This window comes from Notamacropus eugenii, chromosome 3, assembly GCF_028372415.1.
Source record: "Notamacropus eugenii isolate mMacEug1 chromosome 3, mMacEug1.pri_v2, whole genome shotgun sequence".
In the NCBI taxonomy this organism is placed as follows: domain Eukaryota; kingdom Metazoa; phylum Chordata; class Mammalia; order Diprotodontia; family Macropodidae; genus Notamacropus; species Notamacropus eugenii.
The window spans coordinates 423,504,356-423,783,985 of record NC_092874.1 but is presented as its reverse complement, the minus strand read 5'-3'; the positions used below and the strand labels follow the sequence as shown (position 1 = coordinate 423,783,985).

The following is a 279,630-nucleotide window of genomic DNA, read 5'->3' as shown; positions in this document are numbered from 1 at the left end:
TTGTCTGATATGTGCTTGGATAATTGTATTTACTTTTTATTATTTTATAACGGGTTTTGTGTAGCTTGCATTTAGTAGGAAGCTAAGGGAAAGTCACTTTTGTTCAGAACTCATTGTACCTCTAGACAAGCAAAACTGTAGAAATTGGCAAAGGAATTGACATATAGGAAAACAAGTTACAGAGGTGTTGGGACCTGTATCTATAGGAGACATAACCATGGAGAAAAGTAAGTAGGGCTTACAAAGAGAAAACCTTATTTGCTGAGACCTGAGGATTGCTATAGGAAATAGAAAGGGAAGAGCAAAGAGGAGGAGAAAAGCCCCTTGCAGGAACCCCAAACCCTAGGCAGTACTGTAAGTCATGGAACCTATGTAGATTTCTGGGATGGGTTATCCACCAGGGCAATTAGGAGCTTGGATGAAAGTTCTTACTATTTCCATTGCTGTTGGTGGTGGTAGTCCTTCATTTTCAATGGCATCAGATGGACGATATCTTGACTTGTAAGTGAATTGGATTTGAGTGAGGCATATCTGTGCAAAGTCGCCAACGTCACTCAGAGTCCAGTGACAAGACATAAGTCAAGACAACTGGCATTGACCCTGGATGCAGTGGCCTTTTTAAGCTAAGGTCTTTTCCAGATCTCAGTTTGTCAGAGACAACACCTATTGAGCGATTAAAGGCTAGATGGTAATTGAGACAAAAGATGGCCTATTTCCATTAAATTGTAAATAAAACCGTATTGTGTTTTGAACCTTGTAAACTCAAGTATTTGTAAGGGAAACCAATGGCTACCTTTGGGACAATGTTAGATCTGGAGGTTCCAGCTTTACCTAGTTTGGGGTAATAAGCCAGAGAATGGGAAAGATTCCCAAAGTATATCTGATCTTTCAAGTAAGAAGGGAGTCTTTGACATAAGAATTACATGAATGTGCATGTGTCTGCATGCTGTATTAGCAATGTGGCATGATGGATGGAACACTGGGTTTGAAGTCAAGAAGAGCTGTATTAGAACATGATCTCAGATGCTGTGTGACCAAAAACAAACCATTTGCTCTCTCTGAGTCCCAGTTTCTTCCTCTGTAAAAAGAAAACCCACAGCACATGCCAGTTCCATGTTATGAGCATCAGTTGAGCTAATGTAGGCTTTGCCAATTTAATAAAAATGTGAACTGTTATGCATATGATGATGTACCTGTTTCAATCAATGTCTGTTATAGTGGAAATAATCATAGCAAAGATCATTTGAATCTGAAGCCAATTATCCATTCTAGTACTGAATTCATTTACTCATTGTATGTCTTTGGCAAGGTAAAGCTATCATCACAGAATTCAGAAAACGGAGGAAACTAAAGAAAAATGATAACCTCAAGGGAGGTCTTTAGTGGGATGCTATAGAGTTCCATTCTTGAGTGCAAGGACAGTTATAAAATGGGGAACACTGAAAGGAGGATAGCTAAATGGTGAAATTAATCAATAAATATTGATTAAGTACCTACTATATGCCAGGCACCAATCTTCCTATAACAATAGTTGAAGGAACTGGGAGTAAATTATCTTCAAATGCAATTGAGAGGTCAAACTTGTTTTTATCAGTCTTCAAAGGACAGAAAATAGGACCGATGAAAGGAAGTGGAGGTAAGGGGTAGGTTTCAGGTCAACATCAGGGAGAACTTTCTAACAACTAGACCCAGTAATCAGCTTTCTAAGGTTCTGGGATCCCTGTTACTTGGAAGTATTCAAGCAAAGGCTGGTTGACTATTTATTAGGGATATTAGAGAAGGAAGGGCTATTGTAGAAGGAATTCCTACATTAGGTGGGAGGTTGAATGACAGCTAAATTCTAAGGTTCTTTCCAAATCTTTTTTTTAAGTTAATTTTATTCTGAACCTAAGAAATAAAACAAGCATTCCCAAAACATAGTAGAATAGAAAAAAAAAGATAGTCGTACGTGGTCCCTTCCAATTCTAAGATTCTAGGCTTCCTTTATTTTAGGGGAGCCATATTGACTCCCTTGAATGGCTCTCTGGACCAATAGGTTCCTGGTATAGCCTAGATGAAAATTAGCTCTCAGAAAACTAGGCCATCCAAGTTCAATAGAGCTAGAGGTCCAAGGTGATGGGACATTAAACTCATGGAGAAGGAATAATACTTCTGGCCTGATCTAAGGATTGTGATCTCAGCCTCATGCTTTCTTGCGTTTTGGAAGGTAAGTAACAAAACACAGGCAACGTAGCTGACTGCCAAAAACTTGAGTCACTTCAGTCCCATTCCCCAGATTCAAAAACATCACATTGGCACTATGGTTCCCCCAAACCTGCTCCAAAGGAAACTCATCCAAGGTATGAGCACAGGGCAATTTAGGCCCGCCCAGGGTGGGTGGGATGAACTAAGCTAAGCAGAACAGATGTGCCTTAGGCCTCATCCATTTTGGAAACAAACCAATCATGCTTTCCAGTGCTTTCTCTTACAAGGGGTTATTGTCTCCCTCCCTGTACAATGCATTCCTTTTTCCCATTATCCATGTTTCTACTGAACTCAAAGAGATATTGAGGGGATATTGGGCAGAGTTGGGAAGCCAAGGATCAGTGTCCAACACAGAAGGCATGGTCTTATCATCACCCCAAGTGAACTCAGGGTCAGAGAACTTGGGTTTGAATCCCAAGTTAGATTCTTACTGTGTGATCATGGGTAAGTGGCAACCTTTCTCAGTCTTAAGTTCTTTCTCTTTAAATAGAAATAATAATAGTTGTACTATCTACCCCTTTTATGAGGAAATACATTGTAAATCTTAAGGCACTATAGAAAAATGAGTGATTATTTTAATGGGTCTATGATTTTATTGACTTCTACTCTCTCCTCCCTCGTAGAGCATAACCCATACTCACATTCTTATCCTGTGTGATTCTTGTTCTGGTCTTTTCACAAATTCTCCAAAGGAGAACTGCCTCTTACTGCCTAGGGGTCATTCTCTAGGTCTTTGCCTATTCCCCGTTTCAAAACTTAATGGATGTAACACTCCCCTAGCCACCTATCTATCATTCCTTTCTTTCATTTACATGGCTGGCCCACCACCTTTTTTGTTCATACATTATCTCGTTATCACCAATCATCATCTTCCTTATTGGCGTTGCTATATTTATCATTCAGATTCGCAGTCAAAATGGACTTGGGCCTTTAAGCACTTGCCTCCCTTGTAGCCTCTGGATCCCTCCCAAATGACAGTTCTTGTCTTGTTATCATAGGTCTCTAAGCACAAATACTAGGCAGGAATGGATGCCATAGTATAATAACCAGCGTCATTATGATGTTTAAAGTTTAACATATGCTTTAATCAATAAATAAACATTTATTAAGCACCTTCCATGTGCCAGGCATTGATCTTATTTAAGCCTTATAACAACCACCCTGTGAGATACATACTTTTCTTTTTGGTCTGGGCCAATGATTTCACTGGAGTAGGGACTGCCCAATTGGGAAAATCTGCTTTCTAGTGAAGATTGGCAACTTCTCTGGAACCTACAGCCTTAGAGAAAAGCCTGGGTCACTTCCCGATCTGGAAACACTATTTCAGGAGGGGTCCTCGCCATGCTTCACCTCACTCTTGACTAGACTCTCTGACTTGTCTTCCTTACCAACAACCTTGTCCCCAAATGGAGACATTCCCTCTCCTTATCTTCCACTATTAGCTGTTAGCTTTCTCAGGGTATATTTGGATCCTTCTACTTAGCACAGTGCTCTCCCTCTCCCTCCCTTCCTCCCTTCCTCCCCTCTCTCTTTTCTCTCTCTCTCTTCTCTTCTTTGTTCTCCTCCTCCTCCTCCTCCTTCTCCTCTTCCTCTTCCTTCTTCTTCTTCTTTCTTTCCCTCCCCCCTTCTCCCTCTCACTCTCCCTCTCTCTCTCTCTCTCTCTCTCTGTCTCTCTCCCTCCCTCTTCCCCCCCTGCCCCCGTCTCCCTCATTCCCTTCTCCCCTGAAATGCCTTACCAAAGGTCACACAGCTAACATATGTCAGAGATAGAACTTCGACCCATCTCTTCCTTACTTCAAGGCTAGCTCTCTTATCCATCATGCCAGAAGTTCTTAATTTTGGGATCCATAGATAGATTTCAAGGGGATCTGTGAATTGGGATGTGAAAAATATGGGTGTGCCTCTATATGTATATGTACATGCACACAAACACATTCCATCAACTGCTAATAGAAAGTTAGCATTGCCTTCAATCATGCCTTCAATCATGGATATCACAAAAATCCATGATTCGGAGAAAGGCTTCACCAGAATGCCAAAGTGGTCCACAAAAAAAAAAAATTAAGAACTTCTGCACTATGCTATGCTGCCTCTTAAAGTGGGTACTACATATATTATCAGTCTTATCTTACAGATAGGGAAACTGAGGCTAGCAGAGATGAAGTGAGTTGTACATGTCACACAGATAGTAAGTGGGGCTGGAACCTCAGTCTTCCTGACTCAGTTCAACATTCTATCCCATGTCAGGTGGCCTATTGTGACAAAAGGATCAAAAGGGGTTTAAAGGTGGGTACGTTCCCATTATGAGACCAGCTCATCCATAAGATATCAGCATGGTGCCATAGAAGGCCACTGACCCGTAAATTTGAAGACCTGGGTTCCAGCTCTGCTACTACTGTCTATGTAACCCTGAGCAAGTCATTTCTCTCCTCATCTGTAAAATGAAAGGATTGACTTAGATGAACTCGAAGGCCCCTTCTTGTTCAAATAAACCCAAATGAAGTTAGAGAACAACTTAAAATCTGAGCTAGTTTATAACCAAAGACTAATTTATGTGGTTCAAATGGTAGTTGCCATAGGAGATCTGAGAAACAAGCAGATCAAGGAAGACTTGGTGAAAGAGGTGAGACCTAAGCTGAGCTTTTGAATTAGGTAGCACCACAGTGTACAGAGCACTGGACCTGGAATCAGGAAGACTCATCTTCCCATGTTCAAATCCAGCATCAGACATTTACTAGCTGTATGACTCTGGTCAAGTCACTTAACTCTGCTTCAGTTTCCTACAGTGAACTGGAGAAGGAAATGGCAAATCACTCCAGTATCCCTGTCAAGAAAACCCCAAATGGTGTCACAAAGAGTCAGACACAACTGAACAACCCTTTGTTATTGCAAAAGTATCCGATTATTTATCAACTTCTTCTACTTGAGTATTTTTAGACTGTCCTTTTCATAAAAGGTCAAGAAAGTTCAACAGCAAAAATTTCAGAAAGGCTCTTAGTGTTCATCTTGCCTAGGGTTTCTAACCCTTTTTTGTTTCATGGGTCTGTCTGGTCATTTGGTGAAGTCTATAGAGCCATTTTCAGAATAAAGTTTTTCAAAGTGTACATTAAAATGCAGAAGATTACAAAGGAAATTAATTATGTTGAAATACAGTTATTAAAACATTTTTAAAAAATGACAGATTTCCAGAACCCAGGTTAAGAACCACCGATCTCATTTAGCCATGTCATTTGCCAGAAGTTAAGTTCCTTTCGCCCTATTCTGGGAGAAAATGAAGAGACCTCCTCCTGCCTGCCCACACAACATCCCCTCACAAACCCCAAGTCTTGTAATAGCTAGAAGGGAAAAGGTAGGAGAGCTGAGAAAGCAAGATCTAACCTAGATTTCCTGACATGGTTACCATGGTGAATAACCTTCTCAATTAAGTGCCAGGGAAGCCTGTTTTCTCTCACGCCTTTAATGGTCCAGCGGGTCTGGGAAGAATGGCCTGTCTCACACAGACTACTTCTCTGACATTGAACTAGAGACTGGACTTTTGTAAAGATCCTCCCCCCAGCCTCTCCACCAATCTTCAGTGAGGACAAGCACAGAAAATGGACCCCCACACCCACCATGAGAGGGGATGCTGTTCTAGCCAGACCCAAGAGAAGAATCAGGCCAATCGAATGGCATTGGGGATGGTGGCTTCTGGATGTGGGGGAGGTACTTTGTAAAAGGAAGGAAATGCCGAAATTAGAGCTGCCCATCCCTTCCGAACCCACCCCACTAGAGGCTGCTTTTGTTCACTTGAGCCAAAAAGCCTGGAAACATTGCTCTTTGGAGGAGCCCCTGTCAATAAAATCAGGGAACAAGGTTGCTTTTGTGTATTTCTGGGGTCTGCCAGGCTTCTGAGGGTGAGTGAGCAGGATCAGAGTTCAAAACCTATGAAGGCGATGCACTTGGAGTGGAGGGCTTGATCTCTCTGTGCTCAGGTCTCTGAGCTCCAGCAGCCATAGGCAACCACTTGGTCCTGGTGAGACTAGCAAGCTCAGCCTATACAGGTATTATGAAGTGGGAAAAGTCTATGCCCCTGCCAGAGTTATGCCCCACAAGCCAACCATCATTCTGCCCCAGAAGGGCAGAAGCCAGTGCACTTTAAGGATCTTATTTGTTTCTTTGAGAAATGGGTAAATTGGTTTCTTTGATAAACTCAAATAGCAATTTTGACAATTATAATCTGCTTAATCTTTGTGAGACCCTAACTCCCCCTACCCTGCCCCCAATCTCAATTGCAACACTTTTCTCTGTAGCCCTTCCTAATCAAAATGTCCCTGTCCAATGTCCCTTCCTTTTGGGATTTATTGGGTAAGGATGAGCTTTTCTGATACAGTTCCCATATGGTTCATGCCAATGACTGATCATTGCTAAGGTGGGATCCCTATCCTAGGAGTATTTGTTTTGTAATAAGAGACTACTGGAAACACAATATTTTATCCCAAAGGAATAAAGCTCTGATAGCAGAATTTCTGGCACCTTGACTTGATAATTATAGATATTTAAAGGCAGAGTGGCCATCGTAGGTCTCCAACAATGTTTTATCTATCTTGATAGCTGCCCTAGCTATAGTACAATTTATTGTCTGTTGTAGCTGTTTAATAAGGTACCAGACACTGAGGTCCTTACTCAAACTAAACTGTCAAGCATGCAAACTCTGCCTCAGAAAGTGCAACTCTGATGGGCTGGCCACATTGTTCGAATGCAAAACATACACTTGCCAGAAAGACCATTTTATGGAGAACTCACACAAGGCAAGTGTTCGCATGATGGTCAGAAGAAGTGATACAAGGACACTCTCAAAGTCTCTCAAGAACTTTGGAATTGATTTTGTGACATGGGAGACCCTGGCACAGACCACTCAGCATGGCATGCCTGCATCAGAGATAGTGCTGTGCTGTATGAGCAAAACAGAATTGAAACAGCTCAAAGGAAATGCAGGATGCACAAATTCAGAGTATTCAACCAAATATACACATGGACTATTTGAGCCCAGCCTGTGGCAAACCATTCCAAGGTCATCTTGGTCTGATCAGCCACAGTAGGACATACTGAAACTTGACTCTAGCATAGTGATGTCCTTTTGGTCTTCTCCAAGAATGAAGGACAACAACCAATCAACCAACCAGTGAATGTCTGTGAATACTATATAGTTGGTTTGATATACTCTGTCTAGGATTGGGTTAGCGCTCAAGAAAATGGTGAGTGTGACATAGAAGGTTTTCTAACCTAGCAGGAATTTTTCCCCACCTTCCTGGGGAATATCCTCCTTTACATAGGAACTACTTCCCCTATGGGGCCTGTAAATCCCAAGCAATAAGCCCAACATTCTTCCAGGGGACTCCAGGGAGGGAAATCATTCCCTTAGACATAGACTCTGGAGTCTGCAGCCCCTCCCCCTGCTTCCCTCTAGAGAATGGACAAACACAATTTTTTCCATCACTCTTTTCCTCTTCATCCCTATCCCACAGCAACAAAATAGACAACCAGGCTCTACTTGTTCTAGTCTATATTTTTATGGGATCATACAGGGTCTTTGTATTTGCTAGAGGGATATGTGTGAGTCTCTGTGTCTATGGGGGAGTAACTATCTATGTGAGTGTCTCTGTGTTTTTATTCAGCAAGGATCTGTGACTGCGTGCAGATATGTGGGAGGGTATCTATGTCTGGGTCTAGGTTTGTGTATAGAAGAGGTTATTTATGTCTCTATGTGAAAAATCTGTATTTAGGGAGATTCTATGAGCATCTTGTGTATGGTGGATATCTATGTGGGTTGGGGTGATCTCACTATTTCTCTATGTGAGGGTATTTGAGGAGGATCTGGGACTGTCTCTGTGTGTAAATGTTTGTGTTGGTATGAATATCAAGACTTGTAAAAAACAAAGTAGTGAACTTGGAATCAAGAGACATGAGTACAAATACTGGCTTACCACTGGCTGTGTGACATTGGGTAACTTCTCTGAGACTCAGTTTTTTTCATCTGTAAAATGGGGACAATTCTTGCATTGCTTCCTTATAGAGTAGTTGTGGGAAGAAGGGTTAAGTCAACGTAACTTCTTATAAAGCACACATTCTTTTCTTCAACCTAGCTAGTTTTTTTTAGAAGATAAACATCCTTAAGACTTAAGTTAAACATAAGAACAGAAAGTTTGGATTAAAGGGTTTAGAGGTGCACAGGACCTGAAAGATGATAGGATAGTAGATTTAGAGCAGGAAAGTTCTTTAGAGGTCATCTGGTCCAACTTTTGTATTTAACAAATTGAGAAACTGAGGCATGGGGAAGGGAATAAATTCCCTAGGATCACATGGGTAGCAAACAACAGAGATGGGAATCCAACTTGAGCATTGTGACCACTACTCAATAAAAGTGGTTTTGTGCTTCGGAGCTATATTCTTGAAGAAATATTTTTAAAATACCTAACTTAACTATGCTGTATAAAGGGCCTCATTTGCAGTGATTTATTTTCAAAAGTATTGAGAGCTTGGAAGATAAATGACTTTCTTAGAGTATTGACAAATTCTATTTCTTACCATTTTAATTCTCAAATCAAAACACAGAAGGGCAGAAACCAGAGCAGATGAAAGGGCTTATTTGTTTCATTGAAAAACTGATAAATTGGTTTCTTTGAGAAACTCAAATAGCAATTTTGACAAATACATGCTAATTAAATAACCCATTAGCCAACCTCCTTAAATGCACCACATCAACATTAAAATCCAGTTAATAAAACTTGAGTCAATTGCAGTTAATGGCCCCAGTGCTCATAGATCTTTCAGCCTACTTGGTGAGTAGATCATGCCTCACAATGCCTGGCAGGAGAGTGGTAGGGTATGGATTTTAGAACTGGTAAGGACCTTAGCAATCAACTAGTTCAACCCTTTTTTTTCCAGATGAGGAAGTAAGCACTAGGAAGTAAAGTGATTTGCCCAAGGTCACAAGGTAAACATAATTATAATTAATAATAATATGTAGTAGGTGGAGAAGATGGCTTCTCCTCTCATTTCCACAGGAATTCACATACAGGAATGCTGCTGACAACTTGGCAATGGTAGGAAAACAGTCCGTTTCCTAGAATGTTGTGACTTTTCTGTCTTTGAGCAGAGTAGGGACTGAGGGAGAATGAGGTGCTCCTAGGAATAGGAAATAAAGAGAGGACAGAGGGACACAAGAAAGCCATCCTGAATAAGGCTGATAGTCAAGTAGCAAGGGCTACTAATCCACGCCTGGAAGATTTGCAGAGACTCCACAAGAATGATGGAGGTTGTAGTAGGAGCAAAGGGGACCAGTGATCAGTAGGTAGGATGATAGTAGTAATCTTAATGGTATCATGAGTTCTTTGTGGTGATTGAGATTAGATCTTTTTTGGGAAAGAAAAGTAATATGAAATTATATTCATTGGAAAGGTAGGTGACAACTATTTTAGAGTTCATTTTTTAAGAGGAATGGGATACAAGATCCTTCTTAAATTTCTTAAATAATTATTTAGTGCTTAACAGCTTGTTGGAATCCTTGGCTGCTGGCAGGAGAATATTTGAATAACTAAAGTTCACTTAGTAAAAGCTAGTTAGGTTCAAAGGTTCTCAAAAAGATGTAGAGAGAACTATTAGGTGGAGGTTCAAGTCATATGAAAGTGGTATGCTTTGGAGCTATATTCTTGAGAAAATATTTTTAAAATACTTAACATAACTATACTATAGTAAGGACTTCATTTGCAGTGATTTATTTTCAAAATAATTGAGAGATCAGAAGATCAATGTTAGGAGAACTTCCTAACTTCAAATGCAATCTATCAAGCATAAAGAACTGGAATGAATAAAAAAGCATTTATTAAACACAATGTACCAGGCATTGTTGGAGTTTGACCTTTAGCTTAAAAACAATTCACATTTATCTATCATATTGTCTAGAATATGACAGTCAGTTTGAAGTACAATCCATTGATTTGGTCTTTCACTGTGTGTATCTTGGACAGCAAGCACATTTATACTTATATCCATATCCATATGTATATTTATATATCTTTATCTCTATCATTCATGGAAGGCTTAACATCTGGAGAGGTAGAGGCAAATAGGTGAAGATCAGTAGCTAGGTGAAATGAAAGACAGCAAAGCCAAATTTCATAATTGGATTTCCTGGTGTTTTTAAGTCATGTCTGCTTTAATAAAGAAATTAATCCATATTCCATACTATCTCCTAGATACCTACACAGTTCCACATCCCCCTCCCAATCCAGTGAGGAGAGAGAACCTAATGTGTGTGGAAGTAAAGGGAGCTTATCAGAATATCAACAATAAGATAAAATGAAGTGGGAGGCAGCTTGATGGTGTAGTGGATAGAGTGCCTGACCTACAGTCAGAAAGACTCATTTCTGAGTTCAAACCTGGCCTTAGACACTTACTAGCTGTATGACCCTTGAGCAAGTCTCTTAACCTTGTTTGCCTCAGTTTTCTCATCTGTAAGATGAACTGGAGAAAGGAATGGTAAACCAGTATCTTTGTCAAGAAAACCCCAAAAGAGCTGGAGATGACTGAAAACTGCTGAACACAACCCATACTCCAACAAAATGAAGTGGGCAGATCTCATTAAATGACTGGATCATCTTGTATCTTGTCTCTTTCTATCTGAAAAATATATTAAGCCATCCTTCATTCCACCTCCAACCCAATAACGACAGACAACCTAGAAATGATCTAAGTTGCAATTTTGTTGAGTGTTGGCCCAGAAAAGTCTCTTTCTCCCCTCTCAATTACTTAACTTGGAGGAGAGTATAAGGTAAAAGTCTTTGGGGACAAAGCAGTTAGAGGAGGACACCACCTGTAGTCTTGTGCAGGAAGAAGAGGCGATACATTTCTTGCCTCTGAAGGAGTTATGGGGATCAACAACTCTGGGAGAAGAGTACCTTGGGAATTTGATCCTAGTAGTGGTCCATATGGCAGTACTGGCCAGTAGAATCCAGTGAGGCAATGATCGGGATTGTTTCTGGCGAAGGGATGGTAGTAGCTTAAGAAAACAGTGAGCCCCTCTGGACATCCTTATTCACCCCATGCCAGTAGTGACTGCTTCTCACATGGAACCCTTTATTTTCTCTTGGACTGAGTGTATACATGTTTTTCATAGAAGGGTACACCTATTAAAATTTCATATTTCACCAAAAAAAGACAGGAGCCATACTATAATTAAGGAAAAAAGAAATAAGCTAATGATTTGATTAAGGAGGCACGTATGCTAGGGAAGGAAAATTAGCGTTTTCCCAAAGAGAAACCAGATGCATTGACATGAGCCATTCTAGTTTACCTGAAGTAAAATTCAGCTTGTGAATGTTAACAGTCTTCACATACACCTGTTTTTTTGCCACTTTCCATCTTCTCAGTCAGAGCTAAATAAAGCATCTAACATAAGGGGACATATTTCTGCCTCCAAGTTTCTATTCTGTTAATGAAATAATACTGCTCTGAGTAGATCACTACCCACTGTTCTTCAAAGTGAGAGGTAAAGAACAGGAATGTTGTAATTCAAATTCCTTAAATCACCACTGAATTAAATTTAAAAGCAAATAATAGACATCTGAATACTCTTAATATTCAAATTGTATTGTATTCTCCTTCCCCACTCTTCCTTAAAACCCTGCCCCACATAATTAATTGTTGACAAACTGTCTTGAAACAATTTAGGCAGAATTTTTTTCCTGGAGGATTTGAGAAAGCCATTTGATCAATGAACTGTAAAAAGTACCTACTATGTGTGCAATACCACTTTGGTTATTATAAGGAGGGTACAAACATGTATAGGACAAAGTCTCTGCCCTAGAGTAAACCCCTTACCATCTAGTCAGGGAAATAAGATCAATAAGCATGGAATAAAGAACAATATGAAATAGTAGGTAAGCTTTAGGATCATAAATTTAAAGCTGGAAGTGTCCCTAGTTGCTATCAAACCTAATTTCTCATTTTTACAGGTGGGAATCAGGAATTACCTTGCCCCAGGTCACACATATCATGAGTAGCAGAAATGGAACTTTTGGTCAAGGTAAATTATTGTCAAAGCCCAAAGCCCTAGTTCGGTCTGTCTGTCTGTGTTTGTCCTTCATTTTCAAAGAAGACCATGACGTTGGAGAAATGATGACATGACTTGGACTTGACTTTATTTTGAGTGAGGGAGGGCTGTGGCTGGAGAGAGGAGTAAAACAAAGCAAACACTGACTAGTATAAATACTTATTGTAGTTCTAGAGGATGCTCCCCCCCACACCCCAATGAAAGAAAGAGTAACTCTTAAACGACTAATAGCCGAGGCTCAAAGGGAAAAAAATGGATTTTCCATAAGGACCAGAGGAAAAGGAAGCAAGAGGAAGAGAATGTTTTTTTTGTGGTACCCACTATGTTCCAGGCACAGGCTAAGCAATTTTTATATACTTTATTACATTTGATCTTCATAGCATCCCTATGCTATTATTATCCCTGTTTTTGAGTTGTGGACTCTGAGACAGACATTGCTTAAGTGACTTGTCCCAGGTCACAAAGTCAGTAAGTCTCTGAGACTGGATTTGAACTCAGGTCTTCCTTACTCCAGGTCTAGTGCTCTACTATTCCACTAAGCTGCCATTATGAATACCTAAAAGAAATGAAGCAAGAGATAAAAAATGTAAATGAAAAATCTAAAGGAAAGAATTGGAAAAGGAACTAATAACTTAGATGAAAAAGTGATAAATCTTACTCAAGTAACAGACTTCCTGAAAACTAGAATAAACAGACATCAATGAGTATGTGAGGTAGCAACAAATATTAGAACAAAATCCAAAGATTGAAAACATGGAAGAAAATGTAATATATCTGATATCAAAAACAACTAACCCAGAGAACAAATCAAAGTAATTTAAATATTATTGAATGACCTAAAAACTATGATTTTTAAAAAGCTCATGTATTATATTTTAAGAAATCATAAATGAAAACAGACTTATTAAAAGCAGAATGTAAGGTGAAGACAGAAAGAATCTATTGATCACTTCCAGAAAAAAACACCAAAAGGAAAAGACCTGGGAACATCATAACTAAGATCTAGAGGTCCATTGAAGATAAAAATTACCAAAAGAAGCAGTTCAAGTTGGGAACTTTCTCTAGAAACAAGAGGATATCTTGATATATAATACTTCAAAGGGAAAGAGATATAAACTTACAACAAGGACAAAAATAGCTAGTAACTGGAGCTACATGCAGTGTAAATGGAAGGCAATCTCAGAAGTAGGACTTTGCCAGTGGTTGGGGAAGGAGAGGTTAAGGAAAGACTTGTTGCAGAAGGTGGAATTTCAGCTGACACTTGAAGGCTGTCAGAGAAGGCAGGGGTCAGAGGTGATGAGAGAGCATTCTAGGCATAGGGGAGAACCAGTGCAATACACAAAGAAAGAGATGGTGTGTAGGATATAGACTATACAGTAGGGAGATCTGTGTGACTAGACTGTAGCCCAGGAGGGGAGTAAAATCTAAAGAAGACTAGATAGCAAAGAAGAGGTCAAGTTATGAATGGTTTTACATGCCAAACGGAAGATTCTTTCTATGTATCTGGGAACTGGCCAAATCCAGTCCACATGATCAACTTCAAATTGTTCCCATGTGGAAGACTCTGGGAAGCCAGAAGGCATAGTGATGTGTAAAGGAATGTGATCCAGGATTCAAAGGATGTGCAGGTATTCTGGTGACTTCCAATCTCTTTACCATATAAATTTACTATATACATCTCTTTACCATATAAAGAAGAACCTTTTTGATTGATTGTTAAGCCTGAACCATGAATGGAGTAAAAAGGTATTAATTATCCAAAGAGGTTTTTTTTCTTAAATTTGTTCATTTTTTCCCTGCTTGACTATATTACAGTGAGAGACTTAATGTAATTCTCTGATTGGGGAGGGGCCTTTGCTATTCTCCACCTGGGGCCAACATGTGGTTTGTGAATATGGACCTCTATTCCTTGTCTTTATTTGTCCTTTGTTGCTTTTTGGTGAAAGAATGTTGGCAATGACCATGGCCTTGTGAGAACTGAAGTGGTAAGAATAGTGAGTGCCAGAAATATAGAGTGGGAGTTCATGCTAGGATTTGCTGGAAGTCAGGCTTGGGTGAGGTGGCAGCTGAGACCAGGAAGGGCTCCCAGTCCATGAGTGGTGAAGATGCAGACTCATCCAGCCACTGTGCCTCATTTGGAAGTGAACTTGATAGGGCAAAGGGTTTGCAGCAAATACTTTAAGTATAAACCCTTTCTTCCCAGGTCCCAATGATAGATAGGAGAGTGTGCCAAAATCCTACCAAAGTCCCCATTTATGAAAGAATGCTTCATAAAGTCTGGTCTTGTTATATCTTTGCAATTAATATCTATTTGTAAAAGTTAGTTGATGGTAAAAATGATATTGGACCACCAATCACTGAGGAAGGCAGTATTGATGGTATGAGAGATACTAACTGTAATTGTTATTGGTATGGGGATGATACCATGACATAGAAGTCTCAACAGGTAACATTAAAAGAATCACCTTTATGAGCGTTCTAGGGGTGTTCCTAGCACCCTCAGGGGATAATATAATCTTGCTTAGAGATTAGCTCATAAGTGAAGTGATACCCAGAGTTTTAAAAGGCTACATATACATGCATACATATAAATGTGTATACATACATATGTTATAGTATATGTATATACATATAGCATATACATTATATACATGTATGCATAACATGCATATGTTATAGTATATGTGTTTAGTAATGCATGTAATGTATACATTATATATCTGCGTATAACTTATGTTATAGTGTATATATAATAATGAATATAGTATATATATTATATATGTGTATTATAATACAGAAGGTATATATTTATATGTGTCTGTCTGTATGTGTATGTATATATGATTATATATATGTGGGGAGGAGGGAGAGAGAGAGAGAGAAAGAGAGAGAGGATTTACTGAGTAAGAGATGACCAGGGTTGAGTCACTTTCTTGGTATAATAGCAAATTGCTTTTCATGATGGTTGGACCAATTCACACTTCCACCAACAAAGCATTTGTGTTCCTGTCTTTCTATTGCATATTTTATTTCTGTTAATTTTCTTGCTTCTGCCTTGTTAAAGGATGGGGGCTTTGGGGAAGACTTTGGCCCTAGATCTGTATCTTTATTTGGTTGTTTATTTTTGGTGTTGCTTATTGAGTTCATGATATGAACAACAAATATGCATTTTGATTCACGGAATGAAATCTTGGATTCCCAGTTCCAAGCCCAGTAATCAAGTGTCTCTTTGCAAGATCTGTTAGAGGCCCCAAGGAGCTTGAATTTAGCCCAAAAGTCTTTCAAGTTTGCTTCAAGGATTGTTTCCCAGTCAAGTGCCCAAGGTTATTTTGGGCCACAGGACCCGAGGCTTTTCTGAATAAACAAACTGTAGCTCTTCCCACATTCCTAGAAAGAGAAAGCTTGATTAGAGTCTCAGGGGAAGTGGCTAGATTCCTTGCCAGGCTGCAAGGGCTCTCTGGCAGAGTAACTGATAGAGCCTAGAAAAATGGATGCAAACTGGTTTCACCTCAATAATAATATGGGCTCCTTGCCCTGCTAGGACTAGCCTTCGGCATAATAGTGGTACATCTGAAGTGGTGGAGGCCTCTGTAATAGGCAAGGCATGTATCCTGTGCTTCCTGGGTCAACAATCAAGACTGGGGTTTGGATCAAGACTGGAATCTGTTCCATGTGATATTTCACCACCCCAGTGAAGTTCCTCTTTACAATCTTTTAATATTCAAATTCTTGAATCGTTGCCCTGTTCAGCCTGCAAGCCAGCATTAACCACCTTGTCACCTGAAACTCAAATTGCTGCTCCCCTACAATAATTTAATGTCCAGCATTTGTTTTCTTTTCTCCCCCTTGTTCTCTCTGCCCTATGCTTTCTGGATCAGATATACTTTCACTTAAAAAAATAAGTTATTCAAATGTTTTATTATGTACCATCTGGATTGCCCTTGTTTTATGTAGACTCCCAGAAAAGTTACACCATATTCAAGGTAGTCTGAACATCTGAATCCACTCAAAAACCATAGATCTTGGGTCCTCACCACTGTGTTTATTTACTTTTGCTGGTCAGACATAGGATACATTTTATTCAAAGCAAAGGCATGGATTGCAATAGCATAGTAAGAAGAGTGGCCATAGAACATTCTTCAATAAATTTGAGAAATACTAACCCACAAATTATGATTGTAAAGAGGGGGCATCCAGAGTTATTGAACATGGGGTCACACACATGCGTGCTGAGGGGCATATGCATAAGGAACACAGTTAGGGACATATACATCCAGGATACATGCAGGAAAGCTCAGTACAAGACTTTGGTGATGGAGAACTTCGGATATTTTCCCCTGATGTCATTATGCTATTTTTTTCAGGGCCTTCTTGCTCATGCTATTTCTTGCCAGATTTTTGCTTTTCCCCTCCTCTCAATCTCCTTGCAGAGTTTTTTTTTTGTTGTTTCCATCTATAAGACTTCAATAAGAGTTCTCAACTGAGGGTTTTCCTCTTCCTAGTAAGGGGAGAGTAGGTTCTGTCACCTTTTTTAGCTTGGATCCCAGAAAGCAAGCTTTACCTCTTCAGAGCCATCTACTCATTGGTCAGATCAATTCCCATCTGCTAAGGTTTGGTGACTAGAAAGCATCTTCCTAAAAAAGGTGTGAATATAGCTCTTTTGTCATAAGAGAGCTATAAGCCAACACACCAGACCATAGACAGTATGCAAATATTGTCATTGTTTTGATCTACTTCCTCTTGTTAATAAGATCAACATCTCTGCCCCTAGTTTTTATTTGACTTAAGGTTGGAAAGTCCCCTTTAATTACTATCAGTTTCTGATTGCCAACCTGAATTCCTGTCAAATTATTACAAACATCCAAAAAGCTACAAGGGATATGAAGCATTATAATTTTTCTCATCCGTCCTAGATTCTTTGATTTCCAATGTAAATTAATCTGAACAAGCACAAAAGTCAAGTAAGGCCATTGTCTTCCTCCTGGTCTATATGTCTGCCTTTTTTATGTGTATGTGGCTGGCAACAAACATCCCAGACTTAGAGTCACCTTAGGAACCATCAAGACAAAATGCAAATAAGCAGACAAAATGAAGAAATAAAATAGTACGTAAAACAATAAACTCCAAACTATTTACGATGTTTTTAAAAGTGTGTTTATAGGCATAGCATCCACATATCAAAATTATTCAAGATCCCTACAAAGACATGGTAGAAATAATCATGTTCAATGACTCTCTGATTATAAACATCTGACAAATCATAAAATTAGAGATGTATGTTTCCCAAAGATGTTCACCACTATGACAGAAGAGTTGAAGGGGAAGATGGAAGTCCTCCAGATTTTCCTTTAATAAATAACATTGAGCTGATTTCATCAAGCCTTTGTATATTTCAGAACTTCCTAGAAGAGCTGTGTAACCATTTCTTTGGCAACAAAGGATGGACACAGCAACAACAACAACCACTCAAAGGAATTTAGCTTGATCATGCACCCTAAAAAGACCAAGTTTATGACATGCATTTAGATTAGCAACCTATAGAATCTGTTGTCTATCAATTCCCATTTCATATATATATATATATATATATATTCACACACACAGACACAGACACACACACATATACACATATATACACGTATCGTGTTCGTCCTTCATTGCCCAAGAAGACCATGCCATCAGAGAAATGATGACATGACTTGCACTTGACTTTGTTTTGAGTGAGGGGAGGGCTGTGTAGGTCACCAGCCTCACTTCTCCTCCATCTGAATCCAGTGACCAGATATTCATCAGGATGACTGGAGATGGTCCAGGATGCAATGGGAGACTTTGACCCCGTTAGGCCAAGGTCTATTCATGTACTCCCTTAGAGTGAGGTAGTGCCCATTCATTGAATAGGCCTGTTTAAGAAGTAGCCAGTGGATGATCCCTTTAATGAGGCACAGAAAAAAATGGCATCTGGCCGGGAGGGAAACAGCAACAGTTACTATTGATAATCACTCTTAAACCAGTAGGGTCCAGAAGTGAGCCCTTAGGCAAAGGCCTATGTCCTCCAATACACGAGCTACAGAGTGGGCCATTTCCAGTCATCCTGATGACTATCTGGTCACTGGATTCAGATGGCTCTGGAGGAGAAGTGAGGCTGGTGACCTGTACAGCCCTCCCTCACTCAAAACAAAGTCACGTGCAAGTTATGTCATCATTTCTCTGATGGCCTGGTCTTTGGCAACAAAGGACAAACACTACATCTGTGAGTAGACACAGCTGCCTGAATGGGGACCTAGTCATCTGGGTAACTCAGTTCCTCCTTTCCTGTCTGTCTTCCCCTTCCCTTTCTTCTTCTCTTCAAAGGAAGGTAAATTTGGATAGCCAGAAGATGCCAAGTTAACTTGGGTTTTAACAGCTAGATTCCTTCCCTTCCCTTTTCCCTTTCCTTCCCTTCCTTTCCTTTCCTTTCTCAAAACCTTAAACATACATATATCAGGCACAAAAGGGAGAGCACGATGAATTAAGTCCACACCTCAAAAGATGGAGGAAAGGAAACTATATTGCCCTTTGGAAATCATAAGACTATTTCAATGACCACAGACTTCTCATGAAAGGAAAGTTCCATTTTTCAAAAAATTCTAACATTCTTCCAATGGTAGGAAGACATAGAATATGTAGTCTCTAAATAATGAATATCATACAGAGGGAAATGGTGAGTATGAGCCAGCTGAAATATATTCCTGTTGGTTACAAAGGAACTTTGAAGGAGAATAGAAGCAAAAAAAAAAAAAAAAAAGGAAACGCTATTGAAGAAATTTATAACAAGAAGTGAAGATAAGCAGGTCATGTGATTGATTTAATAGGACTATCTAAAGTTCTTTATCTAATCTACTAAAATGGAATTTAATACTGATAAATGTAAATTCTTACACTTGGAATAAAAAAAACTTTACAAGCAAAGGATAGGCAGGTAGTTTTTCATCTGAAAAGACCGAAAATTTTGTGGATTAATAACTCAAGATTACTCAAAGAGAATCATTTTAGCCAAGATAGCTAATGCAATCTTAGGTTACATTAAGAGACACATAGTGTCCAGAAACAAGAAGGCAATAGAGTTCTGGGTGACACATTTTAAGAAAGATATAGATGAACTGGTTAGTGTCCTAATGTATGAAACCACAAACAAATGGTGAAAAGTTTGAAGATCATACCATTTGAGGATGAGATCAAGAAACTAGGCTGCAGCCTGGAAAAGAGAGGGCTTAGAGGGACCATGACAGCTACTGTTCAGCGTCTGAAAGGCTATCTTGGGAAAGGGGGAGGGTTATAACTTGTTTTTGCCAGAGGGCACAGTGAGTGAAGGCTGTAAAAGAACAAATTTAAACTTGATATTAGAGACACTTTCTAACAATATGAGTAATCCCAAAGTATAATGGATCTCTTTGGAAGGTAACAACTTGCTCCTCACTTTAGGTATTTTGGTAAAGACTGAGTTGATAAGGTGTTTGGCCAAATATTCAATAGCATCAGGCAAATAAGGATCCTTGCTTGAATATATTGCAGACATGACTTTTTTCAGTTATTAGTTAGACTCTAAGGTCTCTGACGTTGCTTCCAACTCTGAAATTCTGTGACTCTGGTCCTGTGACATGGGAGACAATATGATGTAGTGACACTGAACTGAAATGGGATTCATAAGAAAATAGAGATAGTCAAAAATGTCAGTGTGCCTTTCCTTGTTGGCTGGAGGTAGGAGTATGTGACATTGGTTATAACCTACCAATAGGTTAGGTCAAATGAACTGGTTTTTTGAGGGGTAGGGGAAGAGATCAAGGATCATCCTAGAAAAAGAATTACATTATTGACTGGGAAAATGTACATGGGGCTAATATTCAACCCTGGATTCTTGGATTAAATCATGGTAGAAAATTATGAAGGTTGGAAAAGAGTCAGAACTTGTGTCATAACCTAAAAAAAAAGTTTGGACTTTGGAATTTTAAAAGACTAGTTGGTTATATTATTTATCAGACTTATAGAGAGGTGAGCCCCTACTAGGTTTATTTCCAAAGATGATTAGGTGAAAAGGAAAAGAACCTATATGTTCTAAAATAATTATGGTGCTCTCTTTGTGGTAGCAAAGAAGTGGAAATTTTGGGGATGTCCATCAATTGGGGAACAGCTGAACAAGTTGTGGTATATGATCATGATGGAATACTATTGTGCTATAAGAAAAGATGAGCTTGATGATCTTAGAAAAACATGGATAAATTTTCATGAAATAATGAAGGATGAAGTGAGCAGATCTAAGAGAATGCTGTATACAGTAAAAGCAATATTGTTTTAAGAAAAACTTTGAGCAAATAAGTCATTTTGACTATTATAAATACTGAAATTAACTACAAAGGACAAATTACAAATGAAGGAAGGTACTATATGCATTTAGAGAAAGAACTGATAAATTGAAGTCTATATAGAACAATTATACACACACACACACACACACACACACATACATATATATATATATATACACATATACATATTTGTGTCTAATGGTAGCCTAGTCTAGGGCGCGGGGGAGGGGGACAAAAAAGGAAATTCACATGATAACTTTATTATGTATTTAAAAGGAATAATAAGTTGTACGTAATAGATTTGCCATTTCACGTACAATCATCTTTTTAAAAAAATTTTATACTATTTTATGGAAATGCTTGTTTTATTCCATAAATTAAAAAGGAAATAACTTTAAAGGAAGATTAGTTGGTGATCACACTGGTCAAATACTTTTTTGCATTATTATTTTTTACACTTTGGTATATACTTTTGAATTTTTATTCATTTTGTGTAAATAATTCCTCTACATGTCACAGCTAAGAGGTAGAGAAGACAGAGGTAGAAAAATTGAGAACAAGGATATATGCTGGAGCTATAACTCTCTAGTAATAGCAGCAAAAGCAGAAGGATGAAGGAAAGAGTGCACAAGTCATATTTCTAGCTCGACTACTTAAAGTACTTGAACTGTGAACCAGCAGAATAAAAGACTGATAGATTTGTCCCCCACTCCCATAACAAGTATTTTAATCTGGTTGGCTATTTTTTACCAGGGTGGAAATGTGGAATTTGCTGACTCATTGTCCTTGGTCAACTCTACCCACTAAAGAATTCTGTCAGTTTCTGTCTTCTCTGATAGGGCTCCATGCTCCAGGAGGATGGGTCGATCCTCCATCAGTTAAAACAGCCCAATCATCCTACTCATCGTCCCCTGCTTTGCTCTCTGATAAAACTAACCTGATGAACTAATTCATATTCCACTTAGCTCTTGAATTGCATGTTGCTTGAATTCACCACGGGTCATTTTATTGGAAGAATCTATAGTGCAATTGGATCAAGCCACTATACCAGAACAAACTGGCAACCTCTAAAGACAAGTTCAGTTCTAGATATATTTTGGCAATTCTGCTGACAAACAGGATGATAAACATAAATGAAATAACAGAGTATTGGACAGAGTTGCAAAATGAATAACAGGGAAACATCACACAATTGACACATTTTTTCATCCCCCATACAAGGGAAAACTCATATGCTGATGTAGAGAGGACTCAGCAAATTACTTGCCTTGTGGCTATAGGAGAAGATGCAGCTCCTGAATCCCCAAGTATAGCATTTTGTTGTTTGCTCAGCATGTTGTTCTGTTGTTTGTGCAGGAGGTCACCCACTCATGAGGCTCCACAAGTATGCAAGCTTCCATAATGAGACTAGCCTAAAGATCCTAGTTACACAAAGAGTGAGGGGATGCATCTAGTTGGGAATGGAGCTGTGGAAAAAGCATAAATGCTAAATAAAACCATGGGAAGGTAATCTGAGTAAGTCTGGAGAGAAAATAAATAGAAAGACACAAGGGTTCTGCTCCTAGATCCTCCATGGACCAGGCATACTGAGTTAGATTCATAAGGTTTTCTTATATCCTGGGATCCTTTATAAAATGTATCTCTCAGGAAAAAAAAAAAATGAGATTGCTTCACAGAAGATTCTGCCACACAGAGGCTCACAGAATGTAACTATTCACTAGCCATTTGGTGTTTTGCTTTAGTATAGATTATCTAAAAATGTTTTTGGATGTCCTTGAGAAGAAATGCTGGATTTGAATTCAGGGGACCTGAGTTCCCAACTAGGCTACCTACAACTTGTGACCAAGTCACCCAAACTCTCTGGGCGTCAGTTTCCTTATCTGCAGCATAAGTGGGTTGGACTAGACAATCAGGTACTCTATGAAAAAAGTTAACTTTGGAGTCAGAAAAAATAAGTTTAGACCCTCCCTCTGTCCCTTACTATCTGCATGAGCCTGAACAACTTACTTAACATTCCTTTCAAAAAAATTTTAAAATCAGACAATTTTATTTGTTTTTTAAATATTATTATTAATTTATTTGTTTTCAGTTTTCTACAATCACTTCCTTAAATCTTAGATTTTCTCCCCCTCCCTCCCCAGATGGTATGCAATCTTATATAAGTTCTACACATACATTCTTATTAAACACTTTTTCACATTGGTCATGTTGCATAGAAGAATTAAAATGAATGGGAGAAACCATGAGAAAAACCCAAACAAACAAAATATGACACAAGAGAAAATATTCTGCTTTATTCTGCATTCCAGTTACATAGTTCTTTCTCCAGATGTGAATGCCTCAAGAGTCTACTGGGAATGTTTTAGGTCCTTGCAATGTTGTGAAGGGCTAAGTCTACCAGAAAATTCCTTACACACTGTAGTTGTTACTATGTTCAATGAACTCCTGGTTCTGTTCCTACTTAGCATCAGTTCATATAAGTCTTTCCAGGCTTCTCTGAAGTCTTCCTGTTCATCATTTCTTATAGCACAATAGTATTCCATTACATTCATATACCACAACTTGTTCAGCCGTTCCCCAATTGGTGGACATCCCCTTGGTTTCCAGTTCTTGGCCACCACCAAGAGAGCTGCTATAAATATTTTTGTAAACATGGGACCCTTTCCCATTTTTATAATCTTTTGGGAATACAATCCTAGAAGCGATATTGCTTGATCAAAGGGTATGCACATTTTTGTAGCCCTTTGGACATAGTTCTAAATTGCTCTCCAGAATGGTTGGATCAGCTCATAGCTCCATCAACAATAAATTAGTGTTCCAACTCTCCCACATCTTCTCCAACATTTACCATCTTCCTGTTTTGTCATATTAGCCAATCTGATGGGTGTGATGTGGTACCTCAGAGTTGTTTTGATTTGCATCTCTCCAATCATGTGATTTAGAACATTTTTATATGACTATATATATCTTTAATTTCTTCCTCTGAGAACTGCTATTCATATCCTTTGAATATTTGTTTTATTTTCTTTTGCTAATATCTTATTCAAAACTTTTGCATCTATACTTATTAGAGAAATTGGTCTGTAATTTCCTTTTTCTGTTTTGACTTTTCCTGATTTAGGTATCAGAGCCATTTTTGTATCATAAAAAGAATTTGGTAACACTCCATCCATTTTCCCAAATTGTCTATATAGTATTGGAATTAACTGCTCTTTAAATGTTTCATAGAATTCACTTGTAAATACATTGGACCCTGGAGATTTTTTCCTAGGGAGTTCATTGATGGCTTGTTCAATTTCTTTTTCTGAGATGGGGGTTATTTAAGTATTCAACTTCCTCTTCTGTCAATGTGGATAACTGATATGTTTTTTAAGTATTCATTCATCTCACTTAGATTGTCAAATTTATGGGCATACAGTTGGGGAAATAATTTCTAATTGTTATTTTAATTTTCTCCTCTTTGGAGGTGAGTTCACCCTTTTCATTTTTGATATTGCTAATTTGGTTTTCTTCTTTCTTTTTTTAAATCAAATTGACCAAAGATTTATCAATTTTTAAATTTTTTTTCATAAAACTGACTCAGTTGTATTTATTAGTTCAATAGTTTTCTTAATTTCAATTTTATTGATCTCTCCTTTGGTTTTCAGTATTTCTAATTTGGTATTAACTTGGGGAATTTCAATTTGTTCTTTTTCTAGCTTTTTCAGCTGCATGCCCAATTCATTGATCTCCTCTTTCTCTATTTTTATTCATGTAGGCATTCAATGATGTAAAACTTCCCCTAAAACTTGCTTTTGGAGCATCCTATAAGTTTTGGTAGGTTGTCTCATTATTGTCATTCTCTTGAATGAAGTTATTGATTGCTTCTATGATTTGTTGTTTAACCCACTCATTCTTTAGGATTAGATTATTTAGTTTCCAATTAATTTTTGGTCTGTCTTTCCACGGATTTGTTATATAATTTTTATTGCATATGATCTGAGAAGGATGCATTGACTATCTCTGTCTTTCTGCACTGGAGTGTGAGGTTTTTATGCCCTACTACGTTGTCACTTTATATATATATATATATGCCATGTTCTGGTGAGAAAAAAGGTATATTCCTTTCTATCCCGTTCAATTTTCTCCAGAGATCTATCCTATCTACCTTATCCAGAGCTCTATTCACCTCCTTAACTTCTTTCTTGTTTATTTTGAGGTTAGATTTATCAAGTTCGGAGAGAGGGTGGTTGAGGTCCCCCACTACTGTAGTTTTGCTGTCTGTTTCTTCCTATAACTCTCTTAATTTCTCCTCCAAGAATTTGGATGCTATACCACTTGGTGCATATATGTTTAGTAATGATATTGTTTCATTGTCTATGGTGCCTTTTAGCAGGATATAATTCCCTTCCTTATCCCTTTTGATTAAATGTATTTCTACTTTTGCTTTGTCTGTGATTGGGGTTGCTATCCCTGCTTTTTTTACATCAACTGAAGCATAATATATTCTGCTCCAAGCTTTTACCTTTACCCTGTGTATATCCCTCTGTTTCAGATGTATTTCTTGTAAACAACATATTGTTGGATTATGGTTTTTAATCCATTCTGCTATCTGCCCCCATTTTATGGCAGAGTTCATCCCATTCACATTCACATTTATGATTACTATCTGTGTCTTTCTCTCCATCCTATTCTCCCCCATTTATGTTTTTAGTTCTCCGTTCTCCTTTCCCTTCTAAAAATAGTTCTAATTTTTGACCACTGCCTCTCTCAGTCTTCCCTCCCTTTTATCAGTCCCCTCCCTTTATTCACCATTTTCCCTTACTACTTCTTCCTTCCCTTTTAGCCTCCCCTCCCTTTTCTTTCCCTTTTCCCTTCCTACTGCCTATAGGGCAAGTTAGATTTCTATACTTAACTAAGCTTGTTGTTCCCTCCTTGAACCAAATCAAATGAGAGTAAATCTCAAACAGTGCTCACTTCCCTCCCTTCTTTCCCTCTACTATAATATGTTTTTGTGTCTCTTACTGTGATGTAATTTACCTTTTTCTACCCACTCCTTTTCACATCTCCCATTACCATCACTCCATACCCTTAAATCACATTTTTTTCATCATATCATTTAATTTATATGCACTCCCTCTATCTATGAGTCTCCCTTTTAAATATCATATTAAATATACAATTCTCAAGATTGACAAGTATCATTTTCCTTTATATGGATATAAACAGTTTGCCCCTATTGAATAATAAATTTTCCCCCTTATTTATCTTTTTATGTGTCTCTTGAGACTTGTATTTGAAGATCAAATTTTTCTGTTGATCTCTAGCCTTTTCATCAAGAAGGTCTGGAAATCTTTTATTTCATTGAATGTCCATATCCTTGCCTGAAACATTATGCTCAGTTTTTCTGGATAATTGATCCTTTGTTGTAGTCCAAGCTCCTTTGCCTTATGAAATATCATTGTACCTCTGATCTTTTAATGTAGAAGTTGCAAGTTCCTTGGTATTTGAATTGTTTCTTTCTGACTGCTTGCAGTATTTTCTCCTTGACTTGATAGTTCTGAAATTTGACAAGGATATTCCTTGGTGTTTTCAGCTTGGGATCTCTTTTTGGTAGTGGTTAGTGGGTTCTTTTGATGGGTGGGTTATTTTGCCCTCTGGATCTAGGACCTCAGGGTAATTTTCCTTGACGATTTTTTGGAAGATATTGTCCAGGCTCTTTTTTTCATCATGAAAAAAATTATTGGTAGACCAATAATTCTTAGATTTTTTTCTCTTGGATCTATTTTCCAGGTCAGTTGTTTTTTTCAATGAGATGCTTTATATTTTTGTCTATTTTTTTCATTTCTTTAGATTTTGTTTCACTGATTCTTGATGTCTCATAGAATCATTAGCTTCTACTTGCTCAATTTTAATTTTTAATAGATTGCTTTCTTCAGTTAACTTTTGCATCTTCTTTTCCATTTGTCCATTTGTTCCAGTTAGGTTTTGTATCTTTTTACCCATTTGTCCAATTTTCTTTTTAAATTCTTCTGTGAATTTTTTTCATATTTTTAAAATCATTGGCCAGTTTTTCTTCTGCCTCTCTAATTTTGTTTTTAAAATCCTTCTTGATTTCTTCTAAGAATGTTCTTTGGGCTTGAGACCAGTTCATATTCCCTTCTGAGGTTTCAGATGGGAGTACAGTCTCAATGCTGACCTCTTCGGTATTCAATTTTTGGTCCTTGTCCTCCTGGTAAAAAAGATTTTCTTTTCTAGTTTGCTTCCTGTTCAGAATGATTGCCTTTCTTCCTGGCTTTTAGAGTGCATCTCTGCTTCTGGGGCACAGATGGTTCTGTTCCATGGTTCATGTGCTTAGAATTTGAGGTTGTATATTGTAGCCTCTGATTCTTTCAGCTAGAAACTAGAGTGCTGCAGCTTACCTGGTGCTGAGCTGGCTGGTATGCCTAAGCAGAGGCCAGGTGAAGTCTTTCTGAGTTTCCCCAGAGTTACCCTAGAGCTTGCTGCGTGAGGTGTGAGGTCTTCTCTCCTACACTAGAGCACAGGTAGGCTCAGTGGTTGGTGAACCCCTGTTTGTGACGGTGTCTTCCTGATTCCCCTGGCTGAGATAATGCCTGGGGTCCTGGTATTGGCAATTACGACTCCACCCCCCTGGGGCTCAGGGTCTTCTCCTGGTTCACTGGGATAGCTCCAATCCTACACTGGTCCCCTTCAACCACAGCAAGAGGGACACCCCCTTTGTGATTTTTCTGGCCTCTCAAGCTAAGAGACTGTTTACCCCTTCAGGTGATCCCACTATTTCAGGATTTTTCCTGAGGAAATATTATCTGGTCTTTTCAAGTTTGACAAGGGGAGGTGGATAACATTTACAGATCACTCTGCCATCTTGGCTCCCAGAAATTCAAGTAGGTGACCTATAGACATTTAATCTGCAGGCTGACAGTCTCAGGAGTGGCTACTGGTGTTACCAGAGGTCCTGTGCTTTTCTCTCATTCATTTCCACCAGACTCCTGTCCTGTGCTGATATGTTTGAGAATCCACTCTGCTGCTTCTGCTTCAGACCACCCAGGGCTTTCTGCTTGGCTTTGCTATGGTGGGATCTGTGCTGGTACAGCCTGTGTGCTCTGCGCTCCTCCAACCTTGTGCAACAGATCCTTCCCATTTATCTCCCAGGCTGTCCTGGGATGGAAATCTGCCACACTCTATCTCCTAATAGATTCTAGGACTCTAAAATTTGTTCAGATTCTCATTTTAGAGGTATCTGAAGGAATTTGTCTTAAAGTTTAGGTGAGTATATACTTGCTCTGCCATCTTGGCTCAACCAATTTGTTTTTAACATTAAAAAAAATTTGAGCTTCTAGTCATGTAAAGCATATTTCCATATTAGTCATTTCACCAAAAAAAAGTCAAGAAAAATAAAGTGAGAAATTATACTTGAATTTGTAGTCTGAGTTCATCACTTTTCTTTCTTTAGCAATTTTCATCAGTCTTTCCAAATTATCTTGGATAATTGTATTGATCACAGTAGCTAAATTTTTCACAGTTGATCATCATTACAATATGCTATTATAGTGTATAATGATCTGGTTCTTCTCACTTCACTTTGCATCAATTCATATAGATCTTCTCAGGTTTTTCTGAAATCATCTTCTTTGCCATTTCTTATACCACAATAATGTTTCATCACAATCACATACCAGAACATGTTCAGCCATTCCCCAATTGATGGATATTCCTTCAATTTTGGAATTTTTGCTACAACAAAAAGAGCTGCTATAATTATTTTTGTACATAGGTCCTTTTCCTTTTTCTTTGATCTTGTTAGGAAATAGACCTAGTAGTGATATTGCTGTGTCAAAGGGTATGCACAGTTTTATATCTCTTTGGGTATAGCATCAAGTTTTTCTACAGAATGGTTGGACTAGTTTACAACTCCATCAACATTCATTAGTGAATTTATTTCCCCACATCCTCTCCAGAATTTGCCATTTCTGAGAGGTATGAGGTGGCACTTCAAAGTTGTTTTAATTTGCATTTCTCTAGTCAGTACTGATTTAGAGCATTTTTTATACATAATTTTGATTTTTTCTTCTGAAAACCACCTATTCTTATTCCTTGATCATTTATCAGTTGGAGAATAACTCTTATTTTTGTAAATTTAACTCTGTTCCTTACACATTTTAGAAATGAGTTTATCAGAGAAATTTACTGCAATTTTTTTTATGTTACTTCAGAACAGTACCTTTTAGCAAAATGTAGTCTCCTTGATTATCTCTTTTAATTAGGTCTATTTTTGCTTTTGTTTTGTCTGAGATCATGATTGCTACCCCTGCTTTTTTTTTTTTACTTCAGTTAATGCATAATAGATCCTACTCCAGTCCTTTATTTTAACTCTGTGTATGTCTTTCTGTTTCAAGTTTCTCTCTTGTAAATAACATATTGTTGCATTCTGGTTTCTAATTGTTGGATTCTGGCTTCTAATCCATTTTCCTATCTGCTTCCCTCCACTGAAAAGCTCTTCCTTGTGCACTTCTTTTTACTGTGATATAATTTTCCCCATTCTTTCCATTCCCGCTTCTCCCAGTGTATTCTTGTTTTTCACGCCTTCATTTTTTTTGAGATTGTCCCAAAATTATTTATTCATGTTCATGCTCTCTAATTGCTCTAATAATGATAGATTCCTTCTAACTACCCTAATAATGATACAGGTCTTAGGAGTTACATGTGCCATTTTTCCACACAGGAATAAAAGCAGTTTAACTCTGTTGAGTCCCTTAATGCTCCTCTTATGTCTTGTGTTTGAAAATCAAATTTTTTATTCAGCTCTGTTCTTTTCATCAGAATTGCTTGAAAGTCCTCTATTTCATTAAATATTTATTTGTCTCTGAAGGATTACACTCAGTTTTGCTGGGCAGGTTATTCCTGATTGTAATTCCAGTTCCTTTGCCTTCTAGAATATCATATTCCAAGTTTTCTGCTGCTTTTTCATGGAAACCACTAATTCTTGTGTGATCCTAACTGGCTCCATGATATTTGAATTGTTGCTTTCTAGGTGCTTGTAATATTTTCTCCTTGACCCAAGTGTTCTGAAATTTGGCTGTAATATACCTGGGAGAATTCATTTTGGATTCTCTTTAAGGAGGTGATGGGTGGATTTTCTTAATTTCTATTTTGTCCTCTAGACATAAGATGCAGGGCAGTTTTCCTTGGTAACTTTTTGAAATATGATATCTAGCCTATTTTTTAGTATATCTTCTAGGTAGTCCAATAATTCATAAATTATCTCTCCTTAATTTATTTTCCAAGTTAATTATTTTTCCTTTGAAATATTTCACATTTTCTCCTATTTTTTCATTCTTTTAATTTTGTTGATTGTTTCTTGGTGTCTCATGAAGTAATTAGCTTCCACTTCCCCAATTCTAATTCTCAAGGAATTATTTTCTTCAGCAAACTTTTGTGCCTCTTTTACCAAGGTGTTAATTTTCTTTTCATAATTTTCTTACATCACTTCATTCCTTTTCCCAATTTTTCCTTTGGCACTCATCTCTTTCTTAACTCTCATAGTAATTCTTGTTGGACTTGTATACCACTGGTATTTTTCTTTGAACCTTTGGCTGTATCTATTTTCACATTGTTGTCTTCTTCTGAGTGTGTGTCTTGGTCTTCCCTTCCACCATAGTAGCTTTTTAAAAAAAAAAAAAATTATTTATTTATGTTTAGTTTTCACCACTCATTTTCACAAGATTTTGAGTTCCAAATTTTCTTCCTATCTCTCCCCTCCACCACCCCAAAATACCATGCAATCTGATTGCCCCTTTCCCTAATCTGCCCTTCTTTCTATCACACCCCTCTCTTCCCTTACTTCCATCTTCTCTCTTTTCTTGTAGGGCAAGATAGATTTCTATACCCCATTACTTGTATTTCTTATTTCCCAACTGCATGCAAAAACAATTCTCAACATTTGTTCCTAAAACTTTGAGTTCCAACTTCTCTCCCTGTCTTCCTCCCTACCCATCCCCACTAAGAAGGCAAGAAGCTCAATATAGGCTATATATGTGTAGTTTTGCAAAAGACTTCCATAATAGTCATGTTGTAAAAGACTATATTTCCGTCCATCCTATCCTGCCCTCCATTTATTCTATTCTCTCTTTTGACCTTGTCCCTCCGTTAAAGTGTTTACTTCTAATTCATTCCTCCTCTTATTTGCCCTCCCTTCTATCATCCTCCCACACCACTTATCCCCTTCTTCCCTACTTTCCTGTAGTGTAAGATAGATTTTCATACCAAATTGAGTGTGCATATTATTCCCTCCTTAAGCCAAATGTGATGAGAATAAGCTTCACTTTTTACCTCTCACCTACTCCCTTTTCCCCTCCATGGGAAAAGCTTTTTCGTGCTTCTTTTAATTGAGATAATTTGCCCCCTTCCATTTCTCCCTTTCTCCTCCCAATATATTTCTCTGTCACCCCTTACTCTTATTTTTTTAGATATCATCCTTTCCTGTTCAACTCACCCTGAGCCCTCTGTGTGTGTGTGTGTGTGTGTGTGTGTGTGTGTGTGTGTGTGTATAATCCCTCCAACTACCCAGATACTGAGAAAAGTTTCAAGAGTTACAAATATAATCTTTCCATGTAGGAATGTAAACAGTTCAACTTTAATAAGTCCCTTATGATTTCTCTTTGCTGTTTATCTTTTCATGCTTCTCTTGATTCTTGTGTTTGAAAGTCAAATTTTCTTTTCAGCTCTGGTCTTTTCATCAAGAATGTTTGAAAGTTCTCTATTTCATTGAATGACCATTTTTCCCCCTGAAGTATTATACTCAGTTTTGCTGGGTAGGTGATTCTTGGTCCTAGTTGGTCCTAGCTCCTTTGACTTCTGGAATATCCTATTCCATGCCCTTTGATTCCTTAATGTAGAAGCTGCCAGAACTTGTGTTATCCTGATTGTATTTCCACAATACTTGAATTGTTTCTTTCTAGCTGCTTGCAATATTTTCTCCTTGACCTGGGAACTCTGGAATTTGGCCACAATGTTCCTAGGAGTTTCTTTTTTTGGATCTCTTTTAGGAGATGATCAGTGGATTCTTTCAATATTTATTTTACCCTGGGGTTCTAGAATATCAGAGCAGTTTTCCTTCATAATTTCATGAAAGATAATGTCTAGGCTTTTTTTTTGATCATGACTTTCAGGTAGTCCCATAATTTCTAAGTTGTCTCTCCTGGATGTATTTTCCAAGTCAGTTGTTTTTCCAGTGAGATATTTCACATTGTCTGCTATTTTTTCATTCTTTTGGTTTTGTTTTATAATTTCTTGGTTTCTCACAAAGTCATTAACTTCCATCTGCTCCATTCTAATTTTTAAAGAACTATTTTGTTGAGTGAGCTTTTGAACCTCCATTTCCATTTAGCTAATTCTTCTTTTTAAAGCATTCTTCTTCTCATTGGCTTTTTGAACCTCTTTTGCCAATTGAGTTAGCCTATTTTTCAAGGTGTTATTTTCTTCAGCATTTTTTGGGGTCCCCTTTAACAAGCTGTTGACTTGTTTTTCATGATTTTCTTTCATTACTCTCATTTCTCTTCCCAGTTTTTCCACCACCACTTACTTGATTTTTAAAATCCCTTTTTGAGCTCTTCCATGGCCTGAGACCATTGCATTTTTATTTTGGAGGTTTTGGATGCAGAAGCCTTGACTTTGATGCCTTCCTCTGATAGTAAGCATTGTTCTTCCTCAACCAAAAGGATGGGAGAAAATACCAAGAAAGTAACCTTCTATAGTCTTTCCCCCGCTTTTTTGGTTATTTTCCCAGCCAGTTAACTTGACTTTTTTGTCCTTTGTCAAAAGTAGGGTATACTCTGGGGACCTGTAAGTTCTCAGTTCTTGCAAGGTAGCACAATCAAGCGAGAGAAGGTTACTCCTCTCCTGGCCTGTGCTCTGGTCTGGAAGCAACTGCAAGCTTTTCTGCCCAGGATCTGTGAGTAAAATTCCCTCTCTAGAGCCTCTACCAGCTCTACCATGCCAGCCAGTGCTTCTTTTCACCCCAGAACTGCCACTCAGGGCTGAGACCCAGATCAGTAGCTTGATTCCCCCAGGGTCTTTAGCCCAAGGGCTCCAAAAATGGATGCTGACTCACCTTGGGCTGGGGCCAGACCATGTTCCCTTCTCATTCAGGTGAAAGAGCTTTCTCCCTGACCTTTGAAGCTATCTTTGGAGTTTGTGGGTTAAGGAATCTCAGAACTACAGTTGCTGCTGGGGATTCTGCCTCCTGGGTCCTGCTCCAGTGTTGGCCAAGGCTGGGCTACACAGCATGGTCTGTGCTCCACTCCGAGCTCAGTGCAATAGGCCTTTCCTGTGGATCTTCTAGGATGCCTTGGGCTGGAAATCTCTTTCACTCTATCATTTTGTGGCTTCTGCTGCTCTTGCATTTGTTTAGAGTCATTTTTACAGATATTTTGTGGGCTATAGGGGGAGAACTTCTACAGGTCCATCCTTCTACTCCACCATCTTGGCTCTGCCTCCCATAGTAGCTTTTGATGGTCACTTTTTTTTTGTTTGCTCATTTTTCCCAGCCTATTTCTTGACTTTGAACTTTGTGTAAAAGCTGGGTTTTGCTCACTTAGGGGCAGGGAGACAGTGTTCTAAGCTTTATGCTTTGTGGTGCTGCTTTTTCAGAGTTAGTTATGAAGGTCTGTAATTTTTTGGTGCTTCCAAGGTGATGTGATTCAGGTATAGGTGTGGTCACTGCTCTCCTAGTCTGTGTTCTGACATTCACCCAGGAAGAACTCCTGTTCCCCTGCAGTCACAAGAGCTACCACTCCTCTTGGCCCTGGCCTTCTCTCCTACAGCAGCAAAGGTTAGTGCTCCTTTTTTGCCTTAGAACTGAGAAAAGACCCCCTACTCCCTGGTGACTGACCACAAGCACTCCTCTACATCCCTGGAACTACAACTCAGAATTATGTATGGATAATACATTTCCCTAACAGTGCTAAGTCCTATATCCAATGCCGTCCAAGAACTCCCTGTACTCTCTTTCTGACTAGTTGTCTGATGTCTTTTCTGTCTCCAGGTTGAGAGCTCCCAAAGATATGCTGCTGCCACTACAGCGATTGCCTCTTGGACCTAGCATTGCTGCTGCTGTTGCATACATTCTGGGCTGGCTCCCATCCTGGTATCAGACCTCTCATACTGGCCTCCTCAATTGTCTTAGGCTGGAAAAATGTCTCCTCCTGACCTTTTGTTGGATCTGTCACTCCAGAATTTGATTTGAGGTGTTGTTTTGAACTTATTTGGGGGAAATGTTGGGAGAGTTCACCTGAGTCACTGCCTCTACTCCACCATCTTGGCTCCTTCCTCTCTCACTTAACATTCTTGACTTCTGTGTCATCTCTAAAATGTGGGTGTTGGGTTAAGTAGTCCATATAGTCTCTTTCAGCTCTAAATCTTTGTTCCTATGATCTCTGAGGTTTCTTAGCAGCTTTAAACCCAATGATCCCAGTCAGAATCAGGATTAACCAATCTACCGCATGTCATGATGGCTCATCCTTTGTGCGTTGCTCTTGGCTCTTTCACTTTGGAAATAGAAAAGGGGAGAAAACATGATTAGTCCTTGACCTCATCAATTTTACAATTTACTTAGAAAGATAAGATATACCCACAGGAAACCATTAGAGAATCATTGAAGTGCTAAACTATGGGATTCTGACTCAAAGAACAAGAAAAGTTAGAGAATTTTGGAATCTAGCTCCAGCCTATCTTTCCAGACTGATTACACATGACTCCCCTTCACTTCCTCTGCTGTCCTGCCAATGGGCTTACTTGATACTCTCTGCACATGAAATTCTGCCTTCTGTCTCCATGCTTCGCTCAGGCTGTTCCCCATACCTGGAATGCTCTTTTTCTTAGCCCCCTATTTTTAGAACCCAAGCTGCCTTCAGGGCTCACTTTAAGTGCCTCATCCTATAAGAAACCTTTCCTAATTTTTTTAGTTTTTAGTACTAACACATCATCTGAAAGGATTTTGTATATCTATATAAGGAGATATAGATATATAGTAAATATTATATAGCACATTTGTGTATATATATACATATACACATATACATACATGCATATATATACATGCATGCATACTTGTCTGTGTATATGCTGTACCCACCAATAAAATGTAAGCTCTTTGAGGTCAAAGACTGTTTAATTTTTTTCTTTTGCCCTTAGCCTCCAAGATAGAGACTGACAAACAACAGACATTTTATAAATGCTAGATAAATTGAGTTGATTTATAACTCTATGATAGCTTGTCACAGCAGAAAGAGACCCTAGAGGTTACCTAGTCTTGTCTCCCACGCAAAGCAGAAATCGCCATAATGTCATCTATGACAGGTGACTGGCCATTCTTTGCTTGAATATGTCCAGAACAAGAATCTCACTACCTTTTAAGGTGACCCTTTCCCTTTTTAAAAAGCTCTGTAAAGAAGTTCTCTTTTATTTTGAGTTAAAATCTGCCTTAAATTCTGAGAGGGAAGAGAAATTCTTCCCTTTAAGCTTCAGAGCTCAGATAATGTATCGCCTAAGTAAAGACCTAGCCTTGTCTCCTTTCTCCTTCCAAGTGGAAAGTCACACCCTAGAGAAGAGGGTGGGGGAATTGACCACAGGACTTTGCAGGCCCTCCTTCCCTCCCATTAGAAATATTAGAGCTGAATCCAAGGTGACCAGCAGTTCCAAGAAACAACAAGATATTTCGTCACCCTTGGGCTAGGAGTAATGAAATTGCGTTAGAGGCTGGTGGAGGCTGAGACTTTGTCCATTTTGGAGACATTCCTTGTTTATGTGTCTTTTTTCCCCCTAGTTTGGAAGAATCCAGCTAAGGTCCCTGGGGAAAGCATCTTCCACATGGGTCAGCTTTGGGTTTCTCTTTACCACATAGAACTTTGCTTGCAGAAGACACTGAGTCTCAATGCTTGAGAAGCCCCAGAGAAAATAGGGGAAGGGCTTCTTCCTGGTGGCAGAACTGGGAACTCTGGAAATCCCAATAGCAATCATACTAGTGGCAGCATGGTGGGAAAGTTTTTCCATGAAAAAAACAATTTTCAAACAATCCTTAAACATGACCAGTTCTTCTAGGATTTCAGGGCTAGAATTAATTTGTTGTTGCCGATTTCCTTTTCCATTGCCTAGCCTTAGTTAGTTGGTGGTGATTATGGAGCCTTCAGAAACTTCTTCCTCATTGACCTAGACTGGGCAAAAGTTGGCTTTCCATTTTTCCATCAAGTTGGCTTCTCATTCACCAGCCTTATGTCCTTGTTAATGTGATATGCAGCATTCTCTTTCAGGCTCCATGTGGTTTTTAGCTTACCTAATGACAGGAAGGCTGATTCTGAATTTGGTTTATGTGAACTTTGAAAGCAAAGCTGTTAACCTTGGGGAGGTTTCTCTGAAAATTCACCCTTCCCTTCTTGAAAATCACCTTTGATCTCAGGGAGCAGTGAGTACTGCTTTTCTCATGAAAGCAGGTGATCCTTGCCAGAGGGGTGAAGGAAAGGGCATGATGGTAGTGGTGATGGTGCTGCTGGTGGTGGTGGTGGTGGTGGGGTGTGTGTGCACACGCGCGCAGGAGTAAGGAGAGACCACACCCCAGGAGAACCAGTTGAGGGAATTGAGAATGTTTATCTTGGAGAAGGGAAAAAAAGATCTAGGGGCAATGTGCCGGCATTCTAAGTATTTGAAAGCCTTCCTCTCAAGAGGGATTAGATGTGTTCTTCTTGGCCTCGAGGGCTGAATTAGGAGCAGTGGGTGTAAATTGCAATGCGAGAAAATTCAGATTAAATGTGAGAAAAGCCTTTCTAACACTGAGCTATTGTGGGCAAGGAGAAGCAGCCTTAGAAAAAGAAAAGAAGGGAGGAGGAAAAAGCAAGGATATGAGGCTTAATGAGGGAAGAAAATTGGATGTCAGGTGGATTATGACTTGAAGCATCTTGCAACTTTTAGGATCCTGGGATGCTGTGAGGTGTTACCAGATAGTAGCACTGGAATAGGACATCCCTCCCTTTACAGATTAGTTTCTCTCCCTTACTAATTAAGGAGTCCCATTGTTTACCACTCTTTCCTTTGATAAAGTGTTTTTCTTTTAATTTAAAGTATAAAGAAGACCTTTTTTTAATTGAAAAAAACAACAACCATCAACTATGCTTTAGTTGAGTTTTCTGAGGACTTTAATCAAGTTCCTCCATTCATTCATCCATTGAGCAAACCTTTATTAAGCATCTACTCTACTTTGTCTTCCCTCCCCTCATTTCCCTTCCCTCTGCTTCTTCCTGTCTCTTCCTCTCCTCTTCCCTTTTTCTTCCCCTCCCCCTCATTCCTCAGTCTAGGCAGATGCTGATGAAGAAACTCTCTGGCGAAGTGGATCAATACTGTTCTATAGCTCATTAAAGAGTTTCCTGGGGACACTGACATTTTCAGTGACTTCCTTGGGATCCTATAGCCAGGATATATCAGAGGGCAAACTTGAACCCAAATCTTACTGAAAATGAACTCAGTTCTCTACTACTTCAGGCTGCTTTCCATGCCCTGGGGACATAAAGATAACATTTCTACTGGGTAAAGAGCTTACACTTGGCTGGCAGGATACAACATATATGCAAGTAATTAAATGTATAAATATAATTATTAAAAAAAACAAGCAATGGAAGATAATTTCAAGAAAGAGAAGATCCTATCATCTTCTTGAAATTACCTTGCATTGGTCTTAGTCATTTGTTATAGAACTATTGAAGATGGAGAATTTAGAGGCTGCCTCCTTTTCCCCACAAGAAGCACAGGAATTACAGCCTTTCAACCAATGAAGGGCCCTGGAAAGGACAAGGGCCAAGATGAGGTTGGAGAGAGGGTGGGACATCCATTTTTAATTTGATCCTTGGGCCGGTGGGACTTGTGCAAAATAGTGTTTAAGAAATCAGGGTAGAAACTTACACCACTGGAAAGGCTGGCTTTCTCAGCAGTTTCTCCCTATCTCAGACAGTTTTGTATTTCTATTTTTAAAAAGCTCAGAACAAAGACTGCTTCCAAGTAGAAGATCTGAATTTTCCAGTGATTGTTTTATTTCTGTGATCCCCTTGCTCTGGCTGCAATAAGCAAACAGGACTGGACCCAATAGGGATGAAACATTTCTACAGCTGTGTTAGAGCAGAGAGGACAATATGATTATGAGTTTAGAGCTAGAAAGGACTTTAGAGATCATCAAATCCAACCCTTTCATTTAACAGATGTGGAAACCAAGACCCAGAAAAGTGGTGTAGAGGTCCAGAGAGACAACCCAACTTTGCCCTTTGCAACTTTGGGCAAGTCATTTCAACTCTCCCAGTCTCGATAATAATGCTTACCTTGTCTTAACTCATAGGATTACTATGAGACTCGAATGAATTAATGTATGGGGAAAGCATTTTGTCAGAAATATTATGTAAATGAGACTTATTATTATGTCTAAAAATTCAAATATCCAAATCATGAAAATTGCGTTGTTATTCATAATTCAATGTAAATATCGGCAAACCTGCAATCTGGAAAGGCAGAACTAACAGTTATGAATTCTAGTTCCACAGTACCAGATGTCAGTAAAACTAAACATTGAAAGTTCTTGCCACCAAAGTCCCTGGTGCTGTCCGATGATTAACTTTCAGAAATAGATAAGGTTTTATTAATGGAAATGGCATCATCGTTGCCACTGTATCCTCTGGACCACTGACCCTTTCCTATTACTCAAAGCTATTATATATGTCTCCCCCTGTTAGAATGTGGGCTCCTTGAGAGGAGGAATGTCATGTTTTTCTACTTGTATCTCAAGAACTAAGTTTGGTGCTTATTAAATTCATTTTCATTCATTCACTCATTCATTCATTCATGCATGCATGCATTCATGACAGAAGGAAATATCAAAATCAAAAGACCAAGACTCAGAACTTGGCATTGATTTGCTGTGTGACCTTGGGTAACTGACTTGGTCTCCCTGAGCCCATGATTCCTCATCTGTAAAAAACAAAAACAAACAAGAAAACAAGGGGGTTGAACTAAGAGGTCATCTCCCAAGTCTAAGTCCGTCTTCCTCATGTGTAAGCAATTCACTTTATGACCATGACTGGCCATTTAATCTTTCTGAGCTATCACAATGATGCAATAAAAAAGCTGAACTAGATGTTCCCCCAGGTACTTTCTAGCTCTAAGGTTTTATGAGTCCATGAAATAGCGAAGCAACACATTTTTAAGAGTCTTCCAACTGTGCATATTCTTTAGATCATTTTTCTCACTGCCTTCAGTCTGTCTCAAACTTTAGATATAAAGAAACACTCTCAGCTTAAACTTTCCTGAAATAAATACGATTATTTGTCTAATCTTCCTCTAAATCCCCCCAGGCAGGCTCCAAATTCTTGGTTTGGGATTTGTTTTCACTCTGTGATAACATACCACAGCCAGATCTAAAAGCAAAAACAAAAGTTGTGTATTCTCAGTAGCTCAGATAATAGGGTAGAGAAATGTTAACACATTTATTTAGTGTCAAATGCCTATTCATGTCCATACAGGGACTGTAGTTAGAATTTGGAGAGAGCTCACTTGGAAGCATTTTACTAGATTTCTTTACATTTCTTTCCTCCATCCCCTTCTCTCCCTTAGGATAGTATCCTCATCACCTCTCACTTGAGCCTTCTAATTGGCTTCCCTGGTTCTTTCTCTCCCTTCCCCAATCCATCCTTCCCACAGTTGCCAAAATTATATTTCTAAGGCTTGGATGTTTTACCACCGTCCTCCCCTGCTCAAATACCTTACTGGTTCTCTATTGTCGATAGGATAGAAGATAGACTCAGTTCCCACTTAGTTTTTCAGTCTAAATTCTCGTTCCTTAGTTATGCATATTCTACCTTCTAGCTAAATGGGATAATCAGCTGTCCTTAGACTATATTAGCTGTTGCCTAAACTTACAAGAAAACTTCTGCTTGAATTCATCAATTAACAAATGTTTATTTGATATCTTCTAGATGCCAGAAGCTATGTCGGGTGCTGGGTATAGAAGTACAAAAATGAAACAATCGCTACTTAAAATGAGCTCCAAGTTTCTTTTTATTTAAATTAATTATATTTTATCTTAGCATTCTTTTTGTAAAATTTTGAGCTCCCAAATCTCTCCTCTCCCTGCTCACTGGAAAAGCAAACAATATGATATCAATAATACATGTAAAGATATGAAAACTTATTTCTATATTAGCCATGTTGCAAAAAAAAGCAAGAAAAAATAAAGTGAAAAAAGTATGCTTCAATCTGTACACAGAGTTCATTAATTTTCCCTCTGGGTATAGACAGCATTTTTCTTCATGAGTCCTTTGAAATAGTCTTAGATCATTACATTGATTAAAGTAGTGAAGTCTTTCACAGTTAATTATTACTGTTATTGTATGCAATATTCTTCTGGTTTTGCTCACATCACTTTGTATCAGTTCATATATTTCTTCCCAGATTATTCTGAAACTATCTTCCTCATCATTTCTTATAGCTTAATAATATTCCATCACAATCATCCACCACAACTTGCTCAGCCATTCCTCAATTGTTGAGCATCCCCTCAATTTCCAATTCTTTGCTATCACAAAAAGATCTGCTATAAATGTTTTTGTGCATATAGGTCTTTTTTGCATTTTCTTTTATCTCTGAGTTGCAAATCTAGTTGGGGTATTGCTAAGTAAAAGGGTGTACATTGTTTCATAGCTCTTTGGGTATAGTTTAAAATTGTTCTCCAGAAAGGTTGGACTGATTCACAACTCTACCAACAATGTATTAGTGTCCCTACTTTCCCATATCCCCTCTAGAAGTGTCATTTTCCTTTTCTATTGTGCTAGTCAATCTGATAAGAGTGAGGTGGTAACTCAGGAGGCACCAGTTTTAATTTGAATTTCTCTAATCAATAGTGATTTAGAGATTTTTTTTTCATATTACTATTGATAGCTTGGATTTTTTTTTCTTCTGAAAGCTGTCTGTTTATATCCTTTGACCATTTATCAATTGGGGAATGATTCAGGCTCCAAGTTTCAACTGCTGCTGGAGTCAACTTTCTTTGAGCCTCTGAGACAGGAGCATCATATCTTTTGGGAAAATCTTGTCTGGCTTTCTCCTTTGCCTTCTCACTCCTTAATTTGAATTTTACTTATCTGTGTCTTATACCCCTCCTGAAGAATGTAAGTTCTCTGAGGACAGGAACTGTTCCTCCCTCCCTTCCTCCCTCCCTCCCTTCCTTCCTTCTTTCCTTCCCTCCTTCCTTCCTTCTTTCCTTTCTATCACCCAGCAAAGTACTTTACATAGAGGAGGCCCTTAATGGATGTTTAATAAATTGAATTGAGAGTGCCATATTTGGAATCAGACATCTTGGGTTCAGATGCTGGTTCTGTGTGACCTAAGGCAAGTGACAACTTTTCTGGGCCTCACTTTCCTTCTCTATAAAATGGAGAGTTTGAACTTAATGACCTCCAAGATTCCTTTTTAAGTTCAACGTATGAATTCCCTAATTTTCTGGAGGCTGTGACTAGAGTCAATAGAATCAATCCATAGCATTTAACTATAAGGGTGGGGAACCTGTGGCTTCAAGGCCACATGTGCTTGGGAGCAACCTTTTGACTGAATCCAAGTTTTACAGGACAAATTCTTTTATTAAGGAGATTTGTTCTGTGGAGTTTGGATTCAGTCACTGGGTCACATTTAAGGACCCAGAAGGCCACATGTGGCCTCAAGGCTACGAGTTCCCCCTCCCCATAAACCATAATTGAGTAAATCATAGTGGTTCTCCATGAACAATGCAGGCATCTCCTGGGGTAGATAAGAAATCTATACTCTGGAATATTAAAATTCTCAATTTAGTACTACCATCCTATGAAAATATAAACTTAACCAGGAAAGCTATTTCAGGGAAGCAGGACAGGACAATACAATGAGTGTGTTACTTGGCATCAGAAGATCTGGATTCAAGGTCTGACTCTGCCACATACTAGTTATGTAACCTTTCCTCATCTGAAAAATTTAGAGTAATTTCTCCCAGAAATGTTGTGAGAATCAACTGAGAAGATAGATGGAATGCTCCATAAATGCTAGCTGTTATTATCATAAAGATGGTATGGATCAGTGAAAATGATAAAACAACAACAACAGGCTATGATTAGGCTGTAGGATATTTGTATTCCAGCAATCTGTACTGGCAAATCTGCATCTGGAGTGCTGGGTGTGATTCTGCCTGCCCCACCTTAAGAGAGGCATTGATATCATGAGTTTATTTAGAAGAGGGATTCAGGGATGGTTTGGAGATTGGAAATGATGTCATAGGAGAAATGAAGAAACTGGGAATGTTTAGCTTGGAAAGGATCAGAGGATTATAAAGTTGGAGCTAAAGGGGCTCTTACATGTCATCTAGTCCCACTCATTCAGTTCACAGATGAGGAAAATGACAAAGACAGGAAAGGTGAGTGACTCATCCTAAGTCATGTGGCAGTGAGCAGCATGGTTGCTGCTATTTTCAAATACCCGGAGACTTAACACAGAGAAGATGGATCAGACTTATTCTGCGTTGGTGTTAAGGGGAAATGAAGATCAATGGGTTTTCAGAGAAGCGGATATAATACTTTCCCCCCAAATTAAAGATACTCAATCATAGAAGAGGCTACCTTATAGGTAAGGTGAGTTGCCCATCACTAAAGGTATTCAGGCAGGGGCTGAATGGTGACTTGTCAAGGATGTAGAAAGAATTAAACACTGAGATTGGACTAGATGACTTCTGAAATTGGTTTTCTTCTAAGATACTGTGATCTAAGTCTCAATTTTGATACTTACTAGCTACATGAGTTTACAGAAATAACTTTTCCCCAGGTTTCAGTTTCCTCATCTGTAAAATGAAGGCATTAAACTAGACCAGTGGTTCTTAAGCTGGAGTCTGTAAGTTTATTTTTTTTCCAAGTGACCCAATTTATTTTTATGAAGGTTTGGAATCAGGATATCCAGAGTTAAGCACAATGACTTGCATCTAGAAGGTATTTGATATACACTTGTTGAAATGCCATGGAATCTTTTTTTTTCTTTTTAAATTTATTTATTTAAGTTTTTAACATTCATTTCCACAAAATTTTGGGTTCCAAATGTTCTCCCCATTTCTCCCCTCCCCCACCCCAGAACACCGAGCATTCTAACTACCCCATCACCAATCTGCCCTCCCTTCTAACATCCCTCCCTTCCCTTGTCCCCATCTTCTCTTTTGTCCTGTAGGGCAAGATAACTTTCTATACCCCATTACCTGCATTTCTTATTTCCTAGTTGCAAGAACAATACTCAACAACTGTTCCTAAAACTTTGAGTTCAAACTTCTCTTCAACCCTCCCTCCCCACCCATCCCCTTTGGGAAGGCAAGCAATTCAATATAGGCCATATCTGTGAAGTTTTGCAAATGACTTCCATAATAGTCATGCTGTGTAAGACTAACTATATTTCCCTCCATCCTGTCCTGCCCCCAATGTATTCTATTCTCTCTTTTGATCCTATCCCTCCCCAAGAATGTTGAATTCTAATTGCTCCCTCCTCCCATGGCCCTCCCTTCCATCATCCCACCCACCTTGCTTATCCCCTTCTCCCCCACTTTCCTGTATTGTAAGATAAGTTTTCATACCAAAATGAGTGTGCATTTTATTCCTTCCTTGAGTCGAATGTGATGAGAGTAAGCTTCATGTTTTTTCTCTCACCTCCCCACTTTGTCCCTCTACTGAAAAGTCATTTACTTGCCTCTTTTATGAGAGATAATTTGCCCCATTCCATTTCTCCCTTTCTCCTTCCAATATATTTCTCTCTCACCCCTTAATTTCATTTTTTTAAAGATATGATCCCACCCTATTCTATTCACCCTGTTCTCTCTGTCTCTGTGTGTGTGTGTATGTGTGTGTGTGTGTGTGTGTGTGTGTGTGTGTGTGTGTGTAATCCCACCAACTACCAAGATACTGAAAAAAGTTCTCAAGAGTTACAAATATTGTCTTTCCATGTAGGAATGTAAATAGTTCAACTTTAGTAAGTCTCTTATGATTTCTCTTTGCTGTTTACCTTTTCATGCTTCTCTTGATTCTTGTATTTGAAGGTCAAATTTTCTTTTCAGCTCTGGTCTTTTCATCAAGAATGCTTGAAAGTCCTCTATTTAATTGAAAGACCATTTTTCCCCTGAAGTATTATACTTAGTTTTACTGGGCAGGTGATTCTTGGTTTTAGTCCTAGTTCCTTTGACTTCTGGAATATAATATTTCACGCCCTTCGATCCTTTAATGTAGAGGCTGCTAGATCTTGTGTTATCCTGATTGTATTCCACAATACTTGAATTGTTTCTTTCTAGCTGTTTGCAATATTTTCTCCTTGACCTGGGAACTCTGGAATTTGGCCACAATGTTCCTAGGAGTTTCTCTTTTTGAATCTCTTTCAGGAGGTGATCTGTGAATTCTTTCAATATTTATTTTGCCCCCTAGTTCTAGAATATCAGGGCAGTTTTCCTTGATAATTTCATGAAAGATGATGTCTAGGCTCTTTTTTGATCATGGCTTTCAGGTAGTCTCATAATTTTTAAATTATCTCTCCTAGATCTATTCTCCAGGTCAGTTGTTTTTCCATTGAGATATTTCACATTATCTTTCATTTTTTCATTCTTTTGGTTTTGTTTTGTAATTTCTTGGTTTCTTATAAAGTCATTAGCCTCCATCTGTTCCATTCTAATTTTGAAAGAACTATTTTCTTCAGTGAGCTTTTGAACCTCCTTTTCCATTTGGCTAATTCTGCTGTTGAAAGCATTCTTCTCCTCATTGGCTTTTTGAACCTCTTTTGCCAATTGAGTTAGTCTATTTTTCAAGGTGTTATTTTCTTCAGCATTTTTGGGGTATCTTTTAGCAAGGTGTTGACCCATTTTTCATGATTTTCTTGCATCTCTCTCACTTCTCTTCCCAGTTTTTCCTTCACTACTCTAACTTGATTTTTGAGCTCTTCCATGGCCTGAGACCATTGAATATTTATTTTGGGTGTTTGGAATACAGAAGCCTTGACTTTTATGTCTTTCCCTGATGATAAGCATTGTTCTTCCTCATTCAAAAGGATGGGAGAAGATATCTGTTCACCAAGAAAGTAACCTTCTATAGTCTTATTTTTCCCCCTTTTTTGGGCATTTTCCCAACCAGTTACTTGACTTTTGGGTCCTTTGTCAGGAGTAGGGTATACTCTGGGAATCTGTAAGATCTCAGTTCCTCCAAGGTGGCACAATCAAGCACATACACTGGTCTGGGAGTTGGGAGTTGGGAGAGATTTTTGTGCCCAGAATCTTAGCAGAGTTTCCTCTCCACAGCCACCTGGCCTCCAGTTCCACCAAGTCAGTGCTGGGGGCTGATTTTCAGATAAGCTGGATGCTCAGGGCTCATTCAGTGTGAGATAAAGATGAGCTCCCTCAGGGCCTCTATACAGGGTCAAGGTAATATTCAGTTCCTCAGTGCCCCCAGGGGTTTTACGATCCAACAATGGATGCAGGCTGCTGTAGGGGCTGCCATGAGAACTGCTGCTGCCTGCCTGATGTGGCCTCTGCGGGCCCCTGCCTGAGGCTGGAGCTATGGGAAGACCCTTCTCCCTTCCTGGCCAGCTGAAAAACCCCCGTCACTGACCTTTGGTGCCTGTGGGTTGAGGGATCTGTGGACCCACTGCTACTGGGACTGGGGATTCCGCCACTGGAGATTCTGCCCCTAAGGTGTCCTCATCCCAGAGTTGCACCACACTGCATGGCCAAGGCTGGGCTGGGCTCCCCTCCACGTCTGGTGCAATAGCCATTTTCCATGGGCCTTTCAGGTCACCCTGGGCTGGTAATCTCCTCCACTCTGTTGCTCTCCACTTCTGCTGCTCCAAAATTTGTTGAGAGTCCCTCTCTACAGGTATTTTATGGGCTGTGTGGGGAGACCCTGTGTATGTGTGTCTTTCTACTCTACCATCTTGGCTCTGCCCTGTAAGTTTATTTTTTAAAAACATCTTGATAACTATATTTTCAATATAATGGATTTCCTTTGTGATCCTACATATGCTATTTTATGCACTTAAAAAGATTATTTGCAGAAGGGGTTCCAATGCTTCACCAGACTGCCAGAGAAAACCATGACACACACACACACACACACACATACACACACTCACACATACACACAGACACAGACACACATACACATGCACATGCACACACACAAAGGTTAAAAATCCCCGGACAAGAAGGTTTTTAAGGTCCCTTCTAGCTCAAACATTTTATAAAATATGGGATTATAGACTCAGTAAAGTGGGCAAACAACTACTAGTGAAGATGTTTTTTTTTTTAACCCTGAGAAATTCAGGTTGAGTTAAGAATGGATAAATCAGCACCATTGAGGAATTTACCTGAGTCATCCATCTTCCCCATCTCTGCTTTAGGTGCCTGGGAAGCTTTTTGCCTTGGACTAAATATGCTTATTGGCTCACTTTGCTATTTTCCATCATTTTGGTCTGTTATAAATTAGAAGATTATCATCTGACTGGTTTCCATCTCTTAAAGCTTTATTTTCAGTGTTATCAATATACAGGGGGAAGAGTTCTCCCTGCCTTCTCATTTCTGATAAATCCAAAGGCTTAGGAAGGGGAATCTTTACAGTTTAGAAGGGAGGAGGGGACACCATTCATCACCATGATTCAACATGAGACTGGGGAGATCAAGATATCCTCTTGCAGGTATAGCCCAGGAGACCACAGAGCAGGGCTTAATCCTTGCCAAATGATTATTTTCTTCCAATGAAATCAGTCTTAGGGTTAGAAACGACCTTGGAAGTCATTTAGTTCAATCTATACCTGAATTTTCCACTCGGATTCCTTCGTATTCCCTACAAAAAGAATGTGGAACTTTGTGTCAGTAACATCTGGATTTAAATGCTGCCTCTGGTACTCACTAGCTATGTAATCACAGAAGGGGGGAAGTCAAAGGGAAAATCCAAAAAGAGATAGAAGCTACAAAGAGGCAAATTTAGGGAGAAAAATAACTCCCTAAGCATTAGAGCTTTCCCAAAATAGAATGTGCTGTCTTCAAAAGTAGTGGCTACTCCTATGTTGAAGGGTTTCAATTAGAGGCTAATCCCTTGTTGAGTATGATATGGGCTGGACTAGATGCCCCCTTAGACATTGACAGTCCATCATTCTGGACTTCCCCCACATTTCTGCAGAGAAGAGAATCACAGGTTCTTAGAGATGTATGTAGGAAGACTTTGGGATCCTCTTATCCATGTCCAGATTTCAAAGATGAGGAGAGTGGACTGAGATAGATTAATTGACTTGCCCTAAGATATCCAAGGAGTAAGCAATAGAGCCAGGCTAAGACGTCAGGTCTCCTAATTCTCCAAATAGTCCTCTTTCCCATCCCTCAGGGTTACCTCCAGCACATAAAGCCCATTGGACAGACAATCATCCACGTCTAGGCTCTTTCTACAAAGAGACACAGGATTGGTCTTTGCTTTTGAAACATGACCTGATGCATGAACTATGGGAGACACCTAGTTCCATCCTTAAGAAAAAATGCCTCTCCTTACCCCAAGTCTTTCTAACATCTTTTGAATGGAGTTAGACATTCCTTCCTCCCAGGTCCAAGCTCTGGCAGGGGGAATCATTACGATGGAAATAACATTGACACAGGAGTCAGATAGTCATAGGATCCTAGAAAATAACTGAAAGAGACCTGGTGCAACTCCTTTATTTTACTGATGGGGAAACAGAGTGGTAAAGTGACTTATCTGAAGTCATACAGGTAGTAAGTAATGGGGCTGGGATATGAATCTAGTCCTCAGGCTCCAAGTCTAATATTCTCTGTTGGATTGTCAACTTTGACACTTTTGAGTTGGGCAATTTTCAGCAAGTTATTTCTCTTTGTTTCACAGTTTTCTCATTATTTTTCCCCTTTAGTTTCTTTCTAGGTGCTATATTTTGCAAAACTTCTGCTTGCTAGAGTGCTAAGTCCTCAAGAAGAGACCTGAGCACTACTGCCCCCACTTTTTAAGCAAAGCCACTAGGCCTGGAGACTAGAGGTAGTGAAGTATCATGGACCAGGAATCAAGAGAAAGCTGGAATCTACTCTTGGCTTTGTGTTGAATAGTTAGTTATGTGACTTTTGGCAAGTCATCTTGTGTTCCTGGGTCATTTTTTTTATCTATAAAATGAAAGTGGAAAGTGTTGGACTAGGCAGACTGTAAGCTTTCTTTCTGTTGCAAATTCAGTGATTCTAAAGCATCTGTTGCTTCCTAATTTTCTAGCTATCAGCCATGACGGTACAGATGAAATCTGCCTGCGACTCTCAGTGCTAAGGGCCCAGAGGAACTATTTCCTCCTTTCTGATCCCAGCAGGAGCTGCAGTCCAGGAACATTTCTAAAAGTGGTCCATTGGACAAAACAGGAAGATGATAAATGTTGGAGAAGATGTGGGAGAGTTGGAACACTAATTCATTGTTGGTGAAGCTGTGAGTTGATCCAACCATTCTGAAGAGCAATTTGGAACTATGCCCAAAGGGCTACAAAAATATGCATATCTTTGGACCCAGTAGTATTGCTTCTAGGACTATATCCCCAAGAGATCACAAAAATGGGAAAGGGTCCCACATGTACAAAAATTTTTCTAGCATCCCTCTTTATGGTGGCCAAAAACTGAAAATCAAGGGGATGCCCATCAATTGGGGAATGGCTGAACAAGTTGTGGTATATGAATGTAATGGAATACTATTGTGCTATAAGAAATGATGAACAGGAAGACTTCAGAGAGGCCTGGAAAGACTTATATGATCTGATGCTGAGTGAAAGGAGCAGAGCCAGGAGAACTTTGTACACAGCAACAACCATAGTGTTTGAGGATTTTTTTCTGGTAGACTTAGAACTTCATTGCAATGCAAGTACTTAAAAAATTCCCAATGACCTTTTAAGGCAAAATGTCTTCCGCATCCAGAGAAAGAACTATGGAATTCAATCACAGAATATAGCAGATGATTTTCTTTTCTATTACGTTTTGATTTGTTATATGATTTCTCCCATTCATTTTAATTCTTCTATACAACATGACTATGTTGAAAATTTATTTAATAAGAATGTATGTGTAGAACCTATATACCATCTCAGAGAGGTAGAGGGGAGAAAGGGAAAAAAAAATCTAAGTTATATGGTAGTGATTGTGGAAGACTGAAAATAAATTTAATTAATTAATTAATTAAAGTGGTCCATTGGAACTGTTGTTTTGTTCTCTACTAACTGGACCCTGGCCCAGTCTATACAAGTCAAAGCCCATCACTTCTTAGATGTGGCCTTCACTTCCTTCTGGCTTAGCACAAGTACTTCGGAGCAAAAAGGACTAGGAAACAGGTCCTTTAACCCCTAGGTTCATAGATTTAGAGCTGGAAAAGAGGTCTTTACCCAGTCATTCATTCATTATTCGTTAGTATAACTCAATCAACAATCATTTATTGGCACTAAGTGAGCAGCTAGGTGGATAGAGCGCCTGTCTAAGTTCAAATCTAGCCTCAGATACTTACTAGCTGTGGGATCCTGACCTTAACCCTCATTAATGCCTCAGTTTCCTCATCTTTAAAATGACTAAATGATGTCTAAGGTTATCTATTTCTCAATATATGATCCTAAATGTCAGAGGCCGTATTCAAAATTAGATTTTCCAGCCTCTGAGTTCAGTGTGCTCTCCATCATGAGTAATGAGACATCACACCATGCAAAGTGAGGCTTGTTTTCTAAGTCCCCCTACTCCCTAAAGGTTGAAGTCCTCAGGAAACTAGAAGGCTTTGTATCCCAAGGAATCTGATTCCTGAAGCTTTATGGCTCTTCTTCCTCTCCTTTCTTTATTTGGTTCCTTTAAAATGTGACATCTGTTTGTCATCCTCATCACCACCACCTTCTCCCCCTAACCACAGACTAGGAAAGGAGTTATAGAAAGGAAATCCTGGTGTGGAAAGGGGTCTAAAGCTGATTTTCTGTGAATGAAATCCCAGGCCTCTGTGGGGTGCCATCATTCAGAGGACACAATTTTCCCCTTTCCCACATCATACCACCCTAGGGTCAGCTTTCTGTTAAGAAATGTTTACCTTAGCTGGGAGGTAATTGGGCTCCTTTTTCAATGCTGTTTGTTTTGAAGGACAAGGTGGGCCTCAAGAGTTAGGAAAGAGAGGAGAGGGGAACAACCCCAGATAGTGAGAGAGAAGCCGTGTTCTAACTTTTAAGGGTCTCCTCCTTTTGTTGATGAGTGGTTTTTTTCAGCTGTGTCTGATTCATGTGACCCCTCCCCCATTTGGGGTTTTCTTGGCAAAGATCTTAGAGTGATTTGCCATTTCTTTCTCTAGCTCATTTTACAGATGAGGAAACTGAGGCAGAGTTTGTGATTTGCCCAGTGTCCCACAGATAGTAAGTTTCTGAGGTGGAATTTGAAAGGAGATCCTCCTGACTCCAGGCCAGTGCTCTATCCACAGTGCTCTATCCTAGGGTCTCCTAGCTAAAGTACATTTTCTTACAGCTCATCCATGTGGCTTAGGCTTGTGGAGTCTCCCATCTCAGGGAGCACATTGTTTCGGGAGGTAGGAGTTTTATACATTCCTCATCCCTCCTGAAGACACAGGTTCCTGCTTGCTCGGTTCTCTTGTTCTCCAGTCACCAGCCTTTTCACATCAGCTCGTTTTTCACCACCAGAGGAATTAGAGTTTTGAGCCAGAAGCCTGCTGGCATCACGAAGAATTTGTGCCTAGGTGCCCAGGTACCTGACCTCTTCCCAGACCCTAGTTAAACAAGTAGGGGAGGGTCCCCGGTGGGCTAGGAGGGGCTGAGTTGGCCTACTCCAACCCAGTTCACAGAGCTTTGGGAGGAGGTGAGTCACGGGTACCCGTGGCCTCATCCTCTTTGGCCTCTAAGTGATTTTCTCTTCGTGGTTCACAGTCAAACTTTTGTTCTTCTTGGCTTGGCGTTCCTGTTTAATTCAGACCAGGATGGAGCGCAGTATTTTTACACAAATCTGACAGCTCCGGGGAATGACCGGCAGTGGCCGGGGAGAAGCCCGCTAGCTCTTGAAGTGAAGGGCCCTCAGACACAAATGACTGTCCGCTCTGCTGGGAGATTCCTCCTTTTGTGCCCTCTCCTTTTCTCTTCCTGCTGATGTGGGGGAGGGGGGATCAGGGTGACCGGGTCAAGAGAAGGGATTCCCTCCTCTCTTAGGGAGAAAGCGGGGAAGGCAGAGGAAAGGATTCTACGCCTGGAGAGACCCCAGTGAGAGGTAAGGGGGATGATCAAGCCGGAGGTGAAGGCTAGGGAGGTGACGGCAGTCTCGTACCCAGATTCCCTGCCCTGCGCGTCCCTTTTTGTCTCACTTCTCCAAACTCAGAACCCAAGAAAGTCTCGAGGGTGGGGAGGGCGCACCAGTGCAGCTGCCCCCGTCGGGGAGAGGGGGATGGCTTGGCACCGAAAGGTCTCGAGGGGGCCTCCAGACCTCCCCGCCAAGCCGGCGGGTGAGCCGGATGGGGGAGGGGACGCCCCAAGGGGCGAGGTGACTGCCTGGCCCCAGAGCAGGGGGAGGGGGCGGCGTAAGGAGCGCGGGGGGTGGGGGAGCAGGTTCGGCCAGCCAGTCGGGCGGCAGCCTGAAAAACTTTTTTGCTCTTGGTCCCTCCCCCTCTGCCCGGCTCCCCGAGCGCCCCCTCCCCTCCCTTCCCTTTCCTTTTCTTCCCCTCCCTCCTGCTCTGCTCAGCCTCACACGCCGGGCCGGGACCGCGAGCAGCGAGCAGTCCATCACGGTCCAGCCCAGCAGAGCCCGGCTCCCGGCCTCCGGCCCCCCGCCCCCCGGCTCCCCCTGCCCCGCCGGCCGGGCTTGGAGTGCCCTGACCCGCGGACCGGAGTGAAGTTGGGGTGCGCGGTGAGTACGAGGCGCTGTGCGCCCTGCAGCTGGAGACCCTCTGGAGGCGCCCTTTCCTCCCGCAGTCCGCCCTGCCACCTCCATCCCGGCTCTCTCCCGAGCCGCGGAAGGCTGAGGCACGCTCCCCCTCCCTACAGTTTGGGAAAGGAATTCCGGGGCACCCCCACCCCAGCTTTCTCTGCTTCGATCGCTCTAGACGCGGGCTTCTCCTTTCCGTTATGCCCAACTGGTCCGGATGCACCAGCCCCAGGTGCCAGCCCTCAATCCTGCCCCCTCTGCCTGCTCCTCTGCCTCCGACTCTGAGCCCGGGACGCCTGCCTGGCAGGGGGACCCCGGGAACTGCTTCACTCTACTCCAAAGTTCGTGAGTTCTGGCCACCAGAGAAGAGAGTTGATTTATTTTCAATCTACTCATTTTTTTTTCACACGAGAGTGGCAGGATGTCCATCACTCACACACACACACACATACAGACAGACACAGACAGACGCACACCCCCTTTTCTCTCCAGATGCTGCTCCCAAATGTTACTTTTATGGAAAGCAATGTTCTGGGTGGGGACGGCCCCCAGAGCCAACCGCTTGTGGGTTCGTGGGTGTTTGTGGCTCAGGGCCCACTGAGAGCTGGATGTGGTTGGGAATTTCTCTTGGCAGAGGGGGTTGGTTTTATTACAACTGCTCTCCAAACTGTGCTGGCTTCTTTGCCTGGGGTGTGAGCCTTATTCTAGTTAAGAAAAAGAATTAACGGGTGGGGGTGGAGTAATAGGGAGGGGTGCAGAGAAAGAAATATTGTCCGAGACTTCTGCGAAGCCTGTTGCTCTGAGGATACCCAATTCTAGTGTCCTTTCTCATAGGTTAAGTCAATATGAATCCTGCGTTCTTTGCTTACTTCTCTCTCCCCCTCCCACTTTCCATCCTTCTTTCTCTTCCGAACTTTTCCTTCCCTTTTTAACCTTCCGTTTCCTTTTTTTCTTCATCATCTCCCTTCCTTTCCTCTTCCCCTTTTTTTCTCCTCCCTATCCATATCCAGTCTCCCTCCACTCTCTTGTTCTCCCTGGCCTCTGACCTTTCTCTCTGCCTTTCTCTCTGATCCCTCTTTGGCATCTGGGGGCTGGCAAAAAATGAAAGACAGATTGGGCTCCAGTTAAGATAGATTGTGCCACTTGATTCAGTCTCATCTTCTGTTTAGACTGGGCATCTCCTTTGATCTGGAAACCACACAAGCAGGAGAAAGGTAGGGAATGAAACATGAAATTTCCCTGTACTAGTGATTTCCATTCTTTTCAAACCATCCACAGGCAAGGAGGTGTGGCTATATCCATACACTTAGTGGTCAAGATTTTACAACTTGACAGTTATTATCCCCCTTCCTCATTTTTCTACCTTGGTTCCTGGCTTGAATGTGGCCATGCACATTTGCAATTGACTGCTGTCCAGTAGTGGTGAAAAATGACCCAAGTGGTCTCTGGATATCATAAATGATGGATCTTAGAAACACATGATTCAGTTGAGTGGAGTATTACTTCTGTCCTTGGTTGGAGATGAGGAGTTAGCAAGGTATGGAGTGACTTTAAACAATTGGGAAGCACCTGGGGATTGTCCCATAGATATAGTTCTATAGAAAAAGATTGGTAGAGTTAAAGTCAGGTAACAAATGACTTACCTTGAACTCATCGTTTCTGCTGATAAAAGCAGATGGCTATTTTTTCTTTCTTTCTTTTTTTTCTTTTTGCTGGACAGTTCCCTAGTGAGGTTGGACTTAGCTCCATCTGGGAGAAAAGGAGCAGGGGAGCAGGTTTAAGCAGTGCATTGTGGGTTTCTTGGGGTGACAAACCATGCTAGAGGCCTGTGGAGGCCCGAGCTCTGGGGGCTGGCCATATGCCACACAAACTTGTATTCTGAATGGGATGTGTGGGAGGCAACTGCTGAGCTGTGCAGTGGGAGACTAACTGGGGAAATCTCTGGCTCCAGGCTATCTCACCTCAGAACTGAGTTTCCTCTCATACAGTTGAGTTGGTTCAATGTTTCAAAGAATATTTTTTTTTTGTTTATTTTTTTGTTTGCCTGATGGGGATTTGAAAAATCTTTGCAATTTTTCAATTCAACAAATTGAACGCTCACTGTGTTCCCAACCCTGTCTTTGGTGTTAAAGGGCTTAAGAGAGGAGGGATAGTTTCTACTTTCTGGATCCCATGGTCTAATTAACAGGGAATTATTCAGTTGAATTCAATGAACACCTACTAAGGCACTGTGTTATGAGGAAAATGACACAGTTTCTGTAGCCAGGATGAAACATGCTTAGAGATGATGATGGTTCCATGTAGAACATGGGAAGTTTCTTAAGGGCGGTTCAGCCTCAATGCTGTGGAAACTTGAAGGAAAGTGACATGACTCCTGGCTAGGGAGAATAGAAAAACTCTCTAGAAGAGGTGTCATTTGACCTGGTCTTTGAATAATGATTAGGATCACAGAAACTCAGACCTTTAGTGCTAGAAGGAGCCTCATCAGCTATCAGTTCAACCTATTCACACTGGCAAAAATCTTCCCCACACTAGAACTGATAAGTAGTTTTATGACCTTTGCTTCAAGACCTCCATTGGAGAGGAACTTGATACTTCCTGAAGATTTCAACAGAAGAAACAAAGATAAACTCCTTCTAGCTGTGGTGTAATGGAAGGAGTGTGGGATTTCTAGCCTGAGGACTTGGATGCCAGGTCCACCTCTGCCACTTATTATGAGATCTTGGATAAGAAATGTGCCTCAACTTCCCCATTTACAAATGGGGAGGAGTGAAAACCTCCACATTTCCTAATTTGAAGATCAAACATTGTTAGTAAAGGCTGTATATAGTACCCATAAAGAGTGCTTATAAGAATCAGTTCTTTTTATCTCCTCAAAGGGAAGAGGACTTTTAGCTAGGTGGCATAGTAGATAGGGTACTGGATTGGAATCAGGAAAAACTGGATTTGGATCCCACCTCAGACACCGATCAGCTGTGTTACCCTGAGCAAATCACTGGCTGTTCTTAGTTTTAGTTTCTTCATATTGAGTCTAAAAATAACTGCTTCCCAGGCTTTCTGTGAAGGCTAATAGAGATAACGTATGTAAAGTGCTTTGTAAATCTTAAGGCCCTCTTTCTAGAGGTGAATTATTATTATTAAAAACAAAGCACTAATCTATTGTTGCATAGTTATATGTGTCTCTAAACCCCATGGAGATATGTAGTTATGTGTTAAAGCTCTTCTCACCTTAAAGTCAATGCTACGAGGACCTGATTAATCAACAGGTATTTGGGGAAGTGAAGACCCTCGTCTGCAGCTTGGTCCTTGGCAAAATGAGGCACTGGGACCAGTCTGTCTTTGATGTTTGCAGTCAGCTTGTGCCCATGGGCTATAGCACTAATTGATTTGGATGTTAGCATTGAGGATTTGGGGCAGGGATGTTGTTGTGCACTGGTGTTTGGCTCTTTTTGGCCTTATTGACCAGCTGTCCAAAGATACTGGAGTGCTTTCCCATTTCCTTCTCCCATTTTGTGGAGGCAGGAGTAAAGTGACTTGCACAGAGTCACACAGCTGGTAAAAATCTGAGGTTAGATTTGAACTCTGATCTTCCTGACTTCAGGCCCAGTGCTCTATCCACTCTGCTACCTAGCTGCCAGGTTTATAGGGATATAGCAGTTATTAAAGACTTCCACAAGAGGGCATGAGTACAGCCACTCCCTTTCAACTGAGCAAACTTTGCTTTAATGGGAGAATCCCTCAATGCTTTCACCAGTCTGCCCACCAAGTTTAAACTGCCCCTTGGGTACTTGAACCTGGTGATGTGGGGAGGATCTGTCCCATTGGCCTTTTTCTTGGATTAGCTCTGCCCAGTGGTCTGAATGAATTCAGCCTGCTTTGGGGAGATTGTCCCATCTTCCTCTCCTTTCTCCGTTTCACTTCAACATCCATATTTACATTCACTATGGTAAAGGATGGAGAAGCAGTGCAGGTTCTCATGCCAAAAAATGGGACTTGGATGAAGAAAATTAAGCCAAATACTAAATATGATGGCATTTGTGAAGCTGGCAGAGGTCTATCCCCAAATGAACGTCCCAAGAAGAAAATCTCTCTTTCCCAAGGCAAGATCACATTTATGCTGTCTTGATCAGATAAAATTATAGGATATCAGAGCCGAGTTAAAGAGATGACTGTTATTGCCACTTTTACTCTATTCTGCCAGATTTCTTTTTTAAAAAGATTCTAAATAATTCTGATGTTGGGAATATGTCCCGGAAGTATTAAAAAATAAGGATGGAGGGTTTTGTCCAAAGATTTTCACTGCTGAATTAAAAGATGCAGTTGCAAGAAACTGGAAGTAATCTTTCTCCCCCTTTTTAAAACAAATTAATTAATTTTTAGTTTTCAACATTTGCTTCTATAAACTTTTGAGCTTTAAATTTTCTCCCCTTCCTTTTCTTCCTGCTCCCCAGGATGGTGTGCAATCTGATATAGGCTCTACGTATACATTCATATAAAACATATTTTCACGCTAGTCATGATGAAGAATTAGGACAGATGGGAGGAACCATGAGAAAGAAGAAAGAAAACAAAACATCATCAAGAGAGCAAATAGTCTGCTTCGCTCTGCGTTCGGACTCCAGAGTTCTTTTTGTGGATGTGGATGGCATTTTCCATCATGAGTCTTTTGGAGTTGTGTTACATTGTTGCTTTGCTAGAAGAGCTAAGCCTATCAAAGTCAGTCATTTAACAATGTGGCTGTTATTGTGTGCAATGTTTTCCTGGTTCTGCTCACTTCACTTTGCATCAGTTCATTTAAGTCTTTCCAGGTTTTTCTGAAATCTGCCTACTAATCATTTCTTATGGAACAATAGTATTCCATGACATTCACATACCACAATTTGTTCAGCCTTTCCCCAGTGGATGGGCATCCTCTCAGTTTCCAATTCTTGGCCACCACAAAAAGAATTGCTGTAAATATTTTTGTACATGTGAGTCCTTTCCCCATTTTTATGATCTCTTTGGGATAAAGACCTAGAAGTGGTATTGCTTGATCAAAGGCATCTGCACAGTTTTATAGCCCTTTGGGCATAGTTACAAAATTGCTCTCCAGAATGGCTGGATCAGTTCACAACTCTACCAACAATGCGTTAGAGTTTTATTTTTCCCACATCTTCTCCAACATTTATCATTTTCCTATTTTGTCATGTTAGTCAATCTGATAGGTGTGATGTGGTACCTCAGAGTTGTTTTGATTTGCATTTCTCTAATCAGTTGGAAGAAATCTTAATGTCCAATGATAGAGAAACTATTAAATAAATTGTGGCACATTAAAATAATGGGAGGCTAAATACAAGTACATCTAAAAAGTATGAAATAAGGCAAAGCAAAAAGAGGTCGAACTAGAAGAATCAAGTATATATTTACCATGACCATATGAGGAAAAGTAAATGAGTATGAACGGACAAAGAATCCTGACTTTGGGGGGCGGAGTCTATGGAATTATGGCCATTTATATGTTGAAATTAATAAGCTTAAATGCAAATAGTCATAAAGCAACTTTAGCGGTTTGTATTGATATGCAAATTTAAATCCACTTTCCTATTCTCTAAACTGATTATATGCTTCTCCTCAAAGTTGGTATCTCTCAGGATACAAGTAGAAAGGAACGAAGTTGAAAAACAATTCTATGTATAACATTTCCTGAAAAGCTCCTCAGTATTTTTTTTTTGGTTTATGACTAAAGGACAGTTCCTAGTACACAACTGTATTGGAAGTTCCTTGGGGACAAAAGTGGGGTTTAGTTGTCTTTGTATCTTTTCTAGTGTGTATACAACAATTAATAAATGTTCACTGCGGGAATGAATGGAGACCAACTGTTCGTTTGTCTCTATCCAGTAAACTGAGCTGTAACTAGGCTGGATGACTGGGGCTTTGTGCCAGGGTGCTGAAGTTTAAGGAGCACTGACATCATTTGCACTTCTTTGGTAATGTAGAGACAACTGGATTTAACATCTAGTTCATAAAAATACTTAGCTAATATGGGATGCTCACAGCTAGCATGTTTCCTCCCCCTAGCTGAGCCCAAGCTCTTCTCTAGCCCTGTCCTGGTCCCTGTACCTTCCCTAAGTGGTAATATGTCTTCCTCTGTAGCAGCCTCACTGGGTCCTGCAATTTCTCTTTCCAGTGGACATTATTTTCCAGGATCTGTCCCCTTTGTCCCTTCCCCCAACTGAATTAACTGAAAAAGTTGGTTTGAGAGTTCATTTCATTGTGCTAATCTCAAGTGCTATACCCTTGGTTCCAGGTCCCAAAATTGCTACTTCTAGCTCTGGGTAATGAGCCTCAGACTTGAAATCTATGATTATGCTGCTTCATTAAATAATACATTATATCTGCTGGAGTGAAAGGGTATGTATGTGAGAGAAAAAGGAAGACACCTGACACTGTCAAGGAATTTTTTGTTTTGTTTGTTTTAGTTTTAAATTTTCATGGGCACACAGCCTACCTCCTTTCCAAGGGAGGCAGTTGTTGAGTTGTAGCAAGTATCTAAAGAATAGTGTGAGCAGTGACTCTACAAAGCATGTTGTATGCTGGGGGACCTGTGGTCATATCCAGGGTATGTACTCTGGGGAAGGAAGCGTGGAGTATTATGATTTGTATTTTATTGGATATGGCTTTTGCAGGCTCTCAGGGTGGCAGAGGGAAGAAAGGAAGAGAGGGAGAAATCGATCAATTGATCAATAAACCTTTATAAAACCTACTATGTGCCAGCACTAAGTCCTGGGGATACAAAAAGAGGCAAAAATCAGTTTCTGCCCTCAAGAAGCTTATGATCTAATGGGAAAAGAAGAAAAGAAATGGAAAGAAAGAGGAACTGATTTGTCCTCTTTCTTTTTTTTTCTTTTTAAGTTTTTTTTCCAATTTATTCATTTATTTTTAGTTTTCAACATTTATTTCCACAAGATTTTGAGTTTCAAGATTTCTCCCCATCTCTGCCCTCCCCCTACCCCAAAACACCATGCATTCTGATTACCCCTTCCCCCAATCTACCCTCCTTCTATCACACCCCTCTTTTCCCTTATCTTCATCTTCTCTCTTTTCTTGTAGGGTAAGATAGATGTCTATACCCCATTACCTGTATTTCTTATTTCCCAGTTGTATGCAAAAACAGTTCTCAACATTTGTTCCTAAAACTTTGAGTTCTATCCTCTCTCCCTTTCTCCCTCCCCACCCATCCCCACTGAGAAGGCAAGCAATTCAATATAGGCTATATATGTGTAGTTTTGCTAAAGACTTCCATAATAGTCATGTTGTGAAAGACTAACTATATTGGTCTCTTTCTTGATGTGATTATGTTTTCAGATGATCTTCTCTGACTGTATCCTCAGGCTTGCCAGTGTTGGGGGAGGGACATTTAATCCATTTAGAGTACTCCAAACTACTTGGGAAGTTATTTTTCTTTCATTTTTCACAAGTAAATTCCAGAGTTCTGTGTAGGAAAGAGACCATAGATTTGCAGAGAGTTGGTTATATATATGTTTATATATATTTTTTTCCTTCATGCAAATAGATTTCATTAAACCCTCCTGATCAATTAATTGATTTCTTCTCTGCCCCTCCCCTCAGCTGATGTAATTACTGAAGGTAAGGAGAAGATACCAAAAGTAACAAGGTATGATATGATAAAAATAAGTGCAAAAATGTGTCTGTGTCCTACTATGCTTTTACCAAGTGTGAAAAAGTTTCCCTGATTGAATTCAAAGGGGAGCTTTGGTAGACATTAAAAAAAAAAGAAGCAAGTTTGCACATCCTTTCTCAGAATCAAGGAAGAACCTGCAACCTCAGCTCTATGGAGGAGCAACAGCTGGAGCATGGGTGGAGGAAGCCACTATGAAAAGTGGGTGCCAGGATTCCAGGACTGGGTTATGTGGGTTCCTTGGGTATATGGGGATGATTGCTAGAGGTAAAGCATCAACTCCCCTCAGACCACAAGGAGATAATTACTTTCCTTCTCCCCTAAGGGCTCCCACATGATAGCCTGAAGCCTTTTCCAGTGGGCATGAGGAAAGTCTGTTTCTTATAACTACAAGCATTGGTTAATCTGTGTGTACTTATTGGGAATGCAATTAGGAAGAGACATTGAAGAGAATGTCCTGGGAAAGGAGAGCATGATAGACTTAAAACTGTAGTGTTTTGCCAGAATACTTATACTTGGCTGGGGGTTCAAACATGCGAGAAAAAAAATCAAACAATTAGTAGATCCTTTGTTACAACTTTTCAAATCAGAGAGAATATTTATAAGGGGATGTCTAGCTAGTCAGTGGATCAGTATTAGTTTAGGGGTGAATAAGAGTGACTGAATGGTTCTGCTTACCACCTCAGCATAAACAGCTAGAAAGACTGCCGAATTTAGAATCACAGGATCTAGAACCTGAAGGAAATTTAGAGGTCGTCTACCAACCTTTTCATCTTACAGACTAGGAAACTAAGATCCAGAGTTAGAAGGAAAGTTAGTGGACTTGCTGGTTTACTTGCCTCATTATACCAATGAAGAAAGTGCCACCCTGAGGTGGGAAGCAGTAAGTCCTTACCATAGGTGTGATAAGTAACACATCTGAAATTCACATAGGTCCTTTGATGCAAGTCCATGTTCATTCCCTAAAAATTTTCCAAAACTTCTTAACTTTTAAAATTCACATCTCCATGTTTTTATATCACAATCATTTCCATATGTATATTCCCCCCAAGTCTTCCTTTCTTTGATACAAAGGAAAACAGACAAGCAGTACTGACTAATGAATGAATCAGCTGTGTCTTTGTCTACCACATTCTGGATTTAATATTGGTTATATTTTCCAAACTCTATTGTTTTTGTGTCTTTTTATTTATGTGATTATAGTCACTGTACATGTCCTTGTCTTGGTTCTGCTTACTTAGCTCTGTGCTACTTGGTCCAAGTCTTCCCATGTTTCTATGGGTTCCTTTTTTTATGACAATGTAATATTCCACCATATTGGTATACCACAATTTGCTCCACCATTCACCCTCTGCTTCTGAAGAGTGGAACCTTTTTTTTTTCTGAGCAGTAGGAGAAACTACAGAACAGCCACAGCGGCAGCATGTTTGCTGGTTCATCTTTTGATGCAAACCAGCATGGAAATGGTGTCTCTTTTTCCTATTTAGAAACAGTAGGGTGAGTTAACCAGGTTAATTACTGGTAAACATGGAGCTGAGGTTGATTAGGGTGAGATTTTCTCATTTAGGTAGCTGGTGACCAGCAAACCATTGAGAAATTCATTTTGTGGAACAGGAAATGATGTTCTCTGTGAACTGAGGAATTTCACAAGAAACATTAACCTAGCTCCCAAATTTCCCTTCCACTGGGCAGCCAGTGCCTAAATGCCCACCTTAGAGTCATTTCTTTGGAGATAAAGTAGTGGGTATCTCTGAAATAAATTTTATTTTATTTTTCAGGACTGAGTGTCATTTATTTCATTAGCTACACATTTGTGTTACCCCACTATATGTAAATTTATATGTTTGTATATATGTTGTCTTTGTAAATTGTATGTATATGTATTATGTATCAATTATATATTTAAAATCATTCATTTTTTAAAAAATGTTGATTCCAAATTCTCTCCCTCTTTCCCCTCCTTGAGAAAACAAGCAACTTGATAAAGATTATACATGTGAAGTCATATGAAACATATTTCCATGTTAGCTATGTTGAAAAAGAAAACAGACCCAAAAAACCCCCAGAAAAATAAAGTTTAAAAAGTGTGTTTTGATCTACATTCAGACTTTGTCAATTCTTTCTGTGAAGGTGGATGGTATTTTTCATCATAAATCCTTCAGAATTGTCTTAGATCATTAAAATGCTGGGAATGGCTAAGTCATTCATAGTTGATCATCGTACAATATTGCTATTGCCATGTACAATGCTCCCCTAGTTTTGCTCACTTCACTTTGTATCAGTTCATATAAATCTTCCTAGGTTTTTAACTATTTTCCTCATCACTTTTTAATAGTACAATAGTATTCCATCACCATCATGTACTACAACTTGTTCAGCCATTTCCCAGTTGATGAGCATCCCCTCAATTTCCAATTATTTGCCAGCACAAAAAAAGCTGCTATAAATATTTTTGTACATGTGGGTCCTTTTCCCTTTTTTATGATCTCTTTGGGATACAGAACTAGAGGTGGTATTGTTGGGTCAAAATTTTATGGCCCTATTAGCATACTTCCAAATCCAGAATATTTGAACTCAACTCAACCAGCAGTGCTGAACTGGATTTTAAAAGGGACGTATTCCATGGCCTTCCAGTGAAGTCCTTCAGAGATGTTTAATAATAACAACTAACATTTATATAGTGCTTACTGTGTGAAGAAATTTACAAATATTATCTCATTTGATGCTCATAACTATAAATAGGAGCTATTATTATCCCCACTTTACAGAAGAGGAAACCGAGTCAAGCAGAGGTTAAGTGACTTACCTAAGATTACACAGCTAGTAATGTCTAAGGTCAGATTTGAATTCAGGCCTCTCTTTCTCTAGGCCTGGCATTCTATCTACTATGCCACTTGGGGGCCAAATTCATGCCTCATCATGAAGTGGAGGGGATCTTGGGTTCTCAAAAGTTATAAGGAAAGACAGCACAGCTTGGTAGTTAGAAGGCTGGATTTGGTATTAAAGAATTGAGTTAAAATCTTGCTTTAGGCACTTATTAGCTGTTTGACCCTAGATAAATAATTTTCTGGGCTTCTGTTTCCTCATCTATAAAATGAAGGTGTTTGACTCGGTGACCTCTAGGGTCATTTTCAGATTTAAATCTATAATCTTATAACCTTGTGACAGAGCAAAAGCTGTGGCAGGTCCTTCCCAATGGGTAAGGCTTTGAGCATGGGCCCAGGGGTTGGCATTTTTATCCAAGGAACAGTTTCGCTAAGGTTCTCACCAATCCTCAAAAGCCATCTATCTTCTCTGTTATAGGAGCTGTGATCTGGCTCCCTGTACCAATAGAACTCAGCCATTATTGAAATGTTTCCTGAGAGAAAGTATACATGAACAAATTACCATGTGTTATTGATATGAAGGCATGTATCATAATGAGACTTTGGAGATAGAAAGGGCCTCAGAAGTTTTCTAGTACAACTCCATTTTACAGATGAGGAAATTGAGACCCAGGGAAGGTAAGTAATTTGTCCAAGGTGACACAATTAGTGAGGGAGTGAGGATTCAAACCTGGGGCTTTTGGCTCCAAAGCCAGCATGCTCTCTCTCATATACCATTCAGCAGATCTCAGACGCTTTTGATTTGAGTCCTAGCTTTGCCATTTAAGAGGGTTCATGAACAAGTCACTTAAAATACTCTTCAGGCCTCTATGTATTCATCTTTTAAGTGGGGACAATAAGATGATAAGCTTGAACCACTTCCCTGTTGTGAAGAATATATTGGTGTAAACTGTACGTGTGATAGAAATGTGAGCTATTTCCTACTAGACATCAGGACCCTCAGGAATGCGGAAGAGATATCCAATACTAAGTTCTGATTGGAGGGCAAAAGCTAGTCTGAAAAAGTCTAAAAAGTCAAAAATCATTCCAAGTAGTTGCTATTATATTGTATATTATTAAATTTATATATCTATATGTATGCATACGTACATATATACACACAATTCCATATATACATACCCATATATATGTATACACACACATATATAAATACATATGTGTAAAATTTTATGAAATACCTATCCCAGTTAGTGTTTGTTTAGTCCTGTGGGGGCCTGAATAAATCTTTATGCTTTAAGGCCCCCAGCCTTGGGCTATCCTTTCACTAGCCCAGTTTACAACTTAATTGTTATCCTCAACTCCTCACTCTCATTCACACCACCATGCATCAAAGTAGTTGCCAAATCTTGTCATTTCTATCTCCTCAACATCTGTACATAAGTCCCCTTCTCTCTAGTCACCTTCTAGTTCAGACCCTAATCATCTCTTACTTGGACTATTACAATAGCCTCTTATTTGGTCTTCCTACCTCAGGTCTCTCTCTTTTCTAAGCCACCCCTGACACAGCTGCCAAAGGGATTTTCCTCAGATGTAAGAGGTCTGACCATGCCTCCCCACCCCTACAAATCGATGAACTCCCGCAGCATCTCCAACCTCTCCCAGCCTCTTCTTTCTACCTGTCCAGTATTCTTCAGTATCATTTCCCTCTGCACAATGTATTTGTTGTTCAGAAATTTCAGTCCCTTCCAACTCTTCATGACCCCATTTGGGGTTTTCTTGGCAGAGATCCTGGAGTGGTTTGCCATTCTCTTCTCCAGCTCATTTTACAGATGTGGAAACTGAGGCAAACAACAGGGTTAAATGACTTGCCCACACAGGATCACACAGCTAGTAGGTGTCTAAGAGGGGATTTGGACTCAGATCTTCCTGACTCCAGGCCAGGTGCTCTATCTAATGCACCACCTAGCTGCAGCACAATCTATAGACCAGCCCACGTTAGTCTATTTGCTGTTCCTCATACCAATTCTCTCTGCCCTTGCACAGGCCCAGCACCATATCTGGGGCCATCTCCAGTCATCTTGATCTATATCTTGTTGGGGGTGGAAGCTCAATTCCATGTGGACAGTCTCGGGCGGGTAAAGGTGGGAACTTCTAAATCTTAGAGTTCTCATGAGGCCCCCCATGAAACACCAGGGAATCGAGGAGTGAGACCGAGCTATCTCGTGTATTTCCGCCTCTTCCCATGAGAAACATGATGGGAGGAGCATCCCCGCCCTCGAGACTGTCCCGGATCTGGGCACACCTATTGTTATCTAACAGGCACGGTATTCAGGTGCAAACTACACGCCGGAGAGCTTAATTAGGGTCAGGAAAGCCTGAAGGCGGGCCCTGACAGGACAGAAGGCTCCGTTTTTCCTCTCTTCGCTCTCCCCTCCCCCTCTCTCCCCACTTACACTTCTGCTTCCAATCTCTTACTGTAAGATCTTTGCCTCCTTGGGAGATTTCTCTCGCCCTCCTAAGGAAGAGCTCCCCCTGCACATGTAACCAGGACCCTGAATAAAGCCTAACCCTTGTTCGACTCCGGAAAGTCTCTTCTCTCATACGTTTATCTGGTTTGGCCAACCGAAGACCTGGGACAGGTAAGGTAAGACTCGGGTAGCCCTCAGGCCTCTAGGCCTGGCAATATCTGGGCACTGGACTCAGATGACTCCAGAGGAGAAAGTGAGGCTGGGACTTTGCCCGCTCTCCCTCACTTAAATTTAATTCACTTGCAAGTCACGGCATCATTTTCCTGATGTCATGGTCCTCTATGAGAATGGTGCTTTCTTGTCCCATCTCTACTGCCTCTTGGTAGAGATTTCCTTCGAGTTTTCTCCACGACTCAGATTAAGCATCACCTTCTGCAGGAGGCCTTTTTGGTCCACCTCCAGATGCTAACATCTTCCTCTCTAAGGTTGCCTTACGTCAACTTTCTATATGTGTACACGTTGTCTGTTCCATTGGAATATAAGCTTCCAGAGAGCAGGGAGTCTTCTTGTTTTTGTCTTTGTATCTCTAGTACTTACTGAAGTGGCAGCACATAGTAGGTGCTTAAAAACATGTTGATTGGTTGATCCAAGCACCAGTTCCTAATTATGTTTAATAAAGAGAATATGAGGGAGAGGAGAGGAAGGACCATTGTGAACAATGGCCCTGCAGCCAAGGTCAGTCAAGGCCACCCTCCAATTTGTACAGGACTTTTATTCTTGGGTTTAGATCAGGAAATGGGAAGTCCAGAGTCCTAACTCTTGATTCAAGAACATCAGGAGACTGTAAAATTAAGTGCAAATGAAATCATCTTTGGCAAATGGTGATGTGATTCCTCCCAACCCAGAAGTTCCAGAAGAGGCAGAAGCACTTGAGTCTTTAAGATCTTCAGAGGGGGAAATGCCAATGATGAGCAAATAATGTGCATCACTCACCAGTGGTATAAGAGAAATAACACTTGCCTTGGAGCCAAAAGTCCTGAGTTCAAATTCTGACTTCAAAGCTGGTAAGCTATAAAACACTGAATGAGTTGCCACTTTAAGTGACTGCAAACCACAGTTTGCTCATTATCATTGAGATAATCATGCTTCTATCACCTTAACAGGAGAGACAGTAAATGAATGGAGAACCAGAATGACTTGGGTTCAAATCCTGCCAATTACATTTTAATCTGGTTTGGTCTAGGCAGGGGTAGAGCATCTGCAGCTTTGAGGCTACATATGACCTCAAGGCCACAGGTTCCCCACCCCTGGAGAGTGTAAGGCCCTCAGATACTCTATGACCTTGGGCAAGTCACTTAATCTGCTCATTTCCTCATCTGTAAAATAGAGTATTAATGCCACCTAACCCCCTAGGATAGTTGTGAGGATCAGATGAGATAAAATATGTAACTTGCTTCGTAAAGCTTAAAATACTATGTAATGAGGAGCTATTTTTCAAGTAAATGTTGGCTATGGGTTTATTAAGAACACTGTAAGATCAGATGATGCAGACATTATTTCCTTGTGGGGCTGGGGAGGGGTAGAATCAGCAAAGACTTCATGGGGGAGGTCAGCAAATTTTCAAAGTACATTTGGTGATTCCTATTCAAGTATAGGTGACACTAGGTGATTTCTGAGGTTTCTTCTAACTTGGAGATCTGATGACTCTGTTTAACATTTCTATAGAGCATTTAGGTTTTTATAACATTATACATTACCTTACTTGAACTTCACAACACTTCTGTGGGGTAAGTACTCCAGGTATTATTATCCCCATTTTACAGATGAGGAAACGGAGGCTGAAACATCAGATGCAATATTCAGACTTTAGTTCTCTGCTGCTTCTAGTCCAGGTATCATTCCATTATATCACACTATCTTTAAGGAAAACCTTCATCCTTGATAACTCTCATCCCATATCTCTCCTTCCTTTTGTGGCCAAACTCTTTTAGAAGGTGGTCCACCATAGATGCCTTCACTTTCTTTCTTCTCACTCTCTTCTAAACTCTTCACAGTCTCATGATTCAATGGAAACTGCTCTCTCCAAAGTTACTAACAGTCTTTTAAATTGCCAAATCTCAGTCTTCCCTCTCCTTGAGCTCTCTGCAGCCTTTGGCAATGTTGATCACCCTCTCCTCCTTGATATTCTAATCTTTCAGGATTTTCATGACACTAGTCTCTCCTCCTAACTACCTGACGCCTCCTCAGTATCCTTTCTGCATCTTCCGTCTTGTCTTCTTCCTCTGTGTTCTTTCATTTGGTGATCTCTTCAGCTTTCGTGGTTGCAATTATCACCTGCATCGATGATTCTCAAATTTACTTTTCTAGCCCTGACCTCTTTGCTGCCTCCAGTCTTGAATCTACAAGTGTTTGTTGGACATCTTGAACTGGGTGGTCCAGAGATACCTTAAACTCACCAAGCCCAAAGCAGAACTCAATTCCTTTCACCTAATCCCTCCTGTCTTCCTAATGTCTTTATTACCATCGGGGGTACTACCATTCTCCAGTTTACCCAGGATTGTAATTTTTAAGTGTCACCCTTGACTCTTCATTCTCTTTATCCAATCTATTGCCAAGTCCTCTTGACTTTACCTTCATAACGTCTGTTGTATGTGCCTCCCTCTCTCCTCCAGTATTGCCCATCATCCTGGTTCAGGCCCTCATCATCTCATGCCTGGACATTACTATTACATAATATTTGTCTAGTTGGTCTCCCTGCCCCAAATCCCTCCCCACTCCAGTCCATCCCTTATTCAATTGCCAAAGCTATCTTCCTAAAGCACAGATCTGACCACATCATCCTGTTGCTCAATAAACTCCGGGGTCCTCCCTATCATCTATAGTGTCAAATATAAAATCCATTTTTGGGCACTAAAAGCCATTCATAGACAGGCCCAAATTCTCTTTCCAGTCTTCTTGCACCTTATACCCCATCAATGAGGGCCTGAACCAGTATGACAGGCAATATCAAGGGAGAGAGGGAGGTTTATAAAGGAGATGTCACCAAGGTAAAATCAACAAATCTTCATTCTAGTGCCATTGTCTTCCTCATCATTCTTCATGCAAGATCCTCCATCTTCTGATTCCGGTGTTTTCCCACATTGTCCGCTATGTCTGGAATTCTCTTCCTCCTCATCTCTGCCTCCTGGTTTCCTTCTCATTCTGGCTGAGATCCCACTTTCTCATAGGAAGCCTTTTGTGATTTCCCCTTACTTCCAATGCCTTGCCTTTATGGATTATTTCTAGTTTATCCCATACATTGTTCGCTTGTACATAGTTGTTGAATTATCGAGGGCCTTTAGGGCAGGGAGTATCTTTTGCCTGTCTTTGTATCTCTGGTGCTTAGCAAAGTGCTTGACACAAAGTAGGTGCTTAATAAATATCTATTGACTGACTGACTATTATTATTAGACATTTGAATGTTTTTCAGAATCAATATTAGGGTAGTGGGAAGGAGGTAAAACTAAAATCGGAAAAATAAGATGACAAAACATGGAAGGAGATGAACTTCTTACTACTAGATGTATTATAGGGAGCATGCAGCTTTTCTTACCAATCCTAGACCATCCAAGACAGGTAACATGCAAGAGAGGTGACATTAATAATTGGGTTATTGTTGTTAGAGGACCACATTGAAGCAAAAGAAAGGGACTGAGGATGATTGTCTTGGAAAAGAGAAGAGTTAAGGGAGATGTGATCCCTGTCTCCAAATACCTGAAGAATTGTCATTTGATTTTCTAACAAGAATTAGGTTTGTTTTGCTTGACTCCAGAGGGCAAAACAAGTACCAATGGGTTAAAATTACAAGGAGGCAGATTTCAGCGCAGTATAAGGAAGAGCTTACCTACTAATGGAGTTATTCCATGATGGAACAGGTTGCTTCAAAAGATAGTGAGTACCAGGTCACTGAAAGTAGCCAAGCAGAGGGTAGAAGGCCACTTGGAGATATTGTAGTGAGGTTACATGCCTTCATGCCTTGTTGGTCTATGAAGTCCCTTCCATGAAGATTCTTGGATTTGCCACAGTATGACCATTTCAACTTCAGAACAGAATTGTATGCTTTCCTTTCTGGATTTGTGTGAATATCAAATATAGAATGTGACTGGAAATTCAAACAGCTGAATCAAAAGGAAAGCCATAGAATTTCAAAATCTAAGAGCATATTTTTGGTTGTTTCATCACTTCTTGAGCATTACTTTGAATAATTTGAATAAATTCTAAAAACCAAAAGTAACTTACTTTCATACAGGAGATAGAATGAGGTTTTCATAAGCTCAAGAATCAATTCATTATATCAGAAGAACATAGAATTTTCCTGTTTTGATTATGGTATACCAGTCATGAATTATTGTGCTAAATAAATTGCAGTTCATAGATTTGTGTGAAGATCTGATAGAGAACCTTTTCTCTTTTCATAAGCCGTGACAGGGAAAGATCGATTGACTGACAGTGTTCCTCTGTCACTGAAACCAGCTTTGAATACAAATAACTTCCTACCTATTTTTGTGCTAGCAGCAGAAAAAATATGAGTCTGACTCTGCCCTAGGCTTATTAATCAGTCATCAGCCTGGGGGGAGAGGGATGGAGAAAGGCAACTTTGTTTTACTCAATGGCAATGAAGACGGGGGCAGAAGAAAAATATAAATGTGGTAACTCCTTTTATATTGAAATAGAGGCTAATATAAAGATAGAATCACATGGAGTTGGCAAGGATGGCACAGTAGGAGAAAACAATAAAACCTAGCTCACCCATACAACTAGTTAAAAAAAATCTAAGAAGTCTACCAGATCAAATGGTGATTAGGAAATCCAAAGAAAAATCACAATGATTCATTATCCAGTCTAGTCATCAGTGGGAAACAGTCAGAGACTTGTGGGCATTGGGGAGGTGGTCTAGCCAGGAAGGCCCCATTCAGAGCCTTCTAGAGCAAGGACTGACTTGGGGCCTGAGGTTGTGTATCAGGACAAGGAGCATTTGTGAATTCAACAGGAACTGGGCCTGACATGTATAATTTGTGAATAGACAGGGGAGAGCCAAGAGCTTTATCATTGTGATCCCAGAGGAGATGAACTATGCTTAGGTGAGCTGACCCCAGGCTGTATACCAGGGCAAGGAGCAGGAACAGAAGAGAGCAACAGCAGAGTGGCATGCATCCTAGGCCAGGAATTCAGTTCACAGATCCACACTGAGGCCTATAACTCAGCATCTGGGTCAGGGAGCTCAGAGCAAGGAGGATCTGAAGTTCTGTCACTCTGAACTATAGACCTTTTCAGCTAACCAACAGAGGCTGGGACTGGCAGAGTCTACTGGAGTTCCAACCTAGAGCAAACCCGCAGTTTTGACACCAAACTGTGATGAAGAACTTGCAAAGCTCAAAGTATTAGAGCAGTGATCAGAGTTTGCCCTAGATAAGACTCCTTAAGGCGTTCTGAAAATTTACAGGTCCCTGGCCTGAACTTTCCTGAGATCCTTGAAGAATATATCTCAATACTCAGAGAAAGCAGCACTAGAACCTCAGAGAATACAAATCAGGACAAAATGAAGCCCCAGCATTCTTTTCAGAAGAGTATATAGAGCCTAGCCCTACCACAGTGTCTTAATTTGGAAATAAGCTTGAAAAAATGAGTAAACACAAAAGGATTGGGGATGTTCAATACACAAACAAAAGAATAATTACAAAACATCTACCAACAAAGCCTGAAATCAAAGCACAGCTTGAACAAGGTCAGTTAGAATTCCTGGAATAAATAAAGGAAATATTACTTTTTTAAGAGTTAAAAATGATATAATTGAAATGAGAGTACTAGAGGAAAGAACTGGAAGGGAAATGAGAGTTTTGGAGGAAAGAGTTGGAAGGAAAATTAATAGTTTATTACAAGAAGTTCAAAACCTTACTCAAGCTGTAGCAATAGAAAAGTAAAATGCACCAAACAGAAATTAATGACTCCATGAAACAACAAGAAATATTAAAGTTGAAATTATTTATACCAGGAGAAGGAAAATACAGGACTCCTCTCTTTTCCTCTATGTGACATATGTTTTTCTACATACACACGTACACACTCACACACACACATAAGGGAGGAGAGAAAGAGAGAGACCTCATACCTCTACCTCTTGTTCACGAGAATAACATCAGAAATTTCTTAGCTAAAATCTTTCTGTTCTACGTGGGCTCTTGTTATTAACTTGACTGTGTTCCCATCCAAAGAGACCTGGAGAGCAGTACCTATGTATCCATGCTATTTGTTTGCATTTTATGAATACAAACAAGGGCTTGGAAAACAATTTGACCTCAGTTGACACCTATGGATTAATACGGTTCATTTTGGGATAGTTCTAATTATTAGAACAGGAAAGGTGATCAAGAGCTGTCCATATGCTTTTACATACACTATTTATTTCCTTTGAAAATCAGAGAAGCAGTGAGTTCACCATGCAGGGGTGGTCAAACTATAGGTTGAGAGTCAAATCCCAATTGTAGTCTCTTTTTGTATGACTTGCAAGCTAAACTGGTAAGGATAGTGAGTTAGATTTGTCTCATAGGTTGTAGCTGAATGATCTCTGCCATAATGGATAGATGCCTGGCTTCCAAAACAGAAAGAACTGAGCTGAAGATCTACTTCTAACTCCTTTTGGTTATGGGACCTTGGGAAACTTACTTAACCTTTCAGTGCCTAGCTAGGGTCACACTACCAGTCCATATCAGAGGCAGGAACAGAAACAGAGCCTGATTCCAAGGCTGGCCCTTTATCCACTATATATTGCTGACTTTCTCTGGACACTAACCTTGTCTTAATGTAGCATGAAATCAAGTTAATGTTTTCTTTTTTTTTGGCTATCATGTCACATTGTTGACTCATAATGAGATTATAGTCCATAAAAATCCTAACATGTTTTTCATATGAGCTATTGTCTAGCCACACATCCCCATGATGTACTTGCAAAAGACTTTACATTTATCCCTATTACATTTCATCTTGGTTGATTTAACTCATCCTTCTAGCTTGGCCAGATCTTTTTTCCAATCCTGATTCTGTCATCCAACGTGTTAGCTATTCCTTTCAGCATTTGCAAATTCAATTTGCATTCCGTTAATCCATGTGACTGATAAAAATGTTAAACATCCCATGGCCTGAAACAGCTCTCCAGAAGAACTCAGACCAAGATGACATTAGCATATTAATGACTTTTCTTTGGGTCCTGTCATTCAGATCTTTCTGAATCTAACTAACCCTTCTTTCATCTTATTCACATCTCTCCATCTTGTCACCAAGGACACCATAGTAGAGTGTAAGATTCTTGAGGGCAGCAGGTGAGGCCATCACCATCTCAGAGTTGGATGCATTTTTTCCCCTAGCCTAGCCTTTCACAGCACCTTTTCCATAGTAGGTACCAAGTAAATGTTCATTAAATTGAATGACAGTTTACCAAATGCTTTGCAAAAGTCCATGTGCATTATGCTTATAATATTTCCTTGAAATTCCAGTCTAGAAAAGGAAATGAGATTAGTAAAATTTACTCTTCTTGAGGTTGTGTGAGATAGGTAAGCAATACTGGAATCATTGCTGGATTTGGAATCATCCTACAAATGCCCTTTTCTAATTGTGTGCCACTGGGGAAGCCAATTCCTACTTCTTGCTGGGCTTCCATTTTCTCCTCTCTACAGTGAGGGGGTTTGATCTGATTATCTCCAAAGTCCCTTCTAAATCTAGGATCCTTTGAGTCATGCTGCCTTTTAGTAATCATTTCTTCCTTTTCTGCATGTTCACAGACCATCCCTTTATGTAATGACGTGCTCTATGATTTTCACCTGAGGTCATCAAGGTTATCAGCCTGTAGTTTGTAGACCACAACCTCCATCCCTCTCCTTTCTGCTCTTAAAAAAAATTGGGACATTTACATGTTCATAGACTTGTGGCACCTCTCTGATTAACCAGAGTGTTTTAAAAGATTTTTGACAGGGTTATAGCAACCACATCTGCCAAGAACTCATGTTGTAGTTTGCTGGAGTCTGTCCTCATTAAGTTTCAAACTCTAGACTCCAGCAGACTACAACATGAGGTGCTGGTAGATATGTTTGCTAATAATATTGCATTCTCTTTACCTTTCAGTCAACCATGTAAGAACGTGATCTACTATAGACTCTTGTTCACAACAACCTCTTCTAGGCTCAGATTTTCATCAAGGATGCTCTTGATTTGGGTGTAGATCATTAGGATTTTATGAAGCTGAAAAATGGGCCTAATGAGTCAAGAGTTAACAGTTTTCTTATGAATACCTTATTTCAGTGCTAATATCATCTGCTCCCAACTCCAACCATTGTTCATTATCTTCTGTGTTTTTAATTATTTTGAGAAACAATTCTTTGATACCTTCAAACTTATGTACCCTCCTATGTAGATTGCCTCTGTGTATACTTTGATTGCAATGTCAAACTACCTAAGTCTTTCCTGATATTTCTGCTTCTAACACATTGGAGATTAAGATTTCAAAGCCCCGATGTTGTGGTTCCATTTGTACTGATGAAGAAAGGAATTTATTATCATAAAAACTGAGAGAATTGTTTCATTTTTTTCCATGTTTTTTTTAATGCCCTTCAGGACAACATAGCTTAATTGAGTCTCATGTCAAGCTTTTCATAGACCTCCCTCCTACCCTTGCTCTTCGTCTTTCTGTTTTATGAAGTGAAACTGCCTATAATCTCCTCCAATCCTCCTCTATAATGTTTTACAAATAAGTTTATATTCTAAGCTAATATTGCTCTTAGATGCCATATTTTTATGCTTTGGATAACAAAAATAAATCTATTAATAATAAATAATAAAAATAGAAATAATATATGTGTAAGAAAAAACTAACATATTTTTATGTATCTCCATTTCTATCTCTATATTGCTTATTATGAGACAGGAACTATGCTAAGCATTATATAATTATTATCTCATTTGATCTTCACAACAATCCTGGGAGGGACATACTATTATTATCCTCATTTTACAGATGAGGAAACTGCTGCAGAAGGAAATGAAATGACTTGCCCAAGATCACATAGCTAGTAAGTGTCTAAGGTCAAATTTGAACTCAGGTCTTCTTGACTTTAGGCTCAACGCTCTATTGACTGGGCCACCTAGCTTCCCTTGGAAGGAAAGGTTTTCTAGGCAAGATATTTTCTATCCTTTTTACTTCTTTCTATGCTCTTTAGGTCTCTTCTGCTAAACGTTTTGCACTGATCAAAATTCCAAAGGGAATAATGATATCCTCAGTATCTTTTTCTTTATCCATTTTCCATTTTTGGCATAAATTATTTACTTGAATAGGTTATGTTGGAGCTGTTTAATTCCATGCCTTATCTTATTATCTTTATTTTAATTTGGTATTTATTTTGAACTTTTCTCTAATGAGTCAATGGTATGACTGTTCAGAAACAGCTGATTTGGAAATCACTCTCTCCTATCAGTAATCAATCATTTCTTATCTCTTTATAATTAATTTTCAACCTGGAGATGGAAATGGTCAGTCCTGCGTTTTACAGTAATAAATTTGGCAACTTGATGAAGGACCAATTAAGACAGAAGAGACAGGAAGACAGGAGACCAATTAGTAGGCTACTGTAATAGATGAGGCAGGGGGTGATATGGAAGGGGACAGATACCAGAGCTATTATGGAGGTAGAACTACAAGACTTGTCAAAGAATTGCGTAATCACAAGGTGAGGGAGAAGGAAGAGTCAAAGATGAGGGAGGGCTGCAAACCTGGCTGATGAGAGCAACGTAATATAATTGCAAAACAGAAAGATGGAATTTTGATTAATATCAGAGAAGAGGTAGGTCTGGAGTGTAATGAGTTTCATTTTGAACTTACTGAGTTTGAGATGCCAATGTGATATCCAGATGGAGAAAAAGGCCACTATGATGATAAATGAAGCACATAGAGTAACATCAGATTCAGAGGATGAAAAAGCAGAGAAATTCTATGAACAACTCATGATGAGTCTCCAGATTAGATCAATGTATGCTTTAATACTTGGTAGCATAAGAAGGGGGAAGGAATACAAAAAAATGTATTTTGTATGGCTCAGGATTTAGAAGTAAAAGATGCTGAAGGCTTCTAAACTACCCAGTCAAATGAGAAGTATTTATTAATACCTACTTTGTGCCAAATACTGGAAATACAAAGAGAAAAAAAATAAAACAATCTTTACTTGCAAGGGGTTTACATGCTAATGGGAAAGATAGCAATTACATGTAACATGTAACAATTAGCATGTAGCAAATAATCATGAAGTATTGTTGTGCATTTGTTTTTCAATTGTATCTGATTCTTCATGACTCTATTTAGGGTTTGTTTTGGCAAATATACTGGAGTGGTTTTGCTATTTCCTTCTCTAGCTCATTTTACAGGTGAGAAAACTGAGGCAAACAGGGTTAAGTGACTTGCCCAGGGTCACACAACTAGTACATGTCTGAGGATCTCAGAAAGATGAGTCTTCCTGACTCCAAGTCTGGCACTCTATCCACTGTGCCATGCAGCTGCCCTAAACATAAATACAAAAGAATTAAATATAAGGTAGTTTGGGAGGGAGGGCACTAGTAGCCAGGGGGATCAGGAAAAGCTTCATGCAGAAGGTAAAGAATGAACTCTGTCTTGAAGGGATCCCATGAGGTAGAGGTGAGGAGGGAGTACATCCAGCTGGGAGGGACAGACAGTCAATGCAAAGGCATAGAGGTGAGAGATGCCCTCAAATCTCATGCCTACATACCACGAATACTTTCTTCCAGAGGAGAGTCAGAAAGTATTGAGTAATGACAAACATAGAACCATATCATAAAAATGAAATTAAATATAAAGAGTTAAGAAATGACTGATTACTGATAGGAGAGGGTTAAATCCAAATCAGCTGTTTCTGAAGTCACATCATTGACTTGTTAGAAAAAAGCTCAAAATAAGCATCAAATTAAAATAGATGAGAAGATAAAGCATGGAATTACAGCCACTCCCACACAGTCTATTTAAGTAAATAATTATCTCTAGGATAAAATACAAATTCCTTAGTCTGATATTTAAAACCCCCTATAGCCTAACTCTTACCTGCTTGTTTCATATTACGCTCTTCTATATACTCTATGTTGTAGTCAGTGACCTACTGGCTCTTCTCCAAGTCAACATCCCATCTCCATCTCCATGCTTTTGGACAAGCTATCTCCCATGAGTCTAAGACCTCCTCCCCCCCTGCAACTTCCACCTCTTAGAAGCCTCAGTTTCTTTTAAAACTAATTTCAATGCCATTTCTGCAAAACCTTCATGGATACCACAAGGTGAAATGACCAAGTTCCACGAAATAATTTTTCTTGTTGTCTTTGGATACAAAATCATGTCAACTTGGCTTACTCCTTAATTAACTTCTCCCAGAATGTGTGAGAAATCCTGCCATTTAACTGCTATTTCCTGTGTAGTTTGAACCAATTGGAGTGGGGGCAGGGACGAATACTGTGATTGTGGTTGTCATGGGTGTTAGTATATAGTCAGATGCTTTTACCAATGGGTAGAACTTCTCTTTGAATGCTCATATGGCTGCAACATAAAAGGGTTTCAGATCTCTACCCACCAGTAGGCATTTTCCCTCAAGTTCTCCCATTCTCATTAGTCTTGCAGCCAATGACCATGAGAACCAGTGGGCAGAAGGAGGGCAACAACCACTGTTAGAGTTGGCTGCATTTTCAATGTGTACTAAAATACTTGCAGCCCACATGCTTTAGTGGTGGTGGTGGGGTCATTGATTACTTAAGACACAGTCCAGTTCTACCAGGTGTTAAGCATATGGTTACGAGATCATGTGTAGGTCTGGTCTCAAGCAATTGCCAAGAATTCTGTCATAATCAATTGCAGAATGATTACACTGCAAACCCTACACTCAATTGTGAGGAAATCATATTCACAATCATCTTTAATTTATGACTAAGCCATCAGCTAATTGAGAGCTCTCCTACTCCTTCAGCAGATAATCTGTACCCACATATGTGCTGAAAAACTTTGGATTTGGAAGCAGTCAATAAAGGATTCTCCATCTTCTTAGTGTGGTATAGTAAAACTGATGGACAAAGGGGACAAAAGACGAGACTTAAGACCTAACCCCAGCTTCATTGCTAACTGTGTGACTTTGGATAAGTCACTTGTTATAGCTTTAGAGCACAAATGGACCTCAGGAGTCATCTACAGAAGAGAAAACTGACATCTAAGGCAGTTGAATGACTGGCTAAAGACATAAGATGTTAAGTTTCAGAGGCAGGACTTGAATCTGGGTTCTCTGATGCCAAAGACAGTGCTAATTCCATCATCCCATGATGCCTCTCTCTGGGTTGGTTTCCTTAGTAACACATTGAATATTTTGGATCAGATGGTTTTTAAGGTTTCTTCCAGATCTAACATTCTTTGATTCTAAATAGGGTTGAGTGTCTACAGGAGAATTCATGAGAATGACTCTAATGTACAAGATTGACTTCCAGTCCCAGGGCAGGGACTGCTTAGAAGATCTGGGTTCTGTATCTGTGGTGCTTGCTGGGTGGGGTTAGCTCCCCTTCCGTGATTTTTGTTGTTGTTTTTATCCTTTGTTAAGAGGATCAATGATGTGAGGAAGTTGCTATCTTGATTTGCAAATGAATTGGATTAAAGTGAGGCAGGGCTATGCAAAGTCATCAGTCTTACTCTCTCATCTGGGTCCAGTGGCAAAGCATAGGACAGTCAGAATGACTGTTGATGGCCCTAGATACAGTGGGAGACCTTGGCCTTTTTAAGCTAAGGTGTTTCCTAGGTCTCAATTTATCTGATGCTACACCCATATAGTAATTAAGTCTGGAGGTCAGAGCATTACAAATGAGCTATATTGATTTTTTTTGTAATATTATGTATTTTATTTTATGGGTTTGTAAAAGATGATTCTGAGAGGGATTCCATAGGCTTCCCCTAACTGCCAAAGGGGTTCAGGGCATACAAATGATTAACAACCCCTGATTTAGAGGCAGCTAGGTAGCTTGGTGTAATGAGAACATACCTAAAAGTCAAAGGAAATAACATTTATAAAGCATTTAGAGTAATGCCTGGTACATAGTAGATAATTAATAAATCTTTTTAAATTAATTTCCTTCCCTCCTAAGAATCAGAAAAGCCTGGGTTCAAAAATCCTGCCTCAGACTCTTACTAGTTGACCCTGGGAAGGTCATTTATCTTTCATAGCCTTATCATTTTCATCTGTGAAATGGTTCCCATAATAGCACCTGCTTCCCAGGGTCGGGAGGATCAAATGAGATGACATGTACAAAGCATTCTTCAAACCTTACAATCCTATATAAATGATGCCATTTTTATTATTTCTATCCCACCATCCCCTGTGAGAACCAAATAACTAGAGTTCAACCAGTGGGTTGAAATTATAGAAAAAAGATAGACAGACTTGGGCTTGGTTTAAAGAAGTTTGACGATTAAAAATAAAATAAAAAAGAGAAGTTTGTACCAATCAAAGCTGCCTAGTCCAAGAGTGCTCCATGAAAACTGGAACTGTCTTTTGCCTCTCTTTGTATGTCCAGTGCTTAGCACGGCCTTGGCATAATTGTAGGTTCTTAAGTCCTTTTCGTTGAAAACGTTAGAACAGAGTCTGGAGAGCCATCTTTCACAACTGCTGTAGGAGGAGAAGAGATTAGGTGAGATGTCCTCTAAAATCCCTTCCTATTCCACTATTCTACCATGGCTTGGTAGTCTAGTTGGTAGAGCACCAGCCTTAGAGTCAGGAAGATCTGAGTTCAAAATGTGCCTCAGATACTAATTAACCTTGTGACCCTTTGAAAGATATTTGACCTTTCTGTGCCTCAGTTTCCTCATATGTAAAATGTGGATAATAATGGCACCTGCTTAACAGGATTGTTGCGATAACATTAAATGCCTAGCAAACCTTACTTTCTCATCCACTCACCTGGAAACCATTGTTCCTCACCCCAGGCAAGTAGGTCAGGGGAGATTTTCAAGGTTGATGTAGAATATGGCCAACTTGTTGAGATTTACTCATGGTCTATAATCTTTCTATTCTTTTTTTCACAGTTAAGCCATCCTAAATACGAGGAGAGCTGCTTTCTATTTGTAGAATGGTAAACAGTGGCTGATGGAGCTTTACCCTTGCATGAAGAGCAGCTGGTCCTTTATAAAACTTTTGCTATAGGATAAAATGTGCCGAGTCTTTGACAGATCATATCCACCTGCAAGCAAGGAATGGGATTTGTGCAAAGTAAACTGTATAAATGCAAACAATCCAAGGCCAAACTTGAAAGGAAAAACAGATTTCGAGAATGACCTCAGAGCAGGTTGATAGTCCTGATCAGTTGGCCTGTCAACCCACCTCTTATTTAGTGACATCAGAGTAAACATCTTTACTCTTTCAGAGCAGTGTATGAGATGATTGCAAGACTTGCCTCTACCTCCCTCAAGCAGATTGGGATGTGTGGGGTTATAGGTAATCTTGAGCTCTAAAGAGCCTGCAGCAAACTGAAAGGTGTAGGACTAGAGAGGAAAGAGTCTTGGTTTGAGAGTCGGGGGTCCTGGACTGTAGTCACAGCTCTGCTCCTAACTAGCCATGTCATTCAGTACAAGTAGCTTCTAGCTATAACTAGCAATTCCTATCTCCTTGGCCAGTGTCATACAAGGTGTCCTCAGATCAACTTTTTAAGGCAAATTGTTGATGAGTGGGGGAGACCTTGGAGAGACATTGGACCTTGGAACACAAGGCCCTCATCCTGCTTTGGTTACTTACATATTAACTGTGTGATCTCTTTGGGCCTCACTTTCTTCATCTGTAAAATGTGTGCACTGAACTCAATGACCTATAAAACATCATTCCTGCTTTAAATCTTAGGAACCAACTACATGCCTCCTATCTGGAGACGAGCTCATCTGGAGTGCAGCTGCAGATATGTGTGACGAGGCTTAGTGAAACCCACCTAGTGGCCTCTAATTTTAATTAATCTTTCCTGGTGACTAGGTACTACATTTTGTTGTTTCTGTCTGTTGAAGGAATATAAATGCTATCAAAACCTTTGGCACCAGCCTCATTGCAGCTCTGTCTCTTCTTATCTCTGGGACTCAGTTTTCTCATATGGAGAAAGAGGGGCTTGCTTTTGATGTTCCTTCAATTCCCCTTTGGCTTTGAAATTCCAAGTGCCTAACAGAAAAATCTGGTCTCTGCCATTGGCCTGAAAGAAAAAGCGAATCTGTTTGTGCTGCATCTTCTTGCAAGACAGAGGTTACAGTTCTCTAGATGCCTGCCTGGTGCCACATTTCAGCACTTCCCCCCCCCCTCCCCTGCCCCATCTTATAATGTGTTTGACTTGCAGTTAAGAAGACCTGGATTCATACCTTCCAATAGACACTTCTTAGTCCTGTTACCCTGGGCAGGTCACTTAACTTCTCCATGCCTCTGTTTTTCCTCATTTGTAAAAGGAGAGGGTTGCATTCAGTGGTTTCTATGGTCCCTTTCAGCTGTAAACCTATGGATTTAGATGGATGGATCCTAAGTTCTATCTCTTGCAGAGTTTTACATGGAAGACTCCCCATCTAAACTTTGAGTGAGGACCCAGAAGGTATACACTCTAACACCCAATGTCAGGATGTTAGGAAGCATTCAAGGCAGCCCTCCATGGCTTCTGTCCTCATATGACTTCCGCCTGGTTCCTACATCTGTGTCCCTGGACAACAGCCACAACAGGACAATTCAAGGCACTTCACCAAAGCTGCAGATGTTTCCCGATACAGAAGCACTGAATAAGCTCTTTTCCTGGAGTGTACTTGGAGTCCAGTGATAGCCTGGGAACCCTCAGACTCTTGAGACCATGGCTGCTTGAAGTCCATTGCAGACAGGAGACCAGAACTCCAGGGCACCCCTAACCTGTCCCTCACTGTTGATTTCTATATACATCCCTTCTATTCTCTTAAATTTCTGTTGACAAATATTGACAAAGCCCACATGTAAACTATTGTCTTGGAAATAATCAAATCACCAGAATTTATTCATCAGCATCATGGAGAGGGAAGAAATCATGTGGATGGTAATACATTGAGCGAGTGCAGACCGTTGGTGCTCTGTCTCTTACAATCTAAGCTGAGTCCCACTCCCATCATGAGGCTCCCATCATGATTACTCATGAGGCTACCAAAGAAATCCACCGAAATATAGACTCCCAGGATGAGGAGGTACAAGTCAAGCTATGACTGCGAGATGTGATAAGATTCATTTGGTTGATTCAGGGAGGTAGACAGATGGGGTACACACTCATCCCACTTTGGAATGACAGAGGATCCATGAGCAAAAATAAACACTTACTATGTGTCTACTAGGGATCAAGCTGGAGATACAAAGAAAAAAGAAAGAAATGGTTCCTGCCCTGAAGGAGCTTACATTCTAATAGAAGGCTGTAACACATTCATAGAGAAGTAGATATGGGATATATTCAAAAGGATGGAAACTCTTTTTTTTTCCATAGGCAGGCTTTCTTTGCAGAAAGCCCAGACCTAAAAGACAAATGGTGTAACCAGAACTGGTGAGGCAAGGATTCAGTGGCTCTTGAATGTGCTTCTCTTCAGGGTTAGGATTTAGAGCTGGAAGGAATCTTACTGGTCATAGAAGTTTAACCCTCTCATTTTACATTTGAGGAAACTAAGGCCTATAGTCTATATCTCTCTCCAGTCCACCCTTCACACTTTGGCCTGAACAATCTTCCTAGGATGCTCCTCTAATAACATCATTCCACCTTCAGTGGCTCCCCATTACCTATTGAATAAAGTATGAAATCTTGATTCTAGAATCTATAGTCTTCTCACCCTCTGACCTTCCTATTTTCAACTCATAGCACTCCTTTCCTTTAGCTGATCTTCCAGCCAAACTGAAAATATTCTCCATTCATTCCCCTTTCTTACTCTCTCTTATCCTTCCTTCACTCATGCCTGGAATGGACTAGGCCCCAGTGCCATCTTTTGAATTCTCTCCTTCAAGGCCCAAGTCAGTTGGTATCTTCTCCATGAAACTTTTTTCTTTCTCTGCACATCTTCTGATAAACATTAGAGTATAATCTCCTTCAGAGCAGGGTCTATGTTGTACTCATTTTTATATCTCCAGCATCCAGAGGAGAGCCTAAATGACAACAGCTGACATTTATATGGGACTTTAGCATATTATCATATTTCATCTTCAAAACAATCTCCTTGAGGTAAGTGTTGCAAGCATTATTACCATTTTATAGATGCCTGCTTCAAGCAAGGGGCAGCTAAATGGTACAGTTGATAGAGTACTGGGCCTGGAATCAAGAAAAGTCATCTTTGTGAGTTCAATTTCAACCTCAGACACTTATTAGCTGTGTGACCCTGGGCGAGTCACTTAACCCTGGATGTTCCATGAACTTCCCTGTTATAACTTTTCTATCCCCCAACTTAGGAAAGAAAAATTATTTTTATGAAGAATGAAGGCCTAGACACAGGAATGTTCAATTTTTTCTTTTTAATGTCATTGTACATCTTCTTTCATTCAATGAGTATAATGAATAATGACTATTCAATCATTCAATAATTCTTCAATTCGATTATTTTTATTTAATTCAATTATACAATTTTTATATTTATTAATTAATTATATAATTTTGTGCAATATTTAATTCAGTTACACAATTATTCAATCATTCAACAATCATGTAATGATTATATTAACATTTTTTAAGTACTTTGTATTTCCTGTAGGCAAGAGTTGGCATGACAAGGTTTCCAGATAGAAGAATACCAGACAGTGGGCTCAGGATCAGGAAGACTTGGGGACACACACACACACATGTGTGGGTCTATATGCCAATTATATGCCACAACTTGTCTAGCCATTCTCCAATTGAAGGGCATCTATCAGTTTAGGCCATCTAGTAGGTGTAAGATGATATCTCGTTGTATTCATTTGCATTTCTCTCATCAATAATGATTTAGAGCATATAGTTTTAATTTCTTCATAAAAAACTGCCTGTGCATATCCTTTGTACATTTATCAATTAGGAAATGACTCATATTCTTGTAAATTTGACATTTTTAAAATATATATTTAAGAAATGAAATCTTTATCTACAAGACTGTTTATGAAGATTTCCCAGTTTTCTACTTTCCTTCTAATCTTGGCTACATTGATTTTATTTGTACAAGAACTTTTTAAACTTAATGTAATCAAAATTATCTATTTTGCATTTTCACAGTACTCTCTCTTGTTTATTCATAAATTGTTCTCCTGTCCTTGAGTCTGATAGGTCCTATGTTCTATATTCTTCTAATTTTCTAGTGTTATCTCCCTTCATATCTAGATCCATGCACCAATTTTGATCTTATCTTGATATATGGTTTAAGATATTGGTCTACGCCCAATTTCTACCAAATTGTTTTCCAGCTTTCTCAATATTTTTTTTATCAAATAATGAATTCTTATCCCCCCAAATTAAATCTTTACATTTGTCAGCCACAAGGCTGCTATAATCTTTTACTGCTAAGTATTGTATGTCTACTCTGTTCCACTGATCTGCCTTCCTATTCCTTAGCCAGTCTCAAATAGTTTTGATATTTACTGCCTTATAATATAGTGTGAGGTATGGAATTGCTAAACATCCTTCCTTTACATTTTTTCATTAGTTTGCTTGAAATTCTTCTTGACCTTTTGTTTCTCCAAATGAATACTGTTATAATTTTTTCTAACTCACAAAATAATTTTTTATTAACTTAATTGGGATGGGATTAAATAAATTAGGTAAAATTGTCATTTTATTACATGATCTTTGCCTACCCATGAATAATTAATATTTCACCAATTATTGAAATCTGACTTTATTTGTATAAAAATGTTTTATAATTATATTCATGTAGTTCCTGGGTCTGTTGTATTTTATAGTAAATAGTAAATAGTATTTTATACTATTTACAATTGTTTTAAACGGGTATCTCTTGCTATCTCTTTTTGCAGGGTTTTGTTGGTGATATTTAAAAATGCTGATGATTTATATGGGTTTATTTTCCATCCTACTACTTTGCTAGAATAATTGTTTCAACTAATCTTGTAGTTGAATCTTTAGGATTTTCCAAACAGATCATCTGCAGAAAGAGATAGTTTATTACTTCACTTCCCATTCTGATTCCTTTAATTTCTTTTCCTTCTCTTGCTGCTATTACCACCATTTCTAAAACAATATTAAATAATATTGGTGATGTATTCTGTAGTTCTCCTGTTTATCTCTTTTAATTAATTCTATTTTAGCTTTAACTTGGTCTGAGATCATGATGCTACCCCTGCTTTTTTAACATCAACTGAAGCATAATAAATTCTACTCCAGCCCTTCATTTTAACACTGTGTGTATGGGGCATGAAAATTTAGAAGACAGGCCAATTTACCATTTGTACTCCTTTAGCAGAATAGAATGAGGCAAGGCGGGGGTGGTGGTGTGCAGAATTTTAGATGGGGATATTAATCTTTGTAGAGTTTTATTCTTTGGAGACTCCCCAGTCAGTCCTCACTCAAAGATACATGGATCATTGTTCTTTAAAACTTTGCCACCTCCCTTTTCTGCCTGCTGCCCAGCTGCCCTTTCTGGTTGCCACACACTTAGAATCAGGGGATCATAGGATTTTAAAGCTAGGTGGAACCATAGACATTGTTTATTCCAGCTCATCTCATTTTACAGATAAGGAAACTGAGGTCCAGAGAAATATAAGTGATTTATGGTACAGTGGGAAGAACACTGATTCTAGAGGCAGAAGACTGACTCCTCAAATTCCACCTCTGATGCTTACTACCTATAGGGCTTGGGTAATTAATTGGCTTAACTTCCCTGGGTCTCAATTTTCTCATCTATAAAAAAAAGGAGTTGGGACTAGATGCCTGCTTAATACCCTTTCCCTTCTATCTCTAGGATTCTGTGATAATTTGCTGAGCAGGGATTTGAATGGAAGTTATACGATCATTCTGACTTCAAGCCCAGAGCTTTCCCTGGTTTCCCAATATCCCTTATAGTGTTATCCATGGAGGTCTTCTCTCTCTAGGCTGTATATGGTGCTCACATTACTCCCCTACTTTTTTTTTTAATCTCCAATTAAAAATTGGCATCTTATGTCCTACTTTGAACTCTGCTGTTGGAAATCAATCTAATAATTTTGTTGTTGCTAAGTAATTTCAGATATTTAATGCTCTTCATTACCCTATTTGAGAGTTTTCTTTTACTGGAGTAGTTGGTCATTTCCTTCTCCAGCTCATTTGAAAGATGAGGAAACTGAGGCAAACAGTCATACAACTAGTAAGTGTCTGAGGTCAGACTTGAACTCATGAAGATGATCTTCCTGATTCCAAGGCCAGGGCTCAATCCATTGTACCACTTAGCTGCCCTTCTAAAAATGTACTTTAAATTAAAGCTCTAACAGACTTATAATCACTTAACACCTTGCCTTTCTGGTAGATTTTTCATTTCTAACTAAATAGTTCCTACAGATGGAAAAATTTTAACCCAAAGGAACAAATCATTTATGGTTAAATTCCAGCACCATAGCAGGTTGATGGAAGCGATATTTTAGGTGTAGGGGCATTTTGCCAGCCCTTTACAAATATGATAGTTGTCTGGCCTTGATTGCTGACTGAGTACTATGATGGATTGTAGAGATGATTCACTCCAATTTTCTCCCCAATCCATTTTACAGTCAAGGAAACTGAAGCCCAGACAAGTAAAAAATGACTTACCAGTAATATAAAAGAATACTTGTGGGTTTATTTTTAGATACTTCCATGTTACAGAAACATTATTGTTGTTTGGTATTTATTGAGTTATTTCAGTCTTGTCTGACTCTTTGTGATCCCATCTGAGGTTTTCTTGGCAAAGATACTGGAGCGGTTTGCCATTTCCTTCTCTAGCTCATTTTACAAATGAGGAAACTGAGGCAAACAGAGTTAAGTAACTTACCCAGGGTCACATAGCTATTAAGTGTCTGAAGCCAGATTTGAACTCAGGAAAATGAGTGTTTCTGATTCCAAGCCCAGTTCTATAGAGAACCCTCTACACAGAAGTGTTATAATTTTCAATTAATTTTCGTTGCAATCTCTAGGGTTCTCTCAATAAGCCATCACATCATCTACAAAAAAACAATAATATTTCTTCTTTGCTCAAGGTGATTGATTCCCTCAAATGTTTTTTCTTGTCTCATTGCTATAGATAGCTGTGAAATGACTTGTTCCAGGACACATGGGAAATAGCAAGTTTCAGATCTGAACCTGTCCTCCGATTACAAACCTGATAGTCTTCTCACTCTGTAAAATGGATGTTTTTTTTAAAGCCAGACTTCTATTTTAAACTTTAGTTTAGCCCTTGACCACCGATGGACATTTGGAACCATTGGGGAGGTACAGAACTCATGAAATGCCCTTCTGACTCTTTCCTACATAGGCTGCTTTGAGAAGCCCAAGACATATGGAAAACCGTAATGAATTCTGGATGAATGCAAATCTCTCTTCCAGCTCAAAATCTGGTGATCCTAGGAGCTTTAATCCTACTCAGGAGAATTTGGTGCTTTCTACATAGGATTAGTAAATCATTTATAAAGTGTTTTAGCTTTTCAGAAGCCTTGAATAGCAGCAGTGCAAGGTTGCTTCCAACCTTCTCTTTTGGCAGTGGTCTGGAGGAAAGATGGGAGCTTTTCTCCCAATATTTGGCAGCATCTCTACAGAAACCCCCCCCCAGTTCTCTGGAGTTTGGGCAAACATCCAGTTGGCTCTTCTGGAACTGAAAGAGCCTTTATCTCCATTTCCTCTCGTGATAGTAATTCCTTGGATTGATAAGGGATGCAGTTTTTTCCTAGGTTTTGCCCCATAAATCCCACTACATGCTTTTGAGATGAAATTTTAGTTCCATCTTCTCCCCCAAATAGCCTAGGTAGGGCACCGATAACTACGTGTCAGGGACTACACTAAGTACTGTGGATATAAATATAAGCAACTAGACAGTACCTGCTCTAAAGGGGTTTTTATAGTCTAAGTTTGGATGGGAGAGGGGGGAGCTGGAAAGTTGTTGGTGGGATAGTGGGAGTTTTTGCATTCAATCTAGCAGCTTCTTGGCTTGTTCTTCATAATACTTCTTGACTACAGTCAAATCTAGGTCAGATTAGTCTCACTTGGTATGGAGATGGTTGGAAATTGGCATTGCATCATTCTTGGTAAGACGAAGCAGAAGCTGATTGAACAGAGTCAGAGGTGGACTCCAAGACTTAGCTGAAGAGTAAGAGGCGTAGGAAAGGGAAGGATGAGAGCCAGTGTTGGTAGCACAATGAGGAGATAGCTAGGAAAGCAGAGGGAGTTTCCTCATCCCTCTATCAGTGGAATCAGAGCTTCATCCCCATCATGTTTTACAGTCAAGTGACTGATACATGATCACATGACAAATCAACAGGTGACCTGGAAATAGAATCTCATGCTAGCGTCATGACTGGTGATATAAAGAATGTTGGGTTGGAAGGGGAGGAGGGAGAGAGGATTGGGTCCTGGGAAATATCAAGTCACCATCTTTATGTGTTTCCTTCAGCCCTGATTTTATGGTTGTTTTGGAAATGGGTTCCCTGTCTTAAGGGCATGGCAAGTCATCCCTTCTCTGACTTTTATAAAAGCTACCACATGAGAAGCTTGCTCAGCCACAAAGAGCTTGAGAACCTTAACTTAAGTGTTTTTAAGGGCATAGGATCACTTGGGGGATTCTACAGCTCAATCTGTGCATCTAGTAGCCAATGCAGAGAAAATAGGGCTTTTGTCTGACTTCTCCAGGGGGAAGGGCAGAGTCCTCAGTAGCCACAAACATCCATCCCCATTCCTTCATTCTGGTCCCTGTGCTGGAGAAATATCACAGAATTGAGCTAACCAAACCTACTGCAAACTCATGTTACCTGACTTCTCATTGTGGCTTTTCCAAACCATTGTTCTGACCTTGCCTGTTAGGGAATGCTGGAACCTCTCCCTTTCCTTCCCCCCACCATTTCAAAAGTAGAAACATAGTCAATGAAGAAGAAGATGAGTGGCCTGTAAGTCGTTCAGTACTGCTCCCTAGATCCTCTTTGAGGAAGAAAGTGGCTGAGTCCAGAAAGACTTTGGACCTAAATGTTTTTGGCTCTGATCTTGGACCCTGATTGAGTCTCTCTTGTACTTTGAAGCCTGGGGCTCAAACGCTGAATGAAGTGTCCCTGTTCTCCATTGTATAGTTCCTCAGCTGACTTTCCCTCTGGGCCTTAGTTTTCTTAAATGTAAAATGAGGGAGTTGGATGCTGAGAGCAGGATCATAGAATCGTAGATTGAGAGTTAGAAGGGACCTTGGAGATCATTAAGTCCAATACTCTTATTTTATATTCATGGAAACAAGGCAGAGAGAAGTTTAGTGATGTACTCTTCAAGGTCACACTGCAAGTGACAGAATTTGAACTCAGGACCCCTGACTCCAATGCCAACATTCAGGGACTTCTTAGTTCTTCAAAAGGAAACACTCATCCTTTAGGCAAATGGACAGAGCACTAATTTTTTATCTTATCCTCCTGTCTCTCCCCCTGTCAATAATACCATATGCCACATGGGTGGATGAGAGGTGATCGTTTTGCATTGGGAGAAGTCCTTGGTGGAGAGGATTGTGGGCTCCTGAAAGGGCACCAGTTAGTAGCTCATTCTCAGCATGGCCAACATGACTTCTCTGAATGTGTTGAATCGACACATTTTAAGCCAACAGCTTATTAGAAGTGAATCTTCACTGCTAAGTTATGCAGCAATGACTATCGCCTATTATGTCCCATCTCTGCAGTTTTCTTGGGAACTTTTCTCAGTTGCCTAATGCAAAATACACAGAGCCTTGGACTCACAGAGAGATTGGAAAGGTAACCGCTAATAGCTGCAGTTGACGAGATTTTTGTTCCTGACGGATGGGATTTTGAGAACCCACCAACGGATGCATCTCTTTAATTTCATCTCTAACCGACCAAATTAATTTCTCACCCCCTTGTCTGGGAAGCGTAGGGAGGGCTGGCTTTGATTGATGGGCTTCAATGGTGGCTGTGATCTGATTACTGGCATGACAGATGGAGGCGCCGGCGACGGAAATTTTGCTTCCATTCAGGAGGAAAAACCAGCCATGCATATTGCTTGACTTCTGGAGTGAGTCCGAAAAGGGAGCAGTGGGAGCGCCGATGGTTGGATGGCTTGTTTTCACGGTAATGGCCATGACCTCGCATTCTGAGGGTCTGGAAATCATTCCAGGCAAATGCATTGGAGCAGGCGCCTCTTGTGTTTGGTTTAGCACTGGGCTGGAGTTCAGTGAGAGTGGAGCAGAGGAAAGAGGACTAGGTTGGGAGTTGGAGGGCCCAGGGTGAGGTGAGGCTGGGGTCCAATCTAGCCTCTGTTACTAACTAGCCGGTGACCATTAGTCTCCTACTCCAACACCCTCATTTTATAGATAAGGAAACTGACTGTGCTAGGCAGAATTTTAGATGCTGAAGGGAGAAACATGAAAATCACCTTGAGGAATTTTCATTCTCTTGGGACATAAGGAAGAAAGAGGAATGAGACACATACAAAAGAATATCATAGAAATCAGAATGTAAGTGTATAGGAGGAATCAAACTAAAGGAAAGGAGAACCATGTGGTGTAGTGGACCGAACAGTGCCTTGGAGGCAGAGGGGCCAGGCACAGATCCTGACTTTGCTGCTTGTTAACTGTGGCCAATCACTAAACTTCCCTCTGCCTCAGTTTTCTTATCTGTAAAATGGGGATAAGAGTAGCAGCTACCTCACCAGGTTGTTGTGAGGACCAGTGCCAAATTGCCCTTATCCTCTAGACTGTACTGCTTCTCTCTGATGCCAAGTTGGTATTGCGTGGGCGTTCATCTCATGGCACTCAGGAGTCCACCTTCTAGTTAACTCTCCAAGGATAACTGGTAGGGGTTTTCTACTGTGTTGTTCTGTATCTGGGAACAATGTTTGGGGAGCACTTTTTGACAGAAGAAGGTTTACAGGAAATGAATTGGGTAGTCATAGACTTTCTTCTCAAGAAGACATTCCCAGGAGGAAAGCATTAGTGATCAGGCAGGTGCTTATAATTACAAAGTCTAGCATTTCTCCAGAGCTTTATGCTTTTTAGATTCTTACACGGACATTTTGTTGGCCTGTCACAATGACCCAGAGATGTTAAGTAGGGAAGGTATTATTCCCCCCATTTCATAGCTGAGGCACAGAGAAAATAAGGAAGTTTTGTGAGAGGTAGATTCTGAACTGGAATTTGGGCCTACTGACCCCTTGGCCTTGGGTTCTTTCCTCTTCACCATTGCCGCTTTGAATTCTGGATGCAATCCAGATGTCCTTGGAAAACCACTCTGGTGTTCTTTCAGTACTTCTGGTCCTGGGAAAATCTGTTAGCCCTTGCTCCCCTCTTCTGGGCACTATGATTCAAAGATTTACTTGGATTTAAGGAGAGAACGCTCATTGGATTCTCCGACTGTCAGTGGCTGATTGACTGGAGGAACAAGAAGGGAGATAGAAAGACTTATAGCTCCTATGGAAAAATAAATATTTTATATATTTTATTTATTACATATTATATGATATATGTTATATATATATATATACATATGTATATATATATATATCATTGCTCTACAACTTTAAAAAGGTTTTATTGATTTCTTTCATCATAGTAATTTCTGGAAAGATCAACCCTCCTCCCCCCAGAATTGAAATTTCCTTTGTAACATAGAAAAAGTTACCAATTTTCAATTAATAGACTACTTTTCTTGTATCTACCAGAAGAGTTAGGTAGTATAAGTATGGAAGATGCACCTTTTCCAAATGAGAAAACTGAAGCTCAGAGAGGGTGCTTGCTCATGGTCACACCCATTGAGTGTCAGAATCAGGATCCAAGTCATTTGACTTTTTATGATACCACCTCTTTCTATCTGGCTGTACCATCTGTAGTGCCTTTTCACAGTATTTGTGCTTTAGTGGTTACAGTACCACCGAAAAAAGCAAAAAAAAAAAAAAAGATGTATGAGAAATGAACTTATTTGAAGGGAAAGATCATATTTTCACATTCCTTTTTCAATGGAAGGGAACTGGCTCCATAAATCAGTTACAATTAGAATCTAATAATTGGTGCAGTTTGTGAGTTGGCCACCCAGTCGATGCTTGGATGCTTCCAGGTGATAGGGAACTCACTAACTACAGAAACAGGCGACCACAGCATTCAATAGCTTCTTGCCAAGCTGCACATTTAAAACTATCTAGTGTGAAAGGAGACGCATCTCAAAAATGGTTCTAGGGATGATTTGAGAACCTGAAAAAGACTAAATTAAGAACTGAAATGTTCTGGTTTTCCCTTTATGATTTTACAGGAGTACAAGAGTGACTCCTAAAACCCTCTGCTTGATTCTCCCCTTCCTCCCCTTCCCATTCTCTTGATTCTAGGCTTAGGTTCTAGTTTCTGGAGCTGAGAAGCCTTTGAAGGAACTGGTTTTCCTGGGTGTTTGGAGGACCAGTGTCAGAGACATTGAAGGGCAACAATTAGAGGAGTGGGCATAGGCTCATGAAAAGCAGTTTGGCAGAAGGGATAGAAGGCTGACCTGAAAGTCAGCAAGACCTGAGTTCAAATGATGCCTTTGGCTCAAATTTGCTACCTGTGAGCAAAGCACTTAATCTCTTAGTTGTCCCAGGCAATTCTCTATGACTATTTGTTACAGTCAGCAGAAGCAATGGGTACCAGAGGGAGTTCCTGACACTAACATGCCTTGGTTCCCCACCCCAAATGTCCTGCATGTACATGGCAGGTCTTCCCATCATTCTTTCTTTCAGCCACTCCTTCATGGGTGTTTGGGGAGTTTTCATAACATAATATACGCAGAGCTGTAGTAAGGGATTTTAGAGTCCATGGAGTCTAACCTCCCTGTTTTATGAAGGGAGAAACTGAGGCATAGGGATTAAGGGATACAGCCAAGGCCACATAGATGGTAAGAGGAGGTAAGGCAAGATTTGATTCCGGAGCCAAGGCTTCCTAATTCTAAGTCTGGTGCCCCATTATTATACCCCACTGCTTCTGGATGTTCTCTTGGGACTCTGTGGAGGCAGGTTCTCCTTTTCCTCATCTGCTCCCCAAGTACCACCAGCAGGGGACTTTCCCCTAGTGATTGATTAGTGTGGCTGGCAATATTATTACTCACTCTATCACTTTGCAAAATACTTTACATACATTGTCTCAATTGAGTCTCACCAGCCTAGTGAGGTTGTGCTGGTCAGTTGTTTCAGTCATGTCTGCCTCTTCGTGACCCCATTTGGGGTTTTCATGGCAGAGATACTGGAGTAGTTTGCCATTTCCTTCTCCAACTCATTTTACAGTTGAGGAAACTGAGGCAAACAGGGTTAAGTGACTTACTCAGGTTCACACGGCTTGTAAGTGTCTGAGGCCAGGTCCTTTGACTCCAGGTCCAACAATCTATCCACTAAGCCACCCAGTTACCCAGGACAATGAGGTAGGTGTTAGGATTATAGCCATTTTATAGAAGGGGAAGCTGAGGCTCAGTGAAGTTACATGATTTTCTCAACATAAGCTAGTAAGCACTGGAGCCAGGAATCAAGCTCATGTCCCCTCTTTCTACTCCCTGAGACTGTCTCATGGAAATGAGCAACTGAAACTTGGAGATCATCATGTAATCCCTCACACGTGAAATGCGGATTCTTGGTGTCATCATTCACTACAACAAATACTTATGGTTACTGCTTTCAAGGTGCTGCTCTTGATTTGAGGGACACAAGCATTAAAAAGTGGTCCAGTTCCTGCCCTCTACTGAGGAGACAGGAAGGATTATGAAATAATGTATGTATTACACAAATATAAGCAATACATTTAAAACATATAAATGTATACATTTTATATATAAACAAAAATATATTAAAAATATGATATTGTATAAAATAATATGATATAAATTAGAATATGAATGTATAGGACACCTCAACCAGAGAGGGGAGAGGCAGAGTGGACTGGGTGCTGTTTTGGAGATGGAGGACTTGGGTTCTGGATAGTGATGGAACAGGCATAGAACAATGGAACCCCAGTGGACTTTCACCTACATTGATCTGCACTTCATCCCACCCTCCTTCCTCTACAGGGAGAGAGACAGACAGAGACACACAGACACAAAGACAGAGACAGACACACGAAGACAGTCAGAGAGACTCAGAGAAGACAGAGAGAGAGAGAGAGAGAGAGAGAGAGAGAGAGAGAGCGCTTCAGGAGTCTTTGTTTAGGCTTCTGAATTTTAGAATTGTATAAACAGAATGGAGTAACTTGCATGCAACAATGAACCCAGTGAATTGACAGCTAAGAAATGTTAACCAATTCCTGTATTGTGACAATGGTTTGCTTCCCCCAAAGGACAATTTCGGTAAATCCAAGGCTGTTGTTGATTCACAAATTAAATGGTGCATTATTTTTTTGTCATTTGAGACCCTCATCATTGAATGCTGTTTGTCAACTCAATTTTTTTTCATGAAACCTTGGATGATTAGCTTAGTTTTTCATGGGTGATTTCTTTTGAGGTGCTACAGTCTGTCTCTGCATTTTTACATCCTTCTGGGATTCCTGTGGAATTCATAAGTTCCCCAAATCACTACCAACAATTAAAGTATTGGGAAAAGGAGAAATGAAAGATCAATGTGGGCAAAGGGAGGGGGTGGGTGTCATTAGATAGAAATAGACAAATATTGTTTGGAAAGATGGCCTGGGTCTGTGGGTCTGTTTGCTGGCAAGACAATGCATGTGGAATGTACATATGGAAGAAATTCCTGTAAATTTCTTCCAGGCACACTCTGAGACAATGGGAGAAAATGGGGAGTTTTGTAACTTGTTCAGCCAAAGGGCGGACTCTCTGGAGTGGCACCATGGGGCTGTTTGGAACTGAATCCTTCCCTAAAAACCTCTCAGGGTCAAGGGGAGAAATGAGCTGGATGAATTTATTCCAAGCTCTGACAAATCTTTGCTCCCCATTTGCTAAAATATGGGTCCATTGGGAGTAACTGACCTTCAGTCATCCAGGTGCGGCATGATTTGGAAGAGGGTGGGATTGAGACATGGGCGGTGATTCCACGTGGGCCCAGAGCAGCTGGTCGCATGTATATAGGCTGGTTTCAATGATCCAGATTTTAATCAGATGTCACAGAGCTTTCTTGCTGTGCTTCAGTGATACCTCTGTGTCATAACCGACTTACACTCCATTCTCCGTCCCATCCTCCCCCTTGCTGATAACTTCAATTGTTTATTTGCCTTAATGTTGTGCCTACTCCCTCATTCTCACATTCATAGAGGTCACTCTTACAGCATATCACTCTCTAGTCGCACCGCTGACCAGCTTTTTAAACACTGGGCTGCCTGATCATCAAAAATGGCAGCTTACTATCTACTCCAGGCCAGTCTGGAAACAACCACTGCACTAAACACCAGCCCAAAGGTCAGCTCCAACTTCTCTTAAAATAATAGGCATCTGTATCTCCTTGGAGCTCTGGAAGCAGCTGTTCCTCCTTTCTCCCCCTTTCACCCCAGAAAAACCCTCACTTTCTGGCACTTACACTATATTTTTCAATTTTGATGGCAGAAAAATATATCACCCTATAGCAAATTTGCCAGTGAGCCTCTGAACCTAGCAAGACTGGTCCTCAGGCAAGAGTCCAGCCTCAGACTCATGCTATTCTTTCCAGCTTGATAAACGTTGCCAGGCTGGCTCATGCTTCTCTGGCATAGACTTTAAGAACTCGGGGTAACCTCCACACTGGACATGAAGACATCAGAGTAGGACTGAGGTCCCCTTTACTTACTCTGGGGAAAATATGGGGCCCCAAGGAAATGAATAAGCACCCTTCTTCCAGTCTCTTTGCCATCTCTATCCCTTCTGAAACATAGAACCCCATACTGGCTCCCCACTTCTGTTAGGTGAACCTTTTGTCTTGCCATCCTGAGAACGAGGCTTCCCTGGCACGTCCTGCAATCTTTTCACCATGGTGCCTATAGGCACCCTCTAACTCTCCCTTTCAAGTTGCAACCCTTTCCAGTATGCCCTCCTCAAGGAGGGCATGGGCTGTCTTGTTTGCACTTATTTATATCTTCAGGCACTTAGAGCAGAGCCTGGCACATAGTAAAACTCTTTATCTATAGACAGATCTAAACACATTGCATACGTATGTAAATTTGGTTCTCCAGCTCCTTCACCAAACTGAAATTTATGAAGTTTGTCTGGCAACTTTCTCACCCTCCCCTTTCTCTACTCTCTCCCTTCTCTGAACTTCTGTATTCCAGGGTGCCCCAATGGTATTAGTAAGCCAATCAACAAGCAATTATTAAGTGCCAGACATGGTGCTAAGTACTGGGTATACAAAGATGAAAAAGAAAGACAGCCCCTGCCTTCAAGGATCTTACAGTCTAATGGAGGAAGACAATATACAAATGGAGGTTGAAAAGCCAGGATAAGGGAAGGCACCTTTTCCTCTCTACCTATTCCCAACCTCCACCATAATACAGAAGTCCGAAAGAGTGAAGCCAGGTAGGAAATGGAGAGATGGCTTGAGCTCCCTCCTTAGTTCATGACTCTGTCCTCCAATCAAACAGGCTGATTGGATCTTACAGGATGCAAGTGCTGCTATTCCTCTACCTTTGCCTTTTCTTTATATCCCTGAGATTTAGTATAGAAAGCTTTAAGAAATGCTTGTGATTGATTGATCCTGATCCCTTCTCCATAGGCAGTCCCACACTCGAGGCTTTTCTCTTCCCACCTCTAGCTTATTTACTCAGCTCCTAATATTCTGAATAAAACAAAACAAAAACAAAAATAGACAAAACTAATTCATGCTAAGGTGTTCATGGTTGATAATGGCTTACTATACTATTTCCCCTCCATGCATTCGCTACTAATAAAGGACTCTTGGAAACGTAGAGCCTTAGCAACCATCCATGATCGTGTTCATTTCAGTAGGGTGGAGATATGAGATTAGACTGTCTTCCAGCAACGTCTCTGAAATCATGTCCTTGAGGTCCCTGCTGACTCAACATGTGTTCCATATGAGCTATGCCCTAGGTATGTCTTGCTAGGCTTAATCCCCCCTTGCCCCCACCATGGGTTTTCTCTAGTAATTCAACCATTGCTTAGGCTCACTGGTGAACTTAACTCATTCTGTGAAAGGAAATCAACAGGAGGCTTTGAAGTGTGAAAGACTTCCAGTTTTGTTCCAAGTTAATCTGTCCTCTATCCCTGATTCATTCCTGTTTCCAGGACATTTACTTCTAAGCTCCCAGCAGCTCTGTCTAGACTCTAATTGGGCTGATTAAAATTGGATTTTCCCCTCATCTTCCTGGGTTAAAAATACAAATGACCATCATCTGATTCCCTCACCATTCTCCATTTTCCAGAGGAGGATTTCTTCTGATCTATTCCCCAACCAGGCTATTTAAAGATGATTCTCAGGCCCCTTTCCTGAATCTTGGGGTAGCCCCAAAATAGAAGGTGGTGCCTGAGAACTTCTGTGTGAAGGAAGGGAAGAAATTACCTGAATAGGAGGAAAGCTATGGCAAACTGAGGAGCAGTCCTTTCTCAGCAGGGACGGTTAACTCTTGGTGGTGAAGTCAAAAGTCTTTCCGTATGACCCACTGGACTGACACTCCAGAGTTTGGCTAGGACATCATATCATAATAAATTTAATCTTTTTTCTTCAGCAATTTGGACAAAGGCATAGATAACAGGCTCATCACGTGTGCAGGGGATACAAAGCTGGGAAGGGCAGTTAACAGGGGATGCTGGGACCCAAAAGGATGTTAACAGGCTGGAAGCGTAGGCTAAATTTAACATGATGAAATTAAAAAGGATGAATGTAAATTCTTGAACTTGGGTACCAACAATAACAACACAAAGGCAGCAGCTTAACTTCACAAGGAAGCATGAATAGACCATAGTTTTCCTGAAAATGATCTTGGGGTCTGGGGGGACTGCAGGCTCAATCTGAAGCAGCAATATGAAGGAACAAGCAACCTAAGAAGCTAAAAGGAATCACTGAGAGAGGCTTAGCTTCTAGGAACAGGGAGGAACAGTCCTGCTGTTGTCTGTCCTCATTCAATCACCTCTGGAGTATTGTCTTCAGTTCCAGAGACCATGGTTTAACCTGGAACTTCAATTAGTTAAGAATTTTTTTCTTATCTGTGTAAATGAGTTTTAAATACAAATAATTAAGAAGATATATTATAATTTTACTTTGAAATAAACATTTTCATCCTGTGTCTCCTAGGTGCAAAGGTATTGCATCAATGGACATAGCTTGGTCCTTCAAGGAATTCTTAAATTCCAATCCTATTTTAAGAGAGATATTGATAAACCAGAAGAGTATCCCTAGGAAGGGCATTGGAATTGTGGAATGCTTTGATACTGAAATAACTGGGAATGTTTATCCTAGATAAGAGAACATTGGATGAGGGGTTGAAGGGACCATAGGGGCTATTTTTGAGTATCTGAAGGGTCATCCTATAGCAGAAGGATGGGATTTCTTTGCGCTGGGATCAGAAGGCTGAACTAGAAACAACGGGGTAAGTGGCAGGGAGGAATATTTAAATTTGATGTCAGGAAAAACTTCCTAACAATTTGAACCATCTTGAAGTGGAATGAGCTGCCCAGAGCCATGACAGCTTCCCTATTCTTTGGGATCTTTAAGCAGGGACTAGATGACTTGTTGTCAGATAAGACAGAATGAGCATTCCTTTAGTTATGGGTTGGAAGTATCTTTTCTCTTGCTCCCCTTACCCTGGAAACTCTCAGATTCTGTGATTTTTGTGACATTTAGTTCTGTAGGTTTCTTGGAGATCATCTAGTTTGACTGCTACATTTTATAGATGAGGAAACTAAGAAGTCAAGTGACTTAACTAAGATCACACAGGTCATGAGTAAAAAAACTGAGAAGTCAAGTGACTTACCCAGGGTCACTCAGGTCATAAGTGATAGAGTCAGGATTTGTAACTAGGCTCTCCCACACTACACCTTTGTTCTTTCTACGGCATCCTATTGGCATTGCTCCATTTTTATGACCACATCTCTGGAAGAATTTGTTTCTTTTCATGTTCTCCTTCACCAAAAAGAAAGGGGCCATTCAGTCACCTCCTAATTTTATCCTCCTTCTCTCCCTACTCCCTGCTTTGCCATAGACCCTGAAAGTAACTGGATACTTTTGCCGCTTCAGGGCCTGGGCTTAAGCAAACACATTTTCCACCAGCTGGGGAGAGTTTGCTTCCAAGTTATCCTATGCTAACACTGCTTTGTTGTCAAGGACTATTAAGTTAAAGGTTCCTTTAGGGGCATGGGGAATAAAGTTGGATTTTTCTTTTCCTTTTGTGAACATGCTCTGTACTGACTCCTGATCTGGTCCTGGTGGGGGAGTGGGGAGAGGCATGTGGGAGGTTGTGTTGTCCTGATGGCTGGCAAACTCCCTTTCCTGTGTTTCTTCAGGCAGTGGTACCCAAGAGCTTCCTGTTGGGCTGGCTACTTCCAGAAAGCACGGCTTCACATCTTCCTCTCCCTGGGAAACTTTGGAAGGTCAGTCCCAATGTCTCACCCTAGCCACACAAGTCTCAAATCAAGCCCTTCTTTCACATGATTCCTCAATGTGGTATGGAGATTTATCCTGGTCCTGGTTTTGTGTCTGATGCAAAAGATTATTTAGAGAATGAAGGTTAGGCAAACAATTATGTTAATAAAACATATCCCCAAATCTCCAGGTGAAAGCAATACCTCCCCAGGAATGTAAAAGTCACTAGCCTGGAGATTAAAAGGAGCTATCAAGGAAATTCCCTGGGGCCTCAGGAGTGCCTGGCCATAAAGGTCTGAAAACTTTTTGTATATACTCCTTGCCCAAAGGGCCCACAGCTGGGTCCCAGATCCATCCATGCAGAGGCAAAGTTAACTCAAACTGACCCAGATTGGCTCCATAGAATGTTGTCTCACAATGGCCCTGGTTAGTGCTATGGGAGCATAGGGGAGTACTATGAAGAAGCTTCTATTAAGGTGTAGAAGAGTCAAGCTCTTTGGATGCCAACATTCAGAGCTTGAAAGGGCCTTAAAAATCATCTAGTCCAAATGTTTTGTCTTAGAAGGAGCGCCCTGAGTCCTAGAGAGCTAAAGGAAGGCTGCACTCTGTATTCCTGGTTGTAGAGCCTATCCTGAGGAAGTCATAGATATTTAGAAGCACCGGAGAAAGACTTGTGTGAAAGGGAAAATGGAATGCAATGGCTAAGGATAATTTGTAACATTTACATAGTATTCTGAAGTGAGCAAAAATACATGGGTAACGTCTCATTTGAGCCTCATTGCTACTTTATAAGATGGTTACTAACAGGCATTATTATCCCCATTTAACAAATGAAGAAACCAAGGCTGTGAGATGTTAAATAGTTATAATTAGTAAGTGTCTGAGGCTAGATCTGAACTCAGGTCTTCCTGACTCCAGGTCTAGCAGTCATCCATTGTTCTACCTCTCTGTCCCCTCTACTTCTGGGCAAACAATTCTGAGTGCATGAGCTACTGATGGGGGGAGGTGGAGAGCGCCATTTTTATCTGAGAAGAGTGATGTCTTTGTTTGTAGATTCCTTGTTGCCCAGGATTGACTATTGGAGCAATAGATTAGCAAAAATGACTCTTGTTCACGTGAGTATAACATTTCATTGTGGAAGACTGAAGATGGGTTTCCTTGGAAACCAAAATGAATAGGAAATAAGCAGCAGATTTTCTCTGCTTCACAGTGCTATGAAGGAGGTACTGCAATTATAACTCTTGCCAATAAGCCAATGGTTCTCTGATCTTAGAAATTCTCTCCAATGATAGGTATTCCCTCCAGTGATATAGATAGCACCCCTCTAGGGCTGCCCATCCTATGGGATTCTCACCCAAGCCCTCACATAAATTCCCCATAAGGGATTCATCCAATGGGCTGGGAGCCTTTCATGAAGTCTCTCAATTTTGCCTAAATTCTAAAGGGACAGAAAGAGTGCCCATCTGTTGTTTCTGACTTTAGAATGTGGCCCATCCAACTTTTTTTTTCTTTTCTAACCTACCTAATGCTTTCCCAGATATTTCTCCTGTGTAATTCCTCAATTATAGTTAGTCTAAAGATTATAGGGTGAGAGTTGTAAGGAAATTCAGAGGACCTTGAGTCCAGCCCCTTCATTTTACAGAAAAGGAAACTGAGGCATGGTGAGGTTAAGTGATTTGCTTCTGAACACCTAGATAGCAAGTGTCTGAATCTGGAGCTTTCTGACTCCATGTTCAATGCCCTCTCCATTCTGCCATGTTGCGGCTGATGTCAACCATATTCTTCTCCATTGCTCTGTGAGTAAGTCTTCATTTCAGGTCTCCAGTGAATCTGGTGCCTTGTGGACTCATTGCCATACAGCATCCCTGAGAGAATGTTGGTATTAAAATCAGGAACTTTCATTTCATGGAAATGTGGCGGTGTCATTAAAGGAAAGCATTATTATCCCATTTTACTGCTGAGGAAAATTGAGGCTGAGACATGGGTGGGAATTAAGTGATAATGACCCTCTATTCCAAGTCTGTTATGGCCTTTTATAGCTACCAAACAGCCTCCCACTCACTCCCATTAACAACAAGTATTACAAACAAAAACCCCAGTAAGTGTTCATGAGTGACCTTTATAAACATCTGAAGTCAGGGAGTCTGTGTAATAAGGTAATAATATGATATGGGGCAGCACATAGTATAGTGGTTAGGGTATTGGACTTGGAATCAGGAGGACCTGGGTTCTATGCTTACTAGTTATGTAAGGACAGCTCATTAAATCTCTTTGGGTCTCAGTTTCCTTATCTGTAAAATAAGGGTGGGGTTGGACTTGATTACTTCTGAGGTCCCTTCTAGCTCTAAATTTAGGATCCTGTGATGAGAGGATTATTTCCATCCCCAACAAGAGTTTTCTCCAGATTTCAGGCTGCCTTACACAGGGATGTGGAGCAGGGATTCCCTTTTGAGATCACCCTTTCTTAGCCTCACTTGGAAATGCAACTTTTGGAGATGGAATGTTGATGCCCACCCACGAAGGAGGCCAAGGCTACAGTGCCTTTCCCATCTCCTTTCCCCATCATGGATTGAGGGCTCTGATTCTGGGCCTCCCCTTGCTTTATGTGTGGTCCCCACAGGGGACTGGATTGGGGTCATGGTGATGGCATACTCTGACCCTACTGAGAGGTCACATACCTTGGCTTCCTCCCACCAGCAATCTGACTTTCCATTCTGTCCCCATCACGTAGAGCTGCTGATACAATTGTGTGATCACTCCTAAGTCAGGGCGTTTAGGCTCAAACTGCTCCCTCCCTGTAGAAACTGAACTTTCCTTGCAGTAGGTAGCTGAAGACTCTGCAGTTGAAGGGTCAAGTCCCTAGAAAGTTCATGGTCCAAGTGAGAACTTTTGGCCCAGGGGATCCCTTGGAACCCCCTTGAGCTGAGGACTTCACAGTCTCACAGTCACAGCATAAGCCTCCAAACTCCACTGGATGAAAGACTTTGGCTGGAGTGCTTCATTGGCATTCTCTACCCTGGCCAAACAGACTCAAAGGGACTGGATCTTGTTCTCCCTCATAAAAACAAATGTTTAAGAGACGAGAAGAAAAAAGAAAGGGAGGAAATGTAAGACGAGGGGCCCAACAAGATAATTGCTAAGGTCTTTTCCAGCTCTTAACATTCTGTGATTCTTCTGATCGCAGTGAAATGTTTATTGGGCCCCAGGAATGAAGAGCTATTGCATAAGCCAAGTTCAAGCATCTTTTCTCTGTGTGTGTGTGTGTGTGTGTGTGTGTGTGTGTGTGTGTATGTGTTTTTTCTTGGAAAACAATGAATAAAAAGACTCAATTTTACATTCCTATAAGCATTTTTTCTTGAAAAACAACATATAAAAAGACTCAATTTCACATTCCTGTGAGCATTTTTCTTTGAAAACAGTGAGTAAAAAGTCTCAATTTTTACCTTCCTGTAAGTGGAGATATGGAGGGAACTAGATGGTCCAGTGGATAGAGTGCTGGGTCTACAATCAGGAAAGCTTGAATTCAAAGCCAACTCCAGACACTGATTAGCTATGTGACCCTGGGCAAGTTACTTAACTTCTGTTTGTATCAATCCACTGGAGAAGGAAATGGCCAACCACTCTAGTATTTTTTCCAAGAAAATCCCATGGGCAGTATTGGCATGCTATGGTCCATTGGATCACAAAGTGTCAGACATGACTATAGCACTCCACAGCAACTAGTGATGGAGTGTCCATCTTCAGGCTATCCGCTTTCTTCTCAGGACTGGAAGATAGATCTTCAGAGACACAGGTCTGGAGCTGGGAGGGACTTGACTAGTCCAGTGGCTAGTTTTATTTTTGGGGGGGAGTTCATGGCCTCATGGTCTCCCTAGTCTCTTTCTCAGAATAAAGTTTTTACATCCACAAAATAAAAACACATTGACTTAAAAAGGACACCAATTATATTGAAATACAGTTAACAAATATTAAACAAACAAGTTCCTGGGTGACAAACATCTGGGTTAAGGAATTGAAGGCTCTGGTGAGAATAGAAATATAGAATGTTACCTAGAAGAAGGCAGCTCATTAATGTGCTATCAGCATCTGAGGAAGTAACATTGAAAAAGAAAAAGGGAGAGCTCTGAAAGAACGGAAACAATCTGACCTCCATTATTTTGTCCTGGGCTACCAGTCTCACTCATGGATAAACTGTTCTGATCAGAAAGTTAATTGCCTTAATCCTCAAATTCTAATAACTTTCAACTTAGGTAAATAAATATTTATTAGGCAACGATGACATACAGAACACCATGCTAGGGCTGAGCATACAAAAATAAAAAAGAACAGATTTCCAATCACAGTCTAATCAGTAACCTTGGGGGACTCACTATTTAAATCTGGATAGATCAGTTACCATTCCCTGACCCCCACCCCACCCCAGTGCCTCAATGTTTGTTGCGCTGGACCTAACATGGTGGATCTTACATGGTGGACCTCACATGGCTTTGGCTCCATCTCTAATCCTATCTGCTGAGTAGAAAGAGGTTTCATTGTCCCCAGAGGGTAGAATTAGGAGCAATGGATGAAAGTGGTAGAGAGGCAATTTTAGACAGTATAAGAAACAAACAAATAAACTCCCTTCATGTTCCAGTCTCCTATTGTCTAGTCTTCTTATACCTTCTACTCACTAGCTGTGTGACCTTGGGCAAGTCACTTAACCCCAGTTGCCTCATCCTGGGTCATCTCCAGTCATCCTGATGAATATCTGGTCACTGGATTCAGATGGAGGAGAAGTGAGGCTGGTGACCTGCACAGCCCTTCTTCACCCAAAACAAAGTCAAGTACAAGTCATGTCATTATTTCTCTGATGACATGGTCTTCTTTGGCAATGAAGGACAAACACACACCTTATTCCCCCATATACATTTCTATCCAGTGATCTCTGTGATTCCTCACACAAGATGTTCCATCTCCCAAATGGAAAATTAGATTAGGGAGGCCTGGGTTCGTGTCTTGCTTCTGACTTAAACCGAGAAAGTGATTCTAGACAAGTCACTTACTATCTCAGTACTCTGGGCAGTTCTCTGAAAAGGTTCATATCTGTATTGGTAGAAGGAATTTCCTCACCTGAGAGGTTCCTCTATCAATGAACTGAGGCTGAATTGTCACCTATGCTGTTATTTTGTAGGTAAGGGGGCCCATTCTGAAATGTTGGCTAGGGGAACTGAATGATAACTTTCAGTCATTGCCACCATGATAAGCACTGTCCAGCTTTGCCATACCAGTTCTCCTCCAGCCAGCATCCTGCTCCCTCACGGGTCTTTGTGGTTTATCTCTGGAGAAGTATAGAGGAAAGTCTCTGGGGAAATGCCAAGCTAGAGCCTGAGGTCTCCTGACAGCCTTTGCACTTGGATTTCCTCTGTTAATTTTTCTTTACTTTGATCTCCCATGGAAGCTTCTCACCCATTGTGGAGGAATGATTTTTGTCTCTTTTCCTCACTGATGAATGCCTGATTTTTAAAAAGAGTTATGAATGACTGGGAAAGAAAAATGCCAGAAACCTCACCCTAGCCAAAAGCAATATTTTCTATTCTCTAAGGCTGATTAAGAATAATGGAAATTAATCTTTGTAATTCAGTGTGTGTTCACTCGGCTAATGTACTTAGATAGAATATCTTCAAGTTCAACTCTCACCCAAGCAGTTTGTTTTATGTGTTTGAAGGAGGGGAAAAGAGAAAAAGCTGGACCCTCTACCAGAGAGATCGTGTTTCTATGAGTTCACATGACCTCATTCTCTTTAAGAAAATAACTAACTCTGAGCTGAGCTTGTTTTAAAAGTGAAAAGGGGGGCAAAGTGGAGGGCTCTAAATTTCACCACAGTAGTCTGGGGGGGTGGTATTCTGGAGCTTTAACCCCTTAGTAGCCAGAGGAGAGTAAAAATATATGTGTTTAAAGTCAGAGGTAGGCAGTTAACTGCCATTAACTCTGATGGTTTTGGAAAATTGTGGTTCAGCAACAATCAATGACCTTTAGCATCAAGCTTCCATTCTCTTTTAGCAGGGGAATTAGAGCCATGAATCTTCAGGCTTGCTCAGGGACTTCAGAATTTATTCATGGACCCAGGATTCAAAGCCCTGAATCTCTGTGGCAGGCATAGCTGGTTCCTAACTTTAAAAAAAAGTGGTTTTATTGTTACTTTTTGTTTTTATATGATATTTCCAAATATATCTCTACTCAGTAAGCTTTCCCTTGTACTACAGAAAAATAAGGGAAACCAAGAATGACACAATGAATGACCCATCAGATAGTATATGTGACATTCTATATGCAGAGTCCTGGGTTCTTCAAGGAAGGGGGAGAGTTTTGTTTCTCTCTCTCTCTCTCTCTCTCTCTCTCTCTCTCTCTCTCTCTCTCTCTCTCTCTCTCTCTCTCTCCCTCTCCCTCTCTGTGTATGTGTAATATTCCAGGTCCAATGACCCAGTCTGGATTTTTCACGTTCTTTTCACTGACATGACTATACTCATTGTTTCTATTGCTTTCCTGGTTCTGTGTAATTCGCTCTGCAGCAGTTCAAACAAATCTTCCTATGTTTCTCTGACTTCCTCATATTGTTTCACAATAATATTCTGTTTTATTTGTTCAACAATTCCCTATCCAGTGAAGACTCTTTTTTTCCAGTTTGTTTGGCTACCATAAAAGTTCTGCTCTGAATATTTTGTCGTAATTAGGAACTTTTGATCTTTGGCCATCTTGGCCTCTATGCCCAGCTGCAGAATCTCTAGGTCTGACGTTATGGTATAATTCCAAATTGTTTTCCAGAACCATTTAACTGATTGCCAGCTTTACCAATAGTGTTTAGTGTGCTATCTTCTCATAGATGCTCCAACATTGACAATTTCTATTTTCTCCATCTTTGCCAATTTCCTGGGTATGAAATGAAACTTTAGAATTATTTTAATTTACATTTCTCATGATTTCTAACAATCTTTTATATGGTTGTTGATTGTTGATGATTCTTCTTTTGAAGATCATTCAAATCCTTTGACTTCTTATCTACTGGGGGAATGGCTTTTGGCCAAATATTTTTGAGTTACTTTGATTCCTGCTTTATTATAGTCTCAGAAATATAGCTTCTCCCCTCCCCCCCAAAAATCCAACGCAACACCTCACATTATCACTTACTCTTCTCTTTGTGGCAAGTCTTTGAGAGAAAGCAAAGTAAAGAGATAATAGAAGGGAGTCATAGGCTCGTAGATTTAGAGCTGGGAGGGACTGCAGAGGTCATCCACTGCAATACCTCATTTTACAGATGAAGAAACTGAGGCAAGAGAGATGATTAGCTGAGTAGACTCATTGCCAAGTTTGGCAGGCACAGGCACAAAGAAGAGATAAGGAATCCAGCTTTGGAGGTGCTTGTCTTCCTTGGCTTTGTTGGTTTCATTCCATCTCACGCCAGTTCTCTGCAGCCAGCGTTTGCTTAGGTTGGGATCTCTGAGAAAGCATTGCCCCCAATCTGGTTCTCATCTCTTCCTAGTCCAAATCCCCTCCTAGTTCAGCTAAAAACTTCTCCCTCCTTATCTTTCTTCTTGGCTCCTTCCACTTTATTCCTGTTTCACCCTGATGGATAGGTTTTCTCCTCTCTTCTGTGTCAGGGGTCATGATTTCTTTCTTGCATGTTATGGACCCTTTTGGCAGTCTGGTGAAAGTAAGAGACTCTCAGCAATTAAGTAAATGCATAAAATAAAATACATAAGATTACAAAGGAAACAAATTCCATTGAAACAGTGTCATCATATTTTTTTTAAGTTCATAAAGTCCAGGTTAAGAACCCCAAATGTAAACAACTGCTATTGTTGTTCATTCATTTCAGTTGTGTTAAACTCTTTGTGACCCCATTTGAGGTTTTGTTGGTAAGGATACTGGAGTGGTTTATCATTTCCTTCTCCAGCTCATTTTACAGATGAGGAAACTGAGGCAAACAGGATTAAGTGACTTGTTGATATAAGTGTCTGAGGCTGGATTTGAACTTAGGTCTTCCTGACTCCAGGCTTGGTGCTCTACCCACTGTTGCCTCTTAAATGAAGAGAATTATCTAATCTATTTATTTTTTAATTATATTTTGTTCTCTCTCTCCCCTCTCCTTTTACAAACACATATAGTCAAGCAAAACAAATTGTCAAAAATTCACATGCCAGTCTGCCCTATGAGTCCATCACCTCTCCGTTACATCCAGTCTATTTCTAGGAGAGTCAAAAAAAGTTGACCTTTGGGAACATTTGGCCTTTAACCAGAGCCACATGAATACAGAGAACTAATTGAATATTTACAGGAAAAGGGGAAAGGGCAAATTCAACCACAGGCAAGGGATCTAGATATTGGATCAATCTAGAATTGGAAAAGATAGCAATAATCAACAGGAATTTATGAAGTGCTTTCTACATGCCAGGCACTGTGATCATAAGTACAATGAATGAAATAGTCCCGATCAGCACAGAACTCACAGTCAAATGGAGGAAGACAACAAGGACATATGTATATATGTAGAATAAGTATAAATATAGTAAGTACAAATAAACACAAAGGAATTAAATGCAAGGTGGTTTGAAAGGGAGGGGTGCTAGTATTTGGGGGGTGGGGTGGGAGCATCAGGAAGAGATGGGCATGTGGAAGGTGATGACTGAGCTGCTTCTTGAAAGAAGAGAAAGATTCTATGAAGCAAAGGTAGTGGGAATGCATTCCAGGCATGGGGACACAGATGGAGACAAAGCATCACACATGAAGCCTAGAGGGAAGACCAATTTGAATGGATTGCAGAGTGCTTGAGGAGGGGTGCTGTCCAACGAAGGCAGCTAGATGGTGCAATGGATAGAGTACTGGACTTGGAATCAGGAAGACTCATTGTTGTGAATTCAAATCTGGCCTCAGACACTTAATAGCTTCCTGACCCTGGGCAAGTCACTGAATCCTGTTTGCCTCAGTTTTCTCATCTGTAAAATGAGCTAGAGAAGGAAATGACAACCCCTTCAGTATCTTTGCCAAGAAGACTCCAAATGGAGTTTTGCATGTTACAGACATGCAAAGACATACAAAGACTTGGAAAAACTGAACATTAGCAATGTCCAGTGAGACTGGAAAGATAGGTTGGGACCAGGTTGTGAAGGATTTTAAATACCAACAAAAGGAGTTTATACTTTATCTCAGAGGCAGTAGGAAACCCCTAAAGTTTATTGAGTAAGAAAATGATATCCGTATATGAACTTAATGAAAATAATTTGAACATTATTATTGATAATGGATTGATGTTGGAAGAGGCTTGAGGCAGGAATACCAATTAGGAAGCCATTATAATAATCAAGGTAAGAGGTGATGAAGGTGACAGCTGTATGAATAAAGAGGAGGTTTGTTTGCAAGAGATATTGTTGAGGTAGAGATAGCAAGGTTTGGCAACTGATTAGAAATGTGGGGGGAGGAAAAGTGAGGGGTACAGGATTATGCATTGGTTATGAAACTGACAGAAATAGAGATGAGTTTTGGGGAAAAGATAATGAATTCAGCTTTTGACATGTTGAGTTTGAGATGTCTTTGGAATATTCTGTTTGAAATATTTTATAGGCAACAAGTGATGCAGGGTTAAAACTTAAGGGGAAAACTGAGACTATATTGTTATGAGAGTAATTGGCATGGAGATGATAATTAAATTCATGGGAGCAGATGAAGTCTCCAAGAGAGAAGAGCAGAAGGTCCATGCTAGAGTTTGGGGTGGGGTGTCCAGTGTTAGGGGGCATGATCTAGATGATGAACCAGTAAAGGAGATGGAGAAGGAGCAGTCAGACAGGGAAGAGAAAAATCAGGAAAGAGTAATGTTCCAAAAGCCTAGAGAGGAAAGGGTGGCCAATAGTGTCAAAACAGCAGTAGGTCAAGAAGGATGAGAATGGGGGGGAAAGGACCATCACCTTTGGTCATTAAGAGATCGCTGGTAACTTAGAGAGTGTGGATACTTCAGTTTCACCCCATCCTTACCATGGAGAAAAGAGTTTTACTGACCTTACTGTTGGTGGGTGAGAAGTATGGTCTTCGTGGACAAAGGAAGGCTGGCACAGGGGGACACCCTAATAAAGAACACTAGTGTCTCAGTTCTAATGGTGGTTCTGTTACTTAGTAGTTTAGCAAAGCAAATTACCTACCTTCCCTGGGCCTCTATATCTCTAAGGGAATGGCTAAGTCACTTCTGAACTTCCACTCAATTCTAAATCTCCTGCTCCTGTCTGTAACTCTGAGGCAGAAATTACTGCCTGGAAACCAGAAACTATGCTGGCTTATTCAGCAAGATGTTACTAATTTTCAGTAAGTCTAGTTTGCCTTTGGAAGGTGCATTAATTCTTGGGGTTCCAGGGGCTGCCTGGGAAGACTCATTTGCCAAGGGGTCACTATTAAAGACAACAGGTTTACATGCTCCCTACAAAGTATGGCCCCTTCTCCCTTCCAACAGAAGGACCAGAATTCTAGGTACAGCCAAACCACTGGAGGGATCATGAGAAGTACCTTACCTCTCCAGCCAAGGGTGTGGCAGTAGAGTTTTTTGGGTTTTTTTTTTAAAGAAACTGGAATTTGGAAGAGAGGTAGGTAGAGCCCAGCCAGGCCAATTTTGTAATTTTCTCCAGTTTTAGGAGGAAGTGAAAATTAAGACCTTCTGCATTTCAGCCCATTGAGAGGTCATAGTCTCCTACAATATACTCATACCTTCCACTAGAACAGACTTCAAAGAATGGAAGGGGCGGGGAGTCTCCTAAGAGCTAGGAATAGGGCAGGAATGGAAAATTCTTTAGGTGTGGAAGGAGGTTAATGATATAGCCAGGCTCAGTGTTCACTCCAAGGGTAACTGTGGAAATACAACTAAAAACAATAGTGACATTTGGGATACTTTAGAATTATAGAGTTGGAAGGTCAGATAGTCTGACTTCCCTCCTACTGCAGGAATCTCTTTATAGATAGCATCTCCTGAAATATTGGAAACATTGCTTTGGGAAACCAAGAGTTCCATTGCTGGACAGCTCTCATGGCCAAGAAATTCTGCCTCCCTTTTACCTCAGATATTGGTCCCGGTTCATACCCCCTAGACCAATACAATATTGGATGTCTCAAAAATCTTAGTGCAGTTTAAAGGTCAGTAACTTAAAACCGCACTAAGACTTTTGGGACATTCTGTATCAGTCTAAACACCATCCAACATGACACTCCTTCAGATACATGAAAACAACCATCATGACCTTCCTGTTTTCTCTCCCATGGACTGACCATCCCAAGTTCCTATAGTCAGTGCTTACTTCAGAAGTTTCTAGACCCTTTATCATTCTGACTGCCTTCATCTGTATATACTGTACTTTTCTAGTGTCTCTCTTAACATTAGCCTCTAAGAAATGAACACACATACTTTGAATGACCGGAGAATATTCCTGTTATTTGTGTTTAATATATGTTAAAGTCCATGTTCATAAACTAAGTCCTTTCCACTTTAGAAGACAGAATCTGCCCAAGTGTAGAAAAATTGGATTTAAGGCTTAAGCAGCAATAAAGGTAATTATCAAAACATCTTTGCAGTGGAATAAGGTGAGTTCAAAAACAAGAGATCTCCAAAAGTTTAGGGTTTTCTCAACAAAAGTATTTTCTATTTTATAAATTATCTTTTAATATTCTCATTAACTTTTTGAAATCACCAATTGAGATAAAAGGCTTAATTTTTTTTTTTTACAAAACACTTTTGTGCTTTGTGAGTTACTTTCATTCTTCTATAAGCAAAGAGTCAACTTTTTCTTTCCAGTTAACAGCAAGTCCTTTTCACCAATTTGTGGATAGCCTGGCCAATATGTACAATGGACTAGTTATATGTACACATGTTATCTAGCTTTCTTTCTTTCTATTTATCTATCTACCCATCTATCTTCCATCTATCTATACATATATATATGTATAAACTTTTAAAAATATCTCATTTTTGAATTCACCCTTATTATACCCCAAAGATGTGCGTACACACACACAAACATGTGTGTTTGTATGTATATATACATACACATATTTATATTACATACAAATACATACATATCATCTCTAGTAGTATAGGAAAGGAGCATTAAACCAAGTCAAAAATGTATAGATAGTATGTCATGATTAGTGCATGTCTATAGATGTGACAAAGAATTAGTGAATTGGTGGGCTTGTCTCCTTTTATACTTCCGTTTCTAAAATAAGTAACTGGTCTATCTGTCTCTCTATCTTTATATATGTGTGTGTATGTGTGTGTGTGTGTGTGCATATGCACATACATCTATGTGTATATATATATATATATATATATATATATATATATATATATATATATATATATATATATATATATATATATATATGCACATGTTGATTTTAACTTTAGACAGGCATCGTATAAAGAGCATTAATATTGGCTTTGGGTTGTTTTAAAATCCCAACCCTGGTACTATGAGACCTGAGGCAAATCACTTAAATTTCCTGGCCTCAGTTCTCTCATCTTTAAAAGGCGGGGGATACATTAGTTCACTCCTAAGTCTCTTCTGGCTTCGTACCCATGCCTCCTATTTTTATGGGGAGTACTATTCTTAGAGTTAATTATACTAAAACCTTTTTACTTTGGCCAGAAGTATTTGAAATAATTAATGACTACAACTCCCCGGTGTGAAATGCAGGATTTAGGAAATTCTAACCTCCTATGCTTGTTGGTGCCAGAACTGGAAGGGACTTTAGAACTAATGGGTGCCATCCCACTTCTTCATTTTAAAGATAAGGATCCTGAGAAGAGGAATGATTGGCCAGCAGTGCATGTTGCTAGCAAGTCAAAAAGCTGGGCTTTTGTTGGTTCATTCCACAAGTGTTTGTTAAACAGTTACCACATACCAGGCACCGTTAGGCACTGAGGATACAAAACCAAAAATGACACAGGCCCTGCCCTCAAGGAGATAATATTATAGTAAGAGAGAAATAGCATATACCCAGGAAAATAAATGCAAAGTACATGAAAAGGGGGATGGAGAGAACTAGCAACTTGGGGCATCAGGCTAGACCTAATGTGGGAAGTGACACTTGTCCCAAGCCTTGAAGGAAGTGAGGGAATTTAAAAAGTTAGAGGTAAAGAGGGAGTGCATTCCAGGCCTAGAGAATGGCTGAGGGGATAAGGGAGAAAATATAAGATATGGGAAGCAGCAAATAGGCCACTCTGACTAGAACACAGAATGAGTGAAGGGGAGAAATCTCTAACAGACTTGTAAGGGAAGGCTGGAACCAGGTTGTGAAGGGCTTTCGTTGCCAAGTAGAGGGTTTTTTAAAAAAGATTTCAACATGGAGACAAGAGGGAGCCATTAGAGCTTCTTGAGCTGAGGAGTAACATGGTCAAATCTATACTTTAAGAATATCAATCTAGAAGCTGCGTGGAGGGGAGAGGTTTGGTGCAGGATGAGGAAACTGAGGTTGAGAAAGGTTAAGTGATTTGCCCAGAGTCACACATTTCATAAGTGCTGGAGACAGGATTTGAAATAAGGTCTTGATTGAATTTGGCCTCAACTTCAATCTCTATCTCTCTCCCCCTTAAAAATCAAAGATAAATGGCATTTCAGTGACCACACAGTCCAAGCTCTGTTTGAGAAAGGATCCTGTCTACAACATACCCAACAAATGGGCATCTATTCTTTACTTGAAGGCCCCCACTGGGGGAGAACTCATTACCTTTTGAGATAGCCCATTCCACTCTGAGATAGCTCTCCCCATTAGGAAATTTTTCCTTATATCAAATGTAAACGTGTCTCTTTGCAACCTCCATGACTGCTGCCAAGTTTCATTTAAGAAGCAGCTAGGTGGTGCAGTAGATAGAGAACTTCCTGGAGTCAGGAAGACCTGAGGTCAAATTCAGCCTCAGACACTTAACAGCTGTGTGACCGAACAATCTCTCTGTGCCTCTCTGTCCTCAACTGTAAAAAGGGAATAATAATAGCTTGTACTTCGTAGGGTTGTTGTGGAAGCAGCTAGGTGACTCAGTGGATAGAATGCTGGGCCTGGAGTTTAGGAAGACCCGAATTCAAATTCAGCTTCAGACAGTTACTAGCTATGTGACCTTGGGCAAGTTCCTTAACCTCTGCTTGCCTTAATCCACTGGAGAAGGAGATGGTGAACCTCTTCAGTATCTTTGACAAGAAAACCTTTTGGACAGTACATTCCATGGGGTCATGAAGAGTCAGGCAAGACTGAATGACTGAACAACAATGTGTTGTGCAAAGTTTGCAAACTTTAAAGCACTCTATAAATGCTATTATTATTGTAATTATAATTATTTTGTGTACAATCCCTTCAAGGCATGAGGTCCCCAAGCAGTAACTGTCCTCTGGACCTTCCCTCACTCATTGTCAACATTTCCCTTCTCTGGGTCCTAATTAAGGGGCAGCAAGGTATAGTGGATAGAGGGCTGGATTTTGAGTTAGGAAGTGCTAGGGTCAGACTCCACTCCAGACACCTCCTAAGTGTGTGACCCTGAGTATGTCACTTAACCACTCTCTTTGCCTCAGTTTCTTTATTTGTGAAATGGGAGGTTGGTCTCTTCACAGCCTAAATTCCCTTTAAGTTCCAAATTCTATGGTGCTCGTCTTTGCTCTCAATTTGCTTTCATGTGAAGTAGAGAGGCAGTATGTGCATCAGTATGAAGAATCAAGGGACTCTGCCACTTTCCAAGTTGATCACGTCACCCTGGACAAGTCACTTCATTTGTCAAAGCCTTTATTTGCCCATCTGCAAAATGAAACTTTTCACTGAAGATCCATTGAATGAATGCACTTTAACTTAGTCATGTAGAGCTGGTAGGGACCTTGAAGACCATGGAGTCCAGAGATCTTTTACCTTTTAGTTTCACAAATCTCTTGGGCAGTTTGGTGGAGCCTAGGCACACCTTCTTAGAATACTGGTTTTACATGGTTAATATGGAAATATGTTTTGAATGACTACACATATATAATGTATATAAAATGGCTTACCTTCTCAAGGTGAGGAGGGGGAGGAAGAGAATTTGGAACTCAAAATTTAAAAAAAAAGGAATGTTAAAAATTGTTTTACATGTAATTGGGGAAAGGTAAAATATTAAAAAAAGAATGGTGTTTTTAAATGCTTAAAATTACAAAGGAAACCAGTAATACTGAAATATAGTAATCAAAAAAATTTAAATTCGTTGGCCACAGGTTAAGAACTCCTGATCTTGCTCAGACCCTTTATTTTAAAGATTTTTTAAAAACTAAGATAAAGAAGAAAAAAGACTAAAGATAGGAAGAGTCAGAATTCAGTCCTCTAATGGTCTGTAGACTCTGCTTGGGGCCCCAGAGAGAAGGCATTTGGATTGCCTCATCCCTGTTTGCCACATAGAGAACATTATGATATAACTTCTTACGTTGGCATAGATTGAGACAGTTTGCAAGGTCCTTTTGCATGCACTCCTTATTCAGTTCTTAACAGGATCCTATGATCCTGGTAGGCAGCTTGAGTGTTCTGGTGCCCATTCTACTATCTGAGATATTAAGATTCTCCAGGACCCAAAGCCAGATGCTCTGACTCCAGATCAAACTTTCTTCCCTCTGCACCATCTTCCCTCTTGGGTTACATCTGAAATTGTTTTGAAAAGTGTAACATATGAAGTAAAAGTACGATATTGATTATTAAATCCCATTACAGTGCAAAGTCTCTAGATGACAAAAAGATATTCAGGCCCCAATGGATGGTCTGTGTATTTCAGAAGTATTCCATCCAAGAAAATTCCAGGATACTACAGAATTCATAGAGCCCCTTAGGACTCATAGTGATAGGGTTTGACTTTTGTGCTGAGAGAGAGACAGACAGACAGACAGACAGAGACAGACAGAGAGAGATGAATGTAGCTTTTACAGGTATGAAGAATTCTTTTGGCCCAGTGAGAACAATTATGAATTGAAGCAGCCAAGGAGGCCTGGATTTCAGCTAGCTCAAGGGGACTAACTCCTCCTAGCTGAGATCGAGGGCCTGCAGAACTGGAGACATGATGATTAACTCCTTGCCGAGTTTTCCAGCTGTTGGATGTTATCCCAACTTCTAAGGATCTTTAATGCTTAACAGGCAGGTGTGTGTGTGTGTGTGTGTGTGTGTGTGTGTGTGTGTGTGTGTGTGTGTGTGTATGTGTGTGTGTGCAGGCGTGCATTGAGCAGTCACTGACAGAGTTTTCTTTCATAAATGCAGGACTGAAGAGGAGAAAAGAAGGGTCGGGGGGAACCACAGCAGCTTGAGACCGGAGACCAGCTAGATTCCTGACTGGACAAGGCCAAGTCAAGTGCCAAGTGCAATCGAGGCGTTTCCTCAGCCAGGAGTGGGGTGATGGCTCTGCTCAGAGGGTTTCCTTGGTATTGCCTGACAGTCATCACCTTGCTGCTGCTTCTCTCCAGAGGATCTGGGGCCCAAAAGGATTGCACGGGTGTGGACTGCAAGCCCTTGGAGAATTGCATTGAGGAGGTGCTGGACCCGGGGGAGTGCTGTGCATCTTGCCTGCAACATGGCTGTACCTGCGAGGGTTATCAGTACTATGACTGTGTCAATGTCGGCTTCATGAACGGCAAGGTGCCAGAGGGACAGTCCTACTTTGTGGACTTTGGAAGTACGGAGTGCTCCTGCCCCAAAGGTGGCGGCAAGATCAGTTGCCAGTTCATGCTTTGCCCAGATCTGCCCCCAAACTGCATTGATGCTGTCATCCCCTCAGATGGCTGCCCGCAGTGTGGACGTATCGGTTGCTTGCACGAGGGCCAGAAATATGTGGCAGGTCATACTGTCCGCATGCCCCACTGCAAAGTCTGCCACTGTCCGAACTCTGGCGGTGAGCTCATATGTTACCAGCTCCCAGGCTGTGACGCCTCTGCCTTCCACCTCTCTGGCAACCTCTCTGAGCATGAGGACAATGACCCTGACAGACACTATGATGATCCCTATAGCTATGACCAGGAGGCTTCTGAAGGAGACACAGCACAGGGGGAAGCCCCAACAAAGGGTTGGACAGTTCCCGGAGCCCAGCCTGCTCAGGACCCCAGCAGCTTAGAGCAGCTGGAGCTGCAGCGTGAGGATATGAACACTATTGGCAACAACACAACCCTTCCTGGATTCACCCAGCTTGCCTCCCCTACCAGGCAGGCAGCTGCTGTGGCCACGGGCCCTAAAACCCCTAGCCAGTCTAGAACCAGGAGTGTGATCGAACAGAAAGAGAAGGGAGTTGTAGATGAAGAAGAGGAAGAGGAGGAGGAGATAGAGGAGGAAGAAGAAAGGGGAGAAGATGGCTACCCAGAACCCTCCAAGGTGCATGAGGCCAATGAAAAAGTCACTGGAGCTAGAAGTATTCACGAGAAGCCAGAGGAGAGACAGAATTCAAACAATGTTGTAGAATCCGAGGATAGAACCCAGGATCAAGGGGAAGAACGGGGAAGAGTGGAGCCTGAAGGAAACACCATTCCCAATGTTCAGCCAAACCCCAGAGACAGGGGGAGGGATGGTGAAAGGAGTGCTGGCATTGGATTCCAAGAGGCGACTTCTACAGAGAAAAATGTGCCCCAACCAGCCCAAGGGGGTCGAGTGGAAAAGACCATCCCCAAGGTGAAGTTTACCCCAACCACTCTCCCTCCGGTTGCTCTTCAAGAGGATCCAACCAAGGAGACACCCAAACAGTCCCAGACTCTCTACCACTATCCACCACAAGAGAAGGTCGACCCTAACTCCATCCATTCTGATCCTAGAAATCAGGAAGGTAAGACTTGTATGCAGTTATTACAGTCCAAAAGCCCTCAAGACATCCTACCTATCTATCTTTTCAGGAGTGGAGAGCTAGTTTCCTAGCATTTTCTGTTTTTTCCCCTTCTACTCCTGCTTCCCTCTTCTCTTTCTAGCACCCTATCATCTAATACCCCTTTTTCTTTCCCATCCATCTCTCTCTTGCTGCCCTCTCCCATTTGCCTGCTCTCATTCCCTCTTCCCTCTGATCCCCTTCTCTCCTTCCATTCTCTCTCACATTCCCTATCTCCCCACCACATCTTTTCTTCCATTCTGTCACTCCTGAAGGTGTAGTAGAAAGAGCCCTGGCTTTGGAGTCAGAAGAGCAGGGTTTGGATCCCCACTCTGCCTCTTATTTACTTTGGGAAACTCATTTAACTTCTCTGGGTCTCACTTAACTTCTCATCTGTACAAATCCCTTCTTCCCTTCTATTCCCTCTCATTCCCTCTTGCTTCCATCCTTCCCCATCCCTTCTCATCTCTCCTTTCTTCTCTCCTTCATCTTTCTCTCATTCCTTCCTGTTTTCTTTTCCTAAAGCCATCTGTTACCTACTTAGTACTACTGTATTTAAGAACTGGAAATGATTGACCTTCTGTGATGCCTGTTCAGTTTTGGAAACAAGGGTGGGGGTGGGATTGATTAGAGGGATGGACCTTCTAGTGGGATAACTTGAGTAGTAGAGATGACATTATGCACATGTGGAAAGGTTTGGCATTGACTGATCTGCATTTTAATCAGATAAATAAATTTGCCTCTGTCGAGCTAGGAAGAGGAAAGGAGAGACAGAGAGAGACAGAGATGGAGACAAAGCAACAGAGACAGAGAAGAGAGAAAGAGAAAGAGAGAGAGAGCGAAGGGGGAAGGATTGGGAGGGAGAGAGAGATTTGTTAAGTTTCAGTTCCAGCGTTCTCTTGAACATTTTGTGTCTGGTTCTCCATGCGTGGGCATACTTTAAGGGACCTGGGTTCGAGTTATACTTCTGCCTTTGCTGACCGTATGAAGATAGCCAAGTCATTTCAGAATGACCTGAGCCATAGCATCCCCACCAGCAAGATGAGCATCATAATCCTCCTCCTACTTATTTCACAGGATTGCCACATGGAGCCTTATGGAACTATAGAAATAAGTTTTCATTTCCTGCCTGTTCCTCTTCTTTTTGTATGTGAGACAGTTGAGTTCAATCTTTATATATTTATTCAATACATTTTTTATCCTCAACTTGGTAACAGCCTCCAAAAACAAACAGTGAATTAAACAAACAAAAATTAAAAAAATGACGCTGCATAATCTGGAAACTGCAGATTATTTATAATTTGTTGTTAAGTGTTTTTTTCCAAAATGATGACAAAAATCTTTTGTTTGCTCCCAGGCTTCCTCCTCCTATCACTATTTCAGCTCATTTTTATGGTATTTTCTGGCTTTTGTGAGCTTTCTAGAAAACCCTAAATTGGAGTTGGTGTCACTGGTTTGTGTATCCTGTTGTCTCTTAGTATCCCCTTCTCACATGTTTTCTGTATTTCTTTGTATTCTTCATATTTTCCATTTCTTATAGCATAATATTATCCTATAACATTCCTACACAATTTGTTCTGCAAGGATCATTAACAAGCAATATTGGAACCTGAGGTGGCACAAACTATGTTCCCCAAATTAACTTTTTAAGCAAGGGAGTGGGAGGTGGCTACCTTGCCAGTTGTGAAGTATACCTGGGGTGCCCCTGTGGGTGAGGAGAAAGCTTGCTAACCATCCTTTCTAAAGGACACTGTCTGCTTTCAGCATCCTCTAAATTCAGTATTCTGGGACCGATCCCCAGAGAGGATTCCCACACTGGTTATGACTGATTGTAACTGCTTCAGCCATTCTAAACAGGAGGTTATTTCCAGTTTTTTGCAATTATGAACAAAACTATTATGAATATTTTCGTACTGATAAGATATTCTTCCCCCTTTTAATAATATCTATAGAGCATAATCCTAGTAGTGAGATCACGGTGACAGTGTTTAATATTTCCCTTTTTCATGCCTGTGTCTCCTTCTAATCTTCTCCAAAGCTCCCTGATACTCCTTGCCTCCCTTCTCCAGAGTAAAAGTTCAATCATTGCCCTGTGGATCCAGCTGCGGTTGGGACACATGGAGTGAGGATTAAATAGAGTCTTTGGGATTGTTTGTAGGCACCAGGGCTGGCATGGAAAAAAGCACAGCGGGACATGGGGAGGACCAGGAAAGGTCTGCCAGCCTCTCCACAGTTCTTCTGTGCTCCTGGAAAGTTCTTCCGTGACACATTCCTTTGGCTTAAGGCTCTGAAAGCTATTAAAGTACAAATGTCATCCTGGCATACACATGAAACCATTATCATCCATTTACAGGCAAGTGGAAATTAGTTAATGGGACATCTTGGCTGAAAGTATGACTCTGAGGGCATGGGGCACCAGAGGAGTTCATTCTGATGAGGAAAAAGGGAAGGAAAATATCTGGAGTACTGCAAAAAGCAACAGACACAATTAGGAGACCTGATTTTGGGTCTAGGCTCCTTGTCTTACTCCTTATGTGACCTTGGGAGAGTCTGTTCACCACTGGGGGTCTCAGTTTCTTCATCAGTGAAATGGGTGGGCTGGGTGAGATGACCTCTAAAGTTCCTTCCAACTTCAGATTTGTGATCCTGTGTTCTGTGAAGTGAGATATTTGGCCCAGATGATCTCTAAAGTCCCATCTAGCTTTAATATTGTGATTATCTAACTGTAAGAGTTGCCTATTGCTGAAGGGAGGAGCCTTGGGTACAAGGCTGCAGCATAAAGGGATTTCAGTGTAGTAGAAAGAGGTAGAAATCCTCCCTCTGCCAGTGACTTTGGGCTTCACCCTCCGAACTGCAGTTTCCCCATCTGCTAAATGGGACCAAAATACTTGCTCTTCAGAATAGTGGATGGTGGAGTCTGGGTTCAAGTCCTGCCTAGCTATGCAATTGAGGGCAGGTATCTTAACTTCTTAGTGCCCTCAGGTAACTCTAAAATGATTATTTACAGGCAAGTTGCCAATCTGTCTAGGAGGGGGAATTTCCATGCTAGGAGTTCCCTATAGGGGTAAAATCACAAGTCTGGACCCAAACCAACAAAAATACTGACATTACCAATCTGCAATTTGCCTAAAACAATTTGCCTGACATACAGGATTGTTGAGGCTCAATAACCTGTAAAGTATTATAGAAATTTGGACTGTTTTCATTTATTTTGCAGGAGGGGAGACTAAAAGGCCAGGGATATAAACTACATAGAAAGGCATTAAAGATAAAGCCTCTTTAACAACTGGAAACCTTGACCAGGGGTGGGCTCCGAGGATTCAGGACACCCTGCTTCTTCTGGCCTTAATAAGTTGAGACTTGACCTAGGAACCCCAAGGACCACAGGAGAAAACCATCTTCTTCCTTGTTGCTTAACTAGCTGTGTGGTCATGGCATTCCTTTCTTGCGGGTGCACATTGTCCCTGCCTGGGGGCAGTCTGATATCAGAGGTTTGAGAACATATGCAAAGGGCAGTTCTGTCTCAGGACACATGATGTTTGTGGCCAGAGAAATCTCAGATCCTTCCTGGAGTCCTTGTCTCTCAAGTTTGTGGTGCCAGTGGTCTGGACTGGCAGGAGGGCACATTTCCTCCCTGCCCATAGGCTCCTTCTGGCAGCTGGCATACTGGGGGGATGGCTAACTAGGGCATCCTTCACATACACCAGTCTTCTGGCAGGAAACAATGTTTTAGAGATGTCCCCTTACTCTCTGGGCAAAGATCTCCATATTGATAGCAATTGTCTATGAGGAAAACTACCCAAAATTAAAGGGATTTTCTCTCTTCTGAAAGCTGTGTATTTACAGTGAAAGGTGTATTGGGGTGGTGAACAGGGCAGTGGATTTGGAGTCAGGAAAACCTGGGTTCAAATTCTGGTTCAGGTGCTTATTAGCTTTGTAACCCTAGGCAAAGTGAGGTTAAGTGGAACCTTACTCTGCCTCCATTTCCAAATCTGTAAAATAAGGATTTTGGTTTTGATGGCCTCTAAGGTCCCTTCCATCTCTAAATCTACAATCCTATGATCTAGGCTCTACCATTTTCTAGTTATGTGACCTTGGGCAACCAGTTTCTCTGGGCCCTAGTTTCCTCATTGTTAAAATGGGGAGGCGATGTTTAAAGGACCTCTGAGGTCCCCTGCAGCTCTAAATGCATGCTTCTATAAAAATTCATTTCCAATGTAAGTTTTATAGAACAAGGAAGCTGTTGAATAAAGTTTGGTTGTCTTTTTTTTCTATTGTTTTATTTCATCACAGCCAGTCATTAAACTGTCTTCTGAGGTGTGGAAGGGTTCAGTGGAGGGAAGGCTCATGCTGATGAAATAGAGGTCTCTTGAAATATTGCTAGTTATTCACATTGCTTTGCTAAAAGCAAAGGGCTGCTTGGAATCTCAGCAGAAGGATCATTGTGCTGGGATTAGTGCAGGTTTCTTTGCTAATTGAAGTTAACCCTTAGCAGGTTCTCCATAAACATTTGTCAGTTGGCTGATAAGATGACTAACCTCAAAACTGAAGGGTGACCAGAGTCACAGGATGACTGGAGAATGTCAGGGGAGGGTCTTTCAAAGGAATGGGGGTTTCTTTGTTTGGAGAAGAGTAGATTCAGGGAGCACTTACCAAGTATGTGGAGCTTTGTTGTGTTGATGAGGAATTATATTTGTCCCGTGCCACTCCAAGGAATCAAAACAGGATAAATGGGTGGTAGTTGAGAAGGTATGGTATCAGGAAAAAAACTTGCTAACAATTAGCTTTATCCCATAGTGGAAAGAATTGTCTCAGGACAGAGTGAGTTCTTCCTCATTGAAAGTCCAGAAGCAGAGACTGGATGGCCACTTGTCCAATGTGTTCTCTAGAGTATCTTTTCCTGTTTGTGGTAGTATTGGATGAGTGTTAGTGGAAATGGCACCAGATTTGGAGGTTCTCATGTTCAGATCTCAACTATTAAACTTACTACCTGTGTGATCTTAGGCAAGTCATGTTTCTTGGGGTCTTGGTTTTCTCATGGAAAAATAGTGGATGGGAGCAGGTTGAAGTTTTATGATTCCTTTCTGTATCCTTTGATACAGAGGTCCAAAAATTTGAGGTCCAAGAAATTGAGAATGCTACAAATGCATCTGTGATACTCTCCTTTGATTAAGTCAGGTCCCATGATGAATGATTGGAGAGATTTCATTCCCAAATGCTTATCTGGGAAAGGTGAAGACTTTCTGGATGTGAAAACTGTCTTTTAATGACTAAAGGATTTTCAGCTGAGGACTAGGAATTAGATTTGTTCTGTGTGGCTCCAGAGGGCAGAGAGCCATGTAGCTCTGGGGTTTGATAGAAGAAGGAACCAGATGTTAGCTCCACTTAAGAGAGAACTTCCTCCAAATCTGAATTGTCTGAAGATGTAATGAGCTTACTCATGACATAGTGAGCCATCTATCACTGGAGGTGGTCCAACAGAAAGTGGATGACCATTTATCAGGTAAACTTCAGAGGGTAATAATCCTGCTTTGAACAAATGTTGGAATAAATGACTTCTGGGTGAATCCTATCTCAGATACTCGATGACCTTGGGCAGCTTCTTCATTATCTCTGATCTTCGATTTTCTTAATCCATAAAATGGGGACAATGATAATACCTACCTCTGAAGGTTGTTGTGAGGATTAAATGAGATAATACATAAAAAAGTATTTTTCAGCTTTAAAGGCTATATATAAATGTCAGTTATGATTATCATTAACATTATGATTTCATAATTCTACAGCAACTACAAAAAAGTAAAGAAATAGTGAATTCATTGACTTATAGACTTAGGGCTGGAAATGACCTCATCCCTCAGTTTACAGATAAGGATGTCCTAAGACTTTAAAGGTGAAGTACTTGCCTGCCCAAGATCATGGAGGCAGTAGATATCAGAGGCAGGTTTTGAACCCAGTTCTTCCGGAGTCCAAATGCTCTTTTTAAATATTCCATCAATTGAATTCAGTTGGTTCTAATTAGTATTTCTATTTCTCTGAGCACATTCTCACAGCTGATCCTGTGATTTAGTAAATCTCTGAAAAGATCTTGATTAGTTCATGTCAAAATCTCTTATTGGGCAGATCCTTGACTCTTTCCTCTCTTAGACTTTAAGACCTTTAAAAGGGCAGGCACTGTGTCTCTTCTGTATGTTTTCCAGTGTTTAACACACCTTGTGGCATATAGTAAGCTTTTGATAAATGCGTTCTTATTCATTCATTCATTCGTTCATTTTCCCCAGAGGATGTCACCATAGGCAACATAGTACTGCTAGGTTCTCAGCTCAGTCTTGGTTGAGTTGTGCCCATCTGTGCATGCTAGGGATTTGAAAAAAAGCCCCGAGCACCTAGTGTTTTGGGCATTTAAATCATGGCAGAATCCCTGACATAGTGGACCCTCCCTCCTGACACATTTTCGCTTTGCTGATTTGGTCAGGACCTGTGATTCACTACTGAGAGGCATTCCCCACAGAGAAACTCCCTTCACCAGGGCACATCTCTAACCAATTTGTAGCTTGCAGCCTTAGTAGCATCTAGGGACACAGAGATGAAATACTCTGACCAAGGTAGCCCAGTTAGTACAGTATATGGTATATGGTAAAGACAGGATTTGGACCCTCACCTTCCACCTCAAAATCCAGGACTCTTTCTACCAAACCACAGCTTTAACACTGTTGACTTTTACTTCTGTACCCTCTAATCATGCCTCAAGTCATCTAAATGTTTGAGTTGGAAGGGATCCTTTCTTTGCTCCAAGTGGGAGTGGTTTCCATCTCATCCTTGATGAATAGCCATTCATTCTTTGTTTGAACATCTCCATGTATAGGAGGTTACTACCCAATGAAGTAATTTACTCCCCTGTTGGACATCACCAATTATTGCCAAGTTCTTTTCTTGAGCAGAAATTGTACCTTTCTGCCCCATTTCCCTGCCCCTGCCCCTGCCCCTACCCCCACCTGTTGTAGGTTTTCCTACACTGTCCATTGATTGCAATTTCTGCAGATTCTGCCCCACAGAATAGGTTCAATGCTTCTTCAATTCAGCTCAATAAGTACCTACTATAAGTACTGTGCTAGATCCTGGAGATACTCCTCCCCCTAAAAAAGGAATCATTTCCGTCCTCAAGGACTTTAGATTGTACTGAAAAGATACACATTTACATAACACTAGAAAGTCTATAAAGTGATTTGCCGACATTACTGTCTCATTTGATTCTTACAACTGGTAGATGCTATTACCCCCATTTTACAGATGAGGAAACTGAGGGAATCCAGATCTTCCTGAGACTAATTATAGAACTGTGTCTCTTATACCACAAGTCTATTATGACATCCCTACTACACTGTAGCCTATTGGCTATAGAGAGATAGTAACATCCCTCTACTCCATAAGGTTTCAAGTCCCAGGTGCTTCCACGGTTCATCTATTGTGAGATCTCTGAGCACATGCTGGTCTTTCTCTCCTGGATGCATTCTAGTTCTGTGAATGTTCTTCTCAAAGTAAGTGTGGCCCTCAGACTTGGGCACAATACAGCCCCAGATCTTGTCTGGCTGGTTCTAATTAATTTCTACCTGGCCTGACCATGACCTCGACTTGGGCCCAATAACTGATCATCATAATAATCTCATCCCATTTGTGCAGTCCTTTACAAGGTACCACATGTTTTCCTGTGCATTCTCTACTTTGATAATGAGGAAAACAGGCTGGTATACTGGCTGGGGGACTGGCGCTGGAGTCCAGAAGACATGGGTGTATCCTATGCCATACAAATCTCTTCACCCAGGAGGCTCACTCCATGCCTGGACTATTTCTTCCATTGGAAGTACATCATGTCCCTGAGACTTCTCTCTCTGATTGACTGTTTCCTCCACTTTAAGGAGAATGTTCAGATCAACCATGTCTTCATTTCTCTCTTGGTTGTACTCCCACTATCATATCCCTGTCCAGAGAAGCTTTAATACCACCCTCTACCCTTTCAACCCCCCTTTATGTATAGTCTTTCCTTACTAGAATGTAAAGTTCTCAAGGGAAGGCACTGTCTATTTGTTTGTATTCTTATACTTAGCACAGAGCCTGGAACATACTGAAGTGCTACATAAGTACTTGTTGACTGAATTTGACTTGATCTGGGTTCAGGTCCTGTCTTTGACACATACTAGCTCTGTGAACATGGAGCACTCATTTTTACTTCTCTGCTAAAAGTAACTTTCTTAAGACTATACATTTTAGACTAGATGACAATATTCCTGGGTGGAAAGAATTGCCACATAAGGGAGTTCCCTAAACTGATGAAATCACAGATCAGTCCCCTCCCCCTGCCAAAAAAAAAAGAATACACAAAATTCTTTGGATCTTCACAACACTCCTGTGAGGTTACAGTAGGTCAGGTTATCCTCCTTTTATAAATGAGGAAACTGAGGCTTACGGTGGTTGAGTGCATCCAAGTCAATTGGTAATTGGTAAGTAGGAGAGCCAGAACTCAACCTCAGGGCTTTCAACTCTAAATCTAGCCTACTTATTACTGTACAAATCCAAATGATTGTTCCCAAATTCTTTCTATGGGCTTTGACCAGCCAGGGTCCGCTCCCACCATAGATGTAGACAGAGCTTAAAGTGCAGCATGGATTTCAGGATCAGATTTGGAAAGAAGGAGAAATGAAAATGGAAAGAAGAAAATCAACCAAAATAAAGTCACTGGGTGCTTCATGGAGAAAGTCAATCTAAGTGTTCCTGGCTTTAGGTGTCAGAGGGCATGGTGGGGTAGATAGGAGCCTTGGTAGAGCCGCCAAAATATGGTCTTTCCATTTCTTGTTTTTCTAAGATTATTAATTATCAGAAGACATTTTCCTGCCCATTATCCTGATCCCGGGAAGCTTTCCGTTCCGTGGTTGGGGTTGGGGAGAGAGGGTTCTGATGTTGTCAGAACAGCATGAGTCCCTGGGACCTCATGCTGTTTTTACTGGGGGTGAGTTGTGTCTCCCTTGAGCGTATCCAGATGTTTTATATAATAGAAACCACATGTTTTGTTCTTTTGGTGGTGAGGTGGGGGCAGCAGAATGGGATAGGATGGGGCTTCTGAGTTAGAATTTAAAAAAGGCTAGTCAAGGCTTCAGCAAGAGCATAAAAGAAAATTGTATTTTGGCTCTGGGGATAAGACAGAGACGAGAAGTTGTAAAATTTGCTATGAGGATAGTTCTAGTTGAACAGCAGGACACACTGAAAGTGAAGCCAGAGTGATGATAGAAATAAGGGGCCCTGCTGGCAATGGGTATTATGGAATGGGGAGACCTATAAGTGTTTGGGGAGCAAGTCTGTGATCATCACGGCCCCAGTTCCTCCAGTTTCAGCTGTGAGCAAGTGGATTTGTGGGGGAGGGGGGAAGACTCTTCTAGTACAGTAGAAAGAAAACAAGATTTGGAGTCCAAGGGTCTGGATTTGAATCTTATATTTACTACTTACATAATTGTAGGCAAAACATCTCCCTGAGCCTCAGTTTCCCCTGTCAAAATGGAGGTCGTCTCCAAGGTCCCTTCCAGCTCTGAATCTTCCTTGAGAGACCAGAGCCTGCTGGATCATTGAAAAGCCTTAGTCCTCTACTTCAAAAATTATTTTAAAAAAACTCTTCATTGCAGATGATTTATAAGAAAAGAAAAAATACATATATAATAAAATATCTTCCCTTTTAAAAATAGCAGATGAAAGCGTGTATGTGATGTGGTGGACAGATCTTGAGTTCAAATCCAGCCTTACGTACTTATTTGTTGTGTGACCCTGGGTGAATCACTTAACTGCTACTTGCCTCAGTTTCCTCCACTGTAAAATGGGAATAAGAATAGTACTTACCTCTCAGGGTTCTTGTGAGGATCAAATGAGATAATTGTAAAGTGCTTAGCAAAGTGCCTGGCCCATAGTAAGCATTTCAGATGATGATAATGATGGGGATGATGGGGATGATGATGATGGACTTTGTCCCTACAAAAAACTTGAACCCCACACTCTTATTTCTGATTGAAAACAGATTTAGAGTTGGAAGGAACTATAGAGGACTTTAGTAAAACATTCTCACCTTACAGGTGAGGAAGCCCAGAGGGGTTCCCAAGGTTACACAACTAGAAAGTGGCAAAGTAGGTGTTAACTTTAGGTTCCCTGACACCAAATCTGGTGCCTCTCCCACTAGCCATACTTCTCTCCTGGTGAAAATGTTGTATCCAGATGAAAGGGATAGGGTCTGGACTTAGGGTTTTCATTGGTACAGAGACCTTCCAAAAGGGAAAATTTCCTCTCCTAACGCAGATTGGAACTTTCTCTGTAACTTAGTGTTTTGGGCCATTTCCTTGAGTACTGAGAGGATAAGTGATTTGTCTAGGGTCACAAAACCAGTTTGTGTCAGAAACAGTCCTTGGACCCAGGTCTTCCTGGCTTTGGGGCCAACTCTACCCATTATACCACATAGTCTTTTAAGTTTAAATGACTGTCAAGGGCAGCTTTGAATGGGAATAAAAGTCCCCAACAAGGCAGATTCAGGAAGATGACCTTTGAAAGAGAGAGAAAGTGGTCCCTTTGCAGTGTTGAAGGAAGAGGGTGATTTAGAAGTTGCCTGTGTGCATATGAGTCTCAGGCAGTATTTCCTCTATGGTCTGTCTCATTGAAACACTGCACATCACTTGGAATACTGACCCCACCAACATTCAAGGTTATTGCCTTGCTTTTCACTTTGGGTGAATTTGACCATCCATCAGGGATGCCCTATGACCACTAAGAGGTCTTCCAACTTTAAGATTCTATACGTATGTTTAAAGAAGAATGAACATGCTTGGCATGGATTCTCAACCTGATCTGAAAAAACCCCAGATCTTCCATCATCTGCCAAAATGCTGTATTCTAATTAGTCAGTTAGTAAATACGGTCCCATATGTTTCTGTTTGCTCTAGCTTTCACAGTTCGGTCATTCCTCTTTCTTCCCTGCCTCTTTAGCACAAGCCAAAAGGCCCACGGGGGAGGAGGAGGGATGTGGTAGAAAAGTGGGAGATATTCATAAGTTGTAGGGCTTTGAACAAAAACATATTTTATTTTAAATGTAGCTTCCATAATGGCTTTGGGAATGCAGATACAGGAAAAATGGCTGATGGGATTGGGCCCAAAACAATTTCAGTTCTAATTCTTGATGCTTTTTATTTTTGTGGTTCACCTTAATCAGGCTGCAGTTATGGCCAAAAAGTGTCTGTATGAATGCTTCATATGATCTGGCTTGGTGCGATTAACAGGCCCTCCTTCTTCTATGAGTTGCTGTTCCACAGAATGTCAGAGTTGGGGGAGGGGTCAGAACTCAGAGTTCTTTTCTCTCACTTTACAGATAAAATTCAATTTAAAAAATTATGAAGTGTCTACATTGTGTAAGGGACCGTACTAGGACTGAGTAGAACTGAACTAGGACAAATAGAAGTGTCTCTGCTTCAGAGAACTTACGTTCTACTGAGCAAGTACCAAACGTACACAAGTGAGTAAACACAAAATATCCACAGTTTATGTAGAGTCTCCAAGGAGGAGCAGGTGCTCTTGGAGTGGGGAGGGGGGGGAGAAATAGGGAGAAATATGAAAGATCTAGAGCAGGAGGTAGCACCTGAACAGTGTTCTGAACAGAAAACTTTACCTCCCCCTTCTTACCACCCCAGTCCCACCCCAGCCTGATCAGCTCATGTAAGATATGATTCAAGGAGGTGAGAGGCACCATTTGCTCCCTAATATCCCAATCAGCCACCATGCTGGGAGGAATTCCACCATTTGAGATGAATGAATGACTTTTGCCTTGGAGGTTGCATCTCCAGACATTTCCCTTGTTAACATGGGACACCCCTGGGAATAATTTGAGTGTAAAGGTGGGGGAAATAGAGTGATGCTTTGGCTAAACCACTGGACTGGTTCATACAACTAGCAATTGTCTTAGAATTGTCAGGAAGACTGTATTCCAAGTCCTGCAGTCGATTATGCCATACGGCCAGGTGGGTAGATGAGGGAATGGTGGGCTGGGGTAGGGATTTGCAGACAACTTGCAATTTGCAAGCTTTGGCAGAATTGGGTTTTTTTTCCTTCTTAGTTGTTGACATAGATGTTAGTAGCCCTGGGGAATGAGGAGGAGAAGCACAGAATGAGATGGAGGGAAGGTCATGAAGACAGACTTTGTTCTCCCTACCGTTTTGTTCTGTGCAACCCGCTAATTTAGTTTATTTTACTCTATGAATACGTCCCATGGGAGGGAAGCCTGGATGGTTTAAAAAAAAAAGCCAAACCATCAATTACTTACAAGGTTAGTGCAGATTTGGACATTTTGTATGGAATGTAGCTAGTGCAGTTACAGCTTCCCAGACCAGGCCTCTAGCTGATCTCTGATTGTTCTTCGGGCCAGACTTTTGTGTGGACCAACTGTCGGAATGTGCCAATGCCCCTCTTTGTTCTCAGGCTTTATTCCTTGTGTCATTATGGGTGTCTGGCTGGCTGGGGCTCCTAGGAGGCCCTCATTCAGCTAGGAGCTGGCACTGAGGGCATCTAGTTTTATTGTGTATGTACACAGACACACGTACACATGCCTGTATATATAAACACACGCTGTATATAAATATACGTGCATATGTGTGCACATATACAACATGCACATGTATACATTCATGTATCTATAAACACAATGTACAGAAATATGTGTGCACATATGTACATATGAACACATATGCATATATACAATAAAACTGGATGCTCTCAACATATAAATTATAGATAATATATGTAACACCAGATTGTATGTATGTATGTAAAATATATATTTATGTGTGTGTATGTATATACATATAAATACCAATACATGTACATATATATACATATATATCTACTCACACATATGTTGCTCTGTCATTTCCAACTCTGTGGTCATTTGGGGTTTTCTTGGCAAAGATACTGGAGTGGTTTGTCATTTGCTTCTCCAGCTAATTTTACAGATGAGGAAACTGAGGCAAACAGGGTTAAGTAACTTATCCAGGATCACACAGCTAGTAAGTGTCTAAGGCCAGATTTGTACTTATAAAGATAAGTCTTCCTGATTCCAGGCCAGGAACTCTATCCATTGCATCACTTAGCTGCTATTTATTTATTTGGTACTAAATTATTACGAAAGATTTATTATCCCAGTGCTTGGCACATAGTGGGTGCTTAAGAAATATTAGTTGATGCTTGGTTGGTTCTGGGGATTCATCAGCCCAGACACAAGGACTACTCTACTTTTTTCTGTGCATTCCTTCCTGGCCTCCTGTGTTGACTGTGGGCAGTTTCCTAAGTGACTCTGACCAGGCTAGTAGCTGGCCCCTTTTCATAGCTACCATAGTCATAGAATTTGATCTGGAATGGATCTTAGAAATCATCCAGTCTATTCCTTTTCTTTTACAAAGGAGGGAACTGAGGCCCAGAGAAAAGAGAGTAAGTCACTTTCCCATGGCCTCTCAGCTGGTTAGGAGCCAGGTGGGGATCAGAATGTCGGTCTCTCAAATCCTTCTCCAGTGCTCATTCCCTTCTACCATGGCTTTTATTTTTAATATCTTACTGATTTTTGTAAATGTCACTGCCATTTCCCAATAATTACCCTCCACTATAAACCTTCCCTGGTAATAAAAAAGGTAATAAAAAGGCAAAACTGACCAAGGCACCGTGTCTGATGAGGCCTCATTCTGCCCCTGTAGTCTATCACTTCTCTACCATCTCTATTATCCCTTGCCAGTCCCTCTTCCATGCAGCTGTTCAAGTGATATTCCTAAAGTACACGTCTGATGGTATCTTTCTCAGGGAGCATCAGTAGCTCCCCTTTGCCTCTAAAACAAAGAGAGAGGTCTTAACCTTTTTCATGCCGTGGACCCCTTTGGCAATCTGGTGAAGCCTAGGGACCAGAATGTTTTTAAACACATAAAATAAAATATATAGGATTACAAAGGAAGTAATTTTGTCAAAATACAATTATCAAAATGCTTTTTAAAAGAATAATTTCACATACCCTAAACTGGGAATCCCTGCTAGAATAAAGTAAAGCCTCCTATCTTCAGCACTCCAAGCCATTTATAGCTTGGCTCCCACCTGTCTTTCCCGTCTGATTTCTGTTTTTCTTATCTCTCAGGCCACACTCCAGCCAAACTGCCCTACTCAGTATTCGTGGATGACTTTCTGCTTACACCTCCATGTCTTTATTAAGGCTCTCTGCTCTTCCTTTTTACATCTGCCTCTTAGAATCCTTAGGTCCCTTCAAGATGTAGATCAAATGGCAACTCTTTTATGAGTCCTTGCCTGATGCCCTCAGTTGTTCATCTCCATCTCAAAATTATTTTGTATTTACCAAATGTTGTGTGTGTGTGTGTGTGTGTATACACACACATATATATATTTATATATATACATACATGTGTTTATGTCTGTATGTTGTACCTCCCTCCCCTTCTCCCACCCTGGCAGAATGTATTTTCCATGAAATCAGGTTCTTTCTCCCCCTTGTCTTCCCAACAGCTGGCACAGCCTAGGACATAATAGAAGCTCAATGGATGCCTATAGGTTTGCTGGCTCCAGAGACCACCTAGTTCAAACCCTGTCCACCCCAGCCTTCAGTTTATAGATAAAGATAGTAAAGCTCAGAGAGATTAACTGATTTACCCAAGATCTCATTGGCAGTTTATGGCAGAGACTGGATTTGAACTCAGGTTCCTCTGACTCCCAGCCCTAAGTCTTTCCACTGCTTAGAAGATGATCCCTGGTTTTTGAAGGCTATGCTAGAAGGTGTATGAACTAGGCCTGTCCTACCAAGGAGATATTGGTCTGATGACAGCCTACGTGTGTGTGTGTATGTATACATATATATATATATATGGAGGGAGAGAGAGAGAGTGTGTGTGTATGTATATGTATGTGATGGCCATATAATTGGACAGTAGCTCTCCATCATTGGTAAAACCACAATTAAAGATATTGTTTATTTTGTCACTTGGTGTTCATTATACTGGGCATTGTAGAAGAATGGAAAGAACACTGGATTTATAGTCAGAAGACCTGGGTTTGAATCCTGGTTCGTGACTTGCTACTTGTGCGATCTCAGGAGCAAATTGCTTCTGTTTTTGTGGGTGGAAAAATGAAAAGGTTTGGCAAATTGATCTCTAAGTTTACTTCTAGTTCTAAATCATCTGAGCCTGTGGCCCACCTGATAAAATTCCTGGCTTGCGTTCAGTGCCAGAGAAAACATTGTCTCTGCAGATGAATGCGTATACTTTCTCTTTTCAAAAAGGGAAGGCTATATAATCCAACATATTTCTCCTTTTATCCAATCTGCTGGAGAACTGAGAAGCAGACTCATTGCCCAGAGTGGTAACCTTCTTCAACTCAGGTGCCTCAAATACCTTCTCTTTTATTTTCCTTTTTAGGATTACCATTTTATTTTCTCCTCAAGCATTTATTCCTGTACTCTACTTTTATCTATATGCTGCTTCCAATCCCTTTGGAAATAGGCAGGATAGAAATCATAAAAAAGTAGAAACCATAGCTCTTCCAAGTTTTTTTTTCACATCTATCATTTAATATGATTTTCAGAACTCTGTGGAGTAGTTAAGTAGAACCAGTATTTTTGGCTTCCTTTGATAATGAAGAAACTGTGGCACAGAGTTAAGTGCTCAAGACCATCGTACGAGTCAATTTCCAAATCTGAACCAGAATCCAGTCCTCTGACTGCCAGCCCAGTGTCCAGTGTGAGAGGCAGTGTTTCATGGTGGATAGAGGGCCAGTGTGAAAGTCTGGAAGAACAGGATTCAGCTCCCACCCTGACATATATTCATTGTGTAGTCCTGGACAAGGCACCTACCCTCTCACTCTCCCCAGACAACTTTATAAAGTTATAAATTGATGAAGAGTTGGCAATCTGTATTGATAGAATGAGTTTCCTCAATGGGGGTTCTCTGCACCAATGAAATCATTGCTCCCTACTCCCTGCAAATGTCTGTAGAATACCAGAATCAGAAGATTTCAAAATGGCGTCTCTGGGATTTGAGATAGCAGGGTGATGGGCCTAGAGTGGGTTTCTTGGACACTGCTTCTGTGAACCTAGCTTTGCACTGTTTTTTTCCTGTTTCTCCAACTCTTAATTGGCATAGAGAACTAAATCTAGGCTTTCTTTTCTATCATACTTTTCAGAGTCGTTGGCCAAAAGACCCCCAGCCTTTAAAGACAGTCTGTGCTAAGCCTGAGGTGTTAGGTTTCAGAATGACCATTGTTAACAGAATCTATGTTGAGAAACAGCTTACTGTAGTTAATAGAGGACCAGCCTTGGTACCAGAAAGACCTGTGTTCAAGTACTGCTTTGACTCATATTAGCTGGATTATTGTGGCCAAGCCATTTACTTTCTTGGGGCTGCAGGTGACTTCCTAAGACTTTATATTATTGATATTTGCTAATTATCTTAGCTAATTAATTTTCTAATTACTGATATTTACTAATCTGCATCCCTAGACAAGCTTCCATACTGGGAAGTCCACACAATGATGAAATATCAGGAGAGAGAAACATATATACACACACATATTATATATGTGTATACTCATGCATATCTATATTTTATATAGACATATAGGTAGATAGATTTAGAGACTTACATCTATATAGACAAAGCTACATATCTATGTCCATATCTATCTATCTATGAATGTATACTGGGAAAGAGATGAGGGAGGGGGGAAGAGAGAGAGAGAGAGAAAGAGAGAGAGAGAGAGAGAGAGAGAGAGAGAGAGAGAGAGAGAAACTATCACACATTTAAGGATGTCATGAATGAATAAACATTTATTAAAGACTATGTGATAAACTTAGAATATGTAAATAAAAAATGTGTCAACAGCAACCTGCCTTCAAAAAGCTTACATTTTAAGGGAAAAGATGACAAATAGAGGAGTATCACAACCAGAGAATAGTATTTTAGTTTGAGAAGTTACAAGGATAATGGAGTCACATCAGAATATATGGGCACATTCTTTCCTGTAGCAATGACATTTTTGATTTGATTATGGTTCCAGAATTGGAAAAGATGTGGGAGTAGCGGGAGGTGGGGTGGTTCTTGAACTCACCAATCAAGGTAGTTGGGTGGAGGGCATCAGGGAAGGTGCTAGTACTCTTACTAATTTGCCTTTCCTGTTTTTTCACTCTTTACCTCACCACATGGCTAATTCTTACCTTCTTTCTTCTATGGCTTTCTAATCTACTTCTTATGACCCTAGGGTTCCATGGTATCCCCTATTCTTTTCATGATGAAGGCTATGTTTTTGGAAGTTTTATTATCAAAGATGATGGTATTGTGGTGATGGTGGTAGTGATGGTAGTAGTAGTAGAGAAGTTGTGTGACTGAGAGGTCAAGTCCCTTATAAGACTTGTTTTTCATGGTCTGATCCCTCATGTCATGTATGAAAAGTAGAGGTCATAGGGGTGAGGGTGGGGGAGGGAGAGAGGACATAGCCAAGTAGGTCTCTGAGTCCTGTCACTATATTTACTTCTAAACCATAAAAGTAACCATGTATGGTTAACAGCAGCTGATTATATCCTTTTTCACTGAAAATAATAATTGGAAAGAAGACTTGGGGCTAAGGGTGAGGTAGCTATATAGGAGCATCTGCTGTGGGGAATACTATATATAATGGCTTTTTTAAAGTGTGTTTTGTTGAATGTTTTTCAAATGCTCTTAAGGAGGAAAATGTCTAGTTCCTTTAGGTATTTCATATAAGTTGGCATCAGAGGTCTTACCCAGAGGTCAGATTGTTAAGCACAAAATTGTATAGAGTTTTGAGGGGAAACAAAATAAAACACTTTTTGTGCAAATGTAGTCCAGGTCGCCAAGCTGAAATAGAGGTGCTAAGTAAGGGGGAAGAAATTCTTCTTTTGATTAGAAAAGGAGATTATAGACATCTTCATGTCAGTAGCCATATTCTTCATTCTAAAGCTACACATGACAAAACAATTTCTCTCTTTTGCAAAGAAGCTGTTGGTAAGAAAGGGCTGTTGTTACTTATCCCTCATTCTTGAAGAGGACCAATGACACCAGGCAGCTGATATCAGGACTTGCAAGTAAATTGGATTTCAGCGAGGCAGGGTTATGCAAAGTCACCACTCTCTCCTCCAAAGCCATCTAGGTCCAGAGGCAAGATATAGATCTAGATGACTGGAGATGGTCCCAGATTCAGTGGGAGACCCTGGCCTTTTTAAGCTATGGTGTTTTCCAGGTCTCAGTTTGACTGAGGCAATACCCATTCAATGATTAGGGCTAGGTAAGAAATGAGGCAAAGAATGGTCTCACTGACAGTCAAAAAAATAGAAAAATCAATCTGTTTGGGGAAGATGCTCAGGCAAGAAGGGGAGAGAAGACTAGACAGCACTCTTGAGATCTAAGGAGGTCACTTAAAGCCTTCCTTCTGACAAGTAGCAGATATTTAGAGGCTACTTCTAAGGAGCTGGAGGAAAACCCTTATAAGAGCTTTTGAAGTTAAACCTTGAAACTCTGAAGCAAAAGGTGAAAGCCTGGAAGTTTTCTGACTCAGAAAAAAATGTTCAGGCTAGGTTTTCATCTTAGCTCTATTAGGGAGTATCAATCAGCAGAGCCTGTCATATTGGGAGACAATGTGGTTGTTGTTGAGTCATTTCAGTCATGTCCAACTCTTTGTGACCCCCATTTGGGGTTTTCTTGGCAAAGATACTGGAGTGCTTTGCCATTTCCTTCTTCAGCTCATTTTACAGATAAGGAAGCTGAGGCAAACTTATAACTTGCCCACTAGCAAGTGTCTGAGGCCGGATTTGAACTCAGGTCTTCCTAACTCTAGACCCAGAGCTTTATCCGTTGGGACAGCCAGCTGCCCTGACTAGTAGAGTGTGGATGATGGGCAGCAAAGCAGTGATATCTGCCCCTGAGATAGAACTAAGTAGGTGACCCTGGGTAAGACACTGGTCTCCTTCTGCATAAAATGAAGGGAATACCCATGACATTGGCTATAAAGTAGTACCTATTTTTAAAATGGGGGGGTGAAGCCCAAATGAGAGCTTGTTCATGAAGTGTTGCATAAATATCATTATTACCTCAACTGAATTCTCCAACTCACAGGGAAGAGGATGGTGAAGGAGTCTGCAGGAAAGTGATACTTGGCTAAAATGTGATCTTGCAAGAAAATATCTGAAGTATACACTAAAGAGCTATGAATGAACAACAACATCCTTTCCTTAGCCTTGAATATGGGAGAGGAAAACCTTTTGGGGACCAGTTTGGTCCAGTAGGATTTAGTACAAGAACTGGGTTAATGTGAATGAGGTACTGATGGAAAGATAGACTCTTGTCTGAACACAGGATTTGGAATAAGAATATTTTTACTTATGGTCCTCTCTAACTACTTGCTACCTGTGTCCTCTTGGCCAATTCACTTAATCTCTAGAAGCCTCTGTTTCTTCATCTGCAAAATAAGGGGGTAGAACAAGATGTTGGTTGAGGTCCCTTCTGGTGCCAAAATCTTAGGAGAATCCCAAATATGAACAGAAAGATGCACTTTATAAAAAGACCATCCACGGAGATAAATAAGGAGCTTGGTCCTCCCAAAGGAAAAATGATTAAACCAATAAATGAAAAATAGTTTAGTAAGCACTTGATGTTGTGCTAAGCACTGGGATACAAAGAGAAAAGGATAGATGGTCCCTGCTCTCGGGGAGTTCCCACTTTTAATTGGGTAAGACAGCATATAGAAGAAAAGTCAGCTGTAGGGCAGATGGAAAAGTCCAGGAGACCCAAGAGTGAAATAGTGGGGTAGATGGAAAGGTCTTATTATACCGGAATGAGATTACTTTAAAATTTCCATGGGTAAGTCATTAATTTATCTTTTAGCATGATGGGAAAATAGATTTGGAACTGGAAGGAACCTTGGAGGCCGTTGAGTGTGACCCTTCATTTTATAGATAAACTGATTGGTTTGGTTAAGTAGCAGGTCAGTTCTTCTATTGACATGTGACGTTGGTTGTAAAGTTGGCATAATCAGCTCCTTACAATGGAACCAGAGTGGTTTAGAATTTAGCATGATAGCTTCTGGCATGTGATGATGAAGCATCTTACGCTAATTAGACTTCCTTGATTAATAAAGCCAGGCTACAAAGGGCAAGGCTGTTCTGTTAACTCTTCATTGCTTCATTTCCTCCTGGAATTCCTCTCTTTGTTTTTCAACCCACCATGGTGGAGCCATGCCTGTGACCAGACATGACCTGGGTAATTGACTCAGATAAGTCCTCTCTGAGGGAGGGTCTGTTTCCTAATTAAGCACTGACCATGGACACTATCCAGAAAGCCCCCCAACTAGATGAAATGAATATTTCAGGCCCTTTGGTCCTGGACAGGATGCATTCTTAGGGTAACTGTGGGCAATGGTGGGTTATCTGGGACTGAGTCAGATTTAGAATTATAGGTATATGGTTTCCTTTTAGGAAATATAAACTCAATGTGTGCTTTAATTTCACTGCTTGTTGACTTGACTTGGGTTACAGTCTTGGGGAAGTGGACTTTTAATTTCAGGGAACTCCCAGTATGAATGCTCCTTCCATCAAAACAGATTGGCACAGAGGAACTTGTTTGTAATTTATTGTTTCAGGGAATTTTATGGGGTATAATGGAATATTAAATGTCTTGACTGTTTGCAGACAACTAGTGTGTGTGTCAGAGGTGGGATGTGAACCTAGAGTTCCTGACTTTCAAAACTGACCCTCTATATACCATGTGCTTTAAAAATTGACATTTTTAGAGAATTTCCCAAAAGTCTTAGTGCAGTTTTAAATCCAAGATTTAAATTAAAACTTAAACTGTAATCCTTTATATGTGTGTTTGTGTGTGTATGTATATTTTAATGATGATTTTTGTCCACATTTGCTTTTATACACATAGTTTCAGTTAGTTGTTAGAGAAATTAACTAGCCTAAGAAACTTTGGGCAAGCCATATCAAGTTTCTGGGCATTAGCATCTTTCTTTATAACATTAGATGGTTGGATTAAGTGATAGTTAAGGTCCTTCTTGGCTTAAAAAATAATGTGATTCGATTATCCTGTGAATTTAAATGAAGTTATGAGTTCAAGTTATTAAATATTAGGCCCTGTTCATAAATTCAAGCTCTCATTCACAGTTGTCAGAAATGTTCCTTGTGAGGGTGTTGGGGATTAAGGGGTAGGAGTATGGACCTTTAGTCTGAGTAGAAGCATAAAGTGCTAGATTTGAACTCAGGAAGACCTGAGTTCAAATCTCTCTGCTGATATTTACTAGATCTATGATCACGAGCTTACTTAACATCTTCAAGACTCACTTTCCCCATTTGAAAAATGAGGGGATGGCTTAGATGACATTTCAAGTCCCTTCCAGCTCTGAATCAACGATCTTAGATTGGGTGAATCAAGTGAAATGTAGTTTTGTACAAGCAAAGTCTTTGGATGCTGACTCTGAGTTCAGGGTCTCATTCATTGTTGACAAAGACATTAACTCTTCTACTTGACTTTTGTCAGAGTAGTTGCTTGGGCTGATAGTAGGGGTGGTCTGAGCACTTAAACTAGACAGCATTTGGAAGCCTGGCGGACAGCACATTCAACTTGGGGCTAGGATTACCTGGACTGAATTTGGCCCCTGACACTTACCTGTTGTGTCACCCCAAGTGAGTCTCTTGAGTTTCCTTATTTGTAAAATCAGGATGACAATTCCAATGACCTCTGTAGACCTAAATTCTAGTCCCAGGTTGGTTCCAAGTTTATTTGAAAACCTTGAACAAATCATTTCTCTGGGACTCAGCTTTCTCATCTGTGAAGGGGAACAGGGACAAAAGGAGAATAATTGGAGTGGATGATGCTAATTTGAAAATTCTGTGATTCTGTGGTTTGGCTTATGAGTCACAAGCTAGAGACCCCCAGCTGAGTAGAATGAACTGCCTTCATCTGAATGGGTTTAGCAGGTTTGGGGTAGAATAATTTCCATTAGAATGTAAACTTTCTGAGGTCAAGGACTGTTTTCGTTTTTTCTTTGTAACCCCTTTGTTTAGCACACTGTATGTTCTTAATACAGTTCTTAATAAATACTTATTGATTGATTAAACTTAACCAACTTACCCACCTCTGGATTTTCCCATGGACTGGAAGAAGCCCCAGGAAGTCAGTGAAAGAGGAGACAAAAGCAAATGCATGTTATACAAGCCAATCGGTACAGGGGATGGGCTCTCCAGGTATAAGGTAGGAAGCCCAGATGCATTTTGTAGAAAGAAGTCTTCATGGTAGCTCAGAACTTTTGCTATGGTACTCTCTCTCTCTTTATTTCTCCATATCTATATAGATATATACATATACACACACATGTAAATACACAAACACACATACATATATGAACACACATATCTACACATGCATATACATACATATGTATGTATATACTTTTGATTCTGGTTATCTAGGATGACTTGGGTACAAGTAGTGGAAGGCAGATTTCAGATAACTGTAAGAAAAAAATAACAAACTTTTTTTTTTAACATTTAGAGCTATCCTGAAATGCAGTGGGCTATCTTGAGAGATGATGGGATCCTAGGAACTAGGAATCTTCAACAAATCAATAAAACCAATTAATCAATAAGCATTTATTAAGCATTTGCTCTGTGCTGAGCACTGGCATATAAAAAGAAGCAACCCCCAAAAACCTGTCCCTGCCTTCAAGATACTTACAGTCTGGGTACAAGCAGGGTACCCTTAATTATCAGGGAAATTTTCGGAGGAATTCTTGTTCAATTATTGCTTGGATGAGGTGGTTTTTGAGATGGGGTTCAAATCTTGGTTTTGCCCTTTACGACTGGCATGACCCTGAGACACTCAGCCTCTCTCGTCCTAAGTTTTTCATCTATCAAAAGTAGGAGACTGGATTAGATGCCTTCTGAGGTCTCTTCCAGCACTATTTCTCTATTTCTCTGATCCCTTCCCACTCTAGGAATAAGGTGCTGTAGCAGAAGCCTTTCATTTGGAGTCAGGCCATCCAGGTTTAGATTATAGCTATACAACTTGCTACCTGTGTGACCTTGAACAAGTTACTTCCTCTCCCTAAGGCTCAGTTTCCTTAACTGTAACATGGGCAGGAGGCATTAGACTAGATGAACTGGGAAGGTTTCTTCCTCCTCTAAAATCCCATGAACATCACACCCCATCTATCTTATCACCCCACTGGTAAGTCCATCAGCCAGGATTATAGAGAGATGGTACCCCAGATGGAAGGGTCTTCTCAGAGAGGTTGATGTCAGGGAATCTGTGTGTCCTGAATTCAGCAGAAGAAGGACAGCATGCCAGAATACAAAGACCACTGTCCTAGGACTCGAGAGAATTAGAATGTAGTTCCATCGGGACCACTTATTTGCCAGGAAGTTCTGGACCTCAGTTTCCTCATTTGTTAAGTGCGGCAAGAGGAACAAGGGGATGGGGAGTGGGGGCTAGATGGTCTCCGTGGTCTATCCCTGGCTGCATTGCTGTCTGGGGTGGAGAGACACTGTTCGTGCTCTATGGTTCCAGACTTAAGCCTGTTATTATTCCTTCTGTAGATTGGAATTCTCATTTGATTATCATCATCTGTGAACTGCCAAGAGCCCTAGATTTGCTTCTCTTCTCATTTGCTGGTTCAGTAGATGGCAAGGGAAAAAAATGAGCCAGAGACTGGTGAGGAGGTAGATATTGGAGAAGAATTGGACAGTTTTATTTCACTGAGTTCAATAGCTTGTCATCTTTTGGCCAGATGGGAGGAAATATCTCACAAGGATGCCCCTTAATGAATCTATAACCAGCCAAGCAGACATTCTTCAGAAAGAATGACAGGGCTGGCCAAGCACGGGAGAAAAGGCCCCTAAATGGAAATCAGTTCTGATTAAGAATGCGAAAATAAAAGGCTAATGGAATCCACTGATGCCCGGGATAGTCAGCAGCAAGAGAAAGGGGCTGGAGCCATTCTGATTGTCTTCACTCTATGTTGGCAGATGAAGTCTCCTCCCATTCTCCCATTTTGCACACTCTATATCCAGCCCTCCAGATGTCTACAGTTGGTTTTGAGACTCCTAGTAGAATATAAAGCAGATTTTTTTCATTTCTCAATTCTCTACTGTGAAACAGTCACCAGGAGAAGAGGAATACATATGCTGTGTGGGGAGGGGAAAGGAAGGGAGAGGAAAATTGAAGGATCTCTCACGTTGAACATAGGTCCATCAATGGGTGGACTGGTATCAGAATTCTTCTCTTTTTTCTGCCCAGGCAAAATCATCTTTGATATTTACTTCTTTATCTTACTCCAGTCTATGGTTCTCTGCAACCCTTGGGCCCAGGGGCCAGGAAGTGGAGAAAGATCCAATATTAAAGCTACTTTTCTCTTCAACTCTTCATTCCTGATTACACTATCCTTGTAGCCACTGATTCTCAAACTTTGTGTAGTCTGATGACAGACCCTTCTCAGAATCATGTTATTAAATATTTAAAATAAAATATATAGACTGATAAAGGAAACCAATATATTGAAATTCAGTTAATAAAATACTTTTTTAAAAGATTCATGGATCCCAGGATAAGAACACCTAGCATTTACCAGTTAATTTGGCTTCATTTCAATGCTAGAGATTTTTCTTTCTCTGACTTCCTGAGGCCAAGGGGAAAGGAGGTGTGGGGGCGAAGTGGGATATGTTATTGTGGAGAACCACAAACTGTAGCTGCTGGTCCAGCTTACCCCTTCCTGTATTTGTTTGTCCCAGGGGTCTGAGAGCCAACATTGTTCCAGGCCTCACCTCTCCTTGGGCCCACAGAAGGGTGTGTGGCCATTTAATATAAGGGAAATGGGCAGAAGTTCAAGAATTCTGCCCCCTGTAACAGATTGCCTGACTTGGCTTAGATGTGATAAAGAGTGGAATAAAATTGAAGTTTGGATTTGAAATTTTCAAAGATGAGTGATTTGTACATCTTTCATCCAACCGATTCAATTCTACTCACTTCAATTGAACAAGTCATTGAAGCACCTACTATGTGCCAGGGTACAAAGTCAAAAAATTCTGATAGTTTCTGCCCTCAAGGGGGATAATGGGGAGATACAACAATGTGGTATATTGCAAAGAACCCTGGGTTCAAAACCTAGTTCTGATACTGTGTGACCTGGGGTACACCTTGTGCCCAGGTTTTCAGAGATGGAGAGGAGAAGGAACATAAGACACATTCCAGTAAATTCCTCCATAGGTTAGAGAGGCAAGTTTTATTTCAGTTCATACTGGCTCATTTTTCACAAGAATAGATGGGGCATTGTGGATGAAAAAAAATTTTAAAAAAGAAAAAGCTTGAGCCAAGGGAGTTAAACTTAAAAGTGGTTTTTGGCCGTATGCTTTCTTTTCTTTTTCTTTTCCTTTTTTTCTAAAGTTTTAATGTTTTTATTGATCCAAATTCTCTCAGGGCTTCCCTAGAAGTAAGTAAGTATCTTCTTGGAAAAATGAAAAGAGCCTTTCATTGCTGGGTTCCAGCAGGTCTGTGATCTGGTCCTGATTCCACGGTAACTAGTTGGGTGACTTTGGTGGCTGGGTAAGTCACATTCTCTCTGGGCATTTTTCCACTTGTAAAATGAGAAGGGGGTGAGGATTGATGTTTTCTGAAATTCCTTCCAACTCTGATGTACAAATCCAAGAGTCTATGATTCTCCAGCTCCAAGATCTGTAGGATTTTTTTTTTTTTTTTAGCAAAGTTTCTGTAGGTAACATACAGAGCATGAGGAGAGTATCCTTCTCCCTTGGGTTCAGATGTATGTTTTTGAGGGTCCTCTTGTCCACAGAAGGAAACAATTAGCCTTTCAGGACCCTGACTTGTGCCCATATTCTCTTTTTTACTTACTTGTCCTGATAGATAAATTCCAAATCCCTGGTTTCCTCCATTTCTCTGCCTCTGGCATGCTTTTTCTGGAAATGATTACAAGTAAAATGGATGTTACAACTCACATAAAGACAGACTTAAAATGAATCTTCTTGTCTCTTTTTGACTCATTGGTCCTGATGGGGCCCAATGGTTTGCTGGTCACAGAGTGCTAAAATCACAAACTCTTATGTTATCCTTGAATCAGAGGTCCTCTCCTGACACAAAGGGCCTAGGTACACCTTGAGGCATTTCTCAGGTCTTTGACTCATTGACCTCACCCAGAAAACCTGGAGCTTCAGCATCTGAATCTCTCCACTCCCTCATCCCAGGAATAGTTAACAATTCCTCTTATAAGCACATAGATTCACAAGGCTCAAGACATGAACAGGTTAATGTAAGGGTAAAGAAAAGCAAACAGAACTATTATAAGCCATAGAAAAAAATAGCACTATTTAATAGAGAGCAACCCTATTCTTCTTTTTTTATTATTTTATTTGTTTTCAGTGTTCTACAATCACTTCCATATATCTTAGATTTTTTTCCCTCCTTTCCCCCTCTTCCCCCTACCTCCTCACTCCCTCCCTGAGATGGCATGCAATTTTATATAGTTCTACACATATATTCCTATTAAATACATTTTCACCTTAGTCATGTTGCATAGAAGAATTAAAATGAATGGGAGAAATCATAAAACAAACCAAAACATAATACAAAAGAAAATGATCTGCTTTATTCTGTGACTGAATTCCATAGTTCTTTCTCTGGATGAAGAAGGCATTTTGCCTTAAGAGACCACTGGGAATTTTTTAAGTCCTTGCATTGCAATGACGTACTAAATCTACCAGAAAAATTCCTCGCACACTGTGGTTGTTGCTGTGTACAAAGTTTTCCTGGTTCTGCTCCTTTCACTCAGTATCAGTTCATATAAGTCCTTCCAGGCCTCTCTAAAGTCTTCCTGTTCATCATTTTTTGTAGCACAATAGTATTCATTACATTCATATACCATAATTTATTCAGCCATTCCTCAATTGATGAGTATTCCTTTGATTTCCAGTTTTTGGCTACCACAAAGAGAGCTGCTATAAATATTTTTGTACATGTGGGACCCTTTCCCATTTTTATGATCTTTTGGGGATACAGTCCTAGAAGCGATATTGTCGAGTCAGAGGTTCTGTACATTTTCATAGCCCTTTGGCCATAGTTCCAAATTGCTCTCCAGAATGGCTGGATTAGTTTGCAGCTCCACCAACAATGAATGTGTTCCAACTCTCCCACGTCTTCTCCAGCATTTATCATCTTCCTGTTTTGTCATGTTGGCCAATCTAACAGGTGTGATGTGGTGTCTCAGAGTTGTTTTGATTTGCATCTCTCTAATCAATAGTGATTTAGAGCATTTTTTCATATGACTATAGATAATTTTAATTTCTTCCTCTGAAAACTGCTGAGCAACCCTCTTCTAAGAGACCTGTGCAGAATAGTTATTTTAGGACTTGGGATGCTTGGGAGTTGCTTTTCCATATCTTTGCTTTTTTGGCTGTCTACGCAGCATCCCTTCTCCTGAAGCTGACATCTTTGGCAGCTCTCATATATACCTCTAATTGCTACTCCCTGTTGTAGTCCTTCTGCCATCCTATTTGCTTTTCCTTGCCTCCCTCATATTTTATAGGCTTTTTTAGATTTCAGTGAATGGCAATGCCCTTCCTTTTCCAAAGGATCAGTATTCTGTCCTTAGACTTTTTGCCATGTCTGTATCACAACTCAAAAATACAGATCTAGGTATTTCTGTTTCTAAAATCTTCTCTTGTTCCTAGCTCTTTGGCCTCACATACTGGGGATCTCCCAGGGATCCAAAAAAAGAATCAGTTCCTTATGCTTTATAAGGATGTTTCTCCCTAATTCCATGGTAGTTTATAGTGATTTATCCTGGTTTAATGTTCCCTCTGCTAAAATGTCTGGGCCAGGTGTCTCCCACTTAAAATATAAGGTCTAGAGGCTTAGAAGAGCACCATTTTCTCTCTCCAATAATCCCCCAGTTCCCCACCCTTCCTACTTGGCTGACTGTGTAGGTTTATTCACAGACCACATTTGGAATGCTGTGTTTGCCATGTTTTAGGGAGGACACTGATAAGCTGGAGACCATTGAAAGTTGGGCAACCAACATGATGAACAGTCTTAAGTTCATGCATGTAAGGATTAGTTGAAGTAGATGAGGGGTATTTAGCCTGAAAAGCAGAGAAGTCTTGGAGTGAGAGGAGGAACATGGAAATCATTTCCAATCATTTGATCTGTAGATCTGGTTAGTTTGACATCTATGCCTTTATTCAAGTTCCTGATAAAAATGTTAATTCCTTGATCCCCAAATGAAGTCACTGAAGGGAAAAAAATCACATTTTTTCATAAGAATATTTCCCCACTGTTCTTTGTATCTTCAGCCCTTAGTATGATACGTGACACATACAAAGTGCTTAATACATGCTTGTTGACTGAATGACTGATTCAATTTATATTTTAAAAGAGGAGCTTAGAGAAAGCAATGCCTCACTGGAATGAAATGCTAATGGTTTTATTTCAGGCATAGGAGTGATATTCTGACCTCAGGGGCTTTGTTGTTTTCTCTCAGTGAAGTCACTCATCTGTTCTAGCTGGGTTTACGGCTGGCTTTATGAAACCCAAGAACGCTAACTGGACTTAGGATGCTCAGTAGGAAATTCCATGGTCCATTTCTTCAGAAAGGAAAATTGTGCTCAGAATCCAAAGAATTGGGTTTGAACCTTTGTATCTTCTCGCTTAGAATGTGAACTCCATAAGGCCAGAGACTTTTTATCTTTCTTTGTATCTCTGTATCTTTGTATTCTTTGTGTCTGGCACATAGTAAGTAAGTGCTTGTTGATTGAGTATAATGGAAAAACTGGATTTATAGTCAGAGAATGTGGGTTCAGATCCTGACTTGGCCACTGACTAGTCACTTACCTTCTGTGGCCCTTAGTTTCCTTCTATGTAAAATGAAGACTTTGGCCTAGAGGTTCTCTAAAGTCCTTTCTGGCTGTGAATTCACAATCCTTTGCTCCTAAGAATAGGAGTTTTGTACCAGAGGGAGCTGTTTCTCCTTGTAAAGGCTCTGACTACAATGGAATTGCCTTATGTTTTCTTTGGTTTGGAGCCAAACCCTGGAAACCTTGGCCCAGCAGTGCACAAAAGATTGGACATGGAAACAGAGTGTTTGATAAGTACAGTCTGTGCTCTATGACCTGGCCCATTGGGAGGGACCAGCTGGAGACCAGCAGAAGCTTCTGGTACCTGTGTTTTCCAGAGGGCCTTTGAGAAACCCTGAGTTCTCGGTAGTTGGCAACAGCAACAGTCTAAAAGTTGGGAGGTTTATCTCCCAATGGATGGAGGGTGAGATGTGGGGAGACCGAAAGCCAAAGATTATAGGTTGGGTGGATTTTCTGGTCTGGGATCAGATGGCTACCATGTCAGGGATGTATGAGCTTGTGAAGGAAAGAGAGGGGCCTGATAGAGCATTGAACTGGTGGCAGGAGGCATCCTGTGGATGGTGGTTATGGCTCCTTGGAAGGGGCAAAGCTTGCTGCCCCCTGACCATCCATAATGTCTCTTCAAGTGACAGAATCATGGAGAGGGAATGCAATGTAACACAAAGCATATTGGAACAGGAAACAGAACCATAGACCTTGAATTAGAAGGGATCCCAGGGGTCATCTTGTCTAAAACAGACTACACAACAGAAATATTCATAACATATTGGTCATCCAGTCTCCTGCTAAAGACCTCCAAGGAAAGGGGGGTGGGCGAGGGAGGGAACCTACCACCTCTAATTGCAACTTTTAATTACCAGCCCTCTGAGATCAAACAGGACAAGCTAAATCCCCCCTTTATGTGAAAGCTTCAGAGACCTGAAGATAGCTACCATGTCCCTCCCCCTTCTCTCCCACCCAAATTCTCTCTAGACTAAACATGTCCATGACTTTCAACTGATCCTCATGTAACAACCTCATGTGCACCTGGATTTGAGTCCTACCTGTGTGACCATGAGCAAATTACTTAATCTCTCTGAACCTTAGCTTCCTCATCTTTAAAATGGGAATATAATAAAATCCACTTCCCAGAGTGGTGAGGAAAGAACTTTGAAAACCTTAAAGTTTTACATAAGTAGTTCTACATAAGCATTTAGTAAGCATCTGATATATGCTAGATAATGGGGATACAGAGATAAGAGAGTTCCTGCCCTCAAGGAATCTACGATATTATTAATCATAATAATAGCTAGTATTTACAGAGAACTTTAAGGTTTGTAAAGTGTTTTATAAGTATTGTTTCATTTGATCCTTACAACAACACTGGGAGGTAGGTGCTATTATTATCACCCTTTTATAGATGAGGAAACTGAGTCAGGCAATGGTTAAGTGACTTGACAGGGTCACACAGCTAGTAAGTATCTGAGGCTGGATTTGAACTCAGGTCTTCCTGACCTGAGGTCCAGAACTCTATCTCCTGCATCATTCATTACAACTTGTCATTATTAATGAAAGAGATTTCACAGATCCACCTAATTCAACATTCTACCCTATTCAGGGGAAAAATCATCTTGACAACATTCCTGTCAATTGGTCATGAATGTTTATTGAGTTCAATTCAGTGGAATTCAATGTATACTTGAATACTTCTCGTGACTGGGAGTTCACTCTCTCATAAAGGTGCCTTACCAATTGTTAGTTCTAGTTCTTAAAGTTCTTCTTGGTGTCTTAGGAAGATTATGAAGATCACCTGGCAGGATAAGATACTGGACTCTGAGGTCCTTTCTTGAACTAAACTGCCAAATAATCAAACTCTACTGTAGAGAACTTAGCTCCGATGGGCTGGCCATGTTGTTCAAATGCTGAACGATGCTTTTCTAAAAGACTATTTTACAGAGAACTCACTTAAGGCGAGTGCTCACATGGTGGTCAGGAGAAGTAATACAAAGACTTTGGAACTGATTGTGTGACATGGAAGTCACTGGCACAGGATCGCCCAGCATGGCGTGCCCTCATCAGAGAAGGTGCTGTGCTCTATGAGCAAAACGGAATTAAGTAGCTCAGAAGAAAAATGAGATGTGCAAATTTAGAGAATCCACCCCAAATGTTCACATGGGCTGTTTGTGCCTGACCTATGGTAGAGCATTCTGAGCTCATCTTGGTCTAATCAGCCTCAGTCAGACACACTGGAACCTGACTCTAACATAGTGGTGCCATCTTGGTCCTCTTTGAGAGTGAAGGACAACAACCAACCTACTGGCCTCCTTGCATATCCTACTTACTGATCCTAATTCTGCTTTTCCCCTTCTCATTACAATCTTCTTCCTCCTCTTCTTTCTCCCTTCCTCCCCTTCCCCCTTCAGGCACACACATGATACAGGACCTACTTGGGCATTCACCATGAAGGTTCAAGTTTGGACCAGATATGGCATGTTGTGTCTACCATGGAAAGACCAGTCTAGCCAAATATGTAGAGGCTCATCCTAAGAGTGAGGCCAGAGGATGGATTTTTTTGGCCATAACAACTTGTCAAAGTCAATACCCTCTCCTAAGGCCTTTAGGAGCTCAGTTCCATGTCAGTAAAAGCAAGTGCACTGACTTTATTAACAATGCTTAAAGAGTTTTACCTGCATCTCATAAACCACCCCATGAGGTAATTTAATACAAAAGTTATTATTCCCTTTTTACAGATGGGAAAACTGAGGCTTAGTCCAAGTGACTTGTCTGTGGTTACACATCTGGTATGTTTCAGAGTTGAGATGTGAACCCAGTTCTCCCTTGCCTCTAAATCCAACACTCTCCTCACCTCTTTATCCTTGGGATTAGAAGAAAAATATTATTTTTCCCAAAAACTGATGAGGATCCGAGGATCCAGGTCTCTCTTAGTTGGAGAAGGAGGTCAGTAGTTGTCAGACTCACAGGAATGTCAGAGTTGAGGCCTCATGGCTGTCACAGCTGGATGGTAGAGGGGTCCTCCACCCCCCTCCTGCTTCAAGGAGTCAGGATGGGGCTAGTTTCATGGTACACCCCAGTGCTTCAGACCTGACAGACTCACAGCTGGAGGGTGATTGGCAAAGCAGCTGGTAACTGTAATGGGCCACAGGTGTGAACACAGATGTATGATGTCAGGCTGGAGCCTGGGGGAAGGAGAGGATTGAGGGGACACGTTGATGTCAGCCTCTCCCCCCAATGCCCCAAAGTATCTTTCCCATCTCCCAGCCTGGGCTTTGCAGTGCAGTGGAGTCCTATAGCATAGCGGCTATAGATCATCAGTCAGACAACAAGCATTTGTTACAAGAATAAAGTTGTAAACCATGGATTTTGTGCCTGGTAGCCCTGAGCTCTCCCTTCCCCCCAAGTCCAGCTCTCCCTTGGAAATGCCCCTCATACTGTAGATCAGGAGTTTTTAACCCCGAGCCAATGACTCTCCCCACATCGCTTCCTACCCCTAGTATTTTGATAAATATATTTCAATATAATTGCTCATCTATATTTTATGAATTTAAAAACACAATTATGAGAAGGGGTATGTATATTTCACCAGACTTCTAGACGAATCCACAACACAAAAAAGACTAGGAACCCCCACTTCAGATATTTCCTGTCCCTTTCCATCCAAATTTACCTTTCCCATGTCCCATTTCCTCAGAAAAAACATTGAATTTTGAATCAAAAGAAATGAGTTTAAATCTTAGCTCTTATACCTATGACCTCAGGCAAGTCAAGTAAACTTTCTGGGCCTCAGTTTCCTTGCTTACAACATGAAGGGGTTGGACTAAGGGACTTGTAGAGTTCATTTCAACTAAGAACTCCTATCATCCTATTGTTAGCTCTTTCTCCTTTTGATCCATATTGACTTTTTTTATTCTTTCCCCCTTTTCTTCCCTGATTTTGTCTTAGGTTAAGCAGGGTTCCCTCCCACCCTCTCTTCTCACTTCTGAATTCTCTCCTGCAGTTTGTAGTGAGGCCAAAGGGGTTGCTTGACCTCGGTTCTTGAAATTAAAAACACTGTTGGAGTCTGTCAGGAAGCATAAGCCCCCCCCCCAATGAATTGAAAAGAGTAATTGAGGCTTTCAGATGTTTACATACTATTGCCTTTGAGTTAAGGAGTTTTTATGGACCATCAAGTAAACAAATCTTGGAGACTGTAAAATTGCAGATTCTTGGTTGAGTGGAAATGAGGCCATTTTACTGAAGTGTACGTGCCTGAGGTGATACATCCATTGGGGATGTTAGACTAACATTCATCCTTCACTGTAAGAATGTAAAACTCCTATGGAGTGAAATGGTGAAGATTGGCTGCCTGGGTCAGTGCCACCAGTGAAATTGACATTTTTGGGGGTCTTCTTTTCTCCTCCTCTCCCACAACAAAATATTACCAAACATGGAATCATAGGAGCTAGTGGAGCTAGACAGGGTTCCCTAGGTCCAATCCCCCTCATTTTATAGATGTAGACAATGAAGTTCAGAGAGGTACCCCAGGTTACAGAGGTAATAAGGGTCAGGGAAAGGATTTGAGTCCCTCTTCTGACTCCAGAGACATTTTATTGGAGTGCTGCATTAAACATGAACTAAAGACTTTTGGCAAAGACATGTCAGAACAGACGATGCTTAAAGCTTTGAAAAAACAAAACAAGCTGTATTGGTGAGCCATTTAAAAAAAACAAAATATCACCATGGTTTGACTGTGCTTGGATTCAGCAAGACTTGGATTCCAATCCTACCTCAGATACTTACTAGCTGTGGGATTTCAGACAAGTCACTTAACATTTCTAGGCCTCAGTTTCTTTTATCTGTAAAATTTCAAGTACTGGATTCCACAATTTCTAAGCACTAAGTCTATGATCTTTTGACAAAAAAAAAAAAAATACAAGATTTTCTTTTATAGAATTAAGTTTGAAAATGTTGTCAGCTGGAGGTCAGTGTGATTGACATCTTACAGTCTCCAGACAAAAACTTGCCTGACAGCTTTAGCAGAAAGCTATGGTCAGAGAATGCCATCACATTGTTCACTGATTAAGCCTGACAGTGGTCCATCCCAGAACAGACAAGGGAGGCAGAGTAGAAGGGAAAGGAAACCCCGGAGAAATACACCATGCATCATGTTTCTAGTTCCACCCCCCCATCCCCTCCTTAATAAGGAAGTAGGAAACAGTCAGGGAGGTGGGAGGGTCTGTCTTATCCCCAGTTTGAGTTAGTTGGTTCAGACAAGTTGTTGAGAAGAGCTACAGAGACAAATCTGTAATTTCAACACCAATAATGAGAAAGGAAATGGCATTATTAGAGAGGCAGAGACTTGCCAATAGCTGGGCCTTTTGGAGTTAAAATGACTATGGAGATGAAGAGGGGATGTAGAAGCCTTAGAGTTATTTCAAAGACACAAGCTAATCTGGGAGCACACCAATCTATAATTATAGAGGATTCATTGGAGAAATAGAAATAGTATGAATTTATTTATGAGAGGCTTCCTAGCATAGTAGAGACCTGGTCTCAGAGCTGAGTTCAAGTCTTAATTCTGACACATCCCTGTTGTGTGATCCTGGAAGAATCACAATTTCTCATGCTCTAGGCAACTCTCCAAGACAGGAGTTCTGAACTTGGGGTCCATGGACTTGTTTTTATATGGAGAGAGATAAATATTGATAATTATATTTCAATATGATTGAATTTCTTTGTAATGCCATGGGTTTTATTTTGTACATTCAAGAATGTTATTCGGAGAAGGGCTTGGTAGATCCCACCAGGCATCCAAAGGAGTCCATGTCATAGAAAAATGGTGAGAATCTCAACTCTAAGAAGTAAAGAGGATGCTGACCTGTATCAGTGGAGGGAGTTTTCTCACCCGTGAATTCCTTGTAACAATCCAATCCCAACACTATTGATTCAAATGTGCCACAATAGAAAGAGAGAGATTTGGATGGCTTGGATTCAAATCTTCTCTTTGTCACACTATCTTGGTGACCTTGGTCTTCTGTGCATCTCAAGATCTTGTCTGTAAAATAAAGGGTTTGGATTGATGGGATCTGAGATCTCTTCCAGCTCCTAATCTGTCATCCTACAAAGTATTAGTGCAAATCAAAAACTACTTGGTAAGCACCACCATGTGCAAGCTATTGTGGAAACAAATATGCAAAAAAGCCCACTCTTATCCTTGAGGACCTTAATGAATTTAATAGGGGGATGTGCCATGCATATAAATAGACCATTTTTGTATAAATATAATTTATATTCTATAAGTACACTGTATTTGCACAAATATAGTCTATATTCTACAAATAGCATATATGTTATATAAGTAAAATGTATCAATTAAATAAGAGAAAAATAGGACAAGATTGAGGAATGTCTAGTAGTCTAGTGAGGGGGAATGTGCATGAGGGGATAGGGGGAAGTCCGTTTGTAAATATTATCTGAAGTCAAACAGAGGACAGCTTTGAGAACCAGAGCAAGTCAAGTCAAAAAGAATTTATTTAGCATGTACTATATGCCAGGCACTGCGCTAAGTTCTGGGGATACAAATAGAAACCAAAAGAAAATTGTCCTTGACCTCAAGGCACTTATATTCCAATAAGGAAAGATGATGTAAGACTATCTAAAGGAAGTTGAAAAAGGGTTGAGGAGAAATGGTGGTACGAGGGCATGCAGAGTTAGGAACCAGGGCCCAGTGTGAAAAGAAAATGTGATCTAGCTGGACTTTGGCCTTACCATATTTCACTGCATAATTGTCAAACCCTGGTTTTTGTTTGTTTGTTTTTTCAGTCCAAAAATTGGTTTATAACCTTTTATCATGGCATGATGAATTCTGTTCCTCATGCTGCTTAAAGGGTAAACAGAGCAGCAGGGTATTCGACAGAGACCTACAGATATGCGCTTATCTTTCGTGGTGTAGTGAAGTGTGAACCTAGATTTCTCAGCTCATGTGCATTGTCAGCATTCAGTTTTAATGTATGTTCATAAGTATTCTGTGCATCCTAATCTTGCACCAAAGACAGATTAATAATAAATGATTTTTAAGATATACAGGCATGATTTTTTTAAAAAGCTTCACATAATGGTCATACCCTACTTTTTTGGCAGAAAATTTGCGACGATTATGCAGTTTAAATATGGTACTTAAAATGGAGATTTCAGGAGTAAATGACCTATCAGGTGAAGGGGCTCCAGGGGCGGAGGGGTCTTGTAGGGTGATCAGATTTGCCCAAGATCATGGGGGTAAAGGTAGGTTCTAGGGTGAGAAGGCCACTAGGGAATTATGGAGAAAGTAGTCAGGAACAGGGCCCAGAAAGGAATGAAAAAGTAGCGTATAATTTAGTCAGTAGTAATAGGAAGTTACTGCAGACCTTTAAGTAGGGAAGGGACATGATCAGACCCATGTAATAGAAACCATATCTACAACTCACACATTATAGCAATTTCAGGTTGACAAAAGGCCTTTCTCACAACAGTGCTGGGAAGCAGGCAGTATATGCTATTATCCTGATTTTCATGAGGAAACTAAAGGACAGAGAGATTAAGAGACTTGGCCAACACATAGGTAGTAAGAAAGATTACTATGGTAGCTATGTGAAATATGGGTAGGAAAAAAGGCAAGATGGAGAGAGGGAGACCCACGAGGAGACCATTAGAGTAATCCAGGCCAGAGGTAACCAGCATATGGGAAATTCTGTTCTTTTTGTTCATACTCATAGAATAGTCTAGCTAGGTTTCAATTTCCTTCTTTATGTAATGAAAGGTTAGAAGTAAATGACCTCAAATGACCCTTCCTGCTCCAACATTCTATAATTCTATGAATTCTATTAGCTAGCTATGGGAGAAAAGTATCAGTTAAATCATGGGTCTTTTGAAATTTTGAAGCAAGAGGTTTTCAAGCAGAAGGATTATTCAGTTTAAAAAATGTTCTATTATCTTTAATAAGGCCATAATTGAAGAAATTGTCCCCTCTGTCATTCAGTATTCTTTGTCTGGGGACTTAGAGCATGGCATAGGGAAGGTAGGACTGAATCAAGCATCAGAAACCTGGGTTTGAATTCCCTGCTCTTTGTGTGATCTTGGGCAAATTCCTTTGTTTTTCTGAGCCTCAGTTTCCTCCTTTGCAAAGTGAGAAGACTGGACCAGCTGATCTCAAAGTTCTCTTTCAGCTCAAAAGCCTATGACCTAGAAAGCTCATTAGAAATCATCCATCCTAGTATCATCTTTTATACATGAGAAAACAGAAACCCAGTGAGTGTAAGACTTGTCCTAGGTTAAATAGCTTATTGGCATTAGAGTTGAAAGGAGAATTTTCTTTCCAACTTTAATTCTGCCTGTGAGTTACATAAGCATCTCTTGATAATAGGGTTTACATCATTTTACAGCACTGCTGATCTGGAGTGTGTCCAGAGTTGGTTCACTAGGATGGTGAGAGGACTAGAGTGTGCCAAGCAGGGACTGGTTAATGGACTTGGGTATGTGAAGCCAGGAAAAGTGGAGATTTAGGGATAACATCATGGCTGTCTTCAATATTTGGAGCATGGATTTGTAATGTCTCCATTTTAAGGAAGGACTTCAGGACAACTGTATTCACTCATTCATTCATAACCTGGATTTTATGGATAGATTTCAGGGAGTCTTTGAACTTGAAAAGGAAAAAAAATACATCTTTATTTTTTGCTGTTCTTTGGTTGGTTTCCTTCAAAATCTTATGTATTTTAGTTATTTAAAGACATTATTCTGAGAGGGGATCCACAAGCTTCAGCAGATTGCCGTAGGAATCCATGACACAGTAAAGGTCAAGAAGCCCTGATTTAGGGGCATGCTATGTAGAGGAGGGAATAGATTTGTTCTGCTTAGTCTCAGAGGACAGAGTTAGGAGCAATGTGTGGAAATTGAAGAAGCAGACTTTGGCTCCTATAAGGAAAACTTTCTCTGAGTTAGAGCTCTGCACAAGTGGAAGTGGAATGCCTCAGGAGAGTGGGATTGCCCTCTTATGACTTGCTGGAGATTGTCTAGAAGAGGCTGAATGGTCAACTTGTTGGGAATGTTCCTTCTCAGATAGGGGTGAACTAGATAGATGGTGGCTAAAATCCCTTCCAGTGATGAAATTTTCTTACTGTGGCACTCAAGGCTCCATAGTCATCAATATTCTTCTAGACTTATCCTCTAATAGTCCTTCTGTGTATTCTTAGCAGATCCAATAGGGCCCTTCCAATCCAGCAACTGCCCCGACATTCTTAGGTGAAAGGTTTTCCCAGAGGTCATCGAAAAAAAACCAGAAGAGTTGACTGAGTGACCTACTAGGAGCTGTGTACTCTTTGTTAGATGAGCTTCTTACCAGCTATGTGACCATGGGCAAGACATGTAACTCAAAGCCTTAGTTTTGTCATCTGTGAAATGGGAATAATAATGTTTATTCTACCTCTTCCTCAACCCTGCTGTTGTGATGCCAGTGAATATGTTATTTTTCTTCAGTTTTGTTCAGTCCTATCTGACTCTTCATGACCCCATTTGGGGTTTTCTTGGTAGAGACACTGGAGTCGTTTGCCATTTCCTTCTCCAATTCATTTTACAGATGAGAAAACTGAAGCAAATAGGGTACTGTGATTTGCCCAGTGTCCCACAGCTAGCAAGTGTCTGAGGCCAGATTTGAACTTAGAAAGAGGAGTATTCCTGACTCCAACCTACCAGTGAATATGTTAAGGGCTATGTAAATTCCAAAATGCCAATGCTTACTTTTGGGTTGTGTTATTATCTAAAGACATGCTTTTTGTGGATTTTCTTCGCTTTTCTTAGCCTTAATGAGACTGGAGTCTCACTTATCAAACTTAACTGAGAGGGCTTTGATTAACCCTTGTTTAAACATCTCTCAGGAGTTAAATGCTAGTAAGTTATTCAAATACCTGTGGATTAATTGCCATTATGTACATTTGGGTCAACAATTATCTGTAAATGGATATAACTATGACAGAGAAAGGTGAGCAGGGTAGTGAGGGGTCTAGAGACTCTTACATTTGAAATTCAAAACCATACCATATGAGCATGGGTTGAAGGAAATGAAATGATGAAAAAGTACTTGACCTGAAGGGTTGTCAGAGGGATTAACAGGACCATTACTAGAACTTTTATCACTAAGGGTAAAAACAGTTTTGGAGTCATGGTGGTGGTGGCAATGCCAAGGACAATTGAAGGGGAATAGCCAGGGATGCTGTTCTGGCAGCCCATCAACCAGGAAGTACATATGCCTCCCCACCAAAGGGTAGAAGGAAAATATAAGATCTAGAAGAGGGTCATGACATAAATGGGACTCTGAGAGTAGCTGCCCAGACCCATAAAAGGAAAAGGAATAGGTCACCCTGAGGGCAATAAATACCTGAGCCATGGGGTTGGTGATTTAAATGCTGGGAGGTTTGTTGTGTTTGTCCTTCATTGTGGAAGAAGACCATGCCATCAGAGAAATAATGACATGACTTGCCCTTGACTTTGTTTTGAGGGAGGGCGGGCTGTGCAGGTCACCAGCCTCACTTCTCCTCCAGAGCCATCTGAATCCAGTGACTGGAGATGACCCAGGATACACTGGGAGACCTTGGGCCCTGTAGGCCAAGATCTTTGCAGGTAGTCGCTTAGGATGAGGCAATGCCCATTCATTTAAGAAGTAGCCAGGGCATGGAGGAAGCAAGTTTTAGATCTCTGTTCAAAGGTCCATTGTGGTGGTAAAGTTGAGGACAACAATGACTGTGGTGATCAAGATGGCAATGTTGATGATAGCATTGGTGATAATGATAGTGTAGGATGGTGGTGGAGATAATGATGGTGGTGATACTTTGGTTGTGGCAGTAATGATGGTGATGATGATATGTTACAGGTCCCTAAGGACAAAGCCTGGGTCATTCTGCCCTAGTTATTAATTGGGGGATTAGACTTGTTCTGATTGGCCCCAGAGATCAGGACTAGGACCAGTGGTAGAAAGTTATTGGCAGATAGATCCTGGCTATTCAGGTATACCTCATTCTATTGTGCTTCATTTTATTACCCTTGGGTTTTTAAAACATTTTTTAAACAAATTGAAGGTTTGTGGTAGCCCCATATTGAACAAGACTATCAGCATCATTTTTCCAGCAGCATATGCTCATCTTGTATCTCTGTGCCATATTTTGGTAATTATCACAGTATTTCAGCCTTTTTCATTATTATTTCATCTGTTATGGTGATCTGTGATCAACCATCCTAGGTGTTAATATTGTCGTTGTTTTGGGGTGTCACAGACTGTGACCATATAATACAGTGAGCCTAATCAATAAATGTGTACTCTGACTGCTCTACCCTTTCTCTTTCCTCCTCGGGCATCCCTATTTCCTGAAAAAAAATGATTGCAATTAGGCCTACAAATTAACTCTACAATGGCCCCTAAGTATTTAAGCAAAAGGAAGTCAAGCAATATAGCAAACTTCATCGTAATCTTATTTGAAGAAATTGCTACAGCCACCCCAACCTTCAGCAACCCTTGCTCTTATTAGCAGCAGCAGCCATCAACATCGAGACCAGACCTTCCATCAGCCAAGAGATGATGACTCACTGAAGGCTCAGATGATAGTTAGCATTTTTTAACAATAGAGTATTTTTCATTAAGGTATGCACATTTTTTTTAAGATAATCCTATTGCACACTTAATAGACTACAATATAGTGTGAATACAACTTTTATATGCATTGGGAAACCAAACAATTCACATGACTCACTTTATTGCAGTGGTCTGGAAACTGACTCACAATATCTCTGAAGTATGCCTGAATAGGAGGAAAATCTTCCTAAGCACTAGAGCTATCCAAAAGCAGACTGGGCAGTCTCTGGAAGTAGTGGGTTCCGCTCTGCTGGAGGATTCTGGACAAAGTCAGAATAACCACTTGTCTTCAATGTTCTGGCAGGGAATCCTGTTGAGGGTCAGTTGGACTCAATGGAGTCTGCGGTCCTTACTGATTCTAGGCCTCTGGGATTCCAAGTCAGGATCACCACTCTTTGTAACTGATGGTATCACTCTTTTTGACATTATCCCTGAGGGTGATATTATAATTCATGCAAACATTAAGTGCCCATAACTTGTGTTTTTCATGCTTTGGTCATACTTGCTCTATTGCTAAGAAGGCATTTCTTTGATCTCCAACTCTCAGTGTTCACTCTTTTATCTGTTAAAACCAAATGAGATTTATTCTCAGCTATTCTTAATCCATTCCTTCAATACTCTCTAAAAGGTGTTTTTATTTACACCCTTCTCCTCAAAACTAACCTTTTGAAAGGAAACTAGGTTGTTGTTGTTTTTTGGCCTGAATTTATGGAGAATTGAGCCAGAGAGAGGGCCAGCATAGATAGGACTCAGGAGGTACACAATCTCACCTCTGACACATCCTGGCCAAATCACTTAATTTTTCAATGCCCCAGGTAACAGAGACTAGCAACTGGAAGAGAGATAGATGATCTGTGACAGTTGTAGGAATTTCCACCATGGGAATTTTTCACACTGATGAGGTCATGAATCTTGATGAAGAAGAAAAGATGGAAAGGTCTCTTTTTTGATTTTATTTCTCCTTCTTAATTAGAACAGATGTCTCAAACCATTATATCCCCCTTTGTTCTCCTTTGCAGTACCTTTCCTGCAATTGCATGTCTGTATTCCAAGAGTAGCCAGAGCTCATGTAAACATGGGGAAAAGAGCCATCAACCTGGATCCCAGCCTTGGTTTTGTCCTGTACTCACAAGACACAATAGATCTGCCAATTGAATGTCTGAGTCATGGATAAAATTAAATGAAATACAGATTTTTTGAAGGTGAATTGCTACTTCATTAGAACACACACACACACAGACACAGACACACACACCTGATAATGTGCAGGTGCAGAAGGTAGTGAGAGTTCCCAGAATAAATGATCAACTCTGGAGAATGCTCCATTGGCTGAGTTAGGTTCTTGGTCTCTTCCTGTAGCTAGTTGGTCCCTGTTGTTTTATGCTTTGTTTGCAGGAGATTCAAGCCTCCTTCCATCTGTGCAGAGGAAGGGGAATGTGGGTGTGGGACCCACCATATAATGTCAGGTTTGGATGCTCTTTTGGTTAGCCTTTCAGAACTCATTTTTTTTTTCTTTTTTACTCTGCTATATATTATGTTTCTCTGGAAAGGGTGCTGGGGGACATATATTGGGAAGTAGAAGTGATATAAAAACAAAATATATCAATGTATTTTTAAAAACAATAAATCACCAAAATTTAAAAAATTCTTGAGAGACATACCATGCAGGAGAATGGATGGAACTTTTCCAATGGTCAAGGCTCATAGATTCCACCTTGACAACATCTCCCACATCCTTCTCCATCTTTCCTCTTTTCATGATTTGCCCATGATCGCAGAGTAAGTGGCTAGGGCAAGATATGAAGCCAATGTCCCTCTCTCTCCCAGCCTAGCACCATTCTATTATGCCATGCTTTCTTCATGGTGGTCCAAATTGGCTGGACTGCAGTATATGATGTGGAGAATAATAAAGCTGGTGAAGGCGAGTAGGACCAAATTTTGAGATTAAAATAAAGATAAATGCTTTTGGTGTTCTGACAAAAGCAACAACAGCACAGCTGATGACTGGCCTTCCTGTCATCCATGGTATCTCTTGGCCCAGAGATTGGCCCAGATGACAAGGACCCAGATTCCAGAGATGCTTTGTATTCAAAAGACAAAGGACTATACGTTCCAGGTTTTTCTCATCTAGGAAGGTGGTGGCTGGGAACTATAGAGCATCTGCTGTCACCTTCAAACTCTTTTTTCATTCCTACCCCTCTTCTCCCTGTCCATCAGAGACCTGCTGCATGGACAGGTTTGTGGCAATGCTGCTTTTATTGTCTGATATTCAAGTGAGTGTTGATGACCCGTGGAGTGGCTGTGGTGCAGGACTGAATCAAAATGAATGTTTGTCCTTGGTCAGAAGCATGGAATAATCATACTCAGAATGGTATATTCTAATGGAGAAGGGAGGTAGATATTGCAAAGGAGCAAGGCCTGCTTTCTCTCTAGTGTCATGTGTCCAGGGGGCAGAAAAATTGTAATTAAACAAGATAGTTAAAAGTAGGAAAAATCCATGTGCCAAATTTGGAATACTGGGATGATGGACAGTCACTGAGCACCTGAGATGTTTGTAGAATAGTCCTAGGGACTTTGGAGGATAAGACTGACAAATTTTTGAGCAAAAACCTGTACTGAACAGTGTGAGAGAGACAAGAATTTGGTAATCTCTGATATCTCTTTTAACTGAGAGATTTTTTTGTGGTTTAAGTGATCCAAGAAAGAGCATAGTACAGAGGAATGAATGTTGGATGTAGGGGACAGTGTCATACAGAGGAATGAGTGCTAAGCTTGAAGTCACAGGACCTGAATTCAAATCCCTGCTCTCAAGTCCACTGTGTGACCTTGGGAAAATCACAACTATTTTGAGCCCTGGTTTCCTCATCTGTAAAATGAGAAGGGTTGGACTAGATGACCTCTGAGGTCCCTTCTAGCTTTGTCTCTATAATTCTGTGGAATCATGATACCTGGTCTCAAATAATGGATTTATGATTTTCTATTTGTGTAGCCTTGGGCATATCATTTTCCTTCTCTATTCAATTAGGAGTCTGGTCTAGACAGATACTCACTAAGGCTTATTCCAGCTCTAAAATCTTAAGATAAATCAAACAAAGTCCCCGATCGCGAGGAATTTACAGTTTGGTCAGACCGATGTACGTACAACATTTGGAAAACTAATCACTAGTTAGAAGTTTGGGTTCCAGGGGTGGGGATCCTGTGGCCTTGAAGCCACATATGGCCTTCTGGGTCCAGGCTGCATTCCCACAGCTAAGTTCTGCTGTGTGTCCAAAAATGTTTGGCGCCTTTATTTCATTTGTCCCTTTTGAATTTATTCCTTCATAACAAACATTAAATAATTGTTTGTTGAATTAACTTGACTTCCTGATCTTAGATGAATGAGAATGAAATTGACCAGGATGCTGCCTCATGAGTTTTGAAAGGTGGAAAGAGCCAGTGGAGGTTTTCACCCCAACTGTAGTTAGTTGAAAGGCCAAAGAAGTGTGTAGCAACAGCAGCCAAGTCCAATGAGTAGTCAGCTTGACTTCTCCCAGGAAGCATGCAGTCTTGCCTGAGTATCTATCTCTGAAGCTCACCATCCCAAACCAAACTTGGTGGGTACCACATGAAGGGAAAAAAGGATTCTGAGGAATAGGAGTCATAAAAGTAGCCCTTAGCCCTTCATACTCTACACACATTTCTACCTTTGTATTCTGTATTGAGACCACCCAAGGATCTTGTATAGGCAAGGGGAGAATGTGCCCCCAGTTAGTGGGATGAGGAGATATGGAAGCTACTGCTCCTTACCCCACTCTCATCCACCAGCTCACAATAATTCTTGCCTAACCCTTGCCACTGAAGGAAAAGTACAAGGGGCCGAGGGAGGGACATGTAGATCTTTTTGTATGTACACTCAGTTCTTGCTTTATGCTGTCTAAGTCATCATTCCTTCCAGCTCTGAAGCCAATTAGCCTTTTTGTTACTACACAGTATGGATCCTTGAGTCATCATGACTGAAATCAACTTCTGACGTATCTCCTGTTTGATTGGCAGCAGGCATAGGCTTTAAGGATTGGGCACTAATTGGCCCATCTCCCTCCCCCCATCCCAATTTATTCATTTTTCTAGTCAATTTCACATACATTTTCGCATCAGGCTTTCATGGCAGTCCAATGGGGTAGGTACTACAAAAATTATCCTCATTTTGCACATGGGGAGTCAGAATCACAAGCAGTCAGAGCCCAGGGACTTGTTCTGTGTTACATAGTTGCCTGCTAAGTGATTTGAAGAGAGATGCCCTCCTTTGGCCATTGAGAACCAGACAAGTCAGGGTGTATGTAAGATGCTTCTAATTTTGTCTGAGAGATAATTATCCCACTATTACTTAAGAAGAAGCCTACCTGAGATATGTCTGTAATGTAAAGACTTCTACCGCCTCTCAAAGGCCATCTGGAAAATTTTCATGTCAGTGCCTGGAGCCTGAAAGAAAAATTCATCCTTCTTACAGAGAAAGTGTTCTGGTGCCAGAGTTTGCTAGCTGTTGGGCACAGCTTAAAAAAAGGATAAATGTGCAGTTCTCTCCTCAGTGGTTAGAAGAAATATAAAACAATAAGACCCTTCCTTTTAATTCTAGATTTTCTGTGAACAGGGGCAGAAAGTTAGCTGAAGAGATGAACACAAGGAGAATCACTTTTATTCTTATGTGTCCACCTTGGCACACAGGAGACTTTTAAAATGCCGGTTGATTAAATTGCTTGTCTTCTATCATAGAACTTTAATCCCTGCCTGAAGGTAAAGTTCAGCTCAAATAACTACCTACAAAAGGAAGACAATTGACCTTGAAAATGATTTGAATTAACTCCCCAGGGTCCAAGCTGGATGTCATCGATCTAGTCAGCACTTGTGGGTTGCAACCCCATATGGGGTTGAGAAAAATTTGGCAATAATAAAAGGTTTCTGAATGCGCAAAGACCAAAAATTAATTAAAAGTCAAACACATAATGAATCTGAAGCGTTTCTATCAGTGCTTGTCTGTGTTGCATTGCATAACTTCACTGCAGCCTTTGTTCTAAACACACAGCATGTGCACTTTGCACTGTGCATGCCCTTAGTCCACACATGCCAACAAACTGAAATGTGAAAAGGAGTCAGGGAGTGGGAAAAAATTAAGAAGCCCTGATCTAGATGAGTCCAGGTCAAATGTATTGTAACTGAGTGGTCACCTTTTCCTACTGTCTTTGAAGGAACAACCAAAAAGAAATAGTTCTAGCATGGTAGAGTAGACATAATGTTGAAACTGGGAGTTGTGAAACATGGGTTCTAGGCCTGGCTCTGGCAATAACTAGACTTGTGATCTTAAATCAGTCTTTCCTTCTTGGACCTCATTTGTAATATGATGCCATTGGACTATGTAGTCTCTATGATCCTTCTCACTCTAGCATTCTTTGATTTCTCTTGTTCACCATCTTGGGATGGTTGGACCCAGAGAACAGTGAATAAGAGAGACCTCAGGTGGAAAAGTAAAGGGATAGTCAGATGGAGATTCACTATACTCCAGCCCACAAATAGGAAGGAATAACATCTTAAGGACTATTCTACTAAACTCCTCCACCTCCCATTCCCCATCTGTGGCCTGTGCCCTTTGGGACTAATTTTAGAAATTATTTGACTCTAATCACCCCTCCATGTCATAGAATGATAGCAGCTCTTATCATCCTCAGAAATACACAGTTGGGGCAGGAGAAATCAATAAGCTGGATCTATGAGTAGTAGTGAGTGACCAGGGCTTTACTAGGAATGCACAGTGAGTGAGAGGGCATTGTTTCTGTATCAGAGTCAAAACCCAGGCATGAGATTCCTATTTAGAGACACAGGTTTGGCGCACCAGGGCTGACAGCACGGCAGAGGGATTGAAGAGCAGTTGCCCCCCAGATGGCTTGTTCTGGTCTATGGCATCAGCCAGGAGTGAATTGCCACTTCTGTGTGTCTACCTGCTCAGTCTCCACTAACTAATTGAAAGGGAAAGTGGCCCAAAATGTACAAATGTACCCCATGACTGGAAACAGAATACAGGTTTCTGTGGAAACGAAAGAGACATTGAACCTGGATGGTTGTATTGAATCTCCTGATTGCCTGCCAGAGACCCTTGGGTGTGCTCACTGAAACTGGAGTGTTTCTGCAAAGAGATAAAAAAGGGGGAGGGAGAAGCTCTGTGACTTGGAGAGCTGCCTATCACCTAACAATTTTGTCCTGCTAGGGAAGAGCCAAGCAGATCTGGCCCCAACTCAGCCTCCAAACCACTACAAAAGAGTTTTGATTGAGCCCCAAATCTTTGAGAAAACAAAAGGCTCACTCCACCCCCTTGTAGGACCTTTCTCTCCATCCCACCTACCTCTCTACCCAACCAAATCAAAGCAAAGAAGCTACCATCCTTCTGATTTTACAAAGGAAGATTGCTTACATTCTCTTGCTAAGGGAATTTACTGAGATTTCAAGGGCAGCAGCTTAGCCAAGGAAAGAGCATCTGACTGTTTCAACCCAATGAGATTTTCTTAAGCATCTACTATGTTCCAGGCAGGATAATGGGCACTGAAGATGCAAAATCAACTCCATAATGGAATCAATCAATCAACAACCCTTTATTGATACACATTATGAGCCAGGCAACAAGAGGAAAGTTCATCTTTTGAGATTTTGATGGGATTTTGAGATCTCATAGGATTTTGAACTCAGCAAAGCTCTTTCAAGGTCATCAGATCTTAGATTTAGATTTGAAAGGGACCTGAAAGGCCACCTAACCTAGTTCCCCCATTTTCTAGATGAGGACACTGAGGCTCAGAAAGGTAGAGACGTGCTCACATTCATACAAGCAGGAGGTAATGGAGAAGAGACTTGAAATCAGGGCCTCTGGCTCCACATCTGGTACTCTTTTTACAAAGGCTATTTAACCCCAAAGTAGATGAAGGATAAACGCATTTTTAAGGCACTGTGCTAAGCACTGAGGGTACAAAAGAAAAGAGGAAGACAAGCCTTCCATGCTTATGGCAGAATCAACACATCTGGAAGGCTTCAGTTGCCAGGTGGATCCATTGGTCTTCAGTGGCCATGCCCATTGCACCTGCAGGAACAAGGCTGCATATTCATGGCCATTGCTTCCAGAGATGGCATCAGCTGAGAACTAGAGTGGGAAAGTTATTTGTTCAGGGTCATGTAGGCAATAAATATCAGGGCCTGAATTCAAGCTTAAATCCTCTGGGTATTAAGCATTCCTGCTAACCCTGGATGTCTGAGGTTCTGGCTTACGTGGGCGGGGGGTGGGGGGGGTGGGGGGGTGGGGCAGAGAGTGAACCAAATCAACAAAGCAAAGGGCCCGCAGGTCTCTGTTTTTAAAATCCCACCATCTTTAACTCCAAATCCAGAATTCTTTACATTAAACCAGATGGCCTGCTTTTCATATGAGAGCTTCCTCTTACCAGTAGATGATGATCCCATAGATGTCTTTCCACAAGACCCCCATAAAGGATTTACTCAACATGCTGGAGGCTATTCTCTGAATATTTTAATATTTCCTGCATTCATTCCTATCACAAATCCCTGAATTTCCCTTCCTTTTGATATGACTCAGCTGAAAAAGACCTTGGTGGTCCCCTCAGCAGCGCATTCCCCTTGGTTACTTTTGTATGTATTTCCTCCCCCCAACGAGTTCCTTGATGGCAGGACTATTTTGCTCTTTTCCTTGTTCATAGTGCCTTGCACACGGTAGCCTAATTGAAGGGAAGGGACTGGCTCAAGGTCATACAAGGAGTTAATAGCATCAGGATTAGAACCCAGGATTCTTGACTGATGCATATATTTCATAAGATTTAGATCTGGAAAGACTCTTAACAATCATCTCTTCCTGATCCAGAGAGAATAAGAGGTTTTGCCCAAGGTATAACAGTGCCAGAGGCAGACTCCCAACCCTAATCCTTTGCCGACTTCAAATTGAGTTCTTCTTCCACTGAACTGCAACATGCTGTCCTCTCCCCAAGAGCCCTTTGCAGATCCCCAGTGGAACTGGGAGTCTCTTGGGCCATCCCCAAAGCTTTGTTTCTCCCGAAGGAATCCCTCTTGGGAATTACAGAACCCCTGCCTTCATCACAGGGAAGTCTCAGACTTTGAATTTACTCTGATGACTCCATCCTCCTCTGGAAGGAGCCTGGCTTGTGGCTGTACCTATAGAAGTTCATTGGCAAGAAGCAAGCAGGCAGCAGGGGCAACTCTCAAACTTGGAACCCTTCTGCCTGCTGGGTGGAGGCCCACTTCCTCTCGCAGTGGGCCCATTGTAGGTGGTATAGAATGGCTGTGTAATGAGTTGCAGTCGGTGGGCAATCACCAACCTCCCTTATACTGTTTACATTTCTGGAGAAGGCTGTAACTGAACATCTGAATGTCTGAGCATTCTTTGTGGTTAAGGATTTCTGCAGCTCCACTTTGGAGCTGATTTCAGAGGATTATTTATGATTTGAAATCACATTTAGTTGAGTGGACTTGTGTCCAAGAGAGAGATGGTTTGGACGTGTCTTTGGGCAGGTCTAGCTAGTTCATTACGGGATCATTTAGAACCCGCCAACAGAGGGAATTCATTTTCTTGGAGTGAGGGAAGCTCAGTGAAGGAGAAGGAGTGTCAGACCTGGGTTCATATCCTGTCTCTGATGTTCATTAAGGGTGTGACTCTGCAAACTGACGACTTCTCCAGCCTCAGTTTCCTCATCTGTAAAACAAAGATAATAACACATGCTACCTATCCCAGAAGATTGTTGTAAAGAAAGAACTTGGTAAACCTTCAAGTGCCCTGTAAATACGAGTTATTGGCCTGCCCAGACAGAAACCTTTTTCCTCCGACCTCACCCAAGCCTTTGCTTAGGAACTTTGTGATGTACAGATATGATATTGTATTGTGTGTTACAGTTATCTGTGTTTCTGTCTTATCTTAGTAGATTGTAAGGTCTTTGAGAGCAGAAGTGATGCCTTAATTGAATTTGGGATCCTCCAAAGAGTACTGGCTCTGGCATCAGAAAACTCTGAATTCAAATAATCCCTCCGATGCTGACTCTCTGTGATCTTAACCTTCCTGGGACTCAGTTCTCTCCTCTGTAAAATGGGGAAAATAATAGTACCTATTCCCAAGGTTGTTGTGAAGATCAAATGAGAGAATATTTGTAAAGTGTTTTTGCAGATTTTAAAGTTCCATGTAAATGCTAGCTATAATAATAAAAATAATAATTATAAATATTACTGAATGTACAAGGCACTTGGAATGTAAAGAAAACCATCCTGGTCTTAAACAATGTGAAGTTTTGTTGTGGAAATAAGTCCAATATGAGATCATTTGAGGAGAGAGAAAGCCAGAAAGGATCAGGGCAAGTTTCTTAGAGGAGATGGATTCTAAGCTGAACCTTGGAGTGAAAGAAAGATACTGAGAGGCAGGGAGGAAGGAGAAGTTCATTCCAAGCATGTGAGATGGCTCGAAGTAATGCACAGAGAAAGGAGACAGAAAGTCCGAGGTCAGAGAAACAACCAGTTGGCCAGCTTGGCTGGAATGGAGAGTTTGCAAAGGGGAACAGTTATGTAGAAAGGCTCCAATGGGATGTTGGGAATCAGATCATGCAGAGCTTTCAAAATGCCAGGCTGAGGACTTTGTTCTTTAGCCTCCAGCCAAGCATTTTGAGGAAGGGAATGATGCGGTCAGCTTTTTGCCTTAGGAAGATGATTTTGACAGCTGAATGGAGGGTGGATTGGAAATCAGAGAGACCAATTAGGTGGCTATCATAGGAGTAGAAATGAAACTAAGGCAGCAGCTGTGGAAGAGGAGAGAAGGGATCGTATGCAAGCCATATGGAGGGAGAATTGACAAGAAATAGGACCTGATTAGCTACAAGGGATGAGGAGAGGGAAAGATGCCTCTGAGGTTCTGAAGGAAGTGAGGAATGCAACGAGAGTGTCCTCAACAGAGTAGGGGAGTGAGACTCTCAAATTATACTCAAGTGAGAGTGGTTGAAGTATCCCATGGGTTTGGATGGAGAGCAGCCCCCCTTGGTAGCTGGGCATCTCCTATTTGCGAGCCTCAGGTCAGCTAGGCCTCTCTGAAATCTGGAAGGGCCTGTTAATATGTGTTTCAGGTTGATAGAAAGCTGGAACTAAAAAAGCTGTGCTTTACTTACCACTGGGGAGATTCTTAACACCTTTGAATAAATAAGGTTTGAAACAAAAAAGTGGACAATTCAGTTACTCAGAACTCCTCCCTCCCCATCCCACCTTCATTCCCTCCAACATCCTAAATTAAATGGAGTCCAGTTGAACCTTCGAGAGTCCCATGTTTACTATCTAGGGACAAACCCCTTTTTCCCCTGGCCGAAGGATGTTAGGGTCATAGATTTGGATCTGAAAGGAAGCTCAGATGCCATCTTGTCCTGCACCTTTATGGTAAGGAAATCAACAACCTTTAAGGAGAAATGACCTACAAAAAGTCACGTAGCTAATTAGTAACAGAGTATATACACTGAGGATAGAGGCAGGAAGATCTTAGGACAAATTTATGAGAGCTGGAGTGAATGTGGCTATTCACCAAAGCCTTAGAGTTTTTTGGATGTCTATTTCCCTAATGAAGATGAGAGAATGTCTTGAGGCTGTTATGTGTCAGTGACCTGAAAGGAGGGTGTGGGAGATGAATTCCCTCCCCCCTTGCATCCTTAGCCTGGTATGATTTCCCTTATCAGTGAGCATTAACCACTGATGGGTTTTTTTAAGACAGACACTTCATGGTCTGAAAAATCTTATTCGGTGTATGGGCATTGCTGTGTACAGAAATAGCAGGGATTTATGTCCTTATCTACCAACAACAACTTCATTGGGATGGAGGAATAGAGAGAATTTGCTTTGTAATGATTTGAGGTTGAATACACTGGTCTTTCCCAAAGAGCTCAAAAAGAAATTTGCCTAATATGAAAAGCTGGTAGCAGGGTATGTGGGTGACTGCATTATGTATTATTTCTGTAAGGTGCTGTTCCTTCCAGATGTGGATGACTTATTTGTGAAAGATGGAAGAGAACACAAACAAACCTGAGGAAACCTCGGAGAAACATCCCTTCAGAGAAAATCACTTTGGGAGAAACACAGAGAGTTCTAGATCATCTAGCTCTGTCTGGGCTCTCTTCAAACAGCCAGGGCCTGGTTCTCCTTCTACCTGTCTAAATACTCCTCTTCAGTCTCCTTTGTTGGGATCATCGGTCATCTTCTACGCTTGAAGAATGAGTGTTCCCCAAGATTAGCATGGGTGTTCCCCAAGGTCCCCTCCTCTCTTCTCTTCTCCCAACATGGTAACCCTTCATGGCCTAATAACTTTCAGAGTTTCAGTGACTCCCAAATTTATACATCCTCTTTCTTGAGCTCTAGTCGAGCTTTCATCTGGATATTTTCACCTGGATGTTCTAATGGCAACTCAAACCCATCATGTCTGAAACATAATTCATGTTCTTCCACCCTAAGTCCATGCCCCATCCCCCAAAATCCCAATTTCTAGGGAAGGCACCACCATCTTCTCTGTCATTAAGGTATATAACCTCAGAACCCCTCCTGAATCTTTCTTTTCATTCTCATATCTAATTAGTTACCAAGACTTGTCCAATCTGCTTCCGTAGCATCACCCATGTCTATCCTCTTTCTTCCACTTATGCAGACACTACTTCATTACCTCTCACCTGGATTGCCTTCATAGACTGTTAATTCGTCTCCATGTTTCTGGTTCAAATCACTCCTTTGCTTAAAAACAAAAGAAAAATACTTCTGGCCTTGAGGTTAAAAATACACACTCCTCAGTCTAGCTTTTGAAGCCCTTTATAACCTGGCTCTCTTCCTCCTTTCTTCATTCTTTATCTGTCTTTCCTTTTTCCTTTTTCATTCTTTCTCTTCTTCCTTCTCTTTCAGTCCTTTCTTTCTTCCTCCCTTTTTCTTTCTTTTTCTTCCTTCCTTCTTTTCTCCCTTCCTTCCTTCTTTTCTCTCTTCCTTCCTTCTTTTCTCCCTTCCTTCCTTTTTCTCCCTTCCTTCCTTTTTCTTTTTTCTCTTTCTTTTTCTCTTTCTTTCTTTCCTTAATGTGTTTATTCCTCTGTCCATTTATTTGCTTGTTTATCTCACTATTTATTTATTTTTGTGCGTTTATCTGTGTGTCTGTCTATCTATCTATATTTATTCGTTTTCTCCTGACCCCCTTTGGTAGTCTGGTGAAGCCCATAAGCCTTCTTAGAATGCTGTTTTTAAATGCATAGGATTTGTCAATATTTAGTCAATAAACATTTAATATATGCCTTCTACGTGCTAGACAGATGACAAAGGTTTACAAGGGAAACCAATTGTCTTGAGATAGAATGATTTTTTTTCTTAAACCACAAAAGTTCGCAGACATCCTGAATGAACAGAACGTAAGTTCCATGAAAGCAGGAGGTGTTTGGGTTTTGTCTTTATATCCCCAGTACCAAGCACAGTGACCTACATGTGATAACATTTATATTTAATATGTATTTACATAACTAATAAGCATTTGTCTCATGAACTGTTGAATTGTGCTGGCAGGCTCTGACTACTGGTCTCCCACCACATCCAGCTAGAGCACTCCTGGTTTCTCCCTAGGCCTTTAGACCTAAAAATGCTCACACAATGCAGTCTTCCAGCTACGAGGAGAAATCTGTCATCAGTGCATGTCCTGTGCAGACTGATGGTCCCCAGAGGAGATCTGAGAGGCTGCCATCTTCAGCATAGTGAATTCTCAATAAAGCTGACTTTGGAGGGCAGGGTTACATCAGCTGTCACTTTCCAGAGGTGGAAGACATTAATATGTCTGCTCCAGAAACAGACATACCACCTGCACTTGGGCATTGCCTCAAGCTCCCGGTATTTTTGTTAAAGAGTTCAGGAATTACAGTATGAAGGTGCACTCTGGAACACTGACTACCCGCCCAGCTAGCAGCTGCTTAGCTTGGGCCTGATGGAAGCAGGTGGGATGGAAATGTCATGTCATTAGCCCAGCTTTTCTACAAGTCATTGATTCCTTAGAGAATCAATTAGAAGTAGGGAATCTTGGTCTTATGGAATCTTAGAATTTTAGTTTGGAGGAAACAGAAGTCAGCTAGTCCCGCTTCTGGCCCAATATAGGAGTTTCCCCAGACTTCCCTTGTCCATCCATACTTTTTCACTGAGTGTCTGTGTCTATGTGCAATGTAACAAACTGAAGGGGAGGTGCCCCCTCTCTTTGGACCATAGGGTTCTTTTCCTCCTAGGGCAGAGGCTTTTTACCTTCCTTGTGTCATTGAACCCTTTGGTAGTCTGCGCATAACTATGGACCCCTTCTCAGAATAATGTTTTTAAAGTTAAAAAAAGATGCAGGATTACAAAACCAATTATATGGAAATACAGTTACTAAGTACCAGTAAAAAGTTCATATTCCCCTAAGTTAAGAACCTCAGCCCTAGGGGATCCCTGTGAGAGGTGATGGAAGTGAATAGTTAGGAGAGAAGACCAAGCAGACCAAAGAGTTCAGGGGACCAGAGTTCTCCCATTTCTCTACCAGACCTCCACCATATTTGTAGCTTGAGTTTTACTGCAAAGTGTTTCTCTGGGTCATTCTCTATCCTCCCCCGCAAAAAAAATTCCTATAACTCCCCATTTTGTGTAATTTCAAACTGTGTACATGGCTGAATTAGATACTTAAATTAGAAAACTGGTCCAGGAAGCCAGTCCAAGGACATTGTGTGCAACATTGAGAGGATGAAATGTTCAGATGATGCTGGCAGTTTGGAGAGAGTCACAAATCACTGAGGTTCTTGGGGAGTTAAGTAGATAGGGTCAGTCTAGGGGAACTACGGAACTTCAGTCTTATGAGATCAGAAATCAGCTTTAACCCGGTTGGGGGGGAAATTGTGGAATCTTCCTAGGAGTCTCTATCCAACCCCTGAATTAGAATCTAGCATCCAGGAAATCTTAAGACTTCAGAGAAGAAAAAGAGAGATGGGGAACTTTTATCCATCTTTACCTCCAAATTTTCAATAACCCTTTGGCTGCCACTGCAGAGGAAGGCCCCTGGGGAAGTCCTTTTCCTCCAGTACTGACCAAGTTGTATTGGGCTCTGATTCCAGATGGATATCCCTTCATAAAATATAAATTAAGTATTCTAATGATGTAACCCTTGATGAATTAAGATTTCTGAGAAGTCCAAGGCAATGGACATTATAGCAAAGACATCTCTTGAGTGCCAAATTGAGGAATGGGGGTGGGGAAGCAGACAATATTTCCAGAATCTGAGCTGCTCCCTACTTGATTGACCTGAGGCTGCTGTGTTTCCTGGGTCTGGCCAGGACCAGGCTCATTTGTTTAAATCTGTCGTCTCAGACCTTCACAGAGCCAACATCGGTGAATGCAGGCAACCACAGAGGAATGAGGCACACCAGAAAATGTATCCTGATTTTATAGGAGAAGCTGCCCTATTCTTGAGAAGATTCAATTAGACACTGGGTTGTGCTGTGAATCAGTAAAGAGGCTGGGATTCAGAAGGAGGTATGTCCTCTTCTGTCCCCATCCTCTTCCCCACCCTTCCCATGGACAGAGGAGGAGAGGAAGTAGGTCACAAAGAGAGGAACCAGGTTGGCAAAGGAATGCCAAACCCTGTAGTTTGTATCAGATGAATCAGATGGAGCATTTTAACCTGTGTTACCTTGTGCAAGTCACTGAATCTCTTTGGGCCTCAGATGGGTCATCTGTAAAAGCAGGAGCTAGACAAGATGGCCTTTGAGGCAGAAGTTTTTAAACCAGAGGCCATGAACATGTTTTGTTAATGTTTTGAATGTTAATTATATTGAACGCATTCAATATAATTAGTTCAACAGCTCTTATTTTATGCATTTAAAAACATTCTTCTAAAAACACTGTAAGCAATCTAAATGTACAAAAACAGGGGAATAGTTAAGTACATTGTAATACATAGAAATTCTAAAGTTCTACAATACTGTTAAAACCAAGTTTGAAGAATACAAAAATATCTGGTTAAAACTGAAATTCTGCAGATCAAAACACATACTTCTGTCATAAAAGAAGAAAAGGGAATGAGGATAAATGCACAAACAGAATAAGAAAAATACTGATGGGGACTTAAAGAGTCTGACTAAAAAGTTTTTATTATGCTTTATTGAAATGAATTTATTCAAATATTTTAAAAGCATCTTTCTGAGAAGGGGGGTCTACCATTCTGCCAACAACGCCTGTGATGCACAAAAAGGTTGAGAATCCCTATTGGAAGATTCTTCTTAGCCCTATATCTCTGATACAGTGGTGAGAATAATGATAATAGTAGCTGCTACTCATACAGTTTCTACTTTGTGCCAGACGTAGTGCTGAGCACTTTACAAATATTAGCTCTTTCAGTCCTCACAACCTTGGGAAGTAGGTGCTATTATTATCCCCATTTTACGGATGAAGGAAGTGAGGAAACAGAGAATAAGACCCAGGGTCTTATAGCTGGGAAGTGTTTTTAACTTTTCTGGTGTCATGGACCCCTCTGTGGTAGTCTGGTGAAACCTGCAGACTCCTTTTCAGGATAATGTTTTTAAATGCATAAAGCAAAATACATAAGATTATAGAGGAAACCAATTATGTTGAAATGTAATTATCTCCAAAAATGTATTTTAAAAAATAGCAATTTCATGGATCCAGGCTTAAGAACTTCTGACAAAGTGGGCCCAGCTGGGAGTATAATGCTCACTGAGCTGGTAACCAATACACTTGATGACTGCTTTGACTTCTCCACCAGGGTGAGAACATGTCTTTTCCCCCCTATAACTGCCTCTGAGAAAATGGGAAAACCAGAGACTAGGAATCAGTTTACTTATTTCCCTCCTTACTGATGGAACCTTACTGATTGAGGTCAAGCAAATCTAGACCAATAAAAGTTGTCTCTTTGTTCTGGGTTAACTTCATGCTTATTCCCAGTGAATGTTTCTTTAAGACTCTTTCCATGGCAATGCAGTTTGTCATCCAGTTCCCCCAGCCAGGCTGCTGCTGTAAGCCCAGCCCTTTACTAGACCCTAGGAGAGCATGTAAGGGGAGGATCATAATATCTTAGACTTGACCTATTACCCTAGAATGCTCTTCCTTCACTCTAACTCCTGGCTTCCCTGATTCAGCTCAAATTCTACCTCCTTCAGGAGGTCTTTCCTGATCCCCTGAATGCCAGTACCTTCCCTCTGCTCAGTGGATGAAGCACCAGGCCTAGATTCAGAAGATCTGAATTCCAATCCAAGCCTCAGACATTTACTAGATGTGTGACCCTGGGTAAGTCACTTAACCTCTGCTTGCCTCCATTTCCTCTGCTGTAATAATAATGATGTCATCTACCTCCCACTGTTTTGTGAGGATCAAACAAGGTAATTGTAAAGTCCTTAGCACTGTGTCTGGCACATAGCACTGTATGAATTTTGGCTGTTACTCTTCTTATGCAGACATGGTTGTTTACATATCCCCCATTAGAGCAGGAAAGCTCTGTGAGCTCCTTGAGGGCAGGCTCAGTTTGTGTCTTTCTTTGTATCCCCAGTGCTTAACACAATGTCTGGCACCATAGTAAGGGCTTAATAAATGCTTGGTGACTTGACATGACAGATGAGGAAACTGAGACCCAGAGAGTTTAAGTAATTTGGCCAAAATCACAAAGATATTAGAGTAAGTGGCACAGCAAGGTTTGGACTCAAATCCATTAGCCCCATAGCAGATGCTATTGGGTCACATGAGGCTGGTCTTACTTACCTTGGGTAGACTGGACAGAATCACCTAGACAGGGAAATTAGGCAGACCCATGACCTCAAAATAGCACTCATACCAGAAATTCTACCATTAGCGATTCATTCCTTTGAGGCTGGCACTGCCCTTTCTAGCCATGTCTTCTAAAATATGAATAGCTCTGCTGGGGGTTCCACACTAAGGCTTAAATGCCAGAGCAATTCTATAACTCAGTGACATTTTCCCTTCTGGTCCTTCTGCTCTACCTAAAATTCAGTGATTAGTAACTCCTTTGAATTAAGGCATCATTAAAATTGACATGGTTTTCTGAGAGAAGTAATTCTCCAGCCCCTTCCCCAAGAGAACAGATGGTGCACAGGATAAATCAGTTTTGTTGGGACTCATCATCATACTGAGGTTTAGCCAAGTAATGGAACAGGCCCCTTATTATCTAGAAATAAAGAAAATCCAAGCCAGAAAGCTGGTTGGAGGACACAGTCATGAAAGGAGAAGCCAGTAGAAGGTACATTCTCTGTTTTGAATCCATCAGTCTCTGCCAGCCATCCTCTCTGGGAGCCTTCTTTAACTCACAAATCAATGACATAAAATGACATTCCTTTTTGCCAGAGTGAGGGATGGGTGGAAAGAAAAAGCAATCTGCTTGGGCTAACATTGAGTTCCAAGATATTTTGCCAGGTGCCTCAGGTCTCTCGGTTGTGTTTTAATAGCTGCTGGTTCTCATCTGCCCTATTCTGTGAAAATACCATGCTAGCCTCATGGTGATGCTGGTGGCTGTCCCAGCTCAGAGGGCATACAGTTCAGAGGAATTAGATGATTACCCCATGTGACATAAATACTGAGGCAGAGTCAGGATCTGAACTCAGGTCCTTTGACTCCAAATCTAGCAATTTTTTCATGACTTCTGCAAAAGGCAGAAGATGAACAGGGAACAGCTGGAAGGCCAATTTGGCTACAACTGAGCATGCATGATCGCTCAAAAGAAGGCTGAAAAGGTAGGTGGGTGACAGATGTTCACACCACTAGTAAGTGAAGAAGCTAGAATTGGACCCAAATCTTCTGCCTCCAAGTGCAGTGTGTCTCATAGTCAGCCAGCATTGAGCAGATGGAGACCATGTTGTTTTGATGGAATGCACTTTTCCCCAAGGATCCAGGAGCATCTTGCAGACCTGCCACTGGCTCCAAAAAAGATGGAACTTCTTTCCTCCTGGTCGGGTTTGCTGAATGGATGCCCTGGGCTCTTTTTGTAGAGAAGCATTGGCCTCCCAAGGGCCCACTCCATGTGGAATTTAAGCATTTCCTTTCTCTTAATCAAAAGCCAACTCTCTGGGATCCAGGGAAGGGTTCCTAAGTGTTGAGGGTTGGGGGGGGGAGAGAGAGGGATTTTGGAATTCCCTCTGTAATTTCAATGCTGGCAGTGCTCTTGATGCCTTTAAATTTAGATTCTTCACCATGGTAGCTGCATAAGCACCCAATACTCCATTGATGATCACTCCAAATGTCAAGCCTGAAATGTTGTTTTGAAATTTGCATGTCCAAAGTAATGGGGAAACCAGGATCTCTTCAAAGGTCTGATTTGAATGAGTTATCGTATATCCGTCTAATCATTAGAGCTAGAATCGTCTCTGTCTTGTTTTCTGAACGCTGTGATTTTCCATCTTAAGGCTGCTTTAAAAAAAAAAACAACAGAAAAACAAAGAAGTGTATCAACCCCTCCCCCAAGGTAAAAGCTGACTTTAAAGCTGTCAGATTCTCCCCCTTTATCATGTCAGAGGAATTGCTCATAGAATCGCACGCTAAGAACTGAGAGTGATGTGGTCACCTCTCTGAGCGTAGCCTCGGAAAGTGCCTAATGTATGAAAATTCTCCAGGCAGGTGATAAAGGCAGCCTTGCAAACCGCAGAAAATGTCAGCCCAATGACACGTAATAATAATAGCTCGCCTTTATATAGGCTTTGAGGTTTGCAAAGCACTTTATACGCAATATCCCATTCAATCCATGCAACAACCTTGTGAGGTACGTGCTATTATTATCGTCCTCTTTTTGTAGATGGGAGAGTAGGGACCTTAAGGTCTTTGAGTCCAACTCCCTCATTTTACAGGTAAGGGGCTCAGGGAGGCTGTGACTTGCTCAGCATCAGACAGACATTGAATGTCTGAGGTAGAAGTCAAACACAGATTTTCCTGATTCCTAGTCCAAGACTATCTATCAAAGCTTCTCAGAGCAATGGGATTTGAGTTAGAAGAGACTTCAGCAGCCCATCCATAATAGGCACCCTCACTATCAAATAGCCAACAAATAAGGTCGGAAGCCTACTCCAAGGAGGAGGAACCTTCTGCTTCTCAAGGCAGCCCCCTCCACTTTGGGACAGTTCAAATCATTTGTTTATTTTTCCTTACCCTAAGGTTCCATTTTCCTCTTTGTAACTTATACCCATTGTTCTTGCTCCTTCCCTCTGGGCCCAAACAGACCAAGTCCAGACTCTCCTCCACATGGTAATGCTTAAAATACTTGAAGACAGTTATTACATCTACCCTGTTTTCTTTTCTCCAGACTAAACATGTCCAGTTCCTTCAAATCATCCCCATATGTCATGAACTTAAGGCAATTCGCCAGGCTGGTTGCCCTACTCTGGACACGTTCCTGTTTATCAGTGTTCCAGAGCTGAACTCAGTGCTCTAGAGGAGGTCTGACAAGAACAGAGGACTACGAGACTCTCACCCCCTCATGCTTGAAAGCTCAACAGAGCAGTGGATAGAGTGCTGGCCCTGGAGTCTGGCAGACCTTAGTTCATGTCCCGATTTGGACACTTGAGCTATGTGACTCTGGACAAGCTGCACAACTTCTGTTTACCTCAGCTCCTTCAAGTATAAAATGGAGATAATAATAATGGTATATATAGTTTATAGTATAGTATATGTAATAGTATGGTATGGACTATAATATATAGTATTATTATACATTATATATGGTATAATATAGTATAGCTTATATATACTATAGTATTATATTAATATAATAATATACATAATATATAATAGTATAGTATAGTACAGCATAGTATATAGTATAGTAAGAGTAAATGGAGATAGTAATAGAATCTTCCTCTCTGTGTTGTTGTAAGAGATATTTGTAAAGCACCTAGCACGGTACCTGGCACATAGTAGGCACTTAAATAACTATTTCCTTTCCTTCCTCTTAATGGAGGCCAAGATCATGGGAGCATTTTTTGGCTGCTGTCTCATGCTGCTGACTCATATTGAGCTTCATTGAGGTCATTACAACCTCTAGAATTTTTTCAGAGCTTCTGTCATCTTAACTTGTGAGGCTGATTTTTTGAACCCAATTAAAAGCCTTTACATTTATCTTTACTGAATTTCATATTTAGACTCAGCTCTAACCTATCAAAATCCTTTTGGATATTATTGTTCACTGTGTTAGCTGTCTCTCCCAGGTTTGTATCTTTTAAAAATGTGAATAAGCATATGCCTATGCTTTTATCCAGTTTGCTGATAAAAATATATTAAACAACCTAGAACCACACATAGGTTCCTAGGGTCCTCCACTGCTCCTTCTAGATTTCAGGCATAGATAAATAACAGTCCCACTGTCATCTGTTCTTGTCTTCTGGGCGCCATGGTTTAAGACGAATATTGACATACTTGAGAATTGAGACATACTTGCCCAGAAGAGGGCAACCAGAATGGTGGATTGTCTTCTTCCATGATGACTTTGACCCATTAACTACTATTTTTTGAGTCCAGCCATAAAACAGGTTCTGAATCCAGTGGTTGTATTATCACCAAATCCAGATCTCTCCATAAGGCTAACATGAGATAGCTTATCATGCCAAAATCTAGATAAACTATATCCCCAGCATTTTCATCATGGGCTTATTTAAGAAATAAATGTTGATCTGGCCAGACATGTTCTTGATGAGGTCCTGTTGGGTCTTTGTGATAGAATCTTCCTTTTTCTAGATATCCACTAGCCTTCTCTTTGCTGATCTTAAATTTCAAAAAATTTTCCCTGAATCAATGTCAAGTTCACTGGCCCAAAGTTTGCACAGTTGTCGTTCTTGGAAAATCAGGACGTCTGTCCTCCTATGGTCCTTCTCCCATTTCTTATGACTTTTCAAACATCTCTACTGGTCTAGCAATGCCATCAGCTACTTCTTTCAGGAACTGAGGGTATGTACTTCATCTGGTTCATGAGTTGAATTGATTGAGGGGAGCAATGTGCCCTCTTACTATCTCCTTACTTATCTTGGGTCTCAACTCTGCCGTTTTTGTTCTACTCTTCCCAGTGTAGCAGTTGTTTTTTGTTGTTTTTGTTTGTTTGTTTTCAATGAAAACAAGAACAAAGTAACTGCCAAGCAATTTAAGGCATTCAAAGCTTTCCACAATTTGGCCCTCACCTTCCTTTGAAATCATTTTTTCCCATATTCCCCTGGGCTTCAGCCAAACTGAACTGCTGACGAGCCCTCATCTGTGCCCCCATCTGTTTCCTTGCACTAATGGATATATTCCAGGCAAAGGGCTTCCCTCTGCCTGGCGTGCCCTCCTACCCATCTGCCTTCTATCAGTTATCATCATCACATTCACCCCAAGCAAAGGTCCTATACTTTCTTTGATCCTTCTTTTTCCAAATATAAATTAATAAAAGCCCTTCTTGCTGTCTTTAGCTTCCCTTACTAGCCTCAGTTCATTCAGAACTCTACCATCCCTGACCCTGTTTTTGGAGGACAATGCACACAATTCATCTCCAGTTACTGGCTTTGCTTCTATTTTTTTCTACATTTCATTTAAGAACCTCTGTTGATTGGTGAGTTCCCTCTGCATCCACATCCACATCTCTTCAAACAAAGATACTTTTTTCTTCCTCGTTGGATTGGTTCTCTTTGTACCTTCTGAATTTCATCCTTGAACATCTCTCATCCCACCTGGGCTGACTTCCCTTGAACTACTTTAGTTCATAGGATCCTGTTTTACCTCTGAATCCTTTTCAATCTGCTTTCTCAAAATCTAAGGTACATGTCAAAATTATGACCATATTTCTTCCCTTTATCACACACTGTGTGAGTGGTTACTTTCTCCTAAAAGTTACCATCATTTGACTACAGTAACCATTTCCTGTATGTGAGAATCAGATACAGAAAAAAAATTCTCCCTTGTTTATTCCTCTGTCTTATGGAGGATGAAATTATTGCTGAGACAAGTCTGGAAGTTATTGGATGCTCTGATATGAGCAGAAAGAGAAGAGATCCAGAAGATGTCTGGATAACTTGTTTTAAAGTCCTTGATCATGACTATAACATGCATCTGCATCAGGCTTGTGCTCAACTTCTCAGATTTCTCATATATTTCCTCCTTCCTCCCAAGTGGTCTGTAGTATACTCCAGTGATAAAATCACTACTGTTTCTCCTTTGACCTTTGCCCAAATACTCTCCATTATGTTTCCTTTCTGTGGTTCCCAAATTTCTCCATTTCTTAATATATAATCCTATCTATTCCCATCCCACCTTCCCACATTCTTTTTCCTATCCTTATACCTTATGTTTCTTTGAATAAATATACCCATCCCGAGCCATAGTCCAATCATGGGTTGTATCCTACCAAGTCTGATACCTATGAGACTCAACTTTATGCCCTCATATTAGGCTCTCTGCTTCCTCACTTGTGGATATTTGTGTATACACACTTGGAGTCTTTGGCTTTGCTATGGTTTCTTTCTTAGATTTTGTCTCCTGTGAATTTCTTATCTTGGCTACAATTCTCCTTCTTCTTTCTTTGTAATTACTCTATATAGTGTCTACTTAGGGAATACCTACACACATATGTGTGTGTATGTGTGTGTGTGTATGTGTATATATATATATAGTTTGAAGCACACTGCTTTGGATGTTGAAGTGCTAGATGTGCTCTATTCACTCAACAACAAGTGTCCCTTTCCTGAGTCCCTACTATTCACATATGGCACCTGTCCTCAAGGTATTTTAGGGAGGAAACATAGTACAGTGGAAAGAGCACTGGTTTTGGAACCTGAAGGCATGAATTTAAATTCCACCTCTGATATATATTACTTGTACTATTTTGTTTTGTACAGGGCAAGTACTTAATAAATAATTGTTGAATTAAATAAGATAGAACTTTAGCAGAGATGGGTAGGAGGGCATGCCAGACAGGGGGCAGCCCTTTGCTTGGAAAGTATCCATCAAGGCAAAAAGGGCATAGACGGGGACTATGCAGTTTGGCTGAAGCCTGGGGAATTGTGGGAAATAAGGTTTCAAAGGGAGGTGAGGACTAAATTGTGGAAAGCTTTAAATAACTTCAATTTCTTGACAGGTAGGGTATTTCTAAGTTTCAGAGAAGGACCTTCTATCTTTAAGTTAATCCAATTGACTTGCAAATAGAGTGTCACTTTCCTAATGTCATAGTCATTTTCAAGAGTGAAGGACAAACAACAACTAAATGGTAATATCTAATCCTGTAGGTTAATCAAGAGATCTGTAGCCTGGTGGGTCTTTTAAGAGAGAAAGAGGAGATGTGCATTTTTCTTTGGGTGTAGGACATTTAAACGTCTAGTGAGGAGGTAAGAGGAAGCCTCCACCTAGTTTAGTTAACATGCGTTACTTCAAGAGGAGAAGCTGGGAGCTCAGAGAAGACTGGCCAGATCCCAGGTGCCTGGAAAAGAGAAATAATGTTGGAATCTGGTTTTAGATTGTATCTTAAAAAGAACATCAGGAGGTATCCAGGAATTAATGCCATCTGAGCCCAACTTCCAAACCTGGAAAGATTCTGGAATAGCTAATTAAAAACAAACAGATGGGCAAAAACATTAACTTGAACACAGCCAGTACTGAGCCATATTGAGACTGGAAATAGCAAGAAGCCCAGTAGGCCCAAGTAAATCAGGTCATTTAATGCAGGTGATCTTTTAGATTGTGGTTCCAATGGTCTTTCCTCACCCTGCTCCCTAGGCTGGGAATATTTAGCATCTTTGCCTACTGAATTGCTATACATTCCTTAATGCTACAGATGGGCACAGACCAGCCATATTCACTCCATTCCTTTCCAGGATTTGCTCCTGACTTGTTGGATTCCTTTTTCCACCATACCCTCTCCTCCTTTCACCAGGGGCCACCTCTTCCCTGTTTCAGCTTCTTTTTATGGGTTGTCTTTACCATTAGGATATTAGAAGAGAAGGTCCTTGAGGACAGAGATTGTCTAATTCCCAGCTCTTAATGCAGTGCCTAACATAGTAAGAGTTTCATAAGTATTTGTTGACTTGATTTGACTTATAGCTCACTGTGCAATGGAGTTTCTGTCTAGGTGCTGTAGCATCCTTCTAGACCATAAACATCACGAGAGCAGGGACTGGGTCTTTGCTGAACAGTGTCTGCATAGTGTAGGCACTTTATACATTTTTTGTGGACTTTAAATCAGTTTTCATTCCTAAGGAAGTGACTGAGGCCATGTGGGCTAATCGAAGGAGCATTATTAGGCCAGGACTCAGAAGACCTGTAGGAATAAGACCCAGGTGCTAACCCATTTTGTTACTCTAAATCTAAACTGTCCTGACTCTTGGGACAGTGTGCTTTCCATTACACCAGGTATGATGAGACAGCAAGAATGCTGTGAGACAGTGAATCTGAGTTCAAATACCATCCTTAACACCATGTGACCTTGGGCAAGTCATTTTATAGCCTTAGTTTTCTCAACTATAAAATGAGAAATAGGCTGTGAGGTCATTTACTGCTCTAGATTTATGATTCTAGGATCAAGAAGGGATTGGAACTCCAGGAGAATCCAAGAGATGTCCAGTGATCCAACATGACTGACCAATTCTTGAGGAAGCTGGTAGTACAGTTATTAGAGAGCTGGGCTCAGAGTCAGGAAGACTTGAGTTCAAATTCAGCTTCAGACATTTAATGGCTGTGTGACCCTAGGCCAATCACTTAACATCTCTTTGCCTCTTTCCTCAAAGGTAAAGTGGTGATAATAAAAACACCTTTCTTGCAAGATTGTGTGAAGATCAAAGATTATATTTGTTTGAAAAAAAGTGTTTAGCACAGTGCCTGGCATATAGTAGGCATTAATAAATATTGATTGGTTTTTCCTTCCTCTCTTCCCTTCCTTCCTCCTTGATTGGTGACATTGCCAGTTCATGTGGGCAGACACACTCTCTAACATGAGGCGGCTGGAACTGATAATCACTCTGGTCCCTTCCAGCTTTGGCATTCTCTGTTTTGATGAGTCACAGCCTCCTTGATGCAGGGAGTGAGGACCCTGAAATGTCAACTCCTCTGCCTGATGGGACTTTTCAGAGGGCCACAGGACCAAGTCACACTTACAGGGCAGGCTAGACAAAGAAGAAGAACACAATCTCTTGGCTGCCTATTAGCAATGGGGAAAGGGAGCCTGCTGGGGTAGTCATGACGAACTGAGTTCCCATGTGTATCAGAGAAAGACAAAGAAGGGGGTTGTAGTGATGGGCTAGAACACTGCTTCTACCCATTGACTCCTGGCTCTCTTCATTGCCAAGAAAGGCAGTGGATCTCTATCATCAGCCTCCTCCAGCCCTTGTACCAACAGGGATTACAGGATTAAATGGAGAAGGGGTAGAGTGAGAAAGCCAGCAGAGTCTTCCAAGTTGACCATTCTTTCCCCTTTGTTTAGAGTCTTTACAATCCTAATAAAAATCAATAAGTAACCTAAACATCCTAGGGGGAGGAGACGAGAGGCAGAAAACCGGGTTGAAATCCGGAGATCCTGACATTCTCAAACACTGGCACTTCAAACACCTAGTGCCCCATTCATTCCCTAAGTCTGTTGACAGAATGCTAAGCAGTTCACTTCCGCTGCTATTGAGAATCTATCAGTCAAACATCCTGCTTGAATGGAGCCCAGGTGCAAACCTGTTATGTGGTCAGGCCTGAGATCTAGGCATTTCCAGGGGGCCTTTTTATAGTTTTAGGACTGTGAGGAAAGAGAAAGCTTGAGAATGGTTGTGGGAACTCATTTTGTGCCCCTCCCTTTGCCTCCCAGGCTGTATCAATGCTGTTTCCAGCAGCCCTGTCACCTTGTGTGGGCAGAGCAGACTTTCAGTGGAGGTAGTTGGCCAGACTCATCCTTTCCCTGGTCATTGCCTCTGTTGGGGATGGATTGCAAGAAAGGTAAATGATTGCACCTTATGGTTGATTCCTATGTTCTGATCTAACAACATTTAGAGTATTGGGATCAATTTTGAGCCTCGCGTTTTTTAGGAAAAACATTGACAAAAGTGAGGGTCATTTGGATTTTGTTCTTCAGTTGCTTTTTGCAGTCCTTTCTGACTCTTTGTCGACCATTTGAGTTTTTCTCGGCAAAGATACTGGAGTGGTTTGCCATTTTCTTCAGCTCTTACAAATGAGAAAACTGAAGCAAAGAGGGTTAAGTGACTCACCCAAGGTCTCAGAGCTAATAAATGTCAGAAGCCAAATTTGAACTCAGGAAGATCAGTGTTCTTGACTTCAGACCCAAGGCTCTATCTACTGTACCACCCACCTGTCCCTTCTTTGAGCCAGGCACTGTGCTAAGCTCTGAGGATACAAAGAAAAATCAAAGGATAATTTGTTTTCTCAAAGAGCTCAGGGACGAATGGCGGTTATGATATGAAAACAACTCTGTACAAAAAGACAGACAGGATCACTTGTAGATATCAATGGATAGTGTAAGGCCTGTAGACCATGCCACACAAGGAAGAGGTAAAGAAACCTTGAGATCAGGCCCTCACCACCTCTTTCCTGAACTATTATTACACCACTGACCCTCCCTTCCCATTCTGATGAGTATATCCTCCAAACAGTTGCTAAGGGAATGTGCCTGGAAAGTAGATCAGACTGTGTAATGCCCCTTCTCAGGCAGCCCCAGTAACTTCCTATTGCCTTGAGGATAAAATATAAATTTATTGGGCATTATCTTTCAGACAGTTTTCATTGTAATTAACCCTCATGCAGAATACATTTTGCACAGCCTATTTCTTGTTTCCCATACACAGCATTCTGCTCTTGCCTCAGCTCTTTCTCACAAGGTGCTCTCCAGGACTGGAATGCCCTCTCTCCTCATCTCCACTTTTGGAATCCCCAGCTCCCTTTAAGGCTTAAATTAAGTGCTGTTGTCGACAGGAAACCTCTGTAGATAACCCCATTTGTCCACGCTCATCCCCACCCAGAAAATTGATTTCATTTTGCATATGCTTTGTATTTTCCTATCTCTGAACTTGTTCTTTCTCTATCCACCCATTCCCTATCCCCACCCCAGGAGAAAGTAAATTCCCTGAGGCAGAAATCAATTCATTTTTTTGTCTTTTAATCCTCTGCACTCCAATGCCTGGGTATAGTAGGGTTTAATTGAATCAGCATATAGTGGTAGGCTGGTTGAATCGAATTGAACTGAATTGAGAAGGAATGGGCTAAAAAAGGACATGAGAGATCACTTGAAGGGATGCCATGTGGAAAGAGAGATCAGACTGGTCTGCTTGGCCCCAGAAGACCAGACTGGGAACAATGTGAAAAGGGAGGGAGTTTCAGGAGGCAGACCTTAACCTTAGTAAGGAAAAATCTCTGAACCACAAAGAGCTGCCTAAAGTAGGTTGGGCTATGTTGGGAGCTAGTGGGTCCCCCTCCCTGGAGGTCTTCAAGCTGATGACCCCTAATGAGGCTCATGTATAGAGGGGACTTCTGTGGAGTCACAAGCTGGGCCACATGACCCCTGAGGTCCCTTGCCACCCATATCCAGAGAATGAGTTTGTGATTAGTGAGCACTTTCCTATTCATTATCTCATTTTCTTTTCACAGGCTTTTATCTTTTTTTTATAATAAAAGGTCTTTCAATAGGGAGCATATTTGCCATTCTTTTTCCTACCACCAACAAACTGGGGGAAAACAATCTACATGTACAAAAATGAAAGGAATCACTCATATCAGTTCCTTGGAAACAGGGTAAAGTGAAGTGTTCATTCTTTTTCTTATCTTGGTCTTTTTCTTTAGTATGCATTAACCTTTCTAGACAGTTCCTTTCCCAACTCTTTTTTAAGTTTCAATGGTTAGGCATTTTTATCTTCACAACCCCACCTCATATATGAGGCTAAGCCTCATGCCCTCTGCTCCTGGTACATACTGCCCCCTTCTACAATTAACAACAACAAAAGATGTATAGCATTCACTATGTTCCAAGCAGTGTGCTAAGTGCTTTATAATTCTTATGTCATTTGATCCTCGTAACAACCCTGGGAAGAAGGTGCTATTATTTTTTTTTTACAGATGAGGAAATTGAGGCAGACAGAGGTTAGATGATTTGCCCAGGGTCCCACAGCTACTAAGTATCTGAGGACAGATTTGAATTCAGATCTTCCTGACTCCAGGCCCAGTGCTCTATCCACTACACCATTGTCTTTAAATATCTATCTATCTGTCTGTCTGTCTGTCTGTCTATCTATCTGTCTCTATCTATGTGTGTGTATGTATGTATATGTATATGCATAGGTATGTGTATGTGTATATGTATACACACACAAATATATATGTATGTATGTGTGTATATGTGTATAATTATACTATGTTAATTGATATTAATTCATGTTATATGTTATATAACTATATCCCAATTGATTATATATTACATATAATATATATTTATGAATACAATACCTCCAATAGAATGCCCTTTTTGAGGGCAGAGACTATTTCATTTTTGTCTTTATATCCATAATGTACATAGTAGGTACTTTTATGTTTTCTAAAAATTATTGCTATCTTTTGTTTTTCCATTATCTATATATGATAATGTAATCCACTTTCCCTTCTCCTAATGTTTGTTGACTGATTGCCAACCACTATGACCTTCCCCGTTTGGTAGATGAGATATTGAAGGTGCAGGAAGGTCAGATGATTGACAGCTAGTTAATATCAGAGATAGAATGAAGACTTAGCTCTTTTGGTCAGAAACTGGGATATTGTGATCAGCCTTAAGCATCCTATCTGAGGAAAGATCCTGATAACCTGGACCAAGTCTAGAACAGGAAATTGTAATGTGGATGAATCTTATCAGAACTGATTAAAGAACTGGGGGGACGGAGTTTAGTCTGAAGAAAACTCTTGAAGAATGTGATGACGTCTCCAGTCATCTGAAGATCTGTTACTTAGAAGGGGAACTAGCTCTGCTCTGCTTAGCCCCAGAAGTGCTAAAACTAGGGGTATTTGGTGGAAATGGCAGAGCCAAATTTAGGCATGTTGTCAGGAAAAAATTCCCAAATATCAGGGCTTTCCAAGTATGGCAATGGCTGCCTCCAGAGGTATCCATCCCACCTCCCCCCTACCAGAAACTTCAAGTAAAATTTGGATAAGCAAACTTGCCAGGGATACTTTTTTGGGTCTTATTTATACTAGATGACCTCTGAGATCCTGTTCAGCTTTGAGATTCTATAACTCCCAAGTCCAGTGCTTTTCCTATGGGTCCTACTGTTGAAACACTTTAGCCCATTTCCAAAGGTAAGCAACTCCTTTGTCCTTAATAACTAAAAGCAGTTTATGGTTGTCACTTATAGTCAGTGATAAAGGGTCCTGAGACTTCTCCCTGATCTCTTGGAGAAAGAAAACAAACTTTATTGTTAGATTCCCATCCCACATCCACCTTCTATTGACAGCAGAGGAGGACATATTTTTTTCCTCAAATGTCCTTCTACTTTGTTACCTTCTCCTTGAAGTCTCTGAAGGGACTGGGAAGGTCTTAGTAGTCTCAGAGTTCCCCAAGAAATCCCACTTTAGCTCCTTCCATCCCCAACCCCTAAGACAACTCCAAGAGAACGGGGCTCTTTCTTTGGAGATGTAGGTTCCTCCATCCAAATTCAGGTTACCTGAAAAGTTCTTTCACATCGTCAAGACTCACACATGATAAATACTGCCTCAGGTCAAGCTCATAGCTCTGGTAAAGGTTTGTCATCCTGCAGTATATTTTACAGCCTTTGCTCCTGTCTATTACTTTCCTTGTTGTTAGTCTATCAGTTTCAAGGACAGAGTCCTTGGCGGTCACTGTGAATTTTCAGTCCTTACTAAGGCAGCCAGTCTCAGCAGGATGATGAAGTCACTTTAACCTTCTTCTTTATTTCTGCCCAGCCAAAATGAGCTTCTTGACATGGGAGATAAACTACTTCAAGTGTGAACTCTGAATAACAAAATCTGACACTTGCATCCTGCCCTGAGTGGGCTTAAAGAAAGTTCCCCAGAGAGAGATAAGGAAGGTCACATACATGTGTGTGCTCAGCCTAGCCCCGGGTGGAGTGCTGTAGCGGAACTGAATGAATTAGAGAAAAAGGAAAAGGGAAAAAAATGGTGGGGGTGGCCATTCTCTGAAACTTTTGGATGATTCTGCCAAGGCAATTTTTTTTCATCATTTCCATATCCGGGCTTTCATCCCAGAGAGCATTCACTCTTTGTTTCTGGCTCCTGGGAATTTGACATTAAAAACTTGATTCCTCTGCTGCTGAATTTTCTGCATCATGTGGGGGCACCTGTGCTTGGGGACTGGCTCAGCACCATCATTAGCAGGGGTGGACAGCCTTTAGTTTGAAAGGAAAACTCTTCCATTCATTTATTTGAAAAGGGGAAAAGAGGGGGTGTAAAAGGCAAGATGAAAATCACATGGAATTTACCCAATATTGAATGGGATTTGGAGCCTCCTCCACCAATGAGGAGGTGGATTGAGAAACATTTTCACTATGTACAAAAGAGAAATGATCTGAAAATTGAACTCCTCCTCAAGGTAGTGTGGATCTAGAACAGGAAAGGATCTCAGAAACCAGTGATTCCAACCCACTCATATTCCAGTTGAGGAAACTGAGACTCAGACAGGTAAAGTGACTTGGCATCCTAGGATTATAGACTTAGAAACCAGAAAGGACCTCAGATGCCATCAAATCCCACCCTCTCATTTTGTTCAAAGTCACACAGGTTCTAAATGTCAGAGACAGAATTCCAACCCAAGTTGTCTGAATTTGAATCCAGTGCTCTTTCTATGGAAAGCCCCCTCTCTGACCTTCCAGGTAGGGTTTCTTCTACTGTGGTTCATGAATGCCGTTGTCCAAAGGGAAGTTGTGGTATTGCCGACCAACCCTTAGCTCGCATTCATCAACATCTCCCCAGTTAAGATGCAGCCCTTGGAAAGCCAAGGCTGCCAGGGGAACCAGAGACTGGCTCTCCACCTCTAGCCCAATGCCATACTCACTCTACCTCCAGAGCTGTGCCCATAACACTCTATCTTCCTCACTCAGTTTGTCAGATGACTGCAAATTCTTTCATAGCCAGCTCAAGCTTCATGAAACTTTCTCCAATGATGTCATCTTCCTTGGAACCACTTGAGCTTCCTAGAATCAGAATATCATAGATTTAGAGCTAGAGGGTGTCTTAGAGATTTTGTATTTTTATTGCAGGGCCTAACACAGTACCCAGCACATAGAAGATGCTTTAAAATGTTTGTTGATTAGTGGATAGTCAGAGTGAGGTCTGTTGATACAGGACTTGGAAGTAGGTCTGACCTTATTGCAGTGGGTACCAGAATTTCCTCACACAGTCTCTTGAGAAGAAATGAGTGTCCAGACATGAAAAGATGTGAGATATTAACAGATCTGCATTGTAGGGGGAAGGAGGGGTAAAGCAAATATATTCTCACCAATAATCTAACATCCCCTGAGGCACTGTGAGTGGCCCTAACTCCCATATTTGTAGGGAGTGATACTTCCAGCCCTACAAACAAAAACAGAGATGTGAAGAAATAAAGATCCATTCACAAGTCCTAGGCCTTCCTGCCAGGGAGGCTGACCCTGATTTTTGTTCCATGAACTTTCAGGGGGTGTTTTCCTGGGTCTTGTCCAGTTTGTTCCTAATGATCTTCCAGAACCACATTCCTAAATGATCACAGCAAAGTGACGTACATCCCTTAGTCCCGCCTGTTGCCAAAATCCCTCCCTTACAGATGGGGAGTGACTCATTTTGTGACAATTCTGGGGATCCGGGTGGAACCTTGGCCATTACCAGAATGCTTTCTTCTTAGACCATACTCTCCCAACTTATGCAGAATTCATGTGTGGCCAACATTCTTTTTTATTCTCTCTCTCTCTCTCTCTCTCTCTCTCTCTCTCTCTCTCTCTCTCTCTCTGTCTCTGTCTCTCTCTCTCTCTCTCTGTCTCTCTCTTTCTCTGTCTCTGTCTCTTTCTTTCTCTCTCTCTCTTGCTTTAGTTTCTTCTCTGTTCCCACCTTCTTTTCCATTTACTATCAAGCTTTAATAAGACTAGGAATGGATGACTCCAGTTAAGCAAAAGCCTTGGGAAAGTGGGAGTTAATACAAGGTCACTTTTTTTGTTTCAAAGCTGCTCACTGAAAATCTTTCTTGCCTTCTTTTTAGTTCATGTTCTTGCCCTAGTGAGTAGAGTCTCTTGCACACAACTTGCTGATGGAGGATCTGGTAGGGTACCAAGGTCATCATTGTGAACATTTCACATCCCTCTGCAGGTCTTACTGTGCATTGCCTTCCTTTACATACTTAACAATCCAGCCCAATGAACGGTCTTGTTTTTCCACTCAATATTCTAATTCTCCCTAAGCTTGTTCAGGCTTTTTTCCATGCCTGGGATGTACGCCTTTCTCACCTCCATGTCTTGACCTTCCCCAACTATGTCATCTTTATTGGAACCACAGAAGCTCTGTGAACTTCATAGAATAGGATTTTTATAGATTTCAAGTCAGAAAGGATTGGAGGCTGATAGATTTAGTATTGGAAAGGTCTTTAGAAATCATCAAATTTAATCCTCTCATTTTATGGAGACTTAGAGAGGTCTGCAAAGTCTTATGTAATAGCTCACCTAAAGTACTGCCTCCTCCATGAAGCCTTTCCTGTACTGTTCCCTGCTCCCTGCCCCCACCTGCATCTGCTAGTGCCTCCCCCTCCTCTTGCTGAAATTACCTGGTTTTTACTTTGCATATAATTTGCATTTTTTAATTTATGTGTTGTTTTCCCTGATAGAATGCGAGCTGTTTGAGCTTTTTTGCTTTATCTCTGTATCCCCAGCACCCAGAACAGCTCCTGGTGTGTGGTGTAAGCATAATAACATTCTTATTGATTGATTGATTGCGCAGGATGGTATAGGTGGAGAAGGGTTAAGGGTCAGGACTAAATATGTGTTGAGATTTCCTCAAAATCCAAATCTCAGTTTGTTTTCTTGGGATTTGCCCATTTTCCAAAAGAGTTGAGTATGGATAAGTAGTATGCAGGAGTGGGAAACCTGTGGCCTCTAGGTCCTCAAGTGTGGACCTTTGATTGAATCCAAACTTTACAGAACAAATCCCCCTAATGAAAGGATTTATTCTGTAAAACTTGAACTCAGTCAAAAAGCTGCACTCGAGGATCTAGAAGACCACACATGGCTTCAAGACCACAACTTCCCTACCATACAGAGGGTTCAGAAACACTGATTGTTTGTAGGGAGTACCACAATGTCCTTCTATATAAGCTCTTGAGGAGAGGTGAGTCCCTAGACTCACCCCCATTCACATCTCTCGATCATTTGCAGACCTGGGGAATCTAGAAGTTGGGAAGATAGAAAGCAGTAGGGAGGGTGGTTGTATAGAAGGCATGTACTGTAACAATTTGGTTTATTATCACTTCATTGATTCAATAAAATGATTAAAGTACCCACTGTGTGCAATGTACTGTAGTTACTATTATGGGAATTATGAAGATAAATAAAACATAATCTTTAAGCTAGAGAGCTGATCAGCTGGTTGAGGAAGATGGGGTGGATCATAGTGGGAAATGTTACATGAAATATACCCAGATAATTGTGAAACCTTTTCCAGAGACTCTCACATGACATGAAGGGCTGAGATACCTTTTGGGGGACTTCTCCCATCTCTGGCTCATAGCTTCCACCCAGAAGATCTAGAACTTTTAACACATGACTATAATTTGTAGAAAATTGCCATAAATCTTATATACAAGCACATCACCAACAGACTCAAAGAAGAAAACTTTTAGTGATGGAAAATAAAACAGAATTCAAGGAAAATGAAAAGTTCCTCCAAAGGGAGATCCTTCCTGTATAGATCTGCAGAGCCTTGAGCCATTTGCAATCCTGCACTATATAGGACTTCTAGAAGGAGTCATCTCTTTCAGCTCTTCCTAAAATTCCATATAATTGCCAACAGGGGGCATAAGTATCACTCTCCTAAATTGACAACATAGCTCCCCATGTTTGATAACCATTTGTGGAAGGGTTGGGGAAAAATACTTCTGCTGGGGGTCCTGTGATATTACTATAGAGAGGCAGAACTCCAGAGCATCCCCATCATTGCAGAAGACAATGTTCTGCCTGTCCCAGCTGCCAGTGACAGTGGTACAGGGCTGGACCAATTTGTGTTTGTTCTGGAGTACCTCACTGATGCAATGGTTTGTGCTGACCTCTGGCCTCATAGAAATTTGCCCAAAGGTAAGCAACAAACAGCCCTTCTCAACTCTGGGCATGTCTCCCTCACCAATACCAATACGGTGACTCCAAACTTTATTCCTTTTTTTTAAAAAATTCAACAACAAAGCAAGGTGGCTTTAGTGGATAAAACCCTAGGCCTGGTATCAGCAAGACTTGAGTTCCAATCCAGCCTCAGACATTTACTAGTTAACTCTGTTTGCCTCGGTTTCCTCATCTATAAAATGAGTTAGAAAGAGAAATGTCAAACTACTCTAATGTTTGCCAAGAAAACCTCAAATGGGATCATGAAGACAAGATTGAAAAAGGACTGAACCCCACACACAGCTGGCATATCTCCTGCCCTAATGAGCACTCCTCATGTCCAACTTCCAGAAGTTTAATAAAGCATTCACAATTTCTTCCTGTATCTATCATATCCTCATGAGTGGCAAAAAGCACATACATTCCCATGAATTGGTATAATGGAGTAGATAGAAATGGCCCCCACCACAAATAGAATTATAATGATATAAAATGCAAGAAGATAAATGCTGAGAGGAACCTAAGATGCTGTGAGGGCAATGTTAGTTCCAGTTGCCTTAATGGACAAGATGGCATTTTTATTGCATCGAAGGATTGTGACCCATGCTGGTATTTCATTACTGGCCTGGAAATGGACAGTTCACAGGAAGGAATTCCAGGAGACAGAATTCCTATATTCTTTGTAGCTTTCTCATCCTGCAAGGTTACTTCAGTACTAAAGCTTCCTTGGTTTGCAAAAGGTCTTTCTAGACATCAGAAGGCCATCCCACAGAAGGGAATTAGTTTTCCAGTTTTTGAAATGTCATTATCTGCCCATTTTTCTGGGTTCCATCTCAGTGCCTATGATGGAAAAACAAGAAGAAAAGAAATTCCTAACCCAACCTACCTTCTCTTCTCTTCAGGTTCAACCAAAGACCTGATAGAGACGTGCTGTGCAGCTGGACAACAGTGGGCCATTGACAATGCCGAATGCACAGAGATACCTGTGAGTGGGGCTGATGGTGATGTCTGCAGGTAAGGTAGAAACCTCTTTCCTATTGGAACTCTTCATCTTTGGTCAGAGATTTTTGATTAGATTTCAGTGGGTTCTGAGGATCCCAGGAATATGACAATGAAGCCTTTAAAATGATGTTCAATGTCATTTTAGTAGCTGGGGAGGCAGCATAGTGCTATAAGAAACTTTCAAATGGCAGCTAGGTAGCTCAGTGGATAGAGTACTGAACATAAAGTCAGGAAGACCTGAGTTCAAATACAGCCAGTGGTACCTTGTAAAAAAATCTCTTTTTTTGCCTCAGTTTTTTTTGTTTGCCTCAGTTTCCTCAACTGTAAAATGGGGATAAAAACAAAAAGAAAGTGTAACTAGTAAAGGGAAGGGAAGGAAGGAAGGGAGAAAGAGAAGGAAATAAAGAAGGAAGGAAGGATAGGAGGGAGGGAGGGAAGAAAGGAAGAAAGGAAGGAGGATTTATTAAATTCCTACTATTTGCCAGGCATTGTGCTAAGTGCTTTCCAAATATTATCTCATTTGATTCTTGCAACAAATTCTTGCATTTGATTCTAAGTAGGTACTATTGTTATTCCTATTTTACAGTTGAGAAAATTGAAATAAGTGACTTATCCAGGGTCACACAGCTAATACGTATCTGAGGTAGAATTTGAACTCAGGTCTTCCCAACTCCAGGCCCAGTAATATTCTATTCACTCTCCCTCCTCGCTGTGCCCCCAAGCTTCAGATATCATTGCACAATCCTCCTTATCCCATTCCATACCATGGTTAGTAAACATTGTATATATAGGCACTGTCCTCTGGATCATGGAGTTTCCATTCTACATGAGGGAGTAGGAAGGGAAAGGTTCTTGGTTAACTGACAATTATCATTTTCAGTGACTCCAATGTTCAAGCATTGGTGCATCCTTGTTCAGTTCAATTCAATTCAATCGATTTTAAATGCCAAATAAACTCATTATCCTGGGAACTGGGAAAACAAAGAAGAAATCTGCCTGTGTCCTTAGCATCCTCCCAGCTGCTAATACCCTCCCTCCCCAAACTCATTTTCATATATTCTGTATTTACTTGAACATTTGTTAGAGCGTGAGATTCTTTTGTTTTTGTATTCTCAGCACTTAAGCTGGAATTATACCAGCTCCTGGTGCTTAAAAATTGGCCAATTGGTCAATTGAGGGTGGGGAAAGAAGGATACAACATGTAAGCAAGTAGGTAAATATATGATCTATGTAGAGCAATATCTGGTATTGGAGCAGAATGAAATGAATCTAGTGAGATAAGGAAATAGGATCATGGTTACCCACAAGGAACTCTTGTTCTGAATTTCATGGTCAGAAGGCTTGAGTGGTGACATCTCCTTTCACATTAGTCGTCCTAGAGAATGCCTCTAAGCACTGTCCTCAATACCATACCTCTCTACCTCAGTAGGATAAAATTGCCCTTTTCAAGAGCAGAGTGGTGATGACCCATGCTGCTGCTGCTGATGCTGTGGATGTGTTGTTCTGGTCTCCTTGGCAACCAGGAAATCAGAGTGATCCATCCCTCTGGAGAATGGAATCCAGAGAGGGGTGGAGAGGAATGGTCAAGAGGAGCTAGGGGTGGGAATCCATTGCTTCAGCTCTGAGGCTTCTGCATCCAATCTTTCACCAGGTCCTGGCACTTGGCCTTTCTCCACCTCTCACCAATACATCTGTCCCTCTCCAGCCTGAGGACTCACACATCCCTCCTCTGTGCCTTTTAACTATAGATCTCCTTCTCTATGCCTGTGGCTGTCCAGACTCTTAACATCTTATGTCCACACTCCATCCATGCTCTCCTACATAGACTTATGAACCCAACCTCTCCTGTTTGCAGTGCTCCATCATTTGAATCACATTCCTCAAGTAGCAATCTTACTGTGTCATTCACTGGCTCATAAACCCACCAACTCTGGTTCCCTATTGCCCTATTACAAAGAAACAAAAACCCAGACCTGTGATTTCAGCAGCATAATGAGCTCCCACTCATATTGACAACTTCTCTTCCCCCTGTGGTCTTCAACTGATGCCTGGGGGCACTTAGAGAATCTTGATTGCTTTTTGAATTAAATTCTTACTTTTTGATTGGGGTTTAAAGAGAAAGGACCAAACCAACCTAGTGATGCATTTGCTGGGTGTCTTGTTTGGTATGTTGTTGTCTTTGTACTTTAACAAGAGGGGAGAAATAAGGAAATTGTCCCACCCTAACGTCAAGGACTTCTACGGTTGGGTTCCCAGCAACCTTCATCTCATCATTGTCTTTTCTTAAACCTAACCCCAGAGTTCTCTCCAGGCAAGCCCAGCATGTGTAACTGGTTCATTCTTCCCTCCATCTTTGCTCAGGAGCTATTTTTCACCAGTTTGTTTCCTTTCCTTCAAATTTCTTCCTCAGTGAAGTCTTCCCTCATTGACTCCTCCTCCTTCCAGTCCTGCCATTGCTTCCTATCTCCCAGATGCCCATATACATGGTTTGTTTAGTCTTAACTTGGGTGTGGTCTTGTTTCTTGGACATTTCAACAATATGCTTCAGTAAACTTATACTAAGCAAGGGGCTATACTGGGAGCTGGGGATATGAAGAGAAAAAGGAAGCAGTCCCTGCAACTTCAAACCCTTTTCTCTATCCTCTGTGTGACCTTCAACACTTGAGCCCTCAGTTCTTTCGCAGGCTGTCACCCCTGCCCTCATGACACTTTGCTCCCTTTCTGGTCTTGACCATTTGGTGAATCAGCTCAACTCTACACTATCCTCTTTCCTCAAGACCTTTGCTTCTTATGCTATCACAGATCTTTCCCTGCCAAGCTTCAGTCTTGAATCACTCCTATCCTCTGCTGTCTTCACAGGTGCTAACCTGCTGCTGAGTGAAGCTGGAGGAATCAGGAAATGGTTCTGACTGGGTCTGCTGTAAAATTTATGTTCCATAATCTCAAGTGGGCTCTGACCATGGCAAGGCAATCCTTCTGGATATCCCTTATTGATTCACGATCCCCATCACCACAACATTTTTTTCCCAAATTTTTGATCCCTCATCAAATTTTCCATGACTGCCCCACCCAGCACAGACTAAATAAGAACCTAGCTTCTTGTTTCACTGATAAAACTGAGGCTCTTCTCTGAGAGCTCCTGCTTCCTCTTCCTCTTTATCTCACATGACCTGGATGCCTTCTGCCACTCTTTCCTCCTTCACCCTACCTCACGTGAACAGGTGGCCCTACTCCTTGCCAAGGCTAACACTCAAAATAGATAAGTGCTCCCATTCCATCTCATCCTTGTCAGCAGATTTCCCACATGATCATCCCCTCTCTCTCTCCTTCCCTCTCACTAATCTTCAACTTCTCAATGTCTATGGGTTGTTTCCCTAGTGTCTACAAACACTCCCATGCTTCCCCTATCCTCAAAAAAGTCTCACTTGATCCATCCATCCCTACTAGCTATCATTCAGTGTTCCTCCTCCTTTCGTGGCTAAATTTCTTGAGAAGACTGTCTACAATTCATGACTCCACTTCCTTTCCTCTCAGTATCTTCTCAAATTCTCTTCAGTCTCATTTCAGCATTCAATTGAAACTACTCCCTCCAAAGTTACCTATGATTTCTATTGCCAAATCTAATGGTCTTTACTTTATCCTCATCTGTTTCTTCTTTCTTTGAGGCAACTAGGTTAAGTGACTTGCCCAGGATCATACAGCAGTAAGTATCTGAAACCTAATTTGAACACAGGTCCTCCTGACTCCAGGGCTGATGCTCTATCCACTGTGCTACCTAGCTGTCCCAATTCCTATCCTTCTTGACCTCTCTGAATCCTTTGACTCTTATCAATCACTGTTTTCCTTGATACTCTTTTCTCTCTGGGTTTTTGTGACATTACTCTCTCCTGATTCCGTTCCTACCTGTTGGACACTCCTTCTCAGTCTTCTTTGCTGAATTTTGTCATAACCACTAACCATGGGTGTCCACCAAGGTTCTGTCCTGATCTCTCTTCTCCTTACATATTATTTTGCTTGAATATCTCATCGGCTTCCATGTATTCAATTATCATCTCCATGCTAATGAGCACCATATTTACATTCGAGCTCTAAATTGTCTCAACTTCCATTTTCACATCCCTAATTGCCTATTGGAGATCTTGAACTGGATGTCCTGTAGACATCTTAGACTCAACATGTCTAAAACTGAACTCATTATCTTTCTCTACCCCTGCCCAACCCTCCTTTCTTCTCAATTTTTCAAGTACTGTCAAAGACACCATTATCATTCCAGTTACAAAAGCTCTCAACGTCGGTATCATCCTGAACTCTTCCCATTTCCAATTTATTGTCTAGTCTTGTCAATTCTTCTTTTGTAACGTCTCTCATATATTGTAATGTCTCTCATATATCTCTCTTCTGATACTGCCACCACCCTGGTATAGGCCCTTATCACTTGATACCTGAACTATCACAGTAAGCTGCTAGTTATTATCCTTGCCTCAAGTCTTTTTTTATTTGTTTGCTTTTTAAATTTTTTTTATTTTAGACAAATACTAAAACCTAAATACATAATAAGAAAAGAAAAAGAAACATTATAAACTTAAACATTAAACTTAAAAAGAAGAAAACATGTCATGTGCATAGCAGAATATAAGAGAAGATTCAAAATATATAGCAATAAGTTATCATTTCAAGAAAGCCTATATATTAAATACTGTGCATCAAGTTGAAAGCTATCCATCTTTTCTTTGTCATTTTCTTTTGTTCTCTGCTGTACACTTTTTGTTCTTTGTCCTTTGTTCTTTTTCCCTCGAGTTTTTCCCAGTCTATCCCCTGTCTGGCTGTTATGATTGATCTTAAATCAGAAATCTGATCATGTTACCTCACTACTCAAAAAGCTCTCTATCACCTCTCAGATCCCTTCCACTTCTCAGCAGGGTCCCATCCCTTGTAATAAGATCATCATGTAATGAATTGTAGGTTGACTATGGGTTAGACTAGATGGTCAATTCTGTGAGGCTGAAAATCCTGACTTGGTCTGATATTGAATGATTCCTTCCCATGGGGGTTTCAATATCTGCTATTTTATTGGTGTAGGTACTCAGCACATCAACTCATTTCACCCCTCTCCCTACACACTTCTTACCAGGTTTCCTGAGTTGCCATGGTCAAATTACCCAGTAACCAACTTTTTGATCTTAAGTCTTGTTGTAACTAGCTAAGTGAGTCTTTGGGTGACAAACTAGGACCTAGCGGAGCTTACAGTCCATTGACATGGACTTCCAGAACTCAGAGCTATCTTCTGGCCATGATTAACCACTGGACTACGACTTTTAAGAAAAGCTTTCAATACTAAGGAGAAATTGCTTTGGGTGACCTTGATCTTTTTCAAGAGATTATATCTGGAGATGTCATAACAATTTAGAGCCTGTTACCTGATTCTTCATCCCTGACCAATGACTTGTTTTCCTTTCCATTCTTTCTCTCTGAGGGAAAGGAACATTCCTGGGCCATGATCATGATAGATCAGCACCTCCCTCCCTCCTTGGCCCTAATATCAGCCAGTCCTGGCTTAATAATAGCTTGCCTAGGGGTGGGGTGTCTCTACTCCGTATGAGCTCATGGCTTTGAGCCAAGAAACTGTCTTTCAATGAAGGCACACCACCTGTTGTTTTTCAGTCCCAAGAAAAGCTTAAAAATTTACTTCTCTTTCTGAAAAAGAAGAGAGAGCTAGATTCTTGGGAGATGCTTTGGTGTATTTGTTGGAAAGGATCACAAAGGACTAAATTGCTGTTATAAAATATAAATACTTTCTATTTGTATATCATATTTTCTAAAATGGAGTTAAGTACTCATTCTATTTCCTCTTCTGTTAATCTGGGCAATTTATATTTTTGGACATATTCATCCATTTCACTTAGACTGTCAGATTTATTGGCATACAATTGGGCAAAATGGCTTCTAATTATTGTTTTAATTTTCTCTTCATTGGTGGCGAATTCACCCTTTTCATTTTTGATATTGGCAATTTGATTTTCTTTCTTTTTAAAAAAATCAAATTAACCATTGGTTTATCTATTTTATTTGTTTTTCCCACAAAACCAGTTCTTAGTTTTGTTTTGTTAGTTCAATGTTTGTCTCATTTTCAATTTTATAAATCTTTCATTTTCAGGACTTGCAATATGGTGCTTAATTGGGGATTTTTAATTTGTTCTTTTTCTAGCTTTTTTAGTTGCATACCCAATTCATGCATATCTGTTCTTTCTCTATTTTATTAATATAAGCATTTAGAGATTTAAATTTTCCCTTAAGTGAGTACTGTATAGCTTATTTTCAAAGCACTTTATATCTGCTATCTCATTCTATTCTGTTAAACAAAAATTTCTTAAGTACCTATCATGTGTGATGGAGTGTGGCATAGAAAATAGGAAGAGAAGCTTGGAGCAGGAGGATCTGGGTCTAAGTACTGCCCCCAGTACATACTAGCCATATACTCCATTGTCTAGAACTATAGTAGCTGCTATGTGGTAGCAGAGCAGGTGCTGATCTACATTAGTAGAGGGAGTTTCCTTACAGGAGTTCCCTACATGAATGAAATCACAGATCTAGATCATCATGACCACCACCCCATGTCCTGCCTATTTCCCTACTTAAAAAGACACACACACACACACACACACACACACACACACACACACACACACACACACACACACACCATGCACTATGCTAGATGCTGACAATATAAAAGAAAAAGAATTCTGTCTGAAGGGGACTTTGAGAAGAATTTGGAAGCATACAAAATAAGTGATACAAGGTATAGTACAATGTGATAAAGGACAATTCTCATGACTAGGCTTTCTGCATTTTATAGGAAAGGAAGCTGAGGTTTACATGATAATTATTCTGCCCAAGGATGCACAAGTCTTTGGGTAGAGCTGAGACTAGAACCCATGCCTCTTGTCTTCAAGTTGAGTGTTCCTTGTACCAGAACACAAGACAGTCTACTAGGTTATGAACCCCTCATCTGCTAAAGACTAGCTGCTTTCCCTGAAAAGAGAAATCTTCTAGTTGTTTAAGCCCCCTCAGAGGTAGGGTGGAGTGGATGGACGTATTGTCTATGCATAAAGCCTGGGTCAAGTTAGCATTCATCTCAACTTCCAAAGAGGGTCTCTTTGAAATCAGGAGAGAGGGGAAGGAGAGAGCTGGGAGACAGACCTAGAGGCTATTTATGTCCATTTTCATCATCCAAGTTATTAGTTTCCAGTTAATGCATCCAATGCTGCTCCTCCCCTACCCCCCAACCTGTCTGTGTTGTAGGATTGCCCAGAAGCAGTGCTGTATCTCCTACTTGAAAGAAAACAGCTGTGTTGCTGGGATGGTTGGTGCCAAGGAAGGTGAAGTCTGTGGGCCTGAGGAGAATGACACCTGTGGAGTCTCCCTGTACAAGGCAAGACCCAACAGCTCTTTGGTTCTTCCCTTACAAGCTATTCTCAATTCAATTTTACTTTTCTAGTTTAGGTTTCCTTTCTTCAACTGTGTACTTCTGATGGAGAAGGTGAATGGAAGGATGGATGGGTGAATGGATGGATGAATGGGTGGATGGATGGATGGATGGATGGATGGATGGATGGATGGATGGTGGATGGATGGATGGATGGATGGATGGATGGCTGAAAAAGCACTCATTACACATATGCTATGTGCCTAGCAATGTCATAAGTGTTAGTGTGCAAAAGTGAGATGGTCCTTGCCCTCAAATGGCCTATCTTTTAATAGAGGGAGACAGCACATAGAAGAAAATGGTGTCCAGAGAAGGGTGTTTTGGTCTGGGAAGTCACAAAGATGGTGAGTGGGCAGCAACAGGGTAGGAAATGGCCAGGGTAAAGAAGCATGATCCTAGATCAGGAGCTAAAGCTGAGTGTCAAGCTCAACAGGGATGACGGGCATAGAAATCTGAAGAGTAATGATTCTAGGGAGCTGGGGAGAGACAAGGACAAAGAATCAAAACCTGAACAAGTTCATGGACAAGAAGGTAAAGTCTTCTTTTCATGATGACATCAGACCATTTTGAGTGGACAGGAGGGGGTAGGGAGGGAACTATTGCCTCTAAATAGAAAAGAAATGTGGAACTCTGCTGAACTGGGGGCATATTATCATACTGAGGCAGAGGGAAATTTGGTTGTTGCTGTTATTGGGGGTTGGGATAAATAGCACTAAAGATGAAAATGAGAAGAGCAGTTGGACAAGACCAGGTAAATATTCATAGAAAAAAAAGTCTGTGCTGAAAGAGACAATTTTGAAAATACCTGAGGGGTTGATCTGAGGTATCTGAAAGAAAAGATGATAATAAATGACTTGAAAAACTCACAGATGGTAATTACTACTAAAAAGGGGTGAAAGAGAAGACATTCATAACTACTGATCCCTAAAGCTATGGTCTTGTTTTATAAAATCTTTGCAAGAATGATTTACATCATTCTCTATGTGTATCAAAGACGTCTTTGATGAAGAGATGAGAAGAGACCAGGAAGGCTCTCTCAGTTTTTTTCTCTATAAGATGACAACTGACTGAAAGATTCACAGTATATCGGATCCTGCTATATTATATGTTTGTTTGTTTTTAAATGGCTATATTTTTGCTTGTTTGTTGATTACAAAACATTTGACTCAGTAGAGAAAAATGTGATCCTAAAGGCAGCTTTCTGACAAGGTGTGTCTCATGCATGATGAGATCATTCAAGAATTCTTGAGAGATAGAACCACAAGATAAATTTGGATTCCTTCAAGATCTTCTGCTTTTATCATTATTAGTTGGAGCATAAGACAGGGAGATATATGCTTGCCAAAGATGCTTACTGCTCTTGATGAGGGTGCCTAGCCCAGTGTCCAAAGAAGCATTTCCTAGCAGTTTTCCAAGTGTTCCTGCCCCCCATCTCTCAGGGTTGTTGTGAAGATCAAATGAAATCATATTCGTAAAGTGTTTAGCACAGGGCCTGACACATAGTGTTTTAGAAATACTTATTCCTTTCTCCTTCTCTTCTCCACTCCTTACAGATGACTTGGTATTGATTGTAAGAATCTTTGAATCCACAACTATTCAAAGATGTACAGCCACACAGGAAAACCAAATGGATTGAAAGTCTCATTGTTGAGACTACTGTATGGAGTTGGGTTTTGGCCCAGGGAATTGAACTCAGTTTACTTTGGCATTTATTAAACTATGTGCCTGGCACTGTGCTACAGGCTAGTGAAAAAAAAGAAGTAATTTCTTCAAATACTTTACATTCTATAGGAGGAAAGGGAATATCCTATGTACACATAAAAAAATACAAAGTAATTTAAAGAAGAAAAAAACTTTAGCAACTGGAGTGGGTGAGGGGGAAGCTCTTGTGTAGAAGGTGACACCTGAGCTGTGCTTTGAAAAAAGGTAGAGATTCCACAAGGCAGAGGTAAGGAGTGAATGCATTCCAGACATCAGGGATAATGACCTGTGCAAAGATCCAGAGATGAGATATGAAACAGAAGAGGAAGACCTTGAGCCTTTTTAGTGGGTTCCTTCTGGAAGGATATGTACAAATCAAACAACATGAGAAGATGTGGTTGGAACATCTACTGGTGGTAGTAGTATCCATCGAGATCTTGGATCCACTGGAATATCACACCTGGCTGGGGAGAGGGGGGAAGAGTGGCTTTTACATCATAATAAAATGTGGAGAGAGTATATCACAATTGAATAAGGAGGTGGTTATATTATTTACATGGAGAGAAAGTCATAACACCACTAAGGAGAGAGGGGTAACAATGGGGGGATGGAGCGGGGAATCTTAAGCCTAGAGAAGAAGCATATTCCATGGAAGAAAGAAAAAGGACCCTCTGCTGCATGTCAATGAGGGCTAATGACCCAAAGGCAGTTTGATTCATTAAGACTATTAAGAAAGAATCTCCCTTTGGGAGAATCCCTAGATCTCTCTGAAGACCTCTTCCCAAACAGATCAGCACTGGGTCCTTTTAGAATATCCTCCTTACAGGAGGAGTTTCCCATTTTATAGGTTGGCTTTATGCACCTTCCTGATGCTACAAACTAAAGAGATTCCTCTGTAATCAGGGGTAAAAAAAGATATGGCCTCTTGAGGCTGGAAAGACCCAGGCTGTGAGGGGAATGATCAAACTCATGAAGGGAATGGAGGGGGAGAGCCCATTATCATTTACACATCCTCCAGTATACTAACTCTAGGAGGATTCCTTAAAGGTCAGACAATGTAAGTTTAGTGAGTAGGAAATTTATAGAGCTTGAAACTTTTAGGAGAGGGACAGGTCAAAAATCAAAACCATTCTCCAAAAGGTTCAGATAAACTTGTTGATGCCACATCCATAAGAGAATGTTGCTAGTCTGAGAGAGTGATGTCAGCTGTATCAGGTCTTCAGCTCAGGGTCCAAAACATACCCTGTTATAACCAGAACTGAGGACTACAGAGACTCTGGGGCTGACTCAGTATCTCTAAAGGTCATAGATGATCATAGAATGATGAGGTAGGTAGAGGCCATAGGGATGGAGTCCAGACCCCTCACTTTACAGAAAAGTAAGGTGGAGCCTAGGGTGGGAATGTGATTTAGAATGGTATAATGGTTGAACTGGAAAGACCTTTAGTCATCATCTGGTTCAGTCCTGAAGAAACCAAGGCTCAGACAAAGAAATTGACTTACCCCCAGCTTTCTAGGACCTCACTTCTCATAGAACCCTTTGACTGTCTTATTTCTGCTTCACCTGTTCATATGTTTGAATGCTTTAGATGCCACGTACAGTGTACTGTAATTTTATTGGACACTATTAGCAAAGATAAACTTGTTTTTATGCCTGCCACATCTGCCAGTCCTTGCCCATTTTCTTTTTTCTGTGCCTTCTCTATTATTTTTTTAACACCATAATTCTCCCGGTACCATATTTTCTTCCAGTGTTCCTGATTGTGGACACCAGCAGGTGGGGATGGCACCAAGGCCCTGATACTCTGTGGTCTTCTCCTTTTGCAGCAATGCTGTGACTGCTGTAACCTGGGCCTGAAAGTCAAGAGTGAGGGGCAGATGTGCGAGTCCAACCCAAATCTGGGATATCCCTGCAATCATGTGATGCTGTCCTGCTGTGAGGGGGAAGACCATCTTATCATGCCTGAGGTCCGGAAGCCCCCTGAGCCTTTGCCCACAGTGACACCAGAGAAAGGTAGATACTGTCTTCTGCCTAATACCCTTGGACAAATACATCTTGTCTCTTGTGATCAGTATTGGTATGGGAAGTTGAAGATTTCCAAGACCAAGAAAGTAGGCTCTATAAAAAATCTTACAGAGAGATTTCAAGCTGACTGCAGTTTTCTTACTTCCTCTCCTCGTTAGTGAACTCATCTACCCTCCTAGGTTTAGCTATCAGCTCTGTGCCCGTGAGGATCAAATCTACATTCCTAGCCATGATCTCTTTCCCAGAACTCTAGTTCCTACTAATTACCTGATGGCTATTTCCACCTACATGTCTTGTTGGTACCTCCAATTCAATCTATGATAAAAACCATTACTTTGCTCTGAAAATCATCTCCCTCTCCTGGCAGAAGGATATCACCCTCCTTATACCAAAAAAACCTGAAGAAATTATTGACCCTCCTTTGCCATACACCCCATCTAATTAGCCACTATGGTCAACCAGTTCTACCTTGGTAGTATCTCTTACAGGGGTGGGGAACCTCTGGGATTGAGGACCTAGAGGGCCATATGTGGCCTCAAGCCCACAGGTTCCCCACCCCTGTAGGATCATAAGATGCTCGAGTTAGTAGAGATCATAGGAATCATTTAGTAGTCCATCAGCATTGTAATGTCTTACATGTACACAGTGCTTAGTTTGCCAAGTGACATACAGATAGTATCTCATTTTGTCAATTGATCAATTAACAAGTATTTTTTAAGCTCCTTTTGTGTGCCAGGAACCCTTGTAGACACTGGAGAAGCAAGTATAAAGAATAAAACATGACTCCAGACTGTGTGTGTGTGTGTGTGTGTGTGTGTGTGTGTTCATCCTTTGTTGCTGAAGAAGACCATGCCATCAGAGAAATAATGACATGACTTGCACTTGACTTTGTTTTGAGTGAGGGAGGGCTGTGCAGGTCACCAGCCTCACTTCTCCTCCAGAGCCATCTGAATCCAGTGACCAAATATTCATCAGGATGACTGGAGATGACCCAGGATGAGGCAGTTGGGGTTAAGTGACTTGCCCAAGGTCACACAGCTAGTGAGTGTCAAGTGTCTGAGGTGAGATTTGTACTTAGGTCCTTGTGACTCCTGCACTGGTGGTCTCTCCGAACTGCCAAAGAATAAAACAATCCCTACTCACAAGGATCTTATATTCTAATGGGGGGAGAGAAGTACATATAAAAAGATATTCAGCATAAATAAATATGCTACGTGGCATAATAGAGCATTGGACTTGGAAAGACTTGAATTCATTATTATCTGTGTGATCCTGGGCAAGTCATCTAGCCTCTCTCAGTCTCAGTTTCTTCATCTGTAAAATAATAGCAGCTACTTTCCAGAGTTGTTGTGAGGATAGATATTCACAAAGCACTCTGCAAACCTTGAAGCTCTCCATAGAAGTTGAGTTATTGATTATTAAATGTAAATGCTGGCGGAGAAGTTAAATACCATGATGCTATCTCCTCCTTCCATTCCTATTTCCAGTGCCACACTTCAGGGTTTAGTTCCTCCTGACCCCAGCTCCGCCTGGACTCCTTCCTCAGTTTCATCACTTCCACATCTTACCATTCCAATCCATGTTTTTTGCACACACACTGCCAGAACAATCTTCCTGATCAAACATATGTAAAGCTCTTTGAAAACTTGAAAGCTCTTTAGAAATGCCAGCTATAATTATCCTCCACAGTTCAGACCAGATCACTTCCTAGCTCTGAAATTTTCCATGGTTTCAATTATAAAAAAATGTGCTAATCACCTACTATGTGCAGGAGAAACTTTTCCCCATCATCTACTGAAGCAAGTTCTACCTATTCAGTATGACATGGAATGTCTTCCTTGACCTGGCTCTCTCCTACCTTATCTCATACTATTCCCTTTCATAAACTTACAAGATCCTATATTTAGAGCTGAAAGGTAGTGGAAAGATAATAAAAATAACTAGCATTTATGTGACATAATAGTATGGCAATAATACGGTATACTGTATTAAGCATTCTACGTATTATCTCATTTTATCCTCACAACAAGCCTGTGAGGTCTGTGCTATTACTAAACCCATTGAACAGATAAAGAAACTGAGGCAAGGAATGACTTGCCCAAGGTCACATAGCTAGCGAATATCTGAAATGGGATTTGAACTCAGGTCTTCCTGGCTTCAGGCCCAATGCTCTATACATTGTGCTATCTAGCTGCCTCTACAACTATAATCCCAAGTCCATCAAGTCAAATTTGCTCATTTTGCAGATGAGGAAACTGAGGCCCAGAGGGGCCAAAGGATTTTCCCAAGGTCATACCATCAGAAGTAGATTTTGAATCCAGATCTTATGTCTTCCAAACCAGTTAGTGCTCTTTCCCATAGAGCATGATGACTCCTTCATCCCAATCATTCCCAACATTTCCCCCTCCCAGCCCTTCTTCATACCTGGATGGCTTCATATTCACTTTTTGAAACTATCTTTCAAAGCCTATCTCAAATGCTAGTCTCTCCATGAAGCTTTCTCCATCCTTCCAGCTCAAAGTGTTCTCTCTCCTTTGTGCTAATAATTTCTTGGACCTAATGGACTTAATCACATTCTACCTTGTGTCCATGTTTTACCTCCTCTATTAGACTATAAGCTAATTGAGGGCAGGCCTGTGTCTCATTCTTTGTTGGCCCATCCATTTTGCAATATAGTGTTTTACACCTAATAGGTTCTCAATTAATGTTTCTGAGATCGTAGGATCATAGATTGAGAGTTAGAAAGGACTTCTGAGTCTAATCCCCTCATTTTACAGATGAGGAAACTAGACTCAAAGAGGTTAATTGGTTTTCCCAGGGTCATATGGCTAGTATATGTCCAAGACAGAATCTGTACCCGTGTCTTCTTGACCCAAGTCCAGTCCTTTATCCATTTTACCACCCTTCTCTCAGTTCACCCTTTGAATTGAACTTAAAATTGAATCAGCTTTCCTGGCTTAATTGCCCAGAATTATGAATCATGAATATTCAATCTTGCTAGATTGATAAGGCTAGATTGTCTTATCAGCTGCACTGGCACACGGCGGTCTGTTCTCATGGGGTCTCCTTTTCCTCAGCTGTTAGCTACCCCTTAAGAGCATGTGAATTCTATTTGGAAACTGCCCATGGTGCAGCAGTTCCTGACCACTCTGGCTGTATGAAACAGAGTTTTACCTAGGACCGTATGGAACAAGGAGAGCCCCTTGAGAGTGGTCAGAACGGTGAAAGGAATCCTATTTTTTCAGCTACCAACCCACCATAGATGCCCAAACCTCCAAAAGAAAAGTGGATGTAAAGCTTGGCTAGGCTTACTAAAGCAAGAAGCTACTAGATAGTTGACCTAGACTATAGCTTCCCAAGGGCAGGGCTCTAATCCCAGTAGGATACCCAGCAATCCAATAGCTCATGAGATTTATGAGACTTTGCAATTTGTGTGTGTGTGTTGTCCAGATAGCATAATGAGAGTGTAACCTGCACCACCTTGAATACATGAGAAGGAAAACTTTGTTCATATTTGGCTATAGAAGCTAAATCTGTGTCCAACTGCACTCAAAGGGGCATTTCCCCTAATGGAACTTGTTTCTCTCCTCCTTTAGTTTCTTGGCAATGGAAACAACCTGAGTCATCTCTCCCAGATGAGAGGAGACCCTTCTGATGAACTCCATTATACATAACCTGAGTTGCTCCTCTGCACAACTCTAGATAGGGCAGCCGTGACACCCCCACACATCTGTGGCCTTCTCCCACCTATTTTCGAACATGAATTTTGAATGCCACAACTGAGGCTCTGTTTATTGTCAGGGGTCTGGGCACTTAAGAAGTCTATGTTTGGGGAGAAACTGACCCAGATTCAGTGACTAACGCCCTCTCTGGACTTCAGTTTTGGTTCCCATTTTGTAAGCATTTTCCCGACATCTATAGAACCAATTAGAGATCACTTCATGAAATGACTAATCCCTGTGGACTGTAAGAGTTACCCATAGACCCTCTAGGTTACCCTTCCTTCATAGATCATTGGCTCATAACATGTTAGAGTCAGGAGACACCATGAAGGCCAACAAAGCCAATTCCTTCCTTTTACAGAGTAAGGCAGTGAGATTCAAAAAGGCCAAGTTATTTGTCCACCATCATAGGTAGGGGAAGGCTGAGACACAGAATATCTGTGAGAGTCATTCAGAATATATAGAGAGCCAGTGGCCTTTATGAGAATCCCTTCCCTACTGAGAAAGACAGATCTTGGCATGAGGAATCTCATATGCCGAGCCCAGGGATCAAGACATAGGCTTCTCTGGTCAACCTGGCTGACCTCTCTTTCCTATAGCTCAGGAGGCTACATCTTCCTTTACCCAGGCCCCAGACCACTAAATGTTAATAAACTGATGACTCTAAGCTTACTGTATTTGTTCTTAACTGAATCAGTCATATCGCGTTAGAGCCAGAAGGGGCCTTAGAGACCATTGAGCTTGACTCCCTTATTTGACAGATGTGGATGTTAATGTCTCAAAGAGCCAAGTGACCTCCCCAAGGTTGCATAGCTGGTTAGTGACGGAGCAGATCTCATAGACTCCAATTCTCAGTCTTCATCCAGAGTAGAACTTTGAGTCAGTGGCACTGTAACTGAATCCATAGGCACAATTAAAAAAAACCAGTACAGGGAGAGACCCCCTTCCCTGGTGAAACTGACTGTACTCCTATACCTTTATCTTTAATTCCAATGGCAGATGCCAAGGATGACCTTAGGTAAAATTGTGCCTTGGCAGAAACCAAGCAAGTTACATCAGACCCTACCATAATGTCTTACATTATCATAACTCATGTTTATATAGCACTTTAACGTTTGCAAAGACCTTTTGTTACAACAGGTAGGGAGTGAAAAAATTATTCCCATTTCACAGCTGAAGACATTGAGGGGCAGAGATGTTCAATGACTTGCCTATGGCCACATAGTTGGTAAATAGTCAGAGACAGCATCCAAATAAATCTCCTCCCTCCAAATCAGGATTCTTCCTGTTACCCTGTGCTACTTGTTGCTATGCTAGGAGAAGGCATGAAACATTAACACTACCTTCCTCCAGCCAAGCCTAACATCTGGCTCGAAGGAAGCCTACTCAATGGGATGTTTTGCAATGGAAAAATATCAAGATTTGTATAATTCTCCCTTCCCTTGGGGTGGGGGTGTTCCTTCATTGCTTCAAGATTTTCCTTTTCCGAATGGTGGTGTTTAATAAGGGAAGAAATATTCACAGGGCCTGGATGGCCAGAGCAAAAGTCTGAAGCATGACACAGGAATTTTCCATAGCCAAGAAGCTGATAACACATAGCCAGGTCACTCCCTTGCTTGCACAGATGTGAGGCTGGGGTCTCACTTACAGGATTGGACCTTGGGGATGGGGACCAGGGTAGAGGCAAAGTTCTTGCACCTTAGCAATCACCCGATCCCGACTGCTCACTGAGTTCCTACTATGTGTGAGGCTCTGGGCTGGTGCTTTTCTGAGAACTGGAAATACTTTTCCTGCCTCCTGAGTGCTTGGATGAGATGAAGGCATTTCACATGGAAGAAAGGATCACAAATCAGATGATTCAGACTTCATGAAATCCCTTTAAGGGTGAGTAGCTGGGAATTTAGAAGGCAGTATATTGTATGGGGAGAAGTCCTGGACAGCAAACCAGGGGAGATGGGGCCTGGCTTAGTCACTAACTAGCTAGTTGACCTTGAGCTAATTATTTCAGCTCCTTGGGCTCCTCCACTGGAAAATGAGGGAATAGATCAGAGGTGGAGGACCTGCAGCCCAAGGCCACACCTCTAGACTCTCAACTGCAGCCCTTCAATGAATCCTTGAATGAGAACTGAATCCAAACTTCCCAGAACAAATCCCCTTAATAAAAGGATTTCTACTGTAAAACTTGGACTCACTCAAAAGGCTGCACTTGAGGACCTGGAGGGCCATATATGACTTCAAGGCTGCAGGTTCCCCGCCCCTGGAGTAGATAATCTTTCAGTTTTCTTCCACATCTAACAGTCTGTGTTCTAGGCCCTTTCTGGCTCTGAAACCTTATACTCAAGGATTCTTTCAACTCTAATATTTTGTGTTCTAGAATGCTTTCAAATAATAGCATCCTCTAAGGTTCTTTCCTGCTCTAATGTTCTGTCTTCTAGGGTCCCTTTCAGTTCGAACATTCTACTAAGTGCCTTCCTAGATTTGACATTCTACACTCTAACATCCCTCCAAGTGCTGATATTTTATGTTCCAAGATTTCTACCGATTTAGATAGCCTGTGGTTATCTTATGGTCTTAAATTTTCTGGCTCGACCAGCTTCTCTGGAGTGATCAATAATGAGCTAATTATGTTAAAACTTCATAAAAGTTTCATGCTAGAAAGGACCCCAAAGACTACTGAATATGGCCCTCTTGTTTTGAATATGAAGTAACTTGAGATCCAAAGGGCCAAAGTAACTTGCCTGAAAAGGAACTCATCCAATCTCTTCATTTTACACCTGAGGAAACTGAGGCCCAGTGAAGTTTAAGTGACTTGCGCAATATCCAATGGGTGAGTGAATGGCACAAGAAGGATTTGAACTTGCATCCTCTGTGTCCAAGTCATTCCACAGCACCATGCTCTTTCTCAAGTGGAGTTGAGATTTAAGTCGTCTTCCGATGCTGAATCTAGGACCCTTTGGCTACCTCCCACTTGATAAGGCCATAGATAGTATTTAAAGCTGGGAGGTGTATTGTCATTTTACAGATGAAGATTCTGGGGCATAGTGAGGTTACTTGTTCATGGTTACACAGCTAGTTAATAAATGCTTTCAGAAAGGGAGATTCATGGAACTGAGAGAGGCAATGAAAGGAAGCATAGATGCTCGAATCAGCTGTCATTAATGCTTACTAGCTGAGCTTTGGACATGTTACCTCAGTTTCTTCATCTGTAATATGAGAGTGTTGGACTAGATTTGAGGTCTCATCTAGTTATAGTGATAATAATAATAGTTAATATTGATTTAAATATTTAAAATATGATTTAAGGTTTGCAAAGCACTTTACATGTATTATCTCACTTGATCTTTACAACAACCTTGGGAGAGAAGTGTTTTTTATTATCCCTTTACAGATGAGGAAACCAAGGTTGAGAAAAGCTAATGACTTGCCCAGGGTCACAAAGCTAGTAAGTGTCTGAGACAGAATTCAAACTCAGACCTTCCTGACTCTAAGTTCAGTGTTGTCTGTTATCCTACCTGGCTGATCTTGGATCTAGAATCCTAAAATTCTGGGTCTGGGCAGTCATGATATCTTGTTTTTCCCACGACAAGATATTCCAGGACCCTAGTAATCATTTCTAAGGATTCATTGCATCCTTTCTTAGAAGAAGATCCCAGGCCCAGACAGCTTGATAAAGTCATCATCAGACTTAAGCAGAGACAGCATCCTGAAGGGATACTGGGCTTTATCCTGGGCCAGAACCCCAGCTGAGAGTCATTTCAGTTGCACTAATCATGCTGGATAAGGCCTGTCTGTAATCAGAGATTATTCTCCTCATGGAGTTCTGGAGTGGAAATGTGAGCCAGAGCAGAGCGAGGCAGTCACGCTCCTTCATGCCCAATAAATCAGGCTTGGAATGCATCCCACAGGTCTTCAAAGTCCAGCCCCTCGTGGGAAGGGTCTCCTGCATTCCTTGGCTCTTCTCCTTGTTATCCCTCCACGTGTTAGACACAAAAGCTGCTCCTCATAGATTCCAGCTGCAAAATTCCAGCCTCACCTTCACCCGCAGGGTGACACCTGTTTCTGGGACCTTGTGCTTTTCAGACTAGTAGTGCTGTTTTCCACTGAGCACAGTGTGTGACTGATGAGGATGTTTGAATTTGAGACTGAAGGGGAACCTAGATATGGTTGGAGTCCTCTATGTTACCCATGGTGTACGGCTTGGAAATTCCCCAACAAGGCTGCCTGAGTGCACACTGAAATGTTGGCCCTTTGCCTGCAAGAAAGATTTAGAGATGGAGGAGACTTTAGTGGTTATTGAGTCCAATCACCCCATTCCACAGATGAAGAAACAAGTTCAGAGAGGTTGTTGTTTGCAAAGAGTCACACAGCTATTAAATATTTTGGCAAGACCTGAACTCAGTGCTTCATGAGTCCAAGAGTCCAGTGGTATTTGCATTATAATATACTACCTCTTGTTTCTGTGCTGATTCAATGCCTGGTTCACTTCCTTTTGGTATTCCCAGCCTAACTTACCCTCCAGCCTCATTGCTCAGTGATTGGTCCTTATCTGCCACCTATATCACAGGATTGATATGGTGAGAATCAGCATGGCGCAGTGGGTGGGAAATACCTTGGCATCAGAAAACCAGCAATTAGCAAGCATTTATTAAGGACCTACTATGTTCTAGGCACTATGCTAAGTGCTGAGGATGCAAAGATGAAAAATAAAATGATCTTTGCCAGAAGACCTGGGTTCTAGATTCGTCTCTGCCAAGTTGGGACCCTGATCATAACCTATTAGAGACCCAGGCAGCTCTATAAAGCCATGAGTTGCAGAGAAGGTGCCAACTTTATATCATAAGAGAACTTAACTCTCTGGGAGATCTTTATACCAACAAAGTCACAGGTCTGATCAGAAATAATAATTTTATATTATGATATAAACATTTATTATTATTTATTTATTAGAGTGAGGCAGAACAGGAGTGGGGGAGGAGGTGGCAAGAGACTTGTATTTTAGACCTTGATCAATCTTTTGGAATTTCCCCAATTTATGAAATTTTGAAATGGGACAGGAACTACCAGTTCTTTAGGTTATTGGAAAGACCCTAACAGTGGAAAGTGAGGCCTCAAACACATTTTAATAAGGCACAGAGGTGGGGGCAAGCAGTTCATTATGCCGAGACAGGTGGTAGAAAGGGGTACAAGGACAGAGAGCATGAGAAAGGGGGATGGGAGGGAGAAGGAAGGCACAGAGTGATTGGGAAGAGAAGGAGAGGGAGAGACAAATGATCACTCACTTAACCATGAATCAAAATTAAAAATACCAAACGCATGTACCTGATGGAGATGAGAGATGTATGGGTGGAGGGGGGAGAGATGGGCATGAGTTTGTGATCTCATTTTATAGGGGTTTTGGGGGGGGAAGGGAGAACAGAATAACTTCTAAATGGACAGCCTTGGGATTAGCTAATTAACATCTCAAATCATCTCAAAGTTTTCAGCAAAACTTTAAAGTTAACATGTCCACATCACCTCAAAATTATCAGCACAGTTTCGTGATCTGTTGTCCTTTGCTATGGAGGTCTGGAACTTGTCTGAAATTTACATATCATGGGACCAAAAGGCCCTGAGGCCAAAGCCTAGATGACTTTCCCTGATTCAGCATGTATTATCAGGATGTGAATTTTGGTTAACATACAATTTGTTCAGTCATGTCTGACACTTTGTGACCCCATTTGGGGTTTTTTTTTCTTGGTAGAGATAGTAGAGTGGTTTCCTATTTCCTTCTTCAGCTCATTTTACAGATGAGGAAACCAAGACAAATAGGGTAAAGTGCTCCTTGCCCAGGGTCACACGGGTAGTAAGTGTCTGAGATTAAATTTGAACTCGTTCTCCTGACTCTAGGGCTGGCTCTCTATCCACTGTGCCACCTAGCTGCCATATATAACTATATTTGAATATAAGATAGCTGCTTTTTAATCCTATGTCAAATGAGATAATAGTTGTAAAGTGGTTAGTGCAATGCCTGGCACATAGTAGGTATTTAATAGATACATATTCTCTTTCCCTTTACGTCATTTTGTGTCTTTTGTTCTCCTGGCTCTGTTTCCTTCACTCTGCATTCACTCACACATTCCACTTTTACCCACGTTCTTCATATTCGCGGTCTCTTATGGCACTATAATGCTTCTTTGTGTTTGTGTGCCATAACTGGCACTGCCTTTCCTCAATTGATGGGCACCCACTTTCCATCCTGTCTCCCTGATTGCTCATAGCCAGACTAGGAAAGACCATGGACACCTTGCTCCCTTATCTCTGCCGTCCTCATGAACCTGGCCTCTCCTCTGGGGCTGGTTTTACTCTGTGACACTGGCCAGACCAATCAGTTTGGATTGGGAAGGTCTGCAGCCCAGCTGGATTCAAGCAACAATATCAGGGCAGAAACAAATGTAGAGGAATCAACACCAGGATCCTATTTCCCTTTAAATGCCATTTCTTAATGTAAACAGAACAGATATGAAACACGTTCTTCAAATATGACCTCACATGCAAACCCTCCAGAATCCATTTAATTTGAGAACCAAAGTGGGAGGGTAGGATTTGTGTGTCCCAATGTGCTGCAGAGTTATGCCTCAGTCACACCCTTGGGACAGATTTGCACCATGGCAGCACATGGAGACAGCCTGGAGAGAGCTCAGCATCATGTCCAACATGGAACCCTCTAGAGACAGCTCAGCATCTCAGCTAATCCAGAGGCAGGCGTGGATTTCTGCCCAGAGACCTCCCCAACCCTAGAAATCCAATTTCTGTGCTCCTTTTTCTATAGGACTCATGCCTTAGTTCTCTCTTTTGGACCAACACTTTCCACTCTGATTTGTTCAGAGTAGAATCCCCGGACCTCCCAGATCCCACCCTCCAGCAACAACAGCCTACCTTCCCTTCCTGTCAGACTGTCAGACAGTCAACAAACCTTTATTAGGGGCTCACCATGTGCCAGGCTGTCTTGGAATATAAAAGCAGGCAAAAACAGTCCCCATCCTTAAGGAGTTCATATTCTTTAGAATATTCATTCTAGTAGGAGACAATTTATAAATAACTAGGAATGTAAAAGATAAAGATATACATACATATGCATAGATATAGAAAAAATACATAAATGCACATGTATAAACATATATGAACATGTATGTGTATGTGTGTGCACCTATACATGCACATATATGCAGGATACACATGTGTGTATGTATGCATTTGTATATATCTATACATACACATACATATACAATACACACATATACACATAGTATTAATAGGAGGTAATCTAAGAGGGAAGGCATTAACATCTGGAGAAAGTGGACAAAAACTCATCCAGAAACTATGTTCATCCTTTGTTGTTGAAGACCGTGCCATCAGAGAAATAATGAAATGACTTGCACTTGACTTTGTTTTGAGTGAGGGAGGGCTGTGCAGGTCACCAGCCTCACTTCTTCTCCAGAACCATCTGAATCCAGTGACCAGATATTCGTCAGGATGACTGGAGATGACCCAGGATGAGGCAATTGAGGTTAAGTGACTTGCCCAAGGTCACACAGCTAGTGAATGTCAAGTGTCTGAGGTGAGATTTGAACTCAGGTCCTCCTGACTCCTGCACTGGTGCTCTATCCACTGCACCACCTGACTGCCCCTCATCCAGAAAGCAGGATTTAAGCTGAGTCTTAAAGTAAGCCAGAGAAACTAAGAGGTTTTGGTAAGGAGGGGGAGTGCAATCAAGACCTGTGGAAAAGCCTATTCCCCATGGCAAAGACACAGAAAACAGTGTGTCACGTTTGAGAGACAACAGGTAGCTGGATTGTAGAGTGCATGACTCTCCTTGTTTGAGACTTTCCTTGGGTCACTGCAATCTGCCCCCTCACAAATCAAGGCTCCTTCTTGGATCCCCTGCATGTCTCCACCATTACTGGTCATCACTTGGCCACCCTCTCTAGTATAGTTGATGGATTTATCCTTTAGGCTCATTCATTCCATCACTGGTAACTGGCCCTGATGCCAAAAGTTTCTCTCAATCTTTTTTTCTCCTTCTCTATTTCTTTCCCCCGTGTGGTCCCATTCTGATTTTACTCACTGCCTATAGATAATCACTCATGCCTATTTTGTTCAACTCTTCCAAGTACTGGGGATAATGAAACAACAGATCAAATAGAGAATAGTTTTTAATGGCTGATAATGGCTTCACTGGTTTTTTTTCTCTTCCTAACCCCCAACTTTGCATTTTCATGGAACTTTTCTTTGTCTTAACTCAAAGGAGCAGTGAGATGGGGATTTCAGCCAGGTGGGATGTGTTTCTAATCTGGTTTAACAGCCATTCATTGGAACCAAAGCAAGGTGACAAGAACAAGGAGGGGATTGGGCATTGTGCTATACAAGGATTGGTTGAAAGAAGTGGGGATGTTGGGGGGGAAGAACCCTAGAAGGTGCGTGATCTGTGTATCCAAGCATGTGAAGGACTACCACATAGGTAAGGTATTGGATTCATGAAATTTCAGGAAGTTGGGAGGAATCCTAGAGTTATTTTGTCCAGCCTCTTCATTTTACCTGATAACTGACCAACCAGTATGCATTATTAGGGTCTTAGGCACTTTGCTAAGCACTGGAAGTTAAAAAAAAAAAACAAAAAGCAATGAGGAAGAGAATGCATACATAAAATGGCACGTACAAGATTAATACAGAGAAGATGGGAGGTAGGCTTGGAGGAGAAACAGTAGAGCACAGAGCTTAAGTGACTTGCTTAGGGTCACACAACTAAGAGTAAGTGATAATGATTTGGGGTTTCTACTCAGGTCTTTGATCTCGAAATCTTTCTCCTCAGCCATACTGCCTCCCTCTGCTTGGTCCTGGGAGACAGAACAAGTCCCAATAGGTGGAAGTAACTGCAAAGCAGACGAGCTTATCGTAGGATCCTAGATTTACAACTAGATGGAGTTCAGGGATTCTCTAGTTCAGTCTCTTTATTCTGCAGATGAAGAAGCTGAGGCACTGTGAGGTTAAGGACTTTCCCAAAGTCACACAGGGAGTGGGCAGCAGCACTGGGATAGAGAAAGAGCTTGAAATAAAAAGTCTTCCTAATACTTAGAGCTAGCCAAAAGTCCAATGAGAATAGTTGGCAGGGGTTGTTCATTATCAGAAGTTTCTTTTTTTGTTGCTGGTTGTGTTGGTTTGTTTGTTTTGTGGAGGGTAGATAACCCATACTGAGAATGTTGTAGAGGCAGTTGCTGTTCAAGGACAGGCTTGACCAGATGGCCTTTGAAGGGCTCTTTCTACCAGGTAAAGCTGAAAAGAGAACAGAATTCTATTACTCTCTAGGATTGTGAGTCTGAGGATTCCTGCTGTCACAATAGAGGTAAGGCTAACCCCTGTGGGCTAAGTCAGCTGTAATATAGTTCAAGGCATATGAGCTGAAATATTTCTCTGGGGATCAGTGTAACAATGCAATGTCATTTTCAAAGGAACATTCTTCTAGTTTCAGAGACAGAGAACCTCCATGAAGCCCTTTCCATTAGCCAGGAATCAGAGTTGTCCAACAGCCTGCCTGGGGATGACCGGGATGAGTGTCTTCTGTACCCTGGTGAGCTCTGTCAGCACCTCTGCATCAACACCGTGGGCTCTTATAAGTGTGCCTGCTTCCCCAGATTCACCCTACAAGAAGATGGACTCAGCTGTCTTCCAGGTAAGGAGAGTCAGATAGCTGGCAACAAGTGGGGATCTGCTTTGGCAAGGAAGGGAGGGGTATTGGTGGTTTGGGTTTGCAATCGAGGGTCTTGTAGTTCCTGAAGTAGTGACAGTAGGTGGTCACCTATTTAATCTATGGACAAGGTTAGCCTTGAGGGATGTGACCGAGGGTTTTTTTTCTCTCTGGGGCATTTCACTTGAGTTTCTAGGCAGTGGGAAGCACCCAAAGAGGCATCTCCAAGAAGCAAACACTTTTGAGAAGCTAGAGGATGTGTAAGGTAGCTCTGAGTACTCATTCTAATACCTTCTAGTCTGTTTTAAGTCACCAATAAATTTATCCCTGAAGAGCCCAGATACAAAAGCCAGATACTCCCCTGCCACAGACTTTTGTGAATATTCTATTCCCACAGGTCTGAAGGAGGCAACATTTTATTAACTTCCCCTATGGTGCCCTCCCTCCTCTGCCCTTATGGTTCCATACCCCCAGGAGAGGCAGCTAGAGAAGACTTGGAGTCAGGGAGAACTAGGTTCCAATCTCACTTCACTTACTAGCTGTGGGACCCTGGGCTGGTCCCTTACCTCAGTTTCCTCATCTGCAAAATGAGGAAACTGAACTCAGTGACCAGCTGCACGTCCATGCTTTTGTGACTCTGTTACCCACTGGTCCTATGGAGGTCTACCCTCCCTGGGAAGTGGCCAGTGGCCTAGAAGTTTTGTTTTTTTTATCATACTTCTCCCTCACTAAAAACTGAGCCAGCACACTGAGAAAGATCTAGAAAACTAGTTGTGTAAATAGCTGACAATGTCTCCTGCTAAGAGTATTTGCATTTCCTACATTGTTTTACCCAAAAGAACAAGTTTATGTCAATGGAGATGATGAGAAGAATTTCAGCAATGAACAGGGATGAGGCAGTGAGGGAGGTATTTTAGGGGAAATGTGTTTCTGACATCTCCCTGTGTAGGTTGCTGCCTCCTCTATCTATGAGGTCACCTGGGATGATCTAGAAGGAATGAGAGCAAACACTTTCCATGTCAGCCCACTGAGATTTTCATTCAGTCCCTGGCATGTTTGGTTTCTGAAGGGTGGATGGAGAGAGGGCCACAGGACAGCCCTGCTGAGAGCCCGTGGCTAGGTCAGGTCCAGGAGAGTCCAAGCCAGCAGGCCCCGGGGAAGCATCTCAGTCAGTTTAGCCTTTGACACTGCAGCCAGGGATCTGGATCTGGCTCTGCTTCCTCAGACTCTCTCTCTACGCCCTGCTAATCACTGACCTGTGGCATTGATTGATAACCCTCCATAAGCCTCAGTGCAATTGCTCTAGGGGACGGAAGCCTGATTTCCCCCATTTGTTCAACCATCCTTAGTCATCATGGAGTGACGATTTCTTCAGACGGAGCCCTGTCAGAACAGAAGCATGACAAAGGAGGGAAATCATGGATCTGAAGTCCAAAAACCCAGCTTTCAGTCCTCACTGAAATACATCGTAAACTTGCCTGGAGTGTAACATCCATGAAACTCTTGTTACATTCTTAGGATGGCTTTGTTATTGTTTTAGTAATGTTATTATGCATATTTGCTGGGAGCAGATGAGAACCTGGACCATGATTTCATGGGTTTCAGATACTCCCAGGTGAAGAAATTCCTTCTATTAATGCAGGTTGCCATTTTCTTTGCAATTTATATTTTTAACCTGAGGTCCACAAAATTTTTTTCAAGATATTTTGAAAATCATATTTCAATGTAATTGGTTTCTTTAGTAAACTTACGTATTTCATTTTATATATTTAAAAATATCATTCTGAAAATAGGCTGCACCACACTCCAAAGGGGACAGTGACTCAAAAAAGGTTAAGAACTCCTGTCTTAGAGTGTGACCTAGAGCACTGAGAGGTTAAGTGATTTGTCCAGGGACACACAACCAGTTTGTGTCAGAGGCTGGACTTGAACCCAGCACTTCCTAGCTTCAAGGCAGCTAGGTGGTGCCATAGTGCACCAGAGATTCAGATTTGGCCTCAAAGACTTATTAACTGTGTGACCCTGTGCTAGTCACTTAACCTCTGTTTATTTTAGTTTCCTCAACTGTAAAATTGGGATAATAACCTTGCTTCTCAAGGTTGTTGTGGAGATCAAAGGAGATAATATTTGTAAAATATTTAGCACAGTGCCTGACACATTTTGTTGGTTTTGTGGTTCAGTCATGTCCAACTATTTGTGACTGCATTTTGGGTTTTCTTGGCTAGGATACTGGAGTGGTTTACCATTTTCTTTTCCAGCTCATTTTACAGATGAGAAAATTGAGGCAAACTGGGCTAAGTGACTTGCCCAGGGTCACATAGCTAATATGTGTCTAAGGTTGGATTTGAACTCAGATCTTCCTGACTCCAGGTTGGGTGCTCTATCCACCTAACTGTTCCCTGGCACATCAAAGGTGTTTAATATATGCCTCCTTTTTTTTCCCTTCATTCAAGGCCAGCTCTGTCTCCTACACCATGCATCATCTCTCCTTTTCTTTTAATAACTGGCAAATAACAAGTGCACAGGCATGTATAAACATGATCATTTATAAAACCTTTTTTCTTTTACTTAGCATTTTTTTGATATTTTTGTTTTCTTCTTGTTCAGCTATTCAGATATTTGTTTTTGTCAACGAGAGTTAAGACAAAATGTGTTAGTTATATAAAAGTAACCCAGAATAGTAGAAAAAGTGTTAAGGTTAAAGTCAGGAATCCTTAGGTTCAAATAGAACCTCGGTCACTTACTTGCTGTATGACTTTGGCCAAGTAACAACTCCCAGAAGGATTTTGGTTTCCTTATCTGTAAAACGAGGCAGTTTCTGATTAGATGTCCCCATGGTGTGATAGAAAGAGTGTTGTACTTGAAGACTGGACACCAGGTTCCAAATCTTAGCTCTCATACTTACTGCCTTGAGCAAGCTGGGCCTCAGTTTTTTTCTTCCAAAGATCTATGTCTGTGTCCACAACCTACTCTGCTGCTAGTTGCCTATATCCCCTTGGGAAACTCCCTTAATTTTTCTGGGTCTCTGTTTCTTCATCTTTAAAATGAAGAGATTGGATCAGTTAGCCTCTAGTGTCTAACTCTAGATGTAAAATGTCATGAAATAAACAAAAGATCTGTGATGACATCATTGTGGGCTTAGCTTTAAGAATGCCAGGAATCCCTTCCACCAGTAGACCTTAAGCAGTCTGTGACTTAGATAAGTCCTAGGGCGTTGCCTGAGACACACAGAGCTTGAGTGATCTGCCCAGGATCGGAGTGTTGTTCATCCTTCATTTTTGAAGAGGATCGATGACATCACAGGGCCATGTCTTGACTTTTGGGTGAATTGAATTTAAATTAGGCAGAACTGCACAAAGTCATCAGCCTCACTCTCTCTTCTCGAGCCATGACGTGACGAAACAAAAATCAAGACAAGTGGAGTGAGTAATTGTCAGAGCAGGGTTGGAACCTATGTCGTCCTGGCACCAGATCTAGCGTTCTATCTTCTACCGCAGGTTTCATGAGTATTTTTAATTCCCATTGACAAGCACAGGTATTCAAATATTTAAACAAAAACAAAAGAGAAAAATAGCCCCAAATGAAAACAAATGAAGCAAGACTGATTACAAATGAGCATGCACATAATTGTACCTTTTGGTTGTTTACTGGTTGTTAAAAGAAACAAAAGATGCGCATCAAAACTTTAGGTAGTAGTGCGATTTTCTCCTGTATTTAACATGAATTTTGTTGCTGCTACTATTGCTGTAACTTACCATAATTATCATTAGCGTGTTTGTCGTTCTCTTTGTTAGGTTTTGCCCATTCTACATTGCTTCCTATGAGGTGCCGCCATATTTCTTTGAATTCCTCTTATAAACAGTTCCTTATGATGCAATAATATTTCATTCTATTCATACATCATGATTTGTTCACCCATTCTCCCATCATTGAGCATAAAATTTATTTCTAGTTTTACTTGTTTGTTGCTATTATCGCTACTGATGGTGTGGAAAATTCTGTAGAAATAGGCTTTTTTGCCTTGTTTTCTTCATATATAAAATGGAAGAGGTAGCACTGATAATAGCAAATATTTTTATAGCACTTTTGGCCAAGCACTTTACATTCATTATCTCATTTCATCCTCACAATCACCCTGTGAGGGAGGTACCATTCTTTGTCTCATTTTACAGATGAGGAAACTGAGACTGGGCACATCTGGGTAGTATCTAACACAGAATCCATACTCACATGTTCTTGAATTCATGCACTGCTCCACCCAGCTTTCTAGGTGATCTCTGCTTACGGTTCTAGGAAACTTCCAGCTCTAGAAAGGTCCAATGTGACAGGTTCCTTTCCCTTTCTAGACTTCAGTTTTCTCCTCTGTAAAATTGGGGAGTTGGTTCAGACTAGACTAGAATCTGTGGACTTCTAAAAAAATATTTGGACAACCACATTTCAATATAATTTATTTCCTTTGTACTCCTCTGGATTTTACTTTATGCATTTGAGAACATGATTCTGAGCAGGAGTCTATAGGCTTCCCCAGACTGCCCAAGGGAGTCCACAAAAGAAGGTGAAGAATCACTGAACTTCAAGGTTCTTTCCAGCTCTTAACATTCCATGATTTTATTATCCTAGATCTGGGAGTATTACACAGTCATGAGTGCATTTCATCATTTTAGAGATGGGACACACATATGGACTGAAGGCTGAGCCTGGAGTTAGGGGGATCTGAGTTCAAATCTGGCTCAAACACTTCCTACTTGTGTGACTCAGGGAAAGTTACTTAATCTCTGTCTGCCTCAGTTTCCTCATCTATAAAACAGGTGTAATAATAGGCAGCTAGGTGGTAGAGTGGATAGAGTGCCAGGCCTAGAGTCAGGAAGACTCATCTTCCTGAGTTCAAATCTGGCCTCAGACATTTACTAGTTGTAGGATCCTGGGCAAATTATTCAAGCCTGTTTGCCTCAGTTTCCTCATCTGTAAAATGAGCTGGAGAAGGAAATGGCCAACCCCTCCAGTATCTCTGCCAAGAGAAGCCCAAATGGGGTCATGAAGAATCAGACACAACTGGAACAATTGATCAACAATAATAGCTCTTACCTCTGAGGGTTGGTGGGAGGATCAAAGGAGATAATAATTATAAAGTACTTAGCACAGTGCTTGCCACATAGTAAGCACTATGTAAATGTTAGCTGTTATTATTATTAGATACAGAGGCTAAAAGGTGAGTAAAATTAGGGCATCAGGGATTAATCTGGCCCGCAACCAGCAAAGAAACCAACAGAGGGCAACAAAGCCCTGGAGGAACAGAAATTGTTCCACAAATGGAGAAAACAGTGAACATGGTGGCCAGGGAAGCAGAGAAAGAGGGGTTGGGAGGGGAATGGATGTAAGGAGTTTGTGGGGAGTTTGCCACAAAGAAGGGAAGGTGGAGGAGACTAAGGCAATAGATCTGAGGAGGATGAAAAATAAGCAGAGCTAACCTGAGTGGATATGGCTATAATTGCCATATTGAGAGGAATTGAGATGAGCAAGGAAGGTGGACCAATGCATCCGGTAGTAGGGCATGGAAGCCATCCTGGATCTGAATCATCATGAAAGCTAGATAGGAAGTGGTCCTCACAGGACAGAATTTTTAGGCTTTTTAACCATCCTATTATTTCCCTTGCTCTTGATGTGTGACAGCTTGCCAACATTCCACGATCCTCTTACAATGAATGGGACATTCCAGAATTCTAGGTGTGGGCCTAATGAGTGTGGCTGTTAGTAACAAGGAAGTTCCTTGTTCTGGATATTAAACTTCCGTTTGTACTGTCCAATATCACTTGAGCTTTTTCAGCTCCCTCATCACTGTGTTGGCTCATACTGAGCTTGCAATCACCTCAACCCCCAGGTTCAAAAAGGCCTCCCTGTTCCTGTCCTTGTGAAGTACTTTATCTCCCTCCCTGTGAAATTCATCTTGTTGATTTTAGCCCAGGACTGAAGCCTGTTTAGATTTCTTTTGGATCCTAATAGAATCTTCCAATAAATTAGCCTTCCCACTCAGTTCTAGGTCATCCACAGACCTGATAAGCATTCACTCTGTGTCTTCATCCAATCATTGATGACCAAGTTCAACCAGACAGAGTCAAGTCTGAGGCCTGGAACTGCCATGAGGGACGGCCCTCCATGTTGATAGAGGGTCATTAATCAACATTTTGGGTACACTCATTCTGTCACCTAGAGCCTAACTAGGCTCTCATTCAGGCCACATCAGTCCAGGTTGTCCATGGCGATATCATGAGGGAAACTTCATTTTGAGATGAGTTTAGCTGTGCCTCAGAACAAAATATAATGCCTTTCACCTCCTTTCCCTTTTTGCTCTCTTAACATGGAAGGCTGAGAAATGGCTCAAAGGCAGGTAGGCAGGAAAATGAGGAGGAGAAGGAAGAAGAAGGAGTAAAAGAAGAGGAGGAAGAGGATGAGGAGAGAAGAGGATTTTTTTGTAATCCACAGCTGGGGTCATTAGTCTCCAAGTTAAATAGAGTTGAGCTATGTTCATGGTATGGCCCCTTTGTGAAAACTGGCTCCACAACCCAGCCAATTAAGCAATTAAGCTTTTACTGAGTCAACAGGCAGTAAGTAAAATAAAATCATTAACTTAATATAAACATTTATTGATTTCCCAGAGCAGTGAGACTATTTTATGAACTTAAGTGATTTTCAACTCAATAAAAGTGATATAGTTTCTAGTATTAAATTCATTCTCTCTCCCTCTTACCAATTTTTTCCTTTTTGCATACATTAATTTTCTTTTCTTTCCACTTTCTTTCTCTTCTCTCTTAGTTGTTTTCTTTCTCTCCTTTCTCCTCTCTCTTCTTTCTAACCTTCTCCACTCCTTTCATCTTCTTTCCTCTCCTTTCAGTGCTACTATTGCCTTTTCTCCCCTTTTCCCCATATTGCCATCCCTCTCTTTACAGACCACACTTGGCTCGCAGGTCCAGGAACATTTCTTGCACTTTCCCTGTTTATATTCCTTCATTGACAACTTTTCCTCTCTTCATTGAAATCAGACTCTTAATTCAAAGCCCAGCTCGGCGCCATTTCCTCCAGGAAGCCTTGCTCGATCCTTTTCTCCAATGAAAATTTCAGAAGATGCCCTAGTCCTATAGCTGACTCTTCTCAGTTCAGGGAATTATGACTTGCAGCTTCAATAGGCCCATTTGAGGGGACATCTCAAAAGAACCTTTGGATTCCGAGGATGGACAGCCCTTCGCTTGGACTTGATTTTGGGGATCAGTAATTACTGCTTTTCTTCTAGGAAAAAGACATATCCAGAAGCTAGTTTCCTTGGCTAAAAAGTCTATTCTATATTATCTCAGGTCCTCCTTTTAACTGGAGGCAATACACATTGGGACTCCCTGTGCCCTCAGTCCACCCTGCCACCCTGTATATCCTCTTCCTCTGAGGGCATCCTGGGAAAAGAGGCAAACATGATCAAATCCTGAGGCTCATGGAGCTAGCAGGGATTGAGATGGTGTAAGGAAAGCAGGTAATTTCCATTGGAGACACAGAGCCCCAGAGCTGATGGGGAATAGTTTCCTGGAAGCTTTCCTGGAAAATGTTCAGCACTGCTGGGCCCTGGCCCATTTCCTCCCTATGTGTCGGTTGGCGTAGATCTCCTCCTGGCACATGGCATCTTCAGTAGGAGGGAGGGAGGGAAGGAAAGAGGGAGCCCCAGGGAGCAGGAGGCAAAGCATATGTCCCTGCATTTGAGTGTTACAGCTTTACTGGTAATGCCACATGTTGCATCAGGCCTCCTCACTTAGTGGAAGGAGTGCTGGAATGGGAATCTGTGTGACCTCACGCAAGTCAGTTACCCCCTCTGAATCCCATCTTTTCTTCATCTGTAATAGGAGGATGATAACCCCTGCCTTTCCCTACCATCCAAAGTCACTGCATATTTTAAGTGAGGTAATAGATTGGAAGTGCTTTGGTGAAGAGAAAAATACTATGTGAACATGAAAGATTCTTGATTTTGTCATGATAAAGTTTCCGCCCCAGCCACTATCTGTCTCCACGATGGTGCAGGGAATGACGAACTAGACTTGGACTCAGAAGACTTCTACCACATAAAGGGATGTAGTATACAAAGAACATTATATTGTACACTATTATATATTACCATTTATATTATTATTGTATTTAATTATATATTACTATTATGTAATTATTTCATAAGTACATATTATCATTATATAAAGAACAATTCCAAAGATACTGTCTAGTTCTTCTCACTGGTTAAGTTTAATAATAGCTAACATTTATGTATCATTTACTATGTGCTATAATGCTGTGTTGCAATTATTATCTTATTTGATCTTCACAACCCTGGGAGGTAGGTACTATTACTATCTCCATTTTACAGATGAGGAAACTGAGAAAGCATAAGTGACTAATCTCAGATGAGGCTGAGAGGTTAAGTGACTTACCCAAGTTCATACAGCTAGTAAGTGTCTGAGGCTGGATTTGAACTCAGATCTTACTGACTTGAGACTCAGGGCTCTATCCACTGCACCATCAAAACTGCCTGTGTTATGCATATCTTGCACATATATGTTCTCGGTGTCTTTATCCCAGTGTGCAAAGTAAAGCAACTGCTCCAGGCAGCGTTTGAGAGTGTCCTTGAAGAGTTGGGGGGGAGGGGAAGAGATGCTTTTTTCCCACTGCTTTCAATTTTTGTGTATTACCTTCCATGTCAAACAACCAGTTTGTATGTTTTCTATGTCACCTAACCAGTGATTGGTTCCCCGGTATAATTTTGACCAGTTGATATCTCCTCCATCTACTGATAACCAATTAACAAAAGGGTATTTACTGAAAAGAGAGAGCAAGAAAAGAGACATCTAGGTGGTGCAGTGGGTAGAACACCATCAGTGGAATCAGGAAGACCTGAGTTCAAATCCAGCCTCAGACACTTGATGCTACCTGTGTGACCCTGGACAAGTCACTTAATCCTGATTGCCTCTTGAAAAGAAAAAGATATAGCAACATATTCCCCTGAACTGGGGCGCATTTTTTCTCTCTAAACCTCTGTCCTAGGTAGAGTGGACTCAAACTGAAGGTGTTGCTTCAGAGTCATCTGTCGTCCCTCCCCCCCATACCACCCCTTCAGATCAGGATGTTCTCCTCTTTCACCTTGGTTCTGGAAAGAATGGGCTCCAACTTCTTTTTTATTTCTATTTTCGGTTCCTAATTCTCTCCCTCTTGCCCTCCCCCACCCATTGAGAAGGCAAGCAACATGATGTTAATTATACCTTTTGTCAGGGAAAACGTATCTCCACGTTATAGGCTCCAACTTCAAGTGTTGGCTACAAATACTCCTCTCCCTAAGTTCGCTTCTGGGTGTGGCACAGCCAGAGGACAAGCTTCTTCTTAGCCTTCAGGACTTGCTCTCTTGGCTGTGGACTCAGTCTGATGATGCTGGACTGGGTCAAGCAGGTCACTTGGTGGCTGCACTAGAAACACAGACTAAAGCATCTCCATGCGTTGATATGGTGAGGGGGTGAGATGAGGTCACTGGGGGCAGCACGTGCTGCCTTACTTCTCACCCAGAGGCCTACCGTTTATCTTCCCCTCACACCACTGGGGGCTGGGGAAGGGAGGGGGGGAGAGAGAGAGAGACAGACAGACAGAGAGACAGAGACAGAGAGAGAGACAGAGATAGAGAGACAGAGACAGACAGAGAGACAGACAGAGAGACAGACAGAGAGACAGAGACAGAGAGAGACAGAGACAGAGAGAGAGACAGACAGAGAGAGAGAGAGACAGAGACAGACAGAGAGACAGAGACAGAGAGAGACAGACAGAGAGACAGAGACAGAGAGAGAGACAGACAGAGAGACAGAGACAGAGAGATAGAGGAGAGACAGAGATAGATACAGAGAGACAGGGAGAGAGACAGAAAGAGACAGAGACAGAGGGAGAGACAGACAGAGACAGAGAGATTGAGATTGAGATTCCATGTCTCAGAGCTGTTGCTGTGTGCCCTTAGTTCTGACTGAGGAGTCAGTTAAAATACTTTTCTTCACCATGTGGTAAATGGATGGAAAACAATCACAACACACTTATATCATCCTCTGAAAAAGAGGGCAGAAACTTCCCTTATGTACCTCCATGCATTTCTGGAAGAAAGCTCCCCAAGCATCTGCATGTGGTCACAGGACTGGGCCCCTATTGGCCAGCTTCTGTTACATATATAAAGGGGGCTAAATGATTGAAGGGGTGCCTACTTCCAGGCCTCTTCCTCTTCCCCCTCAACATTCTTTCTGATCTGTTTGTTGACAGATAGTGAAGCGATGAAGCCAAGCACTCGAGGAGAGGGGTCCCTAGCCCCTGAAGCCCCCCACAGCCAACCTGAAGTCATCCGTCTGCCTCAGCCAGTTCCAAATACCTGCAAAGGTACATAGGGGTGGTGGCACATGGGGAGGGGAAGTGGTGGTTTGGGAGGGGGAGGGCATTCCAGCAAGAGCACTGAATCTAGAAACAAGGGACAGGTTTAAGCACTTGCTCTGCGCATCATATGGTACAGTGAGTGGCATGCTAGACTTGGAGTCAGAAGACCTGAATTTGAATCTTTTTAGTTAATAGGAGCTGTGTGGTCATGGGCAAAGCCCTTAGTTGTTCTGAATCTTTGGTTCTATATCTGTAAATGGGGATAATAATCCTCCCTATAGTACCTACCTCACTGTGCAGACTGTAATGGAGTAATTTAGTGTGCAAAGTACTTTGCAAATTGTAAAAGTACTAAATTAATATCAAGGCTACTCATCTGTAAAATGGGGTAATAATACTTGCTTACCTGACTCACAGCATTGGGAAGAAAATTCTTTGTCTCTTATTGGTCATCATAATTATCACTAATAATAATGACCAAATAGATGAACATGCACATAATGAGTGCTCTAGGTCTAAAGGGAAAGAGGTGGAGGAAATACTAGCATGTCAGTATGAGACTGAGTAGACTGGATTATACAATGGGAACAATCAGTGTCTTAACCAGGTGGGTACCACTTTTACTGGTTGGGGCAACCACGACATACTTAAGAATCCCTATACTATTCTCCTATGTTCTCAGGGGCACAGGTGACCTCAGTCCCAATTCAATTCAATTCAACAAAAGTTTAGTAAGCACCTGCTGTATGCAGGGTACTATGTTTGGTGCCAGGGATACTATCCTAGCTCTAAGGAAAGATTAAACAATGCAAACATTAAAATATGCCTATTAATTTGAGAAAGAGAGAAATAGTGCAAATTATCAACAAGATTAGGAAAAGTTTCCCTGTAGAAAGTGGCACATGAGTTCAAGAAAGTTAGGTATGCAGAGGGGAAAAAGAAAGCATTCCAAGGTGAGGGACAGGCCAAGTAAAAGCATGAGGTGGGAGGCGGAGAGAAATAATTCTAAGTTTAGGAAACAGCAAGCGAGTTAGTTTGATTGGAATGCTGAGTGTATAAAGGAGAGCGATGAGAGACGATGAGCTGGAGTCAGACTCTGAAGGGCTTTAAATGCCACACGTTGTATTTATCCTAGAAGTAACAGGGAGCCAGTGAGGCTTCTTGAGCAGGGCAGTGACATGGTCAAAGTTGTGTTTAGGAAGGTTAATTTGGCTGCTTGTGGGGGATAGGATTGGAGAGAGAAGAGAGGAGAAGCAGGGAGACCAACAAAGTAAAAGGTTGTTGGAATAGTGGAAGTGAGAAGTGATAAGGAATTGAATTAAGCTAGAGTAGAGAGAAGGCAATGGGGAACTGGTCCCCATACAACCTCCTCCTAACCCGTCCCACCTTTTACCTTGATTTAGACAATGGTCCTTGTAAACAAGTGTGTAACGTCATAGAGAACAGAGCCATGTGCTCCTGTTTCCCTGGTTATGCTATCATGGCTGATGGAGTCTCGTGTGAAGGTAAGTGGGGGAGGGGAAGGGTTGGAAGAATTAGGGGAAGACTGCATGTGAGCAGACTGAAAAGATGAGGTCTCTTCAGACTAGAATGATAGAGACCTAAAGGAGGCAGAATCCAAGTGTAGAAATCCAAGCCAGGAGGATGGAGAAATATGTATGTGAATACCAAAAGCTTGAGCCAGGGGATGATCAGGGAAGCTTGGGACATGTAAGTTTATCCTGTTCCTGAAGAAAAGGCTGCCCATTACTTCCTGCTCAAGTCAGTCTGGCAGTCAGTCCAGGGTGGAAATTGGACAGTTTTCCTTGGGTGAGAGCTTTTGACATAAAGATATCCTATGGGCTATTGACTGAGCCCTTGTTGAGAATTTGGAGATAGAAAGACATGAGCTTAGACAGGGAAGAATTTGACCATTTTCCCTTCCTAGTTTGAAGCATCCAAGTCTTGGCTAAGGTGCAAGGTCTTCTGTTTTCCCACTCTTTATCCCATCATTCCTAAGTCCTCAGGGCTGAGGAAAGTTGGGAAGAGATATTCAATTTAACAAGCATTTGTTAAGGCCCATGGATATACCAGGCACTGTGCTAGGGAATGATATGAACACAAATGGATAAATTCAAAATAGATCCAGAGTAAATGGGAAATGATTTGGTGGGCTGGTGGGGAGAGCGCTAACATTAGAGTGGTTCAGGAGATACCTGGGCAAGAAAGGAGGAGACAGGGTCAGAAAGTGATCCTTCCTCCTGCATCATGTCCTAGCTATGGTCTTAGCCATGATATTGGGAATAGAGACTGTGATCTTAAGGAGTCAGAAGGGCAAACAGAAGCTATAGACACAGTAGAAGAAAAGTTGAGGAAGGGGAAGAAGAGTGAGAACCAGCTTTGTATTGTAAGGACAGCACAGCATGCGCTTGGACTTGGGCACTGAGTCTTTTCTCTTCAGGGACTAGCAGGCCATGGTGGAAATGGCGAGTCCTTTCTCCTAGACCTGGGAGGATGACTTCCTCTTCCATTCTGGGCTTATTTCTGGGCCAAAGATCCAGCTGTGGTCCAACCCCCAGGAATCCCATAGGTGTTTCCCCGAAAGGCTCTTTCCTCTGAGATGTCATCCATTCCCCCCAAGTCCAGTGCCCTCATCTCTCAGAGGATATCCCAGAGATATGTTTAATCTTCTGCATTTTCCTTCTTCCAGCCTTTCCTCAGACCCCAGAATCAGCCAGCATTTCTTTGAGACCTGTTCTGTTCCAGGTACTAGGCTAGTTAAGTCAAGTTAAGCCAACGCACATTTATTGAGTGTTTATGTGCCAAAGACTGTGCTGTGCCTTGGGGATACAAGGAAAGGCAAAAACATGGCTCTCACCTCAAGGAGCTCACAGTATACTGAGGGAGACAACATGCAAATAAATGTGGACAAACAAGTGTAAAATAATATTGGGATTATTAAAACAAAATGCAAACATATCCCCTATCCTCAAGGAGCTTATATACTACTGGGGAAAAAGAACATGTAAATAGATATTTAAACAGAGGCAGCTAGTTGACATAGTGAATAGAGTGATGGACTTGCAATCAGGAAGGCCTGAGTTCAAATCCTGCCTCAGACACTACCTAGCTATGTGACCCTGTGCAAGGCACAATCTCTGCCTCAGTTTCCTCACCTGTAGAATGGGTATAATAATAGCATCTACTTCACAGAACTGTTGTGAGGATCAGATAAAATAATGTGCAAAGTGCTTCATGAGACAATGCAAAAGTTAGCTATTATTATTATATTATATTATTATATTATTATTATCATTCTAAGCACATATATGATATTTTGAAGAGGTAAAGGGCTGACAACCAGTCTTGCCTGTCCCCAGCTAGATTAAGCTCCGTGATGTGTCCTGGGGGAAGTGTAGGATGGGCCTGGGCACTGCCACGGTCAAGGCCAGCCCCAGTTTAGTGTTGGCTTCATGACCACTTTCCCTCCCTCAGTCTGTGAGCACAGGCCAACCACTGTCTCCACTATTCTAACGGCCTTCTGTTTTTCCCTCCCGGTGTCCCCCACGGGGCTGTAGACATGGACGAGTGCCTCAGAGGTGCTCACGATTGTACCCGAAGACAGTTTTGTGTGAATACGTTGGGATCATTCTATTGTGTCAACCACACAGTGATCTGTGCCGAGGGCTTTATCCTCAACATGCATAGGAAGTGCGTGGGTAAGACAAGAGTGGCTCTTTGAACAGCCATATACCATCACCCATCACAGCTCTCCATGCTATGCCACGCCGCGCATCCCACCTTCATATGCTAAAGGGTCCCTTGGTCACCTTTGCATATGACATATCAATGTGCTTAGACTGCTGTGTCTTGTGCTATTGAGCTTTGTCCTGTCCACATCCAAGGGCAAGCATGGACAGGGGAAGCAGGTGGAGAGGTAGAGGGTGGACTCATGACCCTCTGAGATCTTGTTCTTCTACAGGGCTTCGTTTTGGGGTAACCAAGGGGATGAATCACTCTATTAAGTAAAGAAACATTGACCCAGGGTTGGGCCTGGATACAAAAAAATACAGATGGTCCAAAAACAACATTTGAATTTCTAGATTTAGTTACCCACCTTCACTTGCTTTTTGACCAGGATGATTAATAAGAAGCAAAATCGATAGTTTTAAATTATATATTGCCTTTGATTTATACTGCCCTGATGAGGAGTTAAAAAGATAAAATGTAACACAGGATTTAGAACTGGAAGAGACTTAGAAATCACTTAATCCAAACCTCTCATTCTGTGGAGGAAGAAATTATGGCCAAGAGAGCTTATGGAATTTACCGAACACCATTCAGTAAGCATCACAGCCAGAATTTGAATACGTGTCTTCTGACTCCTAATTCGGTGCCTTTCACTTTATTACAAATGCTAGAGGAGACAATGTGGGCCTTGGGCAAGACGTACAATAGATAACCCATCCCCCAGATCCTGAAAGCTTAATGGAGATTACTATTAATTACATCTGGAGACATTCAGACTTGGAGGATCTAGTTATGATGATACAGAGAGGGAAGGAGTGAAAGAGAGAAGGAGAAAGACAGAGAGACAGAAGGGAGAAATGAAGATAGAGATAGAAAGAAGAAAGGAGAGGAAAGGAGGGAGTGGGAGGGAAAAGAAGGAAGGAGAGAAACAGAAAGAGAAATAGATATGGGGGGAGGGAGTTATTTTTATCTTGGGCAGAGTTTTGTTTCTTTTGTTTCGCACAAGTTGGAGCTAATGGTTCTAAGAGTTTTGTTTACTTCTCGATTTTTTTTTGTATTTAAGGAGAATTAATCTGTAAATTTCTGTTCATGGGCCATGACAGATGGATAAAGTAGATAGATAAATGATAGATAGATGATAGATGATGGATAGATAGATAGAAAGATAGATGATAGATGATGGATAGATAGACAGACAGATAGATAGATAGATAGATAGATAGATAGATAGATAGATAGATAGATAGATAGATAGATAGATAGATAATGGATAGATGGATAGGCAGATAGTAGGTAGATAGAGAGATAGATGATAGATAATGGATGGATAGATAGTAAGTAAACAGACAGACAGATAGATAGATAGATAGATAGATAGATAGATAGATAGATAGATAGGTAAACAAAGAAACCAGAAGGAGAGGCAGCCTGCATTATGTGTCTGAGGAAGCATTCGTTTGTTGTGTGACCTTGGGTAAGTCCCTTTCCACCTCTGAGCCTCAGTATCATGCTCCAAAAAGTGAAGGGACTAAGCAAGGTGATTGTTGAAGTCTCTTTGAGCTTTTAAATTCTATCACTCTGAGATTACTACCAAGGCTTGGGAAATCCCTCTGAAGGTGTTTGCTTCCTGTCAGGTTGCTGAGATCCCTGCCTAACTGCGTACTCCGTCAGAATGCTAGACACTTTACTGAGGCTTCCATTGTGGTTTTGGGTAGGAGGACACAGATTGGGGGTTCTTTCTATTTGTGTCTCTCATGAAATGTACCTGGGACACCAAGCCTGCACAACCAGCAGCATGGCCTCCAGCCTACTCCTGACAAGGGCTACACAAGGACATGAGTAACCCTCTGGTGCCTGGAGATGTGTGAGCTAGGGCCTGGGGGTCTCAGTGCTCATCTTCCTTTGCTGCACACCATGTCTGTAAAATACATGAAGTAGAAACAATCCATGTCCTGACTACCTCAGCAGACCCCCACTTCCACCCCTCTCTGGGGCCAATAGGCCCAATGCCACTGCTTGGCCCAGCATCTCGGGCCCAAGGGGAGCTATTGTGTGTCTGCCAAAGGCCTGTTTGTCCCCAGAAGCCCCAGTGCAACCACCGCTTCTGGGCTCCATGCTGAGCCTCTCAGGGAAAACATGCAAACTGCTTCCATACTTTGCTTGCAAAATGATGTCTCTTAGCTCTCTTCTGGTGTTAAATAATGTCAGTATGTGCACATTTGAAAACGTGATCATCTCAATGAAGACTGCCTACCACCAGAGCCATACAGAGGTATCCTTCCCTTAGGAGTTTTCTTCAGCTGAGTTACTGGAGATTAAAATGTACATGCAGGTCAAGGTGGCTTGTGAATTCCAGGCAGGATGGGAAGAAAGATAACTAGGAGTTTTAGTCCATTCCTGCTTCCTTGAGGCCCTGTCCATATGAGCTCAACCAAGCCCTCCCTCTGGAAAAGGCTATCTATTAGAGAGAAGTCCTGACAAAAAATGAATGCTGTCTGCAACTAGGTTGGGAGTAGGCTCTTGAAAGAAAGTCCCCTTTAGCCTATTTCTAGAAACTCTCTTTCTTAGGGAAAATCCAATTCCCTCTGCCAAGAGCATAGAGTACAAGATGACTTTTGTAACCTGATTTGAGACAGTCTGTAATGACTGGGTCTCCATGAGAGAGGACAGAGTCCTAACTAGTAGTCTTTAACACCTGGGGCAAGCAGTACAAAATGCACTCTCAAATCAACTTTTATAAAAGACAAATGCGGGGAGAGACTTTAGGATATAAGGCCTCACTGGGGGACAGATCCCAGGACAGCACCCTCCCAAGCAGCTCTGATTGGGAAAATTTAGGGCACTTTTAAAAAATCTGCCTAAAGAAGCAGAAGAAGCAGTTCCAAGTTAAGGTACGGTTGGTCAGTGCCATATCGCTTTGGCCTTATCTTATCCCATTTGATGTATAATCCAGTTAGGTCACAGAAGATAAGTTTTATCTTACATGTTGCTGAGACAAAAGGCACTGGTTGACTGGGACACAGAATTCTCTGTGGTCCTCATGGACAGAATGGAGAGATCTGATGGGCCTTCCTTTTTGGGGGGAAGGGGAATGAGGTTAAGAGGGAAGCTTCCTCCTTTGTCCTCTCTTGCCAGGAGCTGGACCTCTGCCAAGACAAGGCTCACCTGCCTCTTCTATTTGGAACATCCATCTTCCCTTTACCTGCAAATATATCTGTACTCACACGAATAAGTCAGTCCCTCAAGAGTGGACTGAGGAATTAAGCACTGCCAAGTGTGGGGAAGGATGGGGGATTCAAAGCTGAATTAGACATGATTCGGGTGCTATATGCTACTGAGAACAGATAGAGACTTCCGGGTACCCTCAGCATAACATGTATCAGTGCCCATTTTGCATGATCCTATGGAGATGGAAGACAGTAACAGACCTGGAGTCAGAAAGACCTGGGTTAAATTCTGACCTCAGACATTTTCTTGCTGTGTAACCCCTGGGCAAATCACTTAACCTCTGTGCCTCAGTTTCCTTGTCTGTAAAATGAGAGGGTTAAACTCATTGGCTTCCAAGGTCCCTTTTCACTCCAAATTCTGCGATTCTGTACTGAGCTGATACTGTATCCCTCTTTCCCAAGAGGGTAAAAGAACTGCATCATTCTCCTCTTTGAAGAGAATGCAGACAGCCCACTCAGCTGGAGTCAGGGACATTTCTAAAATAACACTCAGGAAAATCACCCACACATGCTTTTCTTTCTCCTCCTCCCTCTCCCCAGTCACTCACCCTGTGAGGCTCTGCTTCTTTCTCTCGCAGGCTCATTGTGACTCGCTCTAGCTCTCTCTCTCCTCTCCTCATCTCCCCATCTCTTTGTTCCTCCAGCTTTCTCTCCTCTTTGCCCTTTTCCTTCTTTCCACTCCCTCTTCTCTATCCCCTCTTGTTTTTCCTTCTCCCTTTTCTCTCTTTCACTCCCCAGTTTTCCATCCCCCTTCTTCTTGGTCTCTTTCTTTTCCTTCCTTCATTTCTGCCTTCTCACCCTCTTCCTCTTCTGTCTCTCCTTGATTTCTTCTCTCTCCTTCCTCCCATTTTCTAGCTTCTCTCCTCTTCCCCCCCCCATGTTTCCTTCCCCCCCCCCTCTTCCTTGGTATCTTCCTTCTTCTTCCCTCTCCAATTTCTCATTCCTCCCTCATTCTCTTCTTCCTTTCTCTCCCTCTTTTCCCTCTCCTGCCTCCCCTTTATATCTTTTCTCTCCTTTATTCCTCCCCTCTCTTTGCCTTTCCCCCCTCACTCCCTCCTTCCCTTCCCCCCTTTCTCCCTTTTCCCTCCCTCTCTGTCTCTCTCCCTCTCTGTCTCTCTCTCTTCCTGTCTTTCTCTCTGCCTCTCTCCCTGCTCTCTTTCTCCCCCCCACCTCACTCTCTCTTTCCCTTTCCCTCTCTCCCTTCTTACTTTCCCTTACCCAACCTTTCTCTCACCTTTACTCCATTAAGGGGTTCAGGTGGCAGCTCCAAGTATTCTATATAAATCCATACCCTTCAGCCATACTAGGAGACAAGAAACTTAAAGCCCTGTCTACTTGTATCCTCAGGACCCTCTACCCTGACCCTGCCTTGGGGATTGGGAGTGCTCTGTTTCCCAGGTGGCTGGGTGCTGTGTTGGGCCTTGAAGGGTTCGAAATCTAGCAGGCCTGACCCTTAGACTGACCTGGCTTGTAGTTACTCCTCACCCAGTCCTGTTACTTTCCAGGCCCCATAATTGTACCCTAGAAAGGAGGCCCAAGGGGACCCAAAGCACAGAGGCAGGGTGACCCTTCTCCGTTTTCCTCTAGCCCCAGGCAGATGAGATCAGAGGGGTTTCCAATAGGCTGGCAGAATTTTTCTGACAACTGTAGCCATGGGAGTGACTTTCTCTTCTCTGCTTGCCAAGCCATTCTGTCTCCATGACTGAGTAGCAGGGCCAGGAGTAATACAGTAAGATAAAGAGATCAAAGCAGTCAGAAAAGGGGAGATGTCCTTAGAGCTCACCAGCCCTCAGGGTAAGGCCTCATTCCCTGGACGTCATTGCGATCAAGGTCTCCCTCACTTAATGTAGTGGAAAGAGCCCTGAAGTTGGGGTCCAAAGACCTCGATTCATATCTCAGCAACGTGAGACCTGGCAAGGCAGCTATAAAATGAGGTTAGACCAAATCAGTGATGCTGTGACTCTCCTTAGTTCATTATAGAATGACCAAAAGGGAGCCCTTGGTGTCCATTCTAGTCTTTGTGCTATATGGGATTCGCTCAAGAATTTAGCTCAGTATTCTAGGCTTTTGTACCCCATACCATAAGCCTTCATAATCATGCAAGAAAGAATTCAGTATAGTAGACTGACTCTACTTTCTGGCTCAGCCTCTCTTTCCTAATATGGGCCTCAGTTTTTCCCTCTATAAAATGCATGCATTGGACCTGATATCTCCTAGGTCACTTCCCATTGGCATTTAATTTTTTCTCATCTGTCCCTCCATCTATCTCTTCACTCTGTCTTCCCTGCTGCCAGTAAGTGTGCATCCAGCAGTAACTACAAGGTGGAGAAAAACAATCTCTGACCATGAGGGGCTTGCATTCTAAAAAATGACATGCAGGGAGAAAATTGTGCTTGTAAGACATAGACAGTGTAAGTAGAAGATGAACTCAGAGGGAAGGCATTACACTAGAGAGGAGACTGTTTAGGACCCTTCAGGTGGGATGTGAGTGGAGTCTTAAAAGAAGTCAGGGAATCCAGGAGGCAGAAGGGAAGAGGGAGAGTATTCCAGCAAAAATGCAGAGTAGGGAGATGGAGTATCATGTGTGAAAAATGGCGAGAAGACCAAGGTCACCCACTAGGACAAGAACAGCCTACCTGGAATGACTCTTTCCAAAGCGCAGAATGAACATTTCTTACCCTCAGCCTAACTGCAGCGCTCAGATGTGGAGATGTTAGGATGTGAGCCCAACTGTATCCTTCCCAACCTTTCAGAAGTGGAGGCCCCTGGCTGTAGTAGAGGGGCCTTAGAGGTCAATAGTTTTCTTCAGTCTCAGAATGGTTCCCTGAAGCCATAACAGTGAGACAAAAATCAAATATCACAGTTTCCCCTCCAAGCAACTGCACTGTTCTATACCAGGACAGCCAGAGACTCTCTTGGGTCTTCAGGGCCATATTCACAATTTCAACAGCCAGTTTCATCTCCCACTTTCAAGGCAGGCTAGGGACATGCTAATGCTTAGTCATGATCAATGAAGCTACCCCTACTCCCTGAAAGTGGATGGCATTGGAAGAAACTGATTTTACCAAGCTCTGGGCCCAACAGTAGAATCCTGTCAAGGGAGCCCCTCGGAAGCTAATTGACCTGGGTCCAAGCAGTTTGGTTCTGCTGTGATTTTAGAAGCTGTCCTTTGATGGTAGTGAGCTGAGCTGTTGAATTCTCTGCTTGTTTCATTTTCCTCTTCTAGATATTAATGAGTGTGTGACAGATACACATACATGCAGCCGAGGAGAGCACTGCGTGAACACAGTGGGGTCCTTCCACTGTTACAAAGATCTCAACTGTGAGTCGGGATACGAGTTGAAAGAAGGAGAGTGTGTAGGTAAGAAGGACACCTACAATGACTTGACTGAGGATCCAAGACTCGGAAAATGGTCTTTGGTTATTTTTTTCTTGTATGCTTATTTCATTTACATTCACAGATTAACCCATTCCCATCCCTAATGCTATATTAGAAGAATAAAAAGAGTGAAGGAAATTTGTACTATGAAATGAGTTAAAACCCAGCTCCACTTGTACCAAGGAGTAACAATTAAGTTTTCACTGGAGTCTACCACCCATTGTTTGTGGTGGTGACCCTGAGTCTTTGAAGGCCATGCCAATGCAACACAAGCTCTGGCAGGTGCCACTAACCTGGGGGAACTTTGAGAGGGAACACGAAATGGGAGATAGAATTCAAGACTGAGCGTCATGAAGACTTGGGTTCAAATCCAGCCTCAGATACTTATTAGCTGTGTGACTTTGGGCAGGTCCCTTAATGTCTCTTGGCTTAGGTCCACATCTACAAAATGAACTGGATCACCTCAAGTTCTAGATTGATCATCGAGTGAACACATACTTGGTGATGGACTGTGTGGCCTAAGAACCAGCTTAATTAATTTACAAGAGTTTCATTACCCAATTGGTCATAGGGTGATGGATTTTATTTTGACCACAGAGACTCTCCAAGATCACCTACTAAAACCAAAGAGGGGTTGACATCTGGATCAATTTAATTCATTTCCATTCAGCTCGATAAGCATTTAGTAAGTATTGAATACATGCAGGCTGCTGTACTAGGCACTGGAGCTACAAAGATTTTATGTACTTATGTAGTATAGTGTTTCGCACCCCCCCACACACACACATGCTCCAGTGTAAGCTCTCTGAAAACAAGGACCATTTGATTCTTGTTTTCATATTCCTAGAACCTAATAAAGTACCTGACACAGCAGTCACTTAATAAATGATTATTTAATTGGCTGCCTCAAGGAACTTATGTTTTGCCAATGGAAAGCATTTCAACTAATGGCATTGATAACCACACTGATAAAATGGCTGGTTCTTGCAGTATTGAAAGGTTTGAACCCCTGTGCTTTCAGTGAGGAGGCAGGCGTGGTGTCCTGGAAAGAGTACTGGATAGGATGTGAGGAGACCTGGGATCCAGACCAGACTCTGGCGTGCTTTTAGATGTGGAACAAGACATTCAATTACTCTCTCTGGGCCTCAGTTTCCTCACCAATGAGGGCAGGGGGAGAGACTAGATGATCTCTGAGGTCCCTTCTAGAACTATCATTCTGTGGAATCAGTAGGACCTGACTCCATAAAAGTTGTTCTGTGAGGCGCTGACTCAGATCCTGGCTTTCGAGTTTGTCTCAAGATCCCTATGTTGCCCTTGGCTCTTTCCCTCCATTCCTCATTAGTGGTGTTGGCAAGGCAGCCTTGGAGGAGTAACCACCTATTTTCTCCCTGTCTATTGTTCACAGATATTGATGAGTGTGCCCAGGGGACCCACAGCTGTAAAGTCAACTTTGTGTGTCAGAACACCCAGGGTTCTTTCTACTGTGAATCCAAGCAGCGCTGCATGGATGGGTTTCTACAAGACCCAGAAGGCAACTGTGTGGGTAAGTGTAAGTCTCCTGGCCCCACTCCAGCATCTTTGGCCTGGGCATTCAGCCTCATTCACATTCATCGTTGGGTTCTGCACCTCATTCCCAAGCTGACTGTGGCTAAGAGCAACTTTCAGTAACACAGCAAAGTGGTAAATTGGCATCCACTTCCAATATTTCAACATCACACAACCAAGCAGTTTCCACAGACCCATCAGAGGCAGTGTGGTATAGTGAAAAGAAAATTGAACTTGAGATTTTGGTGTAAGTCTTGACTGTCACTTATTAATCGTGAGATGTTAGGGGAATCATTTGACTTCTGTGAGTTTTCAGTTTCCCATTTGTAAAATGAGAACAGTGTCTTCCCCTGCCTACCTCACCAAGGCAGGATTGTAAGGATCAGACAAAACCAATGCTATGGGGGAGTGGTAAGAGTATTTACTGGACTTTAACTTAAAAGAGTTAGTAATATATTGGAAAAAGAATTGATTATTGAGTCAGCAGACCTGGCTTCAAATTCTTCTTCTGACATTTACTACCTGAAGTCCAAGATCTCAATTTCCTCATTTTTAAAAAGAAGGCATTGTATTAGATGGCCTCTGAGGTCCCTTCTACATCTAAGTCTCTGATCCTACAACATTATAACTTGGGCTTAAGTCCGGACTCTGCCTTTTATTGGCTGTATGAACATTGGGTAAGTCACTTCACTTTCCTGAGTCTCAGTTTCCATATGTACAAAATGAGGGTTATAATACTCACACCAGTGACATCATAGGTTCAGTGTGATGCAATTTGTAACCCTTAAAACTCTCTGTAAATATGAGCTAATTTAGCTCTGAGTATATAAATCCTCCAGGAGTCTTTAAAGAGCTTTGGAAAGGTCAACTATTATTACTGTCTTCTTCTAACTCAAACCCCTTCCTTCTACCAAACATCTCGGACCTTTCCGCTACCCCCTAGATATCTGGGAGCTCACCGGGGCCTCTTACCTAGGCCTGACCTCTCAGGAAGTATCCCAGGATCCAGATATTTTCCTTCCCATACACAACCATATAAAAATTCGCCTTCCTATGTCCCATCTCAGATATTGTCTTTCCCAAGTTATAGAAATAATAACCCAATCACATGTTAATATTACACATCATCATTCTTAGGTATCACATTTTCACAAATTTTAACATGGGCCTTTGATATTACTGACTCGAGGATCACTAGTGATAAGAATTCCAGGTCTCACAGCTGGCCAGTTGGAGGAATATTATGGGACAGGGAAGTTTTATACATACATATTCTTCAAATGATGCCTTCTGACTCCTAAGTCAGCTCTTTCCCCCATGGAGATATATTTGGAAAAGATATCGAGGTAATTATAACCCCCTGAGGAGTACTATCTAAAACACTTATCGAAGAGCTGAAATACATTTTGTAATGAAGCAAAATTTCAGGTGTCCCTGGCAGTAGATGTGTTACTTATAGGCCAAGCAGCACAACTGAATGAGCCCTAGGTAGGGAATCAGCAGAGATTTGGATTCCGATCCCAATTAGTCACTTACCAGTTATGTGACCTTGGGTCACTTCTCCTCTTTGACCTTTATTTGTAAAATTCACTAGATTGAGGATTCTTTACTTTTTTGTAATATGGATTCCTCTGATACTCTAGGGAAGTCTATGGATCTCTTCCCAGAATAATATTTTTAAAAGCCACAAAATGAAATGCATAGAATTACAAAGAAAGGTAGTTATTATTGAAATACGGACTAAAGACAAAAAGACTACTATCATGGAGGATCTAACAGCAGGACTTATAATTACATTAATTTTGAGGTAGTGAGGAACATAACTGATATTTCTAGATATCTACAACTGCAATGTGATATGAAAATATTTGTGATTTTTACTGGCGATAAATTTATGAGTATTACTAATACAACTGTGGTTTGTTGCTCACATTCATAATTCAAGGAAATGTTAAATTTTAATTACAGATTAGTGAAAATGAATATGTAATATGGTCCCTATCCAAGTTCATAGACCCCCTAAAAAGGTCAGTGGACCTCAGGTTGAGAACTCCTACTCCAAACAATTTCTAAAGTCTTTTCCATGTCTGATATTTTATATTCTGAGGTCCCTTCCAGCTCAATATTTTATGTTCCAGAGTCTCTTCCAGCTTTCACATTTTGTTTCAATCCAACTCTAATTTGTTTTCTAAGGTCTCTTCCAACTCTAATATTTTGTCCTAAGGTCCCATAAAACTCTGATTTTATTCTAATATCCCATCTAGCTCTGGTATCCTATGAGTTTAGGATTGTTGGAATCAAAGCAAGACAACCAACAATGAGACTGGGTGAGATCATCTTAAGCGCTGATGCACAATACTCTGATTTTTCTTTTTCAGACATTAATGAATGCACTTCTCTTCCTGAGCCATGCAAGCCTGGATTCAATTGTATCAACACTGTTGGGTCCTACACTTGTCAGAGGAATCAGCTTCTATGTACCCGGGGATACCATTCTAGCGAAGATGGGTCCAAGTGTGTGGGTAAGAAGCAGCCTTAGGCATGTGGTCACTTACTTGTGGGCAGCAAGCATAGGAACTGTGTTTGGAGCCGGGAGAATCTTTGCCTGTGTCACATTTGGGAAGCATTTCAGGGAGTGACCTCATAGATGCCAGCTTCACAGTTCTAGGGTTGATATCCTAGTTATGTGAATGTGAAGAATGTGCCTTGTCCTGGGTTGAATGGTGTGGGCAAGAAGATCAAGAATCCTGCAGTACAGGAGAAGAGGCAGTGTGGTGTAGTGAAGAAACACGGGACACTGAGACAAAAAATAGGACTTTGCTGCCTAACTGAATGGGAGACTGAGCAAGTCATTTGCCTTCTTTAGTGTCTCCCCTTCCTTGTCTGTAAAATGAAGGGCTCATACAAAAAAATCACTAACATTCTCTTTGCCCTAAAGTTTGAGTCTGAGATTCTCGGCCACCCCAGTCCCACCAAACCAGTCATGAAGAGTATCCCAGATTAGGCAGGAGAGGGAAGGGAAGAGCAGGCATTTGAACATCTGTTCCTTAATTTGGTCAGAACAAAACCAAGCGACCCTCTCCTGATTGGTGATGGCTGCCTCTAACCTATCCCCTGGGATTTACTTTTCTAGATGTTGATGAATGTGAGACAGGTGTCCACCGCTGTGGTGAGGGACAGGTGTGCCACAACCTTCCTGGCACTTACCGCTGTGACTGCAGGATGGGCTATCAATATGATGCTTTCAGCAGATCCTGTGTTGGTACGTGAGATCCCAGAGAGTCACCACCATCCTCACCCGGACCTACTCTTCTCTAATCTCTACAATGGGTGATGAGACAGTGACTGGCTCCCTTGAGAAAATGGTATAATTACTGTGTGGTCTAGTGGAAAGAGCACTGGATTTGGAGAATGAGGGGGCTAGGTTTTAATCTTGCACTACTTCATATCTGTGTATCATCAGGAAAGTCTTTTCTCTCTGGGCCTCAGTTTCTCCATCTGCAAAATGAGGGGATTGGACTATATGCTATTGAAATTGTCTTCCAGGACCAAAAGTTATCAGTTTAAATCACCTTGGAAATTATTTCATTTGTCACAACTCATAACTGTCTCTCTCAGGAACAGTTGAGACCAACTCACCAACCTTTATCCTTTCCAGCTTTGTTGCATAGAAAAGTTGCATGGCGTAGTGGAGAGAGAGAAAGCTAGCAATTCTACATTGCTTTAAAGTTTGGAAAATGCTTTTGCAAATATGCTAGGTCATTTGAGAGCATAGGATTTGAAGTAAAGAGAGACCTGTGCTGAAATCTCCAAATCTCCCATTTCCCGATAAGAAAACTGAGACTGAGAGAAGTGAATTGCCCAAAGTCACACAGTTAGTAAGGAGCAGAACTTGTAATCTAATGGAATCTTTCTACTTTAGATTCAGTCAGTGCTCCTTCCAGTGTGCTCTACATTTCTCTGTCTCTGTCTGTCTGCCTGCTTGTCTCTCTCTGGCTCTCTTTATCTCTCTGTCTCTATCTTTCTGCCTCTCTGTCTCTGTCTCTGTCTCTCTCTCCACCTCTCTGTCTCTATGTATCTTTCTCTGTCTCTGTATGTGTCTCCCTGTCTTTCCCCTGTCACCTATCTACCCATCCATCTCTCTATTATCTATCTTCTATCTATCCATCTCTATCTATCTATCTATCTATCTGTCTGTCTGTCTATCGATTTCATTACTTTGACATAGTCAATAAAGAGCTAACTTTGAAGACCTGGGTCTCAGTTCCTATTAGCTGTGTGACTCCAGGCAAGTCACATCTTCTCAGTACTTTATAAATTGCAGAAAAATTGCCAACTTGCATTGGTAAAGTGAGTATGCTCACCCAGAATTCTGTTCCTTATACCTATGAAACTGTGGCTCCTATCCCTGATCCTCTTTCTATCTTCCCATCTGCTCTCTCTCATGTCTCCCAGTCTCACTGAGTCTTCCTGTTTTTTCTTGGCTTGGTCTACAGATGTAAATGAGTGTTGGAATTATCCAGGACGCCTGTGCCAGCAAGCCTGTGAAAACACCCCTGGTTCCTACCGCTGCTCCTGCTCCTCTGGCTTCCAGCTGGCCTTCGATGGGAAGCATTGTGAAGGTGTCTGCTAGCTCTTGTTTCTCACTCTGGTCTTTGTCCATACCTGGCCAAAGGGCATGGGGATGTGGCATCTCAATCAATCCATTAGTCTATCAAGAAGCATTCACTAAGCACTTACAGTATGCTGGTCCCTGTGCTAAGCCTTGCAGATACAAAGACAGATAAATCTAGTCCCTTTCATCAAGGAGTTCACATTACAAAGGCAATCTGCTTATTATTAGCATTGACAATAATGAGAAGAATCTGCTTATTTTCCGAGATATAGGGGTAAAACCATGTCTGTGCCTGTGTTGAGGGAGCAGAGAGTGAAAAGGATAGAACCAGACATTTCAGATATTCATTCATCGCTAGCTCCTCTCCTCTGCCAAGCAGTATAGTGCTATGATCCTGGTAAAAACCCATAACCTCCTTCCCCATTGGCTGCTCAGAAAGAATGACTGGCCAATACTTGGGACATGGTCTATTTGTACAAGAAGGGAGAAGTTGCCAGACTTAGGAATGAGTCACAAAGCTTCCTATCCATAAAATGGGTATAATAATACTCGAACTACTGTCCTCAAAGGGTCATTGTAAACAACCTTTGTGAATCTTAAAGCTAATAAAAATATACATTGTTATTAATACGTTGGTTCTCCCTTCCCATGGTGAAAGCCAGAGCTTTTTCAGAATGTGTCATAGTGACATTGGATTAGGACCTTGTCAGTCAATCAATAAGCACTTATGGCATTATCTTCTTGATGTCATGGTCCTCCAAGGAAGGACAAATCATAAGTTATTAAGTACCTACTATGTGGCAGCCAAGTACCTACTTTATTAAGTACCTGCCTTTATTAAGTACCTACTATGTGTGCTAAGCCCTGCAAAATCAAAAAGAATCAAAAGACAATGTCTGCCCTCAGCTTACAGTCTAATGGAGGAGAGAACAAGCCAACCAAATGATATAGAAAAGCTAGACAGTTTAAATAGGAAATGGGGACGACGTCCCAGAGCCTGATTTCCCTTTGCTGAGTCTATAAGCTGTGGGTCACTTGCTTTCTCCCCTCCCTGCTGCAGACGTGAATGAGTGTGAGAACAACCCCTGCAGCCAGGAATGTGCCAACGTGTACGGCTCCTACCAGTGCTACTGCCGGCAAGGCTACCAGCTTGCAGAGGATGGACACGCATGCAAAGGTGGGCCACATGTGCAGGGAGGGGCTGGGCATCAGGAGACAGGGGTCAGCACCCTATGGCCATTTGTCTCTTTTCTGTGCCTCTGTTTCTCCTTTTATCACTTTCCTCCATGTACCACATGGGGGTGGGAGTGGGGGAAGCTACCCTCTGCCAGCGTTAGGACCCCCTGCAAACTAACAGTGAGGTGTACACTTCTAAATACAATAAGACTTTATTTTAAAATGTTAAAATCATTATTCGTAGCCCAGACAAAATTGGGGCCATAGGTTGTAGATTTCTGCTTTAAACTCTTAACCTAAATCTGCCAAGTAATTCATAGCACAGTGTAAGGGAGAGCCCTGGTCTTGGAGTTACCTAGTCTGTGTTCAGATCCTGACTCTAGTTTCATTAATGGGATGATCTGTGACAAATCACTACAGGTCTGGAAAATGGGTGAGGGAGGGGAGTTGGATTAGATGGACCTCAGTTCTAAATGCTATAAAACTCATCAAGAAAACTCATAGAATTAGAAAACTGGAGGGGCTCCCTAGAGTCATCTGGTACATCCCTTTCCTTACTCACCCAACAGGTGATCATTCATCTACACACACACACACGCACACACACACACACACACACGTGCACACACACACATGTCCCTTCTATTCTTCAAGGATGTTGGAAAGATGAAATGAGATTAGAAAGTAAAGTAGTAGGGCCAGATTTCAGGTAGCTAGGTGGTGCAGTGGATAAAGTGCTGGGTCTGGTGTCAGGAGGATCTGAGTTCAAATGTAGCCTTAGATACTCACTAGCTACGTGATGTTGGGCAGGTCCCTTAACCTCAGTTTTCTTATCTGTAAGATGGGGATAATATACCTTCTTCCCAGGGTTATTATGAATATCAAATGAGATAATATTATCAATAAAGAGTTTTGCAAATCTTAAAGTCATATATAAGTACTAGTTGTTATCATTAATTATTATAAATTATTGAAAATAAACAATAAAATATTAAAATTAACAATAACTAGCTGTGGTTTTGGGCATTGGGCTCAGAGACGTATGGAATGGTATCCTGGGGTGGGGTGCTATGGTGATTCCCTGAGGGAAGATACCTCTATCAATGACTCCTCAAACTCCCTGCTGAATGTAGCTTTTACTCTTTTCCTCAGACATTGATGAATGCACCCAAAGTGCTGGCATCCTCTGTACCTTCCGTTGCCTCAATGTCCCTGGCAGTTACCAATGTGCCTGTCCTGAGCAGGGCTACACCATGATGGCCAATGGCCGGACCTGCAGAGGTAAGTAAGAGACTGGAATACTTCCCTTTCCAGGGAGAGGAGATGGGGGTCCCTAGCAGGCAGAGGGCACTTTACCAGTCCTGTTGTGAACAAAGGTAGTTCTTCATTTAATTCTTTCCCCTGTGACTCTACGTGTGCCAGTCACTGCCAGGTAAATAGGAGAAGGAAGAGGTAGAGACATGATTTTTGAAGAATGGCAAAGGGGGTGGTGTGGGCTTGGATCAAAACAGACAGCTGTGTTCATCTTTCCTATTCTGTGGAATCTGTGAGTTCTGACTCTCCTGTGCTCAGACCTGTTTGTGAATACCCTATGTGAGGGGACCTCACCAGGCTACCAACTCCAAATGATCCAGGCAGTACAAAGCTCTCCACCAAGCAACTTCCCAGAGTGAAGCTCTGGGAATATTTCAAGTGTCTGGGTTAAGTTCATTATGAACATCACTGGATTTCAATCCAAATATGCCAACGTCTCTGTTTCATCAGTGGAATTATTATATCTTCTCTCAAAGTCTTGTTAGCTGATGGGTGATTTCCACAAGTGGTCCAAAGGCTAGGGGAACACGTCTGAGGCTCAGACTCATAGAGAGAAACAGGTGTGAGTTAGATTCCTGGTGTTGTGGGTTCATTAATGTGAGTCACAGAAACCACCTCACCCCTAAAGGAATAGAGGAAGGAGTTGTGTTGGGGGAGGGGGCAAGTAATTAAACCTCTCAACCCCAGTTTCCTCTTTAATGAGGAGGTGATTTCCAAGTCTCCTTCCCAATTAAAGTTCCACAAGCCTGAGAAGAGGGAGATAATCCTAGTCCTAATTTTCTCATCTTGCTGCAGCTGCCATCCCCCTCTTCACTCCCTCTTCCTCTGTCAGGGTGCATTCTTTGCAGTACCACCTAAAGCTTTTGCCTTTGACCTTCTTAACTTCATGGGAGATGCAGAGGAAGCCTGTCAGGAATGTTGAAGGACTGGGCCTATTAGCTCAGCACTGTTGGCAGCATCCTTTCCATCACAGAGATGGATACTCCCTGTGAGCCTTTGCAAAACCTCAGAGAAGAGCCAAAGCAGCCATCTCTTGAAACCCTGCTCTACCCATGCCCTCATCTCCTCTTCTGCCTTCCCCTTATGTTACTAATGGCATTTCCAGAGAAATGAGCTCTTTCTTTCAAAGAACTAATTTCCTTCTGCTATTCCTGCTCTACCTGGGACTATAATAGTTCTGCAGTGGGAGGGAAAGAGGTCACAATAATCGCTTGGGTTGGAACTTTCCACTTGCTGAGGATGATAATGGAATTTATCTGCTACAGGTAAGTGGTCCAAGTGTCCCCCAGGTAAGCAGAGGATCAGTGTGGCCCCAGCTGTCCTTGTGTTAGCCCTTAATGGAAGGTGTTTGAGCAGGAACTGGGGCTTGAACCTAATCCTTTGATGCCCAAATCTAATCAGGTTTCTTTCCACTTGTACTGTGCTTAGCCTTGGGGGACCATGCTTGCATGACTTGTACCCAGCAAAGCCCCTTTGGATGTATAAGTCATGTAAGAATGGCCCCCAAAGCTAAGCATGGTATAAGTGGAAAGAAACCTGATTAGGCTTGGGTGTCAGAGGTTTGGGTTCAAGTCCTGCTGCCTGCCCCAAACACCTTCCATTTGCTAGCTACAACACATGAGATGATACATATTAAAGCACTATGCAAATTTCAAAGAGCCATATGGATACATGCTGGCCCTGTTGTTGTTATTCTTAGTTTATAGATGAAGAGACTGAAGCTGAGAGATGTGAGGAGACTTGGTTAAGGTCTTATTTCTGAGTCTGTTTCCTCATCTATGAAATGGGGTTGATAGTAACAATGATGCCTGACATACATATGTACTTTAAAGTTTTCGAAGTCCATTTCTTTAGCACCAGGGAGAAGGTTTTGGAGGTATTATTATAAACTTCTGCCTGAAAGCTATAAAGCCATCAAGGGTTCAGTATTCTCCTTTTAACAGATGAGGAAACAGAGGCTGAGACAAAGTAAGTGACTTACTTGTGGTCACACAGCAAATAAATGTAAGAGTGCCTCACACAATTGTTGGGTTAGAAGATGGATGTGAATGCCCTTCAGTGCTCAAGTGAACAACATAACTCAGCAGCTCTTATGTAAGCAGCAATGTGAGAACAAGATGCTCTGTGTGTCACCATATAGAACCAATTAAATGAACATTCCTTCTTTGGCCCTTCCTATCGACCCTTTGGAAGCCTATGATATGGGTCAGATCACGGAGATATGGGTAGATGGACCAACCACCTGATAAATATTAACTGATATCCATAACCATTGTCTCACACTGGGCTGGAAGCTGGATCCCAGACTGGACAGTGAAACCTTGCAAAAGTCTTTGCACTAAGTAAATCATTGCACCCTTAACTCCAGGAATAATGGGAAAGGTCGGTGTGGCCTGAGAGTAGCCAGTGTGTGTTTAAATTTATGATACTCAGCTGAAATTGAATTGCAGTCTAACAGCCTGATGGTCTATCTACAACTTGCAAATCACTCATAAAATCCAAGTGCTAAATCCTTGGTTTCTCCACCCTTGATATTGGCTTGTAAGAGTTTTCTTTAATGGTGGTATTAAAGAGTCTTGCCTTCTGTTCCCTGTGCCAAGAATGTTGAGGCTCTATTTGATTCCATGTATAGTGACAAGCAGAGTAGACAAAGTCAGGAAGACCTAAGTTTAAGGATAACCCCTGACACATACTAGCGATAATGGACAAATCCCTTACCCTCTAAACACCCCCAGGCAACTCTCTCAGGTTATGCTTTTAAGGATGAATTTCCAATCTGCAATCGTACAGGGAGCTGTGCACACTGATGAAAATATCAGATCTGGTCCAAAAGGGGAGTAGGGGAAAATTGCAGAATAACATTTTGCCTTCTTTGATGACCTCCAAAGAAAATTGGTGCATTTGTGTATCTACCTGTGTGTAATATTTTTTCTGGTCACTGCTCATGTTTGGATCTGGTCACCATTTATAGGTCTGAGCTCTCAGATGTTCTCAATTCTAATGGGCCATCCATCTTCTTCTCTTTGTGTTTTCTGGCAGACCTGGATGAATGCACTCTCGGCACTCACAACTGCTCAGCGGCGGAGACTTGTTACAACATCCAAGGGAGTTTTCGATGCCTGTTGTTTGAGTGTCCACCGAACTACAGAAAAGTCTCGGACATGTAAGTCCCCTTGCCCTCCTCCAGGGAGACTTGGAAACATACCTCCTCTCTCCATTCAGAGGAATGTGAAGCGTATCCTCTGATCCAAGTGGAAACTGTTTAATCATGCCGGCCACTCTCTAGCCACTGTTTTAAACAACGTTGGGCAAAAGGGACAATTTTTCAAAAGTGACCACTTGGTGCTGAGTTTCCTATAGGATGGGACAGGGCCTTACTATGTAAAGAGAAGGTCTATGGCTTTCTTTTCTTTCAAAAGTGCCCAGCAGTACTGCCCTAACTTTTTTCACTGTAGCTGCCATGGGACTCTCTCTACCTGGGGCCTCACTGCCAACATTGAGTCTTGTTTATCGTGTATTGTGTATTAGAGGGGATGCTATGAGAGCAGAGGTCACAAGGGATGGTTACCTAGCTGGCTCCCAGTCAAGGGCCAGAGTGGGGGACGTAGAAGGTGGAGTAAGTAAGGGTGGGATGGAAAGAAGGGATTGCCACGTATTGCTAATGTCTGCCCTGGGAGCTGGGCTTTCTGGGACAAGCCTTGGAATGAAGAAGTGGTAGGAGACCAGAGCAGCAGCTGGCGTCCATGTAGCACTGAAAGGCTCGTAAAACATTTTCCTTACGTTATCTCATTCGAACATTAAAGCAGCCTGTGAGGGAGCTGCTATTCTTCTCATCCCCATTTTATGGTGAAGAGCTGAGACTCACAGGAAAGAGGGGTAGTTGGCATCTAGGTACCTGAGTTCATCCTCCACCTGCTAGCTGGCACTTGCCCTTTGAGCTTCAGTTTCCTCATCTATAAAACGAGCATGATGAGATGATGATGATGATGATAGCGATAGCTAACATTTACATAGTACCTACTATGTGCCAGGCACTGTGTTAACTGCTTTACAAATATTATCTCATTTGTTCCTTACAATCACCCTGGAATATAGGTGCTGTTAGGCCCATTTTACAGATGAGGAAGGTCAAGTGACTTGCCCAGGTTAATGCAGCTTCATTGTTGTTCAATCATGTCTGACTCTTCTGGATACCATTTGGGGTTTCCTTGGCAAAGATATTGGAGTGGTTTGCCATGACTTCCTCCAACTCACTTTACAGATGAGGAAACTGAGTCAAACAGGGTTAAGTGACTTGCTAGTAAGTGTCTGAGACCAGATTTGAATTCAGGTCTCCCTAATTCCAGGCCCCATACTCTATCCACTGAGCCGTCTAGCTGCCTCTACCTACCTCCCTCCCAAAGTGATTAAACACTCTAGAAAGGAGACATTGTTACACAGTGAAAAGAACACTGATTCTAAAATCAAGACCACCTGGTTTAAAATCCTGGCTCTGATATGACTTTAGGTAAGTCATTTAACCTCTCCAGGTCTCAGTTTTCTCATCTATAAAACGGGAGGAACACAGACTAGATGACCTCTGAGTTCCCTCTCAGCTCCGAATCCTTGATTTAAAATGGTGTAATCCGTCCTAGCTTTGGCATTGCCATCACCCTCTTCTTCCTGCTCTTCCTCCATTTCCCACTCTGTCATTTGTAGGAGATGTGAACGGACCAGCTGCTTCAACTTCCTGGATTGCCAGAGCACCCCAGTGAGGATCACCTACTACCAGCTCAATTTCCAAACCAACATCGTGGTGCCCGCTCACATTTTCCGCATCGGCCCCTCCCCAGCCTATACTGGGGACAACATCATTTTGACCATCACAAAGGGAAATGAGGAAAATTACTTTAGCGCTCAGAAGATAAATCCCTACACGGGGGTCGTCTTCATTCAGAGGCCAGTCAAGGAACCGCAAGACTTCCTTCTAGATGTTGAAATGAAACTCTGGCGCCAGGGGACCTACACCACCTTCCTGGCCAAAATCTACATCTTCATCACGGCCCATGCTTTCTGAGGCAGGCAGGGGCGGACACTGGACCTGGCCGTGCTCTGCTCCTTAATCATTCTACCAAAGCCTAACTAGTCCTGGGGAAGCGGCTTTCACTCTATCCGGCATCTTTGTTAGTTTTCTATTGTTGCTTGAAATCGCATATTATTATTTTGTAAATTAACTTAATTTTTACTATTCGTTTCTTCTCTAATTTGTTGAGTTTTCCCCTTGAAGTTTGCTAGAGGAAAAGTCCATATCCATGAAACTCTGTTCTTCAGGAGCACCTTTAGCAGAGAAAGCAATGGACAGAAATTGATAGCAAAGAGCATCATTTTGTTGACAAACTTGGGTATGTCCAAAAGAGGGTCACAAGGGTGGTATGAGGGACATCTGGCCATTTTGTATGAGGGACATTTGAAGAACCTGGGGATGCTTAACCTAGAGAAGAGAAGGTTTAGGGCCTTTTTTTTTTTACAAGGGTTACCATGTGGGAAAGGGAGAAGTTATTCTTCACCCCTAGTAGGTGAACTGTCACCAATGGGTAGAAATTACAAGATTTCTCAGCTCAACCTGAGAAAGAACTTCCTAATGACTAGTGTTGTCCAAAAATCAATAGACTACCCAGTTAGGTGGTGAGATCCCTGTCACTATAAGTGTTCAAATACATGTGAAATGACTCATTTACTATGACTGTTATAGTGGGGTTTTGTGCTGTTAGAAGGAAGTTGGACTAGTTGGCTTCTAATTTCCCTCTTATAATTCCATATACAGAGTGAAAGAAATAGCTGATTAAATGAATTGTGATTCTGTTTATAGTCTACTCTCCAAACTAAATTGTTTTTTAAATGAGTCTTGATTACATCCTTAGTTGTTGAAACTATCTGAATTTGATAAGTATATTTTATTTTCACAAATCTTCCATTTTATACCATGGAGCCAGATTTTTATCAACACCTGAACGTATGTGTTAACTCCTCTGATCAACACCTTAAAGCCTCATTTAAATGAATGATTAGCTCTGACAACAGTGTTGTAAGCAGAAGCAAAAGCCATGAATTTTCTAAGTTCTTTATTATAGACACTTGCACACGTCACAGAATCCATTATTGGCCCAGTCCAACAAGAATATATTAAGCACTTAATATGTGCAAAGCACTGCAAGGCACTAGGAATACAAAGACCAAAAAAAAAAAATACTCAGGGAGTCTATATTCTAATGCCATATACAATCAAGACCTAAAAGAACCAGGATTTGCATAACTGGAATCAGGTAGTGTACCCAAAGTAAATGACCAGCTTCAGCCTCTCTTCCCCAGGTAGGTTTCCCTAGGACCCTGATCATGGGGAATGGTCTATAAACCTGTATTCTCTTTAGATGTTGGGCCTTGATGCTTGAGGACATAAGGATTCCAAGTCTGTCCCCACTAGGACTTTCACTGGAATTTATTACTTTAGGCCTGTCACCTAGACAGGAAGATCAATCCAGCCCCAGACTAACAGATGTCCAGTTGTATTGTCCTACATGGACTATGGCCCAAGTCCCAGGCAGCATGGTTCTGTCACCATGTATGATAGAAGACTGGAGGAGATGGGGATCATCTCCAACAAAGTTCTGGAAGATGAAGGAGGAAGAAGGAGAAGAGGGAAAAGAGGTAAGGATGATGTGTTAGAAAATGGAATAGATAGCTGGGGATATTTTGACCTCAAATTGAGATAAATGAAAATTATTTATAAAGTTGATAGATAAGTAACATGCTTTTACACACATACCTTTGTATAGATCACTATATATGCAAGTATATATTCCTCTATATATATGCATAGAAGATTAGACTTATTCTCCATGGCTCCAGGGAATAGAACTGAGATCACTAGGTAGAAGTTGGAGGGAAATGGATATCAGATCAATATAACAATGTGAAACAATGAGTTTGATCCAATTCAACATTCGTTAAGCATATATTCTATGTAAAGTTATAGGCTTATAGACTTGGGCTGGATGGGACTTTAGAGGTCATCTAGGCCCCATTTCACAAAAGAGGAACTAAGGGCCAGAAGAAAGAGTCAGCACCGCACAGAATACATGAAGTCAAGAAGACCTGGGTTCATATCCTGCCTCTGACTCAAACTAGCTGTGTGAGCAGGGGCAAATAACAGGCTCTCAATGCCCCCAGACAATCTCTGGGCTTGAGGCAAGTTGCCAGTTATAGATCTGCCTCAACCAACCAGTGAATAAGCATTGATTAAGTCCTTACTATGGTTCTAAGCAGTGTGGATAAAAACAAAGCAAAAACAGGCCCTGCCTTCAAGAAGCTCACTAATTCTAATGGGAGTAAACAATGTGTAAATAGTTAGGTACCTACAAAATAGATGGTAGCAGAGAAAGTTTCCATAATAGGAATCACCCATGCTGATGAAATCTGAGGTCAAGACAAAAACAAATGCACTGGGGCTACAAAGACAAAAGGGGAGACAGTCCCTGCACTCAAGAAAATGACATTCCATAGAGTATTTGTAACGGACATTTATTAGCTCCTAGTATGAGCAGAGTACTGTGAGAGGTACTAGGGGAATTATAAGGTCTAGACAAGCCACCATTCCTACCCCAGGGAACTTTACAGTCTACTAGAATGATTAGACACCACCACCAGCAACTCTAAGATATTATACTATGTCATTCATGCCCTAGAGGTAGAAAGCCAACAGCAAGAACAGATTTCTAACAGAACTTTGTAAAACACGGAGTGGGCTGCCTTGAGGATTTCTCCATCAAGGGAGGCCTTTAAGCAGATGCTGAGGTCTCTGGTCAGGGATGTTGCAGAGATGCTTTAGAGATATCTTCCAGCTTTCTAGTTCTATGTGTTTATATATGTTCAATATACTTACTTGCACATAAATACCTATGTGCATGTAACTAGACCTCTATACATTTAAGTTCAGTAACACTAAATGACTTATTTACATATATGCATATATATTCATACAGAATCATAGGATAATGGGAATTAGCTGGAAAAACCCTTAGAGATCTAATCTAATCCCCTTATTTCACAGAGAAGGAAACTGAGGGTCAGAGATATGAGTGTCTTGACCAAAGGCACACAGGTAGTAGAGTTGAGATTTGAAACCAGGTCTTCTAACTCTAAATCATGTATGTATACAAATACACAAACACATATACAGATATGTGAACATATACATCTATGTGTGTAAACACACATATATACATTATTATTGTATGTTGGATAGAGTTAGGAGGACCTGAATTCAAATATTTCTTCTCCTATTGACTAGTAAAATGGTATAGTTGACAGGATATCAGACTTGGAGTAAGAAAGACCTGAATTCAAGACCCTTCTTGGATGCTTACTAACCATGTGGCACGAGACAAGTCACTTCACTTCCTTGTACCCATTCCCTCCTCTATAAAATGAGGGGCTTAAAGCAGTAGTCTCTGTTTTATTTTTCCTTTCAACTCTGAATGTATGATCCTACGAAAAGTCATTGAATCTCTGTGATCCTCTGTTTCTTCATCAGTAAAAAGGGGGGGGGAGGGTAATACCCGTGGTACCTCCCTCACAGAATTGATGCGAAGCTCCAGTGATATAATGCATTTAAATCACTCTGTACAGGCAACTGATGTTTTAGAACAGCACAGTTGAAAGGATGGAGCCTCATGTTCTTGAGAAGAACCTTAGGAATTAAAATTGAAGATTTATTTCCTGGAGATTGTATACTTAGAAAGGACCTCAGAGACCATCAAATCCAGCATTGTCATTTAATAGTTGAGGAAACTGAAACTCAGGAAAGTTAGATCAAGATTGTGCAGGTAGTAAGTAGTAGAGCCTCAGTACAGAATTCTACAGGAAACTTCCCTTTGTTGTATTGTCTCAACATTTCCTCATAAACTAGACTTTTCTTTGGTTCTCTATGAAAGAAGAAAAGGAGTCACACCTTGTAGCTGAGGGGGGCCCAGGAAGGAAGACGAAGAGGCAAGCATCTGAGGCTACTATTTCAGGCCTATCAGCCACAGGCTTCCTCACTGTGCTAGGTATCCTCAGTGGCAGGGCTGGGGAAAGCTAGGTGTCAGACATGAAGTTCATTCTCACTGTCTTAAAGGGCATTGGAAGGCAATGTAATGGTGCAGATGTCTCATCAATTCTACAAGATCTTGGGTGTGAGTAGACAAGTACTGTAATTAGACACATCCGCCCATGTATCTGACCATTATCATCCATATTTGTATGGTGGAGATCACACTGTAGATAACACCTACAGGGAAAGAGAACCAGCCATCAGATGCTGCCCTCCAATGCTTCCACCACTGGTGATAAGCCGCAGGAGATGAGCCATACAATACAAATAGATACAAAAATTTCACATTTGGGTGTCTTATTTGGGGATTCCCCTGAACTGGAGCACATAAAAAATCACAATGGCTTTCCTCCTGGGCCTGAAAAAGTTATGTTCAGCCTCAGGTATGAATCCAAAGTCACTCTAACATTCTCAGAGTAGGAGTACTTCCTGGGAGTATTTTAGCATCAGATTTAAAGCTGAAAGGGAATTAAGAGGTCAAAATTTTCTAGACCAAACTTCTCACTTTACAGATCACAATTATAGCTATCATATAAATGGCTTTAAGGTTTATAAAACACATGCTGTCTCACTGAAACCTTACAACAGTTCCATGTGGTAGGTGCTGGTATTATCCCCATTTTACAGACAAGAAAACTGAGGTTGAGGGGCTAAATAGCCTGCATAGGGTCACACAATACATGTCTGAGGAAAATTTGAATTCATGTCTTCTTGACTCCAAGTCTAGAATTTTGTTCATTACCAGTCCAAAGAGGTTAATTTAATTGGTTAATAGGTTAATCGTTTCCAAGATCACCCAGATAGTAAGTGGCAAAGCTAAAATTCAAACCCAGGTCTTCTGGCTCCAAACCCAGCAGTCTTTGTATCTTGCCATGTTGCCTTCCCTAAGATCTCCAGAAATATGCAACAATTGGTGGCCACAGTGCCAGAGTTCTAAAACACGCTCTTGTTGTTTATGTACATTTGGCTGTGAAGAATCAGCTGCTTAAAGAGGCAGCCAGAGCAGTGTGAGCCAAATTCCCCTTTCTAGTTCTGGCCTTTCTTCCCTTCCTACATGGAATACCAGAGGCCCTCCTCATATCCATCTGGAATCACTGTACTTGAGAAAAATTTCCATCAGCATTATGGGATGATTGAGTGGCCTGGCCTCCAGCACTTCAGCAAATCTGCTCCACTGGAGAATCAATGGACAAGTCAGTGCTTTGTCACTTGGACACCCTGTGGTAATATGATCCTGCAGGAGTTCTGAGCCCTGCCTTGTCATCCCTCTGCTATGGGGGATGGAAAAATCAAGTGGAAGAAATGGCCTTGCAAGAAACCCCTTGGAAAAACCAAATGACTACAATTGCAGAAACTATGGGTTCTCTGATTTGGACACTGCTTTGAAGAGAGATCACCAGGACCTTGCTAAAGGGAAAGGATGTCTGCCAAAGCACCTGGGCAACTAATCTCTCTTTGGCAAAGTCTCACTTCCCAGACTCTCCTGGTTAACTAGAATAGTCTTCTTTTCAATCAACTATAACCTCTCCTTCTCAAGTGAGGATGCTTCCAGGGTCTCTTGCCCTGGGAGAGAGCTCAGACTGGTTTCATATTCTCAAGCCTGCTTTTTCCATGATATTATTAACCCAAGGGGCAATGCAACTAAGCCCCTCCCCTATCCCCTGCAAACTCCTAGAAACCTAAAGGCTTTTGTAAATCCTGTCTTGTATGTTGTTTCTCAATAAATGCTACCACCAGGGCATTCCTGAGGTTGTGGTTTTCTGTGCCATTCTGAGGTCACCCTTCTGCACCTTAAGATTTAATCATCCGACAGGCCTGGGAAGATTTGGAAGACACTGGGAACAGGGTGGGCTTAGTGTCTATACTGAGGAGGACAGAGGCAGAAAACTATCATGGGTTCTGCTTTAGAAGCCTAGAAGTTCATTGGTCCACAGATTTAGAGCTGATTGCAATGTCAGAATCTGACATTCAATATATAGAAATCCCATTTACAAACTCCCTGACAAACAGCCATTGGCCCTTTGGGGCAGCTGTAATAATGATGAGGAAACCTTTCTGTCTCCCAAGGGGAGAGGTGGACTCTCTTCAGTCCAATATGCACCCTTGGTTCTAGTTCTACCAAATAGACCGGCTCTAATGCCTTTCCAGATATGTGAAAACAGCTCTCTTGTTCCAAATTTGATCTCCCAGTCTTCTCTACTATGGGTTAAACATCCTAACTTACTTCAAATGATCCCACATAAAACTATTTGGAGTCTACTTCCCTTCATTCCCACCTTGAGACATATTCCATTCTACCAATATCCTTCCTTTAACACAGTCCTGATCACACATCTCTTCTGCTGAGCCCATGAGACTCAGATGGGTCTTTAAAACAGCTAGAGGTGTCCAATAATGGAGTAAGCTATCTTGGACAGAAGTGAGTTCCTTATTACAGCCTCTTCAAGAAGAGGCTAGATAATCGTGAGATTGCTTATATAGAAGAGATCACTGCATGGTGGTAGGAGGGTCAATGAGATCAGAGATAGAGCTGGAAAGACCTTAGTGGCCATCAAGCCTAACCCTTCCTCCATTTTGCAGATGAAGATGTTAAGTGACTTGACCACAATTAATACATATCTGAAGCAGGATTTGAACCCATATCCTCCTGACTTCAGGTCCACTTCATTCCAAGAGTTAAGATTTTGCGATGCTATAAGGTTACGTTGGCTCACAGATGAAAGGCATTTGTGGTTGATGCACACAAAAAATACAGCTCTTCTGCTTCTCTGGCCAAAGGAAAAGAACAGATCTCATAGTATGATAGAGTTAGTGTTAGAAGGACTTTAGAGCTCATTTATTCCACCCCCAACTTTTACAGATGAGAAAAATGAGACCCAAAGAAATTAAGTGACCTGCCCAAAGACACATGGGGGTAATAGCAGAGCAAGGATTTGAACTCAGAGCCTTTGATGCCAATTCAGGAGTTCCTCCAAACTGTTTTGATCATCAGTAAGTTGGGAAGAGTTAGGAAGCTTCATGTAAAGTAAACTGGTTACTACATTTGTGCATGATACCAGGCTAGGCATGGCATTTCATCCCATCTAGGACACATGGCCCTTTCCCCTAGGGAGTTGGCAGCACAGATCAGGAGAGCCAGCAGTCTCCAGCATTCCAGGAATGGTTTACATCCAGGCGGTTTTACACATGAGATAGAGGAGATAGAGCTCCATGGGGGTTAGATCTCATGATCTATCAGGAAGGACATGGAAGGCAGGGGCCCTTCACTCTCTCTCAATCATATGACATGGGTAAGAATGTCCAAAGAACCATCAGTCTTGACTGATGGTGCATATTATGACCCCCTCCACCTTGGTGAGTGGGAAAAAAAAAACATAGTTGCCTTGTGGTCAAACCCCTGGTGATGAAACTCTGTGAGCTTAGCCAGGTTGGTCCTAGGCAAATAGGCAGAATATACTGGCACCATCTCTTAAGTCTTTACACATTGGTAGAGCCCATCAGAGGTTGTGTTCTTTGATCATAGTCTTTGAAAAGTCATAGTCACCTCTAGACCAGTATGAGCCACCAGAGGAGGACTTGGATAAAAGAATATGTGTACACCCTTGATGAAATCACACAAATTAGTGCCTAATATCACTTTCTTCTCTGAAGCTGTATGTTTTACAGAACACCTGAGTAGTAGAGAACAGTCATCCAATGACCCAGAGTCCTAAGTGAAACTCGAGTCTCAGATTTCCTAGACCTGGGGTGAGCTTTCCAGGTGTATCTATTGGTAGATACAAAGGCTTAGACAGGGAGGGGAAATCCTAGCCAGATATGCTTCCTATTCTCGGAAGTCCCAGGTTCCAACTAAAGCCAAATCCCAACTAGTGTCCCCTTTCACTTCCTGGAGTCTCTATAAGAGCTTTGACTAACAACCCACGGACTAAGGGATGGCCTTCATTCCTCATCCCTCTATTCTTTCTCCATGAGGTTTTCCTAGTTCAGTAATGGGCCCAAACTGCAGATCTTCTGGTACGACAGCCCTTATACTCCACTGCCTGCAGGCCCTGCCTGGCTACAGAGGTCCTCAGATTCCCTTAGCTACTCTGGCCTCAACAAGCAATGAAAATTCTGTGCCTGCCAGGTTGCTGGCTATTAACAGAATGGAGACATTGAGCACTCCTGATCATAGGATCACCAAGAACTTCTAAATAATCCATTCTACTCCAACTGAGAGGCCAGTGGATAGAATTCTGATTTTATGTAACTTTCTCTCCCTGATTTCTTGTGATCTGAGAAGGAAAGAGAAGATGGGGAGAGTAGGAGAAGAGGAATGCAGGAATGGAGTCAGATCTGGTTTTAAAAAATAACAACACTTCCTCAACATGGCATTGTGGGTAGAAAGAACAGTGATTCTGGAAGCAGAGAAGATCAAATTCTGCCTTCAGTGCTGACTACCTGTGTGACCTTGCACAAGTCACTTAACCTTTATGTATCTCAGTTTCCTCATCTCTAAAATGAGGGGGCTGGATCAGATCGCTCTAGATTTGTGATTCTGTGGTCTTATCTAGCTTTGTAAACTTGATTTTCTGAAGACTTTTATGTCATTTTACTTTGCTCTCTTGCTCAACAGGGAAAGTTAGTGTCCATGAAGAGGCTCTTTGGCACTCTGGAAGGAAAGACTTTGTTTTCCTACATAGCTACATCTTTCCTTTCTTTATTCTTCTCATTTCCCCCATTAGAATATAAGCATTTTGCCATGGTATGATTCCCCTTCATTGCCCAAATGCAGTTATCTGTTTAGATTTCTCTTGATTCCTGTATTTGCATTTCAAAGTCTCTACTCAGCTCTGGTCTTTTCATCAGGAATGCTTGGAAGACCTATGTTCCATTAAAGGTTCATTTTTCTCCTTTGTCTTGTAGGATAAGTTGTTACTCTTTATAAGCCTTTATCTTTGTCTTTTTGAATATTGTATTATATTCTCTTTTAGAGTAATTGTTTCATGTGAACTTTATTCTTATATTCTGGCATTTGAATGTTTTTCTTCTGACTACTTGGAGCATGTTTTCCTTCATTTGGCCTAGAAGCTCTAGATTTTAACTATGACACGTCTGAGAATTTACATTATCATTTTTTCAGGTGCTAACCAATGAATTCTTTCCATTTTACTCTGTTATCTTATTCTAATAGATCTGAGCATTTTTTTTAATTTATGATTTCTTGAAATATAAGATGGGGAGATTGTTTTTGTTTTAATCATAGTTTTCTGATTCTTATTTTATCAGTCCTTAACCTGCTTCCAGGTCAGTTTTTTTTTTTTTTGTAATAGTAATCTTACAGTATCTTCTATTTCTAATAATTTTTTTTTTTTGCTTTTTGGTTTAATAGTTCTTGTTTTCTTATGGGTTCATTAAGTCCTGTTTGCTTTGTTCTAATTTCCAGGGAACTTACTAGTGAGGTTTCCACTTTCTGTTCCAAGTTAATGATTCTCTTTCTAATTCTTTCCTCCAGCATTCCATTTCATTTATATTTTCATTGTTCAAAATCTCTCGTTTCCTTTTTCTGGTTAAACTTGTAGTTCTTGAGGCTGAGCCATTTTTGTCCTGAGATTCTGCTTGTGATTGTTGGCAGTTAGCTGCTTTTTCTGGCTTTATATCTTGGTTTCTCTTGAGCCACAATATTTCTTCATAGTGTTGAATGTTTTCTTCTATTTACTCTTATCTCTAGTCTCAATCCTGATCTGGGTCTTTGTGCCAGAGCCAGGCTCCCCTCCTCCCACACTCTTGGATGTGATAGTCAAGCCCTGTTTGTTCCTGATGCTTCCCAGTCTCATGATGCTGGCTTCCATCTCCCCTGATGTGTCTGCATTCACAGAGCTGGCACATTCCAGGTCCCCTGGCCCTTTGGAGTACCTTCTGGCAGAGCTGCAGACTTCTGGCCCCACTGAGATGTCTTGCTTCAAGAATGACTGGCTTCCAACCTTGAATCCACAAGCAGAGCACCACACATTTCTGAAACCACCCACCCCATAGCTCCTCATTGGAGCACTCTGAGACTTCTCCTTCTCTTTACTTCCAGGCCCCAGGAAGAGAGCAGATACTCCCAGAATATCTCTGATCAATATGCTAGCAAGTGTCTAGTATGAGCTTCTACTGACTTCCTTGGCAAAATCCCTTTTTCAGTTCCCCCAAAGCCTCTGGTTCTCTTTTTGGGCAGTCCTAGGCTAGATAAAAAAGTTTCTGGAACTTTCTATTTGGAATTCTTGATCATTATCTGATCTGGTGCCCTTTCTAGGTCTTTTCTGGTATCTAGAAGCACTGGGTTCTTCTACAGCTTTTCGTGCCACCATCTTAAATGGAATCTGGAAACAAGATTTCAGTTTGTCTGATAACTGCTCCAAATGGCCAGAAGACACTTCCCATGGATCTGTCATATATGAATTTATTCATATTAAATTATTAACATTTTTAGGCTATACCAGCTCTGGTGGAGGAATGAGCTACATAAATTTCTTCCTGAAGACTCACTTAATTTGCCCTTACTCTCCTTCAAGCTTCAAAGAGGACTTGTCATTCTAATTTGCACAAAAATTGAGGAATTCTGATATCCCTAGAACCACTCCCTTAAATCAATAAATCAACCAACATTTATTAAACACCTTCTCTGTGCCAGGCACTATGCTAGGTAGGCACTGAGGACCCAAAGACAAAATAGTCCCTGCCTTGAAAGAGATCATGTTCTACCAGGCAGCAGCAACGTGTACTTCACCTGAGTCACACAGCTGGGGGAAAATTCAGATATTCTTATTAGGTAGTTTCCCAAAATATGTAGGCTCCATTAATGTTTTGAGACATAGCCAGAGCCCCAGCTGGAGGACAATTGAAGATACAACCCTGGAGCTAGTCTGAAACACGGTGCACAGATGGAGTCACTGCAAGAGGTATAGCTCAGAACTGGTGTAGGGTATGCAAAGGGGGATTGTGGCATGGGAAGTGAAGAGCTCAGGAGAGACGGTAGAACCTGGTGTCCAAAGGACCCTATAAACCATCTAGTACAATCCCTTCCTTTTACAGGAGAGGTAGCTGAGGCCCAGGGAGGTTAACTGGCTCAGTGGCCCGAGATAACCTGAGATGTATCTGTACGTCAGGTCAGTCAACACATATAGCTGTTGGAAAGATAAAAGGTGAAAAGCTCTGTAATGACTCAGTTGTAGCAGATGAGTTTCTAATGAGAGTTCCAGACCATACAGGAGTTGGGAGGAGGAAAGGTGGCTTCAGGCAGAATGCCAGCAACATGTGCCCTGAGACAGCAACCAACAGATAAGGAAATTAACAAGGCAGGAGAACTTCGTTCAGTGTCCACTCTCACTACCATCTTTACCTCCTCTACACTTAGAAGGTGGACTTGACTCTGATATGTCCACTTTGGATACGTAAATTAACAAGGCAGGAGGATTTCCTGGTCATTCTGTGTCCACTCTCACTTTACCTCCTCTGCACTTAGAAGGTAAACTCGACCCTTGGGCTCTGATAGGCCAGCTTTGGCCTTCTGTTGCCTGGATGTAGATTTCCATAGTACTTCTTGCTAAGGTAAATGAGATTAATATTTATAGAAAGTGTTTAGTATGGTGCCTGACCCATAGTAGGTTCTTTATAAGTATATAATTCTTTTCCTTCTTTTCCTGTTCTTGAACAGCTCCCCCATCTCTCTGACACTATTATGAAGAAAGTACTTTGTAAACTCTTAAAGGTTATAGAGACAGGAGCTCTTTTTGAATGGAGAAAAAAGCCTGTATTGTTGTAGATTTCCTGCAGTTCTCAGGCATATTTCAAATTCCCAACTAATGCTGACCTTGGAGCTCTGACCAAGTTTCTTCTTGGAGGCTTTAAGTTCTCCCTTCCTAGTGACCAGTTTCTCCCCCTGTTCTCTCCTCCTTGGTCTTGGGGTTCCCTGCTGTTCTCCAGCCAAGAATGAGTAACAATAACTAGGTGAGTTTATCTGGGTTTTTTTCTATGCAGAAATCTGAGTGTTTGTGTACGTTATCTCGTTCTGGTTGCTTCAGGCATTTCCATAGGGACTGCACCCCAGTTAAAGAGACCCCTCATTGCATTAGTCCTTACACTGAACGAGGATTCAGAATCCACAATAAACCATGGAACTAGAGGCCTCAGTATGGCAGCAACCAGAGCACTGAGGGTCTCTGAGGCTTCTGAGGGTAGAAACAGAAGTTAAAGGCAAAAGAGAATGGGAGATGACTCAGGTGCTTGAAGAAATCAAACCATAAACATTTATTAAACACCTACTATGAGCTAAGCACTTTACAAATATTATCTCATTTGATCCTGGGAAGTAGGTGCTATTACTATTCCCATTTTACAGTTGAGGAAACTGAGGCAATTAGAAGTGACTCACCCAGGGTCACACAGCTAGTAACTGTCTGAGGCCAGATTTGAACTCTGGAAGATGAGTCTTCTTTACTCCAAACCTGGCTCTCTATGCACTCTCTATCCCCCGTACCCTACTTTTTTCTAATTACTTTCCCAGATGTTTTGTCTCTTCTACTAAATTAGAGGTTTCTTGAAGTCAGGGAGTGTTTAGTGACTAACCTCATAGAGTCATTGATTTAGAACCAGAGATGGAAGCTGATTGAGAGAGCTGGAAGCTCTCTAATCCCCTTACGTTACAGATGAGGAAACTTAGCAGCGCAGAAGTTAAGTAACCTCCCCAGAGTCACAGGTAGCATGAGCAGCAGGACTTGAATCCAGATCCACTGACTCCAGGGCCCTGCTGTTTCCCAAGACATCTAATCAAACTCCTTTGTTTCACAGATAGGATGTGTCTGATTCATCTTCTCGGTCCCCTTAGCCTCTAGCATATGAACCTCACAAACAGTAGGTGCTCAATAGATGTTGGTTGAACTGTGGGCATAGATTCATGAAGGAGAGGGGAGAGAGGAAAGATACAAAGTTCCCCATTTACCCATTTACAGGCTCTGTAATTCTTTTTCTGCTGGAGAAAGGAGGACCCCTTCTGTGCATTCTGTGTAAATACATGCATTTGTGTATGTGAGTGAATGTGATGGTCAAGCTGAGCCAAGAGACTGACAGGCAAGGGTAAGTGATGGATAAAAGACAGGTTTGAAAGGTGGTGTCATAGGGAGGATGGGAAGCGTGTCTAGTGATTAATTAGTGAAAAGGAGCAAAGAGACAGGAGGAATCGGAGGCAGAGCTGATTAGAACATTGTTGACAGCGGGGGTGAGGGAAAGGGTAGAAAAAAGTGGGGAGGATGTAATAATAATAGCCATCACTGATGCAGCACTTTAAGATTCACAAAGTAATTTACATATACTATCTCATCTGATCCTTACAGCTGCTCCGTGATTATTATTACAGATGAAGAAACTTAGACTCAGCTGCTGTGTGACTTGCTCAGGGCCACACAACATCGGAACAGAGGGTTTCCCAACTTCAAATCCATCCCTCTAGCTACTGAGTCATCTAGCTGCCCCAGACAGGATTTTGCTCCTGAGAAGGTTAGGGTGCATCTGTGATATGCTTGGTTCTGGGGTACAGCTTATTCTGAACCTGAGAGTTAGGAGAGAAGGGGCTTTGCTTCCTTGGAAGCCAAGGAAATGATTTGAGAGAGGAGCATGCTAGCCTGGTCTGTGAGTGAAGTCAGAGGAGACCTGGAAGGAAAAATCAGGCTTCTTTTGGAAGACTGGGGTAGGGCAGAATCTATCTGCAAGGGGGCTGGACAGAGGTCCAAGATCAAGGAATCTTCTATCAACCTTTCTCCTAAACTGAACAAAGTTGAACTCTCTAACTTGGGCTGTAGACTGTGGCTTGCTGATCAGTTCGTATTATTATTCCCATTTTACAGATGAGGAAGCTGAGGCTCAAAGAAACTAAGTAATTTGGTGAGGTTCACAGGAGCAAAGCAGTAACACAGGTTTTTAGACTTCAAATCCACTGCATCAGAGGCTTCAAACACGTGACCTTAGGCAGCACAGGACTCACAACATTCCCTCAAGCACTGGGAATCAGATTAAGATGTAATCGAAAAGCATATATGTATATATACACAAATGTATACACACATGTATATATTATATATACACATATATATGTATATATACACACATATATACACAAATGTATACACACATATATATTATATATACACACGTATATATACATATATAACAATATTAATAAAATACAATGAAATATACAATATAAACAGAAAAATGCAATATAAACACAACAAAACATAGCTGGCATTAGATTTTAAAATGAAATCAGCATGTGACCCAAAATGTGTGGATTAGAGGTCCCTGTTTCTGTTTGAGTTGGACACATGTTGCCTTTTACAATTGGCTCTCACTGATTACTGGTAAATGTTTAACAACTAACTCTCTGAGGGGGAAAAACATATGCATGACATGTTTTTAAGTTCATTCTGTACTATTAATATTTTTCTCCATTACTTTCTTAAGTCTGGATGATCCACAAAACAATAAATCAAGCCCTGATCTGTAAGTGCTGGCCAATTTCCAAGCTGTATATAAATGCTCTCACTGAAAAGCAAGCGCGCGCGCACACACACACACACACACACACACACACACACACACACACACACACACACACACACACACACACACACACACACACACACACCTGCAAGAGTCTCAGCCCACTGGCTGTACAGCAGTGTTGGGGAAGGTCTTGAGCCAGATGGCTCAAGGTGTCCATGGGGCAAGGCTGAGAGCTGAGATGATGAGGAACCAGCCATCTCTTTGAGAGCAGACTCAATAAAGAAGGACTTTTCAAGCTGGAGCAATGGAAAGAGGCTAAATTACGAGCTGTAGAATGACAAGAGGCTGGTGGCCCAAGGGTGGGAAGCAAGGAGACTTGGTCAAGTTCCAGAAACTACAATATGGGGGTCCTTGAAGCTTTGGGGGTGATTTGTTAGAACAGATAAAAGGCTAGCCTACCTTTACCCAGTGTGGAGGAAAAAACCATCTGGCCTCGTTAGATAAATTCATGAGTGATCATTTCACCTGGTTTTAATTTTCACCTTGGACATTTACCACCTGGGTGACCACTTAACGCCTCCTCCTCAGTTCCTCATCTGTAAAATGAAGGAGTTGGATTGACTGACTTCTAAGGTCTCTTCTAGCTCTAAACATAGGACCCCAGGGTCCTATTCATTATGTATTATTTAAAGGAAACAAAATTGTTTGTACTCACAGGAGAGGAGAGCCATGCCCTATTATATCAGCCCACCTGCCTCCTTCAAAGCCAGAATTCAGACTTGAATGAGGTTTGGAAAGGAGCAGGAAAATATGCTTGTGTTTTCTTCAAAAACAAAAAAACAAAATTGGTATTTTACTTATTTCACTCTCTCAAGAAACAGGGAAATCAGAAGAATCACATTTTCTAAATCCCAGATCAGTACAATAAAGGGTTTTTCCCATGACTTGTAAATGGGAATATTTGAAATTAGAAAATCTAGAACGCAGGGTTGCCATAGGTATTTGGTGCAATACTCCAAGTTCCCCTCCCCCCATCCTTTTTTCTTTTTGGGCGGAAGGAAGCTTGGTGAAACAGTGGTGGGATCCACCCCACATTCCTTCAAGGATCTGAAGGCAAAGCCTGGGTGCCTTTCCTTGGCGTGCATGGAAAGGAGAATCCAAGTCATGGGACACTAGCACCACCTAGTGGTCAGAATCCTTGTCTTTTGGTGAGAGCCTTTGGGCTCACTTCAGGAGAGAAAGCTACCTTCACACAAAGGAGTGAGCCACACAGGGAAGGAGCAGCCATTTCACTATACTCTTGCTTAGCCTATTTCCGCTGCTTCCGGGAGGATGGAATGAGAACATTTCTCCAGTGCTTCACTAAAATCAAGGCACATTATGGCTGTGATATACATGACTTTAATCAACCAGCCTGGTAGCAATATGCTATCCTAGACATGAGAACTCCTTCTACATGGATCATGAACCCTCTGCAATTTACAGTCTGAGTTTCCCGAAGCTCAGAAATGTTACGGGACTTGTCCATGGTCCCATGGGTAGTGTCATTAAATTAGTCACTCACCAAGTGGTGGATGAGGTGTTCAGGGAGGACTAGCACCTCTAGTATGAGGGCTGCCAAGCCCTTTTCAGCGCTGCTCATCCAATTTTTGTGTCTACCTGTCACTCAACTCTCACCTGTGTCTCCGAGAAGCTGTAGCCCGCACAGTGGTCATACCCCATAAGACCACCTCAAGCAGATGTGTTAAACCAGCTTGAGGATAACTGATCAGCCCCAAACCATCTATCCCAAACCAGTGAAGACTTTCCCTGGTGGAATGGGAGGATAAGAACAATTTGTTCTAATGGCCATGAAGACGGCTGAAGCAGATGCTATGGCATGCTTAGAGCCTGGTCAAGTGTTGGAGCCACCAAAGGCATCCACTGCATCCCAAGCCATTGCCAGGCATCCTGGCTTTTGTCCTGCCACAGGACTTTGATGATCTTAGGAAGTGAGAGTAAGGCTGATAACTTTGTGTATCTCTGCCTCACTTAAATTCAACTCATGGACAAGTCAAGACTACCTATGATGTCACTAGTCTTCTTCAAAAATGAAGGATGCACTGCAGCGATAGCAAAGTGCCAGGCATGGTTCTAAGTACTGGAGATACAAAGAATGGCAAAAACAGTCCCTGCTCACATTCCAATGGGAGAGATAACTTGTGAGTCACTGTATAGACTATATATATATATACATACAGCTGGAAGGCAATTTGCATTAGCAGCTATGGGGGAAAGGCCTCTTGCTAAACATTCTCTCCCCAAAACTCATATCCTATATGAAATTAACCATTTTTGATAATTTGTCAAAAAAAAGTTAATCTTAGACATAACAAGCTTCTTAATCACTTATTTTCTCTCAGGGTATGAATTCATGAATGAAGTTTTTATGTCAGGACACCTGGGTTGATGTTAGGGTACGTTTGTGTGATGGGAGTAGGGAAGAAATATAAGACAAAAATAACTCTATGCTCTTGAGAGGTTCCTATATATTTTCAAATATCTGAAGTGCTGCTACCTAAAAGACAGATTTGATTTAGTCTGCATGAGTTTAGAAAGCAGAATAAGGATGATGGGTAGAAAGCATGGGGAGATGGATTTAGGATCCATAGTCAGAAAAATTTATTAATAATTAGATCTATCTGAAAATGAAGGAGGTTTGCCTCAAGAGAGGCAAGGTGTCCATGGGGCAAGGCTGAGAGCTGAGATGATGAGGAAACGGCCATCTCTTTGAGAGCACTCAATAAAGAAGGACTTTTCCAGTGTAACACAGGCTCTGGAGTTACTCTCCCAAACCCCAGTGGCACCAACTGACCGAGTCCCAGAGGGAAACCACTATATCTCCTCTTAAGATTCTAGGAGTAGGCTTGAGGTATTGAGGAGGCTGTTTTTCTAATTCTATAACTCATGAGCCCCCATTAGTGTGTTTCTCCCCATTGATATCAATTAGTCAGACTTAATTAGCTTTAGAAAAGGGTATGTAATACTAATAGCTAGCAGTTATGTAGCCCTTTAAGATTTGCAAAGTGCTTTACACATAACATCTCATTTGATGTTCACAACAACCCTGGCAGGTACTACAATTATCTCTGTTTTACAGATGAGGAAACTGAAACAAACAGAGGTTAAGCTAACTTGCCCAGGGTCACACAAATAGTAAACATCTGAACTACGATTTGAACTCAGGTCTTCCTGACTCTAGCTCTAGCACTCTGTGCTGTGTACCACCTACCTGGGTATTTTCTATAGCAGTATATAGGAGCAACTGGTATAAAACATCCCCTCTTTCATTTCTGTGACATACTTTCCCACAAATACATACGGAGTCCAAGGAAAAGTGGGTTTAAGCTTAGAGAATATATAACAAATCTAAATCTTTCCAAATTTGTCAAGTCCACTAGTCAAAAGGGTAGAAGGAGAGAGACTCTTTCTCCTTCCACTCCCAAATTGATTTCTTCTCTGGGTCTTAACTGGATTGTTTTCTCTACTACCTTGCCTAAAGCTTAAATCTCTGTTATTTCCTATTTATCCTCCTTATAGCTTGTTTTGTAACTATTTGTTGGCATGTTGTCTTTCATTAGAGAGTAAACTCTTTGAGTCTTTTGCTTCTCTTTGTATCTCCAGCACTTGACACACTGCCTTGATAAATATGTTTCGACTGATTCAATCACTATTCCAAACTAACTTGTCATTTTTATACAAGGATATGCCCAAGGTTTCACTTGATTAACTAGATTATTTTTGCTCACACTTACTTTCATCCCTTTGATTGATTGTAGAGAATTGTCTAGATCTTTCTTTCGCCTAGTTCATGCTCCTGGTTGATTGATTCAGCTAAGAAATCAAATGATTGAGTTTGGTGCACATTATCTCCTCTCTTACACAGGTTTCCAAGTGGAGGCAGGTTGATCATTGCCATGGATATCATAAAGGAGATTCATTCTTTAGGTAGGAATTGGACCAGAAAACGTCTAAGATCTCTCCCAATTCTATGTTAATTTTTTAACTAATCCTCTCACTGGAGATAATAATTCTCTTTTCCCTCCAACTATTCTGAATCCAGACTTAACTGCTACGATTCCATAGAGCATCCAGTGCACTAAAGACAGTTATCAGTCAATGGCATTATTAGTTTGCCCAATTTGGATTTTGTGCTTTTTCTCCTCTTTTTGGTAGATGTGTAAAATACAAATTCCTTGAGGACAAGATCTGCTTTATTTTTGTCTTTGTCAGGTAGGCAAGAGGAGAAATGGAAGAATCAGTCGATCAGCAAATATTTACTAAGTACCTTCTACGTGCCAGGCACATGCTAAGTTCTGGAGATACAAAAATAAAAGACCAAAAGCAGTCCCTTTTTTGAGGAGCTCACAGTCTAATGGGGGAAGATAAGAGTGTGTCAGTACTGTCAAATGCTGTAGAGAGGTTAAGAACTAGAACTGAGAAAAGGCCGTTAGATTTAACAATTAAAGTCACCTTAGTGGGAACATTTTCAAATGAGTGTTGAGGTAGGAGGTCAGATTGGAAACATTTCAGAAATGAGAGAGGAAAGAGACAGAAGTAAGGAATATATGACTTTTACTATACATTTAACTTTGAAAGAAAGGAAAAATATAGGACAGTTGCTTGAAAAGATTCAAGTGATTTTTTTTTTAAGGATGAGAGAAATGTGGGCATGTTAGTAGGCATCTGGGAAAGAAAGAATCCACAGGGACAGACTGGAGATTAGGAGAGAGAGAGAATGATCAAGGGGCAAATGCCAAGAGATGAGAGAAGATCCATACAAGTAAAGCTGGCTTTGATGAGACGAAATACTTCCTGATCAGACACTGGAGCAAAGAAATGGAGAAGAGCATCTCTTTTCCTCCTTTCTCTACCTCTGCACTGACACAGTGATGTTTGATTTTCTTCCAGGTCTATCAAAATTTGCTCAGTTTTGAATCAAGAAGATTATTCTAGTCTGAGTCAATGGGAGCTGGGCAAGGTTTCATTGGGTCTTCTAAGATTGATTCATGGATTGATTGATCCTGTTATCATTTAGCTTTTATTGAGCTTTCCAGGCCAAAATGAAATGGAAAGTGAAGGTGGCATTCCAAATAATTCAAGCTGAATCCCCAGAATTCTGTCCATTATCTGTATTATTATCCAAACTTTCCAATTCATATTTCCAAATCAATTTTGCCTGACTCATTCATTCATTCATTTCCAGATATCCGCCTTTCCCCACCAATTCTCCAGTATTGAACTCTCCCTTGTAAATAGGAGAAACTGACAACATCTAACAGTATCTGCCCCATTCTGTCCCACAGTCCTTCATCTCTTTTCCTAGGAGTAGGAGATCCGTTTCAGAATCTATCCTCCAGGACACGATGGCTCATCACAGTCACTCAGAGTCTTTGAAGGCTTCCTTCTACAAGTCTTTTAATTTACATTTCTTTGTGTATATAGTTCTCCTGATTCTGTATACTTTGATCCATGCCAGTTTATAACAAGTCTTCCCATTTCTTACCATACAGCAATATTCCATCATATCCACATAGCAAAATTTGTTCAGATCCTAAATTTTGGAGGTGGAAAGAACTACTGGGATAATTTAATTCAACCCCCTTATTTTAAAGATGAGGAAATTGAGGCCCAGAATTATCCAGGTCCAAATGGAAGGAGATGATTGCTCTGTTCTGAGTCACATCATTTGTACCTGAGTCAAACAAGAAAACAAGATATTTAGAAGAGAAAAAAACCAGTTTATTGCTGGTTTCAAAGTCGGAGACTCTACTCTTTGGGGAGCTGAGTTGATAATCCATGAAAGTAAGGATTTTCATTGTGTCTCTGATACTCCTTCAGAGACTGATGGGAACCATAAGTCATCTGCTGATTCAGGTCTTGGATTTGGACTCCTCACCATAGGATCACAGACTGAGAAGCCAGAAGCAACCCTAATGATTATCAGCTTCTCTGTAACTTCCCCTGATTGGTAACTTGACCATAGATTTAGGGCTGGAAAAACCCTTAGAAATCATCCGGATCAAACCCTTCATTTTGCAGATGAGGAAACTGAGACTGGGGAAGTAAAAGGTCTTATCTAACATTAGACAGGTAGTAAGTAGCAGAATCCAGATTCAAACTCAAGTCTCTCTAGTACCAAGTCCAGTATTTGTTCCACACTGAGAGGTAGGGAAGGGAAGAAAACCAGTTCAGGTGAGTGTAACTTTACCAGATCTCTGTGAACAAACAGAGGACATGACTGCAATCAGACAGACACAATGGGGCAGAGAGGAGAAGGGTTTCATATCTTCCCACCAGGGGCATCCTCAGTTTTTCCACAATTCTCCCTGCACTAAAAATACTCCCTAACCTACTCTCCTGGGAAATAACTTCTGTAGCCCCATGCCTATGCCTTCTGTCCATATATGAGGCCAGAGGAGCCAAACTCATAGGGGCCCAGCTAATTCCAAGGAGTTGGAGGCTTGGGGGGAGGCTTCTGTGTACTTCTGGCTCTGGTGTCACCAGAAGTCTTCCTCCCCCATGAAAAATGGAGGAAAGGGTGGGACAGGAACTGGACAGTAGTATTTATGGGCTGGCTCACTGGGAGCCTTTGGAAAATTATTACCTTTTCAGATAATTTAATATATGACGAATCTTCCTGCCAAGGCGATTGCAAAACAAGCCAGCTTCTTCCATCCTATGGAGGGGAGTGTCTGTGCTCAGCCTTGGGTGCAGGACCCATCACCATGCCCCATGATTATTAACAGGGCCCCAGAACTTTTTCTTCATACTTCTTCCTTGGGGGATAGGGGACAGGATAAAGGGCTGGGTGGGGAGGGGGAAGGGGAAGCTGTGTAAGTGGGGGCAGGAAGTTTCCAAGGAAATAAACTTGTCCCCAATCTTGGGTCAAGTGGAAAACTGAACTTGGCCTGGGGCCATTTCTGAAGTTCAGGAAAACCAGTAACAAAAGCTCATCTCAAGCCATCCTCGAAGGCTTTGTCTAACCATCTCTTCTGTCTCTTTAATTCCATGGCCCTGTATGTCACACCATGTTCCCAGACATTCAGACCTTTCTCCCCTATTGGAAAGCTGACTTCTGTCAGAGACCCTCCAGTCAATTCCCATCTTCCTTATCAAAGGAACAGCTCCTGATAAACCCTAAATTCACCAGAGAAAACTGATGTGAAGAGCCCCCAGAAGCAACCACCTGAAGCCATCGTTACCAAAGTCCCAACAGGGAATCACCTGGAATCCAAACTGGATCCACCAATCAGAAGCCTGCCCAGGACCAGACTCAAGGGGAAGTAGAGTCTGTCTGTGCATGACTTTAGTAGCATGATCTGTGGCTGTTGTCGTTCCTTCTTCATTCTCAGAGAGGACCATGTTGTCAGGAAGCTGATTTAAAAGGATCAGGAAAGGCACTAAAGCATCAGAGCCCCTAGTGTGAAGCCCTTTCTCACAGGCTTGTCCCAGTGCCTTAAATTCTACCATTAAAGGGTCTCTCCTCTCAGGTAAGATATTACATCTCCTGGAGGCCTTCATCAAAATGCAAATACTCATGGAAGGGGTGATTTTGTTGTATCTGACTCTTCATGATCCCATTTGGGGTGTTTTTGGCAAAGATACTGTGATGGTTTGCCATTTCTTTCTCCAACTCATTTTACAGATGAGGAATTCAAGGCAAACATGATTAAGTGACTTGCTCAGTGTTTGAGGACAGATTTGAACTCAGGAAGATGAGACTTTCTCACTCCAGGCCCAGCACTTTATCCACTATGGCACCACCTAGCTGCCTAAAAGAAAATTCCAGAGATGCAGATTTCAGCTCAAAATTGAGAATTTTGTAATGAGTACTGCTATTCCACAATGGAACAGAATGCCTTACAAGGCAGTGAACTCCCCAGAGGGGTTCAAATGGAGGCTGTATGACCAACTGTCAGGGGGCTTGTAGGGGAGATTCATACATGGGCTAGGAGGTTGAACTACCCAACCTCCAAGGTTCCTTCTAACTCCAAGCATGTATTCAGTGCTTCTTATGTGTGAGATGAGATCCTGAACCTCAGTGATGCCCATGTAAGTAGAGAGAAGGATACACATTCAAGACATGTTGTAGAGATTTAGAATCAGCAAGTTTGGATAACAAATTAGCTACAAATAGAAAAAGAATCCAAGACGACTCCGGAGCTTGAAGCTGGGTGAATGGTACCATCCAACCTCATACTTTGCTACTCAAAGAACTCCAGTGGCTTCTCATTAACTCAAGATTTGGCATTTAAAGTTCTACACAACCGGATCCTTCCTCCCTCCCTATTCTTATGCTTCATTCCCCTTCCTGCACCAACATGATCCAGATCTGGGACTGGGCTGGAGATCAGGGTCTGATCCGCTTCCTGTTTTATCCCTCTCGCATCTCTGTGTTTCTGTACTGGTTATCCCCCAGGTCTGGAATGTTTTTCCTCCCACATCTACCTATTAGAATTTCTATTTTCTCCAAGACTCACCTCAAGTGCCACCTTCTACCTGAAGCGTTCCCTGATTCCCTCCAGCTGAAAGTCCCTCCCTCCTTAACTTATATTCCCTTTGTATATGCTATGTACAAACTAGTGTAAAGGTTTGTGGGGTAATATAGCAAGCCAGTTTGAAATATTAAATACTAGATACTTCGCTAAGGTGGGAAATATAAAGAAAGAAGAAGATAATCTCTGCTTCTAAGGAGCCTATATGGTGTAAAAAAATGTGAGTGTGTGTATAGCTATACGTGTATATATGTATATATATGTATATACACACACGTATGTATGTATAGGTATAAATATATACCCATGTGTGTACATGTATACATACATGTACTCCTACACACGCACACACCACACACACACACACACACACACACACACACACATAGAGAGAGAGAGTAAAAGAGAGGAAGGCTCTAGAATCCTCAGGCTATGAGGTATTGCCCAATTCTAGAAATCTGCATTAGACACACTCCTATTTCCTGATGTTTTCTTCTCTCTTTCCCTCCCTTACAAGTTCCATCCCCCATGCTTGCTCTCCTTTTCATTCCATTCAGAGAAAGAGGAGGTGGGGCTGGGGTGGGGGTGGGGGAGACTGTCTTGCAAGCCAACCAGTTTCTTATTCCAAGACCAAGATGTTGTCATGGGAACAAAACACAAAGAAAGGAGAGACAGAGATTATTCTCTTTCTTTGAGGGACAGTGCCTATTGCTATGAGCCTTCCTCCCCACCCCTGTATGAGCTCTGCTTGGAGGGGCGTGTGCCCTTGTGTTCTGCTGTTGTGGGGTCCCCATTGCGGCCATTGGCCCTCTTTCCGTAGGTGCTCCTAGCTCCCACTATGCCTTGGACCTGGGGCCTTGAAGAGGCCTCTTCCTATCACTTCCTGGGATGGGGAGCACCTGTGTTTGCAGTCACAGCCTGAGGGCTCCTGGCATCAGATAAACAAATATCTGAGCAAGAAAGGAGGAAAAAAAAATATTGCAAACTTTCCTGCTAATGAGTGTAGAAAGAGAGACTCCAGCCCTGGTCCAAGGAAGGCTGGGTTCCAGGCTCCTAGGACTCTCGCCTCAGTACCTGGACTTGCCAGAACTAAAATAACTGGATTCCTGTCTTCTCAAAACCAAGCCCAGAAACTCAAGGTCAATTTTCCCAGGAAACTTCCTTTTTTTAAAAACTGCAGCCTGGGTTCAAGGTGACTTACTGCCTGTATTCTGGGTGGGTGTGAGGGTGGGAGTAGAGGCCAACATCCCTAAGCCTCTGATGCCGGCTCTGGTGCAACCAGCTGGGGAGCTCTGGGGTATAGAGGCAGCCCTGGCTTCTTTGCCCTTTGGGGGCAATTTGGGACATGGGCAGAGGATGGAGGGATTGGTAACTGAGATGATAAAGTGAGGGAGGGGGTTGTGGTGCATTCGGTGGCTGGGGTAGTCTTACCTTGTATTTCGTTGGCAGGGGTCAGGCTTTGTTTGCCACGGACCCCTTTGGCAGTCTGGTGAAGCCTATGAGTCACTGCTCGGAATGTTTTTAATCACAGAAAATAAGGTACGTAGGATTATAAAGGAAACTAATTATATTGAAATAGTTATCAAAAAATATTTTTAGTAAAACAAGTTGACATCTTCCAGTATAAGAACTCCTAGTATAGAGAATTAGCAGGGAGAACACTCCCTCTACTGAAGCAGGTCAATACTTGCTCTGCCATTTGGAGTGATTGACAGTTGCCCAGGGCCCTAAGAGATCATGGGATTTGTCTAGAGTCACACAATCAATATGAATGCCAGAAGTTGGACTTGAACCCAGGTCTTCCTGACAGAGGCCAGTTCTCTCTCCCAAACACCAGGAAGTCCTTTATTCTGTCTTACCTTTAAATGGTACAATTTGAGAGGATTCCCAACCTCCAGAACCCTAAAATCTACACACTCATGCACACACACACACACACACACACACACACGCACTGCTTAAAGTTACCCCCATTACTCATTTGGGGATAAAGGCACTAAAACCCCAAATAGAATGCATTAACACCAGAAGAAAACAATAACTTCAAACATGTGCAAAGGTTTCACAATTTACAAAGAACTTTTTAGCACTATGATCATATTGGCTATAAATAAGCAACATTGTGAAATAGGCAAAGGTGATCTGGGAAGGTCAAAAGGAACCTGGGTCCGAGTTCTGAACCTGTTACAAACTCACTGACTGACTTCACCCAAGTTATTTCCCCTCAATGGGCCTCAGCTCCTTCATCTATAAAACAAAGTTCTCTAGGGTCCCTTTAGAGTCACATAAGAGGCAGTAGCATCAGAAGGAAGAGAGAAAGGGATAAGCATGTCTAAAGCACCTACTATGTGCCAAGCCCTTTACAAATCTCCTTTGACCCCCACAACAAACCTGTGAGGTAAATGCTGTTATTCACCCTATTTAACAAATGAGGAAACTGAGGCAAACAGCGGTTAAGTGATTTGCCCAAGGTCACAACACAACTAATAAGCATCTGAGGCTGGATTTGAACTCAGGTCTTCTGAGCTGTGTGATCCTGAACTACATAGCTGCCTAAGTATGGCAAACAGAGTACTGGACCTGGAATCAGGAAGACTTGGGTTTAAATCCCGCCTTTGATATTTACTGAATAAGTGGCCATAAGCACTCCAAGCCTCCATTTCTTTATTTGTAAAATGGAGACAGTAACTGTACTACCTACCTCACAGAATTGTTGAGATAATATATGTAACATACTCTGTAAATGTTAATGGCTATTAGTCTAGCTCTGGCATGCTGAATCAATGAATGGAAGGCATTTATTAATGTCTGGATACCAATGCAAAGGTAAAGAAAAATTCTGGCCCCCCAGGACCTCATATTCTAATGAAGAGACAACATCCAGGGCAGGGAAGGCTACATGTCTTTAGGGATGGTGAGTGGGATCATCAGAAGGGAAGGGAATAACCATTTATTAGGCACCTACTATGTGTTAGATACTAGGCCAAGCACATCACAAATATTGTCTCATTTCATAGTGAAATAGACACCTTCCAGGAACCATGGGAGAGTTGATTGTATCAAGGTCTCAAAATGTGAGGAGGAAAACAGGTACATATGGCAGCAAGGATGCTGTTGGGGCTGTTGAAAAGATGGTTGGGGAGCAGGGAGCGGAGGAGGACGGATGGAGTTTTCTGAAATATCCCAGCATCCCCTCTCAGAGGGACAGCAGGAGCAATATGCCAGGAGTGGGAGAGGTATAACTTCATAGTGGCAACAGTGGGTGTGCCCCCTGGCAAGGATGTTGCTGTCCACCTGTGCCAGGCTGTGTCCTAAATGATTCCCTGAGTCTGATTGTTTTGTTAATGAATGCTGAAGATTGGCTCATCTTATCCCCACTCCAACACTGCAACAACTGATTAGCCTCTTCCTAATTGGGGCCAGGTTCGTTCTCCTCCCCCACCATCCTTGACCTCAGACCTTAGCCATCCCATTCTTCTCCAACACTGGAATCACTACCCAGCAGACCATCCTTTTCTCTTGTCAGGAGAAAGGATCAGTCTCATACCACTTCCTATCTCCCAAGGCCATAGCCAATACCCAGAGCTAGGCTTGCTCCCAAGGCTGTTGTGGCAAGGGGTTTGCTCATAGCCAATCGCCTCTCCAGGCCTTGGATCTTGGATGTATCTTGGATGCCACTAGATGCCCAAAGAGAAAAAGAATGTCCACATAATGAGAAGATGGGACTCGAAAAAGACCCTGAGGTTGGGAATGATTGGAGGCAAAAGAAAAAGGGGACAGCAGAGAGTAAGATGGATAGTGTCATGGAAACAGTAAACACGAGCTTGGACAGACTTTTGGGAATTGGTGGAGGATAGAGGGACCTGGCGGTGCTTAGCTTGCTGGACCTTGAGTCAGGAAGACTCATCTTCCTGAGCTCAAATCTGGTCTTAGATGTCCTAGCTGTGTGACCCTTGGTAAGTCACTTCACCCTGTTTGCCTCAGTTTCCTCATCCTCATGCCAAGAAAACCACAAATGGGGTCATTAGGAGTTGAACATGACTGAACAACAATAACATAGAAGAGGGACAAATAGAAAACTATCGGAGTTAAGGAGAAGAAAATTCATTCTGGGTAGGAGTAAATCATGATGGATTTGAGGTCAGAGAATCAGGCTTCACCTCGTGGCTTTGTTGCCTGTGTGATTTTGAGCAAAGATGACCCCAAAATTACTGGATTTCTTTGAGACCCATGGAGAAAATGAAAGGACTGGTCTAGATAACTTCTGGGATCTATTCCTTATCTAATCTTCTGATTCTATGAACTATGCCCTTTTAATCAAGGAAAATTTCATGAAGGAGGTGGCACCAGAGTTAGGCCTTGAATGGTAGGTGGGATTTCAATAGAAGCTGAATCAGAATCACAGAATCTTGGGATCTCATCTCTCACTATAACATCCCAGTCAATGATCTCTTTGAAGACCTCTATTGATGGGGAGTTCACTACCTGTTGAAACAACCCATTTCACTTTTGGAAAGCACCAATTAGCAGGAAGATTTTTCCACCTACAACTCCTTTTCCCAGACCCCTCCACCAGCTGCTGAACTAGGTGATAGCTGAGTAAATGAGTAACCTCAATTTCTTCCTCTACAAAACGAAGAAACTGAAAATTACAGAGATTAAGAACCTGCATGGTGGGAACTCCCACTGTTAAACCCACCTTGGACTTAGTGGATGAGTCCTAGAGAATATCTGAGGCCCAGAGACATTAAATGACCTGCTCAGTGTAAAACAGCTGAAAGTGACAGATGCAGAATGAGAACCTTAGTCTTCTGGGGACCAATTCCAGCATATCCGCTGTGCCTCTCAAAGTGAGGAAAGCACTTGAAAAGCCTGAAGTTGTGTATATCTGTGATTACTGGTATTCAGGAGAATCAGATGTCTTATTACCAAACTGCTCTCAGCATTTTCCTTTGTACCAGGCTTATTTTGTCCAAACACAGGACTCCCACAAACTTCATCTATTATCAAGTAATTTACCTGAGGGAGGAATATTCCCCAAACCTAGCATGGTAGCTAGTACATCCTAGGTGCTAAACTAATATTTTTACTTCTTTCCTCCCTCTCTCCCTTCTTTCCTTTCGTCTTTCCTTCTTGTCTTCTTCCCTCCTCCTTCCCTCTCTTTCTTCCCTCCTTTCTTCCTTTTCTTTAACTGATCAGTTTCACAGAGCACCCCCCCCCCCAAGGTACCCACCACATCACCTGCCTCCTATTTTGTGTCAATCTTCTCCTTGTCTTGCCTTTTCTACCCATTACAC

General features: G+C 41.3%; 1 protein-coding gene and 1 long non-coding RNA gene across 7 annotated transcripts; one reads left to right on the top strand and one right to left on the bottom strand.

Moving 5' to 3' along the window:
- The first annotated feature begins 50,744 nt into the window (after positions 1-50,744).
- Positions 50,745-257,016, top strand: FBLN2 (fibulin 2). 5 transcript variants are annotated; one of them, XM_072598241.1, is made up of 21 exons: positions 50,745-50,989; positions 51,458-51,622; positions 98,229-98,315; positions 99,361-99,422; positions 114,562-116,107; positions 191,990-192,101; positions 199,392-199,521; positions 203,103-203,289; positions 216,523-216,729; positions 227,056-227,169; positions 228,567-228,668; positions 230,721-230,861; positions 237,346-237,480; positions 238,904-239,041; positions 241,422-241,565; positions 242,177-242,305; positions 243,540-243,665; positions 244,719-244,835; positions 245,987-246,115; positions 249,188-249,311; positions 250,847-257,016. In XM_072598241.1, the coding sequence occupies exons 5-21, from the start codon at positions 114,697-114,699 to the stop codon at positions 251,202-251,204; spliced, it is 3,804 nt and encodes a 1,267-aa protein (XP_072454342.1). In that variant the 5' UTR covers positions 50,745-50,989; positions 51,458-51,622; positions 98,229-98,315; positions 99,361-99,422; positions 114,562-114,696; the 3' UTR covers positions 251,205-257,016. The 5 variants fall into 5 exon arrangements, with proteins under 5 accessions (XP_072454342.1, XP_072454344.1, XP_072454343.1 ...); XM_072598243.1 differs by lacking the exon at positions 51,458-51,622; XM_072598242.1 differs by lacking the exon at positions 99,361-99,422.
- LOC140497368 (uncharacterized) lies at positions 141,246-193,629 on the bottom strand. Of its 2 annotated transcripts, none has more exons than XR_011964644.1 (3): positions 193,395-193,629; positions 187,811-187,949; positions 141,246-142,175 (listed from the first exon to the last, which is right to left on the bottom strand). It is a non-coding gene; the product is annotated as an uncharacterized lncRNA (long non-coding RNA). The 2 variants fall into 2 exon arrangements; XR_011964645.1 differs by having other exon boundaries at positions 187,816-187,949; positions 193,395-193,627.
- Positions 257,017-279,630: the final 22,614 nt, after the last annotated feature.

What these genes read in the sequence shown, in the direction of transcription:
- FBLN2 (XM_072598243.1), top strand. Translation starts at nt 114,697, where the DNA reads ATGGCTCTGCTCAGAGGGTTTCCTTGGTATTGCCTGACAGTCATCACC. An exon ending in AGTTCCAAATACCTGCAAAG is followed by an intron (nt 227,170 to 228,566) that starts GTACATAGGGGT and finishes ACCTTGATTTAG; the next exon opens with ACAATGGTCCTTGTAAACAA. An exon ending in TGATGGAGTCTCGTGTGAAG is followed by an intron (nt 228,669 to 230,720) that starts GTAAGTGGGGGA and finishes ACGGGGCTGTAG; the next exon opens with ACATGGACGAGTGCCTCAGA.